Consider the following 288358-nt stretch of genomic DNA (forward strand, 5'->3'; position numbering starts at 1 on the left):
GGCTTCCCATGTGCTGGGTTTCAGGGTGCAAAGTTTTTATTTCTTCCTGCTTCCGAAGTCTTAATTAATCCAATTATATTCACTCCTGAGCTTAATCCCTTATCATCAGCTACAGAATTCTACACGCAACTCTTCTAGTGATGGAGGGAGGGGCCACCATTTTATCCAGGAAAAAAACCTCAATGGGTTTAACTGTGGAACTGCAAAACAAAGGTCAGACTCTACACACACATTTCTAGCTTGCTTAAGTGTTCTGTGTTAACCCAAATACTGTACATTTCTGAGCCAAGAAAGATCTGCTATAATATTACGAATTTGCCTCTTCTAACCTTTGGACCAATATATTACCTGAACTAATATCTGCCTCACTAAACATCTTCTTGCCCCCCTCCATACACTAAAAACAAAACCCCATACCCATCCACTGAATCTTTTTTTTCCCCCACTCATGTGTTGGCATTAACTTCTTCAACCCCAGAGTTTTACCAACCCTTCCAATTTTATGGTTGTCCAATGCCTTGGCCTAATTTGTGTCACATTTCATTCTAAAATCTATTTCACAAGAATCTCAGCTTTTGTTTTAAAATCTCAGCTTTTGCTTTTTAAAAAAAACAGAATATGCAAAATAAGGAAACATGGAAATATGTTTGGAACCTTTTAAGTGTATTAACCTGAAACTTGCTCAAGGGGAATTAAGCAATACCATGTCCCGTGGAAAAGGATGAAACATACATAAAGTAGGGATTGTGCATATATTTAGACATCAACAAATACTTGTACTTCCAAGATGTGCAAGTTGCAAGTCCCCTATCAGTTGATGTGAGCAGCCCAGCCCTTAGAAACTCCCTGTTAATGAAAATATACTTCCAAAGCATATTTAGTATTTCTCATCTTGCTTTAGATCTGCAGACAGTGCTGTTTTCTTAATTATCTTCGACAACTGAGCATCTCTGTAATGTAGCAGCCTACCAATTCCCCTCCCCTACCATTAACTCACATACCAAGTTTTCAGTAAATTTTTTTAATTTCGAAATGCAATTTGCATACAGAGCATAATACCTCGTTGGGAAAAGATTACAAACCCTTTCAACAAATGACCTAGAAACCAATACTAATCTTTGTCAGTCAAGTGATTCAGCAAATGCTGGCTACCTGTAATTTGGATCCATTTCACAACAGATTGTTATAAACCCTCATGATGTAGGAAATCATAACATATAACTTATTGCTGATAAATCAACCGTCACCAGAGACACTTGCAAAGCGGTTTTTCTGATAGTCCTTTTCCAAGTTACAATCCAGTTGAAAGTGATAATTAGACACCAGGCATCCAGTGGCTGGCACTTCTGTATCATCATGACGAGTTCTTTTCCTGTTCTGTATTCCCAAACATCCAATCATATTTTGCACCAAAACTATCAAATTTCAGAATGCTATTTTATAGCAATCTAACAGCTGCAGTGTCTCCCTAATTACTTTTCCTTAATAGTCTTTTGGACGCTAAAACCAAGCGGGTTTGTTTATGAAAACCCTCTGGATGCAGAGCATTTTGGAAAATTTCTTGACGAAACAAGTGAACAAGCTAGGGACAAGCAACAAATTGCACTGCACACATCTTGGTTTCGTTTTGAAGAAACCGTAGGCATGGGGACGGTGGAGGCTGATAAAAGTCAGGACCATAGCATACAGGAAGAGTAGGGAGGTGAGATCTTCATCAGAACCGTGATGCAGAGAGAATGGTTACTGCCCTCATTACCACATGCCACAGTCCTAATCTTGCCCCCAGCTCTGGCTTACCCCTAGGGCCTGCTCCTCTTTCTTTTTTCCTTTTTTTAAATGACACATGAAGTCTAGGTATTCCAGTACAAAACGGCTTTCCTGGAAACACTCAACGTGGAGTTCAACTGGTTCTGTCGTACGTATCACTTGCTGTAAACCTATAGGAAACACAATCCTTTAAACAGGAACGAGGCCACTGACTGGACTGCGGAAGTACAAACCAAGTTCACCTTTTTACAGTACCCATGGGCAGCAGTCCTTTTACTTCATCCACACGACTCTTGTGAATTTGGAAGGCAGGGGTCACCCAATGGCCGCACGAACATTGCTCACCTTGCCAATGGAAGGAGCCCAGCTTTGATGTACATTTTGGGCACAGAAGCTGCAAGAGAACAAGACAAACAAAGTGCTTAATGCTTCATCTCATCTCTGAGTACAGGAAAAGATAAACTTCAAAACTAACTATCGCTATGGATCTACAACTCTAAAGACTGGACTGGTTCGTTCAGATCAACATAAAATCTGGCCTCCTCTGGCCACATTACTCGGCATCTTAAGTTCTGCTACCCAACCTCTCTCTTCCTGCAAACAATCCACACTCACACATGCAGACAAGTATCCATGGGTCCTATAAAATCCCCGACAAGCCCATCATTTTCTCAGCTCCAGTGCACTTTTAAATACAGTGGAACCGTGGTTGTCAAATGTAATCCGTCCCGGAAGACTGTTCGACTTCTGAAACGTTCGACAACTGAGGCGCAATTGCTGGTCGGCAAAATCCACTGAGAAAATAGAGAAATGCGCCTCAGAAGCCCTTCGACTTCTGAGGCGTGTTCGAAAATGGGAGCATTCACTTCCGGGTTGTCGGCATTCAAAAGCTGAAATGTTCAACTTCCGAAATGTTCGACAACCGAGGTTCCACGGTTCAGGTTCCCCTTCAGCTCACTGCTTGCTTTGCTGCCGTTTTCTTAGCTAACTAGCTGAAGATTTCCAAAGATTCAAACTGTGACTGTTTCCCCTCACCTGTCCATCCATCACTCCTAAGAGTGCAGGTTCCATCCACTGCACAGGCTCAATGAAGTAAGAAGTACACCTAGACTGGTCATCATAGTGAAAAGGGGCAGGTCTTGAAAGCCTCTTATGAGCAAAAGCGGCAGGTCCCTTGCCTTCATCATGAGACAAGATGCTTGAACTTCGAAAGAGCAGCCGCCTGTCGCCCAGAAACAAAGGGAACAGAATGACTTGGAAAGGTATCTGAAAGAAATGTCATCTTTGTTCATTAAAGCATATGAAATGAAAGAAACATATAATCAAAAGCAAAAATATACTGTATCTAAACTATCTTTCACATCAATAAGATGTGAGGAAGAAACTGTGAGTCAACAGAAAAATTCATTGTGGGAGTTCCTAATCATAAAGCAAACACATTCTTTCGCACGTTAACAGGTTTTCATATTGCCACTTTCATAAGTTCTTTAATCCATGCATTAATTTAGCATGAAATCCTTCTTCCATTCTTCTAAAGATGTTATTTTGGTTATGTAGGCAGCTCTCCTGATCTGACTGCTGAAGCCTAATTGGAATTCCCATGTATCTCCAATATGGTCAAAGGATAAGGCATTTGCAAGCAACCTGCAATAAATTAACCCAGGCGGTCATTTCTGGCCAAGACTACTGGGTAGGCCCACAACAATCGTTTAGAATTGGATCTTCATTTTTTTGCATTTTTAAACGAATACACACTTTGCACAGCAAGACCAGAAGGCAACCACATCCTATACCACAACCCTATTACATATTCAGGCAGCAACCATTTTGCGCAGGGGTTCGATTCCCAGCCCCTACACACATCGGCTGAGCGCCCTGCCCTGTTCTGCCTTCTTCCAGATCCAAAGGGACCTGCACACCAGTGATCACACATCAATTGGATACACCTGAAATAGTCGTCGCCTATACAGGTGTGGGAATGTTGCCATGCTAGTCCCAATAGGTTCTCTGAATTATCAGGACTACAGGGAGGAGGAGGAGGATTCCAGCGAAAGGTGTGGCCAGGACTTGGGACACACCAGGGCAAGCTGGGGATGGGGAAGGAGATGTTGGTGTAGGAAGTACTCACAGGGGGGCAGAGGAGGGCGAGGGGATGGGGGTCAGTGAACAGGAACCAGAGCAACAGGACCCAGAGCCAGAGGGCCCCCTGTCTCCATGTACACAGCAGGCTCTGAGGTGTCGGAGGCAGCAGGCAGGGTGCTCCAGAAGGCTAAGGCAGGCAAGGCCCCACAGCCCAGCTCCGTAGCTGGCCAGGTGGGGCTCTCTAGTTCTGGGAAGAAGTGTGCTGGAGTAGACTGGGAGCAGGTGAGGGTCACATGACTCATCAAGCCCAGATGCTGCAATCAGCAGGTATAGTATAATAGGGCAGCAAAGCTGAGGTGCTGTGTCTGTTGAATTGCCCATGTTGAGGGACCTTGACTTGGGTGCTCTTGGACCTCCACAGGACTGCACTTTGGGTTTGATGCTGGACTGTATTCTAACTGCAGAACTTCAGGCTTGGCTACTTGGACTGACCCTGAACCTCCTTTCCTGACCTTTGGACTTTGGATTTCTGACTCTGGGTGTGGCTTGTACTGATTGACCCTTGGATTTTGAACTTGGACTTGGCACACTGACTTACTGCCAGGTAGGCTAGGAGATCAGGACAACAGGCCAAGAGGACATCTTAGTCGGCCAGCAAGCAAACTTGTAATCGGGTCAGACACAAAGAACACTAAAGTTGGCATGTGCAATCAAATGCGTTCAGATCGGCTCCAGATCTTTGTTCAATGGGTCACTTAAGTAATACGCATCCAACGCCCAATTCTCATGTAGCTGCTATCAGTTTGCCTGCAAGATAACAAGGGCTGCTACAAGGGGGAAAAGGAAGGATCGGGTCTCTCCTGCCACCATCTGCAGAGTTCTCCCCAAATCAAGCAATTGGCAGGCATGCCACTGCCTCTCAGCAGTAACCAGGGAGCACTGCCAAAGGACATGAGCTGCTAAGAGCCGCAGGTTATCTCATTTGACACTTCCACTCTCACCTCCAGCAAGGCAGATCTCATGGCTGTGCAGTCTAATGAGACACCAAATCACCATGGCTCCTTCAGAAAGCTCGCTCTGCTGCCGCATTAAGTTCCAAAACGTTTATAGCACTGTTTCCTTCTATTTTATATTATATATTGCCCACGAGGGTTAATTAAAACCAAATTGTTTTCTTGCTCTGCTACAGAGCCTTAGCCCTGGGCATCTTTCCCTTTCCTTACACATTCTGACCAACATCTCCATTTTTCAAGTATTATTTATATATAATCTATTCGCTGCTGTATATCTGGGACACTGAGCCAGTTATCATAAAGGCAGACAAAGGGGTAAATCTGTATTGGGACAGTGTCACTTCAAACTGCACGTAGAAAGTGAATGATGGATGCTGTCCTCATGGGGGAAATGCATAGAAACCTAGCTTATTGCAGAGATGATTAGGTGGGGACCTTTCTGCCTGATTCTACTTTTTTATCTGCACCCATTTTTGGGGGTACAGCAGAATAGTAAATCACCTTCCCATCTTCTTCAATTTGACATCCACTCACAAAAACAAGTTTACCACATCTTGTGCAATTTGCAAGAACATGGTCAGTTTTACCTATCAGAATAAGGTGCCCTACAAGTCAGAAGAGATATATTTTTCCACACAATAAATTACTCAAAACTTCCACAGAAATATGGTTTTACTAAAAGCTTGCCAAAACACAGCCTTGGCGAGGACTCTTGCATCACAACGTTTATTAGCCAGCACAAATACTACATTTATTTGTGTGAACCAAGTAAATCAAGACGGGACACCTTTTCGGCTCCCCAGACCAGATCCATGGGGACAGAAGTGTTACTATTTGAAAATAACTGCTGGAAGTCACAGGACAGAGCAGGATATACATCTAATAAATATATTTGTAGAGCCCCATACCTGCACTTTCTACACCTGTACAGAACCTCAGTGTTTGGAGTTTGCTGTACAGTGCTTGGATCAACTGCAAAGACATCTCGCGGCAGATTTCGTAGCTCTGAAAAGAAGAAGCAACGGTGCATTTATAAACTTGCAGACAGTCATCATTAAACATTAAAAGCTTGTATTGGTTTACTGCATTTATATATTATCCTGAAGCAAAATGTTCAGGGGACTTTGCAATAATATCTGCTTTTTAAAAAAGAAAGCTTTTGTCCCAATAAATACCATAAAGGAACTATTGTGGTTGTAAGTGCCTACAGAGGACTCCTTCCTTCATTAAAAAAAGCCTATACTCAGATGTGCATTTATTCTCACTTTATGAGATCATTTCAAAAACCAATTTCACATAAACATGCTATCAGCTGTGTTGATCCATTAAAAAAATTTTAAAACAAAAGCAGCAGTACCTGCTTCACTTATTTACCGTATTTTTCACTCTATAAGACGCACCAGACCACAAGACGCACCTAGTTTTTGGAGGAGGAAAACAAGAGGGGAAAAAATTCTGAATCTCAGAAGCCAGAACAGCAAGACGGATCGCTGCGCAGTGAAAGCAACAATCCCTCTTGCTGTTCTGACTTCTGTGATAGCTGCGCAGCCTGCATTTGCTCCATAAGACACACACACATTTCCCCTTACTTTTTAGAAGGGAAAAGGTGAGTCTTATAGAGCAAAAAATACGGTAATTCATTTATAGCCCACTTTTCCTTCAAGAAGTTCAAGGTGCCATGATACCTTTATTATATTCACCTCAAAGTCCCAAAGCAGTACACTAACTTTTGCATTTCATGGAACTCTTGAGCAGGCTGGATGTTAAACAAAAGGGGTAGGAGAAATATGCTGATGATAAAGGGCATAGTGGAAGCCTATTTGCAATACAGCGGTACCTCGGGTTAAGAACTTATGTATCTTAAGTAGATTATCCAGGAAGTTCTTTGCAAATGAATTAAGTTAGTGCTTGGTGCAAATGATCTGTTTGCCCCACAGCATGCTAGGGGGGAAAGCAGCAACCATCCCTCTTTTTGAAACTATAAAAGCCAGCACTTATGTAGTTCTGTGTCTCTCTGGCAGTAATCTAAGAAAGTCCTATCCACTCCTGGATCCTGCATCCCTGCCTTCAAAACCATCAATAGCCTTGCCCCTTACATCTCCACTCTTCTATCCAGGCGCGTTCAAACCCATGACTACTTGTTCACTTCACCCCCAGTCGCCCAAAGGTCTCGTTTTAGTTTGTTTATTGAATCCATATCCCTCCCTTCCTCCCAAAGGAGCCGGGGGGGGGGTAAGTCTTCTGCTCCTTTGGATCATTCCTTCTCCATTGCTGCCCAATGCCTAGAGCAGGCATAGGCAAACTCAGCCCTCCAGATGTTTTGGGACTACAACTCCCATTATCCCTGATCACTGGTCCTGTTAGCTAGGGATGATGGGAGTTGTAGTGCCAAAACATCTGGAGGGCTGAGTTTGCCTATGCCTGGCCTAGAGCCTGTGATACTCCCACTCTCTTGCTTTTTTCAAATCCACCCTAAAAAGCCACATTTTCTGTGAAACCTTTGGCACAACCACCTGGCCCCAAAAGCACATGTTGCATGTTCTTCCCCCTATTACTGCACCTCAGTTTCCAGCCTTCTCCTCTGCTGCCTACATGTGTCCCTGATCACACATTACATCTGAACACACTGGTTTCTATGGAGAGAGATGAAAGCGGAAAGTATTACTACTGCATTTTAGGAGAAGAGAAGGGGCACTAGGGATCTTGCAGGCTGTAATGGAGGCCTAGGAGGGGGGGAAATGAAAGCTTGAAGTGTGAATTGCGCAAGTTTGGGCCACCCGAGGGTAGAAAGAAGAGCAAGATCAGGAAAACGGAAGTGAAAGAGAGAAATGCAAGAGTTGCAGTGCCAAAGAGTGAATATCCCAAGATTCAGTGTTATTCAAGAGTCTGGGGTTTTTGGAGCGGCCAAGTACAAATTTTTGGGTGGTCAGACAACCTGACTCTCAGATAACAGGATACCACTTTTTATCTGGGGATAACCGGGGAAACGGCTGCAATGCAGGCAAGGATTCTAAAGATCCTCCAAGACCCACATGGTGCAATTCCCAAGCAAGCGACCTAGGTTTTCCTTGAACCCCCTGCCCCAAATGGCGAAAAGCAGAAAGTGTGCCTTAAAAGGGGAGAATAAGCCTGTGCGCTCCCTTTAACTTCCAGACTAGATCTGAGAAAAATAACGAACACAGACAGACAAAAAGAAAGGAGTCAAGCAGAGGAGACAGGAGGGGGGAGCTACTAGCTAGGGCAAGAACAATCCATCCTGGAGGAACCCACAGAGACTGAGCAAATGGACTGGGTGAACAATTCAATCCTTTGGGGGAAGAATTTAAAGGTTCTGCTCCTTGGGAGGAGGGGATACCTGAAAGAAAAGACAGCAAGGTTGCAAATCTGGCTAGAAGAGGAAGAGCTTTCCCGTAACAAAAGGTAGCATCGCTTTTGATTGACAGTAGGATACTTTTAAGTTTCTTGCCATGGAACAGTAATGAGATGACTTACAGCAGGCATGGCCAAACTTGGCCCTCCAGCTGTTTTGGGACTACAACTCCCATCATCCCTAGCTAACAGGACCAGTGGTCAGGGATGATGGGAATTGTAGTCCCAAAACAGCTGGAGGGCCAAGTTTGGCCGTGCCTGACTTACAGGCAAAGCTGAGTTCCATGTGGAAAACAGATTAACCTTGAGCATGACTGTCTAAGTCCATGTACAAAACTGGGGTGGCAGATCCTAACTTTAAGAAATGCTTGTTAGAAAGACCAAACTGAGGTGTGTTCTTATGCTGGCCGTGCGCAAAAAGGAATCAGATACAAAGCAAGACATTTGCGACTACGTCTTTGTTGCTCGTTGTAATGAGAACATGTCTACATCTAATTAGGGAGGGTTGCTGGTTCATGCCACCGTGTGCCTCTTTTTCTGTGCCTGAGAAAGTGCCATGCCTCATATGAAGCACCAGGAGCCAAGAGGCATGCTAACGATGAAAAAAAGACTGAGCACAGAGTAGTGGTACCTCAGGTTACATACGCTTCAGGTTACAGACTCCGCTAACCCAGAAATAGTGCTTCAGGTTAATAAATTTGCTTCAGGATGAGAACAGAAATCGTGCTCCGGCGGCGCGGCGGCAGCGGGAGGCCCCATTGGCTAAAGTGGTGCTTCAGGTTAAGAACAGTTTCAGGTTAAGTACGGACCTCCGGAACGAATTAAGTACTTAACCCGAGGTACCACTGTAATATATTCCTAGGCTGTAAGCAAGCCACTTGGGGCAGATACCTCCTTGTAAAGTGTTATATTCATACATTATACTATATAAATAGCTAATAAATATTATTATTAATTACAGCTCACAAGCCTCTGCCAAGCAGAAGGGGAAATGTTGCAATCTTTTTATTAGAAAATATCCAGGTAAATTTGTGAAGAACTTCCGGAAGTGCCATCTGAAGACTGTCACATCTTGCAAATGGGGCTTCCCCCCAGCTTCCTACCTGCAACACAAACCTTTAACTCTGTTTGATGTTATCAGCCTTGTTAGCATCCAGCTTGAGGAAGAGTTTTGTGAAACTCGAAAGCTAACTCGCGACTTTGACTTTTCATTGGTTTTAACAGATTATACTATTCCTCCAGTTGAAACACTGTGTTTTATAAAATACGCTTACAGGATCCTCACTTCCTTCACTGAGCAGAGGTACTAGAAAGTGGAGGATTCATATTTCTGCAATTCCAACCAGCTTTACGTCTTACATAACATGGACCGCTTGCTCTTTAGCCTTTACATTGTGAAAAATGCTTCACAAGCACTCTGTGCATGTGCCTAAGTTCTGTTGTAGCACAAAGCACCATCCTGACAGCAAGACAGGAAACCAAGAAAGATTCCTTTACACACACACACACACACAGAGAGAGAGAGAGAGAGAGAGAGAGGGAGAGAGGAGGAGGAGGAGGAGAAGAAGAAGCGACTTTATTATACTTAATGCAAGCAAAGCCCATTCTTTGGGTCTTCATATTTGATTTAGTCCAACCTGAAAATGATAACAAAATTCTAAACCAAGGATGCCATTGAGACTTGCCTCAACTGTTCCCTTATGCAGCTTGATAATGAGAAAAGAAAAGAAAGAATTACACATATCGGCCTCATTCATAGGAACATAAAAATGTGAATGTGCTTCCGCATAATTTAGACTGTTGAGATTTGGTACACACACAAGGTCTGATTACAAAATAAAAAACTGAAAAGGAGGCATTTGTACAAGTTGAATTGAAAAGGGAGAAGGAACACATGAGACTGTAGCCCAAAACTGTCACCCTAAAGCTTAAGACCTTTACACACAAGCACCTTAAGACAGACCAGTAATCAGTAAAGTCTGAAATTAGAACGTTTTTACAAAAACTCCATTCACTTTACCTAATTTCTAAATGACTGAGTAATAGAAAGGTTGGGGAGAGGAGCCAAAGCAGGGCTGTTACAGAGAAAGGAAGCTGGCATGTGCCAAAAGAAAACCAGGAGTGGATTCTCCTGGAGGAAAGATTGCTGAAAACTGAGTTCTGCTCTTGCACAAATGAGATCAAGTTTAGGTGTGCTCGATTATTCATAGTATAGCAAGGTTGGAGGCTTTTTGCAGCCTACCTACTGGCAGATCCTGCTTCTGCAAGTTTCCTCGGAAGAAGATATCAAACCGCTGGGCTCCTCCCAACAACTGCCTTTTGCAGCTGAGTGCACTTCTAGCTGGCCTCTCTCACCCCATGTCCCACATCAGACAAGGGGGAAAAGATTTGTTGCACCAACTTCCTCAGAACCAACTGGGGGAATGAAGAGCCCAGAATAGAGATGATACCCGATGGGAATGTTGAAATACCTAGATTTGACTTTGGGATGGGGGTGTCTGTGTTCCTTAGTTAAGTATATGCTGTACTATAGAGGGGAAGGAAGTGTTTAATTTAGAGACATGCAGGGACAGCACAGCAATTTTATTTGGAGGACAGATCGCACTCATTTGTGGAAAGAGAAAAACACTCTGCATGTGTTCAGGGATACAGTGGTACCTCGGGTTAAGTACTTAATTCGTCCCAGAGGTCTGTTCTTAACCTGAAACTGTTCTTAAAGCACCACTTTAGCTAATGGGGCCTTCTGCTGCCGCTGTGCCGCCACCGCCCGATTTCTGTTCTTATCCCGAAGCAAAGTACTTAACCCGAGGTACTATTTCTGGGTTAGCGGAGTCTGTAACCGGAAACGTATGTAACCTGAAGCATATATAACCCGAGGTACCACTGTACTTTAAATATATTCCCACTGGCTACTAGAAATAATTCCCAGCTACCAAACTCAAACTTAAGATTGTGGACTCCTGCGTCCATGGGACAGAAAGCTGAACTGTGGGAATTATTTCCCCTTCGCTGGGAATTTGGCTCCGAATTGCACTCCTCTGTCAAGCAACAGCTCCAGCTGCTGAAGATTCTGAAGAATTCAACACTAGCAGGTAGAAAAAGCTAAAGAAATATGGAAAGCTAAGAATACAGTGAAGAAGTTGCCGTCTGACTTTCTCACTGTGCTGTTTGTCTTCGTTTAATTCTTCTCAGAAGCGAATTTTAACTAGAGGTTGGGAAATGAGCAGGGAAAATGAGAGGTGAAGCTGGTCTTACACGGCAAGTATTCAATGTACCAAGGCTAGTAGCCATGGGTGGGGGCGATTTCCAACAGCAGTCAGTAACATGTATCCATGCTTTAAGAATTCAAGCTTACTAGTCTATCTCTTACACAACTCATGTTTGAAAAAGAGTGCTATTTATTACAGAGTTTTGTTATTACCCATTCCAGGTGGAAGAACATTGGGCTGGGGAGCAATTCAAGTAGAGTTCAATAACGCAAGTTCAGTTCCAATCTGAATACAGTAGCTGAATTTGTATGTAGTCATTTCTAGCCCAATGTTAAGAGATTAGAAAAGCACTTCTATTTCCTTACCAGGATATTTCTCTGTAACCTTTTGCAAACGATACTGTTTGTAAATAGTACTGGTCACATCGACTTCACAGCCCATTTTTTCATAGAGTTTCAGTTGCCACTCGAAGCCTTCATTCATTCTGGAACAAGGGGGGGGGGGGGAGCCTTCTGATTACATTCCAATCTTCACAAGGAAGGAAAACAAATTTTATCAAATAAAAACGCACTTGGCATCTGGTTTGATGGCCTGGACAAAGGCATAGGCCTCTTCAAAAGGGAGTTTATTGGCTTTCATTAAATAGGCAGTCACAACAGCAACACTCCGGCTGACTCCAGCTTGACTGAAAACAAAACAAAACAAGGAGACACCCAATAAAATATGGTCACACACAACAAAAAATGGAAACCCCCCCCCCTAAAAAAAATACCCAGATCCTTCATTCCCTTCAAACTGCATTTCCCCCTAGAGAACATCTTTCTTACAATTCACTTGTACTCAGGGAATAGAGCACTGCACACACATTTCTCATGACAACTTTGGAAGATATACTTATATATCAACAGCTTTTCCCTTAGAAATACTATACTCAGGAGTCAGAGGCTCACGCCTCCCCAGATGCTCTTTGTGTACTTTGATGCACAATGTATTTTGTACTCTGGTTTCACAATATCCCTCATTACCTGCTGCCACACCACCCTCCTGAAAGACATGACCTCCCTGAAAATTATCCTGCTCCAGTCCTAACAAACAGAGAGCAAGAGTGTGGTTGAAATTCTGTATGAAAATAATAATAATAATAATAATAATAATAATAATAATAATAATAATAATAATTTTATACCCCGCCCACTCTGGGCGGCTTCCAACAAAATATTAAAATACTGTAATGCATCAAACATTAAAACCTTCTCTAAACAGGGCTGCCTTCAGATGTCTTCTAAAAGTTTGGTAGTTGTTTTTCTCTTTGACATCTAATAGGAGGGCGTTCCACAGGGTGGGTACCACTACCAAGAAGGCCTTCTGCCTGGTTCCCTGTAACTTGGCTTCTCGCAGTGAGGGAACCGCCAGAAGGCCCTCGGCGCTGGACCTCAGTGTCCGGGCAGAACGATGGGGGTGGAGACGCTCCTTCAGATATACTGGACCAAGGAACAATTATTTCCCCCCCCCCCAGCACTTCCTACACAAAAGTAAGAGCGTAAGGGTCCTGCTCCATTTGACCAACACCCATATAGCCAAACATTTCTAACAGGGGCCATCTCCTGTCATTTGTCACCAGCATCCGGTATAATCAGTACACAAAACCAGAAAGAATGAAAGAAAGAAAGAAAAGACTTGATGGAGAAAGTGGGGAACACATTCTACATCTTAGGGTAGGGCTATGATGTTTTGTTGATTGTTGGCTAGATTGATTAAAAGCATTTTTTTTTATTTTTTGGAAAACACAAGAATTACCATCTGTAGAAGAATGGCAGATGAAGATGATGGACTTTATGGAGATGGCCGATCTCATCAGGAGAATCCGCGACCAGAAGGAAGAGGAATATCAAGAAGATTGGAAGAAATTTAAAGATTACTTGAATAAATATTGTAATATTAAAGATTTGTAATTACTTGAAAGAACTAAATAGGCCTAGGATTAAATTAGGATTATATAAATAGATGAGAAATAGATCGATAAGAAAAGTTAAGAAATTTAATTATAATTGGAATATTGTTTTTTTAACAATGATATTGGAAAACTGCTACATTTAGTTACAAGGAAATTCAGTTGGAAGAGATTAGAGGAAGTCAAGTAAAATGTTTATGAAGTTGGAAGTTTAAATAATTAATTAATTTTTTTACTGTACATGCGTATGTGGTTGTATTCTTGGTTATTACTTGGTATGTCTTATTTCACTTTTTTCTTTTCTCTTTTATTTCTATTTTTTATTTTTGTTTTATTGTTTGTATGAAATTCAGTAAATATTATGGGTGGGGATAGATTGATTAAAAGCAGGGTACCACTTTTTTAAAAAAGAAGTGTACAAGAACAGAAAAAAATGGCAGGTGGCAGTGGCCATCTTCAAACGGGCATCCTGCGTCTCTCACACAGAAGAGCAAATTGACTGTCCCAGATGGAGCCTGCTGTGGCTTTTGCAAGCTTCATCAAAAAGAACACAGAAAGCAAATTGTAAGGTAAAGGTAAAGGTAAAGGTACCCCTGCCCGTACGGGCCAGTCTTGACAGACTCTAGGGTTGCGCTCTCATCTCACTCTAGAGGCCGGGAGCCAGCGCTGTCCGCAGACACTTCCAGGTCACATGGCCAGCGTGACGAAGCTGCTCCGGCGACCCGGCACCAGAGCAGCACATGGAACGCCGTTTACCTTCCCGCTAGAAAGCGGTACCTATTTATCTACTTGCACTTAATTGTGCTTTCGAAGTGCTAGGTGGGCAGGAGCTGGGACCGAACGATGGGAGCTCACCCCGCCGCGGGGATTCGAACCGCCAACCATGAGATCGGCAAGTCCTAGGCGCTGAGGCTTTTACCCACAGCGCCACCCGCGTCCCTAAGCAAATTGTATATACATGTAATCAACGAAGCAACAAAAAATTATTTGACTGCTCCGCCTTCTGTGCAGCCTAAGAGTTGGACACGCTGAAATTTGGGAGCACATCGGGGCACAAGGTAAAGTAGACAGTGAAAGTTCAGCCAAAAGTTAATGCTAGGGAAGGATTTGCGGGGGGAGAAAGAAAGAAAAGAGAAAACACATTGCAGCCGTGTCTCACTGTCTGTATAGGCGATTTCCGGATTCTCCTAGAGGAGGTGTTTTTTTTCTTTTTAATGCCCTGAGAGACAGAAGAAACTGAAGATTCAATGTTATCTGTGTTTTGAGCACCAGCATGTCTAGGTCACACGTAATAAGACCCGAGTTAGAAAAAAGGCCAGAGAAACCCCGTCTTTTCCGGTACTTTGGCTTCTGGCTGGACATGGAGGGATCCGATCGCGGGCTGTGCTAAAAATAAAAACTAAAAACTAAAAAAGCACCCCTTGATTTCTCTCAATATCTGTGGGACAGTTGTCATTACCACCCTGATTTATAGATACATATATATATATATATATATATATATGGCCAATATCCAACCTGTTTGTGTGGCAGCGCCCTTGATGTCAAGTGAGGATGGCCACATAATTTTTATGTATTTTTTTCAGTTGGAACGTGAGACTCAGAAAAAGTAAAAAGCATTTCTCAGCATCAGGGAGAGAAGAAATAAAAAGTATTTCTCGGCTGAACAGGAAAGATGGGAAGTTGCCTTTCACAACAAAATGTGGCAGAACAATGTCAAAAATGTCTCTGGGTTCACACAGCAGCACAATTAGGGGCAGAAACCGGGCCCTAGCGCTGCTTGTTATAATAATTGCTATATTATATCATTTTCTTATATAATAATTATTATACGCTGTTTGAAATAAATAAATAAATAAATAAATAAAATTATTATTATCGTTCCACTGCCAGTCTGCAGCGCTCTAATAATAACAACAACAGTAATTCTTATTGTTCCACTGCCAGTCTGCAATGCTCTAATAATAGTAACAATAATTCTTATTGTTCCACTGCCAGTCTGCAGTGCTCTAATAAATGATAATAAACTCTTATTGTTCCACTGCCAGTTTGCAGCACTCTTAATAATAATAATAATAATTGTTGTTGTTGTTGTTCTCCTGCCAGTCTACGCTCTAATAATTAAAATAACAGCAACAACAATAATTATTATTGCTCCACTGCCAGTCTGCAGCGCTCTGATAATTGATAATAAATTATTATTGTTCCACTGCCAGTCTGCAGCACTCTAATAATAATAATAATAATTTTTTATTGCTCCCCTGCCAGTCTGCAGCGCTATAATAATAATAATAAGTTTGCAGTGCTTTAATAAATAATAATAATAATTGTTGTTGTTCTCCTGCTAGTCTGCAATGCTCTAATAATAATAATAATAATTATTATATAATAATAATAATTAATGACAATTATTATTATTATTATTATTATTATTATATTATTGATAATTAATAATAATAATTATCATTATTATTGTTCCCCTGCCCGTCCGCAGCGCTCTAATAATAACAACAACAACAATAATAATACCAATAATATTAATAATAACGACGACAATATTCCTCCTTGCCCCCCCCTCACCATCTGACCAGGGCGCGCGCCCCCCTTTCCCGCGCGCGGCCGAGGAATTCCGCGCAGGCGTCGAGGTGGCTGAGGAGGTCGCTGTGAGGCTGGTCCAGGGCGGGCACGTGCAGCACCGCCTCCGCCCCCGACAGCGCCCCAGCCTCGGGCGGCTCCGAGTCCACCACCAGCAGCGCCCAGGCCGGCGCGCCAGACGGGAGGCCGCCGCCCGCGCCGCCCAGATACAGGCCGGGGAGCACGGGCACCATGACCAGGCCGCGCCGCCTCAGCCGGAACTGCCGCCGCCTCCCCGCCCCGCCTCCGCCAATGAAGCGCCCGGTCTCGAGCAACCCTAAACTTACGAAATGGTAGACCCGCGCGCTTCCGCCATTTTGTGGCTGTGTGGAATAGAACATAGATCTGAAAGGAAGTAGTGCTGGCGGGTTCCGTTTGATTCCCGCCTTTTCTTGTTTTTAAACTCAAAAAAATTACCCTAAAACTGCAGAGCTCGGTTATGTTATTATGTACACAAAGTTAAGAAATAAATAGCAGCAACAGCATTTATTCAGTAAATCTGTATACCACACCCTTCACGCGAAGGTCTCTGGGCACAAAAGTGCAAAATAAAAAAAATGCATAATAAAAAGAGTCAAAACAAAACAAAAGCTCCCCTCCTTCCCACAAACACATTTAAAAGGATACTGGGTGTTAATCAGCCCAAGGTCTAGCTGAAGAGGAGCATTTTCACCTGGCAACCAAAGATATTTCTCATAAACTAAATTCTTCTAAAAGGTCCGTATAGTTAAAGCTCTGGTTTTCCCAGTAGTGATGCATGGAAGTGAGAGCTGGACCATCAAGAAGGCTGATCGCCGAAGAATGGATGCTTTTGAATTCTGGTGCTGGAGGAGACTCTTGAGAGTCCCATGGACTGCAAGAAGATCAAACGCATCCATTCTTAAGGAAATCAGCCCTGAGTGCTCACTGGAAGGACAGATCCTGAAGCTGAGGCTCCAAGACTTTGACCACCTCATGAGAAGAGAGCAAAAATACGGTAAGTTCTTAACCCGAGGTACCACTGTAGTTTCTATGAGCCACAGTCGAGTGAGATCTGAGTGCGGGGTCAGGACCAAAGGTGGACAGATTACCCCAGAAGAAGCACAACATGTCCCTCACAAGAGGTGCTATCCCTCCCCTAACATACCCTCCAACATTTATCCAATAAAAATAGCTTCGTCCCATTCCATAATGATAATTTCACTATTTATACCCCACACATCTTACTGGGTTGCCCCAGTCACTCTGGGCAGCTTCCAACATATATAAAAACACAGTAAAATGTTAAAAAAACCTTCCCTATACAGGATTGCCTTCAGACGGCTTATGGGTTGGATAACTCCATACCCTACAACATTTATCCAATGATGTTCCTTAGGGATTTCCTAAGAAAAGCGGGGCATTCTGGGATCAAATCAGAAACCGGGACGGCTTCTCTAAATCAGGGGTGTCCCCGGAAGATAGGGACATTTGGCAGGTCTGCCCTAACACCCATAACTCCCCATAATAATGAAGATAGAATTAAAATATTTGGATAATGGGACGGAGTGGGGATTTTCTGGCTAAATATTTTTATACAGATCAACAATGTCTTACAGAACCTGAGCAAAATTAACTGCAGTATCAAGCACAGTGGTACCTCGGTTTTCAAACGTAATCCATTCCGGAAGACCATCTGAGTTCCGAAATGTTCGAAAACCAAAAACTCAGTACGGAAGCCTCAATATGGAAAACTCAATACAGAAGCCATGTGGCGTGTTTGACTTCCGAGGTGAGTTCGAAAACCGAAGCATTTACTTCTGGTTTTACAGCGTTCGAAAACCGAAATGTTCGTCAACGGAGACATTCGAAAACCGAGGTAGCACTGTAATTCGTTTGCAATATACCAGGTCTGGCATTTTCTAAGTCAACAAAGAGTCCAAACATCAACATTATAACATAAATTGACTCCTTTTGAAAAGATTGTGCTCATTTATAATTCACTAGGTAAAGGTCTTGTTTCCCAAATTTATGGAGCACTGAACTCTCAAATGCTGTCACCTCTCACAACTTTAAAAGCACAATAAGGATAAGATCTGGGCGAGCCATTAGATTATACTTTATGAAGCAGAATATGGCTAAAGGCCCCTTCAAATCTGTCTCCGTAAGAATCCAGGAAAACACACTCAAAACCATGCACCAATTGTATATATTCCCTTTTTCAAAACTAAAATGACTAAAAACATATCAGCTATGTGTGGTTCGTTTATTCACATGTGGTTGCAATGCCCCGAAGTCTTTGTGTTTGGGGAAAAAAAGTTTTTCATGAAGCAGCCCTTATCACAAAACAAGATACCCCTTTGGATCCTAAATAACACTCCTATCATACCATTCAGAAACTGTCGAACAACTTTCCCACAAGGATCTCATTACTCAGCTGACGACTGCAGCAAAGCTTACTATCGCAAGGTATTGGAAGACGCTAAATGTAGACCTGTTTGAGATCTGGATCTTACAACTTTAGGGCTTAAAACTAATGGACAAATTGACAGCCCCTGTCCAAGAGAGTCGAAGAGACAATGAAACCGCTACTTTTCAATCAATTTGGCATAGCTTTCTTACATATGCAATATTGATAGAACATGGTTACAGGCGTCCAGTAGCACATTGCAACTTGTGGAATGAAATCTTCATTTAAAAACTGAAAGAAAGGACTAAAAAGTTTGATCTAGGGTAATTTAATGGACACTTTGTGCTTCTTCTGGGGATTCAGGTAGTAAGCTTGTTGACTGTTGATTGTTGCTCTTTGTATAAATAAGTGGAACAATTTTTTAAAAAATGAAAGGAAAGGTAGCCTCTCTATTAACAAAGTTCTTCAGGCATTTCTATGATATCAACCAGGAATACTGGAGCCCACAGAACTCTCTCAAAATTCCAGATGTGCCCACTGGCCTCAAAAGGTGGGGGATGCTGTAGAAAGCCACTGTGAGGTGACCAGCATTCTCCTCCTACCTTTGAAGGGGAAACCATAATCCCTGAATTCCTCAAATGGATCAAAGATACATTGGACTATTGCATCTTGAAGCCTTACAGTTTGTCCTCCGAACCCTAGGACAGGGGTGGACTTTGGCCATCTTTGGTAGTATGAGCAAGCCCAAAATTTGGCACCCCCAAACGGATCTTCTCAATCATGGACTTTCTCAGTTTTGCACCCCTCGACTCAGTGCCCTGTGCCGGGGAACCACCCATACTGCCCTAAATCTGGCACTACCTAGGTCTCTTTCTGACAGTCTGGGAGTTATGAGCAGTCTGGCCATTGTCCCTTCCATTCTAGAGAGCACCAGTGGGACAAAAAATGGTCTCACCACCAACCCCATCACTCCCAGAACAGACTTCATTCAAGGGATAGATGGAGGGGTTGATCTAATCATCATGTTCTGTTGAAAGGTCTTGTTGGGTGGGGTGGGGGTGTAATGTGTCTTCACCCCTTGCCTCATGAGATGCTCATGGTCTTCCAGGACACATCTTGCCTTATAAATGGGAATGGGCTTTTTCTTCTCAGGTATGCCTTCCATGACCAGCCCTTAAAAAACCCTGACAATATGCCTCCTCTCTCACTCCCTACCCCACCAATAGTAGGGCTTCCTTTAGATCTCCTTCTGTGGCCACTTTTGGAACCCAATTTCCTTGCTAAAGAAGCCTCCAGACATCTCCAAAACATACCGTATTTTTTGCTCTATAAGACTCACTTTTCCCCTCCTAAAGGGGAAATGTGTGTGCATCTTATGGAGTGAATGCAGGCTGTGCAGCTATCCCAGAAGCCAGAACAGCAAGAGGGATTGCTGCTTTCACTGCGAAGCGATCCCTCTTGTTGTTCTGGCTTCTGAGATTTAGTTGTTGTTGTTTTTTCTTGTTTTCCTCCTCCAAAAACTAGGTGCATCTTATGGTCTGGTGCATCTTATAGAGTAAAAAATACGATACTTTTGCATCCTGAACATTTACAAAGCATCTCAGACAAGTCCATATTCACTTTGCAGCTGAGTTTGCCTGAGGTCCTTACAATTATTTCCAAATTCTCAAAGTTAGTGTTTTGTTCCTTTCCCTGAGTGGTTCGAAACTGCCCTTAAAAAAGAACGAGGCATAAAATCCACACAGAAACACATCATTGCTTGTTTCAACTCGCTTGTGGGAGTGAAAGAAGGAAGGTCAACAACTGGAAGAATTAGAGGAACCATTGGAAATGACTATGAAAAGCCGTAGAGATATGAGAAGATCAGAACCCTCCGAACGTCCCATTAAAAAATTTATAATTTGGCAGAATATTTGGACTATTTGATATGTATATGTATAATTTGGAATATTTAATGTGATTTGATTGGATTGTTAAAACGGAAAATTTAATAAAAATCAATTTTTGTTTTTAAAAAAGAACGAGGCGAGTCTTCTGGCAAGAACTATATATCCCTTTCTCTTTATACAAAAATGTAATTCTCTTCCTAAAGATGTTTGCCTGGTGGCTAAGGACTATTTTGCCATTTGATTCAGGAAAGATGCCAACTGATCAGGAAGACTGAAGATCTGAAATCATGCAGAGAGCTTGTCCTTTCACAAAAAAAGTCCACCCCCTGATTAACCTTCTGCATTTCAGCAGCCTAGTTCAGGTAGGATAGGTCATTCTGTTGTTGCTGTTGCTTTAACTGGTAGGCATCAATCAGAACACCTTCCTGATCTCAGTGGCGGACTTTGGACTTTAAAATTTAAGCGACGCTCTGTGCGATGCCAAAATTCAGCACCTCCCCACCTCTCACCATCCACTTTGTTTGTTATTGTTGCAGCAGCCTCTTAGCCTGGTGACCACTGTGTGTGAACCAGACACAATCCATTAAATAGAGTATCACAGCACATGGAGACTTCGATCTTTGGCCTCCAGTGATATATACCGTATTTTTCGCTCTATAGGACGCACTTTTTCTCCTCCAAAAATTAAGGGGAAATCTGTGTGCGTCCTATGGAGCGAATGCAGGCTCCTTGGCTTCAGCGATAGCAACGCGAAGCCTCCGAAGTGCAGAGGGAGCGCTCCCTCCGTGCTCCGGAGGCTTCGCGTTGCTTTCGCTGAAGCCTGGAGAGCGAGAGGGGTCGGTGCGCACCGACCCCTCTCCCTCTCCAGGCTTCAGGGATAGCCGCCTGAAGCCTGTGGAGCGCAGCGCGAGTTCCCGCTGCGCTCCACAGGCTTCAGGTTCCTTTCGTTGAAGCCGGGGAGAGCAAGACTCTCCTGGCTTCAGCAGAGAGGGAGAGCTGCGCAGCGCCCCTTCAGCCAAGCAGGAGGAGAAATGGAAGGGGCTCTGTTTCTCCTGCCGCTTCGCTGAAGGGGCGCTGAGCAGAGAGGGGGAGATTTTTTTTTCTTGTTCTCCCCCTCTAAAACAAGGTGCGTCCTATGGAGCAAAAAATACGGTAGGTGGCTGCAGCATGTGGTTCCACCATTGCAACAAGGTCTTATGTTCAAAAGCAGCGTTCCTTCTGCAGACCCAAAGCTTTTCAGTTTGTGTTTGTTTCTTTCTCTGATCTCCCTTTTCGTTTTACTCAACACCTGCATCCGTAACCAGCAGTCTGGTTTACTGAGTTTGCTCTCAACCCTTCCCCAAATATACCAGCTCTTTCTCGGTTTCATCCACACTCTCCCACCGCTGTCATTTCTGTAACAGAATTTACATTTTTACTGCTTTGTCCTGCCCTTGGTTGCATGCAGATATAGTTGCGGTGGGGATAACACACTCCAATAAAATAAATGAATCCTGTTTGTTTTACCTTTTCTGTTTAATGTGAAAAAATTTATAATCTAAGAATCAAATAAATCGTGGAAGTCGTCTTTTATAATTCATCCTTAGAACGATGTAGCAAATTGGGGGGGGGGGGATCCTGTAAATCAGAAAAGGAATCCAAAATCCATATTACAGTGATATACTGTGGTACCTCGGGTTACAGATGCTTCACGTTACAGACTCCGCTAACCCAGAAATAGTACCTCGGGTTAAGAACTTTGCTTCAGGATGAGAACAGAAATTGCGTGGCGGCAGCGGGAGGCCCTATTAGCTAAAGTGGTACCTCAGGTTAAGAACAGTTTCAGGTTAAGAGCAGACCTCCAGAACGAATTAAGTTATTAACCCAAGGTACCACTGTACTTATCAGACAAACGAAAATATCATAAAACAACATGCAAGCTTTTGAATATTCCGTAACACTTCATTGGGTTAGATGACTTACACAGCAATTAGGGGTAGCGAAAGGAGGTAAGCTGGTAAGTGCCAGAATAGGGGTGGGCATTGAATTAAGGAACAGGATGCCAATGGGCATATGTTTGGGCCAGGAGTTTGTCGTCAGCAGCAGACAAGCTCACAGTCCTTCCATACAAAAATCCAATCCTACACCACATCCTTTGTTCCAATAGCCTGATTTAGGAAAGGGGAAAATAAGTGTTTTCTTGATGCTATTGTTAAAAGAAATTAGGTTCGGAAATACTTGTTGATAACTCAGAGATCAGCACTTTTTGGTCTAAATTCTACTCACGCCCCTCCCCACTGTAGTGCTTGTGGGGCTAGTTTAGCTAATACCTTCCCACTTTTTTTTACACCGTTTCTAAAGGGACGCGGGTGGAGCTGTGGGTTAAACCACAGAGCCTAGGACTTGTTGATCAGAAGGTCGGCGGTTCGAATCCCCGCAATGACGGGGTGAGCTCCCGTTGCTCGGTCCCTGCTCCTGCCAACCTAGCAGTTCGAAAGCACGTCAAAGTGCAAGTAGATAAATAGGCACCACTCTGGCGGGAAGGTAAACAGCGTTTCCGTGCGCTGCTCTGGTTCGCCAGAAGCGGCTTAGTCATGCTGGCCACATGACCTGGAAACTGTACGCCGGCTCCCTCAGCCAATAAAGCAAGATGAGCGCCACAACCCCAGAATCGGCCATGACTGGACCTAATGGTCAGGGGTACCTTTACCTTTACTTTAAGTCATGCATTGGAATGCACTTTTCACCTACCCTGGGTTGGTTTATAGGAAGGGGGAAATTGGATGTAGATAAAGGGATGCGGGTGGCGCTGTGGGTTAAACCACGGAGCCTAGGACTTGCCGATCAGAAGGTCGGCGGTTCGAATCCCCACAACGGGGTGAGCTCCCGTTGCTCGGTCCCTGCTCCTGCCAACCTAGCAGTTCGAAAGCACATCAAAGCGCAAGTAGATAAATAGGTACCGCTCTGGCGGGAAGGTAAACGGCATTTCCGTGTGCTGCTCTGGTTCGCCAGAAGCGGCTTAGTCATGCTGGCCACATGACCCGGAAGCTGGATGCTGGCTCCCTCGGCCAATAAAGCGAGATGAGCGCCGCAACCCCAGAGTCGGTCACGACTGGACCTAATGGTCAGAGGTCCCTTTACCTTTACCTTTAATATGTGCCTAAGGATGCTTGCTTTGGGAGTCAGGTCCTCTCCCTGCCCTGCCCCGCCCCATGACCTTTAAGCTGCAAGGAAGCAGTATCCTTCCAAATTTAAAGGCTCATCAGCCACCTATAGGACTCTTCTATTACCTGTAGAGCAAGAGGGTTCAGCTGTCCTCTAGAAGTTTATGACAAGCTGTTGCCAGGCAATTGCTTCTTTTGCAGTTAGAACAATGGCTCTCACAGCCCATGGGCCCCCATACAACAACCTTGGAACAGGCGATGGGGCATCTAGCCTGAGACATCATCAGAGGATCACAGTCACATCCTTCCTCCTCCACCAATTTTGTTATCGAGTTAGCCACAAACCAATGCAGCAACCCAGCCAACTGCCAGCTTAATTTCCCCAGAATTCCTGGAAGCATTTTTTTTTATATAAAATAAATCTAATTATGGTTATTATTATTTGCATTTCTATCCCACCTTTTTTTTCTCTCCAAGGAACTTAAGGTGGTGCACATAGCTTCCCCCTCCTCATTTAATCTGCACAACAACCCTGTGAGGTAGGTTAGGCTGAATTGCACAGTGGTAGCAATGGGTTTGTAGAGACAAGTCTCATGGTACCTTTAAAACTAACACTTTATTTATTTATTTATTTATTTATTCACTCATGCATTTATTCATTCATTCATTTATTCATTCATTCACTTATTTCATGAGCTTTATACCACGCTTCATTGTTTAAAAACAAAACCCCTCAAAGTGGTTTACAAAATGAAGATGAGACAATAAAATTACACTCTTACTTTAAACCCGCTGGAAATGACCGCTGGGAGGAGTGCAGGAAAAAAGAAACGCATCTGTATCAGCGAAACTGGCTGCCTTCATCTGCCTCACCTGCAATGAAACATGTCTCTCTCATCTACAGCCACAGCAGGCGCTGTGACTCTCCAGTGGTTTGACTTTACCCACCCTGCTATGGCGCACTCTTCCATTGCCAGCAACTGCAAACTATAATTATAAAGAAATAAATAACCTGTTAACCAGGGAAGGAAGGAGAGGGGAGTGAGAAAGTGCAAGAGGGTTGGGGGGATTCTGGCTATCACTGGGGAAGAGAGGAGAGAATTTAGAGTCAGAACTTATAAGGCAATGTATTAGGACCAACATTAGCTTTCTTTGCTTCTGTATGTGTGTTAGTTATAGAAGTTGAGATCCACCACGTCCCTTATCTTCCTAATGGACTGGGGAGATTTTGCAAAGTGGAGAGTATTCTTTCCTTTATGCTGCAACCCAAAAACACTTTCTAGGGAGTAAGACTGCCATCCTGTATATATCATTTACCTAGGAGTAAGTACCAAGGAATTGTGTGGGGCTTACATCTGCGAAGATATGTAAAGGCTTGCACTCCTGCAGGTCCTATGGAGACTGAGAGTTGCAAACCTAAGCCCCTTTGAGCACAATAGCTATTTCTTATGAGTAAGCATGGGGTGCGGGTGGCGCTGTGGGTTAAACCACAGAGCCTAGGACTTGCCAATCAGAAGGTCGGCGGTTCGAATCCCCGCGACGGGGTGAGCTCCCGTTGCTCAATCCCTGCTCCTGCCAACCTAGCAGTTCGAAAGCACGTCAAAGTGCAAGTAGATAAATAGGCACCACTCCGGCGGGAAGGTAAACGGCGTTTCCGTGCGCTGCTCTGGTTCGCCAGAAGCGGCTTAGTCATGCTGGCCACAAGACCCGGAAGCTGTACGCTGGCTCCCTCGGCCAATAAAGCGAGATGAGTGCCGCAACCCCAGAGTCGTTCGCGACTGGATGTAATGGTCAGGGGTCCCTTTACCATTACCTTTATGAGTAAGCATACATGTGTAGGATTGGACTATAAATACACTTAAAGAGATGTTCTTGATTTCTTATCACACCAAAACTCAAGTATCACATTGTTTTATCTGGCCACATGTATAGCTGACATTCTTGAAGTCAAGAATGTTAAATCTCTCATCATTTCCCCAAATTGCAAAAAGGACATAACTTGACAGCTGAGTACCTGGAAATCAGGTTAAGAAACAGCAATTAATTTTGCCCCTTTGCTGCTTATTTAGGTGCTATCTGTTTTCTTCACTGAGGAGCAATCTATACATAGCAACCGAAGCAACAATTTTAAACGACTTGCATTTTAATTCTTTAACTCTTTTGTTATGGTTATTGTCCAGTTTCAACAAATAAAAATATTAATGACAAAAGCGGTCATTGTTTGAATTTCTGCTGTTTCTGTAATAAGTTCACCACCTTGTTTATTGGCATGTTTGAAATAAAGAACTCCTTTTTAATATGAGTATGTGCACAGTGTCATTCATACATACATACATCAAAGCAATTCAGTGCTACATAACACCACCTTTGAACCTGCCAACATTTCCAGCTCAAAAAAATGAACTTTTATTTTATTTTAAACACATATCTTTTCCTACATGAAAATGTGTTTAGCATCAGGGTAGCAGAAGCATGCTCCTTTTTATACCTGTTATGTGCTGTGGCTAAAGTGAGTTTAAAATGCTAAACTGCACTCGCTCAGAGTATTTCTTTCTTTCGTCTTTCAAATAAGTCTGGCAAAGAATTTTGGTTTGTTTGGTTTTTGCTCTAGAGTCTAGCATTTTGCAGCAGCGGAAAAACTGTAAAAGGTGGAAGTTTGATAGGCTTCCCAATTGAAGTAACACACATTTTAACAGGCTTTTATTCTTCCTGGGGAATCATTTCCCCTCCTCTTTCAATTAATGTGCATTCGCCACCAATCACAAGTTATGTTCACGAGTGTGCAACCAGAAACCTCCGCTCCATTTCTCGTTATCAGCCATTTATGCCCTTAAAAATAGAAGCTGCGAGTTTTTCCCGGCTTTAATAAAGCACTTAGTATCCTGTACAAACCATCTGGTGCCTGAGTAAGTCTTAAGTCATATAAAGTGATGCTGGTTAATTTCATAGGATGACTGGCTGCAGGGCAGCCCCAGATTGGAGCTGAAAAGTATCTATTTATTTACAGAATCATGAATTATCAAAAATTCCTGCGGCATGCGCTCCCCTCGACCCATCCCAAAGGCAGCCACCGATGTTTGCTGCTTCTCGTGGCAACCCAATCACTGCTTAGACTCCAGGAAACAGAAGCAGTCTCATCCTCTACCTGGGGGAAAGCGTGGATGCTGGGAAGACCTCAGGCCACTGGCTTGCCGGTGGGGATGCTCATGTAAAGAGCTGCATTTCAGAGGTGCGCCTTCCTTTAAAACAAACCCAAACCCAACTCCACCTTGGCTTACTCCGATCTCAACTCAGCCTCTACTCCGGCTTCAAACCAGCTTGGCAGCGGAGCGAAAGAGGAACGCCCAGTCAATTGATCTGGGCTGGAGGAACGCGAGGAGGGAGCTTCTCCCCTCGCCTCCGGCTGGCGGGGCGGGGTCCCGATGGAAGGCGGGTCCCTATAAAGCTAGGCACGCAGGGCGCCCCCCGCAAGAAAATTCTGGCCGCCGCTGCTGTTGCTGCGCGTTTTGGAGAGGAGCCTGCGGCGCTTTGGTGAGTGGAGCGCAGAGGCGCAGGGAGGCTCCGCTTTCGCCTTCTCCTTCTCCGGAGGAAAGCTCCCCCTACGAGCTTGAAAGCGGAGCTTTGCCCATTTGGCACAGGGAACAGAGAGTGTGTTTTTGGGGGGTGCGACCCCCCTTTGAGCCTCTATATGCCAAATAAATGGCAGGAAACCTGGATGGCGGAAGGGACGCGAGCGCTACTACTGGGTGCCAGCCCCCCCCCCAGCCCCAGCTGCTGCGCCCGGTTAAGTCGCGCTCCCTGCAAGCAGAAAGCTAGCGCATCGGGGAAAGACGGGGCTGCGTGGGTTTTTGCCCTTTGGTTCGCTCCGCTTTCCTGCTTGTATGGAGTTTTTAATTGAGGAAGCATGGGAAATTGCGGGTCTTCCCATCCGCACGACCGTCCCTGCACTCGTATGCGGTCTGTTCTCATTCCAACGCCTTGCTCTGCTGGGACACGCATTCTTCAAGACGCGGCTTGTTTTCCTAAATGCAATCTACTTGGGAGTAAGTGCCACCGAAATTGCTGTGGCGTGCTTCTGAGTAAACGCACGAAATAATGTTAGGAGTTTCCCCCCTGTTTAAGGGGGAGGAAGCCCCAGGAGTGACGGTGTCTTAAGGTCAGCTAAAAATCGTAAGCAAGTTCTTGCGTTTCACAGCCCCCTTGCATATATCTTTTCTTCACACCAAGTTAAATAGAAAAGGGGGGTGTAGAAGAGACCCAGAAAAGTTCGTGATGGGTACTTGTCTTTAGATCAGAGTGGGGAACCCCTGGGACGCTCCCAAAGTTGCTGGAGGTACAAACTTAATTACAAAGAAATTGCAAAACTGCCTTGAAAACACCAGAAAAAGTTTCCATGTTGTTATTGGGTGTCCTATCACTAGGTCTGGTTGAAATATGTAACTTTACCTTTGGTTGTCACAGCAATAAAACTGCCAGCACACATTCAAGACTAAGCCGGGTCTGGTATGGTTTCAAATTGGATGAGGGACAGTCTGTTAAAATTCCTGCATGTGGGGATGGACTAGATGACTCTGGGTGCCCCTTCCAACTTTGATTCCTTTTCCCACGGGGCACAGGCCACATGTGATAGAAAGCTTGTAGGTGTGTGAGGGTTTTGTTTTGTTTTACCATGGCAGTTAAGAAAGCACCTGCCGCTCCGTTCCTGTTCGTTTTTCTAATTTCGAAAATGCCCTGAAAAGAGTTCTGAAACTTGCCTGGTTGTGAACAGAAATTATCAGCGTGCACACTGATATGTTGGTATCTCAGGGCCGTAAGGCTCTTGGCTTTCCCCTTTTTGTTCCTAAGAAGTCTGCCTCCAGTTTCCCCTGCATCTTGTTTCTGGGTCTCGCTAGCCTTTTGCTTCGGCTGCTAACCAGCCCTCTTTTGAGGGTCTGGCTATATAGAGAACTGTTGCCATTCCTAGGTGTGACTGGGAGGGGTTAAGAGGCAGGGAAAGGCACCCCATTTGTGTACCTAGCACCATATAGAGATTACGGTTTCTTCCTTGCTCTTATTTCCCCCTGCCTCAATTAGCCATGTGGGTTAAACCGCAGAGCCTAGGACTTGCCAATCAGAAGGTCGGCGGTTCGAATCCCCGCGACGGGGTGAGCTCCTGTTGCTCGGTCCCTGCTCCTGCCAACCTAGCAGTTCAAAGCACGTCAAAGTGCAAGTAGATAAATAGGTACCGCTCTGGCGGGAAGGTAAACGGCGTTTCCGTGCGCTGCTCTGGTTCGCCAGAAGCGGCTTAGTCATGCTGGCCACATGACCCGGAAGCTGTACGCCGGCTCCCTTGGCCAATAAAGCGAGATGAGCGCCGCAACCCCAGAGTCGGCCACGACTGAACCTAATGGTCAGGGGTCCCTTTACCTTTAAATAAGACTTGCAAGCCACAGTTGGGTGTACAGTTGTTCTACCTCCCCTGTGTTCAGCTGCCAAGTATTGGAAAAGCTGCATTTCCTTGTGCTTCTAAGTACTTATAACCTTGCGCAAAGGATCACTGCCTGAACACACCTCTCTGGCATTGCCATTACAGTACACATTGGTGAAGCCTCATCTCTATGACATGCTGGATTGGTTGGTTCAAACTAGCAGTAGCATGTAAAATGGCAGTCCGTGTGAATTGCATGTCCAGTGTTCTTGTGCCTGCACCTGTGAAGGGGGAGAGGGTTTAGCATGTATATTGATTTTGTCCTCAGTCAGTGCCCAAGCCCAAGTCAGAGTCTAATCGTCTGACTGGCAACAAGGATACTGAAATATATTTTTTCCAAGTAGCAGGTCCTTTGGAGAGCTTAATTGGGCACCCACCCAACACCAGTTTCCCTCTTTAAAATATTTCAAATGTTTTAAAAGCAACATTTGGAGCAAAACAACAACAACACCATACAGAAGTTGGACATGGAAGAAATTATAATAAAATAGGGTTTGGGAGAAAAGAGGACAGGTTCTCTCTGTGTTGTCAGGTATTCTTCCTGTCAAGATGTTGTGGTATGTGAACTTCTGCATCTTAGTAAATTAATGAGCTCTGGATCCTTGACTTGGACTCTCTAGAAACTGCCCTTGTGCAGTAGTTGTGTGGTAGAGAATGCTCAAACTCCAAAGAACTCAGCCATAGTAACTAAACCCGGAATATAGGTATTTGTGTGGTGAGGGAGGGAGGGGTGGTGGTGGTGTGGGATAATGGGGGGGGGGCAGACAGAAAAGGTAATGAGGCCATAAATCTAAGGTACACCCCTATTCTATATTCAGAGTATTTTAAGGGAAGGTGTTCCTCACAACAGATGAGCAGTACTTGCATTTGCTGCTTTGAACATTTAGAAAGCTTGGAAGATAAAATATAAAAGCTTAGAATATACTGCAGATAAACTGACTTCAAAGGAAGGTCAACACAGTCCATCCTTCCATTGGTATTAATGGAGCCAACCTGGGCGACTAGGACTGAACCTATGAACCACAGCAAGTCTGGTGGTGCACAGAATAAGTTGCCAGGCTCCTAGCTCTTTCCATGAAGGGCTTCCCGAACCAACTGCAGTCTCTCATATTTGCTGTACCCTGTTGGTGTAACTGGACGGTCTGATTAACATGTTCTCCCCCCCCCCCTTTTTTTTTTTTAGTTACTTAAAAGATCAATCTACAATGGCAGACAACAGACCAAATGCTGATTCCTTGTCCCGCAGTGTGCTCAGCTGGGATCAGGTCAGTCGTCTTCATGAGGTCCTGTCCGAGGTGGTGCCAATTCACGGAAGAGGCAACTTTCCGACTCTGAAAATAACTCTGAAGGATATTGTCCAAACTGTTCGCCGCAGGCTAAGTGAAGCAAACATTAAGGTGCACGACGTCCGTCTGAATGGTTCTGTGGCAGGTCATGTCTTGGTCAAAGACAATGGACTGGGTTGTAAGGATCTAGACCTTATCTTTCAAGTATGTCTCCCAAGTGAGGCCGAGTTCCAGTTGGTCAGAGACGTGGTTTTGCAGTCCCTCTTAAAATTCTTGCCTGAAGGTGTCAACACCGTAAAAATTAGCCCCATGACCCTTAAGGAAGCGTATATTGAGAAGTTGGTGAAGGTGTGCACCGATATTGACCGATGGAGTCTAATCTCTCTCTTCAACAAGCATGGCAGGAATGTAGAGCTCAAGTTTGTGGATCGTATAAGGCGGCAGTTTGAATTTAGCGTGGACTCTTTTCAGATAATACTAGACTCTCTGCTCTTCTTCTATGATTGCTCAGAGAACCCAATGTGCGAGCATTTCCACCCGACTGTGATTGGAGAAAGCATGTATGGTGACTTTGAGGCAGCCTTGGATCACCTTAAGAACAGGCTGATAGCCACCAAGAACCCTGAGGAGATCCGAGGAGGAGGTCTTTTGAAGTACAGCAATCTGCTTGTGAGGGACTTCAAGCCCATGGACAAAGAGGAGATAAAAACCCTGGAGCGTTACATGTGTTCTAGGTTCTTCATAGACTTCCCAGACATTCTAGAGCAGAAACGCAAGTTGGAGACATACCTCCTGAACCACTTTGCCGAAGAGGACCGAAGCAAATATGACTACCTAATGACCTTGCGCGAAGTAGTCAACGAGAGTACGGTGTGCCTCATGGGACATGAGCGAAGGCAGATACTGAACCTCATCTCCCTTCTGGCGCTCAGAGTGCTGGTAGAGCAAAACCTCATCCCCAATGCCACCAATGTCACCTGCTATTATCAACCAGCTCCATATACCAGTGATGCAAACTTCAGCAGCTACTACGTTGCAGATACGTATGGCCAGTCTCATCCCACCTGGCTGCCTTGTAACTGATTTTGAGCTTCCTCTTCTTCAAAGCCCCCCTCACCAACTAGGCCTCACACCAATCGAACGGCTCCTGGTTCTCTTTCCTCATTCCTTGAGTAGCCTTGGTCAACCCATAGAGTGGACCTCATCTTTCCTAGTTTCCTCTCCTCTCCTCTCCCTGGGTGAACTGTCCTAATGTTCTTCCCCAAAACTTCTTAAAACTGAAGATGGAAAGATGCTGTTGGGACAAAGCCTGAGAAGTAGTAACTGCTCGATTGCTTCCATGCCATGTTGTCTTCTGAAGTTTGAATTAAGTTATCTTTGCAAATAATGAGGATTAGGCTGATATGACTATGGAAGATCATAGCTACAGTCCTGTATGTCATTAGGCTGTTCAAAGTCAATAGGACAGAAGCAGCTTCTGAACTGTATACAGGACTGAAGCCATTTTCTTTCCCCTCAGAAAGTCTTAAATTAGCAGTTGACTCATTGCTGCTGTAGCAGGACGAAAGAATGAATTTCAGTTTGGAGAGGATAATGACGTCTGCCAAAACTGTCCCTTTTAGTTTAAAGAAAATAAGGCTATCCTAAATTACATGACGCAGAAATTCTAAGAACCCAAGTCAAGCTTTTTTTAAAAAAAGCAAAGTACTAGAAAATATATGGTAATTATGAAACTTAAGTTTAATATATTATTTTCCACTGATGCTTGGATTGACCTGCCTGGGAAATATGGACTACTCCTGCCCCCGGAGTTCAGCTGAAACTGCAGGATGTTCCTAAGTCTCTGATGTCACAAGTTTGATCAGTAGGAAACCGGGACGGCTTTACTTTATGTTTATGTACTGTACCATTGGCTTGTAAGTGTGCATAGTTAGGGATTTGTAGAGTACAGCAGTATCGTTGAAGACAAATTGGTAAAAAACCTCACTTGAAATAATTGTTCCAAGCTTGCAGATGGCCTGGGCTGGAAGAGGGTTTTCTATAACATGGATTTTCTTGTTTCAGGGGGATTCCCCTTGAAAAATGGGTTCATTAATTATTATTTTTTAAAGAATCATTTATTTAAAAATGATATTTTTGGCCAAAGGTCAGTTTTGTGCCCCCCCCCTGCAAGCCTCAAAGTATATAATTGGGTGCATTCTCACATGAGGTGCTTAAAGAGACTGTCTTTAAGAAAGGATCCTGCAAAGAAGTGCTGTTAAAAGGGAACATGGTATAGACTAGAGATATGGAAAACCCTGGGGGGGGATTGAAAATTGGGGGAACACATGTCCCCTTCCCCCAATCCTGGCCTTCACATTGTTACTGCAAAAGATCAGTGTTATGGCTGGCAATGTTAATTTGCACTTCAGTTAAAGGAATCCATGTTTTGATGAACTGTCACAGGTATGGGAAATTCAAATAGTGGGTCCCAGCAGAAGTCTTGAAATTTGTCTATCAGATTCAAAAGGCAGTAAAAGAAAAACAACAACAACCTCTTGGGCAATATAGTGTTCCTATAGTTGAAAGGCCGGCCACCTATTTAACAGGCGAACTTTCTGTACATTTTCCCCAAAAGGAAACTAAGCTAAGGTTAGGCGTGGGATCGTGATGGAAATACTTACCTGGGAAACACACTGTGTTTGGATGGCATTGAGTTAATGTGGAATGATTCTTGGTCCCCTTCTCATTTAATTGTTCAAAACAAGAGGGCAGAGGGTTTTCTTACTCTTAGTACTGCTACTTCTGCAACACAGAGATAAACACTATCTGAAGCAATGCAGATGTCGCTGGCTGTTCGAAGGCAGCAGCGCCTTGTGTGAAGTAGTAGTTGAACAGAACGGATAAGGGGGGACGTATAGGGCTTGAGATTTGAGTGCCAAGGACTTGTCAGTTTCAATTGCTTTTGGCCATTCTACACATTTTTTGCTGAGTAATTTCAGACTGCCTGAATGCTTCTTGACTGTGCTCTTCTGCCTATACATTGATCTGCCTGTAGAGCAAGGCACATACTTACTCTTAATGTAAAGACTACAAACTGCAGGATTCCTTCCTTTCACATGGCTGTGTCTTGGGGGAGGGGGAGGAACAGAAAAAAGGATCGTATTAAGTGGGGCTGCAGCAACAAGGCAAAATTTAGATCCCCCCCCCCCGCAGCGCTGAACTCAAAGTTGAAATGGACTATAATCTTAAGAGTAGCATTTCTTTACACTGGAAGAAACCTTTTCCACGCACGTCTGGTAAATATGGATTTCTTTAAATTGTAACCCTAATGTCAGTTGCCAGATGAGCAGCTTTTCGGAGCGCTACCGATGCGTATCTTATTTTGGTTTCCTTAAGGTGAAAAATAAAGTCTGTCAACTTAAACATGACTGTTGTTGTTCTTCCTCCCCCCCCCCCACATTAAGGGGTTTTCAATTGGCAGCTTAATTTATAATCCCCCCCAGCACCCCTTGCCCAGTTCAAATGCCAACTATTTAATATCCTTTTAGTTCTTTAGTATCTTAGGTTGGATAAAGATGTGGAACCAGCTTGGCTGTTGACTTCTCAAGGGTAGTGACTTCTTTTTCTACCAGCTAGGCTGTTAACTCCTTACACAGGTAGCATCAGGTGGAGACTGCACAAGCTGCTTCCCGTCTGGTCCTAGCACAAGCATTAAGATCAGTGCCGGATTTACGTATAAGCTAAACAAGCTGTAGCTTAGGGCCCCACTTTCTTGGGGGCCCCCCAAAAAAATTAAAGAAAAAAAACCCCTGGATGTACATTTCCAAAATATAAGATAAAAAACAAATAAAATAAAACCTACATATAGCAACAGTGTTTTGTGTTGTGTAGGTTTCTATGATGTACATAATGCGCCCCGCCTGCTAGCCTGCTCCCTAAAATATCACCAGTTTGCTCATTTCTATATCTAGGGTGCCTACATTCTGCATGGACTGGTTGCAGGGCAACATGTGCAAATGGCTTTAAATACCTCTTAGGTCCATAAATTACCATATAGCATATATTCAACACAAAAAACAGCAACAATTGGTTGTTGACAAAGGACAGCTGGACATGTAAAGGGCCCCATTACCTTCAGTAGCTTAGGGCCTCATCAAACCTAAATCCAGCCCTGATTAAGATGATACTAACATGACCACCACAGTGCCCTGTTGTTGTTGTTTAGTTGTTTAGTCGTGTCCGACTCTTCGTGACCCCCTGGACCAGAGCACGCCAGGCACTCCTGTCTTCCACTGCCTCCCGCAGTTTGGTCAAACTCATGCTGGTAGCTTCAAGAACACTGTCCCACCATCTCGCCCTCTGTCGTCCCCTTCTCCTTGTGCCCTCCATCTTTCCCAGCATCAGGGTCTTTTCCAGGGAGTCTTCTCTTCTCATGAGGTGGCCAAAGTCTTGGAGCCTCAACTTCAAGGTCTGTCCTTCCAGTGAGCACTCAGGGCTGATTTCCTTAAGAATGGATAGGTTTGATCTTCTTTCAGTCCATGGGACTCTCAAGAGTCTCCTCCAGTACCATAATTCAAAAGCATCAATTCTTCGGCAATCAGCCTTCTTTATGGTCCAGCTCTCACTTCCATACATCACTACTGGGAAAACCATAGCTTTAATAATACGGACCTTTGTTGGCAAGGTGTCCACAGTGCCCTAGATTTCACAAAAAACTGTCTCTCCCATCCAGGCCTATGAGACATTAATTCCAGAGCAGCCTGAATAAAAACAACAATAGTGCCCTAAGTTAATATTGGTCCCTGCTAATCCATTATTCATTTACTTCATTTATTGTATACATATCACCCCCTGGGGTGTATGGGGTGCTTGCGGGGTAGTACCTCTGGTGGTGGACACATCATGCTCCTTCTGGGTTTGGTTGTCCACCTTTGGTCCCCATCCTGCACTCAACTCTCACCTGTGGCTTCTTGAAGCTGTTAGCATTCCTCCGGGACCACGCCCCAGCAACAGATTCAACTGGCTGGCTAAACCAGGTGAGGGTTAGCTGATGGGCCTCAAACCCTCAGTGAGTTAGGGACCTCCCCTGCATGCGAAGACAGGCTCTTGTGGATGGGACAGGCGAGACCAAGAGTGGATCCAATGGTCAAGAAGTCATTTTCTGCACATGCTGGAAGTGAGGGGCATATGGTGCTCATCAACCTGGGAAGGTAGCCCAGAAGGAAATCTCTGATCCTAAACCTCCACTGCCTTGTGGGATATATTTGGGAGAAGAAAAAGCTAAGGAGTAAACCCTACACAAATCTATATGCTGTAGCTATGCATAAAATCTGGCAGCCCAAATGGACTGCAAATCAAAGGATACAGTCAGTGGGAGTCAGTTGTGCAGCTGTGTATTCAGTAAGGATACAACTCTAGTATCCAGTGTAGGAAAACCCAAATGTGTATTATAGATTATAACGCAGAAATATCTGACTTCTGTATGTTTTGTGTTAATTTTCCCTTCAAGAGAAACATCACATTTTCTTATTGTAAAAAACAGAGTTTTGGTCTTGGTTCTCAGTATGATGGGGATCTTATTTCTTCCCCACATACAATGTTTCTCCATACCCAAAAAAACCACCCCCCAAATCTCCTTGCTGCTAGAAAACTAGGATGACAACTAGGCTAGAACCACTCTCTCTGAAATCCAGTTTTCTATGGGGAAGGGATGTTGTGTCTGCTGGGCAATTGTGTTCAGGGGCATTGCTGCACAATCTCCAACCTGTATTTTAAATGATATAGCCCACATAGGGATTCTCAGCTTCACTGATAACTAGATTCTGGTAAGATTAGGTTGTTGCATTATTATTTTTTGGGTAGGTTGTCCATGTTTCTGTTTGATAGCTGAGGCAAGAATAACCTTACAGCTTTCAGAACGGTTTGTTCTGAAAGGCTTAGAAGCAAACACCCCTCCCCCCTCATTCTGGTTTCAAACACCTGTTGGTTTCAGCCCTGCACACCCTGAATATAATTACATTAGTATTTAGAATGTTGGGCACAAATGCAGTTCTGAATTCAAACTGGTACAGAAGTAGTTTTACTTCTGGCTTATCACGTGTGTTTTCCGAAAACATATATTGGAAAGCGCACATGTTTTATTGCCCTGGATAAAAACAGAGGCTGCAGAACATGTAGATGAAGCTTGCCCACTCCATCATGGTGTGTAAAATCCAAAGTAAACGCCTCTGTACCTAGATAGGCAGCTCAGAGAGATTTTCTCTAAATGTCAGTTAAGCATTACTGAATAGAGAACACCAGTTTGCATATGGTAACATATGTGTAAAGGTGCAAACTTAGAAACAATTGCTGCAATTGAAATATAATTCCTCTAACCATAATGGACTCATGTGCTTGCTTAGTCTGATGCCCAGGTTTGTTAACTGTTGCTGCTTAGCAATTTCAGACAAAAAGGCCCAGGCCAGGGGGATGGACCAGAAAACCTGGGGGAAGAAACCCCCTTTCCCCAGATGTCCTTCCAATGGAGAAAAACTGAGGTAAAATGAAGCAATGTTTCCTTTTTCAGAATGAGCGTAATACTTCTTCAAGTCACAGCTCCCGGTTATGCTAAAAGCCTAGAATGAGAGCTAATGGTTAGGAATTGCCTCCTGACACCTAGAAATCCTTCTCAAGGGTTTTGAAGGAGGAAGTTACAGGGGCTTAGAGAAGATGCCCTTCACCTAAGAAGAGGGCCCCTGGCTGGCCCCAAGCATTTTGCTGCCTGAAGCAGAAGAGCAAATGCAGCCCCTCCTGGCATTAAGGTGCTGTTGTTGTTGTTGTTTAGTCGTTTAGTCGTGTCCGCCTCTTCGTGACCCCCTGGACCAGAGCACGCCAGGCCCTCCTGTCTTCCACTGCCTCCCGCAGTTTGGTCAGGCTCATGCTGGTAGCTTCGAGAACACTGTCCAACCATCTTGTCCTCTTTCGTCCCCTTCTCCTTGTGCCCTCCATCTTTCCCAACATCGGGGTCTTTTCCAGGGAGTCTTCTCTTCTCATGAGGTGGCCAAAGTCTTGGAGCCTCAGCTTCACGATCTGTCCTTCCAGGGAGCACTCAGGGCTGATTTCCTTCAGAATGGAGAGGTTTGATCTTCTTGCAGTCCATGGGACTCTCAAGAGTCTCCTCCAGCACCAGAATTCAAAAGCATCAATTCTTTGGCGATCAGCCTTCTTTATGATCCAGCTCTCACTTCCATACATCACGACTGGGAAAACCATAGCATTAAGGTGCACAGGGACCTAAATTGGATAGCAAGTCAGTTTGGCAGCTGACAACAAATCCTACAAATACACCTCCAGGAAATCAGCTGAGAGGCCATCAGCATGGGATAAGACACCCCTACCACTCTCTGGAAGCCATTTGGATCCATTAAGGGACGGGGGCAGACCACTGAAATTGGTCCCACAAACTGGTCACTGTCATTAAAAGGGCGGAATAGGGGTAGGGCAGAGCACAGGCAGGAGGAACGATTTAGGCAATCCTCACTGATGCTCACGGGGGTCTGGAATGTAACCCCCATGCAAAATGAGGGTTGCCTGTATCAACAAAAGTGACCAGCTACTCTCTTGGAAAAACTAACCCACCGTATTCAGCTATCTATCATCAGGTACAGCCATACACTTTTTAATGTTGTACAGCAGAGGAGAGGGTTGGTGCTTTTTTCCTTTTTCCTTTCCCTTATATGAACCAAGCAAATATGGGCAAGTCTCTGTCACTTGTTTGCAGCAGGCTATGGAACAATAACACTTCCCTGCTGGCTGATCTTAACTCTTCCTGGAGATTGTTCTGACAAACATTTCCTGGACATCCTCGTCACTGTGGAAACCAGAGAGTAAGCTGGGAGAAGAATTGAGAAAACCGAAAGGCATTTCTTTGTTTAGTTCTGTTGGAGATGTTGACTCATAAGTTTTGCATTGAAGCATGATCTATAGAACGGCACCCTATGTCGTTTCTTATCCTTTACTATCGTGTTACCCCCATAAGAACAGAATAAGGATTCACTGGTACAGTGACACTGACATGAAGTGCTTTTAGTTAGAAACCCTGGAGCCATGAAACAAAGAGGCAGATTCGTTTAAGGACGGAAATGTGGACGCTTACTTTGAATTCTGACAGTGAAGTGGTTTTCTGAAGGACGGTCTTTTGTGTAGCCATATGAAGCAGATTTGCAGAGAGCAACCCTGTGGTCCTAGCCGCAAAAGCAACAGCGTACTTCTGCATGTGAAGACAGGCACTGGCAGACTGAGAGGATGAAACCAATAGTGGGTCCAATGGTCAAGAAGGCAGTTTCCGCCCCTGCTGCAGAGCGAAGTGAGGGGCAGATGGGGCTTGTCAACCTGGGAAGGTAGCTCATCTAGGAGAAAGTAAACTCTGATACTAAACCTCCTTTGCCTTGCGGCTATACTCACTCATGATTAAGGCTTTGGGTGTAAAATATTTTCAGGAGTATGGATGGAATCTTAACCCAATTTACCTGGTAAAGGTAAAGGGACCCCTGACCATTAACTCCAGTCGTGAACAACTCTGGGGTTGTGGTGCTCATCTCACTTTACTGGCCAAGGGAGTCAACGTTTGTCCACAGACAGCTTCTGGGTCATGTGGCCAGCAGGACTAAGCCTGCTTCTGGCGAACCAGAGCAGCGCACAGAAATGCTGTTTACCTTCCCGCCAGAGAGTTACCTATTTATCTACTTGCAGTTTGATGTGCTTTTGATTTAAATTGGATTTATTGATGAGTAGCTGTGGTCTAAACCACAGAGCCTAGGGGTCGGTGGTTCAAATCCCCACGATGGGGTGAGCTCCCGTTGCTTGGTTCCAGCTCCTGCCAACCTAGCAGTTCGAAAGCATGTCAAACTGCAAGTAGATAAATAGGTACCGCTCTGGCGGGAAGGTAAAGTGTTTCTGTGCGCTGCTCTGGTTCACCAGAAGTGGCTTAGTCATGCTGGCCACATGACCCGGCAGCTGTACGCCGGCTCCCTCTGCCTATAGAGCGAGATGAGCACCGCAACCTCAGAGTCGTCCATAACTGGACCTAATGGTCAGGGGTCCCTTACCTTTACCTTTAGGCATGGTTAAGAATGGATTTCTGGTTAGCCTGGTAATGTATATAGATTGTATTGTTTTTATTATCAGCTGTTAGCGAAAGAAGTGGCACGGATGTGGCAATGACATCTACTGCATGGCAAACCGTGTGTCCATGTATTTCTGTGTTTATGGCTTTTACAAAAAAACAACAATCCTGAGCTACAAAATTCAGCTTTACTAACCCTCTTCCTCCAATCATGGTAGAAAACAGGATTAGAAAAGCAACAAGGAACGTTAAAGGCTATTGTCCTCACCTCAGTTACACATAATTCAAGAGAATACACCTTCCAGTATTACAACTGGTCTGACATTGAAATGAGTTGTGCAGTCATAATGACCTGGTTTGATTATTATTATTTTACAATTAAAGAAATTTGCATTGATAAATATAGCTAACACTTACATGAAACCTGACTGGCTCACAAATGACCGTCTGCAAGCAAGCAGACAGGGCTCAGTTTGAGTGCAAGCTCAATTAATGCAAAAATCGCCACCATCTCTACTTAAGAGAAATACTCCAACTGTAGTAGATTTTGAGAGTACAGTACTAACTACGGTACAGTGGTACCTCAGGTTACATACACTTCAGGTTACAGACTCCGCTAACCCAGAAATAGTACCTTGGGTTAAGAACTTTGCTTCAGGATGAGAACAGAAATCTCGTGGTGGCAGCAGGAGGCCCCATTAGCTAAAGTGGTGCTTCAGGTTAAGAACAGTTTCAGGTTAAGAACAGACCTCCAGAACAAATTCTTAACCCAAGGTACCACTGTATTCCACATTAAGCATTAAAGAATGAAACTATTCAGCCACTTTGTATTTTTTTCATCTTGGTTATAAAATGACTGCTTCCTGTTTAGAAGACGGGAGGTTGAAAAGGTCAGCCTGGGAAACTGAAACCTAGTTCTTAGCTACCAGAACCTGAAGAAAATGTAAATTTGCTACCTCAGATTTAGCTGCCTTAGTACACTACTCAGTGCAGGGAATTGAATGGGTGAGGAAGTACCGGTAATCCTACAAACACTTACTTGGAACTAAGTTGCAAAGTGTTAACTAACACAGTTAATTTATTCACAGACACAGTTACAGACCCTGGAGCCCACAGAGTCCCTCCCTCCTGCTGAAATTAGTCTTATAAGTAGTATTCTATTATTACAGTGCTTGTGTGATGCCCACAACTGCACCTGGATTGCAAATGGGTCCACAAACCCCAAAAGGTCATAACCGCTCCTAGTGGTGCACCGATAAAACTGCTAGCATGTATGCAAAGCTAAGCAGGGTCCAGTATGATTTCAAATTGGGACAGCATGTTGACATTCCTGCATCGTAGGGGGTTGGACTTTATGACTCTCGGGTCCCTTCCAACTCTACAATTCTATGGTTCTATACAGAGGGCTGCTTAGAAGAGACAGCTAGGAAAAAGAGATTTCCACTTGGTGGCAGCTGTGAGGACCACACAGGAGCGGTTAAATTGTCTGGTTAGCAACACTCTCTCTCTTGGTGCGGGCTACAACCCTTGCCATATTAGGATGGAGGCTACAAATCTCCTAAACAATCGTTTTTTATATTACTGTATTTCACAAATGAAGTCACTTTTCGATACCACCGTTTATCCATAGATGCCAGGGTGGCTCACAAGCAAGTACATTAAAAACAGCAACATACACTATAAAACATCAAAACACGAGGAAATTCTTTTTTATGTTAATTATTGTATAAGGATGAAAATATGATCTGTAAATATAAAACGGGGGGGGGCATAAACAGGATAAAATTAATTCTGTCAGTGCTGCATGAACTCATGTATTTAACCTCTGCTATGTGTTTTGATGGTGGAATGTTCTCCAAGCCCACTGTGTGTCCTCTGCACAACCTTTTTCTGACTCCTGAAGTCTCAGTGATACCCATACGTCACAAAATGCAAACTATTCAGCCGTCTGCAACAATTTCTGATGAAGCGGAATCCCCTTTTTTTCATTAAAAGGGAACATGCTCATTTAATTAGGATGCTCAGTTGTCACACAGAAGTACCACCTCACATTCCACACAATTACCTTGTATATTTAATTGGATGCAAGCTGTGACTATGTTCTCTCACTCTGCTTATTGGAAATGGTTTTAATTTAGTGTCGTGCTTTGCAGCAGTCGGGATGAATGTGACAAGAGAGTGCCTTTGCAGCAGTGGATCAGGAAGGCTCCCTTGGTGCCAACATAATCTTTTGGGCCAGGTGAAGATGTTTCACCCCTCATGGGCATTTCTTGTGTTATGCCCTTGCTATACTTCCTTGCTATACCCCTAAGTGCAAGTAGATAAATACGTACCCGCTTTATAGCGGGAAGATAAACGGCGTTTCTGTGTGCTGCGCTGGTGCTGGCTCGCCAAAGCAGCTTTGTCACGCTGGCCACGTGACCCGGAAGTGTCTCCGGACAGCGCTGGCCCCCGGCCTCTTAAGTGAGATGGGCGCACAACCCTAGAGTCGGAGACGACTGGCCCGTACGGGCAGGGGTACCTTTACCTTTACCTTTTATACTTCTTTCCATAATAGGGGTTTAGTCTTCATGCTTTCAAGTATTGAGGGCAGTTAAGGGAAAGGAGAAAAGTTATCTTATGTTTGAATCACCTTCAGTGTTAAAGAAATATTCTATGTATTGAAATTTCATTTTGTAAAGTCACTTTGAGTCTCCTCTGCCCCCACCTCCTTTTTTTTTTTTTTAAGTCAGGGTAGTGGCATCCTTTGAATTTCCTGCTTCAGATACTGAAGTGTTGTGGTTTGTCTCTGACTCCAACTATTCACACTGCAAAAAATTAATTTCAGTTCTACCTTTCTAGATAGTTTCCTTCAGAATCTGCCCACTGCTTTTACTAGTTTTTCAGCGAATCTGAATCTTGAAACTGCAGAGACGTACAGTGGTGCCCTGCAAGACGAATGCCTCGCAAGACGGAAAACCCGCAAGACGAAAGGGCTTTCGGTTTTCAGAGGTGCTTCGCAGGATGAATTTCTCTATGGGCTTGCTTCACAAGACGAAAATGTCTTGCGATTTTTGAGGGTTTTTTTCGCTCCCCAACCCCTTTTTCTAAAGCGCTGCGCTGCTAATAGCCTTTTAGCAGCTAATCCGCTAATCCCTTAAGCCTTTAATAGCCGTTAATAGCCCTTAAACTGCTAATAGCGCTAATCCGCTAATGGGCTTGCTTCGCAAGACGAAAAAACCGCAAGACGAAGAGACTCGCGGAACGGATTCTTTTCGTCTTGCGAGGCACCACTGTATTTTCAGAACCTCTTAGAGGTATGTTTTTAAATGAGAATCAACTGCATTTGCTTACCAGTTTAATGGGTCATGTAGGCATGTGTCCATTAACATACCCATGCTGTGTACCTTGTATCTAAACCAGAGTAAGCTACTGCAGTTTTATCTGGTGCACATCTTCCCATATGGTGTAATTATTCTCAAATAGGAAAGAACAGAGCAGAAAATAGCAGCAAGGCAAGGGGTGTGGCTGATTATATTATAGAAATGTGAAATTCAACCAGGGCCATTTCACCTCTCTCCTTTCTACAAACTTCACTTGCTTTCTCATGTGTGAATATTTTCTTCATCCTCCCTCCTTTTTCAGCCAGTGTCTCATCTAAAACTTCCTCTGAGGTTAAGTATTTACAGAATCGTTGGATCCACCACTTCAAAAATGTAAGAAGGCAGATGAAGCAACCATGAAAGCTGTAAGGTTCTGCAAGAGAAGTTATAGATTCAATTCTACAAGGCCACTACCAAATAATTTATTTTCAAAATAAAAGTTGCATTGGTTTACTTCTAATGATTAAAAATCTGCATCATAATGGAGATTATGTAGTCCAGGTGATAATCAGGGTTCACACATCTTGTTATTTCAAATGCAAGTAGCATGAACTACAGGAGACACTGCTAATATGTCCTTCGGGTTTATTATTTCGTGAAAAAGCAGCAGCGTCCTTACATCATCCAGAAAAGAGAGACAAGACCACCAGATTCCTAGCTAAATAGCATTTATGATGCTTAACTTTGTAATAGCTGTAGGGCTTGAAACAGTGCCTTGCAGAAATTTCTACAGGGAACTCTGTAACTGTGTCACCACTGAAGGTGGACTCAAAGCGAGGAGACCTTAGAACACTGTATCTTTTCCTCCAAGCCACTCTAACACACATAACTGAAGGAATTGCTGAGAACTTGGCAGAGATCAGATTCAAACACGGTTCAGAGATCTCTTGGGGAAATGGCATTCATTGGGGGTGGGAGAGAAACCCTTGAAATCAAGAGGGGGAGGGGTGTGTGATCTATGCTCATGTTCATAAATCAACTTTTCCACTGGACTGATGCTTAAATACACAGCACATTGCGACGAGAGTTTAGATTGCACGTGTCCTTGCAAATACCATTGTAAAAAAATAGCAGAGGTGGGAGGAAACTCCTCTCTCTGATCTCTCTGAATAGGCTGCGTCAGCTCAGCATGTACGGCAAGCAGCATCTCATGAGGCTGGGAAACCAGAAAGGGCAGAGATGCAGAGTCAGAGGTCTGGAGAAGACGGATAGGAATAATACGATCCATTTTCCTACAAAGAGAGATCGAGAGACAGAGATGACATGAATACACATGTAAAACACAAATCAAATCTTCCTAAATCTTGCTGAATGAAAAATCTGTCCCAGAATTGGGCAATCTTCCCTTCCTTTCAAGGAACATTTTCTCCAAGGGAATCTGTGGAAGTGGACACGTCAGCCATGTGCAGGGCCACCACTCTGACTCTGAAGGTAGCCACCATCCCAAATGTTTCTCTCAAGGATCTTTAATCCCCCGCCCCCGCAAAAACTTCACTAACTCACACAAAGAGGGAAACCTTTTGAAAGAGTGGATCTACAGTCGTACCTTGGTTGTCAAACGCCTTGGTTCTTGGATATTGTGGCTCCTGAACGCCACAAATCTTGGAATGTTCTGGTTTGTGAATATTTTTTGGAAGCTGAATGTCCGGCGCGGCTTCCGATTGGCTGCAGGAAGCTCCTGCAGCCAATCAGAAGCCGTGCCTTGGTTTTCGAATTGTTCTGGGAGTCGAATCAAGAGAGGTCCCACTGCCCTTCTGAGAAAAAACCCACCCACCCATTATATATAAGTGTCTGGTGATTTCTCTTTCAGTGTATCTGAAGAAGTGTGCATGCACACGAAAGCTTATACCCAGAACAAAACTCAGTTGGTCTCTAAGGTGCTACTGGACATTTTTTACTTTTTTGAAATTTTTTGTATTCTCATACAGTCATTCTAATGTTTGTAACAAAGGTAGTAATCTAAACATTGAAAAAAGTAACATAAGAATTGACCTACCGAACAATACAGTGTAATCTGCTGGGGGCTGGCTTATAAATCTTTCCCACACAAACTTTATGGTAGACTTGCAAAAAATCATGAGATTGTGAGTAAGGAAGCCCACAAACTTAGTTTAGGCAAACTTGGAAGGAAAGAACTAGGAGATGGAACAAGTTAAAGAGTGGGGGATGATTTTCTCTTGGCGTACAACTTTAAGGAGTCTATTGCACAAACCAGAAGCTAGGATTTTAGAGGACATGCGCCTTATAACAAAAGCCATGATAAGCTGCTTCATGGCTATTGGGTGCTTTTCTCCTCCTCAGCCCCCAGTGTACTGCAGATCATGCTCTCTTCAACAATCTTTTGAAAGTGAGGACTTAACTCAAGATGATTTAAGTACCACATATGTCAAACATTTCATGATAAGCATTCCTCTTTGTTCCATATACCAGCTGCTGCCTGTGGGCTTCTCAGAACTGCACAACACCTAAACCAATATTCACTTCAGTTTTACTAAGGTAGTGTAGCTAAAGCTCTTTCCGTTAGAGAAAATGCTTCAAGCCTTTCACAGATTCAGTCAGTTTCCAAGCTTTTTCTTGTTTCCAAAGCAATCCCCTCAGATTTCTTTTAAATCAGGCGGAAGGAAAGCTCCCCCCACCCCCACACCCCGGTTTGCTGTATGCAGCTGCTTCCATACAGACTAGAAACAGAAGCAAACACTCAGTAGTGCCTGAAGCCACCTACCCTAGTATCATATTCAAGAACAAACGGGGGAAAGTCAATTTGTTCGGGTGGAATGGCTGCGAACAACTGTTGGAGGCTTTCCACATGGTGGATTTTGTCCTTTAGTCCTGAGACTGTAAAGGTTGTGAAAAACCACGTTGAAACCTAATAGACAAGAATGAGAAATAAATGTTACCAGAAAAACTGTCAATAACTGCCCAGAGTCTCAGTCTTAACAATCTAGCAATTCCTTCACCATTTCAGCAGACAAAGGTAAAAGTGCGTGCACAATTCAGATTGCTAGTTTAGCAATGTTAATATAGCATTCTGTAAGACTACTGTTGTTGTTGTTGTTGTTGTTAGTAATTACTCACCCTTCACCCTAGGGGCAGGTATCTAAATGGCTTGGACGAAAAGCTTGAAAGAGCTAACCAATCCAAATGACAGTGGTCCTGATTCCTATCTTGCTACGTGATTAGTCAGCTGATGTTATAGAAGAAGCATGCAAAGGACTTGTACAAACTGATTATGCCCCATATTTTGGGATCCCACACATTCACTACAACCGAACCCACTACAACGTACAATTTCCCCGTTGAGTAGGGCATACTTCACCTTTGAGCGAAACGTTGGGTGGACAAAGTACAGGGCCTTCAGATTTTTTTTGTACCTAGGTTAACAACAAGAGCAGTAAACGTCTCATGTTTTAAATGAACATTTGCAGAAATCAAACAAGTTCTTAGCAATCTGCTCCATGTAAAAAAGGGCACTTGTTTCAACCCGCAACTTATTAATGTATGTGCAGCACTGTCCTGAATTGTTTCTGTGGGAAAGCTCTACAGAGACAATGAGTAGTCTCATGACAGCTGACATGCTTTTTTCATAAAGCCAAGGAAGCTTATTCTAGCAGCCCAAAGGTGCTGTGTCACACGAGTGACTGGGCATATTATGAAACTAAGCCTCATTGCGCCCACTCCCTTTTAAAATAGTTTCTTTGTGATGCTTTTTGATCCAAAAGGGAAGTAAGGAGAAAGGCTTTGGGGCCTTTCCGAGTTATACTTACTTGGCATCGACAATGTCAGAGAGTTTTTTTAGGAAATCGGAATCTAGGTGATTGTAGATATTAGTGAGCGTGTGGAAATACACAATGACGTATTCCTTCATTACAATGTGGTCCATTACATGAATGAAGTACAAGAGCGCCTGGAGAAAGAGAAAAGTCACAAAGGTCAGATTTCAGCAGAGGACTGCAGCACCCATCCTTGCATGAGTAATACGGCTAAAAGCAGAGCAAACTTTAGGGGGAGCGAGGAAAAAGTTCTTTCAAACTTTTTGAATATGCAGCACTTACATATGAGAACAGATTCTCTCAAGAAAGAAAAAAGTGAACGCTTCGCAATAAATTCTTCCCCAACAAAAGATGCCATTCCTTTCTCACCCAAAGCAAGTGGTGAGCTCACAAATCCTGAGTTACCATGAACAAAGTGGTAGGCTTGAACCAGAAGCTCCAATTCCCCCTTATTTATTTTATTTATTTATTGAATTTATATACTGGCCTATACCTGGAGGTCTCAGAAAGATCAAAATATACAAAATAAAAACAAAAACATTAACCCAATAACCCCCCCTCCCCCCAAAAGAGCCACATTTTAAAAGGGTTGATCAGGTCAACCAAAGATCTGGTTAAAAATGGAACGTTTTGCCTGGCACCTAAAGGTGTATAATGAAGGCGCCAGGTGAACTTCCCTGGGGGAGAACATTCCACAGATGGGGAGCCACTGCAGAGAAGGCCTGTTCTCGTGTTGCCACCCTCTGAACCTCTCGAGGAGGAGGCACATGAAGAAGGGCCTCAGAAGATGATCTCAGGTAGGTTCATATGGAAAGAGGTGGTCCTTGAGGTATTGCAGTCGTGAGCTGTTTAAGGCTTTATATGTCAAAACCAGCACTTTGAATTGGGTCCAGAAACTAACTGGTAGCCAGTGCTACCAGGATCGGTGTAATATGCTCAAACCGTCTTGCTCCAGTGAGCAAACTGGCTGCTCAACTCTCAGTAGCTGAAGTTTCCGAACCGTCTTCAGAGGCAGCCCTACATATAACGCAGCCTTAACCATGGCTCCACTACCTGTGGAGAAATGCTTTGTATATGCCTGTTTATGTCTGCAAAAAGATCTGTCAACATACTAATGACAGCCAGTTGTGTTACGCTTTGCCATCTAACTTAGGTGAAGTAGTGGAAATGCTGGTGGAATTGTACTCCCAGTTAAAGACCAGGTCCAGAGCTGCTGTTAGCCTGGCCTTATCGGATATGTTAATGTGTTTTGAATTGAAATGAATTGTCATGTGCTCTGGAAATCCTCTTGGGGATGAAGAGCAGGATATAAATATACAAAAGAATAAATAAATCTGTATCCAAAGAGAAATTTACTATTTAATCACCAATAATTTTTATGTTTGTTAGGATCTCACCTTCTCCATGTCTATTAGAGTTACAGGAATGTTCCTTCCAACCACTGCCATTACTGTACGACCACAGTTATCAACACCTACAAATAGAATAAAAATCAGAAACTTTTAAAGGTTAAGTTTAAAGCCCCCCCCCCCTTCTGTGAGCAGAAATAAAGCTCAGCCTAAAATCTGGTAGCTCATAAACACATGGTTTTAGCAATGAGGGAGCAATACTATTAAATTAATTATTAGCTTTCACTTCATAGGGCACTGTTTCAAGGGCCATAGTTGTCTGGGACCGTATAGGTCATGCTCCTTGTTTCAAGCCCTTTTCAGGTCAATGACCATCCTCTACTGAACGACTTATGACAATCTTGCATTACTTTTGCCAATCTTTGACTAAGCCAATTTACTTATGTGTACAAAATTAAAAATAATTATCAAAGGCTGGATTCTCCTGTACAGTGTAGCATTAAGACACGGAGACTTCCTTTTATCACATTATATCTTCACTACAATATATTCAACAAGGAAGAGTTATGGGGCAATTAGAATTTGCGACCTTGAACTCACCAGTTTGGTATAAAGCTTTAAGGGACGCAATATCAGACAGGTCTTCTGCTCTGGCTCGACAAAGCCAGCGATTGTAACTGGAAGGCAGCCACATAAGGTGTCAGAACTTAGACTGATCTGGTTGTCATGTTTAGCAATCAAAGACCACCTCCAGAGACATATTATTAGACAAATACAGCAAACAAACCTGTCATACTTCTCGCATGATGTTATACTCTGTCAGAATCCAAAAGGAAAACGCAAGTGGAGCAGTGTGGGATTAAGTTGGAAATAATTAAACAAAGGGGGATGCGGGTGGCGCTGTGGGTTAAACCACAGAGCCTAGGGCTTGCCGATCAGAAGGTCGGCAGTTCGAATCCCCACAATGGGGTGAGCTCCCGTTGCTCGGTTCCTGCTCCTGCCAACCTAGCAGTTCGAAAGCACGTCAAAGTGCAAGTAGATAAATAGGTACCACTCCGGCGGGAAGGTAAACGGCATTTCCGTGCGCTGCTCTGGTTTGCCAGAAGCGGCTTAGTCATTCTGGCCACATGACCTGGAAGCTGTACGCCAGCTCCCTCGGCCAATAAAGCGAGATGAGCGCCGCAACCCCAGAGTCGGCCACAACTGGACCTAATGGTCAGGGGTCCCTTTACCTTTTTAATTAAACAAAAATAAGCAGCTGAGCTGCCATCCTTCCATTAAATAGCACAGAAGTTATGTCTAAAGCCCCCAGCACAAGAGGAAGTGTTCCCCACGTGTTTCTAAATCTGCTAAAATACACCATGAATAGTGTAGCAGCTCCCAGGCATATAGAATTGAAGTTCAAAACACAATGAATCACCAACAGGAATAGTCATCTGCAATAACTTCTTACTTTCTCTGATGCTGCTTTTGTAGTGCTGCCTCCGAGAGCTGCCCTTGAAGGATAAGACGCCTCTGTTTATCAACATCTCCCTCCATGCGGGCAAAAGCATGGGAACCAATAAATGAGAAGTCTGCTTCCAGGCCTTCCTCATCAGAATTATCTGCAAAAGATGTGCAAGAACAATGAAGTAACTGTCCAAAGTGGAGCCACAATACAAGTCCAGTCCAGGAAAACAATGAGACTTATGGACAGGAGATAGAGAGAGATTATATTGCACTGCATTATGAGTTCATCAGTATCTCTTTCTGCAAAGCAAGCAGAGTGGATGAAGTGTGGCACTCAGAGTTCACAATATGGCAAGCCACAAGTATGTCAGCTAGGCGTAATTGTTCAGAGCCAATACAGAACACTGAACATGTGAATGCACTTTCTTGGAGATAGGAGGCATTCTGTGAAGTCTTAGCCAAGCCTCAATTGCAGAACTTGCATGTATATATTAAGAAAGCCTAGGGAAAATGGAACCTGGAGGCAGCCCAGCACTACCTTCTGAACCCTGACATTTGGATAGGACTGGAACCATCAAGACAATGTGTTCCTAACCCAAAGATGGTCAATTCCCTGATCATCCACCAAAGCAATCAGGGCAGTTTCTGCTCCAAAGCCAGACTGGGATGGATATAAATAACCTCTGCCAGGAGGTTGATGAGCCACCAACTGCGCCTGGACCAGACTTAATAATGGTCTATTAACAGACGGAATTTCCAGTCATGGAAATCTGATGAAGCTACTGTCATGGCAGAAGCAAGACTGCTCTTGTAAGACTTCATGGATAGCCTTTCATACACAGGTTTGTGCTGGTTTTTACTCACAAGGTTTCCAAGCTGGATGAATAGATCTCTGCCATGGATGTCTATTTCACATTGCTTTTTAAAATCCACCTTCTGGTTTTTGTGTTGTTTTTAACCATTTTTAGTTGTTTCATTATTGTTTTGTACTTGATATGTGTTTGTGTGCATGCCTAAGGTGATGTATAAGAACAACAAGTGATGTATGTTCTGAGACTGCCCTCTTCCTCCTCTTCAGTGGCAACTGGCTGGTGTCAGGCATATGGATCTTGATGGCGGAGAAGAGAGAAAAGATCAACAGGAGGTCAGTCAAGCCCTGCACCTAAAGCTCCAGTCTCCCACCAAACATCCAGCTCTCTTGGCAAACTTGAGAGGAAAACTGGATGAGGACTCTGCCCACAGCAGTGAGGAGAGGAAATTCAGGCCAAGTTGTGCCTCTGAACACTGAGGGAAAGAGTCACTTATCATGAAATGCCTTCCTCTGATGAGGAATGACTGGGTCTGCTTTTATGGGGAAATAAAATACAGTATTTCCAGGGAGTTTCCCCTTCACGGAAGACCTGAAAGCTTTAAGTGTGATATACACTTACACAGATCCAGAGCCACAGAAGATTTGCTCCCAGGCATGAGAAGCCGAAACAGAGCCAAAGGGCAGGAGCTAATCCTATCTTATATCAGCTTCACAGACAATTCGCTCGACCTTGTTCTCACCCATTCCAGCTACAAATGAAAAAGCAGTTATAGTTTGAATACCTATCTCTCCCCACGTCTTGAGGATAACTACATTAGCTTTGTTGCTGATGTTTATCCTAACTCTGCAGAAGACTCTCTGGGCACACTCTGCAAACTCACCCTCAGAAACACCTGGCTTTTCACTAATTCTGATCTGACGCTCTGGCACGACTGGCTCCCCATCAGCATTGCCAATATCAACAGGAAGGAAAGGCAAGGACTTTTTCTCCTCTTCTAGAGACCTTGGGAAATACAGAGGCAGCAACTTCTGATAAGTATCCTGGAAAAAAGGGAATGTTTGAGAATGCTTTAGATCTCCAGTTTTCAAGGCAGGTTGATAACAGGTCACAAAGATAATTAAATGCCTCCTGGTATTCTTTTGCATGGTAGATCATGATAGCACCACACTGACTGGTTAGTCAAGATCTACTGTTCTCCCATATGTGGAACAATGTTGCAACCCCCATCATTTTCCTTTCAACATCTGACATATGCAGAAAGGTTAGGATGTAGAGAATAAGTTTTAATACAAGTTTGAAACAATAAACCTATTCACTTATCTGCATCCTATCCTTATGCCCTAACGCTAGGGATGGAGAACCTGTGCATTTGATGTGCGGTAGAGTTCAATAGGGGACGCGGGTGGCGCTGTGGGTAAAAGCCTCAGCGCCTAGGGCTTGCCGATCGAAAGGTCGGCAGTTCGAATCCCCGCGGCGGGGTGCGCTCCCGCTGTTCGGTCCCAGCGCCTGCCAACCTAGCAGTTCGAAAGCACTCTCGGGTGCAAGTAGATAAATAGGGACCGCTTACTAGCGGGAAGGTAAACGGCGTTCCGTGTGCGGCTCTGGCTCGCCAGAGCAGCTATGTCACGCTGGCCACGTGACCCGGAAGTGTCTTCGGACAGCGCTGGCCCCCGGCCTCTTTGAGTGAGATGGGCGCACAACCCTAGAGTCTGTCAAGACTGGCCCGTACGGGCAGGGGTACCTTTACCTTTACTAGAGTTCAATAGATGGATCCCTACAAGCCTTCCATCCTTTTCTTATGCAGCAACATTTTGTGGAGGGCAGGTGCCAGAATTCTGCTTCCAGAGTGCAACAGAATACTTGCTGTGGCAAGCAAAGTAAGCTTCACCCAGCTATGAACAGCTGTGCTGTATTTTGGAAGTGCCAAGAAGGGATCAACTTCAGCCCTTAAGCCTTCCCCAAAGTGCTTTGGAAGCACAGGTGTACCATAAACCTCCCACCTCCCTTTCTAGCTTCAAGCTGAAGTGCAGAGCCAAGGTTTGTGTCTCTGCTTCCAAGGAACATAGAGCACCTCACAAGCACAGAATCAAAGGAAGATCCCACTGCCATCTCCAACTCTGAGCTGGAGAGGGGTGCGTGAGTTTGTTGGCTTGGTTTCACCCTTTTGGAGCACTGGGAATGTGCCTTTAAGTGCAGAGCCAAATCAAAACTCCAGCTCTCCTGTCCAGCTCCAGCACTAGAGCTGTGGCAGTGAGTACGGGATTGCCCCAAACTTCATGCTGCAATTCGGAAAAGTGGCCTTGGGGGAGAAAATGGGTCCTGGCAGCCACACAGGGCAACTTTCAAGATTAGTACTTTGCACACGTAAATTGCACAGATGAGATGAAGGCTATTTAGAAGAACAGTAAAATTCCAACTATTTGTCTGAAGGAATAAGAAGGTATTGAAACCAAGTTGATTGTGTACTTTTGGATGAGAAGTTAATCGAATCACTGGAGTGGAGAGCAGTAAATAGAGGTCAAGGCACAAGGGTTTTGGGACTGGGTTAGTTCAGCAGCACAGCAATGCCTACAGACATAAACAGAATACTTTACATACCTCTTCAAGTTCAGACACTGCAAACACCACTTTTTCAAGAGTTTCCCCGTGAACCTCTAAAAATCGCCGGACGGTTCCTACAATGGGGGGTGGGTGGGTGGAAGAGGGAGAAATCAACACACAGTCAGCAAAACGAGAAGAAACAGACCCCCATGTTGATGGGAAATATAGGAGTACCCTTTTCTACGTCATTATTTTATGTTATTAATTGATCTAATTTAATTAGTTATTTTGCCCATCCTTGTTGACCACATATACTGTGGTGATGTTTGGGTTTCCTGACAATAATAGCTTTGGGTTTGGGATTTCGTTTTCTCAGTCTCAATTAATGCCTTTCTCAGACGAATGCTGTACATAGGAAAATAAGTACCTACAGCCCTTAGTGCAACTTGCATGAAAGTCCTTTACGACTCCTTCATTTTACTTCACCACAAGGGCTGTTGTAAAACGTTAAAATTGTTTTCTCTATCTGAAAAGACAGTTGCACTTTTCAGTATAAGGACAGCCGTTTGCAACTTAGTCTAAGGGAAGTGGAGCAGGGGATTGGAGAGGGCCTTTGCAGTCAGAATATTGCAATATAGTCCCCACTTCAGTAATTATGTTTTGAATTGGGCTGTAGGGAGTTCAACCACACATTACCATCTTTCTCAACCTACTTCAACGTAGCACCACATCAAGACAGCTGTGCCGCCAACTGAAAATAAAGGCGCTGCATTCCTAGCAACCAAAAGGGGAAGTCACCTACCTCACAGTTTACTAGTTCCTCAAATTTTAACTTGCATATTCTTATAGTTTCTACACTATGACAACTTAAGTCATGGGTAGGCAAACTAAGGCCCGGGGGCCGTATCTGGCCCAATAGCCTTCTAAATCTGGCCCGCGGATGGTCCAGGAACCAGCGTGTTTTCACATGAGTAGAATGTGTGCTTTTATTTAAAATGCATCGCTGGGTTATTTGTGTGGCATAGGAATTCATTCATCCCCCCCGCCATATAGTCCGGTCCCCCACAAGATCTGAGGGACAGTGGACTGGCCCCCTGCTGAAAAAGTTTGCTGACCCCTGACTTAAGTGAAAGCTTTGCAACTGAAGACCTAAGGTGGCTTAGATTAACATGTATTTTCCTATGAACCCTTTGCCACAACCCTCTAGTCCCAATATTCAACTGTAACTAAGCCTAAGTGTGGTGTAGTGGTTAAGAGCGGTAGTCTCGTAATCTGGGGAACTGGGTTCGAGTCTCCGCTCCTCCACATGCAGCTGCTGGTCACACTTCTTTGAAGTCTCTCAGCCCCACTCACCTCACAGAGTGTTTGTTGTGGGGGAGGAAGGGAAAGGAGAATGTTAGCCGCTTTGAGACTCCTGAAGGGGAGTGAAAGGCGGGATATCAAATCCAAACTCTTCTTCTTCTAAGTATATATAACCAAAATAATCACAAATCCTGCTCTGTCGTTCTTAGCAAAGCACAATGCATGTAGATGAAGCCATATATCCAGCAAAGATCCTTTCAAGGCTACTTACGCAGTGCTATGTGGGTAGCATCCACTAAAGGGTAACCTCGTTTCACCGTGTTTATCACACAGAATCCGACTGAGGACATCGCTTGCTCCCTGCAGCCAGAAGGATAATGAAAAGCGTAAGCATCACAAACAAACCCATGCAACTGATGTCATAGCAGGATCATGTCAGCTTATTCTGTATGAATAGGCTGCATTTGTTGTAGTGGTCCAACAGTGGTCATTAAAATTACCGGAGCAACACCAAATTTGGAATCAAATAGTAAAAAGGATTCACAGAGATGGCTTAATCCATAATAGGTGCCCATGACTAACATGATTATGGATGTTTATACTTTTGCTTCATACTGTGGATAGATTTTGCTCTCCAAAAGCTTTTAAGAGCGGGAAGAGATTCTATTGAAATTTTCACGAAACCCCCACTGCTCCTAATAGCTGTTATAACAACTCTTGACAAAGGAGGCTTAAGTGTTTTCAGTATCATTGGATGTTTTGTGTTTGCTGGTTACTTCTTAAGACATGGTTTTCAGATCACAAGGAGGAGCTATAGTGTAAACTATGCCAAAAGATGTGAAGATTGGATCACATTAAAAAATGATTATGTGGATTACTGGGGATATTTAGCAGTAAAATAAAAAGTATTACCGGTTATTTCTTAAAATTACCTATAGATTATATTTTTTTTAAAAAGGAAACAAATTTTCCAAAATTTTAAGATTATGAACTTGGGAGATGACAAATCCAAAATAAACTGATGGTGGGGAATAATTTAACTTAACTATTCTGAAGCTTAAGACTTTTGATCCCTTGGCATGAGGGACAAGGCATAGTGCTGATATCTGATAGATTATGTCTAAGTGACAGCATGAAACCAAACAAACAATTTAAAAGGAGTCCAAGAGAATCATAAATGCCGTTAATCATTCAGAAGAGCACAGTGTTGCAAATTTTACTGTTTCAAAGAGCATAAACAGTTTAGACAAAGATGATGTAGCCCTAGAGCTTGCCTAGGTTTACAACTGAGGAGGCTGCAACGCTGAAGGTCTCATACCTCCCAACATGTAATTTTGCACACAAACCCATAGTTTTAGATGTGAGACACCTAACAAACCAATAATCTGCACAGGACAAGAAACACAGTGCTTGCGATCTTAAACAAATTTTCAGACATTGGGCAAGACAAAAAGCCACACAGAGCTGCCACCATTCACCACTATCCCACCTCACAAACACAAAATCCATATGAAGACACTGTAGAAGTCTGCAAAACATGTCTGGGGTTATATCAGATAGGAGATGTGTTAAGCAGCTTAGCAATGGAAAAGAGGGAGAAAAGGAAACGGTAGAATTTTTTAGTAAATGATGTCAGTTTGCATCCTTAATCTACTAGTCATTCTCTGAACTGATCCTCAGTTGCAATTTATTATGTTATTTATTTACAGACCACTTATAAACACCATCTCCAACTCCTCAAAAGATTCCGTCTACGGTGTCTGAAAAATTTCACACTTCACTTGGCAAGACAGGCAAACTAATGTCAGTGTACTGGAAGAAGCAAAGATCACCAGTGGCGAAGTGATGATTCTTCAACATCAACTTTGTCAGACTGGTCATGTTGTGTGGATGCCCGAGTATCGTCTTCCAAAGCAACTACTCTATTCTGAACTCAAAAATGGAAAGCGTAATGCTGGTCAGCAAAAGAGGTTTAAAGACTCTCTCAAGGCAAATCTAAAAAAAAAAAGTAGTATCAACACCAACAACTGGGAAACACTGGCCTGCGAGAGCTCCAGTTGGAGAACAGCCTTTACCAAAGGTGTCATGGGCTTTGAAGACACTCAAACTCAGGATGAAAGGGAGAAATGTGCTAAGAGGAAGGCATGCTCGGAAGGCACCCTCACCATGATCTACTCCCACCCGGAAACCTATGTCCCACTGTGGAAGGACGTGAGGATCCAGAATTGGCCTCCACAGTCACGTAGACTCACTGCTATAAGCCTGTTCATGGAAGACAATCTTACTCGGCTACGAGTGATCGCCAAAGAAGAATTTATACTTAACAAGTGATTTTGTAATAATAGCAATAGCAACAACAACAATAATGATACTTTTATTATTTATAACCTGCCCATCTGGCTGGGTTGCTCCAGCTACTCTGGGTGACTTTGAACCCATATAAAAACATAAAACCAGGCTTTCCAATGCATTCTGTTCCTTGGAATGGCATGTAGTGCTTCTCATCATCTACCCCCATTACTAAGCAACTAATATTGGAATTTGGGGAACGGAAGAATCTAAAGCACGTGGAAAATATATGTTTGGATGAAGAGAGCCAGGGGATTAGATGTTGACATGTATACTTTCACAAGCTATCCAAGATGTTACGGTATGATAGCTAAGTTTTTAAAACTTATTTCTTTACACTAGATATAGGTAGGTAGCTGTGTTAGCCTGCCGTAGTCAAAACAAAATAAAAAAATTCCTTCCAGTAGCACCTTAGAGACCAACTAAGTTTGTTATTGGTATGAGCTTTCGTGTGCATGCACTTTTCTTCAGATACCTTTACACTAGTTACACATTCCAAAATATTACATGCACTGTTGCTGTGTTTGTGTATGTGTGTTTCACAAGGTACTTGCCTGTCACAAGCAGACACATGCTTACTTTGCAAGTTGCAGAATGTTGCGATAGCAGCTGTACAGGGAGCTTTCTGCTGCTGTCCGGTATCGACTTTTGTATTTGGGACCCACGGTGTGAATGATGAAACGGGCAGCTAGATTAAATCCTTTTGTCAGCTTGGCTTCTCCTGTCCGGCAGCCTGTAGGAAAACAAAACAAAGCAGGATGAGCTAAGTAATATTGAAGCAACTGAAATATAAGGATTTTAGGCCTAGCACAGAGATCCTCTTTTATGGGTGGATTTGGGAACACACAACAGCTCTCCATATTATATCCAAGCTTCCTGCCAAACCTAGGTAAGAGAAAAAAGCAGCATGCACAGCTGTGTACAGAGAAGTCTCAGTTAGACATAGAGATAAGCCATGATTTACTGAGAGAATAAGTCGGTGCAAGCCTTGGGTTCACACAACCCTACACTGGTGCAGGTAAAGGGGGAGGCGGAAGAGGAATCTGGAAGCTTTTGCTTCCATTTTTATTTATAACTACCTGCAACTTACAGTGGTACCTCGCAAGACGAATGCCTCAGAAGACGAAAAACTCGCAAGACGAAAGAGTTTTTCGTTTTCTGACTTGCTTCGCAAGACGGATTTCCCTATGGGCTTGCTTCGCAAGACAAAACGTCTTGCGCCTTTTTTTTTAAAACCGCCAATGCATTCCTATGGGAAACCATCAATACACAGCGGTGCTTCGCAAGACGAAAAAACTCGCAGAACGAAAAAACTCGCATAACGAATTAATTTCGTCTTGTGAGGCACCACTGTAGTTTTGTCCAAATCTGACAGACCAACTTTATAAGCAATGGTCTGAGGCTGACCTATTCTGGTAAATCACAGCAAGTGTTGCAATATTTTACAAAGATCTGCCATGAATGTTTTTCATGATTTATTCATATCATCACCTATTCATTCTTGCATCGCTAATGGTCATTTTAAAGAAATTTATTACCTTGCTTATTTTATGAGGAGGTTCAGCTGTGCAATTTGTAATTTGAAGAGGGGGTGGGGGAAGAGGGAGGAGGAGAGAGACATACTTTGAATTCAGAAGCTTTTTCTCTAAATCAGATATTGTTGTAGGGGAAGAGTTTGGTTAGCCCTGTAAAATGGTACAGTAGTACACACAACGCACGCAACAGTCGTTGATGTAGTTTATTTCTAATTTACTCATGTTGTGGTTTTCTATATGTAAACCCTTGGTACAGAATTGGGCTGCAAGTTTAATTCTTCCTCAGATATGTTTTTTTTTTTAACCTGAAACATTTATCAATGACCAAATTCTTTGTTCAAAAAATCATCCCTCCAAATATTTGCTTCCATTACACCCAATTGTGTTTTTATTAAATTAATTAGAAAACTCAGGAAGAGGGCTCAGAATTAATTTCATATTTGTTGACAGTTGGAATAATTTTATACACAGCAAAGACAGCTCCATCTATCAAAGATCGGTATAATGAAGTAAGCAAATATGCATCAGTGACAAAATTAACTTATTATATCAGATTTAAAGAACAAAGTTAGAGACACTCTTGGTTACTTTGTAGAGTTATGTTTATCAGCTTCTAATTTTATTGTATTGTTACTTTTTATCACCTTTGTAGCTGATAAACTGAATTGTTACTATATAAGATAAATATATGAAATATTAATTTTAAAATATGCCAAATGTCTGTTTACTCTTTGTCTTACACATATGTAGCATGACCATTATGACAGACACATTTTAACTTTACAGCATAGTTTGTTCATGGATTTTTTTTTACTGTGAAATGAACTTTTAAAACCAAAGTGCAGCCCCCTTTTTGGTTCAAGCTGAACGTTTTGAAGTCAATTGGATTAACTTTACTATACTTACCTTTGAGCTTCTGTAGCTCAGCCCTCAGGTCAGGTCCCGCATGTGTGCAGATACTTTCAGAAACTGGGTTCTTGTCCGTGAGAGACTCATTGCTGGTGTTCACTATGGCTGTGCAGTTCAGCAGTGCTACATCCCCCCTCCTGAGGAAAAATCACCACCATTCAGCAGGCGGCACGGAAGAAAATAGAAGCACAACACACAGACACACACAGGAAGCTCCTCAGAGCTGTGACATGATTATTGCTGCATGGCTATAAAAGAGAACATACTTCATTAAGTTTTTCCCATCAGCTTTCTCCTGATATGTATTAAGAAGGCAGTAATAGAAGAATTTATATTTACGTCTCTGGGTGTCTGAGTGCTCATGTTAGTCATGGATTGCACAGTATGCCAATTTATCACTTTTCAGGAATTGAATACAATGGAAAGACATAACAGTGGAACCTCGGTTTTCAAAAGTAATCCATTCTGGAAGACCGTTCGACTTTTGAAATGTTCAAAAACCAGGGATCAATGGGCAGTCGGCAGAATCCATTGAAAAATGGATAAGCGCACCTCGGAAGCCAATTACGTCTGGGTTTTCGACGTTCGGCTTCTCAATTGTTTGGCTTCTGAGATGTTCAAAAGCTGAGGTACCACTGTACTTACAAGTTAAAAGTTATGTAACCATACAAAGGGAAATTACAGAAGAGTTATTTGAACATCTTGCTCATGGAATTCAAAGGTTTAGTACCAACTCTACACCAGGGATGGGGAATCTGTAGCCTTCCAGATGTTGTAGGGCAGAAACTCCTATCAGGCCTAGCAAGCATGGTGAGTTGTCAGGAATGAAGGAACTGTGGTCCTAAAACATCTGTAGGGCCATAGGTTCCTCTACCTCTGCTTTGTGCTCATTATAAGTACAGACTATACAGTTAAGAAGATTCAGGGCATTATACATCAATAGAACAGCAGAAATTTATATGCAAGTGATATCCACGTGACTTCATAACTGAATATTTTTAAGAAGAGGCTTTCGCTACACTTGGTTCAGAATGCAGCAGCAAGGATGTTAACAGGCGCATGTCTATGGGATCATGTTACACCTATCTTGCAATATCGCCAGTGACTGACAATCTGCTTCTGGGCACAATTCAAAGTACTGGTGATGACCTTTAAAGCCCTAAATGACTTAGACCTGGGGCTGCCTCCTCCTATACCATTCATCCCACTCCCTAAAATCAAAAGCTGGTGCCTTTCTCTGCATCCCACATATGACAAGGCAAAGGTCATGGCTACAAGAGATACAGCCTTTTTCAGGGGCTGCACCAATATTGTCATCTCCAGGGCAGATGACTTCTTCTCTGGTCATTTTTAACCAGCTTGTAAATACTGTACATTTTTATTCTGGCAGGTTTATCCATTTATTTTTATTAAACTTCTATGTGGTCTTTAGGACAAAAATCTCACGAAGGGTGTACAATGAAGAAAATACATCAAATGAAAATGGGAAAAGTCTCATTATAAACAACCAGCAATGACTACAACCAGCAATGGATAATTGGTCCCAGTATTTGTTACCACACTTTAAACACCTAAGACCATTAGAAAAATCTCTCTCTTCAAAGCACATTTAAAATATAACAGAGGCGGGGCCTGCTTAACTTTTGGGTTGTATTCGAAAGCCAGGGGGCTACTGCAGAAAAGTCCTCTCTTATGCCTGCTAGCCAGATAGATTTAGCTGACAGACATCTCAACAGCACCTTGGACATAGATTTTAGGATTATGGCATATGGATATAGTGTTTTGCCTAAAGTCATTTTTACCCATTATCACTGCTGTTGTTGCTTTGAAATGGACTTTTAATGTTGTGCTATTTTATTTGTTGCGCATTTTATATATTTTTATTATTATAGCTATTTTAAATAATTGTACTGTAGTCTGATTTTAAATTCTTGTAAATAAGTACATGAGTATTAGAAGGGTGGAACAGAAACATTCATTTACTAAATGAAACAAATATGCTGAACTTCTTACCCGTTAAAGCAAATCTACCGTATTTTTCACCCCATAGGGCGCACCAGCCCATAGGGAGCACCTAGGTTTTTTTTGGGGGGGGGGAATAAAGAAATAAAGAGCTGACCGGCTCCCAAGGCTTGCGGATAGCTTCCTGAAGCCTGGAGAGCGAGAGGGGTCGGTGCTCTCCAGGCTTCAGCGAAAGCCTGCATTCGCCCCATAGGACGCACACACATTTCCCCTTCATTTTTGGAGGGGAAAAAGTGCGTCCTATAGGGCGAAAAATACGGTAATCAGTGTTCTACAAAAGTCAGTGCTCAGGATGTTTTTTTTATTAAACCCCTCCCCCGTGAATATCAGCCAAAGTTTAAACCAAAAAATCATTGAGTCACATAATGCCTAAGCATTTTATGTTAAAGAATGCAATTATTTCAAAATCATGATGCGCAAGCTTACCATAATATTATTTTTTCACTGATGTCTTTCCTATATGGGAAGGGTGAGCAAGCATCAACTTGAGTCTTTTCTACTGGAACTGAAGAGTTCAACTGATCAGCCACATAAAGATCAGCCCAGCCTTGCAAACCATCAATATCCACAAAATTGGAAGGAGCCCCCAAAGGATCCATGGAAGGGATCGGCAATCGGTTCAGTTTACTTCATAAGCACTCTACAGTCCTACTTGAGTCCTGCTGGTATTCTGGACACACCACAATCAGACACTCGGGCTCTTTGTTAAAAACGGAGATGAAAGTTCCTGTGAAAAAGAACATCAGTAAATCATTGTGCTGTGTGAGCTTGAAAAAAACAGATGTGTGTGTGTGTTTTGACAAAAGATTCCTTCATAATAAAATTGTAAGAACCCAAAGGGCACTTCCTTACAGAAACGCTCATTCAGGGATGCGCAGTTTCCCTCCCAAATGATGCCATTTCATGAATACTATTTACTCCTAGACTAGTCTCCAAGAAGCCATTTAGGTGTTGCTCTCAAAGTAGCAGAAAAGGTAGTCCAGAATCAGGTTTGCTGCTTCAGATTGCAGGCAAGAGCCTGCATGATAGAATGCTCCTTTATAGATTTGTTTTATGTGCACTTAACAATACTTACATGTCAGAGAAATGGGTTCGGTCCTAGTTTTCTCCCAATATGACTATGCTAGTATTCTTTGTGTAGATTTACATCTACATATGTTGCAAGGATGTGGCAATGCCTGATTATTTCTCTTTTATCAAAGAGAGACTGCAAATAGTGACGCCAACAGGGCCATGAAATGCAGGAGGACAACAATAAGGCCACACAGAGCTGGGACATAAACAAGGCTTAAATAATAATAATAATAATACTCATTCAGAACAAGGATAGCACTTTTTCTTCCCCCTTAGGTTCTCTCCATGGCTATGTATGAGAATAACAAATGCCATTTGTCTTTGTTTTCATTATATATCATGTGTTCCCATTTTGTATTTTTACACCGTGAACCAGCCCTGAGATCTTCAGGTGAAGGGCTGTATACAAATCTGATGGTGGCACAGTGTTCTCAAACAACATGATTTTGACCCAACTGCGGGAGGCAGTGGAAGACAGAAGTGCCTGGCGTGCTCTGGTCCAGGGGGTCACGAAGAGGCGGACACGACTAAACTACTAAACAACAAAAACAACAATCAGGCACTGAATTGCTGCCCTTCATCTATAGATCTCAGGGCAGTTCACAACACCAACATAATAATAATATAAACATATTATTATTGTATTATTATTATTATTATTTCTCTGTTTATGTTGTGAACCGCCCTGAGACCTGCGGTATGCAAATTTATGAAACAACAACGACGGTGGCTGAGGATGATAATGAAAGCGGCGCCAGGCGGCCCGGAAGACCCCTCGGTGGGCTCCTGAGGTAACTGAGGGGCCTGAGGCGCGTGAGGGGAGAAGAAGAGGAGCCGTGGGGGGGGGGGGGGAGGCGAGGGGACGCGGCGCGACGCGACGCGCGGTGGCGGCGCTGACTGACTGAGGGGGACACTCACGGTCGCTGCTGCTGCTTCCGCCGCCCGTCCAGGCCCGGCGCCGCTGGCAGCCCTCCTTCCTCTCCCTCGCGCAGCCCCGAACGAAACAAAAGCCTCCGCCGCCGCCTCCTCCTCCTCCTTCCGGTGAACGCCCCGATCCTGCCCAAGCGCCCCCTAGCCGCTCTTTGCCTTGGGAGGGAGGAAGGAAGGGAGGCTGAGCGGGGAACAAGCCACTCCGAGGAGACCGGCGGCGCTGATCCGAAGGGGCCACCCCAGGGTCATCTAGTCCGACCCCCTGCAAGGCGGGGGTCTCTCTCTGCGGAAGAAGCCCACCCGGGACGTTTTGTTTCCAAGCAGTGGTGCGAGCGAGAAAGCCCTTCCGAGGGGAAGGCGGAGTGCTCCAGATTCAGCGTCGGTTTCGAATTCAAAATGGGGGCGGGGTGTGATTTTGACTTGTGCGCTCCTTCAAGGAGGACTTTATTGTTGTTTTTATTATTGGTTGTTCGCCGCCCTGAGCCCGGCCTTGGCTGGGGAGGGCGGGGTAGAAATAAAAAAATATTATGATTATTACTTCTCCTGAATTCCCCACCCCCACCACAGGGTTCCTCTCGGAGTTGCCTAATTTGTGCCCCCCCCCCAAGCCACGGCATCCCCTCGTATAGCACATAATGGCCCGCTGGAAGCGCAGCCTGGCCCCCACAACAGCCTTGCAGGGCGGGCCAAATCCCATTGGACACAGCAGGCTGGTAGAAGACATCTGGAAAGCAGCTGGAAGCCGGTCACCCCCCCAAAAAAATTGACTCATTGACTGACTTGGGAGAAGACGCGGCTCCTGTTTTGAACCCGGAAGCTGCCCGCGCAGGGTGTCTCTAGCCTTTTTACAAAGTCTTATCTCGTCGCAGTTTTGAGCGGCTTCCTTTTCCGGTGACGCTTCGCCCCTCCCCTTCCGGTTCCCTCAGATGGTCAGTCGCTCCCGGAACTTTGAGCCCCGCGATGAGGAGCACGTGCTGCGCAGAAGCCGGAGGAAAATAAAGCTGCAGCTGACGGTGGGTCCCGCGGGCGGTCAGGGCTGTTGGGCCAGAGCACACCAAGAAAGAGAGTGTCTCTGACCCAGTGCAGAGTGCATTTCTCTCGTTCCCCGGGTAGAGGGCATATCCGTGTGGACGGTAGAGCACGGGGGGCTTCAGTTGTCACCCTCTCCTCTTGGCGTGTTTGCTGAGAAATTCCATAGCTACTCAAGTGTAGGGAGACCGTAAAAAGCAGAGGCATCACCTTGCCAACAAAGGTCCGTATAGTTCAAGCTCTGGTTTTCCCAGTAGTGATGTGTGGAAGTGAGAGCTGGAGCATAAAGAAGGCTGATCGCCGAAGAATGGATGCTTTTGAATTCTGGTGCTGGAGGAGACTCTTGAGAGTCCCATGGACTGCAAGAAGATCCAACCTCTCCATTCTGAAGGAAATCAGCCCTGAGTGCTCACTGGAAGGACAGATCCTGAAGCTGAGGCTCCAAGACTTTGGCCACCTCATGAGATGAGAAGACTCCCTGGAAAAGACCCTGATGTTGGGAAAGATGGAGGGCCCAAGGAGAAGGGGACGACAGAGGACGAGATGGTTGGACAGTGCTCTCGAAGCTACCAGCATGAGGGAGGCAGTGGAAGACAGGAGTGCCTGGCGTGCTCTGGTCCAGGGGGTCACGAAGAGTCGGACATGACTAAACAACAACAAACAATTGTCAGCAGAGCCCTGCACAGTGGTACCTCGGGTTAAGTACTTAATTCGTTCTGGAGGTCCGTACTTAACCTGAAACTGTTCTTAACCTGAAGCACCACTTTAGCTAATGGGACCTCCTGCCGCCGCTGCGCCGCCGGAACACGATTTCTGTTCTCATCCTGAAGCAAAGTTCTTAACCTGAAGCACTATTTCTGGGTTAGCAGAGTCTGTAACCTGAAGCGTATGTAACCTGAAGTGTATGTAACCTGAGGTACCACTGTACCTGAATTGGGGTCCGTGCACTGGAGTACGTCTGTGGACAGCCACGCTGAATATGGATGCTGCAGGAAGAAGACGAGGATGGGGCTGAAAGTGTGTCCCAGCTCCACCATCAGTACACATGTGCCCTGCATGCAAGTAGCATGTGAGCAGGGCTGCTGGCTCTCCAGGTCACATACTTTGAGTAAGGTGTTGCTAATTTACATCGTTTACCTGCCTGATTAGAATTGTAGAGTTGGGAGGGACTCCGAGGTTCATCTAGTCTCACCCCCAGCAATGCAGGTATCTTTTACCCAACGTAGGGCTCAGACTCATGACCCTGAGATTAAGAGTCTCATGCTCTACCAACTGAGCTATTCTTTGGCAATTTCCCGGGAAAATGAAATTGTTTAGTTCCAATGGACCTGAACTGTATGTGTAGATTACATCTGCACAGATGTATCCTAAAGGCAGTGCTAAAAGCATACCTCCAAGTCATCCGTTAAAAATAGCAGGAAATGCCGCAAATACCATAGAATGTAATGTTTCTATGCTAATTCTTAAGAGATGGAAGAAAAACAACCATTCCCTAAGAGCCAATACTTATTTTCTGCATTTCTGCTTCAGAATTAACATTTGCCTCCTCCCCTTCTTGTCCAGACTGGATTCTGCAGAGACCTGCGAACCTCTCCATGGGGCTTACCAAGCAATATCTACGTTACACAGGCGCTGCCCTTTTTGGAGTGGTTGCCAGCCAAAAAGGCAATATTGTCTATGTGACGCTGCGGGGCGAGAAAGGCCGTTATGTAGCAGTGCCGGCCTGTGAGCATGTTTTCATCTGGGATACTCGGAAAGGAGAGAAGGTGAGCGACTTTCTTAGCGTTTGAGACGAATGCGCAGTAGCCCAAGATGTCACGTTTCTTGCATTTCATGTATAATAATGTATTTTTGTATTTTTGTTTGCTGTGGTCACACAGAGTTGTGATGGTGTCCGCTGATGGCACAGTATTCCCTTTTGGCATTTTTCTGTTGCCATTCCCTATGCTGGATAGAACTCTGCTTATCCATATTGCATAGAAATACTTGAATCAAGCATAAGAGTCGATATTATAGCAGTGCCTCTTAGAGCACTTTCAGTGGTAATCTCTTTCTTGCTAGCAGTTTCTGCCCCTTTATTTATTTGTCAATACAGAATGTATTCCTCTTAGTGTGGAGTATATAGTCAAAATAGCAACAACATCATTTTTTAATAAGGTATTAGCGACTTGGAGGAACCCCTGCACTTTAAATTGCTCTGAGTATATGATGGTTAACAGTAGTTAACAAATTTGTGTTATGAGTCCTAAGGCTTGCAGTATACATTTAATTAAAAGATGTACTCTTCCAGCCTTTTCTAGGTAAGCGTGGCTGTGCCACACCATATGACAACGATCTTTTGTATTTCACCTTGCAGGTTCTCATCCTTCAGGGCCAAAAGCAGGAGGTTACTGCTCTTTGCCCATCCCCCGATGGTCTTCACTTGGCTGTTGGATATGAGGATGGATCAATCCATGTATTCAGTCTCCTAAGTGGTGAAGGAAACGTTACTTTCAATGGTCATAAGGCTGCCGTTACTGCTCTGAAGTATGATGAGCTGGGAGGAAGACTGGCTTCAGGATCAAAGGTTAGAAATTCTTTGGATAACTGGTGGGTAATAGATGTAACTAAATTGTGTCAACTGTTTGTTGATAATGTGGTTCAAATTTAGGTATGTGGCATGTAGTGGATGAGGTCTGGTGTGCTGGTTGAACATAACATCCCTGAATCTTCAGAACATCATTGTCATAATGGTTAATTTCTGTTTCATTGTAAATTGCCTTGAGGACCATGAAAAGGTGATACAATGAAGAAAGAAGGCCAAAAAAATATAAGTATCTAGCCTGTTAATATTTTTGTGTTTTAAAATGTGAGGACAAGGGTGAGGTTAATTGTAGGTTGGTATTTGCTTGTTTTTGATACCTTGAATCCCTTGCTCAGTTTGGTTTATAGTGAGCATGGCTAAGGCAGTAGCATATGTAGCACATTCTCAGTTTCCTTCTCCTTCTAGGACACAGATGTCATCATTTGGGATGTGATCAATGAGAGTGGTTTGTACCGGCTGAAGGGCCACAAAGATGCCGTTACACAGGTGGCCCTTTTGAAGGAGAAGAATATCCTGGTTTCCAGGTAAAGGTGCTCAGTTAAGAATACATCAGGCAAACCTGCTAAAATATGTTCTGAAGTTAAGAGGGGTTGTGTCTCAGATGGGAATCATAGAATTCTAGGGTCATCTAGTCCAACCCCCTGCAATGCAGTAGTCTCAGTTTTAAAGCATCTATGACAGATGGCCTTCCAACTTCTGCTTCAAAACCTCCAAGGAAGGAATCGTGTGCTTCATCAAAGTTAAGCTGTACATGGCCCTGTTTTCTAGTTTTTCCATTTTGTAATGCATGTTTATGCTCTCAGTTCACACACTGTTCCTGATCCTCTGTACACATATGGCAGCCACGACAGAAGAGAGATGCTCGTCCCAGAGTGCTTAATATTAACCTAATAGTCTAAGCAGGGTGAAACTTTTACCATTCATTGTCTGTCTTTTTTTTGACAGTGGAAAAGACACCCTGGTGAAATGGTGGGACCTGGATACACAACACTGCTTCAAAACATTGGTTGGGCACCGTACTGAGGTAAATAGGATGCAGAAGTTCATATAACAAGATTATGCAGAAAAAGTAATGACTGTTGTTGTTTCCCTATTTCTCTAGCTTTGGTTTTTAGGTAAGGTAGGCTAAGAAGTTGTCTGTTTGATCATAGACAGGTTAGAAAACAAGAAGTCTAGTTATGCTTGTTTAATTCAGAAGCTAGCCTCATTGAACTTACTTTCCAAGTAAGTTTCCAATTTATTCCCAGCTAAATGTGTGCTTATGATGTAGGGCTAAATGTAGTCTTTTTGATACACTGTCAGTAATAATAATAATAATAATAATAATAATAATAATAATTTATTATTTATACCCCGCCCATCTGGCTGGGTTTCCCCAGCCACTCTGGGCGGCTTCCAAAAGAATATTAAAATACTGTGATACATCAAACATTAAAAGCTTCCCTAAACAGGGCTGCCTTCAGATGTCTTCTAAAAGTCTGGTAGTTGTTGTTCTCTTTGACATCTGGTGGGAGGGCGTTCCACAGGGAGGGCGCCACTACCGAGAAAGCCCTCTGCCTGGTTCCCTGTAACTTGGCTTCTCGCAGTGAGGGAACCGCCAGAAGGCTCTCGGTGCTGAACCTCAGTGTCCGGGTAGAGCGATGGGGGTGGAGACGCTCCTTCAGGTATACTGGACCGAGGCCGTTTAGGGCTTTAAAGGTCAGCACCAACACTTTGAATTGTGCTCGGAAACGTACTGGGAGCCAATGTAGGTCTTTCAAGACCGGTGTTATATGGTCTCGGCGGCTGCTCCCAGTCACCAGTCTGGCCGCTGCATTCTGGATTAGTTGTAGTTTCCGGGTCACCTTCAAAGGTAGCCCCACGTAGAGCGCATTGCAGTTGTCCAAGCGGGAGATAACCAGAGCATGCACCACTCTGGCAAGGCAGTCCGTGGGCAGATAGGGTCTCAGCCTACATACCAGATGGAGCTGGTACACAGCTGCCCTGGACACGGATTTAACCTGTGCCTCCATGGACAGCTGTGAGTCCAAAATGACTCCCAGGCTGCGCACCTGGTCCTTCAGGGGCACAGTTACCCCATTCAGGACCAGGGAATCCCCCACACCTGCCCGCCTCCTGTCCCCCAGAAACAGTACTTCTGTCTTGTCAGGATTCAATCTCAATCTGTTTGCCGCCATCCATCCTCCAACCGCCTCCAGACACTCACACAGGACCGTCACCGCCTTCACTGGTTCTGATTTGAAAGAGAGGTAGAGCTGGGTATCATCCGCATACTGATGAACACCCAGCCCAAACCTCCTGATGATCTCTCCCAGCGGCTGCATATAGATGTTAAAAAGCATGGGGGAGAGGACAGAACCCTGAGGCACCCCACAAGTGAGAGCCCAGGGGTCTGAACACTCATCCCCCACCGCAACTTTCTGAACACGGCCCAGGAGGAAGGAGTGGAACCACTGTATGACAGTACCCCCAGCTCCCAGCCCCTCAAGACGGTCCAGAAGGATGTTATGGTCGATGGTATCAAACGCCGCTGAGAGATCCAGCAGAACTACGAAACAGCTCTCACCTTTGTCCCTAGCCCGCCGGAGATCATCAACCAGTGCGACCAAGGCAGTTTCAGTCCCGTGATGAGGCCTGAATCCCGACTGGAAGGGATCCAAATGGTCCGCTTCTTCCAGGCGTGCCTGGAGTTGTTCAGCCACCACTTGCTCAATCACCTTGCCCAAGAATGGAAGATTTGAGACTGGGCGATAGTTGGCCATCGTGGCCGCATCTAAAGATGGTTTTTTAAGAAGCGGTTTAATAACCGCCTCTTTCAGCGGGTCTGGGAAGACTCCCTCACGGAGGGAAGCATTCACCACCCCACGAAGCCCATCGCCCAGCCCTTCCCAGCTAGCTTTTATAAGCCAGGATGGGCAAGGATCAAGGAGACAGGTGGTTGGTTTCACTCGTCCAAGCAGCCTGTCCACATCCTCGGAGGTAACAGATTGGAATTGATCCCACGCAATTTGACTAGACAGGACTCTAGCACTCTCCCGCCCCGGCCCTGCTCCCACGGTGGCATCTACCTCTTCCCGAATCTGAGCGACTTTATCTGCAAAAAACTTTGCAAAATCATTGCAGGAGATCATGTGGCCCGTACTGGGCCCTGATGTAGCAGGTGGTTCCGCTAGATTGCGGACCACCTGAAAAAGTCTCCTGCTGCTGTTTTCTGCAGATGTTTTCTTCTTCGCCGTCGCTACTGCCACTTGGTAGGCTCGACACTGAGCTCTAACCTGTGTCCGGTCAGCTTCAGAATGGGTCCTCCGCCACCGGCGCTCTAGCCGTCTCAACGATTGTTTCATTGCCCTCAGATCCGTGGAAAACCACGGGGCTGTCCGGGCTCCATGCAATCGGAGAGGGCGCTTCGGAGCCAAACAGTCAATAGCCCTGGTTAACTCCACATTCCAGCGGGCCACCAGGGAATCCGCTGAAAGGCCATCAACATGGGATAAGGCATCCCCTACCACTCTCTGGAAACCATTTGGATCCATTAAGTGGCGGGGGCGGACCATCCGAATCGGTCCCACCTCCCTGCAGATGGGAAGGGTCGCGGAGAAGTCAAGTTGCACCAGGAAGTGGTCTGACCATGGCACTTCTTTTGTTTCGCTTTTACTTAGTGTCAGATCACCAACATCCATTGAGGTAAACACCAGGTCCAAGGCATGTCCGCGGCTATGGGTTGGGCCAAACTTATTCAGGGACAGCCCCATGGAGGCCATGCTTTCCACGAAGTCCCGAGTGGCCCCTTGTAAGGTCGTGTCGGCATGGATATTAAAATCCCCTAGGACAACCAAACTAGGTGTCTCCAGGAGGACATCCGCCACGACCTGAAGCAGCTCGGGCAGGGAATCCTTGGTGCAGCGGGGAGGTCGGTACACCAGAAGGAATCCTGTACTGCCCCTATTGCCCAACTTCCAGAACATGCACTCAGAGAACTGGGTCTTCCCAATAGGACGCCTGGTGCAAACTAATGACTTCCTAAAAATCACTGCAACCCCCCCTCCCCGCCCACAAGGCCTGGGTTGCTGTGCGTAAGAGAAACCTGGTGGACAAGCAGCGGCAAGAACAGGCCCATCTGCTTCATCCAACCAAGTCTCTGTTACACATGCCAGGTCAAATCCCCCATCCATGATCAAGTCAGTAGGAAGAATACCACCTTTGAATTGAATTTACATATCTTGATAAACTGGCTCCCGTTGTAGTTCATAATTTGCTTCTATTGTTAATTCATCTCTAAGGGGAAGTATTACATTTATTGTATGCATGATAAAATAAATGACAAATAAACAGGCAAGTATGGCAATCTCAGGATTCACACAGTTCTATCCTTTCCCTCCCCCTGTTTCATTTAAAATGTGTAGTTTGACAAGATGCATCCTAGTGGTCCAGTCTACAAATTTTGTTGTGCAAATGTTTCATTTTGTTTCTCTGACATACAGGAAAGCATGCTGTTGCAATAGTCAGTGAACCAGAAAGTGTGTAGTAGGATGGTGGAAGGGGGTGTTATTGGGTTGTTGTTTTTATTCTGATTATGTATTTTGTTGTTTTGTGGTTTTGATCTGTGAGCCGCCTTAGACCTCCGGGTATATTCAATAAATAAATAAATGTTCCAACCAATTTTACAGGTGTTTGTCTTGCACAGGACTTTTGGCTTCTACCTGTGATGGTGTGTGCTGTAGGATATTTTCATTTAGTATCTCTTAGGTAAAGCGGTACTAATTAATCTGTCCTCCTTTAGCAAGGGGACAGTATCTCTTGTGTGGCTGTCTTCCCCTTTTTTCCAGTAGAAAGGGCCAATTCAAATTTTGCTGCCATAGACACCCCCCGACTGCCAAAGTGGAAGGAGTCCTCACCCATTTAGCTCCTGTCTACTCCAAGGCATAAGGGCATTGTGCAGCTTCATTGCTGTGCTGTTTCTGTCATCTAAAAGATGACAGAAATAACCAGCTAATACGGGGGGGGGGGGGGGGATTTAGTCATTGCCAGCAGCAAGGAGGAAGGAGACATTTATTGGTACAGCGACCCTGCTAGGCAGGGCAACCAACCCTGATCAGAAAGAAGGTGCAGCACTGGAGGCCAGGCACAAACTCCATTATGTAGGGACCAGGAAAGGCATGGTGCTGGGGGGGGGGGTTCACCATCTACAAAACATTCCTTCCCTTTTGGGGTCAGAGGATGTCTGGGATGGTTGAATTCTGTAAGAAAGGACAGTTCCAGAGCTGTTATAGGACCCCTTTTCTACTTTTCAAAAAGTGGCCCGTTTTCATTTAGTAGCTCTAGTTACATATTTGTCCTACAAATACAAATTGGTTTTGAATTGCTTATTTATTGCTGTTAACGAGGGGGCTGATCCTAATTAAAGATAATGAAGCCCTTTGGCATGTTCTCATTTAGGTGTGGGGATTAGCTATAGTTTCTGACGAAAAGCTGCTTATCACCGGTTCTGCTGACAGCGAATTGCGGGCCTGGGACATCAGCTATTTCCAGGAGGTAAGAGCATAACACTTGCATCATAACATTTGTACCTGCTTGTTTTTATGGAATTTATACGATTCCTTTATTTGTATTCCATATCGCTGGTTGCCTCCTTGAACACTGCAGAAGTGTGGGACGTAAATGTAAGCAAATAATAATTTTCCTGTGCCTTGTGACATTAGTCCTTTGAATATACCGCTGCCTGTCTTGTATTAAAAGTGGCCTAGGAAGTTCTAACAATGGCCTTTTGAGGAAAAAGTCACTTCCTTGCCTTTATTTGGACAATAAAGCTTTGTAGATGCAAAGCTGCAGGAATTATATATGGAATCTGTAACTATAATTGAAGGGATCACTTGGGTTGTGAAGCAGTCATCTATAGTCCTCCTGCACTCCCTGTTACAATATGGGAGCAATTGGAGGTGCCTCCGAGATTTCTTGGCCACCCCATGGCTCCTCTCATTTCCTTCCTGTTGCTTCATTGGATTAGGTCGCATGCAGGATGAAGCTGGCTATTGGATTGCACTGGCTGGCCAAAAGGCGAATCTCTGAGAAGTTAAATACAGTGGTGCCTCGCAAGACGAAATTAATTCGTTCCGCGAGTTTTTTCGTAGAGCGAGTTTTTTCGTCTTGCGAAGCACCACGACGGGGAGGGGCGAGGAGAAGCAGGGCAGCTGCCGCAGCCGGTCCTTTGACTCACTCGTGCCTTGTGGCCACCGCGCGACGCGGCTGCTGGAGGGCGGCGGGGCTCAGGAGCGCGACTCCGGCTGCAACGCTGGCTGCTGGCGGCAACGGCTCTCTCAGAGGAGCGCGCGAGGGCGGTGGGCAGCGGCGCGAGGCAGCCGGAAGGTCGGCCGAAAGGTGGGAGAGAGCCGGAGGATCGGGGAAGCGAGCGTGCGACCGTCACCATGACAGGAGAGGCAGGGCTGTTTCGTCTAGCGAAGCAAGCCCTTAGAAAAATCCGTCTTGCGAAGCACCTCAGAAAACGAAAAACCCTTTCGTCTAGCGGGTTTTTCGTCTTCCGAGGCATTCGTCTTGCGGGGTACCACTGTGATAACAGTGACTTGCTTTCTGTTTTCAGTGGGCACAGCACTGTTGGAAGTCAGTGTCTGTTCAGCATGCTTTATGCCTAGTTGCCCCAATTCTCAGTTTTAGTTGTTTCACTAATTCAGTTGTCAATTAGTGGCTTTCAAGTGTGAGCATATCTTCCATTCTGCACCTGTTAAAATGTTAAGTGAATGAAGAATTGGCTTGCAAGAGGGAAAATGGAAGTTAGAGAGTGAGGCCCTGTCGTTATTCTAAATGTATTTTACTAATTTTGGCACCATAAACAGGAACCAGACCCAGGTGAGCCAGAGTACAAGAGAAGCAAAGGGCTTGCAGACCACACTGGAGGATCTTCTGAAGAGGATAAGACAGAAGATCAGGATGAGACGGAGGATGAGGTAGTTTTCTGCTTGTGATCTCGGGGATACAACAAGTCTTCTTCAACATATTTAAAATCTGTTAAAACGTCCCCATCTGAAATGCATATGAAGGGTGAATGTGCTCTTAGTTATCGCTGGGTACATTTTCTGTGTTATTTGTGCACATGGGTCCATATAAAAGAAAACTAAAAACTCTGAAGGGGAGAATACACAATTGTGATGGACAGTCAGGTTGGATTCAAACCCTATTCATTTGGTGCCCTAAGGATTTCTTACAATGTGGGTGAGGGTGTTCAGTTTCCTCTTTCCTGCTCTTCCCCAAACAAGACCTCCTGCTCCCCCCCCCCCTTTTTTTAGCAGTAATCTTTGTTCTGTAGAAATGCTTTCCTTTAATGCATTGGCACGTTGATGCAGCATCTGTGTCAGAACGTTGGTTCCTCTTTGCATTAAAAAGTCGTTCTGTGCATCCTTAGATTCAGTGCTGAAGCCGATCTGCTTTAAAGAGCCTTGACTGCTTCTTGACCCACAATTCTGAGATATCTTCTCTGTAACTGGCCGCTGACCCTTGGTTGCTTTTGCTGTAGTTGGAGGCAAGCAAACTATACTGTGGAAGGAGAGTCTGGGAATCCATTCTTATGGTGTACTTACCTTGGCCTGCAGTGCTAGATTGAACATCTCTTGATACTGTTATGTATCTGGAAGAATGTTTGACTTCCAGACCATCAGTGCTTTTAGGAGTCCTCCTCTTGAAAGAAGCCATTTATGGTGTATTAGTACCAATTATTTCCAATACTGTCCTGAATTACTATTCTTTTTTGATGTACGCTTTTGGTGATGTGTTTTTTTGAAAAAAAATGCACTATGGTTGTTTTCAATTCTTTTTGTTTGTTTTTAGCACATCCTGAGATGCGTGAAAGCTGGTTCTGTCATGCGGGAAGGAAGGGACCGAGTTGTTAATCTTGCTACTGACCGCACAGGGCGGATTCTCGCTTGCCATGTATGTTACTAGCTTTTGGAACTAACAGGGCTTCCTACCTTTCTTTGAGCACTTTTCTATAGAGATTTCTGGTTCAGAGACCCCTGCAACTGACTTTGTTATCATTTTCCAAGGGAACGGACTCTGTCCTGGAAGTGTTTTATGTCCTTAGCGAACAAGAGGTTCGCAAGAAAATCGAGAAGAAGATGAAGAAAGCGAGGAAAAAAGCCAAGTAAATGCATATTGCCAATACATTTTATTTTTCTATGCTGAGAACCAATAAAGAGCTTGATTCATGTCAGGATGGAAGTGTCCTATCCTATGCAAAGTTTTTTTGAATGTAGCTTCATAATCTGTGATGAGTAAATCCAACACTTGCAATTAGAATAATAGTGTGTATAACATACAAATTTACAGTTTATTTATTTTACATGTTGCTGAGAGGCTTGGTAAAATAAAGTTCTAATCTACTGCCTTTTAAAATGCATTCTTTAATCCTTCCCCTTAAGACTTGTGTGTGGAAGGCCTGGTGCAACACAGCTGCATAATACTCTGTCTGGCCCAGCTATGTTGCAAGACCTTTAATCTACTTAGCCACCTTGAGATGGAGCTTTGGGGATTTCATGGGAAATCTCAGCAATGCAGCTCTCTTCTGCCCTCTTAGCACAGCACAAAACAAAGCAGATAACTGTTTAGTAGTACAGGATTTGACAGAGGTGGGAAGTCTCCAATTTGCTGAAATATATTGGATAGTGGGAGAGATTGAGAAGAGCAAGTAAATTCCACCTAAGCAGTTTCAGGAGAAGAAAGGGAAGAGGCACTTTGGAGTTAGTTGACACCCCCTAGAGGCTGAGTTTGGCTTAAGAGCTGCCAGTTGTCACTAGCATGACCTTATCCTGTTTATGTGCATTTTTGCTCTTATTTTCTGACTCCAGCTGAGGTTGAGTTTAACATTTGTCTCATTTTTTCTGGTTTTTCCTAGGAAGAGGTCAGGTGTGGAGGAGGAAGAATGTGATATCATTGTGGAGTGCAGCCTACAAGACAAGATTCAGCGTCTCACTAACATCAAAGCTTCTTCTAAAATCAAGTGAGTTCAAGGCATTAAGGGTGTTGCTCATAATTTTGATGCTCTTAAAGAGAGCTAGTGTGGTGCAATGGTTAGAACTATGACCTGGGAGACCAGGGTTCAAATCCCAGAGCAGTTAACAGTAAAAGAGATGAGAGAGGGAAAGGAGAGAGCTTAGAGAAGCCAAGGGTTATAAAGGATAAATGTGAGCAAGTATAGTTACATGTACGTGAGCTTTTTTTTTTAAGCTTGTGTGTTTCTTCTGGTGTAGATTTTGATGGTTTGGGAAATAGGTAAGGTAAAGGTAAAGGTACCCCTGCCCGTACGTGCCAGTCTTGACAGACTTTAGGGTTGTGCGCCCATCTCACTTAAGAGGCCGGGGGCCAGCGCTGTCCGGAGACACTTCCGTGTCACGTGGCCAGCGTGACATCGCTGCTCTGGCAAGCCTGAGCCGCACACGGAAACGCCGTTTACCTTCCCGCTAGTAAGCGGTCCCTATTTATCTACTTGCACCCGGGGGTGCTTTCGAACTGCTAGGTTGGCAGGCGCTGGAACCGAACAACAGGAGCGCACCCCGCCGCAGGGATTCGAACCGCCGACCTTTCGATCGGCAAGCCCTAGGCGCTGAGGCTTTTACCCACAGCGCCACCCGTGTCCCCATAGGTGGCATGATGCAAATGTCTGGGAGAATTCTAGGTAGTAAGGCACAAAGGGTGGAGGAGCTATTTAAACAAATAAGAGAATTTTGGCCGCTGAGAGTGATAAGAGCTGGATGAGGAGAGTTGTGCACCTTGTCAGGTTGCACGTGTGGAAAATGGGCTGGGACAGACCTGGCAGTGGAGGGTTGGAGGTCAAGACAAGGACTTTGCACAGTGTAGAAGGGATGGGGACCAAGAAAAGGGAATTGATGAGAGGGAGGGGTGCCACTTGACCAGAACTACAAGAGAAAGGGACGTTCTGAGCTTGTGTTTTTAAAACTATACCATTGTGCTTAGCCCCCTCAACTTTTTTATCTGCTACCTGATGTTTTCTAACAATGATGATTATTTTATTAAACAGGTCTTTTGACTTGATACTCAGCCCAAAAGGGGAGCTGAAAGCCACTGTGATGCTCCAGAACAACATAATCGAATCTTACAGCCTGAACCCAAGAGCGCAGATGCCCCAAGTTCTACAAGTGTCCAAAATAACTATTGGTGGTCACCGCAGTGATGTCAGAACCCTGGCATTTAGCTCGGACAACATTGCCATTCTCTCTGCTGCTGCTGAATCAGTTAAGATTTGGAACAGGTATGAAATGTCTCTGACCATTGGAGGAGAAACGAGTTGCAGTAAAATGATATAGGAAGCATTAAACGTCTTAACTTTAGATATACTGTATATTCAGATGGTTACACATTGAGTTTAGGAAGAAGCATTTCTTTTTTGCATTTGATCTTTTGGTATCTTCTTGTAGCCACAGATGAGGCCAAAAACTTGGGGTTGTGCCAGTCACTAAACTAATTCGACACAAGGCTTCCTTGTGGTTAACCTTTTTGAAGCGGAGGGCCATAGTCCTTTGAAGGAAAGTGATGGGGCCAGCATATGCGGTTCTGCTCACTTGGCATTCCCTTTCCATTCATTCTCTCTCACCCGCACCACCCATTCATCCATAGTATCTCCCTTCCTCCCTGCAACACCACCCATTCGTTCACACGTGTGTCAGGAATGTCATGTGTTCCCGATTTTACCGAGTCTTCCCCTGATTCTGCCTTCTCTCTGTGTGTATCTTTCACGTGCCGTTTCTGATCCCAGGTCTACCTTACAATGTATCCGGACCATGGCGTGTGAATATGCGCTTTGTTCACTCTTCGTTCCCGGAGATCGGCAGGTCATTATAGGAACCAAGGTAAATTTCTGTACCTTCTGAACCTGAACAATCCCCCGCATGTTTCTGTTACAATATAGAAACAATGCTGCTGCAAGCTGCTTGCTTGAAAACAACATCACATGATGTTGGGACTGTCCGTGGGAAACAGAGGGCACCGGAATTAGCTCAGAGTGTAATATGAGCTGTACAGGAAGTGTTTGTTCTCTCGACTGCTGGAGTTTGAAGAGAGCAGTCATGTTTTTTGTAACGCTGCAAAGACAGAAATAAAGGCATGTAAATACGTTTCTGTCTATCTCTTTCCCCTGCCGGGGGGGGGGGGGCAGGAAAGAGGGGGGGTGTTCTTCTCACGCTGAGAAGGATCGTCTATCGCGACCTCTGCCTGGATCCTGCCGGGAGAGCAGACCGGGAGGTCAACAGGAGACCAAGCCGGGTGCCTGGGAGAGTTGCCAGTTTCTCCTGATAAAGGCTTGATTTCCAACAGTTTCAAGTATCACCTTTAGAGAAAGTTCAGTATGTCTAACTTAGAACCATGTGGAATGTTATTCCTGGAGGCATAGCTCCTCAACAAATGGAGTCCTAAAGGGAGATGCAATTTAGTCCTAGGTATACAATCTGAGAGAAAAATCCTTATTGTACACCTAATACCTGATTTTCAGTATATTGCTTTGGCTAGATAAGCCTCGGAGCAGTAGGGAAGGATACTTCTATGTGTTTTCCAAATTACTCTGAAGACATGGGAGAAAATAGGCTCAGGTGATAAAATTTATGGATTTGTTTGAAGGCCTGTGTCTGGGAATGTTTTCTCTGACATGGCCAACTTTGACCGTAGCCATTATAACACCATATTTTTCAAACATGGAGTTATACTTCAGGTGACGTGGAAGAAAATTGCAGAATTATAAGGAAGAATTTATATTACCATACCTACTCATGAGTCAGACTGTGGATGTGATAAACTGCTCCTGGTTGTCTTTGGCTTTAATGAGTTTTGAATTCTTCATCTATACCTTTAACCATATGAGTGTGCTAAGAGCATAGCTGTGAGTGAAAAATGAAACCCAAGAGATTTCCCTGATATTTCTGCCTCTCTCCTGCACCTGGGACTTGATAAGGAACTGTCTTTTGTTTTGGCTAGAGTGTAAAGCAGGGGTCAGCAAACTTTTTCAGCAGGGGGCCGGTCCACTGGCCCTCAGACCTTGTGGGGGGCCGGACTCTATTTTGAAAAAAGAAATGAACAAATTCCTATGCCCCACAAATAACCCAGAGATGCATTTTAAATAAAAGGACACATTCTATTCATGTAAAAGCACGCTGATTCCTGGACCGTCCACGGGCCGGACTTAGAAGGCGATTGGGCCGGATCCGGCCCCTGTGCCTTAGTTTGCCTACCCATGGTGTAATGTCTCTATTTCTTCACTGGCATCTCCCTTGGGTGTCATTATTGAAAAATCAATAGCAGTGGAAATCATTGTTGCTAAGAGAGAGTTACAAATCAGCAAGTGCCTCGTTTGAATCTTGCCTCAACCATAAACTCATTAGACACACCTTTCTTTCTCAGCCTCAGCCCCCTTCAACCCCAAATCTGCATTATGGGATAAGAATGCCCATCTACTTTACAGGATTGCAAATTAAGCTGCTAAGCTGTTGTTGGATCATTTCTGACCATCCCACTTTCCTCCTTTCTCACACTTAGACGCTATAATGAGTTACCTTCTGTAGAATTTGGAATCATCTCTGTAAGTAATGATCTGTGGCCTGGGACCTTCAACATCTTGAAGGTCCCAGGCCACAGAGAGGTTAGGCTGGCCTCAACTAGAGCCAGGGCTTTTTCGGCTGTGGCTCCAATCTGGTGGAACACTCTGTCACAAGAGACCAGGGCCCTGCGGGACCTGACATCTTTCCGCAGGGCCTGCAAGACAGAGCTGTTCCACCAGGCCTTTGGCCAGGGCACAGCCTGACTCTCTCCTTTGGCAATCTTCGCAGAGCTCTGGCCCAATGGTTGCCAGTGGCTTGAATTAATTAATTTTATAATGAATGATTTTAAAGTGTTGTTTGTACTGTTTTATTGTTGTTAGCCGCCCTGAGCCCGGCTTCGGCTGGGGAGGGCGGGATGTAAATAAAATTTATTATTATTATTATTTTATTATTATTATTATTATTATTATTATTATTATTATTATTATTATCTGGCTTTATTATTGCTTTAGACAGGGAAGCTGCAGCTATTTGATCTGGCTTCTGGGATTTTATTGGAGACCATTGATGCTCATGATGGGGGTTTGTGGTCTATATGTCCTTCTTCAGACCAGGTAATCAAAGCACACTTTCTAATATCTCACCATATGAACAGACTCAGGCCATGTGATTGTCATCTGAGGCCTTTCTTCATTTGCCCCCTGCTTAGGTGGTCCAGAGGGTAGCAACAAGATAATGGACATTTTCAGTGGTCACTCCCTGCTTGTGGATTGCTCTCCTCAGGGAGGCTTGCCTGGCATCATCAATACATAGCTCTTGGTGCCAGGCAGAAACATTTGTTTTCTGCCAGGACTTTGACTCTTAATTCTCTGTGGTCTTGAGTGGGTGGGATGATTAATCCTTTTAGAAACAGGATTGTCTTTTAAAATTTTCTTCATTTTGCTTTTATGCCAGCTTTAATGTATGTGTTTGTTTCACTTTGAGTTACCATGGTAAAAAAGTGACCAATAAATTTAAATAATAATAATTCGTATGAATTATTTTAGTGGTTGCCACATTTGAGGATGCTCATTATCGTCTATTATTATTAATTTATATACCATCCTTTATCAAAAGATCTCAACAATTAGTGCTATCATGTATTGTGATTATGTTTTTAATTTGCTTTTGTGTTTTTATAGTTTTTATTTTCATTATAAATCACTTTGATAGTTTTTGTAGTGGGAAGTGATCCACACATTTGATGAAATAAATCTGAATTTTCCTTTCCCCATCAGCGTGGCTTTGTTACAGGAGGTGCAGATAAATGTGTCAAGTTCTGGGAGTTTGAACTGGTGAAGGATAAGGACAGTGTCCAGAAGAGGTGAGGGTGTTTTTTCAGGAAGCAAAGCACATCTGAACTCCACATTTTGTCCTCACTCTCTTGGGAGTGTGCAGTTCCCTCAAAAATACAGCACAGCATTGTCTTCCCATCTGCTGACATCTGCTTCCCACCATAAGTTTCTCTTCCCTGGGAGAATGTGGGGGAAAGGGTGGGTGTGTGGCGAACGTCTAAATGGGCACTAAACACCGAGGTTTGGGGTCTCCTTGCCTAAGAACTTGCAATGCACATCTAACAAAGCTTTCTGAATTTGCTGTGCAATACCAGTCCCATCAGTTTTATGATTATGTGATCCTAGGCTTTCTGTGAAACAGACACGCATCCTGCAACTGGATGAAGATGTTCTCTGTGTACGGTACAGCCCCAACCAAAAGCTTTTGGCTGTTGCCTTACTGGACTGCACTGTGAAAATATTCTACACTGATACCCTCAAGGTAAGCAGCACTCTCTTTGGAAATTGAGGTCCAAAACTCTGGGAAGCAGTTTCCGCTTGCTGTGATGGCCTTTTGGTTCCCTCATCTTACATGTTTTCATTGAGAGAACTTGGCAAGTTCATTATTCTTCAGTATTCTGCAAATTGGGATGCAGAACGCCCCTAGTGAGTCTGTAATAAAGAGGAGGGTCCAAAGTAGTAGAATGTACGCTTTGAATATACAAGGCCCCATGGTCTAATGCTGCCAACGTCATTTGAATGGATGTGATGTGATCAACATGGAGATTTTGGCAAGATGCCACTCAAGAGCAGAAAATACTGGGATAGATGAACAAAGCTTTCAGCTTTTGGTTGTGAGAGGGTGGTGGAAAGGGCAAGGTTCTTCCACACTTCTGCACACTTTTCATACATTGCTTTGAAATGTTTGTTTGTTGTTTACAATCAAGTGGCGTATATAAAATTTATGCCATTAAATAAAGAAACCTGTAACTAGCTGCTATACATGTCGTCTTCTTGCTTTCCAGTTCTTCTTGTCTCTCTATGGACACAAGTTGCCCGTGTTGTGCATGGATATCTGCTATGTGAGTATGCCATTTGCTGGAGATTTTGGCATTGTTCAGTGATGGAACTTCATATTGCAGTTCTTCTCCATGACAAACGCACATTTCTCCCCGCCCCCCCAGTTGTAAATCTTTTCTGTGCTGCTTCATGCTAGTCTCATAATTCAATACAGACCATAGAAAGGCATGAGATGAACGAAGGCAAGAAGTTGTAGCCTCGTTATGTTGAGGAGCTCTTCCTCCCCCAGTGGTTAGCTTGAAGGCAGCCCAAAGCTGTGTCCATACCTACTTTGGTGTGTAGACATTTAGAATCTGGGCAATGTAACTAGTTCTCAAATTCTGTTTTCAATGAGAAAGTTGAATAATGGCTGATTCATCTTCTCTGGCAGTGTGCAGCAACATGAGATTGTCGTTCTTTTAACTTTTGAAAGTTATGTGCACTGATTGGAATATCGAAGTGCTTGTCTATTGGAACATTCCATGGGGCATAAATGGCTGGTGTAATGAAAATCAGAGAGTAACACAGAGCTTCTTGGAGCCTGAGTGCTGCTTGCCTACCTGCTGGTAGGGATACCCGTATTAGGTGCACTGAAATAAGACACCTAGAGTTGGCTGCCTGATGATGAGAGCTAAGAAATTAATTTGCTTCACTTTCCTTGAAGCATAACACAAGATCTTGTTCTGATCCAAAAAAGTGTGTGTTACTTGACAGGACGCTAGATGGAAGCTGGGGGTAATCATGCTCTCACATCCACAACTGAGTTCCCTTTTCTTTCATTTTTCTGCTATAGGATGGGGCTTTAATTGCAACTGGCTCTGCTGACAGGAACGTGAAGATCTGGGGCTTGGACTTTGGAGATTGCCACAAGTCTCTCTTCGCCCACGATGACAGGTGGGCAGATATCAAAAGGCACTTAGATGCCCCTGGTGTAGCATTTCTCCCCGCCCCCAAAACTAGGTTTCTCTGGTGCTTAAGTTCACAATTATCATAGCCTCCGTGGAGTCCAACATACGGGGCTGCATTCTGCAAGCTCTAGGCTAGAATACCGGTTAAGTTGGCTTTGCTGAATCTTCTCGTCTGGAGCCTGCAGAACGCTTCTTTCCATCCCCTTAACTTTTGCATCAGACACCTCAGTGGAAGGGCAGGTCACAGGGCCTCAGCTGCACAGTTCTGTCACCATTCATCGGTCTCCCAGGTTAGGAATATTAATCATGTTTCTGTGAGTTGATCATGCTGTATGGTGTGGGTTTTCTTGTAGGGATGTGGGGTCCGGAGGAAGCCCACTCCCCACCTGCAGGCAGCCACAGTCTGCCTGCACCGCGTGACCTTGGGGGGCGGGGCACCCCTCCCCCAACAGACAAAGCCACAGCTATCTGAACATCGTACCCTCTGTCTAACCCTTTGTGGTCTCGGTAGTCTGCGGTGTCCTGTCTGTAACCTTTGTCCCTGAGACCTTTTGTCCCCTTCATCATACACTGTGCAAGGGGGAAATGACGCGGTAGAAATAGGTGCCAAAAAAACTTTGTACCACCCCACGATCTCGGGACTGGAAGATGTGTAAAGGTCACAGCCCAAAATGTATCTGCCTGGTTTGCATATTTGTGTCAATAAAAGGAGGCTCCACAGGGCTGGCCGGCAGCCTGCATGTAGCTCACCTGTGTGCAGCTCACCTGCGTTATCAGCTCCTGCCTCCTGTCCATCACTTCATTTTCTTATTGTGGATTTGCACTTGTGGTGCTTAAGGGCCCAGGGGTGCAGGGCAGGCATTCCCTGCTTGTGTCTGTGTTTTGAGATCTGAGTTTTTGTAGGAAAGAGAAGCCGCAGTGTTTTAGCCCTGAGTTTTTGCTTCCCTTCAAGACATCACATAAGTTGCTAGCCCTTTCTATTCACAAAACCCATGAAAACATTTCAAGGAAAATGCTGGTGATGGCTAGTTAAGTCATGCTTGGAATAGAACCACTGATTTCAGTGAGTCTACTCTCAGGATGACTAACATTGAATATCACCTTTGGACCTCACTGGAGAAATCCCTGGTGCTCCGATCATTTTTAAGTTGAATGCAACATAATGCTGCATCAGTAGTGCTGATGGGGCTTCTGATGACAGCAGCAGATACTTCTTGGCTCTCCTTGAGTGCTGTTGCATGGCTGCTAGTATTTCTTTTAAAAGCACCTGGGCTTCTGGAATGGAAGCCACAGACTCCAGAGGGAAGGAATAAGGACAGGAGAAGGGAAGGAAGTGGCAGCTGAAGTCATAGCTGCGTGTATCTTTTCCCCTTTCTAAATAACCTCTGAGAAATGTAGAAATGTTGCTATGAATGTTGTGTTGGAAATGGTAGTGATCTGATACTCCACATCTTTCTCTTATTCTCTTCAGTGTGATGTTTCTTCAGTTTGTACCCAAGTCCCACCTCTTCTTTACAGCAGGGAAGGATCGCAAGATTAAGCAGTGGGATGCTGATAAGTTTGAGCATATCCAAACCCTGGAGGTAAAAAAGGAGATGTGTGTGTATTTGCCAGTCTGGAAGCAGTGGTCGCTTCTGTTGATTGCTAGATATCATGCAGAAATCATGCAGAATGCTCTCTCCCCTTTCGCTCCTCACTATCTGCACCTCTGATTTGTAGGGGCATCACCAGGAAGTGTGGTGCTTGGCACTCAGCCCCAACGGAGACTTTCTCGTCTCCTCTTCTCATGACAAATCGTTGCGTCTCTGGGAAAGGACAAGGGAGCCCATTGTTCTGGAGGAGGAGAGAGAGATGGTAAGAAATGTCATCCTGTGTAAGAGGGTACCTTTGGAATCCACTCATAATCTTAAAAGGGATCCAGATTCCAGTTCTTGTGCATCTTTTCCTTTTAAAAATAACTAAATAAATTTGTGTGTCCATATTTTGTGGCATTCTTTCCAATGCTTTTTTTTTGTTTGTTTGTTTGTTTTAAAGTTACTTTTGACGTAAAAAGACCGTGGGAAGGAGATATGTACTGGAAAATGTGCTGCTTCAGGTATTCTGAATTTGAAGCAGGTGTGTTTAATGCTTGCTAATGCTGACAAACCGAATTATTTTCCTCTGCAGCAAAGAGAAATGGAGTATGAAGACAGTGTAGCAAAGGAGGACCAGCCCGTGGTAAGTAATATATGTTTGCACATTCCAATGTTCTTGCTCCCAAGTCAAGCAGTGGAGTTTCCTGGGAGTCTCAAGATATGAGTCTCCAGCTACAATGGAAAGTCCACACATTTCTTGGCTGTGTTTGTGCGTGACATTTCAAATGCATGTTTTGGGTTACCGATTAGATTGGGCTTGGAGATAACTAGAACACTTGCTCTGGTAAATAAAATAACATTCAGTTCTAGTTTGTGCCAGAATTTTCACTTAATCTGCCTTCCAGAAAACCATCATATGCATTTTGGCTTACCACTTAGAAAGCGCCAGAAATGTTCTGAGCATCGCAGCACACATACTAGACAGCCCTTGCTTGCAGGCACACAATTGTAATACAGAAGGAACGCAAGCATTAGAGTAGCTGCTTCTTCATTGAATGATGGATGGGACCAAGTTGATGTTTTTCCAGGGAGGCAGGTAGTGCGGCCTTCCAGTGGCCCCTACTAGATGGTAGAGGCCAGAATGTGCCTCCCCTAGCTTTGCAGTCCCAGGGGAGGGGGAAAGCAAGCTTCCTGCACACCCTTTTCTGGACCATGTCATGTTGCTCTCCTCCTGCTTGAGTGAGGCAGAGGAGCAGTTTCCCACTGGAAACAATACCATGATTATTTCAGATCCCAAGAAGCAGGTATGCTGGAAGGCTAACTGCTTGAAGATTTTCTGAGGAGTGTATTCAACTAACTTTTACTCAGGTCCAAAAACTTCAGTGGGTCTACTCTGAATAATAGTTAACTAAAACCCTGTATTTGATTCTAAGTGAGATCTTAACATTTCTAAACAAATTAAATAGATATTAGCTGTTAATCCAACAGTTCAGTTGATGGAATATGGAAGGAAATGAAACTGCATTTAACAGAATTTAGCATTGCCCAGACAGGGTCAGCTATGCTTCAGTGCAACAACATTCTGGTGTTTCTGTAGTGGAAGAACATGAACAAAAGAGCAAAATGTAAACTGCTTAGGTGGTCTTTGTCAACCAAGCAGTATACAAATCTTGTAAAATAAAACGAGAGAATTGCCCTTAGTAGTAACCCTCAGCACCCACTTTAGTCTGGAAGCAACAGCAGCTCATAATTTTACCACAGCAGACCTGTTGCTGTTTTATATGCCTTGCGTCACTTGGTTCATAATTTCTTCCCTGCTAATAAAACAGGGAGACATATTGGCACTGTGTTGTTGGCATCTGTCTGTCTTGAGAGACACTTTGGGGGGTGAAGTCAAACCAGTGAAGAATCCCAGCACCTGCTGTGGTTGCAACAACCAGTAACTTGTAAATGCTGCCTCCCGTGTTGCTTTTGCTGCATTAGCAGCACTGAAGTGCCCTCCCCGGGGCACAAGCCTGGGTAGTGGTTATGGAGGTCCTGGGCTGCCCAGATGTCAAGACCACCCCTCTCGGCCTCACTGATGTGGTCCAAAGGAAAGCAAAGCAATATGTTTTGCACCAGCTTGGCTTTGCACTGAAAATTGAGACAGGTTAACCGTTCCTGTTCTGTTACCATTCAAATTCAAACACAGACCTATACAACTGTTCTGTGGCAAACTGGAGCTAAAACTGCTTTGTCCATCATGATGTTGCAGAGGCTGTGACACCATTTTTGTTGTTGTTTCTTTTCAGGTTCCCGGGGAGACTCAGGGAGAGGCTGGGTTAGCAGGAAAGAAGACCATTGAAACTGTCAAGGCAGTAAGTTTGACCCTCCAGGTTCCTTAATGTGGGGCACTCGTTAGGGAAGAAAGATGCCTTTCTGACTCTCTAGCTTGGAGTGTTCTGTTTAAAGCTCTGGTTACATGTTAGTGCTAGGAAGTGTCTCTTAAGGAAGCACAGCTTTTAAACTGAATTAGCCTTCAGCGACCTCCTCAGTGAGAGATGGAAATTGCCCATAACATGCAAGTAGTGTCTTCTGTGACAGAGATGTGTTGCTGACCTTTGCAGAACTCCTCTTGATGATCGCCACACTTATTTTTCTAGCAGTTCTACAGCTGTGGGAGAAAGGCAGCACTTTCTCAGCTGCATTTTGCATGTCCTCTTGTTTCAATGGCACTTAAAGCCACGAGAGGTGGAGCGGGCACAGGGGAGGTTACAGCAGTCTGCCACCCCCCTTCTTCAAAAGAAGAAGAATTTCATTATTGATATGCCGCCCATCTGACTGGGTTGCCCCAGCTATTCTGAGCGGCTCCCAAATACTAAAAACACAATAAAATATCAAACATTAAAAGCTTCACTATACAGGGCTGCCTTCAGATGTTTTCTAAAAGTCAAAGAGTTGATTTCCTTGACATCTGGTGGGAGGGCATTCCATAGGACGGGCACTACAAACAAGAAGGCTTTCTGCCTGGTTCCCTGTAACCTCCACTTGTTGCAGTGAGGGAACTGCCAGAAGACCCTTGGAGTGGGATCTCAGTGTCTGGGCTGAACGATGGGGGTGGAGATGCTCCTTCATGTATGCAGCTATTTAGGGCTTTAAAGGTCAGCACCAACACTTTGAATTGTTCTCGGAAACGTACTGGCAGATCCTTTATGTAGATCCTTTATGGCCGGTGCTACAGGATCCCGGCAGCTGCATTCTGGATTAGCTGTAGTTTCTGAGTCACCTTCAAAGGTGAGTGCATTGCCGTAGTTCGACCACTCTGGCGAGACAGTGCACAGGCCGTGCCTCAGCTGTCTCACCAGGTGAAAATGTGTTTGATTATTCCACCCTCTTGTGCATAATCAAATGGATGTTCAACTATCTACTCCGCATTATCACAGCACCTTCACTTTGTTGCACTGCTAATGTGCCATTTTTGTGTTTGTAGGCTGAACGGATCATGGAAGCCATTGAGCTGTACCGAGAAGAGACAGCCAAGCTGGAACAGCATAAAGTGATCTGTAGAGCAGCAGGAAAAGAGGTAGGAAGGAGTTGTGGTCTGTGTTCTGTTCAGCACCGTGTGGTGCCAGTTTCTTTCTCAGAACACTTTTTAAAAAATCAAAGGGAAGGAGATCAAAAAGGGTAGCACATTTGTTTGGTGATCTCACGATGTGTGGTGTGCAATTCATGTATTCATTTTATATGTATGCTGCTTTTCCACCAAAAAAATAAATTAAAATCCTCGAAGTGGCTTACAACAAAGGAAACAGGAAGACTTTTTAAACAAACACTACAAAAGGAGCTTTATAATAACATAGCAAAACAATAACATTTCATGATAACAAAGCAAAACAAGGGCAAACGTAATAACATACCAAACCCCCCACATTTCAATAAAATAAATATAACAGTATTACTTAAACCATTATGCCTTTCTACAGAGGGGCGTGTGCCTGACTTGCAGCCTGCTTTCTTCCTGCAGGTTCCTCTTCCAGTAAACCCTATTCTCCAGGCATATGGCAATATTTCGGTAAGTGAAGTGTGGGGCTGCTTCCTGGAATTTTGAGACATGTGGAATGTTAAGCTGCCTTTTCCTGGCATTCTTGTGTTCCAGATGGTGTGCAATGCTATTGAGGGGAGGTGGGGAGTTGTCATGGGTTGGGGTATGAGTGTTTTGATTAGTTTGACTTCGTCTATTATTCTGCTGCTGCCTGTTTCGATAAAAAACAATTGTCTTAAGAAACTGAGACATTGAGACTGGTTTGCAGGCCAAACCTTTCAACACTCTGAGTGGGATGTGGGGTGGGAGTTCTTTGTAGAGCCAGAGAAATGGTTGCGAGATACAGATTTTTCCATAAGAAATTTCAGCTAGCAATGAAATCCATTCTTGCCCTTTTCTTGCAGCCTTCTGCTTACGTACTGGATGTCCTCAAGAAGGTTAAGTCAAGGTGAGTACCCGGAAGCTGCTGCAAAGTATTGTGAATGGCTCATAGGTTTGACTGAAGGAGGAGCTGAGGTTGGAATAAGATGGTTACACCAAAGTTGTGTGTCCTCTGGGCTTAGGATGCATGCACATTCATGAAACATGAAAGTAGTTACTTCCTATTTCCTGGGAGGTTTTTAAGCAGAGGTTGGAGGGCCACCTGTCATGTATGATCTAGTCGAGATTTCTGCATTGCAGGGAGTTGGACGAGATGACCCTCAAGGTTCCGTACAGTTTTACGGTTCTGTGATTTTATGTGTTGACACAGTTTGCTGTGAGAAGGTATTTGAAGTTGAGTATTTGAATCGGGACCTGCGGGTGGCGCTGTGGGTAAAACCTCAGTGCGTAGGACTTGCTGATCGTAAGGTCAGCAGTTCGAATCCCTGTGACGGGGTGAGCTCCTGTTGCTCTGTCCCAGCTCCTGCCCACCTAGCAGTTCGAAAGTACGTCAAAGTGCAAGTCGATAAATAAGGTAAAGGTAAAGGTACCCCTGCCCGTACGGGCCAGTCTTGCCAGACTCTAGGGTTGTGCGCTCATCTCACTCTAAAGGCCGGGAGCCAGCGCTGTCCGCAGACACTTCCGGGGCACGTGGCCAGCGTGACAAGCTGCATCTGGCGAGCCAGCGCAGCACACGGAACGCCGTTTACCTTCCCGCTTGTAAGCGGTCCCTATTTATCTACTTGCACCCGGGGGTGCTTTCGAACTGCTAGGTTGGCAGGCGCTGGGACCGAACAACGGGAGCGCACCCCACCACGGGGATTCGAACTGCCGACCTTTCGATCTGCAAGCCCTAGGCGCTGAGGCTTTTACCCACAGTGCCACCCGCGTCCCATAAGTCGATAAATAGGTACCGCTTTATAGTGGGAAGGTAAACGGCGTTTCCGTGTGCGGCACTGGTGCTGGCTCGCCAGATGCAGCTTGTCACGCTGGCCACGTGACCCGGAAGTGTCTTCAGATGGCGCCGGCTCCTGGCCTCTTGAGCGAGATGAGCGCGCAACCCTAGAGTCGGACACGACTGGCCCGTACGGGCAGGGAGGGGTACCTTTACCTTTTATTTGAATCTGGAATATAAGATCTGCAGGTTCTGGAGATGTACATTACAGAGAGTCCTTGACTATTGGGGTCGTAAGTTATAGTGCATGGTAGTGAGGACCAAAGTCAGTACTCTGCCACCAGAGTGCTTTGGACTGGAGATGGCAGGCATATGTGCAGGCTTTAGGAACATAGGAAGCTGCCTAGCACTTAGTCCAACCATTGACTCAGCTCAGTACTGGCTGCCCTGACTGACAGCAGCAGTTCTTCAGGATCCAGGCAGGAATCCTTGAGTTGCCAGGGTCTGAACCTGTGTGCAAAGCAAAGGATCTACCACTGAGCTCTGGTCCTTTCCCACTGGGAAACAGGCACTGTGAGGTTGGCACTTGTGAGTGTATTTAACATTGCTTACAACTTCTTTGCAAAACGATTAGCGAACTTTCTGCAGCAATTCTTGTTATGGAATGGCAGGAAGTTTGTGTCCTGGCGGAGCTATGGCTAGAAATTGCAAGAGTTGACATTTAAGCCTCATTCCATCCAGATGATCCCTGCTTTGCTGATCGGTCACATGAAGTTTCTTCCTGGGAAACCAGGCAGTAACAGTGCCAAGCGACTGTTGAAAAAGCCTTGCTTTGCTTTGGCAGAATCTGTTGCCTTGCCACCTTTGCGCTAGAGAAGGGTGGTCCAACGTGCGGTCCAAGTGCTCCCTCAAGTCCTTTTTTTGGCAGCCCTCGAAAACATTTGACAACCCCCCAACCCTCACACTACCTCCCCAATGCCAGGCAAGTGAGGTGCTGGACTTTGGGAAGGAGGCATGAGGACTCCGGCAGCATCCTGAAGTTCTCCCAACTCCTTCCCAAAGCCTAGTTGGCACTTCCCCAGCTTTGGGAAGGAGGTGGGAGGACTCTAGGACACTGCGAGAGCCTCATGCCTCCTTCCCAAAGCCCAGCGCTTCCCCCTTCTGCATGACAAGGCAGTGTGCAGCCCATGGGTTCAGCGTCAAAGTACTCTTGTGGCTCACTTGGTATGAAAAGTTGAGCCCTCTTGTGTTAGAGGCATCCCACTGATAAGGGCTTGCTATTATAGCTTGATGCTAGGCCTGGGCGATGTATTGATACGTCATCCAGGATCGGTTTGAGGGTCAGATTGCCATAAGTGTTTTGACCCAGCGGTATATCACGGGTGGGGCTTGCCGGCCAGCCGACACCTTACCTTCCTCCTCCGGTCGAGCAGGCGGACGGTCTCCTTCCTCCTTGTGCTGGGTGCTGGTGGCAGTTTCACCCGAGTGCCTTGCAGGGCCTGGGCGATGCTCCTTCCTTTTCAACATTGTGATGTATCATTGTATTGTGATGTTTAGCTGGTGATACATTGAAATGTTGAAACCTGAAATTGCCCAGCCTTGCTTGACGCCTGGGGTGGGAAGATGCCTTACTCTCCTCTCTTCGTCACAGTGAATTGGAGGAATCTCTGCTGGTGCTGCCCTTTTCATATGTGCCCGACCTCCTTGAGCTCTTCAATCAACACCTCCAGTTGGGTTCAGAGGTGGAACTGCTATGCCGAGCTCTCCTGTTCCTTCTCAGGTAAACCCCCCGGCTGAAAAGAGTGCAGGGAAGCTTCCTGGCTTTGAAGCTGGTCATGTCTAGCCCTGCACCTTGAATGGTTCTGACCAAAAGGTGAATGAGCTCTATGGTACCATAGAGACTTCCTTTTATTCTTAAAGCACAGGCTTTCTCAATGCTTCCAGTGACATTAACTTTATTAATAGGCAAGTGTTGACAAACCGTTGCCTCTTCAATCCCTCAGGCAGAGCTGTCTTTTAAGTGGCTTCCTCTGTCACTTATTTCAAATAGTAATTTCCAGCTGGACAGTAAACTGAGTTGCCAAACAGCAGCATGTTCCTTAATTCTGTTTCAGCCCTTGTATAGGGAGAAGACATCATAGTCTCTGTTTAGGTCTGGTCTTGGCAAAACCAGACTTCAGTGTGAATTGCTCTGCTACCTCTCCGTTTTCTTCCCCCTCCCCTGCAAATTGAGGCATCACGATAGCCTTAGGAGAATGCCCAGAAAGCTTAAAGGGTCTTTCATAAGCTCTGTATTTCTCCATCAAATATGTCACTTAATCATCAAACCTGGCATCAATTAACATGACAATTCAATAGAAAAATGACTGCCCTCCACTTTCTGTTTTACTTTACCAATGTGAAACACTTCAGATTGAAGGGTGTCATCTTGTCGATCCTTTGTAAGAGTGTGAAACATCTCACTGACGCTCTGGGCACCTCTTAATCAACCAGGAGGCCAGAATAGAGTAGATCTTATAGATTAGTCTGGAAACCAAAACTTGGCAGTCTGACAGTGAATTTTGGGTTCCCTCCCCACTCCATCCCTAGGATACACTTTGGACGGATTACAACCAATCAGCTTCTTGTTAAGGTGATGGAGGACCTGAAGAAAACCACCATCTCTAAAGTCAGCCAAGTGAGGGTAAGTAAGTGTGCACCTATGGGAAATTTACACAATCTATGAGTAGTGTGTTCTCACTCCGAGCCAATTTGGGGGGTGGGGGCATGGCGGAGGAGGAGAGGGGAAGCCTCATCACACAAATGGGAGTCCTTGCAGGGACTTCAGCTGACAGGGTTCATTAGCTGAATCCTGCCCACTGTCTTTGACATCGTTTGGTATTAGAACAGTAGGGAAAGAACCACTGAAGTTGGCAAGTGATGGCAAAAGTATTCCACGTCTGCCCTCTCCCTGCTTCTTACATAGGTCTACTTATGTTCTGTCTATAGGATGTGCTGGGATTTAATATGGCCGGCCTGCAGTTCCTAAAGAAAGAAATAGAAGCCAAAGATGAAGTGACTTTTTTTGCTGATGCTACTGACCGATTTGAGGAGAAAAAAAGGAAGAGAAAGAAGAAACAGAAGATGATTCTTGCCATGGTCTAATTGGGGCATTTTGGATTTGTCGCTCCGGGAGAATGCGGGTTTTTTTGTCTCCAGCACAGAGGGGTGTGAGCCTAACCCGAGCTGCGTCAGATTGTCACTCACAAATCGAAAGGGAGGGGCCAGAGAAGGATCAAAAAGCACTGCCCCCCCCCCCCAGCTTATATTTCACCTACTGTTTGCAGCGGCTGCTTTCGCTGATCTGTGGCCTTGGCACCTTTTAAACAGACCTCTCTTCCTGCCCATCAGCGTAGTGACCTCACATCACACAGTCCATTGGATTTGGGAATGAGTCGTCACCAGGGCTAAATCGTAAGGGCAGGTACTCCCTGCCCTCACTCAAGTGGACCAGTATTTTTGCCGGTTTTCAACAGCATTCCTCCTCCTCCACCACCGTCAAAATTTGGTGCAGATGTGTTGAGTGAAGCCTTTCCCAAAATGTACTTGTTTAGCTAATCCCTAGAATTAAAACTTCTTTGCAGTCTACCATCTTCCTTTGCAATTTAAGCTTCATAGTTGTTTCTCAAGCAATTTAAACACCAGAGAGGAGAAAATGTTTTGATACATTATACCTGTTGGGTTCAGCTTGTTTCCTTTGAAGTTTTTCTGAACTAAAGTTCACTGAAGAGTTACAGAAGTTTAAAAAGCCCTCAAACGGTGCATGTACTTATTCACTGAATGCATCCGTCAAGCAATGTGGTGATGCATTTTCTGAGAAGGGATGCTTAGACCTTGTTTAGATGCTCCCATACGGCCACATTCCAAATGCAAACCAGTAGCTAAATTATTGTGTTAGCTCTTAAACCAAATTGGCTACAGGACTGAAAGGTCGAAGGGAAATAAGTAATATCCCTCCCTTCATCATTATCAATGTGTCTCAGGTGTTCAAGACATTTTGCATTGTCTGCTCTTGAATAAACTGCAGAGGTGTGTATTAATTTGTTCACAGAAGCAAGCTTACCCACTACTCACATTTGGCTCACTTTGGTTTAGTTCAGGAGTCGCCAGCCTGTGAAAAAGCTTTATGGAGCTGGGGATGGGTGATTGTGTTGCATATCAAGGGGGTTTTCTGAGTGTCTATTAGATTGTGATGGTGAAGGTTATTCATGCATGGTGTGTGAGTCTGAGATGAATGGCAGAATTTAGAAGCTTGAAGCTCATTTCTCCAAACTTGAAATGCAGGATAATTCCTTTCGCATGCCAATTTCTTTATCCAAGCTAGGGCACTCAAAAACCACCAATAAGGAGGCACACACTTACATGGGAGTTTCTATAGAATTTCATAGTTAACCCCACTGAACTCAAGATGGTTTACTTCAAAGCAGATATATAGGATTGTACTGCAAGTTACATTTAAATCTTCTACCTTTAGTTAACAGATACATGTGCCCCATCAGCCACAAAAGCATTAATGAGACATCGCTCAGTATACCCCACTAATGTCAACCAGAGAGTGAAAAGAATGGGCAGGATTCCCTTCATGGAGCATTTGGTTCTTAATTGCTCCATCCTATTGCTTCATGTCTTATCTTAAAACAGAAACTGAATCTGGGAAATAGTCTGACTGGCTAGCTATTTCTCTCTAGTAAAACTGCTTGGTGGTAGCACAAATGCAGTGGAAAGCTCATTTCCCCGTTCCACTGTTAAATAAAATATTGTCAAACTCCAAATCAGAGAACCACAATGACGAGGAACTAAACTTTATTGTTAAACGTTGATGCCTAAATATATATTGATAAGTATCGATGGGAAATTTTTATACTTCAAAAACATCAAGATGATATTGCTGCTAGATAATTTTACCATTGTAGGGCTGTCATGATGTTATAATCACCATTCCAAGCCTGCCATGGTCTAGTTTGAAAAACAGCAACAATGCGAAGTTAAGAGATAGCCGGGCTGTGTTAAAAACTTCATTGTAGTTCTTGTTGCAGCATTGAAATTCCAGCGCAGGATAATGTGACAGTTTGATCACTAAGGAGAAAATTCGCCCACTGAGAAACGAGTCTGAAACCAAGAAAACTGAAAATTTCAAAAACTGCCTTTTTGTGCTTATTTCACTAATCTTAAGAGCACTTGTGGATAACCTCCATGTGGCCAAGTCACCCTCCTGCCACTGAATTCATCCCCTTGCTGAATTTTACTTAGCGCTCCCCTCCTCATTTCAGAAACAAATCACATTTCTCTCAGCTTGCCAAAGAGCTTTAGGGCAGGCCGTGAGGAGCATGTTGAGACAGAGCCATCCCTCTCTGAATGTAAACTGCATCCCTCCCAGCCTACCAAGCAACTGGCAGGAAGTGTGGATGTGACAGGGAGCAAAGGCACTCTGGGAGAGCCATGGGGTGGGCCTCCCCCCATAAATCATGCTGCAGAAGGTGAGGTCCAGCGCCGAGGGCCTTCTGGCAGTTCCCTCACTGCGAGAAGCCAAGTTACAGGGAACCAGGCAGAGGGCCTTCTCGGTAGTGGCACCCGCCCTGTGGCACGCCCTCCCACCAGATGTCAAAGAGAACAACTACAACCAGACTTTTAGAAGACATCTGAAGGCAGCCCTGTTTAGGGAAGCTTTTATGTTTGGACTACTGTATTTTAATATTTTGTTGGAAGCCACCCAGAGTGGCTGGGGAAACCCAGCCAGATGGACGGGGTATAAATAAAAAAATATTATTATTATTCTCTCCCTGCTTTGAAAGCCCTGTGTGCATATGCGCAGGTCACTGGCATATCGCCCCTGAGCACTCATCCACTGTTGCTCGGGGACAAAATGGTTGCTCACCCCTAATTTAGAGGGGGATGCTGCAATTGATCCATAGCAGACCAGCTAAATCTGCTTCAGGAGTCAAATGCAGCAAGAAGTGTCGACAGCAGTTCCTCCTCAACCACAAGGGTTCAGTGTAGGAGCCCTGGCAGGGAGAAAAGGGGTAATCGATTTATCTTTCACTTGTTTCCAGAATGGGTGCAACCTCAGCTAAAGCCGTTCTGGTCCTCTCCTACCCCAATCTCTCAAGTTATTGCTATACCAGTAATCCTTGACCTGTTGTCTTAATGGTGAGGTAGGCAGTGCCATGAAACTATTTTGGACTATGACACCAATGCCGGTGGCCTCCATACAATTGTCAAGGAAGCCAGTGAGTTATAAATTTCAGGATCTTCAATTCTGGAAGATGCATTGAGATCTGCACAGTGTGGTAGGAACCAGTTATCAGAAAGTACATACTGTTCAAAAGGAGTTTCCGCGCTTAAATGCAATTAAATTACTTACGTTAACCAGGTAGCTTGTGGGGTAGTATAACTCTAAAATGAGAGGTTGGGCTTTCTGAAACCAGCTGAGTGGTAGAAGCCTTCCCCCCTTGAGGATAGTTGGGGGGTCTGCTGTCGTAGATGTTGCTTGTTAAGACTGGTGAAAGGCATGTTAAGGATGGATGTTGCTTTGTGAAGCACTTGTGTGTGCTCTGTTAATCTATAGAAAGAGCATCTCTTCTAACGGGCAGAGGACTGCTTTGGCCATTAGGTTCCAGCTGGCATTCCACTTCTGGTGACAAAAAAAAAGCATTGTGAAACTAGTAAAGAACAGAGATGGGAGCAAGCTTCATTAACCATGAACCCCCAAATTTGGGATCCCCTGCAAACTTGTGCCATAGTTCTGCAGCTTCCCCCAGAATGAGTAACTGATACATTCATTGCAAAACTTTGTCAAAGCTTTGTAGGCGATCCAAAATTTCAGGGTTCATAGTTAATGAAGCTATGGGAGCAGGGTGATTCAGGAGACAAGAGCTGATGTTCTTTAAGTAGAGTTTAGCTCACATCTGGGATATGAAGTTGGGTTCTCTCCAAACTCTTGCTCTTTCGCTGGATGATGAAGAGCAGCTTCAATGATTAGCAGCTTCCCAAGTTCCTACAAATGTTGGAAGGGGCAGAGGTGCCACCCTATTCCTCAATGGTATCTAGGAGTTTACTAGGCAAGCATATGACAGTGGCCTTCAAATATCTGAAAGGCTGCTACACAGAAGATGGAGCAGATGTGTTCTCTCTTGTTCTAGAAGGCAGGACCAGAACTAATGGGAGGGAGTTGCATGGGTGGAGATTTCTACTGTTCCTGTCATTGGTTTCCTTCTTTTCTATTGTGTTTGTAAATCACTGTGAGTTATTTCCAGGAGAACTTTACAAAGAGTGTCTTAACAACATCAGAAGAACCTTATGAAGATCAAAAGCCATTTGACAGTTGGACAGACTGTCCCTGGTGGTGGTAGACTCTCCTTCCCTGGAGTTATTTAAGCTTAAATTGATACTGTTTTTTCAAAGCTGCTGTTCAGAGCATATAGGATTCCAACTACGCTCAGCCAATGTTCAGGAGAGGATTTCTGGCTGAAAGGACCACAGGATGGCCCTGTAAAAAGCTCTAAACATTTAGCCTTTATAGAATTTCTCTTCCCAAACATTAAAACAACATTTTGAAACAACTTGGGTTGTGTAAACATCTCCAAGGGTTGGAGTTTACCCCCAAAGGCACACACTTCCCATTGTCTCCCGAGAGACAGATGTCAACAATAAACATCTCTCTCCAAAAGTATTTTAAGGGACTCCAAAGTCTTCAAAATAAAGTAACTTGCTCCAAGTGTGTGGGTGTGTTGGGGGTGGGGTGGGGAGTTCTGTGGCCGTCTGTGCAGTAAAGGCCACCAGTTTGTCCTGCACAGAAAAGCGTTAAAGGATATTTGCTTCCACAGGTAGGAAGAGAGTTTCCGTTTCTGTGTAAATTTCGATCCGATGGGAAACTTCACCTGCTCCCTCACTGCCTTCTACTCCAATAGCCATAGCATAAATATCGACTTCCAGTTCTGTTTGCAACCCAGAAGCTACCTATAAAAAAAGGATCATTAACATTGAGCAACGCTAAACTTCTTCATGAATGGTTTTTCTCATATCATGCAGGAGGACACCAGAAACTAACAGTAAAAAAAGAAAAGAAAAAAGGATGAAGCTAAAAGTACCCCAGATTAGTTGGACTCACATTGAGGGCTGTTTGCTTTGCCAAAAAGTGAACAAGGACCAGGGGAACAATGGATGAAGAATGGGTGAACCTCACCTGCAACGTTCCAAGATGGTGCCACCTCATAGCACGATGCATGGATGTTACAAAACAGGATGTTACACCTCCAACAGAATCTTCTTTACCAGCCTTACTATAGAGCAAGTAGCTCCCAATGTGAGCAACAAGCTGTGTGCAGAGAATTCAAATGCACCTTTTCAAAAAAAAAAGGATGTGTGCTCTGCACTGTTTTTGCTGTAGAAGAATGGGCAGTAGCATACCGGAAACCCTTTTGGATAAATTATTCTGAGGACTGTCCTTAGATCAGACAATTGGAATGCCTTTTGGCTGAGCGGCCTTTTTTTAAACCAAATGATGTTTCTCATTGTCGCTGGGGTGGGTGGTGGTGGTTAAGCATCAGAAAATAAAATTCCCTTTTTCTTTCTTTTTAGCAGAGAAGGAAAATAAAGAGCTGCAGATTTAGAAGAGCGGGGAAGTAAAACAGGCAGAAAAATCTTAAGCAAGAGAGCTGCTCTTCTTAAGGCAAGGCAGGAAAAGCAACGGGAGAATGCAATTGGGGGGATGGCCATGTGCGCCTGCCTCGTGATAAATTGAGATTTGTCAGGATTATGAGAGCTGAAACTGAGAGTCAGGTAGTGTTTCATAGCTTTGAATGCCTTTTTCAGAAAGCTTCTGCCACTGCAATATTGGAAACTCCTCCCTCCTAAGCAACGTCTTGAAACATGGAGGACCCCAGCACATGAAAAAAACACGACAAACACCCCCTGACTTACAGGCCCTGGGGTGTAGCACACTCGCAATCCAGTACGGGGTGGTGGTTGTTTCACCCGAAACCTGCCAAGAAACAAAGTGAGCTAGCTTGTTGGTTGGGACTGACTGGATCAGGAAGTAAGAAAATAGCAGAAACGTAGAATCTTTTGCCTTTTTCATGATTGCCAAGATTTCTCTGCACCCCTTTATCGTTTTGTGGAAGTCTTGCCAAACATGTAGCAGCAAGGAAACAAATATGGTGCTTCAAATAAATAAATATGCCAACCTGCAGAAATTCATCCCGATGTTCTTCAAGACTACTATGGTTTTGTAAGTGCAGCCCTCCTTGAGAACCCCAAATGACACCTTAGGTGGGATGAGAAGGAAGCCTGACATTTGCTGCGAAGCTGCTGTAGCAGAGCATGTGTGAACTTTGCCAGAAACGGGATCTTCACCCTGCATGGATGAGAAGCACGGATTAGGGAGGCCAAACATACTCCTAATTTGAAGGCAAACGGGCCTGAGAAAAATGACCCATTATCAAGCAGTCCTCCATTCACAGAACTCGTACGCTTCGCAGTAGACTGGCGCTGTGTGCCCAGAACCCCTAACTCAGATGCCTAACACAACCAGCATCAGACACTGATGGGCACCTGACAGCGCTGCCAGTAGTACTCTGCCCAGTGCCAACCTGGGCCCCTGCCTAGCACTGTTACCTCCCCAGAATCTCCACAGGGCACAGATGCTTTGCTCCTGCCAGCCAATTACTTCTGTGGAAAGAATAGGGTGAGATGTTACCCAGTGGTGGTGGGCAGCAGAACTGATTATAGAAGCTATGCTGGCAATTGGTTTGGGTCTCTGGGCGATGGCCACCATCTTGGATTTTCCCAATATATGATGCCTGATGTTGCGTATTGCCTCTTGGGGAACCCAGTATTTATTTAGTCAACAAAACGTGTAAACTGCTCAACTGTAATAAATCATCTAAGAGGTTTGCAAGAAATATGGTGGCCTTCACACATGGAACGGAGCCACGGCCAGCTCTGCTCCCATCAGCTCTGCTGCCGGCAGCCCCTGGGGCCAGCCCTAACATTATATTCCAAGCAATATGGCAGTTTCTGTTGGGTAGAAATAACGCAAGTTGAATGTTTAAGCAGATGTACAATGGCTGACCTAGAGCTGATGGCCTGTCATGTGGGAATGCACGGAACCGTTCATAAGGCTGATTCGTCATCACATACAGATGCAAAGGAAAAAGTCCAATTGTATCGACTTCAGCACGGGGAAACTCGTGCAAAATCAGCCCTTCAGTTTTGGGGTGAGTGGGGACCTAGAGGCTACAACAAATTCCCATCAACCACTCACACAGAGTGACCATCTATGAAGACAGGATGCACCTTATACTGAGCCAGGCAATTATCCTTCCAGCCTAGAGTTGTCAATAGCTTTCCGACATCTCTTGCAGAGAGAAGTCTTTCCCAACCCGATTACCCAAGTTCTTTTAATTGGAGATAGAGATAGCAGAGATCGGAACGTGTGAGCTGCCATTGAACTGTGCGGCCTCCCTCTGCTTCTGATTGGCTCTGGTATTTCTCAATGGCCAATGCAAGGCTGGAGGCAGACCGTCATTGTTTAAGGTGCTAAATGTAGCGCAATAGAACCACCTTCATTTTGTCCCACCGTTGTCTTAGGCTAAATGGATTGTGCAGGTTTCTAAGCACTATTACATCAGTGTAATAGCAGATGGTGCATCTTAAGAAAAAAAGTGTTTTAAGAAAGAAGTTATACTTCTACCGTTTGTATTCATGGTTAGGCTAGAAATGGTGGAACAGTGGAAGATCAGCTTTCTTACCTTTCGCCTGGGTACAGAGTGTGTCTTGTCTCTCTGTATGGACACAGGCAATTTCACCTTCTCTTTCCTTGGTGATCCTGCTGCATCCACCAGAAGAGACTGGAGTTTTGGCTCAAAGACAATCTCCAATCTACTCTCAGCCATTTCTGTTGAAAATGAAGAGAGTTCCAAGGCTGACTGCAGACTCTGCACGAGTCCAGTTCTACAGTTCTTGCGCAATTAACTGAGAGCCATTCGTCTTTCTTTTCTGAAATGCATGCGCGGCATGCATCCAAATATCTGCTCAAATCCCAACGACCCTTTCTGGGAGGTGTCCCCTATCTTACATGGTTTGTTTCGGGGACAAACTAGATGTGGTATATCAGCAGACCCATTTGTTTAAACCAAGGTGTGTCCTGACCATGAATAAAGAAAGACTCAATCACAAACAAAGGAAAGGATAGGTAAAGGTAAAGGGACCCCTGACCGTTAGGTCCAGTCATGACCGACTCTGGGGTTGAGGCGCTCATCTCGCTTTATTGGCCGAGGGAGCCAGCGTACAGCTTCCGGGTCATGTGGCCAGCATGACTAAGCCGCTTCTGGCGAACCAGAGCAGCACACGGAAACGCCGTTTACCTTCCCGCCGGAGCGATACCTATTTATCTACTTGCACTTTGACGTGCTTTCGAACTGCTAGGTTCAAAACCCACAGCGCCACCCGCGTCCCTTTGGCTCCTCCCTGGGGGTAGTCAAATATCACGAAGGTCTGCTCATCTATCACTGGGCCAGCATGCAAGCCTGCCAGTTCTCAACTGCTGACAAAACTTTTACTTGTTGCCACATCTAATTTATGACTTCCTTTTCCAAGTGACCTGCTGAAATACTTTACCTGTTGTGGAGAACTCTGGGTAAACTTCAGCACAGATTACAGAATAACCTGATGAATTAGTGAGCGTACCGCCCGAAGTCTTGCTTCTGTCTGACAGCTCCAGCATTCCTAGAGAAATATAATAGTGACATTGACAAGCTAATAGTTACATTGACAAATTAACAATACTACAAACTTAGGGCAATCCCCCCCCGGGGGGGGGGGTTTGAGGTGTTTGGGAGCCAAAACGTCTGAGTTCCAGGGCGTTTGGGATCCAAGATACGACTGTAATTCAGTTTTACTAGCAAATCAGAGGTTAAACTAATCCCTTAGAAGAGCGATCACATGACACACCTACATACTGCAGCCGACACACTAACGTGTCACGGTACACACTTTGGAAAACTCTGATCTAGTCCAACTCCCTGCAATGCAGGAATATGCAGAAATGCAAGAATGTGAAGCTGCCCCATATGGGGATCAAACCTGCAACCTTGGCGTTATCAGTACCACGCTCCAACCAACTGAGCTATCCAGGCCAAATGTGTGAAGCTGTCCTGGAAGGGGCGGGTGAGGGAAGGAACCTGCCTCTTTATGTGATGCTACTTACCGTATTTTTCGCTCCATAAGACGCACTTTTCCCCTCCTAAAAAGTAAGGGGAAATGTGTGTGCGTCTTATGGAGCGAATGCAGGGGGGAGGCAGGCAGGAAAAGCCCCCAAGAGCCGCACACAAGCTCCGCGTGGCTCTTGTGGGCTTTTCCCCAGGAGGGAGAAGGGACTGACACGGCCAGTCAGTCCCTTCTCCCTCCTCGTAGAAAAGTCCGCAGGAGCTGCACGCTCCTTAAAGGGTGCACCGCTTCTTTAGCCACGCGCAGCCTCTCCCGGCTGGAGAGGTTGCACGCTGCTATAGAGGAAGCCAAGACAGTGAGCGGGATGGATCCTGCTCGCTGTCTTAGCTTCTTTGCTCTTTGGGGCTGGGGGCAGGGAACCCAGGCTTCCCCTGGCAGCCCCAGAAGCTCTGGGAGAAGCAGACAGGCTTTTTATCTTGATTTCCCCCTCTAAAAACTAGGTGCGCCTTATGGTCCGGTGAGCCTTATGGAGCGAAAAATACGGTATGTGCCCTGTTGTGCTCTATAGTAGCACACAAGGAGCATGAGAAAGTGCTGTGCAACTTGCAGACACTGCCACCATGTCCAACTATGGAGGATGTAAGGGCAAATGAGGACCCAGCACTCACAAATTCATTTAGTGTTGCAGCGTTACCTAGATTGCTTTCACCCGATTCTGTAATTGTATCTAGCAATGGTCCTTTCTTTCCTTTCTTTGAGAATGGAGGGAGCTTTTTCGAAAGACTTTCAACATCAGGAAGCTTCGAAGAAAAAACAGAGGAGGAAATTGACTTTCTAACAAAAACGGTCAAAATACGAGTAACAAATTTATGTCCACCAGTGCCGTACACACAATTCCGTATGTCTGAGCAGTGAGAAGGGCAAAGTTATTAGGAGCAGGTTGTCAGTAGCCCAGTACAGTGTAAATGAGGTGTTTGTATTAGCCCAACTCTGTTAAACTTTCACAGCCCAATTACCTTATTTAGAAATTCCATGCCAAATTCTGAACTGAAATAGGGGGGGATGACTTTGTTCCTTATCTTCCTGAGACAATCCTTTCCATCCTCAATTTCCTGCCTAATTGGAAGGAAAAGAAGAAATCCACAACACTATGATGATTTCACACTGTTTTATAACCAGGAATTATGGATTGCCCATAGTTAAGTCTAGAACGTTTAAAAGTGAAAAACTGGGCAAATTTGCCCCACCAGGACAGGAGAAAAACCACCCCTCCTTTCTTTGTTTGTGAGAAAATGGAGTACACACCTCCGGGGTGAAGACAAACAGCTGCATTAGCAGAACCAAAGTGACCTCCCCGGGGTGCAAGCCTGGGAAGGGTGTCTGGAGGTCCTGGACTGCCCAGACAAGAAGACTCCATTCTTGGCCTCACTCACGTGGTCCAAAGGAAAGAAGAGCAATACTGTATTGGCCCAAATATAAGCTGCACCTGAATATACCGTATTTTTCGCTCCATTAGACGCACTTTTTCCCTCCTAAAAAGTAAGGGGAAATGTGAGTGCATCTTATGGAGCGAATGGCGCTGCGCAGAGAGGTAGAGCTGCGCAGCGAAGCGGGAGGAGGAACAGAAGGGTCTCCTTCTGTTCCGTCTCCAGCTTCGCTGAAGAGGCGCTGCGCCTTCTCCCTCTCTGCGCAGCGCCTCTCCTGTGAAGGAGAGAGAGAGAACTGCGCAGCGCCCCTTCAGCGATGCGCCTGACCTGGCTTCTGCCTTAGCCATGTGCAGCCTCTTCAGGCAGGGGCAGCCTTCATCCCGCTGCCCTGAAGAGGCTTGGCGCGGTTATCCCAGAAGCCAGAACAGCCACACGGTATCCCAGAAGCCAGATCCCTCTTCCTGTTCTGGCTTCTGGGATTCAGAATAATTTTTTCTTGTTTTCCTCCTCCCAAAACTAGGTGCGCCTTATGTGTGTGTGTGGGGGGGGGGAGAGACACTGCATTGCCAGCGACCTTTCCCCTTCCTCGCTTTCTTCTTTCCTGTCCTTGGGGGAGAACTATGCTCCTGGTGCTGTTTGCCCCACGCTCCTTGCCGCATACCGTAAGGTCATGAATATAAGCCACACTTTTAACTTTTCATGGTCAGAATTTGGGGTGGGGTGGGGGGAAGTGTGGCTTATATTTGGGCCAATATGGTACATTTGGGACCAGCGTGGCTGCAGGAGTTGCCGGAAGGAGGCATATAAGGTTCCATCCAACCACCTTAGGGACTTGTTGGATTTGTGTAGGGTTTATTCCTCAGCCCTCTCTTCTCCCGAAGATATCCTGCAAGGCACCAGGGGTTTCCAAAATCTACAGACTCAACCACATTCTTTCTCCCCCTGCACCCCACCCCAGCTTCCACTTAGGAACTTCTGAATCCTACCCTTAAACAAGCAGCACTGTTACCTGGTCTGCGCAAGCTTGACCTGCCAGAAAGATACATCCTGTGCCTCTTCCTGGCTGTATGAGAAGAAATGAAGAAGTTCACAAAATATTATTTTTGAAATATGACACTGACATCTGATGCAAAGAAATAATACAATATATGAAATCTTTTAACAACTTTACCTTCACTTATAAAGATTCCTGCAGCTGGCAACTGGCCTGTAATAATGCCTGTGAGTAAATAATTCACTCCCAATAGCCTCCGGAGCACTTTTTTACTTTAACATAAAACACACATCATCAGAGCCTGTGATTTAGGGCCTAGCTAGGGAAGACGACAGAATCTGCGACAACAATTATGTTAGCATAATTGTCTAGCGGTCCAGATCAGGCACACACCTTATAGGTAATGAGTAAGTCATGGCTGTGCATTTATGACATCATCTTATTATACTGAACTCTTACCGGAACCTCTGCCAATATTCTTCTGTTTTCTTTGCAAGCGACTCCCTTGATGGATGGTGTGAGTGTGAAGCCACTGCCTGCTCATATATTTCAGCAATATGAGCTGTAAAGCCACAAGAGAAAGCGATGTACCAACATGTCTCAATCTGTTCTGACATTCACATACCTGTGTTGTCTTCTGTTCTGCTGCTATTACCTGATTTTATACAGGTCTTTCTTCTGCTTCATTGTCCACCAATGCAGAAATATACTATATATGCATTTTTATGTATATCATAGAGCACAATTTATGTACATGCATATTTCAGCCGTCAATAGATACTTGCGAATTAATTACTTCCCCTGTGTTTTTGTTTTCAAAGTTAAGAAATTTCCACAGGGGCAACTATTAATCTTTTGCAGCAAGAACATCAAAGAGCTTTGTGGCACAAGAACTTATTTTTCTGATTGTGAGCTGCAGAACCACTTTTTTATGAGGAGAATTGTAAATGAGAGACCTTTAAAATGGTGGCACCTCTCCACGCATGGTCTATAAGAAGGAGGGAGGAAAGGGTTGGTGGATGAGAAGCTTTACATCCACCAACCATTTTCACTGGCAATTCTCCTCCCCAGCAGTTCTTTAACAGATATGACTTAAGCACCAGCAACAGGATTTCCCTACTGGTCCCAAAATGTAATTATAAAAATAAAAAGCTAACACAGAATATTTCTGGCAGATGCAGAGAAATGTTGCACACAAGACTCACTAGTGATTTTAAAAGAGCAAAGCACGTTTTCTCACTCTTACCTCTGCTGCCTAGATCTTCTGAAGGTTCTTCAAGGTTAGGGAAAGACTGAAATGAAGAAACATAGCTTGAGTTGTGTAGTTCTAAATACGTATTTTCCATGGCATTTCAGCCACACCAAATATTTAACAAACAGCTATTATGGGACCAAAGGCATTGGTGATACAGTGGTGTGTGCCATTCCTGCTGTCAATATGTGTGTCTGGAAGAAGATGACTATTTTGAAAGACCGGGATAGAAATATGAGGAAGATTTCCACTGCAGCACATTGCTCCTCTGCAGTCTAAAAATTAAACAGCAGACAGACCCATTATATGGATACGTATAATTACCGCTTCTGTACTTTTTACTTTTTTCTGACCTGCAAGCAAGGTTTAGACTTATTACAAGTTATTGTAAGTTTAAGTTAAGTCTGCTGCAACTGGATTTCTTATGGACTGTGCCAATCCTGAATGTACTGGATGTGTGACCATTATGCTCATTTGCCTTCAGTAGCAGTAAAGCTCTGCTGGATGAAATACAATTGCCTCTGCTTTTTGCAACGTGTTTAAGTTTTTACTCTGCTAACCAGACATTGGAATCTGCTGTGGATCAATATTGTATAGAATTTCAATGACAGTGGCACCAAGCCAGCTGGATCTAATAGAGACATTTAGCCTAGCTGCTGGTGTTGCAGAAAAGGTGTTTGTATCATGCTCTGCCCTCCTTCTACCCTGTCCATTTCTGTTCCTTAGCTATCTCTCTACAACAGTTACCACATTTTTCCGTGTATAACACACCCCTGTGTATTACACGCCCCTTATTTTGGGGGATTCAAATTTAAGAAAATGTGGGTGGGGGTCTCCAGAGTTGTTGACCTAAAAAAACCTCACCCGACAGACCAACAATGGCAATCATGCATGTCACCGAAGCCACCAATTGTCTGCCCGCTCACCGCCATTCGCCAGCACAACAGCTGCAACAGCAGCCAATCAGCAGCAGCCCTTGCTTCAGCCACGAATCGATTGCCCTCCTGCAGATAACAATCTCCTGCTCGTGGCAGCAACCGCTCCCCTGCCCCACCTATTAACTGCCCATGTATAAGACAACCCCACTTTTTTTACATTAAAGGTAAAGGGACCCCTGACCATTAGGTCCAGTCGTGGCCGGCTCTGGGGTTGCGGCGCTCATCTTGCTTTATTGGCCGAGGGAGCCGGCGTATAGCTTCTGGGTCATGTGGCCAGCATGACTAAGCCGCTTCTGGTGAACCAGAGCAGCGCACGGAAACGCTGTTTACCTTCCCACCGGAGTGGTACCTATTTATCTACTTGCACTTAGACGTGCTTTTGAACTGCTAGGTTGGTAGGAGCAGGGACCGAGCAACGGGAGCTCACCCCATCGCAGGGATTCAAACCGCCGACCTTCTGATCAGCAAGTCCTAGGCTCTGTGGTGTAACCCACAGCGCCACCCGTGTCCCTTTTTTTACATTATTTTCTAATAAAACAATCTTGTGTTATACACCGAAAAGTACGGATGCCTTTGCAGTGCACAGCTGCTGTTAATGTCTCCCATCATCTTCATTTCCCTTTCCTTTTGTCGGCTGCAAGAGTGAGGGCATGGAAAGGAATCTCTGGCACCTGCCATTAAACACCTACTCTTTCACTCCATCCCCACAAAGAAACACCCATGCACTTTTGCAGCTTAGTTTTTAAAGCTCTTTTCTTCAACTCCTCTGCTCTGCAACCATGCTTTTTAATTTTTTATTTCTCCAATCAGCAATCAGATGTTGCCATGAATTTATGCCTTGAGTTCGGCAAGCATCACCTCCTACTTTGGAGCCATTTCCTGGTGAGGGAGCAGGGAATGAAAAGCTGCTTTTGCTAAGGCACACTTAGATAGTGTCACCTGTTACTTGCAATGGCTGTCAGGAACAGAATCTCATTTTGACCGCTCCGCCATTTACTCAACACCCACTCTTTTGTTTCTGTATTTTATTTCTGTGCCTTACTATCAAAGAAAAGAGTTCAAAGGAGTTCCATTTAAGTTTCTGATTCCAGCTGCAGCTGTGAACAGAGTGGAACTGGGCAGAGAAAAGGTTCCTGTTACGAGACAATGAAGTGAATGAAGTGCAAACCCAGAGCTTTCTGGTTCAGAAGTAATGGTTGACAATAGGTCGCTACAAAGGGGAAGAAATGGGAGAATGTAAGGGAAGGAGAAAACAGACCCCAAGGTTTGGGGAAATGCAGAACTGAGCCACTGTTGTAATGAAGGCAGTGTCACTCTCCCTTATAAAGGGAATTTAAGGGAACCTGAATTTAAGGGAACAACGAAACATGCAGTCCTTACCATAACTAGCTTGAGAAGGTCAGCAGCGTTTTCCTTCTCTTCTTCCATTCGTGGATCTTTAATAGACATCTCTTCCATTTCTTCTTCTTCCTTCATGATTTTTTCAATGTACTCCTTAAAACCAGGGCAGTGGAGAAGAAACGGGAAAAATAAGCTTTCTATAAAAAATGTTCATTAGAGTAAGCTGTGGCGAAAGTGAAAACTAACAGTTGGTTCTGTGTATGCATTTTAAAACTTTTGTCAAATTACAATCTTTTTTTTCCTTTTCTTTTTGTAGAATCAGACCTATGTGAGCCAAACGGTGGGTTTTGAGAGTCGCTTCAAGTGTGGCGGTGTTCCTTCACACTTCTATATTGTCTGAAATAAAATTTCACGGGAAATGTGTGTGCGCCTTCTACATTGATATGGAAAGATTTTGCATCCCCCAGGGAGGGAGACAGAAAAAATCTATTTTGTAAGTTATAGAGATAAACAGAATGAGGTGCTTCTGCTGCCTGCGTACTCCACACTATTTCTGTTCAAAGCTGTTCTGAGACAGTTACTGGTATGGAACACACATAACAATCCATTCACACAAAGTCATTTGAGTATGATTCTTTTCAGTTTGGTGTTGCCCGGCACACAAGAAACTTCAAAAATCTGAAATAAATTAAAGTGAAAAAGCACATTCGATGTGACTAAGATGCTTCTGGAACTGATTCAAAGCTATCTGACTGCGGAGCTCCCTACATATATCAAAATGCTTCTCTCCTTTCGTAAGAGATTTTGGCAGGTTCAGTGGTAAACCTGCAGAAGGTTCCGGGTTCAGTCCCCAGCATCACTCGCTAGATCAGCAACCTGATGGCAGCAAGTGATTGAAAGGACCCAGAAGAGCCACTGAGAATCAGTTCAAAGAGAACTGGACTAGATGGGCAACAGCTCTAGCCTGGTAATAATATAAGGCAGCTTACAATATGATAACTTTGTACTGGGCCAGATGAGCCTTCAAACTGCAGTACATTATGATGGAATATATTGGTGTTTGTTTGATACACCAAACATTTCATGAAGGAAAATAGAAGGAAAAGCAAAATGGACAAAAAGATGGGCAAAATGGGGGTGGGGTGGACAAAAAGAATCACATTCCCACCCACATATTCATTAGTTTATTACATTCATCATCATCATCATCATAACTTGTAACACTAGTGACATATTTAAATGGCTGAACTGCACTATCTTCAAAGTGGCCCACAGGCCAGGAAGTTCTTCCACACTTTGATCCTTGGAAGGTGTGAAATGGCCAGTTTCACAAGTGCTTCTTTGTGTACAGGACTCTGTACTGTCAGATGAAGATGACATTTATCTATGGCTGACCTGTGTGCTGAACCAACGAACTGAAAGTGACAGCCTTCTCAGTGTTGAGCCTTTGGTGTTTGTTTGATACACCAAACATTTCATGAAGGAAAATAGAAGGAAAAGCAAAATTCTGATTGCCTACTCAGAGTGACCACTGGATCGTTGGGGAAAAGGAATATAAAGAGCTTTGTTTTCCAGATGAACCTTGATTAAACGAGAGGTCTTCCTGAGCTCTGGTGCAGTACTGTAGTCTTAGTTCTTTTCTTTTCTTCTGGATCATTCATCAAGCCTGCCTCCTGGTTTGCCATCTGATCCTGCCTGGATTTTCAGTCCTGACTCCTGACTTGTTCTTTAATTCTGATTCCTGATTTGCCTTCTGATATTGACTTGCTCATTGGTTCTAACCCATTAAGTAGAACTTCTGGGAATTTAAAGAAGGAAGGGTGAGTCCTTTAATTCAAGCTTCTCTGAGCATTCAGGTTTTTTTAGATGTACTATTGAAAGATGTACTCTTGAAAGCTTTGAATTATGGTGCTGGAGGAGACTCTTGAGAGTCCCATGGACTGCAAGAAGATCAAACGTATCCATTCTTAAGGAAAGGACAGATCCTGAAGCTGAGGCTCCAATATTTTGGCCACCTCATGAGAAGAGAAGAGAAGAGAAGAGAAGAGAAGAGAAGAGTCCCTGGAAAAGACCCTGATGTTGGGAAAGATGGAGGGCACAAGGAGAAGGGGACGACAGAGGACGAGGTCGTTGGACAGTGTTCTCGAAGCTACCAGCATGAGTTTGACCAAACTGTGGGAGGCAGTAGAAGACAGGAGTGCCTGGCGTGCTCTGGTCCAGGGGGTCACGAAGAGTTGGACACGACTAAATGACTAAACAACAACAGGATCTCTCATTAGCTTGGTTGAGAAATCCAGCCCTGGTCAATCTGGCCTGCATCTCCATTGGTGGGGACGACGGAGGATGAGATGGTTGGACAGTGTTCTCGAAGCTACGAACCTGAGTCTGACCAAACTGCAGGAGGCAGGGGAAGACAGGAGTGCCTGGCGTGCTCTGGTCCATGGGGTCACGAAGAGTCGGACATGACTAAACGACTAAACAACAACAACAACATAGAAAGCTTAACAGATCAGCTGCGTGTTTGCTTCACTAGATCTTCACAGGGTTTGCCTTACCTTCACAGAAAGCTGCAATTTCTGCCTGAGCTCATCAGTGACTGGTGAATACTGGATCAGCCGGCGGATTTGGAGAACATTTGGACATTTCTGTATAGGTGCAGGAGAACCTGCTAACTGCTTGAATTCTATGCACAGGCCTTTCCAAGCATTCATTCCAAATGGAGGGCCTGGAGTCTTTCTCTGAATCCAAATGACAAAGAGAAAATCGATATTTTACTTGTCATGCATTTTAGTGGGACTTTCTTCTATGCATTGTCTTCTGGATCAACCTATCAGAAAATCTGCTTTCAGCCAGTTGCATCAGAAAGCTTGCTATCATATAGCACCTGTCCCGAAAAATCTACATTGGCTCCCGGTACGTTTCCAACCACAATTCAAAGTGTTGGTGCTGACCTTTAAAGCCCTAAATGGCTTCGGCCCAGTATTCCTGAAGGAGCGTCTCCACCTCCATCGTTCAGCCCAGACACTGAGGTCCGGCTCCGAGGGCCTTCTGGCGGTTCCTTCACTGCAAGAAGTGAAGCTACAGGGAACCAGGCAGAGGGCCTTCTTGGTAGTGGCGCCCACCCTGTGGAATGCCCTCCCATCAGACATTCTGTTTAATGTTCTGTTGGGAGCTGCCCAGAGTGGCTGGGGAAATCCAGCCACATGGGTGGGGCATAAATTATTTTTCTTCTTCATTAATTTCGCATCATCATCATACGAACTATGTATTAGGGTAGTAAACATAAAAGCCTGAATGATTATTGCTTTTGAACCTTGGATTATGTTGCTATTTATAATCATATGCCTCTCCTCATATGAAGCAGCCCAGACTCTGTGGTCATCAACTGAGGCCTCCCGCAAGGAGTCTGGAGGATGACAGAAAGGCCTTTTCTGTGGTGGTTCCCCATTTGGAAAATGCTCTCCCCAGGGAGGCACCTTTGATACATATCTTTAGGACAAAAACATTCCTCTCTCCTCGGGCCATTGGTTAATTCAACCATCTACTGTTACCATGTTATGCATGTTTGTGTTTTTATATTGTAAACTGCCCTGTGATCCTTAGATGATAGTCAGCAGGGCTGGATTTAGGTTTGATGAGGTCCTAAGCTACTGAAGGTAATAAAGCCCTTTATATGTCCAGCTGTCCTTTGTCAACAACAAATTGTCGCTGTTTTTTGTGCTGAATATAAGCTATATGGTAATTTATGCACCTAATAGGTATCTAAGGCCATTTGCACATGCAGAATGTAGGCACCCTATATATAGAAATGAGCAAACCAGTGATATTTTAGGGAGCAGGCTAGCAGGCGGGGCCCATGACTTACATCACAGGAGCCTACACAACACAAAACACTGTTGCTATATGTAGGTTTTATTTTATTTGTTTTTTTATCTTATATTTTGGAAATGTACATCCAGGTTTTTTTTCCTTTAAATTTTTTGGGGGGCCCCAAGAGAGTGGGGCCCTAAGCTATAGCTTGTTTAGCTTATACGTAAATCCGGCACTGATGGTCAGTATAGAAATTTAATAAATAAACAAAGTAATAAAATAATGAGCCCATTAAATAAGTCAATGATTTTATAGGCAGCGTGATGAAACATTATGAAGGTTCTGAAAAGTGAAGTTAGAAATAGATTCTGATTTCCCCCAGAAGATCCTTCAGAGATGCAGCAGGAGCCGATTTTTACATGCCTAAATCGACATATTAAAATGAGGATGTTTTCCGGGTCACAAACGTTTTAATTAATCTACACATCTCTTTTCTTCTCTCCCCACGTCCCAAAGGATTGCTGGGGAAATTACCTTAATGGAGCAAAGTCCAAACTCTACTAAAAGGCCAAAGTTATAAGGGACAGCAGCTGGAAATCTGAGGAAAGGTGTTACAGTGTGTCAGGGAACTGCCATCGGAGCTGGAGGCGGAGAGAAGGCTCCAGAGGGATGCCGGAGAGGGTCCCAGCAGGGAGAGAGGCAGCCCATCCGCTGGGGAAGGAAATCAGCGTAACACCAGTGGAGAAGGGGGGCAGATGGGGGAATCGGCGAGGCGATCCCATGACTCCTTGCCTGGGACCAGCGGGGAGAGAAGGGGTCCTCCGCTGCCCACACCCTCCCTGTGTAGAAGACTTCCACGCAGGGAGAGTAGAAGGAGACTGGGCGTCAAACAGCTTCTATGCTGGAAGAGGTTCAAGAAACGCCCACTGACGGATTCTGCCAGCGACTGAGGCAGCCACGAAACTTGAGGCTGTCCAGACAGAAAGGGTTCAACCAGGTAACCTAGCCAGGAGTGGCGGCAACCTACGCACGAGCAACCCCTAGAACCATTACACAGTGACATCGCCAGCACACTCTCCTAGTCATTTGCTTGGCTGGTAGAAGCGGATACTTTTGCATAGACTTTTGTGTCTAGACAGACAGGCAGCTGCATCAATGACAGGAGGAGAAACAGTACAGTGGTACCTCTGGTTATGAACTTAATTCGTTCTGGAAGTATGTTCTTAACCTGAAACTGTTCTTAACCTGAAGCACCACTTTAGCTAATGGGGCCTCCTGCTGCTGCCACGCCGCCGGAGCACGATTTCCGTTCTCATCCTGAAGCAAAGTTCTTAACCTGAGGTACTATTTCTGGGTTGGCGGAGTCTATAACCTGAAGTGTATGTAACCCAAGGTACCACTGTAACTATCTAAGCTTCTATGTTCTTTATCAACACAACAAAGCATTGCACTATTTTGGCAACATTCCACCTATCCCTTCGGTAACTAAATGTAGCTAACCTGAATTTGGAATGGCTAATTTCCTCCTGGAATATTTTATGTCAAGTTGCACATTTTTTAAAAAAGTTCTGCGACACAGAGCCTGAACAAGGTCTTCCACCACACGGTTTCTGTTCTCATCCTGAGATAAAGTTCTTAACCCGAGGTACTACTTCTGGGTTAGCAGAGTCTGTAACCCGGAGTGTTTGTAACCCGAGGTACCACTGTACGTGGACCCAGCCCAGGTACTCCTGACCTCAATAAATCACTGTGAATTCTTCAGATGAACATTTTTTTAAAAATTGGCCTGCCAGATCAGTGCTGTCATATCACGATCAAGTACTGAAGGAAGCAATTTTGAACGCTGCATACCTCAACTGGAGGGAAATCTTCCCAGGCCCTTGACTGGAGATTATAAGGGATGATAGTGGATGAATCTCTCTTCATCACCCATCGAGACGCTTCACTCAAAGGGCGAAGTACGGTAATGCTTAGGATTCCTGGTTTGAAAGACAAAGAAAACCCAGAGAACATCACTAGTCATTCTATCTCTGAAAAGATTCAGGTAGGTAGTCATTTTATTTTGTTTTTAGATATTTGTAAGCTGTCCAAAGTAGCTGGGGAAACCCAGCCAGATCGGCGGGGTATAAATAATAAAATTATTATTATTATTATTATTACAACAATGATGTAAGTCTAGACAAAAAACCCGCAAGATCGCAAGAAATGGCTGTGATGAAGAGTTTTGCTTTGCCACATTCACAATAGCAAATAGATGATACACCTGGGGAAAGTAGACTTTCCCAGAAACAGAATGTTGTTCTTTGAATTTCTGAAATTGTGTGGTAGGATGTCCCCCCCCCTCCAAAAAGCCAACTGATCATGGGGAAATTGTTATGTATAGTAATTTAATTCACTGAAATTGTAAATGCTTGCATGTGTTACTATGTGGTTAAATTTGATTGGTTGGTAACTGAATTCTAGAGAGTTCTCCGGTAGTTCTCATGTGGTTGGCTAACACTGGTCACATGGGAGGTACTTAGCGCAAAGTGAGGTTACAGGGAACCAGGTTGAGGGACTTCTCGGTAGTGGTGCCCACCCTGTGGAATGCCCTCCCATCAGATGTCAAGGAAATAAAGAACTATCTGGCCTTTTAGAAGACATCTGAAAGCAATCCTGTTAAGGGAAGATCTTAATGTTTGATGTTTTTAATATTCAGTTGGGAGCTGCCCAGAGTGGCTGGGGATACCCAGCCAGATAGGCAGGGTATAAATCTTAAATTTATCATCACCATCATCGTCGTCATCAAAACAAGACTGATCTAAATGGAGGATTGTGCTCCTACCTGGGCATTCTTGTATTGGCTCTTGTATAACTGCTGTAACTGGATCACCATACGCATCGGTCAGGTATCCCTCTGCATCCCTGGTACGGAGGAGTTCAGTCCCTGAGCCGTCAGCATACACAATGAAGAATCTAAATCATCAATCCCACACATCTGGTCAGTTCAAGTTCAAGCAAAGTACATAACGAACAAAACCAGAACAGTAGAAGAATGAATGAAAAGTCAAAACTGGGCTACTATAAATTTCCCTCCAAACCATTGACTCAGTAACTTCATATGCATTGCTTTTAAAAAACCTTGGATCATTGCAATGTGGAACAACGAAGGAGGGGCAGATATGGCACAACAAATGTGGTGAGAAATAAAAGAGGACCAAGGAAACTTCAAGCAATAGTTAAAATCGTTGGCTCAGGTTGCATATATGTGTAAATAGGCCATTTATCCAAAAGACAAAAAAAAACCAGCACTGGTTAAAATATGGCAGCTGGCCCTATAAACGACATAATGGGCAACTTTTATTGATTTTCTACCTGGGTGCATGTTCCCCATATACGATTGGCAATTTAATTTCTGTGATCTCCGATTCCTTTCCATCAGCATCAATATTAGCAATGAATTCAGAGGTGCTGCCATCAGCCATGACCTGCAATAAAAAGCAAAGTCACTTGGCCATAACTCTAGTTCTGGGCGCTCACATCTTTGGCATTATGTATACAGAGGTTATTTCCACCTGAATCTGTAGGGAGGAACTACCTATTCCATTGTATTCAAGTCTCGTCTCTTCCTTGGAAGCCTCACCTGTTACAATCATCTATTTAAATTTAAAGGGATGGGATCATTTAATGAAAAGAAGACTAAGTTGAAGGGCAATGACGGCGTTTTTCAAACACTTCCGTAATGCTTTAAGCCCCCCCCCCATTACCCCTTGGGTGATATTTTGGGATGGTCTTCAAATGGGGGCAAAAGTGTTCAACTGAGACCAGTTGCACAAAACCAATGTAGAGAGAGAAGGGGAGAAAGAAAGAAAGAAAGAAAGAAAGAAAGAGGCGGGGGACATCTGCTGAACATATGTTTTCATGAACATTTTGCTCAACTCTGCTTTAAAGCCTCTAATTGCTTCATCTGAAGTGGTGACATCATTCTCATCTTTCTCTCGCTTTCATCAGATAATCTGGCATGGCTTATTAAAAGGTAAAGGGACCCCTGACTGGTCCAGTCGTGGCCGACTCTGGGGTTGCGGCGCTCATGTCGCTTTATTGGCTGAGGTAGCCAGCGTACAGCTACCGGGTCATGTGGCCAGCATGACTAAGCCGTTTCTGGCAAACCAGAGCAGCGCACGGAAACGCCGTTTACCTTCCCGCCAGAGTGGTACCTATTTATCTACTTGCACTTTGACGTGCTTTCGAACTGCTAGGTGGGCAGGAGCAGGGACCGAGCAACGGGAGCTCACCCCGTCACAGGGATTCGAACCGCCGACCTTCTGATCAGCAAGTCCTAGGCTCTGTGGTTTAACCCACAGCACCACTGGCATGGCTTATACAGGAGCCCTAAAAAAGAGGTATAAAATGCAAACAGAGACGGAGCAGAGCTGGCCTCGCGGTGCATTCCTAGGAGACCTTCTCCTTCCCCAAATGTCCCTAGCTAGCTGTGGTGTAATGTGTGTGTCTACACACTTCTGCCTGATCAGCCTGTTCCCAGAGTTGTGTGTTCTATTACACGTAGCACCAAAACCAACATGATTCAAGCATCTCCCCATGAGGACTCCCCTCTTGTTCTAATGCCACCCTTCTCACATAACCACTTCACTGTGGCTCCTTGCCATAGGCCAAGCCAGTGTTATGACCAACGCTGGCTTTTGATAACAGAGATGAAGGCATCTAATCTCAGCTCAACCACGAAGCCTCCTGTGTAAACCTAAGACTAGTCACAGGCAGCATAACAGGAATTATTGTGAGGATAACACTGGGGAAAGGTGGGGGAAGATTATCACGAATGCTTTCCTAGAACAAAGGGATAGAAGGACCACAAATGTAAGAAATTAAAAACATACAAATTCTCTTTACTCGTGCATATAATCCCACAGATCTAGAAGAAATACATAAATATTGTACATAAACCACGGAAAGTCGCAAAATCTAAAGTGCTTGTTTTCTCAAGATCTTGGGAGCCTCATAGGTGGGAGATCAGTGGAAGCCCGTTGGAACAGGTTAAAAACTTTAAATACCTAGGTCATGGGTAGGCAAACTAAGGCCCGGGGGCCGGATCTGGCCCAATCGCCTTCTCAATCCGGCCCGCGGATGGTCTGGGAGTCAGCATGTTTTTACATGAGTAGAATGTGTGCTTTTATTTAAAATGCATCTCTTGGTTATTTGTGGGGCACAGGAATTCGTTCATCCCCTGCAAAAAATATAGTCCAGCCCCCCACAAGGTCTAAGGGACAGTGGACCAGCCCCCTGCCGAAAAAGTTTGCTGACCCCTGACCTAGGTGTCCACTTCCAATACAACACTTCCCGGAAATACCATTGTAAGCTTGCACTTAACGGAGAGGATACTCTAGCTCTGGCTATCACCCATTTCTTCTTTAACAGAGGGAATCTGTTCGTGCCAGCAGCTCAACAATTGTAGTAATGACGTTATGGAGAATGTGGCAAGATTTCTGAGTGACGCCATAAAATGACATCACCGTAGGTCCTAAGAGCCATCTTCGTACCTCATGAAGTCTGGACAGTTTTATCCTAAAGTATCTCCAACTATGTTTCGTTAACTGTGTTGTGTTCGGATCCATGTGTACGATGCACTTTTTAAAATGCCAATAAAGCAGATTGGCTTAAAAAACAAACGAACACACAAACATAAACCGTAGTTGGCACTGGCCAGTATTTCTGGCTTTGAACAAAGTGCAAAGTTAGTTGAAAAGAGAAGCAAGTGCTTCCAATGTTCAACTTCTCAGAGTCATGTCAGAAGAGGAGCTGGAAGCACACTAGCTGAAGGCTCTTTAAATTTATCTTAATAAATTAAAAGCCAAATGATTGACTATATATATTTTAAATAATTACAACCCAATTTAAAAGCAAACCTCGTAAAACAAATCCACACAATGAACTGCAGAACAAACTGTAGTGTTTTACCTTAAAAATGTTTCCTGCCTGGTCTGTCACCTCACAGGCAATCCTGGAGTTGTGTTTCATAACGTATTTTCCTGCCTGCTGATCCTCAAAATTGGATACAAGATCACTTCCACTTTTTTCAAATGCCTCTGGAGAGTAAACTGCACAACAGTTTTCATCGACGAAGAGGCAGCCTTTGTTCATGGGCAGTATCTACCACGATAATAAAGGAGGAGATTCAGCCACCCATAAATTTACTAATCAATGTAAGTGCCATGGATGTGCAGGATGAATTAGTTTGAAAATGGATTGCAGTCCATCCCTTTATGCTTAACTACTTTTCATGTTGGAGAAGGTCAACTGCAATCCACTCCAGTATTTTGCCAAGAAAACTCCATGGACATAAAAAGGGGGAAGCTTTGGGAAGAAAGTGAGAGTTTCCAAGGCATGCTCCGGTTCATGGGGTCACGGAGAGTCGAACACGACTAAGACGACTAAACAACAACAACAACTTTTCATGTACCTCTTCCTGCTTGCCATTTGTTAACATTTTCACTCTCGGGAATAACAGTTCACAAATGTGTGTTCTAATAATAGAGCTGTTTTAGAATACTCGCATTCATCAATTTCATATAAAACTTAGCATAACTGGAAATCTGGGGCTTGGGAAATAATGGGGCACAAAATGGACGTTGAAGCTCAAGGGGTTAGACTGGTGGTTCTCAAAGGGTGTGCCACAATGGTGTGGCAAGAGAGGGTGGCCAGTGCGGCACGAAGATTCAAGGACAAACATTGAAACATTTCAGTATAGTATAGTACAGTATAGTATAAAAATAATTTTTATTCGCAGAATATGGATAGATATCTTTTTAGAATGAGAGCAAGAGCATCAAGGGATTCTGAAGACAATCCTAGTTGTGATTCAGAATCACCGGTCAATCAAAAAGGAGAAAGGCTCGGCTGCAAGAGCTGCCAGGAAGAGGCGCACAAGGCAGCATCCAACCACCTTAGGGATGCCACTCCCGATTTGTGTAGGGTTTACACCTTAGCCCTTTCCTCTCCTGAAGAAGTTCCACAAGGCAGCAGGTAAGTGGTGATGTAGAAATTTAATAATAATAATAAATAATAATAATAATAGGATACATTTTTAACTGTAGACTCACTTGGTATGTTCCTTCAGGCTTTGATATAATCGAAGTTCCGTCAGCAAAGATGGCACAACACGTACTGTCCTCACAATTTGTTATGATCGTTGCAAAGTCTGGATTTTCTACACGCATGCATTTTACTTTCCTTGTGATGGTTTGGGGCTCGGTGTCTAGGAATGAAACCAGGTCAACAAACTTCAGAAGAACATTTATACTGTGAACTGTGACAAAGCCTAAGATGAGTGGCAGAACAATGTTATTTCTCACAAGGATGGCTTCAAAACTCTTGTCATTTACTATTAAACTTGCCATCGTATCCTTGGAGCTCAGATTTATAAGACTTTCTGCCAATTGAATACTTTCTGACAAATACACTTCAATAAATTTGGTTTCTATACACAGCAGTAGCTGTTTCAACCATCTCGTTCTGCTCATTCTGCCCTGATATGTTGGCACCTTTCAGGATTTTGGACGTAGCTCATTGCATGATGAATCTCTCCCTGCTTTAAGAGAATACCAGAATTCAATGCATTGGGCAGGACGAAAGAATAAATTAAATTCTGTTCAAGATTCAAAAGTATTATCTGATGCATTACCAGCAATCAGCAACACCTGACTGAGAGCAACTGCTTATTTAACCACCATTCTTGGTGCAAAAAGGTCTGTATGTTGGTAAGAAATCATCTAAATGCCTCCATCTTGCTATATCAAGGATGAGGTTTTTCAGGCTTCCCTAGGTAAGATGGAAGGTTCTGCTTGTGGCAAATATAACTTTGTTCTCTGATCATCACAGTAACTGTCACAAGTGAGCAGATTGAGGACAGCCGCCACCATCAGCAGCAGCTATACTGCAACTCTCAATCTGTTTAATCTTTGAGAACAAAAACATAGGACACCTTTCTTGTCTCTGGTCCATCACCAGGATTCAGAAGATGAATAACTAAAATCAGCTGAATGTAATTATTCAAAATAGCTTTTACAATTGATGTAAATGAATTTCTCCTTGTGGAAATGATAAAGTACTGTAATATGTTAAAGCCAACTGAAAACACAGGAATTTAAACGGTCCCACCTTTTTTTTTTGCAATGAGAAAGGATTATACGAGAACCACGCACATACCTGTTTCTTCACTGTCAGCGGACTCAACCATTTCAACACACTCTTGGAAGAAAGTGGTTATTCTGGTGCCATCAGCATGATCTACTATTCTGGAACCATCGCTTTTCTCCACCACAACGACCATGTCTTCCCTTATGGTCATTACCTGGAGAAATAGAAGATTTGCTGTTGGCATCCATCTTTCCCAAGAGGCAACTGAGGGTGCCACTGGGGTGAAGTCAAATTCTACACCAGCAGCACTGAAGTGACCTCCCTGGGGCACAAGCCTGGCCAGGGTGCAAGGAGGTCCTGGTCTGCCCAGGCAATAAGGACCCCCTCTTGGCCTCACTGATGTGGTCCAGAGCAATACGTTTGGCTCTAGCTTGGTTGCAGGAATTGCCGGAAAGAGGCATATCAGGCACCATCCAACCATCATAGGGTCTCCACTCTGGATATGTATAGGGTATACTCCAGGGGTCAGCAAACTTTTTCAGCAGGGGGCCAGACTATTTTTTTTTTGGGGGGGGGGAATGAACGAATTCCTATGTCCCACAAATAACCCAGAGAAGCATTTTAAATAAAAGGGCACATTCTACTCACGTAAAAACACGCTGATTCCCGGACATTCTGCAGGCTGGATTTAGAAGGCGATTGGGCTGGGTTTACTCCATGGGTGGCAAACTAAGGCCCGGGGGCCGGATCCGGCCCAATCACTTTCTAAATCCGGCCCGTGGACGGTCCGGGAATCAGCATGTTTTTACATGAGCAGAATGTGTCCTTTTATTTAAAATAAATCTCTGGGTTATTTGTGGGGCATAGGAATTCGTTCATTCCCCACTCCCCACCCCCAAATATAGTCCGGCCCCCCACAAGGTCTGAGGGACAGTAAACTGGCCCCCTGCTGAAAAAGTTTGCTGATCCCTGGTTTAGCCTTAGACTTTCCTTCTCCTGAAGGTATCTCGCAAGGCAGCAGAGGTTTAGAATCAGAGTTTTCCTTCTCCTAGATGGGCTCCCTTCCCAAGTTGACGAGCCCCATCTGCCCCTCACTTCCCTCTGCAGCAGGGGCAGAAACTGCCTTCTTGACCATTGGAGCCACTATTAGTCTCATCTGCTCAATCTGCAAGAGCCTGTCTTCGCATACAGGGGAAGTTCTTAAGTCACCGAGGGTTTGAGACCCATCGGTTGCCCTCGCCAGGTTTAGCGGGCCAGTCAAAATCATTTCCAGGGTGTGGCCGCTATCACATGCTGACAGCTTCTAGGAGCCACAGGTGAGAGCTGAGTGCAGAGTGGGGACCAAAGGAGGACAAACTACCCAAGAAAGAATGCAACAGGTCTCCCACCAGAGGTACTACACTCCCCCTAAACCCTATACGTGCCAGTAGAAGAATACTGGAGTTTTATCGGTGGATTGATCCTGAACATGAAACCAGAACATTTTACAGTCGTACCTTGGTTTTCAAACAGCTTAGTTCTAGAACGTTTTGGCTCCCGAACGCCACAAACGTGGAAATGAGTGTTCCGCTTTGCAAACTATTTTTGGGAAGCCGGACGTCTGGCGGGGCTTCCAATTGGCTGCAGGAGCTTCCCACACTTTGGTTTCCGAACGTTTTGGAAGTCGAACGGACTTCTGGAACGGATTCCGTTCGACTTCCAAGGTATGACTGCATTTGGGAGGTGCATGCTTGCTCCTCACAGCCTTTTATTAAAAGAACGTAGTATCTTTGCATGCTTTACTATGAAAGAACTATAGAGAAACAAAGGTAGCATGTGATCGCTGTGCCACTTGGAGGTATGAGAATGCCATGGGAGATTACAAACACAGTATTACCGTTCCAGTAACTGGGTCGGTGGCCTGGTAGGCCAGCAGTGGCTTCAGGTCCAGCCTCTCTGAGCCCTTGGTGCCTATTTGAATGCCCAAGGGGGTCGTGGTTATCCAGGTGCCTGCCAGGGCATCTGGAGATTGTTCCATATCTAGCAGGTGATCCTGAGCAGCGACTTCAGCTGCTTCAACTTTTAGTGCAGGAGCACCCTTCGTACCTTTTCCTAGAGAAGAAGAAGAAAAATTAGGATCACTTAAATGCACTAACAGCACTATATAATCATTATCACTGCTGCCACCACCACAACCTTCTGTGGGGTCAAAATTTATTTTTCCATTAACCTCTCCTACGCAGAATGACAGGCAGGAACCCTGAAGTTTGGAAGACTTATTTCTTCCCATTAGCAGTAGGAATTCACTATGGGTTCGATTTTCAGACACCTGCATAGCTTCGAAATTTGTCTGTACCAACATATCGGCGTCTTTTCACCAAAGCCAGATTAAATGTATTCCCGTCAGAAGTGCTGGATGGCAGACTGAGAGGCATCCCTTGTCAAAATAAGATGTGTGCATGCTCCCAGGATGTCGACGGTACGAGGCATATTTTATTGCATTGTGGAGAATATGATCAAGCTAGGGAACTATTGATTAAACCACTGTTGGCAAATTGGCCGGGTAATCTAAGCCTACTATACCAAATACCTTCTGGACAACAAGTCCAATAATATCACAGTGGCCATGGCAAAGTTTCTTTCAGTGGTTATACGAATCAAATATCAGTATACCCATGACTAAACAAATAACGCTTCGGTCTTCCTTCCCTGGGGGGGGGGGGGGGTGTCGGTACGAATCTGTATTTTATTCTGAATCCATTTTATGGGTCGTTGGACTGCTATTATTATTATTATTATTATTATTATTATTATTATTATTATTTCTTCCTTGCTGCTCTTGGGCTGACCTTGTCTGAGGACAGAACTGGTCTACTCTATATCACAGATAGTCCCAAGAACAGAGAGATGAATGCTGAGGCTGCTCCTAAGGAACATGCTCATGACGATCTTTCTCAGTCAGCTGCTGACTCAACATTTTTAACTTGAGGTTTCAAGAGACCCTACTGACAAGAGATAGGCTTGCAAGGGGTCTTAAGGCATGGGCTTTCCCTGTCCTTCCACTTGCCAAAGATTAAAGCTCAGCCTGTGCCTTTCAATATGATCTGTTGTTGCAAGTGTATGTCTAGATTAAATATATGCCCACTCTACATTAAAATCCAAACCACCCTCCTAAGAGGAACAGAAATAGTTTCCTTAGAAGAAAAAACATGCATTGTCTAAACGCATGCTGATACTTTCATTTTTTAATAGTTTTTTCACAATTTTATATATTTTAACTTTAACCATTTCAAACATTAAAATAAAAGGTTCTTTTGAACCTTCAGACCTCCTTCCCTCCCTCCATGGGTTCCATATTTAAGATTAAATTTACTGCATCTTTTACCATTGTCCATCCAGTGGTGTAGCGTGGGGGGTGCAGGGGGGCCCGGCCGCACCGGGCGCAACATCTGGGGGGGGGGGCGCGCTCGCACTCGCAGCTCTCTGCCCCTACCTGGCTCACTCACTCTCTCTCACTGCAGTGCTGGCTGTGCGAATCTGATCCGAGCCGCCGGGTCGCCACCCGCTGTGGAGGGGGGGGTTGCCAGGCGTGCGGTGTGGTGCGGAGAGAGAGCGAGGGACTATCTGGGGGAGGGACAGTGCAGCGGGGGGGGGGGGCGCAAATTACTTGCCTTGCCCCAGGTGCTGACAACCCAGGCTACACCACTGTGTCCATCTGTTGTATGTCCACAGTTACCATAGTTAATTCCACATGACAAGTGTCATTACATCCCTGCCAGTGATTTTAACTGTTTACAGTGGTCTTTTAAATAAATTAAAAATTTACTCCAATATTTTAAAAAATACTTGATCTTCATGGTTTCGGATGCATGTTTATACTTTCATTTACCACTCCTTATACCCAACACCTAAATGAAAGAGTGGTTTATTGTACAGAAAAGTGAGATAGAGAATACAGAGCTGTACTTTACACTCACGATGTATGAATGACCTTGGATAAATGCGAGCAGCTATTAATTCATTCACACACTCTTAGAGAGCAAAGAGTCTCTATTTACCTAAAGGCCTACAGAGTGAGTGCAACATTTGTCTCACAGTCATGCTTAAAAAAAGAAGGGCGAGATTTATACCATTTTGAATTGTGATTGCCATCTTGATATCAGATCAAGTGGTAAAGTATGTGGGAACATAAAACATGAATCAGGCAATAAAAGTTTTGGATTACTCAGCCCCCTGACCACCTACTAGTTTTCTTGGTGCTTGTATCAGGAGGAGGTGTGGCCTCTGTATGTGGTGTACTTGCAGGAGGTGGAGGAGGTAAAACAGGACCAGAATCAGGGCTTCTGATCACTGTGCCATCAGCAAACAGTATCTAGGGAAGAAAAAAAACAGTCTTAAAATCCTTACAGTCAATGACATTTACACTCAGCAAATAGAACTATCAGGGCAATCCAAAGTAAGCCTCAATAAACTCAAAGGGACTTAAAGTAAAGGTAAAGGGACCCCTGACCATTAGGTCCAGTCGTGGCCGACTCTGGGGTTGCGACGCTCATTTCGCTTTGCTGGCCGAGGGAGCCGGCGTACAGCTTCTGGGTCATGTGGCCAGCATGACTAAGCCGCTCCTGGCGAACCAGAGCAGCGCACAGAAATGCCGTTTACCTTCCCGCCGGAGCGGTACCTATTTATCTACTTGCACTTTGAGGTGCTTTCGAACTGCTAGGTGGGCAGGAGCAAGGACCGAGCAACGGGAGCTCACCCTGTCACGGGGTTTCGAACTGTTGACCTTCTGATCGGCAAGTCCTAGGCTCTGTGGCTTAACCCACAGCGCCACCCGCATCCCCAATGGGACTTACACACAGGTAATAGGATTACAGGCTAAAATGCTCAAATATGGATGGCATAAATGAGGAACTAGCTCACGAAGATTTTGGGGGGTGGGGTGGGGAAACACTGATATAGACAAATACAATAGCAACAGACCCCTGGCTGAAAGTAATTCTTAACAGGGGCTATATTTTGAATTAAGAAATGACCTAAAGGCTAGGAACATTTGCTAAGCACCCTGACTCACTTGTACCCACATGAGCAAAGAGAGAAAGAACTCAGAATGCTGCAGCTGTGGAGGATTTCTTATTTACCATCACCAGACTTTTGGGCACGTAAAACTGCAGGAGGTATAAGTTGTATTTGTGGAATACTGATTTATAACTAATGCTTTTTGTGGGCTGACAAAGTGAAAAGTAACTCTGCTTGGCATTTTGGGAATATGTTATAGTTAAATAAAAGTCTAAGCAGGAATTGAAATATGTACAGCTGATGGGAAATGAAGAAGGGGGATTTTGTGGTGCGGTAACCATCGCTTCAGGAAATAAACAGTAAAACTGAATCTTAGCCAATGCCAAATGAATTTTGTTAGCGTACCTGAGTGGATCCATCCAACATGTACTTTATGACAGTTCCTTGTCTCGTAGTAACTCTAGACACTTCCTGATCTATTGGATTCTTCACTGCTTTTTGCAGCTGTGAATGCTTCACCCTTTGGGGATAACTCTGCCTAGTAAATATCTCAAAAATAGATTCCCTGGCTTTGTTCGCAGGGTCCTCCTCTGTTTCAGCCTCAGCCTTGCCTTCGTTGGCCTCATCCTTTAAGGCATCGTCTGCCACAGATTCATCAAGGGGCTTGACTTCGTCTGCCTTGTCTTCATTTCCTTTGGTCTTGCTTGCTATGGTTTCATGGGCCTTCACTTGCTCTTCTTTGGCTTCTTGTGTCTTAATTTCATCTATTTTGCCCTCGTCCAATTTAGCTACTTCGTCTACTTTGCTTCCTTCATCTTCACTCTTGGCCTTGTTTCCCATTTCTTCACCTTTCACGGATCAAAACATGATGCCCCTTAGCAGGTAATAATTATTAGCAACTGCAAACTATGGAGCTAACTAATATATGCCAAAATATCAGGGTGGCAAATGAATGACTTCAAGATAGATATTGCCCAGATGTTACGCCCAATTTATGTTGAGAGACATTCTTTATGGATGACAGAAGTTCTACTTATTTAAACATGGAACCACAAAAACCATGTAGAAAAGTGAGGGGAATCTAAGATTAATAGCAAAAATGGACATATGGGGGACAGTGCAAAAACCCTCCCTGTACTTGCAGATCACATCCTCCCAACCCCAGCCATAAGAAATCTACTCACTGGTGGAAGAGAGTTCTGCACTCCTTATCTACGCATCTCTTTCAAAAATCAGACACTTGTCACCTCTGTCTACATGATCAGGGCATTTTGTGTTTAAATACACACAATTGCTGCAGTCATATTTATTTTGGCACTAAAAGTATCAGTACATTAGCCAAAACTGCATTTAAAATGTGTTTATTAGGAGAATTTTGCACTAAAACAGTGATGGATTAAAAACAACAACCTGCCAATGGCTGCAAAATGTGGATAATTTAATTTAAAAATGGGAAAATGAGAAACTGGGGCAACAAAACATGACAGATCTTTCCATTCCTACCTCTCTTACAAAGGTAAGGGTCACACCCATTGCTCCACCCACTTCCCCCTGGCCCCACCCACCACTGGCATACAGCTCTAAAAGATGGTTCAGGCTGAAAACAGAGCACTCCCTTCAGACCTATATGTCATACCATTCAGCAGTCCCACCAACCTCATGTCATTATTGTTACCACATCTGCTTCTACCCCCACCTCCACCCTCACGTCTCATGCAGTTGCAGCAGATGTTGGAGAACCATACACAGCAGGTATCTGTGACACCTCCCTTCCAACCAGCTCCATCATGGCTTTATATGGCAGCAGACATCAGCCCTCAGTTCCCACCCATCTCCACCTGGATTCAGAATGCCTTCAAAATGAATACTTTTGCAAAAGCATGTTGTGCTCGCGTAACAATGATCAGCACTAACCTGTGAATTTTTGGCCAAGAAAGGATAGTACCAATCCATTGGGACAGGACACATTCAAACTATTGAAAACACGGATATCTGGAATAGGTGGCGTTTGGATCAACTCCTCTACATCTACCTAGAGAATGAAAGAGACACAGAAAATAGCATTTCTAAAACTATTTTTAAAAGGTAAAGGACCCCTGGATGGTTAAGCCCAGTCAAAGGCGACTATGGGGTTGCAGCACTCAACTCGCTTTCAGGCCGAGGGAGCCAGTGTTTGCCCGCAGACAGCTTTATGGGTCATGTGGCCTGCATGACTAAACCACTTCTGGCGCAACGGGACACCGTGACGGAAACCAGAGCGCACAGAAACACCGTTTACCTTCCTGCCACAGCAGTACCTATTTATCTACTTGCACGGGCGTGCTTTCGAACTGCTAGGTTGGCAGGAGCTGGGACTGAGCAACGGGAGCTCACTCTGTTGTGGGGATTCGAACCGCCAACCTTCCAATTGGCAAGCCCAAGAGGCTCAGTGGTTTACACCACAGCACCACCCGCATCCTCCGTGTGCCACTAGCGGTTTAGTCATGCTGGCCACATGACCCGGAAAGCTGTCTGGGGATAAACGCCGGCTCCCTTGGCCTGAAAACGAGATAAGCGCCACAACCCCAGAGTCACCTTTGAATGGACTTAACCATCCAGGGGTCCTTTACCTCTCAGTGTGCTAGGGTAATGATATACATTCCCTCAGGGCTCAGGAACCATACTTAGTAGGAAATATAGCAACACCTTTTTCTCATCTTGCTTTGAAGAGTCATCTGGAGAGCCAGTCACTGTGAGACGGGAGCTCATTTTGGCAGATGGTAAGTTTTTGCCTGATTTTTCTTTAGAAGGCTTAGTCTTTCCTGTGGTTGTAGTTGTAGTAGCAGGAGTAGAAACAGGCGAGGTAACCAAAGCGGAAGTGGGCACATTTACGGAAGGGATAGTCAAAATGGCCGCTAAATTGGGATCACTTTCTTCTGCAGGGGAACAAAATGGTTTATATGAAATAGAAGAATATCACATGTAAATTTCTTGTGTATTTAGGCAAACTTGGGGAAAATATGATTTTTCAAAATGTTTGTTTAAAGACAAAAGAAGAAAGTTGAAGTACAACTGGGCACCAAAGGCCACATGGAGATGATGTGCTCCTGTTCTGTGTCACTGGTTACAATCTGAGTTTATTTGTTAGGCCTTGGGCCAAGCTCTAAGACAGGCCACAGCTGAGGACTCAATTCCGGCGAGGTTCCAAGTGCCAGAGACACAAGGTTTTGACCCATAAAGCCTTAAATACATCAAGGACCACCACTCCCCATAAGAACTGACCCAGACCCTGTGATCAACAGCTGAGGCCCCTCTTTGTGTGCCTCTTCCATAAGAGGTCCAGAGGGCAGAAGCATGAGAATTAAACAGATATGACAAAGATCGTAGAAAATGATTTGATCATTTTCTTCATTTTGCTTGTTTTACCTTCTGCTTTTCCTGATGCTCCATAGCAGCTAAAGGAGAGATGGATTTCATTTTCTAAGGTTGCAGAAAATGATCCAAACTTGCTCACAGCTTTCGATTGAGTCAATGGTTTGTCTAAAGAAGAAGTGAAAGAAGACAACGCCAGTTTTTAATATTAAAATGAGTTGCTTTCTCTCTTTAGGGGTAGCTAAGCCTTTTTGACTCTACGGTCACATTAATCCTTGGCCAACTCCCTGGGAGAAGCAAACATTGGTTATTTCTTAGAGCTTTGCTCTTTCTAATTTTCTAGGGAAACTTCAATGATGTAACACTCATCATACTTTTCACATCATTTTATTTATATACAACTGATGCTAACACACTGACCTGGCTCTGGCTCTTGTTCACCTGGGGAGTCACCTCTTTCTTCGTTAGTTTCTTTCTCTTGTTCACATTTCTGGGGGTCTATGATATGAATGAAGAAACAGTGGTTGTCCTTTATTACCTTCACTTTGACCAAAGTTGCCCCTAGGAGAAAAGGAAAGAAAAACAGTAAACAGAATTAAAATGGTCACCGAAGACTTGTGTTTCTGGTACCAGAGAATGAATGAGGCCAAAATTAAATAAAACAGATTGCTAGAGTATTTGCTGAACTGGTTTGCACTGGTTCCCAAGGTTAGATAGAGCTGTTTCCACATTAGCTTCTCTAATTACATTTAAAATGTGACTGCAAAATATTCATTCTCCAATTTTAAAAAAGTAAAATGTAAGCAGCATTTAAAACATAACTTTCAATCAAATGTTTTCCTTGAGGCATAGAAATATATCCTTGGAACCAGGATTCTAATCAACTTAGTCCAGAGTTTTATTTTAGAATATGGTGTTCCTCATGATCAGTGAATGGCAAAGCCACCCCAGGTGCCCGACCGGCTTGCTCCACCGCTGGGTGGTGCCTGAGGGAAGATGGCTCACCAATGGCTACTCAGTGAATTCTTGGCAGAGGCAAAATTCAAATCAGGAGCTCCTGATTCATAGCTTAGTCTGTTAACCACAATGCTACACTATTATTACTTCAACAGTGAAACGACTATCAATACTGATTCTAAATGCATGTTTAGAAAACCATAGAAATGCCAAGTGCGAAAGAATCACCTTTTTCAAACGTTATCCTTTCTGCCTGGATTTGTCCTCCGTCAGTAGGGAACAGATATCGGGTCGTCCCTGCAACTTGAATGGGATTCTCAGCCATATTGTATCCAAGAAACTAGGACAGAACAGTTGCAGGAAAAGGTAGAATTAGACAGAAGTTTTCAGCCAAGGAAAACTGGAATACTCTATCAGCAAGACGACTCCACCGCTGTTTTGTGACTCATGAAGTGTGTGGTTTTTTCGTGCATCAATTTATTTCTTTATAATCGAAATTATTTCAATAAAATATAAATATTTTGAAAACCCGGGAAGTGTGTGAATTCTGCCCTTTATATAGCTATCATCTATATGGCTCCCCTCTAAGAAAAAGTGGTGCAGAACAACAAGGTCCTCCCTTCCTCTGTAGCCACACATAACCAGAGAGCTTCCATACAGTGGTATTTGTTGGCTCTTGCATATGGCCATATTTTTATATTAAAAAAAAACACCTTGTGGAGTTTATTAAGAGATTTCATATACAGTGGTACCTCTGGATGTGAACGGGATCCGTTCCGGAGCCCCGTTCGCATCCTGAGCAGAGCGCAACTTGTGTCTGCATGTGCGCAGGTCGCGACTCGCCGCTTATGCCCATGCGTGTGACGTCATTTTGAGCATCTGCGCATGCTGCGAAACCCAGAAGTAACCCATTCCATTACTTCTGGGTTGCCGCAGGACGGAACCTGAAAAGATTTAACCCGAAGCTACTTTAACCCAAGGTATGACTATTTGCACACTTAAAAAAAGAAGCAGTTTTTGATAGGCTGCCATGGAGAGACAAGATATACAGGCACCATATGAAAAAAGGCAATATCTTCCTAATAGGAGTTACACACCTCATATTCTTTCACGGGTGGCTGCGGAGGGGTAATTTGTTTAGTTTGCCCTGCCAGCTTTGCCTGATCTTCAGTGTCTGGTGATTTAGCCGACTCTGGTGATCTGGACGGCGATTTTTTTTCTTTGTTCGTTTTCTTTTTGGATGCCTTTCCTTCGTCAGAGGCTGCTTGCTCCTTACTCTGGCCTTTTTTCTTGCCAGGTTTCTCCTTCTTCTCGGCTTTTTTTAATTCTTTCAACCGCTCTTCCTCTAACAGCCGCTCCTGCTCTTCCTTCCAAGCCTGTCCAAACAATTAAGACTTCAGCGCCTAAATTAACATGATGGTCTTGACTTTGCAGCGCATGGAAAACCTTTCGTTTCAACCTTTTTTTGAGTCACTATTGGATTACTTTTAGTTTAACCCTCCTTCCCTCCTTTTTAAAAATGTCAATATTTTAAGTGCTTTTAATATATTATTTAAAGCCCTGTAATTATCTGTTTCCAAAACTTTTCAATACAAACTGAAAGTGTGTGTGTACAGCTTATACAAAAAAAAAAAAAAAAATCATTACTATTATCACTCTGCAGCTTCTGTTGCTGTCATAAGTATGTTTTATTTATTTAAGCATTTATTTAATTTGTATACCGCCCTTCATCCAAAGATCTCAGGGCGATTCACAGCAAAAATATACAAGATAAAAACACAACATGCATAATAAAAACAGGAACAAAAACAAAACACCCTTAGGTGTATAAAAACACTCGGAACAAATGAAATTATTTTTGGATTAGGCTTTTCCCTTCCCTTTTTTGTTTTTTTGTTACCTTGAGAGAGTCATCTCTGACAAAAATGTTTTTTTCTTTCTCAACTGCAGGTTCTGGAGAAACGTCGACTTTACTTTTGGGAGGAGCTTTGAGAATTGAGATAAAGATAAAGCATCTTTGAGATAAAGATGAAAGCATCTTCAAATGTATGTTGCAACAGCAACTACCAGCTACCAAGAAAGATTTGTTAAAAGAGCGATAGAACAAATGCAACGCCAAAGCTTAAAAAGTAGAGCTCAAATTCCCATGTTTGGCACAAGCCATCTGGCTATTACTCTATCTCTTTCCATCATCTCATATGCTCCCTTATACTCTGAAAAAAATCATTTAAAGGCACATTAATTTTAACTTGGCAACATTTATTTGTAAGCTACATTAAAGTTTGGAGATCACGGGCCAAATTTCCTTGAGCTGTAAAAGAAAAATGTCTTCAATCTTAATAATGAGCTGGTGTGCAAGCCCTGGTAGGAGTCAATAAAGGGAGACCCCTAAGATGCAGAAATAACAACAAGAAACATATCGGTCACATACTATGGGCAAAAGACACTTTGTATCACCATCCACTGCATACTGCAATTACACATTCACAAATCACACAGCAACCCCTCTCTCATACTCCAATCTCACTAGCTATGAGGTTTGAAAAAAGGACTTTAGCCACTTTGGAAACAAATTGGAGGGGATGGGTGAGTTTCTTGCAGAGATGGAATGGTTAACCCTTCCCCACCAGCTACAATATCCAAGTCAACCACTGTCTCCAAACAATTAGGCTTGGAGAAAACTCTTCTATAGCAAGCAAACAAAGGTTTATTTCCAAGCCTAATTGCAGCAAGAGGGGTTATCCTTTCCCATCCCCCAGCTGTGCCCTTCTGAAAACAATCCTCCCCTGCTGCAGGTAGGCTTGAACAAAGCCTTCTATGGCACCCAAAACAAGGCCTTTGGGTGGGCCATTCCCTAACACAGGTAAATGGAGCTGGCTTATATAATTTGCTGCATGCTTCCATTCATGCCTAGAGATTGCAAGTTGTTTTCTGAATAAGAACATGGCTAAGACTGCAGTCTTATTACACATGCTTACCTGGCCCACTGAACTTACCTCTGAGTAGGCATATGCAGTAAACTTACTTTTGGACTTCTTCTGCGCAGCACCCTTTTTGCCAGTAGGTGGGGACTTGACTTCGACAGGTGCTTTTTCTGCTAACTCTTTAGCTAACCTAAGAGCTTCCAGTTCTTTTGCCATTTTTTCTTCCTGATATTTAACTTCTTCTCTTACTATCCATTCATCTATGGAAGCAGCCACCAATTCCAGGTAATTCCTGGAAAAAAGAATTTCTACTATTATCGATAAGAAAACACAGTGATCAAGAATCTTTGCCTTCTCTTATGAAATAATTAAAACCCTTAAATAGTTTATATTGCATTTTATGCAATATAATATACTGCATTATTAACTCTGTGGATTATTAAAAAAAAACGATTATGCAAATCGGATCTGCACAGCAGCTGACGAAATGGTTCACCTCTGGAAACTGGTGGCTGCTATGGGGTGACAGAAAGGGAACTTGCATGCTTGACTTTTTGCAGTTTCAATCAGCACTGTGCAAGTGTGCATCTGCTTACTAGCTAGATGTGTGCTGTATGTAAACATGAGATGCTAGCACAGGCAATGGAAGCTGGTCAGCCATGCATCTGCACAGGGCAGACTAAGCTATCCTTTTCCTTCCTCACTTGTCCACCATTGCTTTCGGTTAAGGACATTAATTCTCACTCTTAAGAGCACAAAGCCCCAAATGCTGCAACCTTTCCACATCCGGGAGTTGCTTCTGTTCCTTGATCATTTGGGTTGCCCCATACTGAATGTTTTCCAACTCTGCAATATCCAGTTTCTGAGGTGTGAAGGGACACGGGTGGTGCTGTGGGTTAAACCACAGAGCCTAGGACTTGCTGATCAGAAGGTCGGCGGTTCGAATCCCTGCGACGGGGTGAGCTCCCGTTGCTCAGTCCCAGCTCTTGCCAACCTAGCAGTTCGAAAGCACATCAAAGTGCAAGTAGATAAATAGGTACCGCTCCAGCGGGAAGGTAAACAGTGTTTCCGTGTGCTGCTCTGGTTCGCCAGAAGCGGCTTAGTCCTGCTGGCCACATGACCCGGAAGCTGTACGCCGGCTCCCTCGGCCAGTAAAGCGAGATAAACGCCGCAACCCCGGAGTCGGCCACGACTGGACCTAATGGTCAGGGGTCCCTTTACCTTTAAGCAGAACAATACTGTGATCAAAGAGTAGTCACGCCATACAATCACGCTTTATGGCATTGGCAAATTTATTTTCAGTCCCCTTCCTCATGTTCCTTAATGTGAATTTGCCTTTTTCACAGCTGCCACCCACTAGGTCAACATACTCATCAAACTCTGCACTATGCTTCATTCCAGGTCCCTCACTACCTATTCCATATATTCAAAATGAAGTGTTTTGGGGTTGGAGTTTTTTGCAGCAATGTGCACCTGTTTACACTTGCTTGCACTTGCCATTCTCATCATGAATCACCATCATCTCCTTTTCATGCTGTATTCCATGCCTATGTCTTCTGGGCTATTTGGAGGCATTGCCTGAAGAACCTCTCACCTGAATCCAACGTCAGAATGCAACGCAACATTCCAGGACTCTTCAAACTGGCAACGTTGGTTCATAGGATTATGAAGGACTATCAGCAAGGAGTTATCTTGAGTGTGGTAATAGGAATCAATGCATTTGTAATGCTGGATTGCATTGTGAAGAACCTGAGAACGAAAGGAAAGCATAACTCAACTTTTGTAAGTGACTGGCAATGGGGAAAGGGGCATTCGGGGGGAACAGTTTTAACATAAAAAACGTATTTATAGCATATTTAACGTAATGTTTTGTGTAACTAATACTAGACATTGATTGCGCAGATGGTGACCACCATCAGGAAAGAGACAAGGAAAGTGCAATCTAGTTGCTTTTGCTTGTAGCAGCTTTCAATACCATTGAGCAGTTTATCCTCCCGCACAGTTTCCATGGCTTGGTGGCACAGTGTTACTGTGGCTATTATTGATTTCATTTATTGAATTTGTTAGTTGTTTTATCTTGCCCAGGGCATCCTGAAGGTTCCATTCCTACCTACAGGGTTCAATTCAGAAAATACTGTTGGAAGATTACATGTCTACCCACTAGCAGTTGGCCACAGGGCACTATTCTTATTTCCAATGTTGTTTAATATCTCTATAAAGGCATTGGATCTGGCATTAGGAGATTTAGGGTCCAGTGTCATTAACATGCTGATGCCACCAGCTCTATCTTACCTAATATACAGGCTCTGTGACAGGTTGATTGTATCATGTGTACGCAAATATATTTTATTTCAGAAGAGCTATGATGGAAGAGTAACTCCCCCTCTGCCCATAAAAAGGTGCCCAGCAAGTTCTTCACATGTAAATAAGAGAAGGAACATCTGTTTTACTAAGTCCTGTGTGACCTATTTTTTGTATCAAGGGAAAGGACACTCATAGAAGTCAAGGTGGGCACAGTAAATAACACCTCTACTCTTCCCAACAAGCAATACCTATAATGATATCCAACATAAAGCAGAATACAAAGACAGTTTCCCCTGCTTTGGTGACAGGCGTGCAATTAAGATTTAAAAGGGTTGCTAAATGCAAATGCTTAAGAAACATCACTCATCAGCTTTGCATCTGAAGCAGGGGTATAGAAATGAAATGCTCGATATCCTTTTCTGTTGTCCCCCCCCCCACTATATCATAAAGAAAAAGCAGCTAAAAATACCTGGAAGAGAAGGTGTGGTTGAAAATGTTCTGCAAAACTCCAGTCTTTCAAACACCGCTGCTGGGTCTCCTGTATGGCAACTAATTCTGTATCTGTATCTGTATTTGAACGTATCTGAAGAAACACCAAGAGGTATAAAACAATCGCATATAACGAAGGCCACAGAGAAGGGGTTTAAGGAGTGGTTGGATGGCCATCTGTCATGCATGATCCAGTTGAGATTCCTGCATTGCTAGGAGTTGTACTAGATAATCCTCAGGGCTCCTTTCCAACTCTACAGTTCTAAGATTCTAACTTTTTTTTTTTTTTTTGGCTTGGGAATCACAACACTAATTTTTAATTTGGTAAATGGGAAGACTTGGACAGATACTTCCAGATAAGCATCAACACCCATCCTGACACAAACTATCACATAGATCCGCTCTCAAATAATCTATCCGAGTAAGTTTGTCATGGATCTGTTCAGATAAAGGAGAAAGCTGCCACTAAGAATGGAAGCGGGAATGGAATGTGTCACCTGCCTCTCCTTTCATTAAAAAACTCAATACAGAAGTAAAAAAGTGGGAGGGATGGGGGACGGACACCTGGCTGTGAGACCAGAAAGAACTAACAGAATTAATTAGTTCCCCAAAATGCCTACTAATAGGATTTATTACAGCTCAGTCTGTTTTGGAACACAGGTTTTTTCTTCAAGAGCAATCTTGAACTTTCAAATTATATAAAGCAATGGAAACAGCTTCAACAAATACTAGCTGACCGCAACCCCAGAGTTATTCACGACTGGACTTAGTTAAGGGGTCAGGGGTCCTTTGCCTTTACCTTTAAGTCTAGAGAACTGCCCATACTGAAAGGAGACAGAATCGCAGGCAGCACAGAATGATAATGGGTAAGAATTTTTAACTGGTTGTGATTTTAGAGTACAACAACGTGGCATTAGAAGATCCTATTCTACTTTTATTAGCGTACATATAATCTTTAAGAGGAAAGGTTTTGAATCACCAAAGAGCATCCATCTATTATATATACATTTGAAGTTAAAAATGCACCGAAAATTCTCAGCTACCATAATTCACATGTACAGACTCCACTTTCATATCATACTGTAAAGCACATTTCAACTTCAGTATTTCTTACCTTATTTTCAAGAGACGCGTTGAGATCACTCTTACATTCAGCAACCCGATCTGAAAAATAAAGCTAAATAGATGGATGGATGGATAGATAAGAGATGCATACACTAAAACACCCACACAGACATATTTTATCTTTTCATCTGGTTGTTTGGCTGTTCCTGTTGCTTAAATGCTGGTGGCACAATCTCCGTCCTGCTCTACCCTGATAAACGGTCTCTACGTTTTTCAGAGCACCAGCTTGCCTCTTTCTCACAACATTCCTCTCTCTTAATAATAATGTCTGTTTATTATAAGGATTTCCCCCGAAAATCCTTGGGTCAGCAAGTGAATGAACCGGGAGCGAGGATGTGCTTCTTTATGGTGCAATCCCATTCAAAAGAAATCAATGGACTTTACTCCCAGTATATAGAATGGTAGCCTTAATTCTTTTTCTCCTTAATCTGAAATGGACAATCCTTGTGTCTTCATGTTTCACATACACACATACTCTTTAACAACGAATGAGAAGCGAGGGTGCACGTCTGACCAATGTAATTGGCAGAGCCTGTGTGATGCCACAGCCAATTGGCTCATGTAGCGTTCCCCCTGTTTAGCTCTGACACCTAAGCTGTGCTGTGTGCAAGGATTGCACCTAGCTTTTTCCGGTAGGAAGACTGGACCCAGGACCACCTGTTTATGAGCTCTGCTGCACTACACGGCTTGCATTCTTATTGCAGCTTTTTTGCATAGCTAAGTTTGTGGACTGGCAGCTACACTCTACTGATGGGAGTGCATAGGAGCCTGACTATGCAACAGTCTAGCATAAACTAGCTGCTGGTTCTGCCTGCTGGGATATGAGTGCTCAGCAGCTGCAAACTAGCAGCTCATTGTTTACATCGTGTGATTCATCTGATGTTTCTGAGCGTGAGACAGGATGTTCAACGCTCTTCTCAGGGTTGTGTTCTCAGTGTAACTTGAGACCTTCCTGTTGTTGCTGTAAAGGGGGAGTCAGTGTGTTGTACGGAGGTTTCTGAGAGAGCAGACATGTTTTGTACAGTGTACAGTCCGGGAATAAAGTAGAATGAGTCAGACTACTTCCAGACTGTTTTCTTTCTCCTGCTGACATGCAAGGCGGAAGGGAGTGTGCATCTCTCAAGAGGGAGGTGTCGCTTATTTCAGATCTTCCTGGACTGACCGAAGACCAGCCAGGGGCAGATCAATGGCAACAGGCCCCAGTGCCTGGAAAGAGGAGTCAGCCTTTCCCGAGGGGGCCGTTTCCCAACACTGCCGGCCCGCTGGATTGCCTTGTGATTCTTTAAGGAACCTAACTGGCTTTCAGGGATAAGCTTTGCTTAGCTGTTGGTATTCTCTGTAGATAGCTTGCTAATATGGGTGTATTTTGGCAGACTGATCACCGATGAGACAAATAAGTGCTTTGTTTTAACACCAAAGTGAAGACAGAGGGGAAGGGAAAGAGGCTCTTTCCAAATAAAGCATACCTGAATTGTAAAGTCCTGATGGTCTCTTAATACCGTTGTCAAATGAAAAAGAGAAAAATTGTCGACTACGAAAAGCACTGTCAGTGAAAAGCCCTATGAACAGGAGGTGCAAATCAGAAAAATTCCAAAGTCAGAATGGGAGTTCCCTAATCTCCAGTTTAAGTTTCAACATTCAAAGTGGGAGCACAGAAACAATGTGGGAAAAGGAGATTGGCCTCCTGTGGACTCTGGCGGCATCACGTGGTCTGTGATTAGTGCAGCTGCTCATCTGCAGCATGGCCTGAGGGCAAGTGGACTGTGGAGAGGGACTGACCTCTGGAAAATGTTAAATATGGACCATGACTTCACTGTGAAGGAGAATGAAGGCAGGTCGAATAACTTTGAATCTTTTCGGCTCTGAAGGAATATCATAAATAGACTAAAAATGGTAAGAGCAAAAGAGAATACAGTGACCTATACAGTACTATAAGACTCAGGTTTCTGACAGCATCAGCACAGTTCCCTAGCTATGTTTACTTGGAAGAATCTTCAACAGTGCTTATCCCTTAGTACTTGTGTTTAGGATTGTAGCCATCTCCAAACATATACCACATTAACAAGCTCAGTATAAATTCCTTTAACAGCTGTTGTTGGCATGTGTCTATTTTGGGAGACAAGGGAGGAGTACATCTTTGGGAGTAAAGTCAAACCACTGGAGAGTTACGGTGCCTGCTGTGCCTATAGAGACCAGTATGGGAGAGACATGTTTCATTGCAGGTGGGGCAGATGAAGGCACTAGTAGAGATGCACCATGGTGTGTTTTCTCTCTGTGTGTTCTTAAGTAGCACACTTGCATTCTTTAGTACTGTACAGTGGTACCTCGGGTTAAGTACTTAATTCGTTCTGGAGGTCTGTTCTTAACCTGAAGCACCACTTTAGCTAATGGGGCCCACCACTGCTGCTGCGCCGCCGGAGCATAATTTCTGTTCTCATCCTGAAGCAAAGTTCTGAACCCGAGGTATTATTTCTGGGTTAGCGGAGTCTGTAACCTGAAGCGTATGTAACCCGAGGTACCCCTGTAATCTGTTTTATGACCTCAGCATTCTCTCATCCTACTCTGTGGCAAATATAGATCAGGCCCTAGGTGTCAAACTTTTTCTTCCTTATTCTAACCACCTTGCCTTTAAATCCTCTTCTGACTCTGACTCTTAGCCCTCATCATCCCTGCTTAGCTAGGATACTTCCATCTCTTTCATCCTTTGGCTAACAACACTTGGCTTTCTCCTATCTCTAGCTCTTCTTTTAGGTTTTTCAAAAGAACCACTTTCTCTGTGATCTGTGCAATCTTGGAGATGCCACAGGTCACCACTTCAGAGCAGAAGTCTGCTCCAGCAATTTTGCTTTGGGTGTGGACCAAGGCAAGCACTGGCCATGCTGGGAAATGTATCTCTTGGCCAAGATGACTTACAAAGCATTCTCTAAAATCCCTTTTTGAACTTGTGCCTTTACTGCCCTTTGTTGCAGCAGCAAATGTATATACATCTTTCAGTAAGAAGTCTAGCAATAACACGCACCGTTTTAATACATGGTTATGAATTTTTCTTGATTTTCCTGTTTTATCTTTCATAAACAGCTTTGAGGTATGTGTTTTTAAAACAATCAAGTGATATATAAATTTCATTAAATAAATAAAAAAATTATGATAACCTCCGTACCTGATTTGGTCAGATACTCTTCCTGTGATATTTTTAGGTCCATCAATTCTTGTCTCAGTTGTCTGGCAAACTCAGCAGGATTATCCCATGGGATGTAAGAAATCTCATCACCACCACCAAGCATTCTGCCACAGCCTTCTAGCTGTCCAGAGTCATCTACCTTTGTCAGCCTCAGACTTTCAAATGTAAACACTTTAAAAGCTCGCTCTATTTCAGCCCAGTTCATGTGTTCTGTAGAAAATCAAGGCACAGAAAGTAAACTCGGCGATGTCAGCAAAGTGTGTCCCATGATGAGATATTTTTCCTACGGGCACTGGTCACTTTTCATTGATATACAGGAATCCCTCCCACTTGCGCATGGTCGACTCATGCGCATCCGTGTATATGTGTGGTGCCAGGAAATAGTAATTTAATTCATACCAGGAAATGAAGGGAGAGAGCTGGTGTCAGGGGCTGGATTGAGGAGGAATTGTGGGAGCCCCCCCCCCTTTCTGAACCTTCCCAAGGGCAGGAGGACAGTATTGATTTAGAACAGTGGTTTGCAGAGGGGAATAGCCCAGAGGGGGAAAGCTGGGAAATACTAGGTGAGGAACAGCTAGAAGAGGAAATGCCAGGAGAGAGACAGCTGGCAGATTCAGTGTCCTTGCAAAGAATCCCTAACCCCTCTTCGCCTAGACTAGATGGGCTTTGAGAGCGATAGAACAGAAAGGGTAATGGCAACAAGCTCAAATTACCAGATGTAGGAGTGACATAGATTAATAGGGACGGAGGGGGTTCACCTTAACTGGGAGCAACGCCATTTCTAGAGAGATATGCATTCCTTTCTCTCTCACTGTGATTATTAAAAAAACTAACTGGTAAGAATGCTCCTTTTGTTTGATCTGCTTATTTACTGCCACCAGGGGAGGGATCCGGTCCCGCAAAGCCTGACAGCTGGAGAGTTCTCGTGGCTTGTGAGGAGACCCGTCCCGGAGCTCGAAGAGGACTTCAGTAAGGGTAGGGAAGGGACTGGAGGCACAGCAGGGCTTTGTTTAGGCTGCTCAGCCTCCCTGCCTAACACCTGACATGTGGGGTAGCACAGCAGCAGCATAGAGCTGGGCGATACCTGGTTTTCAACATTGTGATAGATCAGCAGCTGAATAATAATAAATAAATATAATAAATTTTATTTATACCCCGCCCTCCCCAGCCAAAGCTGGGCTAAGGGCGGCTAACAACAATAAAAACAATCCAACATTCTAAAAACTTTTCTAAAAATACTAAAAAACTTTCTAAAACATTCTAAAAAACTTTTCTAAAACAACATTCTAAAAATATGTACTGATATATCACGATGTCTGGAATTGCCCAACCCTATCACTCCTGCTCACCTCTCAGCTGATCAAGGCAATTTGAACTGGCGATACATTGTGGCTTCCTGGCAGCCGCCAGCACAGCTCAGGCAGGCAGGCGGGAATGAGGTGCCAGCAGCGGCTGGGGAGCCGCAATGTACTGCCAGCTCAAAAAGTCTGAAACTGGTATCGTGGTTTGAAGGCCATACCAGTTTCAGACAATCGCAATATCGCCCAGCTCTACAGCTACTTTTCCACACATTGTCCAGGCAGCCCCAGGGCTTCAATTCCAGTTGTGGATCTTTCTTAGTACAGTATTTTTTAATCTGGGTTGCAGAGAGAGTGGCAGAGCGGGCATTTAAAGGGTGTTTAGAGGGTGATCCCCACTTATGTGATTTCCACTTATGCACGTGGGGCACTGGAACGTAACCCCTGCATAAGTGGGGAGTCGCTTGTACTGTGAAGGAGTGCAAATATCCAGAGTGTGGGGTCAGGTGGGATTACTATGAGGAATTATAAAATATGCATCAAGCCATTGTGTCCACGATGAATGCATTGTGTTGACTGGGTTTGATACATTGGCAATAATTTCTGACCCACAACCTTCTGCATCTCTGGCCATTTTCTCTACTGTCCATTTCTCTTGCTTGACAAGTCACGTTCACAGCCCAGTTGCTTTGCCAGGCATGCATCCTGGGCCATAGAGATAGTGGGCAAGTTTCTTTGATGTAGCTTTTCTGATATGTTAATCCTAGGATGTTAATCTTAGGGCCAGGAAACAGATCTCACATGAAGGTGATAATGATTGCTGTCCTCCTGGCCATCCTTCTTATCATGTATATTGCTTGTTTATCACCTCAGGGGTTGCCAAATGTACTCCTTTGTAGTTCTGTTCTTTGTTTACCCCAGAAATATGTGTGCTTAATTAATTTTGGTAGTTTAACTTTCCCCCACTGGGGTTTGTTGAACTGCTCAGAAGAAATCTGATTGGTTCTTACAAACACTCTGTAAAAAGTTCTTTTGTGAATAAAACGACCTGGGCCGAGGGGTAGAGAGAGAGAGAGAGAAATTATTATACGCACCTGTCAGGGGTTCAGGAGCAGAGGCACAGGAGAGGGAGGAAATGGAGAGCGAAGGGGAGGAGTCCGAAGGAAATGTCAGCGATGACAGCGATCCGAGGTCTCTGAGTCTGTCCAGTGAATCAGAGGATTCACAAAAAGGGGCTCCCATGGTCAGGGCAAGGGGAGTACCCAGGGGGGCACTTCAGGGAGAAGGGGCCAGAGGGGACTCAGAGAGCAGCAGCTGGAAATCTGGACCAGCGTCCACACCAGAGGGAAGTAGGGGGGAGGAGTCCCAGACATCGGGATCAGGCGGCGCGCTACCAGCGGGAGAACATGAGGCAGGATTGACCACGCCTCCGTCAGGGAGCGAGGAAACGGTTAAGAGGAAGGTTAAACGTGCGCGCGCGCCAAGTTCAAATGTACAGGAAGGCGGCACAGTTGGCAGCCCGGGTAGGGAGCCAAGTCCTAAAGCCCGCCGAAGAGAGCGGGAGGAGTCAGGAGGGTCAACGTCTGCGTCAGAGGAGTCCAGGAGGGAGGAGACCCCAGGGGGCAGCAGGACCCAGAGGAGAAAGGAGAGAAGGGAGAGGTGGAGTAAGATTAGAGTCTTAAACTGGTGTACAGGGGGCGGAGATTCAGACGGAGCTTCGCCGGTCTAGACTCTAGACGTAGAGCTGGGGCGCTGAGGCTTGGAAATGGAAACTATTCTTCAATAAAGACTTTGATACTTTACTACCGGCTAGCGTTGGTCCTTTGTGAGCTGGGACCAGGAGCCAGCTCTGACAGCACCCTTCCCAGAGTCTTGCTGGTTCAAGCCTCTGTGTGTATTCTTATTAATCAGACTTCAATCCTTCCTTTACTTTGTGAACGCCTCAGTACTGTACGCGGGTGGCGCTGTGGGTTAAAGCCTCAGTGCCTAGGGCTTGCCGATCGAAAGGTCGGCGGTTCGAATCCCCGCGGCGGGGTGCGCTCCCGTTGTTCGGTCCCAGCGCCTGCCAACCTAGCAGTTCGAAAGCACTCCCGGGTGCAAGTAGATAAATAGGGACCGCTTACTAGCGGGAAGGTAAACGGCGTTTCCGTGTGCGGCTCTGGCTCGCCAGAGCAGCGATGTCACGCTGGCCACGTGACCCGGAAGTGTCTTCGGACAGCGCTGGCCCCCGGCCTCTTGAGTGAGATGAGCGCACAACCCTAGAGTCTGTCAAGACTGGCCCGTACAGGCAGGGGTACCTTTACCTTTACCTTTACAGTACTGTACTGTACTATACTACCTATTTTTAAAAATACAATGTACGGCTTACAGCCCAGACTTATGAACTGGGGAAAGGATTCAGGAACAAGACGAGCAATGACTTGCCCTGCAACAAGTGAAGCACAGTCCCTTAGTGCCTGGCAACCGAGCAGAATTAAAGACAATTGTACCCTATTTACCAGGAAACCTCTCTTATTACCATTTACAGTTCACACTTGTACCAGCCTCTTTAGGCCAAGGGAGGCCTATAATACATTAAACAAGGTGTGAAGGGACTCAAACCTTTACCTGGTCCTATAAAAATACCTTATAACAACCTTTTCGGACTTGGGGGGAAACTGTTTACAGTAAAGGAAGCATCTTACCGCTAGTGCAATAGTGCATGAGCTCATGGATTCTGGCAAGGCGTCTGGTATTGGTTCCAGGTGGAGGAAGAGGGAATTTAAGAAGATCCATCAAAGGCAGTTTGCACATCATTTCATCTTCAACCTTGGCTGGGTCTAAACCACCCTGCATCTGAAACCAAGAAATAAAGAAACAAATATTAACCAATGTTAATGCCCTATATATCCTACAGAAAAATATTCCTGAACTTGAAAATGTAACTGAAAACTGGCACATAGAAATTTTGGAGGGGGACACAAGTATGCCGTAGTTTACACCCATAATGCAATCCCATATATGCTTGCTGTCACTTCTCTGCATGCAATATTGTGGCAGCACATACGCTTTTAAACTCCCTGCCTATAGATATCAAGCAGGCACCTTCGCTGTATTCTTTTTGGCGTCTGTGAAAAACAGACAATGCTAATGGGAATTTAATGTTTTAGTATTTTTAAACGTATGTTTTAAATCTTAATAATACAGTTGTACCTTGGTTCTCGAATGCCTTGGTACTCGTACGTTTTGGCTCCCGAATGCTGCAAACCCGGAAGTAATTGTTCTGGTTTGTGAACATTTTTCAGAAGTTGAATGTCCGATGCAGCTTCTGCTTGACTGCAGGAAACTCCTGCAGCCAATTGGAAGCTGCGCCTTGGTTTTTGAATGGTTTTGGGAGTCGAAGGGACTCCCAGAATGGATTACGTTCAGGAACCAAGGTACCACTGTAATTATTATTATTATTTCTCCCTGATTTTGTGGTTTTATCTTTTGTTAACCACTTTTAAATAAGATATTATTGTAAAAAAAAAAAAAAAAACTTTTAGGAGCAGAATGAAATTTTATTTGAATGTCAGATCTTAGTGAATAGAAAGCTCTGTAACCGGCAAAAACTATTTTCTTTAAAGTGTTATGTTCTCATATATATATATATATATATATATATATATATGCAGGTTTTGGTGTCCTCGGGTGTCTTCCCGTGTAAAAGTTGGGGTGTCTAGGCGACGTTTCGACGAGGTCTCACTCGTCATCTTCAGGCTGGTGCTTTCGGCTTCTTGTTACTGGAACAGAGCAGGATCTCAGTGTTTGAGTTCCTATAAATACTGTTGAGGAGGTGTGGTGTATAGCCTCCAATGTTCTGGGCAGAGAGGAGGTTCCCAGGCTAGTGTGCCTTTTCTTCTTTTGTTCCTTAATTACTTGAGGGATATCTTGAGTGATTTCTTGAGTGATTTCCTGAATCCCACTTAGGTGGGTCATTAGGTGTGGATTAGTTGCTAAAGCCTTCGTGTCTTGAACTCTTGAACTTTGTGAAGAGTTTTTCTGAGAAGATGGCTGTACTGCACTTGGTTGTGCTCTGGCTTGGCTTCGTGTATAGGGGCGAGCTGTGGTTTTGTGGCCTGTGCCAGCCAGATCTGTGTAGGGATTGCAGGGGGGTGCAGCATCCGGAGGTGCCACCCTGGTTTGGCTACTGGATGGTGTCTGTAATTTATCTGTGGAGAGGGTCTGGGTTTGGGTCTGGTGTGGTTGATTGGTGATGGCGTTCTGTGTGCCTCTGGATCTGGTGTCAGATTTTGTGGGGAGGGCTAATTTCCAGATGTCTGGCAAGCGGGATGTGTCGTCACGCTTGTTCATGTTGTGAGGGTGTTTCTCTATCTCGATGGCTTCCATGATTATTCTCTTGTGGTGATGTTCCATGTTAAAGAGCAATTTGGAATCTGCAAAATTAATTTCGTGTCCTGTTTCTTTCATGTGTTGGAAAAGAGAGGAAGTTTTTTCTTCTTTTTTGACGGCATTCTTGTGTTCTGCGATCCGTGCATTTATTCGTCTGTTTGTTTGTCCAATGTACGTGGCTGGGCAGACTTTGCAGGGTATTTCATAGACCCCTTGGTTTTCCAACTGAATTTTATCCTTGGGGTTTCTGAGGATATTGGCTATTTTTTGGTTGGTGCAAAAGGCTGTTTTGATATTGTGTTTATGGAGGATTTTGCTAATTTTATCTGTAGTGCCCTTGATATAAGGAAGGAGGGCTATGCCATTGTTTTCTTCTGTGTCTTGGTTTTACGAAAGCATATATATATATATATATATATAATTTCTCTCTCTCTCTCTCTCTCTCTCTCTCTCACACACACACACACAGGTTTTCCAAATCAATACAAATCAGCCCAAATTATTTAAATTTGATCCAATTTCCTTAAAAAATTAGGTTTCTCGCTCCTCTGGCAAACATATGTCCATTATTTCCTGATCTAGCCACTTCATTCTTTGTTAATCTCCTCTTCATCCTTCACTTGATGCAAAGCAATATGTTCTTCTATTGGATGAAGTGAACTGGGCGAATTTTGCCCAGTACAGGGGGGGTAGATCGTAGAAGCAGTAACCTTGGTCACTGCCATGCAAAAATAAGGAACAAAAGGTATTTACACCAAATAAGGAAAGATATTAATACCAAATCAGTAATCTAAAATGTCACACTGTTTGGTAGTCAGTTTGATGTTACCATGGTTTGGCCACTATATTGGGAGTGGGAGAGTGTGTAACCAGATCATATAATTCATTTCACTATTAAAGTTAAATTAGCTTGGATTTCTCCACCCCCATCGTTCAGCTTGGATACTGAGATCCAACTCTAAGGGCTTTCTGGCAGTTCCCTCACTATGAGAAGTGAAATTACAGGAAAGCAATCAAAGGGTGTTCTCAGGAGGTGCACCCGCCCTGTGAAACAGCCTCCCATCAGATGTCAAGGAAATAAACTATCTGACTTTTAGAAGACATCTGAAGACAGCCCTGTATAGGGAAGTTTTTAATATTTGATGTCCCACTGTGTTTTAATTTATTGGAAGCCACCCAGATTGGCTGGGGTAACCCAGTCAGATGGGCAGGGTATAAATATATTATTGTTGGCGCTGCGGTCTAAACCACTGAGCCTCTTGAGTTTGGCAATTGGAAGGTCAGCGGTTCAAATCCGCACAACGGGGTGAGCTTCCGTTGCTCTGTCCCAGCTCCTGCCAACCTAGCAGTTCCAAAGCACGCCACCAGTGCAAACAGATAAATAGGTACTCCTGTGGCAGGAAGATAAACGGTGTTTCCGTGTGCTCTGGTTTCTGTCACGGTGTTCCGTTGTGCCAGAAGTGGTTTAGTCCTGCTGGCCACATGACCCAGAAAACTGTATGTGGACAAACGCCAACTCCCTCGGCCTGAAAGCGAGATGAGTGCCGCAACCCCATAGTTGCCTTTGACTGGAATTAACTGTCCAGGGGTCCTTTACCTTATTTACCTAAAATTATTATTATTATTACTATTATTATTCAATGAGTGTTAAGCTAGTTCCAGCCTCTGAAGTCCTTTGGGTCCTAGCAAATTTATAGGAAAATGTTCCTACTTGCTGTTTCCCCCTCATTGTTCAAAGTGTCATTATTTATGCATTTAATGCTACTGATGAAATAAAGAAAGAAAAGACTAAACTGCACCACATTCTACCTTTAGGAAGTACAATCTCTGAGACAGGGTATCATGGTAGTTCAGTATAAGAGGCCATTTCTGATCCATGGTCTTGTCTTTATTTTCAGGATAAAAGGAGTTGTAAAGATTCTGTTAATAAAAGTAAAAACACAAATTTAAAATATCTATATATTTTAACAACAAAATAGTAATACTTGGCAATACAAACCTTTTTCTCACTCTCAGGAAGGGCAAGAGAAGGCAGGATCGAAACCATGTGACTTGCAATGGTATGATCCAGCCCATCTTCACGAGGCTCTGGAACCACCAAGCTTGGTGGTGTAAGATTCTGTTCTGATGCAACAACCTAGCAAAAGAAAACATCAATAGGATAACTCCATGGCTGTCGTGGATAGTATGAGCATCAGGATAGTCAGAATACCAGCAGAATCCCAAATCTGTCCATTATCAGGAACAAGAAATGCTGGGACCCACCCAGCTTAGGATGGAGTCACTATAAATAATAATAACAACAATAACAATTTATTATTTCTACCCCACCCATCTGGCTGGGTTTCCTCAGTCACTCTGGGCAGCTTTCAACAGAACATTAAAAACAGAATAAAACTTCAAACATTAAAAGCTTCCCTAAACAGGGCTGCCGTCAGATGTCTTCAACAACTATGAAAACTGTTCACTGAGAACTGGGACGGTTATAACTGAGAAAGATCCAGTCCTGTTACTACTAAAGCAGTTCTCTCCCCATAACTTCACTTTCCCATGCATAACGCGTGAAGGACTTTTAGCTGCACACAAAACCTTTTTTTAAAAAATGACAACTATTCTTGAATATACTGAAGAATGTGCTTACCTGTTGCAACATGCATTCCAGTATCAAGGCAACAGAAACAATCTCATCAGGGACTGGGTTCAGGAGGTCATTATAATACCTCATGTCTACATCTGTAATCAAAAAGCAATGTTGTCCTTTCTTCGTATATAATATTTGTACCGGTCTGTCATCACACTGAAATTTGTGTGGTCACCAACAGATGGTGCTAGCATTGCAAAGTGTCATATGAACTACAGTGTATTGACAATCTAGTGTGGGGTTTTCCCGAGAACCAAAGAAGCTTGAGACCAGCAGACCCAGCTCTGAGCAGTACGCAGGCAAGTCCCTGGCCTAGTTTGACCCCAATGACCCTCCGTCCTCATCTCTGCTCAAAGATGGGCCTGCTATTGGTAAAACCTATCTGGTGTTTCAGTTGCAGGATCTTAGCCAGACCTAGCAGAGTAAACGCAGAATCCACAGAAGCAATTGGCAACTTGGCTGCAGACAGGATAGACGAAGCAGGAAACCAAGAACTTGTAGTTAGGTGTTTATTATATACAGTGGACTATTTACAGGAACAGAACACGGATCTTTAGCTAGCTCTCTCTGACACGACTCACAACTCCTACACTGACACAGAACTCTGAACCTCTGAAATACTGAACTAACACATTCCAGTTAGTAGGCCATTAATTATCATTCCCTTAAGAGAGCCTGACCAATCAGGGAGTGGTTTCCATGTCTCTGTTATCACCAGGCAGACTTACTCCTTCAGAATGCCTTCTGGCTGTCTGCCAAACCTTACTTGACTCTGTGTGAGTAGCTGCACGTACACAGATTCCCAACACCTGCTGGGCTTGGGTTTTCTCAGCCTACCAGAACACCTCAAACTCTTGTATTTGGGCCTGGGCCTCCTGGGCTGTGGAAGGAGGAAGCATCAGCGACAGTGTTGCTTCATCCTTAGTAGTCGCTGCCACGTCCTCGCCATTTCCTCACGGTGGCTGTGGCCTGGAAAAGTCCCCAGAGGAGGCTGGCAGCTCCAGAGTCCATTGCTTCAGCAGGAGGAAAATTCAGGGAATTCCCCCCAAGCTATTGCAGAGATTGGCATAGCTGCTTATGGCATTGGCAACAGCACATATGCGGGTGAGGAAGGAGGAGACTGCTTGGGGTTGGAGAGCAGAGATGAGAAGGGGGCAATGAAAAGCTACAAAATCACCATGGGGGTGTTCCATGTGCAAGGGGAAACTTGGAAGGGAGGTGGTTTGAAAAAGGGGGGTGAAGGCGAAAAGGGGAGGTGCAAATGGGGTTGGAAAATAGAGGTGGCTTTAGAAATGGGGAGGTGAAAAGGGAGGTTAGTAATTGCATTGGGTAGGGAGACCTAACCGGTTACATGGGAGTCTATGTGCAAGAAGGAGTTGCAAAAAAGGGAAGAGTGGTAGCTTCAGAATTGACGGGGAAGGCAAAAAGTAGTTGCAATGTATGGGAGGAGGAAGAGCCAGGAGGTTAGGCGCAAGATGGGCATAAGAAATAGACCTGTAGTTGATGGGAAGAAGGGATATACAAATATGATCCTCCATATTTGAGAATATAAAATCTACCCTGAAATAAACAGCAAGTTTTTGACATTCAGTATGCCTTGATGCAGTGAAAATGGTTAGGAATTGCTTCAAAAGGCATCTCATTACAGAAGTTGGAATTTTCAGGTTCTGGATGGCAGCTTGAATCAAAACTCATCACATCACAAAACACAATGCTTTCTGCAGAAGGTTTACACATATTTTGCCCTATTTCTCCAGCATATTGAAAAGGAATTACTCTTTTCAATGACAAAGTTTAGGAATAACTTGAAGACACTTCACACATACCTGTTGTTAAAACGGGTGCAGCAGGCTCTTCCGCTGCCTGCTTTCTCCTTGAAGGTGTAGGTGGAGCAGCGGGTGGTACCTTGTGAAACAAAAACATGTATGACAATACAGCCGTCTTATATTCAAATCTTCAACCCAGTTATTGCAGTACTTGAATGAAGTATTTAAACAGGCTGTCAATTTTGCTGCTGGACACTCTTTGTGAATAATGTGATGCAAGCAACTACTGCAGGTTTGAGTCACACAGAATGCTGGAGGAATCTTGGGATCACCTGGAGGAGAATTTCTGAATTAATGTAGAATTTAGGCCGTCCTTTCCATGACTTAGATGAACCCCCTCCTTTCCGATACAATTCACACAACCAGTTTAACCATTTACAAGGCAACCTATAGGCCAAAAGGCCTGATAAAATTAAAATGTCTTTGCCAGCCGACACGAGGCCATCTGAAATGGGAATAGCTGGCATGCCTTGGCAAGGAATTCCAGCACCTGACAGCAGCCAAGAAAGCCCTCTCTCGAGTCTCCACCAAATGCACTTCAGGACAGAAAGGTGGCTATCTTCTGCAGATCTTAAAATCCAGATTTGTATGGGTGAATAACTTCCCACATAGTCACATAGGGATTTGTAGATCATAACCAGTATATTTAATTATGCTTTTGGGAAAGGGACGGGTAGCCAGTTCTGGTCTGGCTTTTGCTTTTTCAAGCGGCTAAACTTTATGAGTAGTCGAAGTCCTGTGGAGAGCCTGTTGTAGTAAAAGGTAAAGGTACCCCTGCCCGTACGGGCCAGTCTTGACAGACTCTAGGGTTGTGCGCCCATCTCACTCAAGAGGCCGGGGGCCAGCGCTGTCCGAAGACACTTCCGGGTCACGTGGCCAGCGTGACATCGCTGCTCTGGCGAGCCAGAGCCGCACACGGAAACGCCGTTTACCTTCCCGCTAGTAAGCGGTCCCTATTTATCTACTTGCACCCAGGGGTGCTTTCGAACTGCTAGGTTGGCAGGCGCTGGGACCGAACAACGGGAGCGCACCCCGCCGCGGGGGAACCTGTTGTAGTAGACGGGCTTTAAACTGTAAAAAGGGTTATTTTCTACGTCCTCAGACTATGTCATACATTACTATAAAAAACCTTCCCCCCCCCCCCCCAAAAAAAGATCCACCTTCTCATCTAATCTTTGGGAGGTTCACAGCCTCGAAATGCAATGAAATATTGCTGGGCTGCAGCCTCCTGCTTCCTAAACCTGTGCAATGTCATAAATGTAGGTTGCTCCTAGGACAAATGGCTGTGGCTTCCTGTGCTGCTGCTTCCGGCCCCTCCTTATCCATGCCCGACAAAGGGCTCCTTTCACCCCTCCCCCATGCGTCTTGAACCCTTGTTCCAGGGAGTCCTTGGCTGGGAGAGAGTGTCATGCCTCTTCTCACTTCTGTGTTTTGAAGTCAAAAAGTGCTTACATGGGCAGTAGATGCATGAGTCTGTGTGTACACGTATGTCTTGGGTGAGTAAAAAAGGGGGATTCATATCACTGTGGAGCAGGATTTGCTCTACAGTAGCAAACGCAGCAGGCTGCTATGGCATTATTGTGTCTGGTGGAGGTTAGATTGTATGTGGAGCTGCAAGTTGTTATAGGGGAGTCTCCCCATAAAGGTAAACGGACCCCTGACCATTAGGTCCAGTCGTGGCCGACTCTGGGGTTGCGGCGCTCATCTCGCTTTATTGGCCGAGGGAGCCGGCATACAGTTTCCAGGTCATGTGGCCAGCATGACTAAGCCACTTCTGTCAAACCAGAGCAGCGCACAGAAAGGCCGTTTACCTTCCCGCTGGAGCGGTACCTATTTATCTACTTGCACTTTGTCGTGCTCTCGAACTGCTAGGTTGGCAGGATGCATAAGGTAAAGGAAATAGTAAAGGACCCCTGGATGGTTAAGTCCAGTCAAAGGCGACTATGGGGTTGTGGCGCTCATCTTGCTTTCAGGCCGAGGGAGCCGGCGTTTGTCCACAGACAGCTTTCCGGGTCATGCGGCCAGCATGACTAAACCACTTCTGGCGCAATGGAACACTGTGACGGAAACCAGAGCGCACAGAAATGCTGTTTACCTTCCCGCTGGAGCGGTACCTATTTATCTACTTGCACTCTGACGTGCTTTCGAACTGCTAGGTTGGCAGGAGCTGGGACCGAGCAACGGGAGCTCACCCCATTGCGGGGATTCGATCCGCCAACCTTCTGATCGGCAAGCCCTAGGCTCTGTGGTTTAACCCACAGCACCACCCGCGTCTCCCCACAGGTCAGACCAAATTGGCTCCTTCTGTATTGTCTTCACTGATACATTTTGGTACGCCACCGCACAACTGGCAGGGCTCCTATGGATCCTGGCTGTGTGGCTGGAAGTAAGAACGTAAGAACCTGCTAGATCAGGCCAATGGCCCATCTTGTCTAACGTCCTGTTCTCACAGTAGCCAACCAGATGCCAGTGCAAAGCTCAAAAGCAGAACCAGAATGCAACTCTCCCCACTTGTGATTCCTAGCAACTGGTACTCATGTACTTTGTGTACTCCTCCCTTCTTTGTCATTTGGGGTGTTTTCTTCTTCTTTACGTGTGCTTGGATCAGATATAAGTGCTCCAAAGTAGTAGCAGGATCATAGAACTGCCCAGTGACCTGAGAAGTAATGGCTTTTCCAAGACTAATCCATCCAACCAATTTTGCTCTGGACCACACTACTGACACTGAACTATCTACTAGATGATGCATATTTATGCAGAAATGTACTCCTATGCACAATTTTACATGGAAATATATCTGCTACTAAGCATGGATGTGGTCTCTGACCTCAGCCTTGCTCTTCTTTTCTACGACAGGGACATTAATAAATTTGGTGGATTTCAAGTAGTGCTGATGCTGTCTTTTCCAGTCCAGGCAGTCATACATCAAACATGCCACAACTTCAAAGAGCTCCGTTCCAAACTCAAGCTACACAAAAGAAAAGGAGGAAATATAAAGACTGGCTTTGTAACATGCAGAACACATGGGAACTCAGCCAACTTCTAAGCAATGAATTATACATGTTATTGAATAACACAACAAGCATGATTCAATTTGAATGCATTTTAATATTAATATTATCCCACCTCAAAAAATGCCCAGATTTCCATTATGGGAGAGTTCCTATTTTTTCTTCCACTCACCAGCATGTGGCAGTAAATCCATACCGCCAAAGACCAGAATTCCAAGCTAAATGACAACTACAGTAAATGCTTTTTCTTCCCATCATCCATTTAGGAGAATGTGGTATACAAGACATATTGTTTTGCAAATGAAGCTTCTGTTTAAGCATGCCCAATGATCAGAGATGAACAGTGCAGCAGTTACTTCCCTGTGATGCAATCACACACCCCTACGGAATATGTTGGAATTAACCAACCACGTGGCATGCCTAACTGCACTGACGATTGACAAGGCACATTGGAGATTGGAATGCAAGCCAGGAGTAGCAGACCTCAGAAAAACTATTTCCCTTAGTCAACCAACTGCCACCCAACTGGACACATCTCCAGTTACAATGCTGCATCACCCAAGGGGATATAGACCATCACAAATAAACAAAGTTTAACCAAATTTCTATCTCCCCTCCTGCTGTATTTTGATTACTACACTAGTCCCTAGGACAGGTGTCAACTGCCACAGACGGGCCAAATTTGACAAGTGGGTGTACCACCCCCAAATCTGATCCAAAGTGTTGGGGAAGGCCCTAGATCCTATTGAGGGGGTGCATGGGCAAGGAGAGCGGGGAAATGATCAATGGCACAAGGAGAAATCCATGCACTAATGGAATGTTAACCTTAGTGCTACATCAAATATAACCCAATATGACTAGCCAGGGCCTTTAGTTCAGGGCGAACTCACAGGAACGCAGTTCCGGCACCTCTAAGGTGGGAACCATTGCCATTCTAAGAAAATGAGGGTGAGTTCTGGCACCATATTTCTAGAAAAATAGCACTGCTACTAACCAACATCTCAGTGTTACTCCAGTCAGCAGGAAAGGAAGACTCATGGACTAGGTGATGGAGTCGAGCTATCTGAAAAAGATTTGATCCTGGTTTCCCACTATTCAGAATTGGTTCCAAATATTTCCAGAAGGTTTTCAGGTCCTTGGCAGCTTTCTTCTTCTTCTTCTTTTCAGCTTCAACAACTAGGGTTGCATGAGCATGGGATTATTTTAGCAGGCAAGTATGCCCATGGCAAATCTTAAACATACTTTGGGCAGAAAGGATTAAGCCACGGTCAGCTCACTCTTCTGCAAAGCCTATTTAAGCTTTGGTCAGATAACATGATACATAGGAATGGATGAATCTGTCAACTTTGTCATATTTCCAAGTTCAGTTCTCTGCCTTTCCACGACAGCTTTTTTGTTAAGTCCTCATGAAAACTGATCAGCATTTTAGTGAGAATTTCTCCTAATTGTGATGGACTGCTTGGAAGCAGAGGAATGGCAGGAGGAACCAAAGGGGGAAAGGCTCAGAGCCCAGGGAGCGGTGGTGGGACAACAATGAGTGGTCAGAGGGAGATGAGGAAGAGGAGGTGTCGAAAGCTGAAGAGGAAACAGGGCTTAGTGAGCTGGGAGTCTGTGGCAAAGACAAGTCCAGAGGCAGAGGAAGAAGCTGAAACAGGCAAGTGGGAGGAGGGAGGTCAAGAAGCAGAGAAGAATTAGGCTGGTCAAGTGTCCTGGGTATCTCCCCCTCCTGCTGTGACAAGCTCCCTTCTCCCCAACTCCCAGAAATAGAAGAGGCATGAAACAGGAGGAGCAAAGGCAGGCACAGTCTCCGATTGCTGAGGGGTGGAACCCTGGAGAGGAGGAGACCTAGACAGTTGTGGGGAGGAAGGGAGTTTTAGTCTTGCCAACGGATTTCATGGAGCAAGACATACAGGGAATAAGCTGCTGTGCTCATTAGGCCTGACACTCAGTCAGGTCTGTGAAGATCGTGGTTTTGCTAATAAGGAGTTAACTCCAACTTGGAACTGTTGGAAATGGCCAGCTCGTTCTGTGACACTAATGTACACGTTTTGTAAAGCAAATTTCCCTAATGTAATGTACTTCTTCCTCCTTTCCTGTTTAATCTATTCTTTTGAATAGGATATACCCCTCAATTTCTACATTCCTGCCATGAGTTTCATATTAAGAGCTCAAATTCATCTTGCTTGTTTCCCATACCCTGGGCTTTAGTATAGAAACTCAAACCACAAGTCATTCCCTCCAGCTGTTTCCTTAAATGAAGCTATTATTCCCAGTACTAGGTATTCCTATCATCTGCAATATTGTCTCCCTCCCGCACAGGATTTAGTTGAAAGCTTTCCTGGGCAGGTTCACAAGACTCTTAGCAAACATACTCTTGCCAACTGCTGTGAGGTGCAAGCCATCTCTTACCATAAGCCCTTCCTCAAGGAAATGGAGACCATGATCCAAGAAGCCAAACTTGGATCCAACTTCCTCCTTCCTGCTGCTTGACTTTACAATACTCCCATTGCCTTTCTTTCCTTCCACCAGTCTCTCACCTAGCTGCAGCTTTTGCTGCACCTTAGGAGACCCTGACCCAAAGCACCAGCCTAGAATAGAGGCCTCTTTTTTGTTGGCTCCATGGAGCTATTAAGCAGGAAGACTCAACCATCACTACTGATGTTAAGACAACTACTGTGGCCCAGGGGATCCCACAGTATGGTAGTGACTTGGCACAAAGTGTTTTTTAATTATTGCATTATAACAACGCAACAAATGAACCTTAATTAACATAAAGCACAAGAGCGGCTGTTTGTATGTTTCCATTAAGAAATTTTTAAGCATTTAAGTGGCAAAGAGGAAAAGCAATTCATTTCATCAGAGGGCACATGGATGAGTTGGTTGTCTACTTCCCCCCACCATTTGAACATGCCCAACTCTCTCCCTTCGATGCAGGGCTGGGGTGCACTAGCTTGAGATTCTGATGGCTTCCAGGGGTCTAAAGGGTTATGGGAAACCCGGCAGAGGGCCTTCTCGGTAGTGGCGCAAGCCCTGTGGAACACCCTCCCATAAGATGTCAAAGAGATAAATAACTACACAAACTTCCATAGACATCTGAAGGCAGCCCTGTATCAGAAAGTTTTTAATGTGTGATGTTCTATTGTGTCTTTGTATATTTGTTGGAAACTGCTCGGAATGGCTGGGGCAACCCAGCCGAAAGGGAAGGGTACCCAAAATAATAATAATAATAATAATAATTAATTATTATTATTATTATTATTATTATGCTAGTATGCACTTGCTAACTATAAGTGAGTTTGGGGTGGGAGGAAGAAGGGTCAGTTTGACTCCCTAGTGTTTTCTGCAAGGACTGTGCCCTGTGCCATGAACACCATTACTTATTACTCTTCCGATTTATCCAGAAATGGACTTAGCTCAGGAATGAGATACAGATTTTAAAGTCTATTGAAATATCAATAGTATATCTTGGGTTTGGGGTTTTTTCTTCTAACAGCTAATTAAAGTGCTCAAAGTATGCTACAACAAAAATGCCCATCTAAAACAAGAATAAGAATGGTGGATCTTCAGTTTCATATCACATACAATTGCTAACCATCAGCTCACCTTCTGCTTCAAGAAATGGTTCTTCCTGCAGAGCAACTCCTTCCAGGTGGGTCTGAAGTGGCTCATAATTGTCAGAAGAAATCTTAATGACGCTTGCGACATTGATCCCAAGATCGGATAGCACAGGCAGAAGTTGAGGGTAGGGAAAACCACTAATTATGAAATAATACTGAGCACCGTCGTCTGGTTCATCATCTGTTCAAAACATCATACAAAGCTCATTGGTTTTATTAAAGCATAATATTGAGAAAGCATCCAAATTGGCAGTTTATATATATATGGTACATGGCTTGCATACAAGTTATTTTCCATAAATACATCTATTACAAATCCTGCTTTTCAAATGCATGTAGCCTTTGAAGACTTACAGTTCGGATTGCATCATATGCAATTTATAAGGAGAATGGGTGTAACTCAGGAGGGGGCAGGGAGGCAGGGAGAAACCCTTTTGAAAAAAGGGTTATTAGTGTGCAACTATATAACTAACAAGGGTCGCGGGTGGCGCTGTGGGTTAAACCACAGAGCCTAGGACTTGCCGATCAGAAGGTTGGCGGTTCGAATCCCCGCAACGGGGTGAGCTCCCATTACTCGGTCCCTGCTCCTGCCAACCTAGCAGTTCGAAAGCATGTCAAAGTGCAAGTAGATAAATAGGTACCACTCCGGCGGGAAGGTAAACGGCGTTTCCGTGCGCTGCTCTGGTTCGCCAGAAGCGGCTTAGTCATGCTGGCCACATGACCCAGAAGCTATACGCCAGCTCCCTCGGCCAATAAAGCGAGATGAGCGCCGCAACCCCAGAGTCGGCCATGACTGGACCTAATGGTGAGGGGTCCCTTTACCTTTACCTTATTTAACTAACACTTAGTGTTTGGAGAGAGTTGATAAATGTATGTCCTGCCCAAATAGTATCATTCCCTATGTTGTCTTCAGAAAGGCATTTCCAAGGAAATTTTTCCTGCTAATGCTGGAATGTGCTGCCATGGAATGGAAGAAAGAGGCAATATAGGCATCCTTTATTTTATTTCTGAGGTGTTCCCCAGCAAGCATTGACAAAGCTATAACTGACAGATGACATTAAAAGGGTTATACCATATTGAGATTCACTGAGCAAGCAATGGAAGGCAACATGGCTGTGGGGGAGCATCCCATCTCCTTCCATGGGAGCAGGAAATGGGAACAATTATCCAAGGAATAACCTGCTCTTCCTATGCCTGTTTATTCAGCACCTGAAATGCTTCTGGATGCACATCATCTTCTATTACTAAGTACAAGAATTGTTTCTTTGCCTGTGTGCACAAGGCAGTCACAAAGAGAAATGAAAGACCTTCTCTAGTATTTTCAGGCAAATTTTGCAAGCTTTTAGCCTAAACGTGCTTTGCTGAATGCTAAGTTCCTCTTGAAACTAGCAGGACATATTTCTAAAAATATGTGAAATCTAAAAGCAAAGATCAAAAGGATTTGCTTAATTGTCATTTATTGTCTTCATACATTCTATGTTTACTGGCTTCCTGTAATTTAATTTATTACATGCTAATATCATATCTCATATGCTTGCGCTCCTCAGAATGCCGGGATTAGCCACAGCTTCCTCTTAGTGTCCTGAATCTGTAGTGCTTTTGACATGAAGGATATTTGTATTTTACACACCAATGTATTTGTCAAGATCATCTTCTTCTCCACGTCGTTTAAGTTTGGTGTCTTTCTTAATGGTAGCTGCTGACGCACTCGGTGACTCAGGTCCCTTCTTCTTCCCTTTCCCTTTGGCACTGGGAGGTTTCTCCTTTTTGCCGCCTTTCCCTTTCCCTTTCCCCTTTTCGTCTTTCTCCTTGTCCTTGTCCTCGGTTGTCTACCAAATTAGATAAACTACATGCACATCTTACGAAAAACAACGGGGGCAATATTACATTGGCGTAATACAATCATTTGCACTCATATCTGAGGCAGCTGGCTCCAAATCTAGTATGTGCCCTGAAAAGGAAAAATGAGTTCCTTTCCACCCCCTTGCTCCTTCCTGCTGAAGCATCCCTGCACGGTGCAGGAAGGAGAGTTTTACTGCACAGCACACTTCTCCCTCAACCCCAATGCCCTCCAGGATACTTGCTATAACCTGCTGGAGCCCAAGCAGGCAACTTCCTTCTTTTCCCTATACGCATTTTAGTTTCCTTCTCACCCCTCAAAGAATGCTTTGACATTCCACACACCCTGACAACTCAGATTCTTCTCAGACGATTTGAAATACCCTCCCCTCCCCCCATTTTAATCGACAATTTCTGCATGCTTCCAAACGAATAGTCATCCAGCCGCTCAAGTTTGCTACTGAGTGGTTACATTTTTATTCTGCCCTTCCTCTGCTTCCACTTTATGGCTTATATCTAATCAGGGAAGATAGGCACTCTGGCACTGGAAGAGGCAAATAGTTATAAGATAACAATGTTATTACATTACTCAAGTCGGCCCATCAGTCCATCCAGCCCACTACTGCCTACCCAGGCTGGAAGCTGCTCTTCCATTCTCAAAGGTCTTTCTAAACTCTACAACCAGAAAAGTTGGGGGCTGAACCCAGCGTATAAAAGCATCTGTTCTACCCCTGAACTATGGCTCCTCCTGAAACGCTGAGCATTGCTGATATTTGCCACTTGTTTTAGCCTTTAAAGCACTCAAGAGCACTCAGCTCCCCACATCAAATGGGGGGGCATTTTTTGCATGGTATTGTGCAGCCCTCCCCCCGATCCTATGCAGCTCCCTAAAATACAACCTGGCTTTGCCCCCTCCCACGCTGGATACCTGGAGGTTCACGCCTAACCTCAGACAGTTAACCAATCCCGGCGGGGGGAGGGGGGGCGTTGCCAGGAGAGTTGGCCAGGTAGGGTGGGACCGCCCTGCCCACACAATAGAGGGTAGAACTTACCAGGGAGTCCTTGGCGGTCTCAGGCCTTGGGCGGAATCCTTTAGTCTATCTTCCCTAAATTGGGGGGGGGGGCATGAAGCGGTAACCTATGCCGCCCCCCCCCCCCCCGGCGGCAGCGATCCCAGGGTTCCCCGTTAAAGGGGTTGTCCCCGGCTGGGGACTGGAAGAGATAAATGCCCAATGCCTAAGCCAGGGGTCAGCAAACTTTTCCAGCAGGGGGCCAGTCCACTGTCCCTGAGACCTTGTGGGGGGCCAGTCTATATTTTTTTTTTGGGGGGGGGGGAGAACGAATTCCTATGCCCCACAAATAACCCAGAGATGATTTTTAAATAAAAGCACACATTCAACTCATGTGAAAACACCAGGCAGGCCCCACAAATAACCCAGAGATGCATTTTAAATAAAAGGACACATTCTACTCATGTAAAAACACGCTGATTCCCAGACTGTCTGCGGGCCGGATTTAGAAGGCGATTGGGCCGGATCTGGCCCCCGGGCCTTAGTTTGCCTACTCATGGCCTAAGCCAAGGTCTCCCTACATCCGAATCTTTAATAAATTTGTGGCCAATTTTAATCCCATAACACGTTGTCATGAATCATCATTCCACCAGGGAGTTGCCTGGGGTAGGGAGCGGGGGTCTCTGCCTGTCCACGCAATGCTAAACTGCATTTAAGCTAGCAGGGAAACCCACTGGCAAAGTAACCTCCTCGCCCCTTGCTTCAGGGTTTTGTTGTGACCAGGGCAGGGTTGTACCCTGGGCTGGCATGATGTTGTGTCATTTCTCTGGGCTTGCTTGAGGAATGTGGGTGTGGGTGCGTGCGCTTTAGATTTGGCAGATCCATGCCTGAACTTAATACACCTAGTTTCATTCCGCTGTACTGGGAACCTCTGGCATCGTAAGTGTTGCCTTGCCAATGGCACTCCCTTTCTGTCAAAAGCACTTGATACCACTTCCCAAGGCCCTTCAGCCAGCCTCCCAGGAAAGTTAGGACCGCTGCCTAAACAGTAACAACAGCAAGAACAACTGAAATTAAACTCAGTTTAAATAAATGCAGAGTACTAATGAATACCACAGATAAGCAAAGTTAGAAAAATATAATCCATCTCTGACTGCCACAAAAAATAATGCAGATTACTATTTCAACAAATTGCTTATGATTCAAGTGGTATTTTGTTTCGCATTTGCCTAAAAGTACAATTTGTTATGTTTCAGCTCCGAAGTCCATTGAATTCAATAGGACTTACTCCCGGGTGATCCTAAAATACCTTCTTTTCAGCAGCCCTTCTCTGCAGGTCCTTCTGTTTAATGCAGAGCATCTGATATTTAATTAACTTTCCAATCAGAGTTACGGGAAGTGCTTCTCCATTATTGAGAATGCTTTTTGCCACCTCTAACACCTGCAAAGAGAAAGCAAATGATTACTGCTTCAGCATCAAATTCAATATATGTGGTGTCCTGCAACAGGAGACATAAGCATACTGGTTGAAGACAGGAAATGAGGAATAGGGAAGTACCAGTCTGGTTTGCAAGTCTGGCCTGTCTTCAAAGGTAAGGAAAATCAGCTATAGAGCCTGTTCCAACCTCTCTGGAAAGGCTGCGATTCACCAATAGCAACCTGGGCAAAACAGGACATGATTCTGTGTTGGCAAATTTTGGTGACTGTAGCAAACAGAAGTGTGAGTCTGGTGCAAAATTACACCATGGATGTGAGTGTCATGGAAACACAGATGCTTAGGACATGGGACAACGATATGCCCATGATGCAGTCCCATTCCAGTAGAACAAGCACTATTGGTTTGGCATTCAAGCGGTGCTCATAGATTCCACCATACCTGCAGGTTCAGATTTCAGGTATGATATGGCACTGCTATAACATAGCTGTTTTTAAATACAATTTGTTCAGATAGTAAACCAACAATGGGAATCCTGCTATTATTTGTACCTGCAAACACAAATGGAAACTAACCAATGGCAGTTTCAGAAATACTTTTGGGTACTAGAGTTTCCATCCAGGTACAATTACCCCCTTTCTTGTTCATACTGATTCTGCTGGTGTGTAGCCTAATTGGGGTGGAATAAGGTTATTGAATTTTCTTTGGGTGATGACAGCAGTAAGAACATACGGCTACGTTGTCCAGATGTGTGGCATTGACAAGCTGTTTTATGACTATGTTTTTTACAGCTTGTTTCCACCAAATTTCATATAACTTACTAACATCTGGGATTTTTTCCTTACATTCACATAACCACTTAAAAACAACACCATGACACAAAAACTCATCAATAGTTTTTAGAAGAGAGAGGCGCTGCATGATAATGACTCTTAAAACGTTCTTCCAAGGTTGAAAGTGTTTCTAAGGAAGACTTTATATAAAACATTTCTCTAATTTTCTTTTTACGCATACTGGATCTATTTATAGCTTTTGAATGAATGAGGTGTTACTCCACAGTTCTGACATCCTCTCATACCCTCACACCTCTGGAGAAATTGCACTCGACTGCATATGATGTCGATTTTGCTTTCACAGATATGGACGACTGTTCTTGCTGCATGTCAATGTGTTGTCTGAAGCTGGCAGGCTTCATGTTGAGAATGCAGTCAAAGGGCTTCACTCTCGACAAATGCAAGGGCAGAGAAAGATGCTATGTAGTTCCCAGCCTACAGCTGCTAGGGTTCATATGGTGAATGAGGGAGAGTCACTTTAGCTTTGTATCATCAACTGCAGGCTGCACTGGAACTGTGTAAAAGATTAATAGTTTCAGAGGACTTAAACAAGTCAGAAAAGTTGGAAACCTTCATATGATATCCTAAATGCAGCAAGTTTTCACCAAAGGGTATCATCCCTTTGGTGGGCATTACCTTGGGTGTAAGAAAGCAAGGGGAAAGAGCCAAGTCTCACTCTCCTGAGCATGGAGAGTGTAATTAAAGTGATAATTACAGGTGGATCTTTCCATGGTTAACTGAAACATGAGCACAATTGCTAACATATTTATATCTACTCTAATTGACTTCTGGAGAGCTGGGTGCGAGTGTGGTTCCTGTTAACTACATTTATTTTTATTATTATAAAGTAACACTGTTTATTATTCTTAGGACAATGCTGGATTAGCCTGCACTAGGACCAGAGGGCCAGTGATTCAGGAAGGAGATGCAGATACCAGTATGGGTAGGGAATGCTATAGCAGTGTAGGGAAGGAACATCAGGTCTTAATAATACTAGTGGCTTGTCTGTAGTCTTAAACCTGAAGATGCTTTGAAGGAACACCAAGTTGGTTAATGGGATCCAGGAAAAGCATGCCAACCTTGCTCATGTGACTGAGACCTGGTGGCCTTCTACAGTCCACTGCACCTAGAGGAATGCCAAACAAAGAGAAAGAAAAAAATGTTCCAGAAATTCTAAGCAATTATTTGTTTATGCCCTGGAAGCTCAAATCTTGCAAACCATGGTTTGGTATGATGACTTGTCCATACCTATACAAGTCCAGTTGTGCGTTGTGTGCCTTGAAGCTGTCTGTCTTGTTTGGGACTCCAAAATAAGTGTAGACGTGTGAAATGACCTCTGAAGTAGCACTTAGCTGCTCACCATATAACATCCTGACACATCATTGCTTACCCTTAGTATGCTGACTAGAAATGGTATAGTGTACATTATTCTACATCTAGCGTCTCATAAAAAAATGTTTCAAGGTTTTCTTCAGTACCAGCTGCAAAGCAAACAGCCCCAACCATGAAAGCATTCTCTTCCGAAGAGACAAGAGCTAGAAAAGTAATCCAAGCAATGGTAATTAAAAATGCTTTCACTCACCTCAGTATACAAAGGCGGTTCTTTTTCCTTTTCCTTTTCTTTTTCCTTTTCTTTGCCCTTTGGTTTGCTTACTTCTCCACTTCCCATGATCTGTAAAACATATATAATGTAATGAACAAAGACAAGAGAATCAATTTTCTGAATTTATTTTATGCTCCCCTAGGTTTGTAATAGGGACACGGGTGGCGCTGTGGTCTAAACCACTGAGCCTCTGGGCTTGCCGATCGGAAGGTCGGCAGTTCAAATCCCTGTGACGGGGTGAGCTCCCATTGCTTGGTCCCTGCTCCTGCCAACCTAGCAGTTTGAAAGCACGTCAAAGTGCAAGTAGATAAATAGGTACCGCTCCGGAGGGGAGGTAAACAGCATTTTCGTGTACTGCTCTGGTTTCTCCAGAAGCAGCTTAGTCATGCTGGTCACATGACCCAGAAAAACTGTCTGCGGACAAACATCGGCTCCCTTGGCCAGTAAAGCAAGATGAACGCCGCAACCCCAAAGTCGTTCGTGACTGGACTTAACTGTCAAGGGTCCTTTACCTTTAGGTTTAGGTTTTTAATACTCAGACATCCTCAGAGTGAGATAAGTTGCTTAATGTAGACTGCTTTATCTGAGTCTGAAGACTTGGGGAAAGGTAAAATTTACCTTTTTTTATTCTGACTAGCAAGCTCCTATGCCATATCACAACCTGATTTTGAAACTCAAAAATGGCTTATCATGTGCATGCCTAATGATCCTTTGTGCAAACAGAACTTGTTTTGCTACTCCTTAAATCCCTAGCCTAATCTTCTAAGGACAGTACGTGTATTGAACTCTAAGGAAAGTAAGTATATTGAACTCCACATGGCTTATAAACATGCTGCATGTTAGACATTTAAAACTAGCCTGACCAAAGTCTTAAACTACTGCTAATAAAGCTCTTGTAAGGTATAGTGTCAAGACTCAATAGAGAGTACAAGATTTCCACTCAGATATCTGACAAAGCAAAGAATGTAAAACAGCTTCCAATTTCGTTCCACCAATCCAGTTTCAAGGGATGCAAACGAGCCCCAGGGTAATTCCTCTCAATCCAGCTACATCTAGTCTTTGAATTCTGCCTCCCTGCCAATGCCCACATCCTTCTCCTCCAGCTTATTCTGAGAATCCTATCCCAGGAGACCAGGAAGCAGATTTCCATCCCGTGGCAATGGGGTGAGCATTATTTTACATCACTATTGGTAGAGATGCATTCTCGTTTCAGTTTTAACCCCAGCATCCACACCCCACCTCTCACCATTATGAATACCAAATACCTGTGCTAATGTTCCTTCCCAAGTCACCACACTAAAGAGCCTCCGCATTGGCACCTGCACAGCAAGAGACAGGGCCTTTGTGTGAAGTTCATCCTCGGTTTGTTCCCCAACAACCATTGCGATACTGGGAATCCAATTTTCCTGTCCCCAAAACAAACAAACAATTTTTACATTCAAGAAGTATAGACAACTACTCTCTTACCACCAGATGGCAATATTATACTGAAGAATAATTTTCTCAATGTGTTTGACGCTAGCAAAATTCAGTGACAATTCTCTGTATGATTTAGACATACATACTTGCATTGGTTGTGAAAATAATATGAAGCAAAGTTTCAAATTTATAATTTCTTACACACTTAGAAATGTATGGCAGATCAAAACACACTTCAGAACAAATGGAATTTTATATTAATATCTGCAAAGGCAATGGCAAGCTACGCTTTTGAAATGATTGCTCAAATATGACCTTATATTTTCCATCAGGATATATACGGTAAGCTGTTAAATGCTAATGGTTTCCAAAGAGAGCTGTCACATTTGCCAATTCTTACTATCCTTTGTCTGCACTTCAAATACACCTAATTATTTAACTCCTATTTTTGAGGTCCACCCAAAATACTGAAACCAGCCACAGCAAAATTGAAATCAAAAGCCATTATGCTAGATTTCCGAATCAAAAAGAGGGCTTCAGTGATATAAGACAAACGCTTGACAGTGTGGAAAGTAATCAGGATTGTCCTTGTGTTGCTATCTGTAAATGGCCCTTCTTTCAATTAATACACATCTCCAGTGTTAGCCAATAAATACACTTTATTAGTCTTGCTTATTAAAGGGCTGCTTGAAAGGTTGGCAGCACCATTATGAAATTAACGGGCAGTGACCTTAATAATAATGTATCAAGCCATCGTACATTTCACAGTTGTCAATAATAAAGTCCAGCAGCATTTGGGGTGCCAAATGTGACCTTCAGCAACTCTGCCACACTCCAAACAAATTACTGTCTTCAGGGCTAAGATACTAATGATCCTTTTAATAAGAAATTGACTGAGCAATGGCTGATACTGTATCACTACATCAGCCTCTGTCAGCATCTCCTTTAAATTAGCTGCACAGATGTCATCTGGATTTACAGGGGCTTGAGGGAAGAGCAGAACGTGGCATTTATTTTATTTAGGATTTCATTCATATATATATATATATTCAACATAAAAAATAAAAGCACAATAAAGCAATTCAGCAGAAATCAATGCAATATTAGTTGCAACTGAATTATGTCCCATTAATTTCAGTTGGATGTGAAACTATCAGGCACTGTAGATAAGCCAAAGAAGGGCAGTAAAGCTGTGAAACTAGTGACTTCCTTAACTATGCTGACTAGTCACTTTAAAGCATTAGGCTCATCTAAGTCTGCAGCTGGGCTCAGAAATGCCTATTGCCACAAAGGACCAGGTTGCTCATGAATTTGTGGCTGAAACAAAATCTGATCTGAGGATCTCACAGCTCATTTTTTTATTCAGTGTATTTAAAATACATGAATCCACCCCCACCCCCGCCAAATGAAGAATCCAGGGAACTATAGTTGGTTAAGGGTGCTGAGAATTGTAGCTCTGTAAGGGAAACTACGACAAGGCTGTATATTGTTTCCCTGCTTGTTTAACTTATATGCAGAATTCATCATGCGAAAGGCAGGGCTGGGTGAATCCCAAGCCGGAATTAAGATTGCTGGAAGAAATATCAACAACCTCAGATACACAGATGACACAACCCTGATGGCAGAAAGTGAGGAGGAATTAAAGAACCTTTTAATGAGGAGAGCGCAAAATATGGTTTGAAGCTCAACATCAAAAAAACTAAGATCATGGCCACTGGTCCCATCACCTCCTGGCAAATAGAAGGGGAAGAAATGGAGGCAGTGAGAGATTTCACTTTCTTGGGTTTCATGATCACTGCAGATGGTGACAGCAGTCATAAAATTAAAAGACGCCTGCTTCTTGGGAGGAAAGCAATGACAAACCTAGACAGCATCTTAAAAAGCAGAGACATCACCTTGCCAACAAAGGTCCGCATAGTTAAAGCTATGGTTTTCCCAGTAGTGAAGTATGGAAGTGAGAGCTGAACCATAAAGAAGGCTGATCGCCAAAGAATTGATGCTTTTGAATTCTGGTGCTGGAGGAGACTCTTGAGAGTCCCATGGATTGCAATTCTCCATTCTTAAGGAAATCCATTCTTAAGGAAATCAGCCCTGAGTGCTCACTGGAAGCTGAGGTTCCAATACTTTGGCCACCTCATGAGAAGAGAAGACTCCCGGAAAAAGACCCTGATGTTGGGAAAGATGGAGGGCGCAAGGAGAAGGGGATGACAGAGGACAAGATGGTTGGACAGTGTTCTTGAAGCTACCAGCATGAGTTTGCCCAAACTGCGGGAGGCAGTGGAAGACAGGAGTGCCTGGCGTGCTCTGGTCCAGGGGGTCACGAAGAGTCGGACACGACTAAACAACTAAACAACAACAAGGGAAACTACAATTTCCAGGGTTCTTTGGGCGAAGTGATGTGTTTAAATATATGGTGTGCTCTTGTTAGTCTCGGACCAAAATGATGCATTAGCTCCTTGCTCAAGGGTGAGTATTGACACCTGTCCAAGGATCAGAGAAACTTCAAGGGCTAAGTAGCCAGTGTGGTATAGTGGTTTCTGTGTTGGACTAGGACCTGGGAGACCCGGATTTGAATCTCCACTTGGCCATGAAGCTCACTGGGCAACCTTGGGGGTCAGTCAAGGCCTCATAGGGTTGTTGTGCAGGTGGAATTAGGAAGCAAGAGAACCAGGTAGGCCACCTGGGGGAGGAGGGAAGGTGAAATATAAATGCAAATAATAACATAAATGAAACGATCCTTTCTTTGTACACCACCTTGAGCTCCTTGGAGAAAATGAGGGATGTAAATGTGCTAAATTCCACTTTATTCAATTGGTGAGTGAGGGACTACTCCCAAGGATAAGCCTAGGGCTCGCCTGGGCTACAACACATCACATGCCCTTCCTTCAATGTAAAACGCACTAAACAAAGAGGGAGGCTCTGAAGCAAAACTAGGATCTCTAGCACAGGTGAGCTCAAGGGAAGCTTGTGAATGTGTGTGTATGCATGTGTGTACATATATATGTGAGTGTATATATATTTGTGTACATGTGTGTGTATCTGTGTATATATGTGTGCATATATGTTTGTGTGTGTGTGTGTGTACATATATGTCTATGTGTGTGCAGGTGTGTGTATGTGTATATATGCAATGCTTTTTTGGGGGGGGGGACGCAGGGGTACTTCCCGCCCTGCCCCAACCAACGCACCTCATCTGTGTATCTGTGTGTACGTTTGTGTGTGTGTGTGTGTGCATATATGTGTGTGTACACATATATGTGTGTATATATGTTTGTGTTTACATATGTGTGTGCACGCATATATTATGAATGTTTGTGTGTATATGTGTCTCCCGGCCACACACCAACCAACGCACCTCATCTGTGTATCTGTGTGTACCTTTGTGTATGTGTGTGTGCATGTGTGTGTACACGTATATGTGTGTATATGTTTGTGTTTACATATGCGTGTACACATATATTGTGAATGTGTGTGTGTGTGTGTACACGTGTGTCTCCCCGCCACACCCCAACCAATGCACCTCATCTGTGTATCTGTGTGTACGCTTGTGTGTGTGTGTATACATGTATATGTGTGTATATATGTTTGTGTTTACACATATGCGTGTACACATGAATGTGTCTGTGTGTGTGTGTACACGTGTGTCTCCCCGCCCCCACCCCCCCAACGCACCTCCTCTAACCGGGCAGACACCAGCCCAGCCTCCCAGTTCTTGGAGCCAGTCCCGGTTGGCGCCGAGGCCGCGCTGCCGCTCTTGGGCCGCTTGGGCGCCATGGCCACTTGCCCCGCAGGGACCGGAGGAAGAAGAGTCCGAGCGGTCGCCTTGGCAACCAGAACCGGGCCGGCCCTTCGCGCATGCGCCCAAAGAGCCGCCGCCGTCGCCAGGGCAACCCGAGAGGCGCCTGGCCCGCCCCTCGCCAGACTTCGGAGCTGCTCGCCGCCCTTCGGGTTGGCTGGGAGGGTGGGTCGCGAAAGCAGCTCCTAAACACCATTATTAATCCAATAGGCGTTAATTTACGGCCCCTGCTTTTATTTATCCACGTATTTATTTGGCGCTACTGACGAAAATCTGGATTAATCCGTGTTTCTCAGCATCTTTTTTCCTACCTCGGCTCGCAATTTTTCTTTGAAATGGGCATAACATTTTGCTCACATTTGGATATTGGGGGAAAAATGCATCATGTGCTTTCATGCTGTAAACCGGCCTGTGGTCTCAAGGGCGGCGTGCGCTTTTACTAAATAATAATAAAAAATACCTGTCAAAATGTTGCGCTTCAGTGTTTGTGTGTGTCCTCACAGTGTTAACAGTGCATAGGACTGCAATCCTGCTGATTCTTCAAAAATGTGTATTACGCTATGAATTGCAACTCTGTGTGTGTGTGTAAAATAATGGATCATTAATAATAATAATAATAATAATAATAATAATTTATTTATACCCCGCCCGTCTGGCTGGGTTTCCCCAGCAACTCTGGGTGGCTTCCAACAAAACACTAAAATACAATAACCTATTAAACATTAAAAGCTTCCCTAAACAGGGCTGCCTTTAGATGTCTTCTAAAAGTTTGGTAGTTCTTTTTCTCTGCCTGCATTTTTGCGCTCTTCTTGGGCATGGCTCTGGACTCTCCTTAGGGACATGGCTTTGGGGCTGTCACATTGAACTCCTGCGCTTAAAATGCACCACTAAGCTTAACACATGATCCTATTACACTGAGACAACTCAAGATATGATATTGAAAAAATATAGAGGGGGAAAGTGTATCATAAGGCACTTCGAAGGTTTGGCAGGCATATTAAAGGCAGCCTCGAAAGGAAAAATGTACATGTGTAAATAAATCACATAATCTGACATCACAATACGTAATATTATTTGAAAGCATAGCACATCCACTCCATGTCCACCTCTGAGGATAATGGCAAAGATGTACTTGGTCTTCGTCCTTCACCTGTTGTTGTTGTTGTTGAGTCATTTAGTCATGTCTGACTCTTCGTGACCCCCTGGACCAGAGCACGCCAGGCACTCCGGTCTCCCTCTGCCTCCCGCAGTTTGGTCAAACTCATGTTTGTATCAAACTCATGTTTATATCAATTTTCCATAGCCTGTGGAGAGCAAAGTTTCATAGCTTCTTCAGTATTTTACAGATTAGGCTCTGGAGAAGTATGTGACTCCTTGCACAACCCAGGTATTTAATGTTGTTCTTAATCATCATTATAATTATATGCTATCTGCAGGTTTAGACACTGCAAATGTTAAATTATCTGTCTGCCCCATTCGTGTAGAATGTGGTGGGGGTGGTTGATTTTTATATCAAGAAGGGACACTTGGGTGAAGGAGCTGAACTCTTCCACCTTTTTCCTCCCCATAGTCAATCACTTAGACATACACACACCTGCCCAGCCTGGCTTGTATTGGACACAGGCTGGGGGAAAATGCTGGCTAGCCATGGAGAGCAAAGGTGAATATGTTACACACACACCCCAATCCCTTTTATACATGAACAGAGCAGAAACTTGATTAAATAGATGTGACTGTCACCACTCTATCAAGTTCAGCCTATATACTTTGCACTAGTTCAACATACAGGGAACTTTAGCTTGACCTCAGTGTAGTACTTTCATTAACGGACCAGAAATAAAAGGAAGTAGAAAGGAATGGAAGGCTTTCCTTCTATATTATGGACCAAAGTCTACCATCGTTGGTTTTTTCTTTCTTTTTTGGGGGTTATGCTTGAAGTGTTTCTCCAAAACACTAGTCCAAAATCAATAGCGGGTTGGTTAGGTCTGAATTTGAAAGCTGCAGTTCTACACAGACGGATGCTGGGAAGATTTGCCTTATAATGTATCTAACAAATTACAAATCCAAAAGGGATTTACGTGAAACCAGTATTCTGGGGCTCTTGGCATGTCTTGGAAGAAGAGTGAGCAAACTGAACTCGCACAATAGTGTTGGAGCATGACCTCAGCCTGGACGCATACTGTGCAGTGACTTGGAGGTCTGCACAGGTGTGGGCAAGCTAGGCTCACTCTCTGGCCGAAATCACATTCCAAATATTACCATATGTTCCCACACGGAGAAGAAAGAAGAGAGAGGATTGCTGCTTGGGAGAGAGCAGGAGAGCTGCCAAGATAAAGAATTCATTACAGGGGAGTCATGTTGTGATCTTACACTGGAGACAAGTGAAATATTTTGTGTGATTTAACATTCTGTGAAAATATCCCAAAACACATGCTTTCCCCCACCTCTACCCCTAGCTCTATTATACCCATCTGGCTGCTCAGAGCCAGGAATCTTTATTTAAATTTCAAGCAAGCCTTGAAATGTTGCTCTTTGCTGAATTCTTGATTCAGTCCAAAATTTCGGCTGGGTGGATACTGCCCTTCCCTGTTCATTCAAGTGCCTCAGCTAGTAGCAACCAAACACTTTTAGTCAAGTACAAATGGGGAGGAGAGATAAATTGTGTGCAAAAAGAAAGACGAAAAGGAAGAGGAAAGGAAGAAGGGAAGGTCACCTAAATAGTTGGATGAACCAGTCCTTTAAAAAAGCAGGAGGATGGAAAATTTGACTAGAAAAGGTAGTAGATTTAAAAGATGGTTGGGAAATTTCAATTGCTACAAAATACAGCCACCTGGCTACTGGATGGATTTGGGCAACTGGAGCATATGGCACCTATATTGCTCTAGCAATATAATTGCCATCCCCAGGCCCCAATTTAAAGTCCAGATGATGTCCTTTAAAGTCTTGAGCAGGTTGGCATCAGACTACTTAAAGAGCTGCCTGCACCTGTATCAGCTGGCCTTTTAGATTAAGATCTGCTCTGGAGCCTTTACAGCAACAGTTAGGTTGGCTGGCACGTAGAGCAGGGCCTTCTTGTCAGTGGCCCCACAGTTATGGAATTCAATCTTACATGCGAACAGGAAGGCCCCTCCCTCAGTACATTTATACAGGCCTTGAATATAAACTTTCATGCCATGGTCTCTAATGGCTAACCGTAAACTGAGCTATAGAAATTATGACGTGTGGCCTGGTTTTTGTATGTAACATATGCTAGGCTTTTTTTTATTTGTATGCTGGTTTTTGTGAAGTAGATGTTCAAAATTACATTTTATTGATAATGGGTGATATCCAATTAAGGCATATTCAGAGTAGAGCCAGCCACTGAAATCAATGGAGTTTGAGTGAAGGTATATCCTGAAATACCTCAGTGTACTGGGATTCTATCCAGCCTTAAGTCTTCTCAGCTAGTGTCTCTGGAACATAGGATTGTGCATGTCATTTTTAACTTTTTGAAATAGGCTTACAGAGGAGGTTAAGGGGTGATATGATAGCCATGTTCAAATATATAAATGGATGTCACATAGAGGAGGGAGAAAGGTTGTTTTCTGCTGCTCCAGAGAAGCGGACACGGAGGATTGGATCCAAACTACAAGAAAGAAGATTCCACCTAAACATTAGGAAGAACTTCCTGACAGTAAGAGCTGTTCGACAGTGGAATTTGCTGCCAAGGAGTGTGGTGGAGTCTCCTTCTTTGGAGGTCTTTAAGCAGAGGCTTGACAACCATATGTCAGGAATGCTCTGATGGTGTTTCCTGCTTGGCAGGGGGTTGGACTCGATGGCCCTTGTGGTCTCTTCCAACTCTATGATTATATGATTCTATGATTTAGTGTCTACCTTGATGTACCAACACACTGAACACCCCCGTTCCTTCTTATCTGTATATATTATGATTCAGTGTCTATTTAATAAGTGTTATCAATAGCTGCCAGGGAATTAAATTTGAGTTGCGTATTTTATGTATGTATGCATATTACTCAAAAGAGGTTTACACTCTCTATGAAATTTAATGTCAAGGCACAACTAAGAATATTTGACTTGACATTAATTGACAGTTGTTATTTGACAGCGTTTGCCATACGACACGCAGGAGCAAATCTGCATTTGACTGCTTTTGACAGATGATGTGTAGTAGCAATTGGCAATATTTGATAGCTGACATGTGAGAACAGTCAGCAAATTTCTGGCAGCTGCCATGCAATAGCAGCACTCAGTAAACAAATATCAGCTTTTGAACCAGGCTTCCTTTCAGCCAAGCATGAAGGCTAAAACTGAGCAATCTGCATTTGGAAATTGCATTTTGATATAACTTGTGGGATTTCAGCATTTTCTAAATTCCATAGCTGATGCAGACCTCCATTTGAACCCTGTTCTTTGTAAGCAGCTTTCCCCACGTTAACCGGATTTGTTTCATGTTAAGATGGCAATTTCAGCAGCAGCAAAGCTTATTTCCTTTTACTTAAAAGCTAGGCAGTGATGCTAGAGATGACGCGCCGGAAGAGTGTGCTGCAAGCCTCTGCTTGGGAGTTGCTTTCATGAACGTGATTCTGGAGCCCCAGGAAAGCCTTTTCTCTGTCCTGTTAGTTTTGTGAAAATAAATACATAATCCCAAGTTTGTTATAATGGCAGGAAAAGCTTGCTAGCTTTAAGTTTAACGTATCTATTGTCTGTGAACTGGTTATGTTTTTCCGTTTGATTGAAATGTTATAGGCCAGTCCTTGGGAAGAATTTAGCATGCCTGAGCCCATTGGGTCAGTGCTATGGATAGCTCAGTTGGTTAGAGTGTGGTGCTGATAATTGCTGAGGTTAGAGGTTTGATTCCTGTATGGGACAGCTGCATATTTCTGTGTTGCAGGGGATTGGACCCTCAAGTTCCCTTCCAATTCTACAATTCTATGGGTCTATGAAAATAAGGTAAAGGTAAAGGGACCACTGACCTTTAGGTCCAGTCGTGGCTGACTCTGGGTTTGCGGCGCTCATCTCGCTTTACTGGCCGAAGGAGCCGGCGTACAGCTTCCGGGTCATGTGGCCAGCATGACTAAGCCGCTTCTGGCGAACCAGAGCAGCGCACGGAAACGCCGTTTACCTTCCCGCCGGAGTGGTACCTATTTATCTACTTGCACTTTGACATGCTTTCGAACTGCTAGGTTGGCAGGAGCAGGGACAGAGCAACGGGAGCTCACCCCGTCACTGGGATTCGAACTGCCGACCTTCTGATCGGCAAGTCCTAGGCTCTGTGGTTTAACCCCCAGTGCCACCCGCATCCCTATGAAAATACATGCTATTAAATTCTAAACTTTGATGACTCTTGGAGAACACGGCTGTGCCAGTCTACTCATAAGTAAGTGAGCTCAGTGGGGCTTACTTCCAAGTGTGTATAGGCTTGTGCTTGTTTGGCCAAAACTAAAACTGCAAACATTCAGATCTCAAGGAGATAAGTAACTGCAATCTTTAGAAAACATCTGAAGGCAATCCTGTATAGGGAAGCTTTTAAATATTGTATTATGTTTTTTTATATGGTGGAAGCCACACAGCGTGGCTGGGGCAACCCAGTCAGATGGGCAGAGTATAAATAATAAAATTATTATTAAGGAAGAAGACATCCCTATTTTCATCAGAGAAATGTTGGAGGGTATGGATTTCCTTGTATGTATAATCCGAGCAGTGGCACACTGCGACTCTCAGCCAAAACTTCAAATGTAGTTTTCCCCTGTACATGTGTAATAATTGACACATTTGGGTGAGGACACGCAATAACAGCTGGCTATCTTGAGCAGACAGAATAGAGATTTGCCATTGTGCTCCACCTCTATCCTTACTCGGGCCACATTCGAGCATGCTAAAAACATTTAAATGTGCAGTGCTGCAGCTGTCCCGGGGTTCCTGGCAACACTCTTGAACTTCTGTGCACTGGAGAAGGTGGCACATGATTGCCTAAGGAGATGGTGGGAGGTTGAACTATCAAATTCCAGATTTCAACAATAAAAGCCCTACATTTCCTGAGAACTATTTTTTATAGTTCCTTCAGATGCCCAAAACCTGTTACATTTCCTTAGCTTGCTAACATGGACCCCACCTGAGCTGTTTCCACAACTAGGCAACCCAGTTAGAGCAGGAATTCCTCACATAGTGGGGAGCTGTTACAGGAAGAACACCTGGCTGTGAATTGTTTATGACTATGAATCAGAAAGAAGGGGACAAGGCAGATGGCCTGGCATTGCTAGTGTTTCTAATTGTCATTTGAGAAGGAGGACTTAGTCCACGGTGCCAAAAGCTCAGTGGTGGAGGAGAAGGATAAACAGCGTGATGAAAGTGGAAGGGCTATTAATGATCACTCCACAACATGTTTTCAGCTAAGCTGAGCTGTTGGGTCATACAGTTGAAATGAACACACAAAAAGCTGAATATCCTTATTTATTTACTTATTTATCTACTTACTTATTTATTTTAAAAACACTCTAAATTAATATGTTGTTTTGATTTTCTAGTAGTATTATAACAAAACTGGATTCATTCATTTATTTAGTATACTGCCCATCATCCACAGATCTCAGGGCTGGTCACAACATAAAAATACAAGATAAAAACACAAAATACATAATAAAAACAGCAACAAAACAGATCACAGATCAATAAACCTCCTCTCACAAACACATTTAAAAGGGTATCGAAGAGAAACGTTTTTGCCTGGTACCTAAAGGCACCTGTGGGAATAGCATCCCAGATATTAGCCACCTGGAGACTCTTCTGCCCGTAGTCGCAGCCACAGTTCTCCCCACTCCAGCCCAGGAGTAAAGGGACATCATGACGGGAGGGGGGGGGGATAGCTATTCCAGACAGCTGGCACTATCTGTGAAAAGAGAAGCAACCGCAGACCATCTCAGCATGGAATCTAGCAGGTCTGCAGATTCTGATCCACATATTGTTCAGGTTGCTGAGGATCAGATGAGTTCACTTCAGAAGCTGAGCCCACTGAATTCTTCCCTCACCCCTAAGGCTTGGGGTTGGATGTGCTTGATGAAGACTGAAGTAAGAAGAAAACTGTCACACATTTGTGGGCGACCACTTTGGTATTTCTTGCTTCTCCTTGTCAAGATCCATAGCTGTCAAGTGTCCCTTATTTGGCGGGACTGTCCCTTATCCCAGCGCCATGTCCCGCTGCTGTCCCTTATTGATGATGACCCTTAAATAAACTACTGAAGGTAATGGGGCCCTTTCTATATCCAGCTGTCCTTTGTCAACAACAAATTGTTGCTGTTTTTTGTGTTGAATATATGCTATATGGTAATTTATGGACCTAATAGGTATCTAAAGCCATTTGCATGCAACAAAATATGTATTTTATCAAAGTAATTCTTGATCCCTTATTTTGGCTGCTGATCCCTTATTTTCAAAGCTGCTGGTCCCTTATTTTCAAATCTGTAAGTTGACAGCTATGTCAAGATCCATTTGAACAGAACACATCTGTAGAGCAGACATACATTATTCACCTTGTTGACAATCCCTCCAATTTGAACCCAACGATAGTTGACAGCCAGTGGTTTACCTACAAACTGCTAGCAAATGCAGTCACAAATCCTGAATAGGGATGGAAGAATCTGTCAATTTCAGTTTCTCTCAAGTTCTCTTTCCCCCCAAATCTTAAATTCAGTTCTCCATATTTCCACACTAGTGTGAAAAAAATGTTAATTATAAAAAGTCCTCGTGAATTAATCAGCGTTTAAATCGAATTTCTGCTAATATACACACTTGAATGCAATTGTGTCCAAGTTACACATTTTTGCAAAGTAGTTTTGCCTAATATACACATTATTCACTAGGATATTCATTTTCATGCACACTTTTCCATAGCATACCCATGTTTGTACACATTTATTGGCTGGGAAATTGTGAATTTCGAAGGAAGGCTATGTTTCAGTTCTTGTATTGTTTGGGGAAAGGCAAATTAGGGAGGTTATGTCTAAATGGAAACAGAATCAAATTTCTCGCTGCAGATAACAAGGAACATTCCTATATGCAATATCTTCTGGAGGGAGAGAGGAAAACAAAACTGTTAAAATGGCTGCATCTCCTCTATGTTACTCCTCCCGCAATTTCTCTTGCAGACAGTTGCCTTTCCTTCTCTCTCTCTCTCTCTCTCTCTCTCTCTCTCTCTCTCTCTCTCAAGCTCTGAGCAGCTGTTGTCCATCTGGCTGCCCTTGGTTCCTTGTCAGCTGTTTGATGTCACCTATCAATCTTCCATTTTTGCTGCAAATCTCTGATGATCAAGTTTCACATTTCTAGGCCCCTGGTTATAAAGCTGCCTTCATTGGCATTATCAGTAATTATAACAAAAAAAATCTTAGGAAACTCCTCGTTGCATAAACAGACACTCAATTCCCATCTGTTGCTTTAGGACATTCATATTTGGACAAACCACCCCAGATTTTTTGATGAGCTGTTCCACCACATATACCCTAAACTTAATTCAGCTGCCTTTCTGAAAAGAAAATTTTAAATAGCTTAAAGTCAGTATTTTACTCTCTCGTTGTTAACCCTTATGTTGCATTGACTTCTTTGCGATTTCAGTGCTCCTCAACATCTCCTTAACCTTCTATGAACTGAACTGAAGTCAAGATGACAGGCACCTTCTGTTCTTTTATCATGCTCTGTAGCCAGAGCCCCTAATGCTCCCCTACTCCAGCACAGGGAATCACCAATTGCAACCCGGATATGAAATGTCAGTTGGCTGCAGCATGATGCTGATAATGCCAAGGTTGCAGGTTCGATCCCTGTTAGGGACAGCTGCATAGTCCTGCACTGCAATCGATTGGATTAAATGATCCTCAGGGTCCAACTCTATGATTCCATGCGTGTAGCAGAGCCACTCTGATCCTGTAAAATCCACAAAAGATATATGAGTGATACTTAAGAATTTAACATGGGTGCCAACCCCCAAACCCGGGGCAGACTTATAGGATGACTTAAAGGTAAATATAAAGGCTGACAACCAGGTAGTCCAGTTCCTGTCAACTGTCCAGTTTTAAGCTACAGTGGTACCTCGGGTTACATACGCTTCAGGTTACATATGCTTCAGGTTACACACTCCGCTAACCCAGAAATAGTGCTTCAGGTTAAGAACTTTGCTTCAGGAAAAGAACAGAAATCGTGCTCCGGCGGTGCAGCGGCAGCAGGAGGCCCCATTGGCTAAAGCGGTGCTTCAGGTTAACAACAGTTTCAGGTTAAGAATGGACCTCCGGAATGAATTAAGTACTTAACCCGAGGTACCACTGTACTCCAAATCTTTAACCCTTATCACTCACCTTAAGATTCCGGTTTTCTAAACAATCACATTAAGACATCAATACACTATCGAGACTTGGACAACAGCCTGGATTGGAGTGGAGTCAGGGAAGGCTGCACTGGCAAAGAGGCAGTTGAAAATATGTTGTTTAGTCATTTAGTCATGGCCGACTCTTCGTGACCCCCTGGACCAGAGCACACCAGGCCCTCCTGTCTTCCACTGCCTCCTGCAGTTTGGTCAGATTCATGCTGGTAGCTTCCAGAACACTATCCAATCATCTCGTCCTCTGTCGTCCCCTTCTCCTTCTGCCCTCCATCTTTCCCAACATCAGGGTCTTTTCCAAGGAGTCTTCTCTTCTCATGAGGTGGCCAAAGTACTGGAGCCTCAGCTTCACGATCTGTCCTTCCAGTGAGCACTCATGGCTGATTTCCTTCAGAATGGAGAGCTTTGATCTTCTTGCAGTCCATGGGACTCTCCAGAGTCTCCTCCAGCACCAGAATTCAAAAGTATCAGTTGTGTGTGTGTGTGTGTATACACACGCACACACACACACACACACACACACACACACACACAAATAAAGCTGTATTCAAAGGACGAAAGGATATATGATTTTTTACATGACTGAGAATCGCAGAGCCACGGACGGAGAACTTTAAAGCATTAAGATCGGGATGTGGAAAATATGAAAACAACGAGAGGAGGCAGGACTGAAGATTTGGAGATATGCTTCAGAGGTCCAGACTATGGGGAGCCTGGAAAAATTAATAATTACAATTTGGTCTTTTTTATTTTAGTTTTTTGTTTTTAAGTGGATTAGGATGTGGACATGTTGATTGGCTGTTTTTATTGGAAAATCAATAAAATGATTAAAATAAGAGACATCAATACACTATCGCTTTCAGACATTTTTATTTAGCTGTTGGAAGTAGGTGGATTCAGGAGCAAAGGAGGCATCACCACATGGCTATTGTGTCAGAGCCACAGGGGCAGCTCCTCAACTGGCTGCACTTCTGCTGGGGACCATTTGCCAAGGTGAAACTACCTGTGCCATCAACCAACAAAGCTGAGTTATTGCTAGGCCTACAGAACCCAACTTAAGCAGAGACTCTCCTCCACAAATGGGAAGGGTTTAAACTTCAGAAAGAAATAGAAAATGGGGTGGGCCCTGTGAAGAATGCCTTGTCCTCTGGTTTCTGGCCTCTCACCTTGAGATTTCACTCTTTCCATTGAAGACACTGAGAAGGAAGTTCAGGTCAAATCAAGATCTGGCAATCCAATCTCTGCATAGCTGTCAACTTTTCCCTTTTCTTGCGAGGAATCCTATTCGGTATAAGGGAATTTCCCTTTAAAAAAAGGGAAACGTTGACAGCTATGAATCTCTGGGAGGCAGCACCCTCACCCAAGTACAGTGGTACCTCGGGTTAAGTACTTAATTCGTTCTGGAGGTCCGTTCTTAACCCGAAACTGTTCTTAACCTGAAGCACCACTTTAGCTAATGGGGCCTCCTGCTGCTGCCGCACCGCCGGAGCACGATTTCTGTTCTCATCCTGAAGCAAAGTTCTTAACCTGAAGCACTATTTCTGGGTTAGCGGAGTGTGTAACCTGAAGCGTATGTAACCTGAAGCGTATGTAACCCGAGGTACCACTGTACAACTCTTTGAGGAAAGTCATTGAAGTTTAATTAGGCTGGATACACACACATATCTATACAGTGTAGATATACGTTCATAGCTCACAGTCTTTCCTGTCCATCTTCACGTGTGCATTTTTGACAGTCAGCAGTGCTGTTAAGTATATACAGTGTAACTCGGATTACAGACGCTTCAGGTTACAGATGCTTCAGGTTACAGACTCCACTAACCCAGAAATAGTACCCCGGGTTAAGAACTTTGCTTCAGGATAAGAACAGAAATTGTGCCACAGCAGCGCAGCAGCAGTGGGAGGCCCCATTAGCTTAAGTGGTGCTTCAGGTTAAGAACAGTTTCAGGTTAAGAACAGACTTCCAGAACGAATTAAGTTCTTAACCTGAGGTACCACTGTATAGGCCATTTCCCCCACTCTGTCCAAGAAGCCTCAGGCTGTTTAGCACAGACATTTGCCCTGGTCTTGACAATGAGGCAGAGGAATAGGATCCGACTACGTCCTATGGGAAGCGAGAGAGTTTTCTTCGTTCACTGTGACACTATGGGCTAATAGAAGGAAAATATTGATGTTTTATTAAATTACTCCTCTATTTCAGATCACATAACATGTCTAAGATCTAAACAATGATCGTGCTCTGGAGGAATGCCTGTCTGAGACTGATGAGATAAACGTTGTGTGGGAAGATCTCTCAAGGTTTGCTAAATTACTTCCCTTATTTAATTAGAAATTAATTGAAAACACTCCTCGTTCAACAGCTCTATACTTAAAACCTGATTTGTTGATAATAGCCTCGTTCCCTACAGATTTGACTGCAATTATGTCCCTGATTTTACACTTTCAGGTCCTCTTGAAAGAAAACTAGAATTGGAGATAATTGATTAATAGGCATATAAGGCAATGTGTGAAGCCACATCCCGGGCAAATCTCTGACCGAGACACATTGCTTGTAAATTGCACAATGATAATTTATGAGCTGAATGGGGTAGGAGAATGGATATCTTTTTGTCAATAGAATGATGGTTGGCCAGAAACCAAATTAATGCAGAAAGAGATAATTTAAGTGGCTGGTAATTTAGAAATAAGGAAAAATTAGCATTATGTTACTGGACTGAACATAATTAGATGCTCACAGCTACCTTTCAACCAAATGGCTCCCACATGCACTGTATCAATATTACTACCTTGATATAAAACGCTTGGCACATTTCTTTAAATGCTTGCATTTCATTCATTTTATACATAGATGAACCACAACCAGGCTTCCTTTCATTGTTAGCGTGTGGAATGTTGAAGTATGTTTTAATCGGTATTTAGTTTGTTGCTGATTTTTTGCTTTTGAAGGTTAAAGAGTCGTTTCTGCTGATATTTCATTGTTTTATTCTCTTGTAAACTTTGAGGGTTTTTAAAAAATACAAGCCAATGGTGTATGAATTTTATGAAATAAAATAAATATGGTCTATGAATAGGCAGCCATGCAGAACTCTTACTTGGATGAAGTTTATTCATGAGAAAATGGTGAACGTGATGCTTTTCATATTTAGTAAGCAGGGATGTTAAGTGATGTGCTAGACTGGTGACTGGGAGTGGCCGCCGAGACCATATAACACCAGTCCTGAAAGACCTACATTGGCTCCCAGTATGTTTCTGAGCACAATTCAAAGTGTTGGTGCTGACCTTTAAAGCCCTAAACGGCCTCAGTCCAGTATATCTGAAGGAGCGTCTCCACCCCCATCGTTCTACCCGGACACTGAGGTCCAGCACTGAGGGCCTTCTGGCGGTTCCCTCACTGCGAGAAGCCAAGTTACAGGGAACCAGGCAGAGGGCCTTCTCGGTAGTGGCGCCCTCCCTGTGGAACGCCCTCCCACCAGATGTCAAAGAGAACAACAACTACCAGACTTTTAGAAGACATCTGAAAGCAGCCCTGTTCAGGGAAGCTTTTGATGTTTGATGTATTACGGTATTTTGTTGGAAGCCGCCCAGAGTAGCTGGTGTATAAATAAATTATTATTATTATTATTATTATTATTATTATTATTATTATTATTATTTACCTTGTTTCCAAAGGACCTGGACAGTACAGGTTTTGTATTTACATTTCCAAGGAATCTTTTTAAGACAGCAGAAGGTTTTATTTTTCTGGCCTCCTGCCTTCCCTCCCTCCAATCACAAAGGGAGATGGCAACGGATGAAAGTGAAAAGAGACAAAAGCCATAAATTAAGCAGGGAAGAGAGAGAGGGAAACATCCACAAACGACTGACAAGATTAATATGCAGTTGATGGGAAGCACTTTCACACCAGGGTGCCAACAAATAAACACAATTCAAAAATATCATCCCTGCTCTGGTGCGGGATTTCCCGAGACAGAGAGCGACTTGCCCGTTTGCACTATGAAGTTCGCATGTCCCGAATTCCTAAAATGGAACCTGATAGGGGGGAGAGGTGCATGTGTGTGCGTGTGGAAGACAGAGAGAGGGAGTGAAAAGTAGGTCACGGTGCAAGGTTAGAGTTTTCAGCATGAAAACAGGGAATGGGGAGCAAAGCTGGTGAACCTTGTGGATTATGCATGGAAATCTGAAGATGGGGGGTGTTCAGATTTGCCTTGAAGCTTGCCAGCTGCTGCGAGTGCTAAGCTAGCTGCTGTTTCGTTGGAAAGTCAAGAGGCTGCCACTTCCTGCCTGCCTGCTGTGTGGCTGTGATTGTTCAAGGGAGCCTTTCAGCAACACTGGTTCTCAGTCTCCATTGTTCTTCACAAGATAATGGAAATATACTCGGAGTCGAATGTGGATTTCATGCTCTTTATTCAGCTCATAGCGGTGAGGAATGAAAGTTCCCCCACAATATCTGCTTTATATACATTATTTACACAATGGGCCACACGTGATTGGCTAATTCCGGGATTCTCCCGTGGGCCAATCAGGTTGCGGATTCACTTCCACCTGGAGCTGGATTGGGTGGCTCCTGCGGACCAATCATACTGCTGCATTGTTCTAGGACCAATCAGACTGCTGTATTCTGAATCCTATTGTTCTAGGACCAACCAGACTGCTGTATTCTGAATCCTATTGTTCTAGGACCAATCAGACTGCTGCCTTTTGGATCCTATTGTTCTAGGACCAATCAGACTGCTGCCTTTTGGATCCTTTTCAACTCAGTACATAACAATAATGTAGCTCTCCTGGCTATCTCTCTCTGTACAACAGGCACCCCCAAACTCGGCCCTCCAGCTGTTTTGGGACTACAACTCCCGCCATCCCTAGCTAACAGGACCAGTGATCAGGAATGATGGGAATTGTAGTCCCAAAACAGCTGGAGGGCCGAGTTTGGGGATGTCTGCTCTACAAGCTTCGGCTACTCTTTTGTGCTCCTTTGGGAGTAAACCCAGTTTCTTTGGACGCCTCCCATTTTCTTTCTCGTTGGATGGTTTATGGTCTTTTTTATATATATAATTCTTATTTATTTCCCATTTAATATTATACATTCACATCATCATTATTCACTTTACTTCATAATTCAAAAGCATCAATTCTTCGGCAATCAGCCTTCTTGATGGTCCAGCTCTCACTTCCGTACATCACGACGGGGAAAACCATAGCTTTAACTATACAGACCTTTGTTGGCAAGGTGATGTCTCTGCTTTTTAAGATCACATGTACCATGTGATTCCATGCTACTGAAATCTTATTGTTTCCCAGGACCTTTGCTGAGTCAATGGTCTGGCAAGCGGCTATTTTTCTAGAATAAAAAGGTGCCGGAGCTCACTGTGAACTTGTTCTCTTAGAATGGCAATGGCGCCCACCTGAGAGGTGCCAGAACTGAGCTCCAGCTGAAAAAAAATCCCGTATACAACCTGCACCTAGATGGAGGGATTGCAGAGCAGTTCCATCCTACGAGGGACTGGTTTCCCCCTTAAGGGCAGCAGAAACTCATCCTCTGTGTCTCTTAGGTCCAGCCTGTCACCCCCAGCTCACATGGAGGTCTGCCCCTCCTTCAGCTTCTTGCTCCTGAATGACTCCAAAGACACCTCCCCACAGCCTGTGCCATTCAAAGTTGGAACCCTAAACTCGGCCTTTGTCTCTGCCCACTGGCACCCAGCAAAGAAAGGGCCCCATGCCCCTCTGATGGTTTCCTTGGTGGGCAATTACTGGCCTTTGTCCCCACTCATGACCTATCAAGTTAGCTCTGACGAGCTGGCATGGTTCGTTAGCATAACTATTGTGCTGGTCCCGTGGGCTAACCGAGAGGAGAGGTCCGAGTCCAGTCCAAGGTCGAAGGTGCAGTATGGAGGCAGACCGTAAAAGTTGAAGCTGGAAGCAGGCCAGGTAGTTGGGTGAGGTCAGGAGCTTCAGCAGGATAGAAGGACAGGGTTCAGGCAGGAACTAGCAACCAACAAAGTTGCTTCTGCAACTTGGGACTGAGGCTGGCTGGCTTTTATTTGCCCCAAGGCACAGGGCGGCCCCGATCCTCAGGTGACTCGCCTCTCCTGGCCTGGAGGTGAGCACTCCTCCTGCGGGAAGTTAGTTCCCTCTGCCTCTCCGCCCTGAGCCTCTGCAGCTCAGGAGAAGCTGGAGGGTTACCAGACCCAGAGGCAACCTCAGCCTCTCCTGATGGGGCTGAGAGTGGAGCACCTGCAGGCAATGGGTCCTCCATCACCTCAGGAGCCAGAGCAGACTCAGCTGGTGCCCGCACCTGAGGATCCAGCACAGGTGAGGACCCTTCAGGCTCATGCCCCAGCCCTGGCTCAGCTGGTTCTGGAGGCGGGGAATCCTGTGCAGGCTGGGATTCCTCAGGTTCGGCATCCGAACCCGAATCCCAGGCCATCACAACTATGTGAAATATTATTATTATTATTATTATTATTATTATTATTATTATTTTCTCAGAGCTCACTATATTCAACGGGCCTTATTCCATAGTAAGTGTGTTAAGGACTGCAGATGTTGAGCATTTTACTGAAATATATATGTGATTGTTAATTCACGGTTTTAGAAAATATTGATGCGATTTAGATGAATACAGTGGGGCCTTGGTTCTCAAACTTAATCCGTTCCGGAAGTCCGTTCCAAAAACCAAAGCGTTCCAAAACCAAGGCACCCATAGAAAGTAATGCAAAATGGATTAATCCGTTCCAGACTTTTAAAAAACAACCCCTAAAGCAGCAATTTAACATGAATTTTACTCTCTAACGAGACCATTGATCCATAAAATGAAAGCAATAAACAATGTACTGCAGTCACATAATCAATCAATCAATCAATCAGTAGCTGAACTGGGTTCCACACAGTCACAAAAAAGAGCCACAAAAATGCAAAATAGCAAAAACAGACAGACCTCAGCGTAACACTCAAAATGGAAGTGTGGCACTCAAATCGGAAGCGTAACACTCAAAACGGAGCATGTTCGCCTTCTGAAAAAAGTTCGCAAACTTCCGGGTTTGCAGTGTTTGAGTTCCAAGTTGTTTGAGTACCAAGGCGTTTGAGAACCAAGGTATCACTGTAATTGATTTTTATTAACTGACGTTTAAAAGCAACACAAAAAATGTGATACAAACAAATATAAAAAAGGGAAGTTAAACGAGGGAAGGGGGACATGGAGTAAGATATTATGACCATATAATATGTTGATGCAAATATACCAGACTGCCACCTCTGATGCAGAAGGATGAAGAGTATCTGAGCAAAAGTCTTTGCATTTCTCTTCTTTGCGCTCACCTCAATATATTGCAAGCGACATAAACGGAATTGCAAATATTACAAGGGAAAAGAAGATGAGAGCAAGTACAGCGGTACCTCGGGTTAAGTACTTAATTCGTTCCGGAGGTCCGTACTTAATCTGAAACTGTTCTTAACCTGAAGCACCACTTTAGCTAATGGGGCTTCCTGCTGCCGCCGCGCCGCCGGAGCACGATTTCTGTTCTCATCCTGAAGCAAAGTTCTTAACCTGAAGCACTATTTCTGGGTTAGTGGAGTCTGTAACCTGAAGCATATGTAACCTGGAGCGTATGTAACCCGAGGTACCACTGTAATCGGACCACCAGGTCAGGAAAGTGGAAGCTGAGTAGCAAGTATTAAGTTCTGCACACTGAAAACCCACGTTAGGAATGTTGCAGATCAGCTTGCAATAAACTTGTCAGACGCACTGAGCAGTCTGACCTCGCTCCCTTTTCTATGACTGATCTTACTCCTTGATATAGATATTCAAGGTAGGATTTAACTTGGTGCTTTCACATTTCTTAATTAGCATACTTTTTGATGCTGGCAGCCACTACAGTATAAAAAGATCTTTTGGCGAACACTCTTGCCTATTTCCCACAAAACTCTGGAGTGGAACCCACTCTTTACTACAGCTGTATTTATTTTACTAGGTTGGCCCTCTCCAGCAGTGGATTTGTGGTGTTATGACGGGTGGCAGCCACAGAACAGAATTCACCAGGATGTGCTCCCATCTAAACCCCATTGAAATGAAGCTCCTGCTCATTTCATTGGGGTTTATGCTGGGTGACTCATATCCATCGTTTATTTATTTCAGCACTCACATGCCATTTTTCAGGGCAAACTTTCTCAAGGCACCTCACAACTGGAGGCGGATGGGTCACTTCATGTCAGTGTTTGCATGTGGTCATTCATTGGCAGTGAGAGATTTTACTTTCTTGGGCTCCATGATCACTGCAGATGGTGACAGCAGCCACAAAATTAAAAGACTCCTGATTCTTGGGAGAAAACGACAAACCTAGACAGCATCTTAAAAAGCAGAGACATCACCTTATCAGAAGTGTAGGGGGGGGGGGAAGGAATATCTCTCAAGCTGGAGGTTACATTGCCTGAGAATCAGAAGGATATGGGGTGTTATTTATATTAAAAAAATTGCATGGACAGAAGGAACAAATCTGCAGAGTAGAAACTATGTGGATAAAAGAATGTGAATATTAACGATCTATGCATCTCTTTATTTGATACATGATAAGTCACTCTGGAGGTATCTGCTATTTTGCAAACTGAAAAGGCCATCATCTGCTTCATGGACAAATAAAACATTTGGCAATGCAATCAGCTAGCTAAAGAAGAGTTAACTCCCAGCCTAGTCCCACATAGCTTGCTGTACAGCTGGTGAAACAGATCTGTCAACACAACTATTACTGCCAGCCCAAGATCAGTGCAATGCCCTTGACCCTGAAGGTCAATTGGGAGACATGGGCTGTTCCATCCTGTCAACTTGTTTTGCAAGGAAGGAAAGAAAATGCACAAAATTAGAGCTTAGATTATCTGATAAGGAAAAACCAACCAGAAAACTCTAGAAATCCAGCAGCGGAAAGGGTAGAATGCACAGGTGCAGCAGCACAGAGCAGGTAGTGAATAAAGACGTGCCTATATTTCATAACAATGCAAGCTTCATTTTGGCATTTGCTGTACGTTTGATTGTTTTTAAATGGGAAAGGCTGCAAACGACCTTAGGACAGTAAAGATGGCCAGGGGTTGTTCAATTTGATGTACATTTTGATGCTTTACTTATTTTTTATCTTAAAAAAGCAGAGACATCACCTTGCCAACAAAGGTCCGTATAGTTCAAGCTCTGGTTTTCCCAACCGTGATGTATGGAAGTGAGAGCTGGGCCATAAAGAAGGCTGATCGCCAAAGAATGGATGCTTTTGAATTCTGGTGCTGGAGGAGACTCTTGAGAGTCCCATGGACTACAAGAAGATCAAAGCTCTCCATTCTGAAGGAAATCAGCCCTGAGTGCTCACTGGAAGGACAGATCGTGAAGCTGAGGCTCCAAGACTTTGGCCACCTCATGAGAAGAGAAGACTCCCTGGAAAAGACCCTGATGCTGGGAAAGATGGAGGGCATAAGGAGAAAGGGGACGACAGAGGACAAGATGGTTGGACAGTGTTCTCAAAGCTACCAGCATGAGTTTGACCAAACTGCGGGAGGCAGTGGAAGACAGGAGGGCCTGGCGTGCTCTGGTCCAACAACTTATTTTTTATGACTATCTCTGTTACGTTTGTAATTGTGTGATTTTTATATAAAAAAAATCTATTTGCTAATATATTTACAAAAAGTTTATAATCATTGTTCAACAAAGATATAGGTCAACAATTTTTAAGCTGCTCAGGGTATATAATCAAAGTTATATAAGCATTCTTCCAAGATTCTGGCAGCTCACCTGTATTTAAAGTCATATTCATAATGTCCTTCAATGGTTGTATTAGGTAATCTTGCAACTTCTTGTAATATATTGCTGAAAGTCCATCAGGTCCGGGTGCTTTCGAAAGTTTTGCTTGTGAGAATGCTTGCTGTAATTCCAGCACTGTCACCAGTGCCTTCAAAATGGTCATTTTATCTTTTGGTATTTTAGATATTCCACTATTCTCTAGATATTTTTGCATTTGATCTAAATTGTCCTGTTTAGCTCGATATAATTCTGTGATTTTTAAAAATATGCCGTAAGCCACCTTGCACGCGGCTTTACCTCTGAAAAGGCTACATACAAGTAAAATGATTGATTGATTGAAGAAACAATGACCAAGACCTTCCATAAAGCTTTGTGCTGTGCTCCTCTGTCTTTTGATTTATTTTATTACATTTCTATCCTACCTTCCTCCAAGAAGCTCAAGGGAGACAACGCAGTACTTCCCCAACCCTACTTTATCCTCGCAACAGCGCCTGGTGGTGGCTTGTGGCCTAACCTGTTCCGCAGGTTGACCACCTAAGTTGTAGATACACAACGCTGAAAACAACGACCACGAATGCTTAAGATTCCCCATGCTGGAAAAGCAGATTTCTGCCTTCAAACTGAACAGATTTATTGGATTAGAATGCCATAACTCATATAACGTAACCACCCTGGTCTGCAAAAAAGCTTTTTCCCTGTTCAGGTGTTCACACACAATTAGAATAGCATGAATGGGAGAGTGAAGGCAAACTCATGGACTCTTCTGTTGTGCTCCCACGGCTTGTTCCATCATCTTCCACACTTCTGGTGCAATTTGGAACACTGATCTCTGATATCAACCTCTGATATGGACAACTTCTCTCTTAATTCTGTCCCGAATTTAGAGTTAGCGCTACTAGGCTTTATGACAGATTGCTGAAATTCATGCAGATGTGAATTGGAGAAGGCAACTGAACATATCACTTTAGAAACATTTATAAGGAAACCCTCAGTCAATGCAGAGAGTTATAATGAACCTCTGTCTGCAGTGACTCTTGGATCTGCTCCATGTGCCCCAGCTGTGATCTTGCGAGGCAAAAGTGTTTGGCCTGTAGAAAGGCTCCAGCTGGGGACAGATGATAGCTTTTAAGAGAGGTGAAGGGCAAGTGATAAAAATTTGCATTTCCAATTGTTCCATAGGCATTCCCTCTGTCCCACTATAATCTCTGACCAAGCAGGTTTTTGAAACTTTACAAAGCTTCTGATTTTCCCAATGCTCAAGTCATTCCTATCTAGCTGTACCATGCTGTTGTTGTTGTTTAGTCGTGTCCGCCTCTTCGTGACCCCCTGGAACAGAGCACGCCAGGCACTTCTGTCCTCCACTGCCTCCCACAGTTTGATCAAACTCATGCTGGTGGCTTCGAGAACACCATCCAACCATCTCGTCCTCCATCATCCCCTTCTCCTTGTGCCCTCCATCTTTCCCAACATCAGGGTCTTTTCCAGGGAGTCTTCTCTTCTCACGAGGTGGCCAAAGTATTGGAGCCTCAGCTTCACGATCTGTCCTTCCAGTGAGCACTCAGGGCTGATTTCCTTCAGGATGGAGAGGTTTGATCTTCTTGCAGTTTGTGGGACTCTCAAGAGTCTCCTCCAGCACCAGAATTAAAAAGCATCCATTCTTCGGCAATCAGCCTTCTTTATGGTCCAGCTCTCACTTCCATACATCACTACTGGGAAAACCATGGCTTTAACTATACGGACCTTTGTTGGCAAGGTGATGTCTCTGCTTTTTAAGATGCTCTCTAGGTTTTACATCGCCTTTCTCCCAAGGAGCAGGCGTCTTTTAATTTCGTGGCTGTTGTCACCATCTGCAGTGATCATGGAGCCCAAGAAAGTAAAATCTCTCACTGCCTCCATTTCTTCCCCTTCTATTTGCCAGGAGGTGATGGGCCCAGTGGCCATTATCTTCGTTTTTTTGATGTTGAGCTTCAGACCATATTTTGCGCTCTCCTCTTTCACCCTCATTAAAAGGTTCTTTAATTCCTCCTCACTTTCTGCCAGAAAGTAAACTAGCATCCCCCTAACTCTGAGCCCTACCATTTAAAATCTGTCCTACCCATTCAAATCCCCCCACAATAATTTGATTAATTAACCATAATTAAATTTCCAAAGCATGGCATTCTAATTAATTGTGGAGACAAAGCAAGTACACAAATTTTAAATTATATCTTCATATTTATCCAAGTTATGTGTTTGTTGCATTGCATTTAATCCACATGTACAGTTCTTTTCTGAAATGATATTCTGGGGCTATTCTACATGTCTAGCATGGATGCATTTATGGTTAAGTACCAGGTAGTGTGAAACTGCCTACGAGAGACACTGATTCATCCAAGAAATTCACAGGAATCACCTTTATGGTGTCAGCCTGGAATCCTGCTTCTATCCTGGCCTTTCCACTTCTGCTTTCCAATGAAACTGAGCCTTGATTATCACCTCAGGATGTCATATGAGCTTCAGATGGCTATAAAAGGTTGTGAGCAAGTAAACTGCGTCTCACTCTGGTCTCACATACCTTACCTCACTCAACATTTGGCATCAGACGTTGCCTTCCAGTGCCACAATATCTTGCCTAGCACAGCAGTTCTATTAAACTGATTTAAAAGCTGTCAAATACAGGGCCTGTGCTTTTTAAATAAAGGTACTCTGTGGGTGGCGCTGCGGTCTAAACCACAGAGCCTCTTGGGCTTGCCAATCAGAAGGTCGGTGGTCTGAATCCCCGCGACAGGGTGAGCTCCCGTTGCTCGGTCCCTGCTCCTGCCAACCTAGCAGTTTGAAAGCACGCCAGTGCAAGTAGATAAATAGGTACCACTCCGGCGGGAAGGTAAATGGCATTTACGTGCGCTGCTCTGGTTTTGGTGTTCCGTTGCGCCAGAAGTGGCTTAGTCATGCTGGCCACATGACCCAGAAAAACTGCCTGCGGACAAATATTGGCTCCCTCGGTCAGTAAAGCGAGATGAGCGCCGCAACCCCAGAGTCATCTGCGACTGGACTTAACTGTCAGGAGTCCTTTACCTTTATCTTTTTTACTATTTCCTAGACTGAGGCTGAAGCTGAGTGGTGCAGCAGCCTTCAGCGGTGATGCTCAGCAGTGTTTAACAGCAGTGTTCTTTCCACCTTTGGTCTGGATAGCGATGCTGTAATAACTGTGCACATTTTATATTTTTCTTAAATATGATTGCATTTGCATGGTATGGGTGGAAGCCATTAGCAGTACAATGAGACTCCGACATAGAAACCACGACTCTGACTGGTGACACAACCTCTTCATTCCTCTCTCTTGCAAAAATTGTAGTCATCGCTGCATAATTCACCAGAAGCTGACATAGTTGGGGGTCTGTCTTGGGAGACAATGGAGAAGTGCACCTTTGGGGGTGAAGTCAAACCATTGGTCAAACAGAATATTTTAGGATGAGCTGAAACAGGGACCCTCTTTTTCAGGAAACCTTATGTGCCCTTAGGGACATGGGTGGCGCTGTGGTCTAAACCACTGAGCCTCTTGGGCTTGCCAATCAGAAGGTCAGCGGTTCAAATCCCCGTGACGGGGTGAGCACCCGTTACTTGGTCCCTGCTCCTGCCCACCTAGCAGTTCGAAGCACGTCAAAGTGCAAGTAGATAAATAGGTACCACTCCAGCGGGAAGGTAAACGGTGTTTCTGTGTGCTGCTCTGGTTCGCCAAAAGAGGCTTAGTCATGCTGGCCACATGACCTGGAAGCCAGTAATAATAATAATAATAATAATAATAATAATAATAATAATAATTTATTATTTATACCCGCCCATCTGGCTGGGCTTCCCCAGCCACTCTGGGCGGCTTCCAAAAAATATTAAAATAATGTAATACATCAAACATTAAAAGCTTCCCTAAACAGGGCTGCCTTCAGATGTCTTCTAAGAGTCAGATAGTTGTTTATTTTTTTGACATCTGCTGGGAGGGCGTTCCACAGGGCAGGTGCCACTACCAAGAAGGCCCTCTGCCTGGTTCCCTGTAACTTGGCTTCTCGCAGTGAGGGAACCGCCAGAAGGCCCTTGGTGCTGGACCTCAGTGTCCAGGTAGAACGATGGGGGTGGAGATGCTCCTTCAGATATACTGGACCGAGGCCATTTAGAGCTTTAAATGTCAGCACCAAGGTCAGCGAGATGAGCGCCACAACCCCAGAGTCAGTCACAACTGGACCTAATGGTCAGGGGTCCCTTTACCTTTAAGCAGCTTTTAATCAATGTTTTCCACAATGTCACACAAATCCTCTTCTGCTTGGGGCATCGTGGGTGAAGGGCATTCTGTTTGTTCTCATTCCCCCTCAGTGACTTCATCACATTGCAAATCTGAATGGCTACATCGTGCTATGTTGTCATCAAGTTCTCTGCCTCATCCTTGGCCTCTGTGTGCATGATCCCATGCGACTAATTCAGAAAGGAAGGAAAAGCAGTAGTCAGGGAAGAGAAGGCACTGAAGATGCCCAAGTCTGGGAAAGCAATGATGCCAACCAGGATCAAAACGAATTATTATTCATACAATTTAAAGTGTTATTCGGGGGGGGGGGGGGGAGTTACTCCATGAAAACTTAAAATTACTATGCAATAATCAAAAGTGGAAAATATTTCACGTAGCTCCAGAAAAAAACAGTTTATGAGTTTGTGTGCCTAAACCTCTGCAAACTGGAACAACACAGCATAATTTCTGGCCTTTTGCTAAAATCACCCTACTCTAAACTCACAGTTGAATTTCGCTAGTGACCATCTGAAGGGCCTTCAGTATCCATCTCCTGTGTGTGTTGTCCACCTCCAGTTCTGTGATTCTTCTGCTATTCTCACTATGAACAGAAAATCTGCCTGGTGCTGTAAGTCTTACTAAAACTGTCTCCACCTCAGTTTACTGGAGGCATCATTTTACCAGTTTGGATATCTGAAGAAGGAGGCTACTTTTAAACCACCAATGCCATCTGGAAATAGCTTTTCTGTTCCAAATAGCCGTGTCATTTGATTTATTACCCTGCCCAGCGCCCAATATAGAGCGGCACAGGTCATGACAGCTTAACTGTGGTAAACGCTTTCAGGCCACCACCCAGCAGAGGGTGACAAGTTTAGCTCTGAGTGAGGATCATCTGCTCTTGCTTTGACATGTCCCTCACACTTCGGAGGTGCATCGTGGAGATCTAATTACAGGCCAACCCAAAGCAGGGACACGCAGCAACTTAATTGAGGGCGAAATGAATTAATTAGCGAAGCATCTGAGGATTCTCTCAGTGAGCGCACACAGGCCTCCGCAAGGTATCGGTTTCTTCTCTTTCCCCAAGTGCCACTCCATACATGCTTAAGTTGTGCAGGCAAGAGCCATCTGAAGGGAGTGATAAATCAGGTGGCCAGCACTTGTCTTCCTAATGCTGTGGGTTTCGGATCATTCCGAAGCCGTCTAATTTCCTTGCGATGTTTGCAAACTGAATGCAGCATGGGTATTTTCAGCCTTCAATAAGACCAGTATCAGAAACAGAAATGGAGAAACAGCAGAGAGAGGTTCAAAATCAGGAGGGTTATTTCCTTTGCAGCTGTTTCTCTACAATTAAATCTGTGGCCATGCTGTGAAATGTTACTCAGTGGTTTGTTCTTCCAAAATGTCACAGTCCCATACAACACAATGAACAGCTTATATTATTCACCTCCACTGCAACTTCAAATGACAGTTTGCAGCAAGTCTTATTTATAAACTCTTATAAACAGCGCAAATACTCCTCTTATATCAACTTTTATCTTCATTTACACACAGATGCCTCTCTTGCACTTTTGATTTCTCCTTTAGAATTATTCTCTTCTGCAAAATGAGCACACCGACAAACAAGCAGTTATTCACCCACACCCAAAATCTCGTTCTTGCCAAAATAGCATTCATCTGGAAGTTGTAATACAGTTGTGTAGACAGATAACAGGTCAGGGTCTGACAGAATTTGAAGTTGCTGGAACATGTAGGTTGAAATATTTGAATGTGTATTCACTGTAACACAGGCAAGTTGCAGGGTTTTATTCAATAGTTCATCATTTTGGCCATTCAGGGTCTGCAGAGGAAAAATAAAATATCAGGAAGAGGAGCCAGAAGAAAAGGCCAGAAGAATCCCCAGCCTCTGCCCACCATTTTTTAAAAATTATTTTTTACATTACCCCCTGTTATAATAGACTTTTAGAAGACATCTGAAGGCAGCCCTGTTTAGGAAAGCTTTTAGTGTTTGATGTATTGCAGTATTTTAATATTTTTTTGGAAGCCGCCCAGAGTGGCTGGGGAAGCCCAGCCAGATTGGCAGGGTATAAATAATATATTATTATTATTATTATTATTATTATTATTATTATTATTATTATTATTATTATTTACATCACCCCCTGTTCTTCCAGTCTCCCTCTCCCTGCCCCTCTCTCTGAGTAATCATATCAAATGCATTTTGAAAACACCTGGGTAAAACATCAAAAGATTTGTGGTGGAGATAGAAGGAGAAACTTGCGGTTTCTTCTTTCAGAAATACAAACCAATTAGCAGCAGGCTCCACTCTATTATCCAATGATTCAAGTTCCCTGTTAAATTTCAATACAGTTTTATTTCAAGAGGTCATTGCACTATATTACAGTGTTTCTATTTTCCAAGGAATTTTTATGTTATACATTGTACACAGTGCCGGATTTACGTATAAGCTAAACAAGCTACACTCTCTTGGGGGCCCCCAAAAAAGTTAAAGGAAAAAAACAACTGGATGTACATTTCCAAAATATAAAATAAAAAGGAAATAAAACCTACATACAGCAACAGTGTTTTGTGTTGTGTAGGCTCCTATTTGTTATGTGCAAATTGCTTTAGATACCTATTAGGTCCATAAATTACCATACAGCATATATTCAACACAAAAAACAGCGACAATTTGTCGTTGAGAAAGGACAAACCTAAATCCAGCCCTGACTGTACATTTATTTTTTATGTAAGGTAAGCCATTTGGAGACATATAGTGAAAATAAATAAATACCGGTACTTCTTCATCGCCTTTGGTTGATACCTTTCCTAATCTGCGGCAGGCATTCTTGCTCAGCTTCTATTATTGTGGTTTTTAGTCATTTCAAACCTACCTAAAAGTTTCTTGACTCCCCTCCTTCAACTTCCTTTTAACTAATCCAGTTAATTCCCCCCTCCACCCCAAAATTTCCTCCTTTGATATCAAATGTCACTGTGTTGGACCTTCTTGGCAATTTGCCCATGTATATGCTGAGGCCGATAATGCTGTGTGTTTGCAATATGGGACTTTCCGCATTTAGATGTAGATAGAAGCATGCATATATATAACAGCAACCACACCACATTAAAAGGTAAGTACAGATAGACCCTATGTTTGACATCACTCAGGGTCACCTCCTGTACTGCAGTCAGCTCCATGTTTCCAGGTTACAATATTTCAAGACATAGGAATATATAGAAAGGTCTCCTCTCAATTTGCCACCCTGTTCAGAGCTCGCAGCCATCATTTTTCACTCCCAGAAATATGCTTTACTTCTCTGGCTTCCTCCCAGGTTTCTCAAGGCTTCTCAACCTTAGTGGTTGTTCAGGTTGATGACTGCATGTTCTTACTAGAAAATTACTTTTGGGGCCTGCTTTTACCATCCACGTTGATTCTGTTGAGAAATAATGTTGGTACTTGTCTGTCTCAGAAGACCATGGAAGTACAGCGCCTGCTGTGGCTGTAGAGATTGATACGGGAGAGACATGTTTGTAAAAATAGTAATTAATGCAAAATAATTGTTGTTGCTGCTGCTGCTGCTGTGCTCCTCCTCCTGTTTTTCCGCTCATGGAGTGGCTCATATCAGAAAGAAGATACAAGATAGTTTAAAACAAAAATCGATATCAGCCAAAATATCCTTTCACTTCACTTTTAATTTGTATGCTACCTTCGTATGCTTAATTTGTATGCTTTCTATATTACTATACACAAGGCTGTTTACAAGCTGAAGAAACAACAAAATAGACAGCAAAGATCACACACCTAACAACAATCTGATCTAATACAAAAAGTCACAATAAAAGGATAACTTTAAAATAAACAACTTATGGCAAATAAAGCAATTTTCAACAATCCATTAGAATGTAACAGTAAACGGTAAAAATAAATATCAGCTAATAATAATTAAACAGTTTACACTTAACAATTACAATGAAGAATTACTGGATTATCATCAATAAAAATAACGGCAAGTCACAGTGCATAAAATGCCATGAAACCATGTGAAAGGATCAAATTGAGAAAGAAGGACACACAAGTTATAAGATTATTTAAAAAATGCATGTAATTCAATGGGCAGCCTCCTTCTAGAACGGGAAATTCTGCTGTATTAGGCAAGGAGGCAGATAGACCTCCTAGGTATGGGTACTTGAGGCTCACTGGAGAATGGTGCTATTTAATTTGTGTCCTTTTCATTGCTCTCTCACAGTTCCTCCACGCTCTTTGAGACCTGCTGGCTCTTGTGTATGCCTATTCAATTGTACGGTTAGGGCTCTGTAATGAAATACAAAGAGGTTCTGGCAGGAACGTCCACAACAGTTGCCTGCCACAGAGCCATCATTCTTGCTGCAATCCAGGATAGCTGAATACCCAAGAAGGGATCTTCCCCTCCCTCGTTTAAAACCTCTAATTTGCCCCTCTTGTTTCCCCACCTGCAGTCACTCTCTTCTGATAGCAAACAGCCTGCCAGAAGAGGCCTGTCTTATCAGATCTGATTTTGCTGGATGCCCCAAGAGACCAAAGTAACCTCTGCCCCATGTTGATGGATTGAATAAAGCCACTAATCGTTAAGTGAAAGTTATACTAGGCATTGCTCAGTGGTTTGTGTGCGCAAAGGGGAGGGTGACAAGTAAAAGTAGTTTTCCAATGGTAAGGCTCGGAGGATTTTGCAACAAACAGCTGGCTACGAGACCCAACTGCTGATAGAATACATTAATTACTGTCGTCAAGGTTTTAGACACACTTGTGAATTGCTGGTAATACCGGCACGCTGGATTATCAGGGAAAAAAACCACCTTTCAAAACAGTGAGAAATGAAAATGAGTAATAATGATCTTAAATGAGATACGAGCCTGGAATTTCCTGCTGAAGGAGTTCTGTGAAGTTTTGCATTCCCCGTTGCCTTTTTGGCTACATTTCTGTCCACTTATCCTGATCATGCTGAACCAAAGGCTGTGATGAGCGCGCAGAAAAGGCATGAAAAATGGACTTGGGCTCCTTTCCTACTGAAACCAAAGTTATCCCTGAACCATATAGTTACTATTGATTAAGACTTGGCTTTAAACAGAGCCTCCTGAGTTAAAATTGGTGGCCATAGCTGTCAACTTTCCCCTTTTCTTGCAAGGAATCCTATTTGGAATAAGGGAATTTCCCTTTAAAAAAGGGAAACATTGACAGCTATGATGATGGCTAGAGACATCGAGCCTATGGTGGACACTTTTGTGGTTCCCCAAACCCAGTAAAACCTCCTTGATCGATAGTAGGATAAAATAAATATGCACATTGCCTCTGAATAATTTCCCCTTCTTGCCATTTTCGGCTCTTGCAAAAATAATTGTCCGCCCAGCCCTGGAATACTCGAGGGAGTAAGACAGCTGTCTTGCATCTAGCTGACTCCAGTGGATGAAACTAATTCATGGTTTAATGTACCAGGTACTCACTTTCATATGAGGTGGTCTTTCTGGGTCCAAACCCCACGCTTTCGGGATAGTCTGATTTCTCAATTCCCATGTCCTAATTACTGAGCTGCTGTCCCTAGTTACTGTCAGGGAAAGAGAAAAATGCAACTGAGTGTATCTGAGCTGCTGGGAAAGGGTGGGGAGCGGGAGGGTATGTCAAACTTTCACATGAGATAAATGGGAGCTAATTTGTACAACTGGAAAGGCAAAGGTAGCATCTGAAAACAGAGGCCAACAGGTGACCAGATGTATTGAAATGTAGCTGAGTCCTTGGGGTCTGTTGGACAAGTGGCTTACTAAGTCATAATTGTGGATATCCAGGCATTGCGCACTGGTTGCATTCTTGAACACTGGTAATGTGAGGCTATCTGCTAAATAGACAATAGGTATCTTCCCCCTCACTTTAGCATACCTTGATTTAGTAAACATTTTTGCTAGCAGAGCTGTTTAATATGTCATCCTTTGCCCAGAAATTACCGAAAGGATTCCTTCATGCCTTCTAAGGCTTCTCTTTCTACCTCCCAAACAGACAACAAGGCACAGGTCAAACGGAGGAAACCAAAAGGAGAGAGAAATGCTAGGATTCATGTGATTTAAAAGAAGATTGTCTCAGTGTGGTTGCATTGATGGACTGGACAGATGAAGTTACCCAGGTTGATTGAACTGAGGACAGATAGGGACTTTGAAATGGGACAGTAAAATTCAGGAAATTATGCAGGTAGAAAAGGAACTACAAGATCAGGTGCACAATTTGAAGAACCACCAGTGCAGGGGTGATGAACTTTTAGAGGATTTAATGCAAAAGCGGAAGGGTTAAATATATTGATATCCTATATTTGCTGATTCCCATTGGGGAGTAAGTGCCACTGAACTCAAGGCAATTGACTTCTGAATAGACATGCAGATTGTTGATCGATTTCCTGTATTCCTGGCTGAGGAAAATATATTTCTTGACCCTTAATGCAACACTTGCAGCAATGGAAGGAGGCCACAGGGTGGCACCGCCTCCCAGTCTCAGACGGAAGACACCTAATGCCACTATAGGACACTTTTGAACGTCAACAGACTGATGACATGTACGGTATATGGAGCAGGGAAATTCTAAAGCAGGAAAACAACCATATGATTGCATATTGGGATCAGATAAAGCCCTCCACAAATGTCACGCTCAGAGATCTTGTTATTAGAAGGGGGAAACTCTATTACAAGCAACCATTCCTCTTCATGTTGATTGGTTTTAGATTATTGAAATCCTGGTTATGGATAGATGAATCTACCTGCCTTTGGTCCATTTTATTTTTCCATTTGTTCGGCCAGGATTCTGTTCCATTCAATTCTTTAAAAAAATAAAAATCTGCCAAAATATCTATCTTTCTTGGGAATTGTTCCCTGAATGCTACCATATACAGTCAAAGCAGTCATTATTTCCAGATGCCTTATAATATTTATTGTGAGCCACCCAGACAATGCACTTGAAGGATAGGATAGATGAATGGATTGATTCATTTTACAGGCAATCATATGTATGATTGACACTACTCCATTTCCCTCTTTTTAAGTACAGTGGTACCTCGGGTTAAGAACTTAATTCGTTCCGGAGGTCCATTCTTAACCTGAAACTGTTCTTAACCTGAAGCACCACTTTAGCTAATGGGGCCTCCCGCTGCCGCCGCGCGATTTGTGTTCTCATCCTGAAGTAAAGTTCTTAACCTGAGGTACTACTTCCAGGTTTGCGGAGTCTGTAACCCGAGGTACCACTGTATCACACAGGACTTCCTTCTTTGTGTGAAAAGTGCTGTACACAAAGCACGTTTACCCCACTTTTCAGCCCCAAAGACTCCCAGAGCAACTTGCAGATCAAGAAAAACAAGATAGTCCTTGCCTTCAGGCTTACAAAAAAATGGGGGGGGGGGGACATATTCAGGTCTTGCTTCTTAGCATTACAGTTCCTATAATAACCAGCTGAAATAGAAACTGTTGGAAAAGGAGTAACCAACTGCAGCTGGTCTCTCAGCAGAGTTGATGAAGTGGCCCTAATTCCTTTCTCTGGAGTCAAAATGAACAGTTACCATATTTTTCGCTCAATAAGATGCACCAGACCACAAGACGCACCTAGTTTTTGAAGGAGGAAACAAGAAAAAAATATATTCTGAATCTCAGAAGCCAGAACAGCAAGAGGGATCGCTGCGCAGTGAAAGTAGCAATCCCTCTTGCTGTTCTGGCTTCTGTGATAGCTGCGCAGCCTGCATTCGCTCCATAAGACGCACACACATTTCCCCTTACTTTTTAGGAGGGAAAAAGTGAGTCTTATAGAGCAAAAAATACAGTATCTCAGCCAAACTGATGGGATGGCCATGCCTCTGCTCTGCAGCCTGATAGTGTCCTTTTCATCTCCTAGTGTAGTATTAGCATGATCCATAGCCCTGCCAACACCCCCAGCCTGTATATACTGTCTGGCTTTCCCCATTTCAAGTTTCCTGGTGGTTGGTTTTTCTCTTTTCTTTTTGGTCTTTTCTCCCATATAGTAACACCCAGCCTTTTAGCACGCCAGCTTGTCCTTGTTATCACTCTACGTCTCCTCAGAGAAACATTACTCTGCAAACTATGATGTGAAAAGCAGTGTTTCTTTTAAGGAAACCATTTTATAAATTGTGGACAGAGTTTACATTGCTGCAAAGTGGGCAACATCTTGGACCACCTTCTATTCTTGATTGCCCTTGTAAACTGTGGATATAGTAGCCCTCAAGACAAAAATTGGAACAACTTCAGGAAAAAAATGTTGAAAAATGGTTCTGTTTTTTATGCATTTACATGAAACGCATTTTATGATTATGTTTTTTTTTGTTTGTTACATATGCCCTATATTCATACATTTTAATTGTTGTTGTTGTTGTTTAGTCGTGCCCGCCTCTTCGTGAGCACGCCAGGCACTCCTGTCTTCCACTGCCTCCTGATTTCCTTCAGAATGGAGAGGTCTGATCTTCTTGCAGTCCATGGGACTCTCAAGAGTCTCCTCCAGCACCAGAATTCAAAAGCATCAATTCTTCGGCGATCAGCCTTCTTTATGCTCCAGCTCTCACTTCCACACATCACTACTGGGAAAACCAGAGCTTGAACTATACGGACCTTTGTTGGCAAGGTGATGTCTCTGCTTTTTAAGATGCATTTTAATAAAAGCCCACAAATATCACTTTGCATTTGAAAGCCTATGCTGCTTTTCCTGAATTGGCCTGCCAGTGGAGATGACAATGAGGGGTATGGGAAACTAAAATTCCTACATTTTATGAGTAACCCTTATCTGCATGTTGCTGTAGGCAAGGAAGGGACTGTAAACAGGGGTTAGCAAACATTTCCAGCAGGGGGCCGGTCCGCTGTCCCTCAGACCTGTGGTTCTAAGCCTGTGTCTATCATCATTAATGGATGTGGGGGGCCTGACTATATTTTTTTTGGGGGGGGGGGAATGAATGAATTCCTATGCCCCACAAATAACCCAGAGATGCATTTTAAATAAAAGCACACATTCTACTCATGTAAAAACAGGCTGATTCCCAGACTATCTGCAGGCCAGATTTAGAATGCGATTGGGCCGGATCCAGCCCCTGGGGCATAGTTTGCCTACCCATGCTCTAAAAAAAATCTGTACATCTACTATGCATAGTCTGGATCCACATTCTTATTCTGAAGATTCACAAGCACACAAGAGTAGGGATAGATGCACGAACCTAGCCCCATCCCGTGTTGGTTTTGTGTGTTCTGCAACCAGTTCTGCAACGTCCCATTTCTGGGCAGATCTTTTGGGAAACCCTATGGGGACAGCCAGAGACATGGGTGGCACTGTGGGTTAAACCACAGAGCCTAGGACTTGCCGATCAGAAGGTCGGCGGTTCGAATCCCCGCAACGGGGTGAGCTCCTGTTGCTCGGTCCCTGCTCCTGCCAACCTAGCAGTTCGAAAGCACATCAAAGTGCAAGTAGATAAGTAGATACCGCTCCAGCGGGAAGGTAAACGGTGTTTCCGTGCGCTGCTCTGGTTCACCAGAAGCGGCTTAGTCATGCTGGCCACATGACCCGGAAGCTGTACGCCGGCTCCCTCGGCCAATAAAGCGAGATGAGCGCCGCAACCCCAGAGTCGGCCACGACTGGACCTAATGATCTGGATCCACATTCTTATTCTGAAGATTCACAAGCACACAAGAGTAGGGATAGATGCACGAACCTAGCCTCATCCCGTGTTGGTTTTGTGTGTTCACAAAACCAGTTCTGCAACATCTCATTTCTGGGCAGATCTTTTGGGAAACCCTATGGGGATGGCCATCTTTCTCTTCCACGCAATGTGCTTGGTAGCCTTACAAGGATGTTATATGGAAAAACAGATGGCTGCTCCTATAGGTACGTGGGGACAATAATCTTTTTCTGCACAAAATTCCTCAGGCAGGGATTGCACAGTTGCTTCCTGGAAGCTTTTTAAAACAGGTTTTTGTTGTTGTTTTTACCATACAGCCATGGAGGAGCTATTAGCTGCTCTAAGAAGCTGTAAAAGGTTAAAGAAAGCAACAGCCCTTGGGATCACCCCATAAGCATGGTGTGGACCTAGGCGCAGATAGGTTTGCCAATTCTGAAGCTTGATCCACAGGTCTACATTTCTATCGGCACATGAGTCTGAAGAAGGCGAAATGGGTAGCTTGGTTTCAAAACATGGAGCAAACTGGAAATCTCCCTATCCCTAATCAAGGAGCATATTCTTACCAATAGTTAATGGGTCACTTAAAGAACATACTCCAAATAACACGAAGATGACAGGGCAGTCTCTAAAAAAAGATGTTTTCTTTTTACAGGAAATACAGTAAAATGCTATTGGGAAAAACTCTTGCAGACAGCCAAGCACACACAGCAACTTGGCTCTCCAGGCACTTAGCAGAGTCACAGCACAGCCATCCTTCTAGCTAACTATATTCTGTTTATTCTGGAGGAGAGGAAAATGGACTCCATGGGGCACTTCCTAAAAGGTAAATACAGGAAAGAAGCATTACATTAGGTTCACTGTATGCCCCAAATACCCAGGAGGCCTCTTTTCTCTCTCTTTTGGACAAAGAATTCCCAATTATGTTGAGTTTTCCAGGAGGATACTGAGGCCTCGCTGGAGACTTCAATATAGACATAAATAAATATAGACACACATACGGGGACTAAAATTCGGAGATAGTTGGTGGGGAGGAAAGGCATTCCTTGATTTTTTTATTCCTTGATTCCTTGATCTGTTACCATCTCATTAGCAACATGTAACCAGGATAACGCAACACTATGGGTTGTGGGCGGCGTTGTGGGTTAAACTACAGAGCCTGGGGCTTGCCGATCAGAAGGTCGGCGGTCTGAATCCCCACGACGGGGTGGGTTCCCGTTGCTCTGTCCTAGCTCCTGCCAACCTAGCAGCTCGAAAGCACACCAGTGCAAGTAGATGAATAGGTACCGCTCCAGCGGGAAGGTAAATGGCATTTCCGTGTGCTCTGGTTTCCGTCACAGTGTTCCATTGCGCCAGCAGCGGTTTAGTCATGCTGGCCACATGATATGGAAAGCTGTCTGTGGACAAACGCCGGCTCCCTATACCAATAAACATTTTTAAAGAAAGGGGCAAGATTCAACGCAGGGGCACAACGCATGGGGTTTTTTTTGTTTTTGTTTTAAAAAGAAAAATCAAGACTCCTTGCGCTCTGCTCCACTCCCCCTTTCCTCAGCCTGTCCTCAGCCTGCCCCTCAGAGCCGGTGCATCACGCAGAGCAGGGCCTTGGTGGTGGCAGCCTCTCCTCATCCTCACTTGCTCTCCAGCAGCTGCTAGGAGCTGCCCAAGGGAGGAGGCTGGCAGCACCACCTCTCAACAACCATGGATATGGAGCTATTCACTAGGGCTTCTTCCGCAGCCTCTCTGCTCCTTGTGTTCCCGATTACTGTATTTTTCGCTCTATAAGACGCACCAGACCACAAGACGCACCTAGTTTTTGGAGGAGGAAAACAAGAAAAAAAAATATTCTGAATCTCAGAAGCCAGAACAGCAAGAGGGATCACTGCACAGTGAAAGCAGCGATCCCTCTTGCTGTTCTGGCTTCTGTGATAGCCGCTCAGCCTGCATTCACTCCATAAGACGCACACACATTTCCCCTTACTTTTTAGGAGGGAAAAAGTGAGTCTTATAGAGCAAAAAATACGGTAGGTATTGAGATGGGAGGTCTGGAGGGTGGGGAACGAGACACCCCATAGCATATCAGTGGGGCTGGTTGGTGTGGGAACAACATCACTTGTGCTTTGCCTTCACTCTGCTTTCGATGGAGGAAAAAATGTCTTGAGCTCATTAGTTTCCAGCTAATGGGAAGGTATAATTCTGGCAACCTCCTAGTTGTTTTAATGAGCTTTTAGTTTCCTCTCTCTGCCTCTTGCTCCCCCTCTCCACTCTATTTCCCCCATTTTTAATGAGATACCAATTTCCTCTCTACTGCTTTGCAGATGCCTTTCCAATAAAATGGACAGCTTTGAATTTTTATGTTGGAACAAACGCCGAGCTGTTCTTTATTTTTCATTTGCAATACACTCACTGCACCTCCATGTGCTAAATGGCTGTTAATTGCTAAAAAAATTAACAAGGTGTTTAACGCTAGGGCATTTTCTGGCTTGGTGGGGAGACTCGTGTTTTTCTCGCTTGTCCAAAGTCCAGCATTTTCTGGATCCTCAACAACAACAAAAAGGAAAGGCGTGTGTGTGTGTGTTTTTCGCAAGCGTATCTCCTCTCCTCTTTCCTTCACTGTGCCAGAAAGAAATGCTGCCCTTTCCTTTCATAAAGTTGACTGTGTAGTCCAGTGTATTTTTAATTGCAGAAATACTGCCGCTCTTGTTTGTGATTGATTTGTGGGCGCTGGAGGGGGAAAGAGAGGAAGCTTTCTCAGAAGTCGGCGGAGGGCAGTCTGCCCCTCCTTCGAGACATGGGAGATGGACCCTTGGTGACTTTGAGATATAAAACTGTTTACTGAGGGAAAGTTATTTTTATTTCACTTAAAGAGTGCATTAAAAACCTGCAGTGAAATAAGATGGTTGAAGTGGTTAAAAAAAAGGCACCCTTTCAGCATATTTATAGTAATTCTATTCTCAAAGTATCTGGTTTTGACCTGCAATTTCAGGGTTTCAGCCTCCTCCTCAGGACCAGGGTTTGGGGAGAAGCAAAATATCTACTTTCTGCTTTACATGGGAGGGGTTTTTAAAAAATAATTTTGCTCGTGCTCACTTCTTCCCCATTAAAAGTGCTTCTGCAGACCAACTTGTTATTGTAAAGACTTAGTTGTACACTTTCCTTTAAGAAGCCAACGAACCTCCAGAGAACAGAATTCTGTGAGGGAAAAGCATGTATATAGATTGGAAACATGGGAACTATGGCGTAGAGAATTGTAATAAGGGGTGTCCTGCAAGCATTCCTAAGGCTAAAATTTTAACTTTGAAATACAAATATTTTTCACAACGGAAGGTTTTAGCAGGGCCCATCCATCTGACGTTAAATGTCTCCTCAGACAGAAAGTAAAACAAGTGTGGTGAACCTGGGACCTTCCAGCGGCGTGCAATTTGTGGGCTAGGGCAGGCATAGGCAAACTCGGCCCTCCAGATGTTCTGGGACTACAACTCCCATGAGCCCTAGGACCAGTGGTCAGGGATGATGGGAATTGTAGTCCCAAAACATCTGGAGGGCCGAGTTTACCTATGCCTGGCCTAGGGGGACTAGGCTAGTCCCCTAAATGTTCCCTGGCACCTCCTTCCCAAACCTTGGGAAGCTTCTGCCCGACTTAGGGAGGTGTGATGGCCCTAACTGTTCCCCTACGAAAAATTTCACTGCTGAACTACAGCTCCTGCCATTCCTGGCCATTGGCTCTACTGACAGGGGCTGACAGGGGCCTGGAGTCCAACAGCATGTTGAGGGCCACAGGTTCTGCCAGCCCTTGAGTAAATCGTGAGAGCTGGACCATCAAGAAGGCTGATCGCCTAAGAATCGATGCATTTGTATTATGGTGCTGGAGGAGACTCTTGAGAGTCGCATGGACTGCAAGAAGATCAAACCTCTCCATTCTGAAGGAAATGAGCCCTGAGTGCTCACTGGAAGGACAGATCCTGAAGCTGAGGCGCCAAGACTTTGGCCACCTCATGAGAAGAGAAGACTCCCTGGAAAAGACCCTGATGTTGGGAAAGATGGAGAGCACAAGGAGAAGGGGATGACAGAGGATGAGATGGTGGGACAGTGTTCTCGAAGCTACCAGCATGAGTCTGACCAAACTGCGGGAGGCAGTGGAAGAGAGGAGTGCCTGGTGTGCTCTGGTCCAGGGGGTCACGAAGTGGCGGACATGACTAAATGACTAAACAACAACAACAATAATGACTGAATTGTGCAGGCCAAATGCCAGTAAGAGTCAACTGTGAGTGTAGCTCAGTGTCTGTGAGTGTAGCTCATCTGAGCCGTAGCAAAAGGCCTCAAGGACTGAAAAAATGGTCATAGCTTTGGTGTTAGCCCATAGCTGGCTAATCTGTGCAGGTGCTTGATAACTGACTTCCTTTTCCAGCTCCCATTTCTCCCATATGAGGAAGGTAGGACCTGATGGGATTTGTCATATGGCAATTCATTGTTTACTTATATTGCCCTTTGAGTTTTTTCAGCCCAAATCATGCTGAAATGTATATTACAGCATATTAAGTTTAATCGATACGCTATAGTATTACGATTATATACATCTCCTGAAGTGCAAATTGTTAGGTGCTGATTGAGAAATAGTATACATTTTAAAATAATAGTCGTAAGTAGAGTAATAAGTAATAGCTACAGTTTACCTAAAGCTTATAGGCAGTGTTCTCAACAAGTGAAATTTAAACACATATGTGGCGTTTCTGAATTTTAACACCTCTATGCGTATGTAAATATTCATAACATGATTTTGTATCAGCTCATTCTGCTGCTAAACAAGTTCCAGATGTCCAGCATAATAATTATCATACAGACTCCGAGTGTTGCTCGGTTCTGTTTTGAGTATTCATCAACCCGCTATTCTGGAAGACTGCCTGGTGCATGTTAAAAGTGCTCTGTTACTGACCCATGTTCGGGAGGCAGTAAATAAACCGCAGTGGACAAGGCTCTCGGTCCCATTATGTGCAGAATAATTGTACACCAAGGAGCTTGCATTGGTTTATAGTCAAGCGGATTTACTTGTATTTCTGCTGCTGTTTAGAACTGCAAAAACATTAGCAGCTTCAGGGAGGTATGTTGCTTTCCTTCCATTCTTCTTGTTGGTTAATTTTTGTAATGCACTCAGCTATAAACTTAGCCACTCTGTCTAACTTTTCACATTCTGCTTTACTTCTCTAAGTCTGTTTTCCTTTTTTGCCAACAAAGACCGAGTAGAAATGTCTCCCTTAAACGTTAATACCATTTTCATACGATGCAAAAGTTGGAGTGACATTTTGCTGATTTGGAGCTGGGCACACACAAAAAAGAGGGAAACAGTACTGAAGAAGAAGAAGAAGAGTTTGGATTTGATATCCCGCCTTTCACTCCCTTTAAGGAGTCTCAAAGCGGCTAACATTCTTCTTTCCCTTCCTCCCCCACAACAAACACTCTGTGAGGTGAGTGGGGCTGAGAGACTTCAGAGAAGTGTGACTGGCCCAAGGTCACCCAGCAGCTGCAGGTGGAGGAGCGGGGACGCGAACCCGGTTCACCAGATTACGAGTCCACCGCTCTTAACCACTACACCACACTGAAGTCCTAATTGATGGTTCTTCATCAACCTGAAGTGACAAGGGGTGCACTGCAAGCCAATCTGAAAATGATCCTTGTCTTTCTTTCTCTCACTTTGGGATAAGGATGGGGAGACATGTGGCCCTCTAGATGTTGGCGGACTGCGGTCCCCATTATCCTGGACTGTTGGCCATGCTGGCTGGCTGGAAGTTAGAGTCTGAAGGGCCAAGAGGTTCCCCACACTTGCTGTAGTAATAATAATAAAAATAAAAAATTGTCCAGTAGCACCTTAGAGACCAACTAAGTTTCCCCACACCTCACGAAAGATAAAATGAAGAACTTCCTTTACCAATGAAAGGAAGTGCCCAATTTCATCCCATTGAAATCAATGCAACTTTAAAATGTTTAACTTTAGCTGGGATGTGCCTACACTATATGAATCCATTTTGCTTATTTATTAAAACCATTTTTAGACCACTTTTTGGTTTCAAAAAAGATTAAGGTCGTTTACAAATGCTGCAATGCTTTGTAGCTGAAATATACTCGGAGTTGAGAGTGGATTTCATGCTCTTTATTCAGCTCATAGCGGTGAGGGGGAATGGAAGTTCCCCCACAATATCTGCTTTATATACATTATTTACACAATGGGCTGCACGTGATTGGCTAATTCCGGGATTCTCCTGTAGGCCAATCAGGTTGCGGATTCACTTCCACCTGGAGCTGGATTGGGTGGCTCCTGTGGACCAATCATACTGCTGCATTGTTCTAGGACCAATCAGACTGCTGCATTTTGGATCCTATTGTTCTCAGTACATAACAGTAGCTGAACTGAAGAGAGGCAGAGTCTGGCTTATCATAGTCATCCCCCCAGGCCACACCCCACCCACTGCATGGGGGTCTACACCCGGCACCCACAGATCAGACACAAAAACTCCCCCCCCCCTTCCCCAACTAAGTTCGGTGTGAGCAAGGAGTGCAGTTCAGCACCGACATGGTGCCAACTGAAACTGATGAAATGGAGAAATGGAGCTGGGAGTCATCAGCATATTGATGGCACCTTATTCCAAATCCCCAGACGACCTCATCTCAACGATCACATGTAGATGTTGAAGAAGGAATGAGTGCCAACTATTTTTAGTACCAGGGATTTTTAGCATTCTTTTCACAGTTCCAGAGCATATGGAAGACATTGCCTCTTGTTATCCATCATAAATCGACAATATGGATACGGTTTCTCCATTTTGGTGTATTTCCCCAGAATAAGGGTAATTGCATAAGCTTTTTTATGGATTTAATTGTAACATCATCACCATCATCATATTACTATTACTATTATTATTGTAGTATGGACTTTTTAAAGCATCCTGGCCTCACATTTATTTGTTGTTGTTGTTGTTGTCCTTCTGATTTATGTAGCACATTGCTTTATATTTTTTGAATGTACCATTGTTATTTACTACTTGGAACACTTATGGACATTGTTGTTCGTTTTTTTGCTTTGTTTCTTGGGGTCTTCACATTCCGCACTCCCAGGGGAGGAAAAACCTGTTTGTTTATTTCATCTATTAATTCACACCAGCGCACTCACTCCCTGTCCCAGAATGGAAATATATGTGTGCTTATTGTGTGCGCTGCGTTGATTGATGCATAGGTCCAGCTTAGAGTGTTATTCCTGGCGTGTGACCGGTTGTACACATGATATATCGTAAGCCTGTGTACAGCATGGTGTATGTACTCGGAGAGCAAATCCCGGAATTCCCCGCAGGAGGCCCCTTGTGGCCTTTGACTCTGAGGCCGGCTGCCAAACATTAGCTACAATACGAGTGCTTGTTTTTGACAACAGCATGCAGGTTCTATTACACTAGTGGCTATTTTCGTTTTCAAGTTATGACAGAAATGCTTTTGCACCCTGAGTGGGTATGGAAGAAGCCAGGTAGCTGAATGACTCCTACGCTGAGATAGCGGTGCACATATAGACAGTGGCGTAGCGTGGGGGGTGCAGGGGGGGCCGGCCGCAACATCTGGGGGTTAGGGTTAGGGAGCGCAAATCCACGGGTTAGGGGGCAAAAATCCACGGGTTAGGGGGCGCAAATTACTTGCCTTGCCCCGGGTGCTGACAACCCACGCTACGCCACTGCATATAGATGCTTGCAAGGCCCTTTGAACTGAATTGCATGTTACCTCTGAAAGAAAATACACAGGATCGAACCGATTCTCATGTCAGGTTTTCTTCTCCTAAGGAGAAGTGATTTTGGAAGTATTCCTTTAGAGGTCTGCATTGGGTAAACATTACATCAGAACTGAAAATCCACATTGCTTTTCCAGGAAGGATTTGTGAGCAGGATATTAGATTCCTGCTGGCTCCTGCTCATGTTTTCTATTTATATTCGTCCAGAGGAATAATTTTTTTAAAAGTTCTCCCATGGAGTAAAATGTTACGTCTGAATTGGCCCTGATTATGGGTAAATCCACCATTCACTCAGTGGCTGGAAGTGGAATTATAGGGTGTCATTTATTCCAGGCATCTTTCAGGGAGACTTGCCACCCGACAAGAACCACAGAGTTCAAGGAGCAGAACGGCTACATCTGGGCAAGGTAACCACATCTCTTGGATGTTTTTGGACCTGAGTCAAGTTTTGAACACCCCCCCCCTCCCCTTTAAGCCGGGACCCAAAGCAACAGCAGCAGCGACCGTGTTCCAACCTCCTGTCTTCGATGATAGATGAGTCTAGCTCCGAAAACACAGAGAGATACTAGACTCAGCATAACACAGATGTTGCCATGGAGGCAAATTTGGCTTTAATGGGACTGTGCAAGTTGGATCGCAGAGAGGTATCCAGTGCCTGCTTCACTGAGAAGCAAAATATTACCAGCTGACAGCACACACACACAGAAATATTCTGTTACCGGTTATAGATGGACCTGGGTCAGATTGGCAGGGGCGATTATTGTTGCAAGGGTAATGCTGCAATGAGGTGAAAAAACTTCCAGCTGAAATAATGATCTCTGCATTACACACACACACACACACACACACGTCCAAAAATATAAGAGGTAGTGCCTAGTGTAAAGATAGCAGACCTTGTATATGGTCTATTGAAGAGGATCTGGCAGTCATTACAAGCAACAGCCTCCTCTCGTTCTCAAGATCCCTCCCAGCTTTCTCTGCCTGTCTCTGGGGCAGCTTTTAAAAATTCTCAGCAGCAGAGTCCAGCTTTATATACGGCTTCCTTTTATGTGATGGGCGCAAAGTGCAGCTAGGCTCCTATACAGTATAATTTATATCCTGCACCTTTTCGTTTACACACAGGACCTTCCGGACAGCTTGTCTCTTTAATGCAGAGGGATGCCAAGGTCTCAGGAAACGGGCAGGTTGCTTACATTTTCATTGTGTAGCTGGTATTTTACATTAAAAAACAACAACAACGTTGATTGTTTTCTATGTTTGCTATGTTGTAATCCACCTTGGAGTCTTGAGGACAAAGGATGAATTACAAGTTTTTAAAACAAATGAATAAAATAATAACAGTTAAAGAAACAACAATAATATTTACCTTGCATGTTTGTTTGCATACTGGCTTTCAGCCAAATGACTCCCAGGGAAATTCACAGTAAAATACGGACAATTAAATCCATGTAATAAAAATGAGTGTAGCACAGCAAAACAAGTCCATCGTAATAAAATGAGCCACAAAGAAGCAGTTAAAAATGGGCTAAGATGCAGAACTCAGGTAGCCTGGGAGGACAAATTTATGCTCTTGACTAGGAATGCTGGAGAACGTCGCAATAATTAAACTTGGTCCCAAGCTCTGCAACAGCTTGCTTGTTAGCTTGTTATGCAAGGAAGTTGGTTTCCATATGAGCACTAGGTGGAATCTACACACATATAAAAACCGTTCTGAAACTGGGTTTTTTAAAGCGTTTTTAAAAAATACATTGAATTTTCCATAAGGCTCACTGTCGCCATCTAGTGTCACATACATTGCACTTAAAACATACCTAAAATGTTTTATTTGCAGCTATATAGCTGAGTCCTTAGCGTTCTTCAATTATGGTCTGTATACAGTGGTACCTCGGGTTAAGTACTTAATTCATTCCAGAGGTCCATTCTTAACCCAAAACTGTTCTTAACCTGAAGCACCACTTTAGCTAATGGGGCCTCCTGCTGCTGCCGCGCCACCAGAGCACGATTTCTGTTCTCATCCTAAAGCAAAGTTATTAACCTGAAGCACTATTTCTGGGTTAGTGGAGTGTGTAACCTGAAGCATGTGAAACCTGACGTACCACTGTATTAGGAATAACATAATTTGAATGGTTAATGTGCATAAAAACCAGCCATGGTGCACATCTACCAGGCCTCACAGAGAATGTGCACATAACCTCAATCTTAATAACAGCCTGTTACCTGCCCAGTGGAAAACATAATACCATAGGTGTGGCCTGCCACAAGTGGAACCAGTCTATTTTTGAGACATCGTTGTCATGGTGGCCATGAAACCCTAAGCCAATCCAGACAAGGCAAGCAAAGGTTTCCTCAAAAGCCCTGGCTTGGGGGTCATCAGACCAATTCTGAGACCAGTTCTGACATCAACCCAGGTAAACAATTAAAACAAAAGCAGATAACCAGCAGCGAAAGCTTAAACCACAGATAATTCAACTTCAGAAGGCATTTTTATCGAATATGCATCAGGCGCCATCTTTAAGTTGATGCCTGAAGTATATCAGTAAGTAATCAGATGGGTCTCATGGAGCAGTGAGTTCCACAGTCCAGATACTGCAGGTGAGAAGGCTGTGCTGATGAAGGGACATGAACAGAGCCTGGCAGACTAAATGGCTTTGAGCATATGTAATCCCCCCCCCCCCCCGCCACAAGCACTGCCAGGTTTGAGAGGACCCTGGTTAAGAGAGCCTCTTTGCTGCCCTGACCACTCCCCCCACCAACCCTTGCTCCCCCTTGCTGAGTGACCACACTCTCCTCTGGGCTAGGATCGCTGGTCAGGCCCGTTGCTAATTTGAAAGTGGAACCGGGGAAGTGGGAAGGGAACATAATCACGTGGCATAGTTCCATTTCCCCTTCCTAAATGGCAGCCAACCAACCTGGGCTAACTGCTGCTACAGAGGCATCCGTAAAACCATTGGCTTGGAGCAGCACAGCTAGATTTAAAATGCATTTTCCCCTTTGCACTTTAAAATCCAGGCAGTGGTTTTGCCAAGAGATTTGCCAGCAAGCCAGGTGGCCACCCTAGGCTCGATCCAGAACTGCAGGAGAGTCAGGTAGCATCATTTGGCCTCTTAAAAGATCTGGTACAGCATCTCAACCCTGGTATCAAACCCAGCGGTGGTTCGATAGCCAGCTCATCCTCACCCGGACCCTCATCCTCTGAGCCTGACATCATGACAATGGGTATGTGCAAACGGGCGGCAAGGTTGTTGATTTGGAGTTGGATTAACTCAAACAACATTATGAGCCTTTGACACGTTTCCCCAGGTCCCCCCCCCCCTGGTGTAGCTTAAAAAGGTAAAGGGACCGCTAACCATTAGGTCCAGTCGTGTGCGACACTGGGGTTGTGACGCTCATCTCGTTTTACTGGCCGAGGGAGCCAGCATACAGCTTCCGGGTCATGTGGCCAGCATGGCTAAGTCGCTTCTGGTGAACCAGTGCAGTGCACGGAAATGCCGTTTACCTTCCCGCTGGAGTGGTACCTATTTATCTACTTGCACTTTGACATGCTTTCAAACTGCTAGGTTGGCAGGAGCAGGCACCAAGCAACAGGAGCTCACCCCCTCACGGGGATTCAAACCGCCGACCTTCTGATCATCAAGCACTAGGCTCTGCGGTTTAACCCACAGCGCCATCCGCATCCTTGGTGTAGCTTAGTTTGTTTCTAATTTGGTCAGGAGCTCGGGTTGGGAAGCTCACCCACCCCTACTCTAGGTTACGCATGCATCTGTAGATTTCCTCAGTATGTGGCAACTGATTTGGAGCTGAAATACAGAAGACCTGTTTTCCAAAAGGTTTCATCAGGATTGAAAAGATCCTTTTTGCAGAAATTTTAGCTAGGATTTTTAAAAAAATCAAACTGGGGGAGGGGGTAATTCATTTATTCCTCTACATAGTTGTGCTGGCTGTTTTCTGCTGCAAGAGTGGTACTGACTGTGCACAAAATAACCATATCTATATGTCAGGAGTTCAGCCTACACTCAAGTAGGACCCTAGTAGAGACACAAGCCTGACCGGCATGTTCTCTCCCTCCTGGTCTTTTGTTCAGGAGCTTCAAAAGCTTTCTTCTGCCCGAACATCACAGCGACCGATGCCAACCGACACCGGCACACTTAGGGATCCGCAGAGTTTGCGCAACTTGCATGACAGACCTCAGCAACTCAGCATTTTGGTTAATCTACTTTATTTACATATAAACACACACGGAGCACTGCAACGTGGCTCCCTCTCTCTCTAGCATCAGACAGCAAAGAGAAAGAACAAAGTCCCACTTCACGGAACACAGTAACACAAACATCTTGTCTCCATCACTTCCCACTCTGTGGAGTCAAAACATATATCGTCTTGTGAAAGAAAACAATCCCATGACTGCAATCATGAAGCAGGAATTCTAACACTATACACACATGCATATATAAATACAGTGGTACCTCAGGTTACATACGCTTCAGGTTACAAACTCCACAACCCAGAAATATTACCTCGGGTTAAGAACTTTGCTTCAGGATAAGAATAGAAATCGTGCAGCGGCGGCGCAGCGGCAGCGGGAGGCCCCATTAGCTAAAGTGGTGCTTCAGGTTAAGAACAGTTTCAGGTTAAGAACAGACCTCCAGAACGAATTAAGTTCTTAACCTGAGGTACCACTGTAAGTGTAATAAAGAATACAGGCATGAGAAGCAATGGGCAATTGAGATATAAAAGGAGTTTCTCCTTCTCCTGTCTTTCCCCCATTCCCCACATCAGCACACATGGGACTTGCTGGTTAGAGACACCATCTCCATCTGGGGAGTCTAACTTCCCTTGTCTTCTGAGCCAGCTACATCTGCTGTCCATCCCCCCCCCCCCAGCCACTTTTATCTCTGCAGACCACCTCCTGATTCCCCCAGCAATGGAGCCCCCCGAGTCCTTCCCTCCTGCTATCAGCAGCTTAGTCTGGGTAGTATCTTGGTCAACCAGGAACCAACCCAACACCACCTGCCCTGCTGGAACTGCTATTGCTTTAGCTTGTATTTGGCTTGTCTCAACAGGCAACCGGCCAGCCAGCCACTTCCCGGTGGGATCACGGCTGGAGTTAAGGACTGTCCTTCCAATCTCCTTAGGTGACTGTGATTTGCTCGAATGGGCCTTGCTCTTTCTCATATGGTTCCCATTGTTGCTTACGCCACAGACAAGGAATCTAACCGAAAAAGTAACAGACAAGAAGTGCTCGCCTGCAGGGACCGTGGTGCAGAAATGGCTTGGGTGGGTTTGAAAGTCTCCTGTTGTCAGCATGCTCTTTAGAACTATCACCACCACGGCGTATCCTTAGCCTCAGAGAGATCATTCCTACCCCCCTACTGAGCGTGCTGGAGCCGGCCTTCATGAACTGCTTTTTGTTTCCATCCTGAGTTCAGCATTGCTCTATTTAGACGGGATCTACAGCTCTAGGAATAGACTCCTGTCATGTACAGTATGTGCAAGGCTATTCCCCCTGCCTAATCTCAGCTAATTGGTGACAGAAGCCCTGGCATTAGGTGCAGAGGTGTGAATGATATTAGCAAAAGAATATGAAAAGTCATTAATGTTTGTGCTGACTGAAGGACAGGTGGGACCCATTAGATGACACGGCCACCCTCTTGAGATCGTGCCTTGCATACAGCTTTGCAGATGGAAGTTTCGCGAGGTGCATTTCATTCACCCTGACCAAATTGTTGTGGGTAATACAGATTAACCATTGCCGGGGTGTAGCAATTCAGTGCAGGCCTTGCCCTTTCTTCTCTGGGCACATGAAGAGGGGGAATGTTTTAAGTCCGAAGGACACAGGAGGCTCAGTAGCTTATCTCATGATATGTCGGTCAAGTCAATGAGCTTTAAAGGCAAGAGTGGTGTAGGGGTTTGAGTGGCATAGTGGTTTATGGACTTGGACCTGGGAGGTAAAGGTAAAGGGACCCCTGACCATTAGGTCCAGGCGTGGCCGACTCTGGGGTTGTGGCGTTCATCTCGCTTTATTGACCGAGGGAGCCGGTGCACAGCTTCCAGGTCATGTGGCCAGCATGACTAAGCCGCTTCTGGTGAACCAGAGCAGCGCATGGAAACGCCGTTTTCCTTCCCACCTATTTATCTACTTGCACTTTGATGTGCTTTCGAACTGCTAGGTTGGCAGGAACAGGGACCGAGTAATGGGAGCTCACCCCATCACGGGGATTCGAACCGCCGACCTTCTGATCTGCAAGTCCTAGGCTCTGTGGTTTAACCCACAGCGCCATCCGCATCCCTGGACCTGGGAGAACAGGATTCAAATCCCCACTGTGAAGTTCACTGGGTGACTTGGGGCCAGGGTTGTTGAGAGGATAAAATTGAGCAGGGGAGAATGTACACCACTTTGAACTCCTTGGAGGAAAGATGGAGGGATGGAAATGTAATAATAAAAACATAAATGCCCACCAAGTACTGGGAATGTGTAGAAATTTGGCAACAACTGAGTAGGCAGTGAAGTGCTGGTTGCTGGTCACCATGTTAATTCTTGACCTCCTTCTTCCAGACCAGTAAAGCATCACAGTTGTGGTTGCAATTCACAGTGTTAGATTGATTAATTTCTAGGTACGGAAATAGGTCTGTGATGAGTTAGTATTCTGAATGTGGTCGCACATTCAGATTTGCATAATGGTGCTATGATATCAGCCGTTTCATTTTCCATTCCTGATTATTCCTAGCATGGAATTTGAATCTCCATTGACCCCAAGATCACTGTCAGTTCAGACTCCATGAGCATATATGTGAAATTAATATTATTATTTTTGTCCTGATGTGCATCACTTTACACTTGTTTACCCTGAACGGCATTTCCTATTTTATAGCACGTTTACTCAGTTTGGAGAGTTCCAAACTCTTCACAATCTGTTGACTCACCTCTAACTCTAGTGTCAGGAGCCCAGTCCCTGGCTTGATCACACAGTAAGCGTAGTTAATTAAAAAGGATGGTTTATTGTCAAAACAAATAGCTCCAGATGGCTCTAACACAGCCTCCAGCCTCATCAATCATGATGACCCTCCTGAAGACCCCTTCCAGGTTTTGCAGACGATATTGAACTTGCGTGACTAGTGCCTCTTCTTTTGCTTCCTGTCTAACATCCCTCCCCTTAGCCGACTCTTAGGAGGGACTGGATCAGCTCCAATCTCTTCCTGTTCTGACAGACTACTTCGTTCTCTGTTTGCGCCTGTTGGAACTTCCCAAGAGCTTTGGCTGTGTTCCCGCCCACCCTCAGTCATTCCCTTATCAGCTGGCATTCCAAGGGGCAGAGGAGTTGGCACTAGCCGATGTTCATCCTGCATGACAGTTAGCTCTCTCTGTTCCTGGCTGCTTTCTCCAGTTGGCTGTAAACCTTCACTGGGAGCTGTCTCATTCATGACATCTAGATAATTTATGAACAAGTTAAAAAGCACAGGTCCTGATACTAACCCTTGGGGGATTCCACATCTCTCCTTTGGGAGAACTTCTGTCTTTCTTTTTAATTTTTACTTCAGGGGAAGCCTTATAAGTCTCCATAAGACTTTTGATGCCTTCATTCCTCTGCTGAGACAACTTTCCTCTGTGTAGCTGCAGTAGGGGAGAGCTGCAGCCAGCTGAGCCCATTGGGAGCTATCCATAATTCTGGCTTCTGCTTAAGGAGATGTGACCTGACTCAGCTGGCCCAAAAGAGACCTGGCTTGACCGTGCCCACTTCCCTTGCAAGCGTCAAGTCCTGCAGAAGAGGACAGAATATTCGAGGAAACAAGCCAAAAATGTCCATGCTTATATCCCTGACTTCTTAGCAAATTTCATACCCAAGTAAACATGAAATGGCCCTTCCAAAGTTGGCATGCCTCCAGAAGGCTTTGTTGCTATGGTCCCTGACCCAAGGAGAATGAGGTACACTCAGGAAGAACGTTCAGTGCCTTCTCCTGAAGGTTTTACCATCATCCTCAGACTCAGAAGATGGATCTCAAACACCACTTTTACCTCCTCAACCTCTGAAAATCTAGCAGATACAAAATCAGATGAGGTTCCTTGTCAGCCTACATAAAGCCAGCCTTCAGGTGACTTCAGCTCTCTGCTGAGATAACACTCCTGTAGAGCTGTAACAGGAAGGAGATCTCCAGTCAGCAGGGCCCACTGGGAGCTGTCCATGGTCTGGATTTCACTGCTAAGTTCTGTGCCTGAAAATAGGGTGCCCCATCATAGAGAAGATGCTGTTTTCTCAATGTGACCCCATAACAGTGTGTTTGTGCACAAGATGATGGTACATGGTATGTTCATATTTTGCACTTAGGAAGTCCCATATGCAATTGATCCCTTCCAGTAAATCATAAAGAGCCAGCAGTGCACTTTGTGATTTTAATAACCCTTAGACATGAACGCAAATGCAAAGTTGATATCCTTATTTCCCTCCACACAAATTTCTGCATCTCCTGCACTTTGGACAGACACAAGTGTCCATGTCTCTCAAAAAATCCGGCCAAACTCCACATGAAATTTCAACATAACAAATTTCCTTTAATTTGTTCATTCTTATATATATTATAATATATTATTATTTTTTCCATATTGAAAGTTACATTTGTTACTCAACCGTTATATTCCACTTCAACAAAACTGGCGACTTCCCACTCACCCAACATTGATGTTTATAACCCAAATTACATACAAGTGCATTTTAAGGTTCTGTTTTATCTAATTTCATCCTCTTTTAAATGTTTCTTAATATATTCTGCTATTTTCTTACACTGCAAACCCCACTATGGTCTTCACATATGGGAAATAACTTTTAAAACAGACTAGGAAGGGTTTCCAGTCTTCTTTAAAGGATTCTAAATTTGTGTCTCTTATCAGTGCCGCCAGTTTTGCCATCTCTGTTCCAAGATTTTCATCAACCGTTATTCCTTTGAAGGTGTTCTCTCCTTTTTCCATTGAGGATGCTGAGCCATGGTTAAATGCCATGAAGGCTGAACTTGATTCCTTAGAGAGGAACAAGACATGGGAACTAGTTCCAGGCCTGCCCAGGCCACAAAAGGTTTACAAAGTTCAGTTATTGCAAAAGTTTTTCAGTGTTCATTTTATGTATTTTTTTAAAATCACCATGGTATTTAACAATAATATCTTATGTCCTTTAGAGGAGAAATTGTGAATGGTAGAATTTTAAATACCCATCATCATCTTTAGCTTCACTCAGTTTTGTTCATAACACTCTTCCATTTCCTTCTAGTTGTGAGGCTGGGGGGTGGGGAGGGGCCTCACAAGTGGAGTAGCCGAGGGCCTCTCTTCATCTAAATCTGGCGTTCAGTGATTCAGCTCAGAGAGTGGCCGCATTTGGCTGTGCTCTGATGTCCATCGATCCCACCTTCGTCACCAGTGTTAAGTTGCGGGTGAACATATCAGACGACACAGCAATTCTTCAAACAGCTCTTGTTTATTCACAGGCCAGAACAGAACTGAACTGAAGGGTTCAGCCAGCCTGCTTATAGAGCTCCACTAGAACGCAACAGTAACCCCTTTCTGTAACTATCCAATCACTGAACATCACTTTCAATCCCTTATTTGCATATGTGGACCTGAACTATCTACAGTATCCCCCTGCTGGCCCAGGGTGAGAACTTCAGGACATAACAGTTGTCATGGCGGGCACTTTGCTTGAGTCCCCAGTTGCACTATGGAATGACGAGATGGAAACGGACATTGACTGGATCACTCCGTCAGCTGCTGGGTGCTTAGAGACAGATTATGTCAGGGGTGGGGTAGGTGATCATGGCTTCAGGAAAACAGACTCGTGGGGCAAATTAGAACTCTTGCTGGGCGTAATTAGACTCGTGGGCCAGAACTTCCCCACCCCTGCCTTAGCCAGCCTGCCTCTGTTTTGCATGGTGAAGTTTGAATGAACCGACAACCTGAACGCTTAATGATGTTTGCAGACACCGAGCCCTGACAAACCTCAGGAGAAAGCAAATAACCGAACAATTCTAAGACAAAGATTTGACATTCGCACTTCCTATGCCCAACCAAGAGGCTAGCACTCTCTTGTAACAGGGGGACAAGTAGCAGAGATAATGAACTTCTGTGTAAGCCCTTTTCAAATGAATGGGAGTTTAACAAGAACATGTCTCTGTCACATGTTTGGGGCTAATTGTCTCTTCCCAGAAAATTCAATACCTGCATTCATGCTGCCAGGCTCTGGGGATTTCAGAGCACCACACTGTCCCCATTGAAAGGAAATGAAAAATCGGCTGATGCTGACCAGACCCCTTCAACAACTCCAGGCATTTAAGTGCTGTATCCTGCAGAGTGAGTAATGGCTTTTCCCTCTTCTACATCTAAGAGCAATAAAAAGAAAGAAAGAAAGTTGTGCTCTGTAACCACGCTAAGCTGCAAAAGCATCTTGCAGATTGGGGCCGTTAAGGGATTTGTATTCTGAAATGACTCTTCAGGATGGTGATAATCTGTGCACCTAGCGCTGCCAGAACATCTTGGGTGGGTGGTGCTCAATGCCTCTGGGTGCAGCAGCTCTGTAACCAGGAACCTGAACCTATCTTGCCGTCCTCAATTAATGTGCTTCGTGGAATGGATTCAATAACGAATTGACGTGGTTGGCAGATTTGTCTATTGCTAGAGGTGTCCTGTTCACAGCATCACAAAACCACCCAATGCCCCCACGCTGCTAAATGAAGCAAATTCCATTGCAAACGTTACTCAGGGCCACCTGGGTAGAAATATAAGCATCTGGGGGTCCAGGTGGTGGCCAAAGAAGGAGCCTAGACGATGGGGGGGTGTAAGCAAAGTTCAAAAGTTATGACTGACTGATAGCAGTGGCTCGTTTCTTAGTATAGCAAAAGCAACCAAGGGTTTTTCTTCTTCTTCACATGCCTGTTTGATCTGAATGTCTGTTCCGTTTATGAGGTGTTTCCCAAATGATTAACTATGCCAATGCTTGAAGTGTGTAGCGGGAGGCTTCTACCATTCTATCAAGAATAGAGATGTTTACCTTATTTTGCTTCAAAAGTGGAAGCAGTGCATTAGGAGCCCTCTACCACTGAAACACCAACAAAAGTCATCAGGCATGCTGCCAGCTTTAAAGCATATTTTAAAAGTTTTAAACAAAGGGGGAGGGGAATTAAAACACCCCCTCCCTTTCCCAAAATTGTTTTGGCACTTCTGCACCTTTTTGTTTCGTTGGGAAAGTTTGGACACACACCCTGCCCAAACTGAGCAAAGCCCCTGGAATTAAATGACAGGAGACTAGTCATTTTTAACGATGGGCATCCACTTCATACAAAACCTGACTCCAAAATGAGGGCTGCCTTAGAGTGATTCAGGCTTTGTTTAAGCTGAAGCAAGACTTCACGAAAGAAACTCTTGATGCCTCAGGTCTGAGATTTGGTGGGTGCAAACAGAATCAGGCAGCCTCAGACTGCCTTTCAAAAATGGTTACGTTTACTCTCCAAGGTCTCCATAGATGTAAAATGTCAGGCATGGACATTCCGAGCACAATTCAAAGTGCTGGTGCTGACCTTTAAAGCCCTAAACGGCCTCGGTCCAGTATACCTGAAGGAGCATCTCCACCCCCATCATTCTACCCGGACACTGAGGTCCTGCTCCAAGGGCCTTCTGGCGGTTCCCTCACTGTGAGAAGTGAGGTTACAGGGAACCAGGCAGAGGGCCTTCTCGGTGGTGGCGCCCGCCTTGTGGAACGCCCTCCCATCAGATGTCAAGGCAATAAGCAACTATCTGACTTTTAGAGAACATCTGAAGGCAGCCCTGTTTAGGGAAATTTTTAATGTTTGATATTTTATGATGATGAAGATGATGATGAAGGGAGCCACCCAGAGTGGCTGGAGAAACCCAGCCAGATAGGCGTGGTATAAATAATATGTTTATTATTATTATTATTATTATTATTATTAAGAGGAAGATTGTCATTTTGTAACTAACAGCTCTAGCTTTTTACAGGGGTCCTTTTTTATACTTCCAAATCACACAGATTTTCAGAAGGATGAAGACAGCTGGTGAAAATACTCAGTTTTTCATTCATTATAGTTTCCTAATCCCTCATCTGAAATTTTGCAGGTTGCTTACACAGGGGCACCTCCACAACATTTGCCCTAAAAAATTGGATGAAACTTTCACACAAGACTCCCCTTGCATAACACCCCACAACACTTATCATTATGAAAAAAGAGCAACCACACCCGCAAATTTCATTCAATTCTGCAAAGGTACACATACTCCTAAACATTTTGTGGATCTTTGTACTTTTGTCCATTTACTGTATTTATTTTTCGCAATCTGAATTATAAAATGGTGATTTTCTTGAGTCAAAATGAGAGTACCCCTAAACATTTTTTAAAGAAATAAAGCATTGTATGTAGGCATCTGCCTGTTCATTTTTGTGTATGTGCTTTAAAAAAACGAATCCCCCAACACTGAAGTTGTAAAGCGGGGTGAGGACCCCTGACCCTTTAGAAATTATCAGCCTCAGCCAGGATATCCAATGGTCAGAAATGATGGGAGTTGTATTCCAATAACAGTACCTCTACAGTACAGAAACTTCTGTGCATATTTGTGTGATATTTGGTAGGCTTACAAGGAGCTACTAAGCCTGTGAATTCCATGCAAAAGTTAAAAAGTTAAATTCCCTTCTTCATTTCCTCATGCTAGTCAGAGGGGAGACATGTGAAGCCTCTGATTTCCAAAGCGTGCCTCAGATTTGGACCTAAGACCCCCTTTCTGAAACACGGAATCAAAATCTGAACCAAATCTTGCCTTTGTGCTCTTTGGGGGTTTCATAGAACTGCCTAGGCTAGCCTCTTGCAAACTCAGTCACCAAAGAAAGCTTTAGGCATTTTAAGGTAAAGGGTAAAGGGACCCCTGACCATTAGGTCCAGTCGTGGCCAACTCTGGGGTTGTGGCACTCATCTCGCTTTATTGGCTGAGGGAGCCGACGTACAGCTTCTGGGTCAAGTGACCAGCATGACGAAGCCGCTTGTGGTGAACCAGAGTAGCGCACGGAAACGCCGTTTACCTTCCCGCCAGAGCAATACCTATTTATCTACTTGCACTGGTGTGCTTTCGAACTGCTAGGTTGGCAGGAGCAGGGACCGAGCAACGGGAGCTCACCCCGTCGTGGGGATTCGAACCGCCAACCTTCTGATCCGCAAGTCCTAGACTCTGTGGTATAACCCACAGTGCCACCCGCATTTTACAACTGAATAAAAGCCATAGCTGGATTATACGCTCTAGTACCAAGTTCATGCCCAACCCTATTATCCTTCGTGTTTGCTCTCCTTTAGCTGAAAGCCCCAGCTCTTTTCATATGCAAATGCTGAAAAGGAATTCGAAATGATATTTTTCCGCTTCTGCGTATAGCTGGATTGAACGTTATCACTGTCCCTTTATGTTTGCAAAGTGCAAAAACAGCTTGGTCAGATAAGGCATCGGTGGACAGAGGCATCCTCCCTCATTTGAATGGAACCATTTTGTGGTCATTCAAGAATTTAGGGCTTAGATGGAGTCCTTGGGCACCTGGCACTTAAAACGTAATTCAATTTAAAGTAATAAAAAGTGAATTTAAACATATCAGATGTATATTTAGGTTTTTGCTGTTTCATATTGACTTACAATGGCCCCCCAGTGTATCCTTAGCCTCCCTCACCATAAAATTTCTGGTTACAGGTCTGATTTTTATTTGCAGGCATGTAAGCTTCTCCAAAAGCGAGCATTTTTAAGGAAGCAGCTTAGCTCCTTTCTGAGCAGGTCTACAGAAGCACACAAACAGACAGCGGTTTTTCAACGTCTCAAACACTTAGCATAATTTTAACAGCAAGCTGGGCCCCCCTTTTAAGTTTTTAACTATCCATGTCTAGTTCCTACTGTTCCCTGACTTCCAAGTGATCAGAGGAAAAGGAGAGCGGGCATCTTGTACCTTTAACAGTTTTGTAGAAGAGGGAATCATGGGGGTGGCAAAAAGCAGGACGGCTACTTTTGGGGGGTGGGCAAATAGGAAAAATATTTTGTGTTTTTAAAAGTTTTGTGCTCTGCCCCTGAAGGGTTCTCTCTCTCTCTACAGGTAATGGTGCCCATTCTGTGAAACGCCCTCCCATCAGATGTCAAACAGATACAGTGGTACCTCGGGTTAAGTACCGTATTTTTTGCTCTATAAGACTCACTTTTTCCCTCCTAAAAAGTAAGGGGAAATGTGCGTGCGTCTTATGGAGCGAATGCAGGCTGTGCAGCTATCCTAGAAGCCAGAACAGCAAGAGGGATCGCTGCTTTTGCTGCGCAGCGATCCCTCTTGTTGTTCTGGCTTCTGAGATTCAGAATTTATTTTTCTTAGTTTTCCTCTTCCAATAACTAGGTGCGTCTTATGGTCTGGTGAGTCTTATAGAGCGAAAAATACAGTATATGCTGCCCATCTGACATTGGGTGGCTCCCAACAAAATACAAGGTGTGACCAGAAAGTTCGGTGAACGGTCACAGAAATCGGACAGCGAAAAATATTCAAACATACAATCCCCTTACTTTTTAGGAGGGAAAAAGGGAGTCTTATAGAGCAAAAAATATGGTAAATGATAAACTTATAATATTATTACTGCCATTCCCCTACAGCAAATATAAGAGCACTTCTGGGCAAAAAGCAATCAGCAGCCCTGTCTGTTTGTCTGTCTCCATGAAAGAGAGCATAATGAGCCAAAACAGCAGTATGCGCTGTGAACTACGCTTCAGGACTGTCACACGTCACTTTTCAGGCTGAGCCAGGAAATGACATATCCAGACAACTCAATGGTTCTCATGACTGCCTGTGTGTGTGTTCTCCAATACGCTTTTGTTCATTTCTTTTGGAGGGGGCCAAAAGAAAGAGAAGGAGATCAATGGAGCAAACAGAGGATTTCAAAAAGTGAGAATCCGGACAGTTGTTGACCTTTTTTTTGGCAAAGTTGTTGCTTTTTTAAGCAATATCCATTTTTAATACAATTCACCAAAATCTACACTTCCGACATGGGCTGCCATGCATCTAGATTTTCCAGGACATTTCCTGGACATTTCAGTGATTTCCACCCAGACGCTGCTAGGTAAAGGTAAAGGGACCCCTGACCATTAGGTCCAGTCATGACCGACTCTGGGGTTCCGGTGCTCATCTCGCTTTATTGGCCGAGGGAGCCGGCATACAGCTTCAGGTCATGTGGCCAGCATGACTAAGCCGCTTCTGGTGAACCAGAGCAGCACACAGAAACACCGTTTACCTTCCCGCTGGAGTGGTACCTAAGTATCTATTTGCACTTTGACGTGCTTTCCAACTGCTAGGTTGGCAGAAGCAGGGACCGAGCAACGGGAGCTCATCCCGGCGTGGGGCATTTGAACCACCGACCTTCTGATCAGCAAGTCCTAGGCTGTGTGGTTTAACCCACAGCGCCACCCGTGTCCCCTCCAGACACTGCTAAAAAGGACCAAATACCAGCTATGTCTGGGAACTTCCAGACGTATGGCAATCTTACCCTAAGTATGTGAGACACATCGATAGAACTACCCGCTTTCCTCTCTCTTCCTGATCTTCTCCTACAGCTAGCCTCTCCTGCACACTTGTCAGCCAGTTAGGAACAGTGCTTTTTTATATAGGAAAAAAAGTGCAGGTACTCACCAGGAAGTTGTTACAGTAAGTGCCATACTTTAAACATTTTTTGGGGGAGCAAAGGTGCTGGTACTCCTTGAGCACCCCCAGAAAAATCACTGTTTATGGGCATTGTGAAGTCTCCTGGGCTGCTAGGGCCATGCCCTCTTCTTTGCCAGCCAGCCAGCTGATTCCACACACACACACACCCCACTGGTGGCAGCCCAATACATTTTGGCACCTGAGGCATACCACAAAATGGCGCCGCCCTGCACCAGGGAAGAAAGGGTGAGTGAAGCTCTACATTGGCAAACAATATCCAAAGCTTTGAACCTTTGGGCATCCTCTATTTCCTTTTACTGGGCATTCAGTTCTGAGGTGGAGGAGATATCTGACCGGGAGGCCTAGTCAAATAGGCTAAGTAATGGAATCAAGCGACAATTTTTGCGCTGGCAGATACCCATCGCTATAGTTATGTTGCTTTTGCCGGCATAAACGGAGAGGAAAGGGAGATGGTAGCTCTCTCGACCACAATCGTGAAAGCTGAAACGCATGTTCTCTTTTTATCACGCTAGGTCCTCACTTGTTGCATGACACAGTGCACACCGCACCGTGGCGCGTTTGACATGAGGCACCCTTGGGGTACGAGGAGGCGCCAGAGCGCACGGCGCACGGTGCGTTTGCAGCTTCGACTTTCTCTTTTGACCGTTTGAATTAGTGGTTGTTATTAGCATAAAATCACCAGTTAAAACACTCTCATTTCATTTTTTATTTTTTTTAAGCAGCAAAGCTAATTGCTCCTAAGTGCCCGGGCTGAGTTGAAGTGAAATGAAATGGCACCCTTGTGTCGAAACTTGCCCCCCCCCCGACCCCCGGCCATCCCAACCTCCAGTGTTTCTCACCGGCACACACATAATGACCTTTAAAATAAGCCGTTACAATTCTGACATGGTACCAAGCTGACACCTTGGGCTGGGATTTAATTTTGACTTATGGCAGCATTAGAAAAACATATGATGTGGCCGTTTGTTTGTAGAAAGAAGGGGGGAAATCATAAAACCCTCTTTTTTATGAGCTGTTGCTTGATTCGTTCCTGCAGCCCCAAGTAGCAAGCTTCTAAATCAATGCACACAGCTGTTCTTGGTTCTTGGGTCTCAGCAGGTGTACTGCCCAATGCGCCTGCCATCTACCCCCACACACATAACAAATAATAATGTCTTGCACACACCAGCCATCCATCACCGATGGCTGGGCCCGCCGAGGCCACTGTTCTAGTAGGGAGATTTCCACCCCACCCCCTTCCTTTACAGTAGAAATACACTCTGCCCATGACTATTAGTCACACTTTCTGGACTCCTTTAATTGAATAACCTTTGGCTTTTGTGGCAAGAAGGGGGGGGGGAAGTATATGAACCCCACACACCACAGTGTTTATTTGTGTCAAAAAACAATAGGTGTACTGTGGCTGGCGAAATCAATTAGTCTTCCTCTTGCAGTAAGGGCCCACATCTGGTGTGATTTAAGTCAATGTAAGGGAAGGGCCGCCGAGGCTTCGAGTTCTCATTTCAACAGGTGACAGGGAAGGCATAAAAAGCTAATATATACTACAAGTGTGGAGGCAGGGCTATAAATACTGGTGGGTTTACTTAGGAGGTAGGAAACAAAGCGGACCAAGAACGCAGAGTAAATACTTTCCTGGGCTGGGCTGTCACTTGGAATGAGCAGAGACGGCAGGAGGTTCGGCTGGAAGTGGAAGAGCTTGGTGGAAGAGTGACGGCCAAGAGGAAGACTCCTTTGCATGCCCGGGTCACTGAAACATGGGGTGGGGTGGGGAACAGAATTGCTTGAGGATATTTTGAGGAAACCAGATCTGGAACTTGTATTCTCTGCTTCCTCTAAGAGGTTAATGGCAGGAAGGGGTTGCGGGGATTTCTGCAAGGAAAGCCCACACCGCAAAAAGCCAGTTCAGCCCTATGTTGTTGTTGTTTAGTCGTTTAGTCGTGTCCGACTCTTTGTGACCCTCATTGGGACCAGAGCAGGCCAGGCACTCCTGTCTTCAAACTCATGCTGGCCTCTTTGAGAACACTGTCCCACCATCTCGTCCTCTGTCATCCCCTTCTCCTTGTGCCCTCCATCTTTCCCAACATCAGGGTCTTTTCCAGGGAGTCTTCTCTTCTCATGAGGTGGCCAAAGTCTTGGAGCCTCAGCTTCAGGATCTGTCCTTCCAGTGAGCACTCAGGGCTGATTTCCTTCAGAATGGAGAGGTTGGATCTTCTTGCAGTCCATGGGACTCTCAAGAGTCTCCTCCAGCACCATAACTCAAAAGCATCCATTCTTCGGCGATCAGCCTTCTTTATGGTCCAGCTCTCACTTCCATACATCACTACTGGGAAAACCATGGCTTTAATTAGACGGACCTTTGTTGGCAAGGTGATGTCTCTGCTTTTTAAGATGCTGTCTAGCTTTGCCATCGCCTTTCTCCCAAGAAGCAGGCGTCTTTTAATTTCGTGGCTGCTGTCACCATCTGCAGTGATCATGGAGCCCAAGAAAGTACAATCTCTCACTGCCTCCATTTCTCCCCCTCCATTTGCCAGGAGGTGATGGGACCAGTGGCCATGATCTTCGTTTTTTGGATGTTGAGCTCCAGACCATATTTTGCGCTCTCCTTTTTTTTTTTTTTGTGGTGGTAGAATAAGAGACATTAAGCATATGTGTTTATTAAGCACTTAAATGACAGGCAATGTCAGCATATACATACATTGTATAAAGGTAAAATGCTATACTTAAAACGTACTGTCCAAACCATATGAACCACTGTCTTCTTTTTGTCCGGAACCTCCTCTTCTTCACCTTCATCTTTGGGCAGGTAACGCTTTGTCACATCCTTAAAGAGAAAATACAATTAAAGTACTTCTTTTTTTGTGTCTCCTAGTTACTGATCAGTGGCAGATTCATAAATGAATTGTTTCTGTACAGTAGATAACACTGACTCCAATGGAAAAAGGACCACTGATACAGGGTAAAAACATAAGCAAGGAGCAAAACACACTTCATCTGGTTTTCTTTTTCAGGTATCTCAAGAGAAGAGGCAAGAGACTGACAAGGTGGCAGGTAAGAGCTAAGGTTCTGCCTTCCTAGCACACCCTGCCTGGTGGAGCATGGATGGATTCTGCAAGTGAATGAGGTGATAATGAGGCTTTCAAGAGTCCTTAGTTAGCGGCCGATTAGCTTAGAGGAAGTCAGAGAATAGGGTAGTGAGAGACTGTTCAATTCTTTCCTTTGATGGGGTTTCCACTTCATGCTAGCAGTTATAATAGTAACACATATATGCAAGATGGTCTGCATTTCACATATGTTCTTAAAGCTCGATGTCTTGTTTTTCAACTTTAACCTGTGCAGTGAGAAATAGGCAGCGCTTGGTTTAATGGCATTCGGGTAACTGTGCATTGATTTGCAGCCGTGCTGTATGGCTGATCATCGCCGTGAACTTTTCCCCAGCTAAATTCCAACATGCTAATAACCACTACCCCACCCGTTGCCAGCTCACTGTTATATGACTGCCAGCTGATTCTAATTAATTTTGTGTTGTGCTGTGTACTGCTGCTACGTGGTGGGTGTGTATCAGCACAGCTGCCAGCATTCTTGACTCTCCTTGGGGATGTGGCCATGGCTTCCTCGACTTCAAAGTCTTCCACTACACCAGAACCTTTGGGTTGGATCCAAAGATGTCCTTCCAGGTGCAAACGGTGTCTTCCATTCATGGGAAAGCTGTTAACCCCAGTGCTAAAATGCTTCCAGAGGGAATAGTGAAGGTACATCCTTAGATGTACCTAAAGCTGAACAAGAAGAACCATGAGAAGTCCTCTCAGATTTTCTGTTTGAGTGTAGAACTTGGTTTCTAGTTAAGATCTTCTACAGAGGCTGCCTTCTGTGTCCCTGCAATATTTGAATTGTGTGTTGATTGGGACATGGGAAAAGCATCTTCTCTGCACTGCAGTTACAGTTACAGCTCAGCAAATTTTTTTAGCCGTGGGCAGGTCCACTGTCCTTCAGTCCTTGTGGCGGGCCGTAGAAGCGGCATCGGGAGTTGGAAGAAGAGGCAAGGGGGGCTTGTAGTCCTCCTCCCCACCCCCCAGCCCCAACCCCAACCCCAACCCAGCCACTGTGCTTACTTTCCCAGGGGCTACTGCCACCACCATCGCCACCACCGCTGCTGCTTCTCGTGGGTAGGCAGAGCAAGCCCGTCCGCTCTACTCTCTGGCCCACAGGACCACCAGGGCAGCGGCGGGGGCGGGAAGATGAGAGGCGCGAAAGGGCTGGCTCCGGAGAGGGGCTGCTTAAAATGGTGCTCAGCCAGCCCAGCCCAGCCCCCTTCCTCCTCTAGGCAGGAGGTGTTTTTACATTCTACTCATGTAAAAACACCAGGCAGGCCCCACAAATAACCCAGAGATGCATTTTAAATAAAAGGACACATTCTAATGTAAAAACACGCTGATTCCCAGACCGTACACGGGCCAGATTGAGAAAGCAATTGGGCCAGATCCGGCCCCCGGGCCTTAGTTTCCCTAACCATGCGTGACTCATCATTACCTCCACTACCTCCTCCACCTTAGTAGCAAAGTCCTTTTGTTTCAGTTAGCTCTATAATAGGTCAGGTAGGTCCGTAACCTTCCATTAGTTTATTCAAATCACTCATCACCCTAAAACCTCATCCATTCTCAGTGGTCTCTTTTTTATGATGACTTATTATTATTATAATGGGACGCGGGTGGCGCTGTGGGTTAAAGCCTCAGCGCCTAGGGCTTGCCGATCGTAAGGTCGGCGGTTCGAATCCCCGTGGCGGGGTGCGCTCCCGTTGTTCGGTCCCAGCGCCTGCCAACCTAGCAGTTCGGAAGCACCCTTAAGTGCAAGTAGATAAATAGGGACCGCTTACTAGCGGGAAGGTAAACGGCGTTTCCGTGTGCGGCTCTGGCTCGCCAGAGCAGCGATGTCACGCTGGCCACGTGACCCGGAAGTGTCTCCGGACAGCGCTGGCCCCCGGCCTCTTGAGTGAGATGGGCGCACAACCCTAGAGTCTGTCAAGACTGGCCCGTACGGGCAGGGGTACCTTTACCTTTACCCTTATTATTATTATTGAGGGGCTTTTCCTTCTTTTTCAATTAGTAAACCTCTGTTGGTAAATCTCGGTGAGGATCAACAAAATGCAACGAGGAGAACAGCTCGCTAAGGTCAACAATTTGCGCATGTGAATAACTCGACAGAAGTGTTCACCGTGTACCCCAAACAGCAAAGGCTCTTAGCTTCAGCAAGGTCTCCCACACAGCTGAGAGCCATTTAAGTAAATAGACTTTGGAGTGCTTTAAATCACAAAAGGAAAGGCAGAGAGCCAGCAGGCATAGCTTGTTCTGGTTGAGGTCAGCAAAAGATAAGTTATGCAAGGAAAACCATTTAAAAAAAATTAAACGTAAACTTAAAACAAAATTAAAACAAAAACAAACCACAGAGCCAATGTGAAAAGCTACCGTTCATGCCACCATCTTGAATCACTACCTGACTGACTGAAGGTTTTAGTTTGCTATTTTAACTTTGTTACAGTGGTAGGCAAGTTGATTTTCAACAGGGGTTCCTTGTACATATAGAGAAGTCTTGTCTGTATGGGCATTCTCTTGCCAATGAAGAATTGACCAAGCTGAAGGGGAAGGCATGGAGACTCAGCAGCAGGGCTGTTCCTGTGAAAGGTCCATGGAAATAAACTGGAGGTGAGAAAAAGAATGATATTCTTGTTCCCATTCATTTCCATGGGCCCTGTGCAGGAAAATGACCAGCTAGATTGCAATAATAGTCTGTTAACACGATTTAAAACCATCGTTTTGATCCAATGTGTCCTAGGAACAATGCAAAGTTATGTCCAGTTATGGCTGCCACATTTTAAGAAGACCACGTTCAGCTGAGGGCAACCATGGTGGAGAGCGGTCTGAAAACCAAGTCCTATGAGGAACAGGTGAAAGTTCTTAGTTTGGTTAACCTGGAAAAGAGAATATTAAGAGAAGGCAGGATTGGGGCCTACAAATACCTGAAAGCTGTCATGTAGCAGTTTATTAGGGCTTTAGAGGAACTGTTTCAACCATAAAACCATGGATTTGACATAGTAATTGGAAGGGGAAATAGTTTTGTGAAATTGTTCCCCGCAACTTTCTTTCAACAAAGCATTTCATTGATTTACAGGTATCAGCATGTTTACTTGAGAGTAAGAACTCAGTGGTGATGGCTTCTTAATAGACAAATACAGGACTGCACTGTTTACGTCTGCTTTTCCCCTCCCTCCCCCCAAAAGACAGCAGAATATGCTTTTTAAACCTTTGCATCTGCTTTCAGATAAAGCATCCTTGGGCTCTTGCCAGTCTCTTTTATGTTTGTTTTTTTTAAAGAAAGAAAACCAAAATGTGGAAAAAGTTTCCCCTTGTATTTCCAGTTTATAGGGTTGCTGAGAATGGCACACTGTGATTTTATATTTTTAACAAGACCCCTACAATGTTTGAAGGAGTATTTAATACTGTATCTCTCAAATAAAATGAGTGCCCAGAGGAATGATCTACCAGCTCTGTGAAAGTGTGTGGTGTTTTCTGTTTATGTCCAACTGCTCTACTGTCCATTATAATGGTGGCCCCTAGTGACAGGTCAAAAGGCAGCTTTTTTCAGTGGTGGCACCTGAAGTGTAGGTGGGTTCAGGCATGACTCAAGACCGAAATTCAGCTCAGAAAGGATTTATTGGAACATCAAGAACAAGAATGACAAACGGGGGTCAGTTTATATACCTGAAGCCGGCCCTGTGATAGGTTGCCTTAATGCTGCAATTAGCGAATCACAACACTGGCCCTATCTCAGCAGGGATTGGCTGCCTGTCAGCTACTAACAATGTCATTGGAGGGTTTTAGAATCTTCTCTGTTTTTTTTTTGTTATGCAGATCAAGCTGCTGAGCTCCATTGCATGCATACAGCCTGGCTTTGGCCTACAATGCCTGCATACATAAAGGCAGCTGTCAGGGGTTCAGGAGCAGAGTCACAGGAGAGGGAGGAAATGGAGAGCGAGCGGGAGGAGTCGGAAGGAAATGTCAGCGAAGACAGCAGTCCGAGGTCTCTGAGTCTCTCCAGTGACTCGGAAGATTCACAGAAAGGGGCCCCCATAGTCAGGGCAAGGGGAGTGCCCAGGGGGGCACATCAGGAAGAAGGGGCCAGAGGGGACTCAGAGAGTAGCAGCTGGAAATCCGGACCAGCGTCCCCCCCAGAGGGCAGTAGGGGGGAGGAGTCCCAAGCATCGGGATCAGGTGGCGCGCGGGCAGCGGGAGAACGTGAGGCAGGAGCGACCACACCCTCGTCAGGGAGCGAGGAAACGGTTATCAGGAAAGTTAAACGCGCGCGCGCGCCAAGTTCAAATGTACAGGAAGGCGGCAAGGTGGGCAGCCCGGGTAGGGAGCCAGGTCCTAAAGCCCGCCGAAGAGAGGGGGAAGAGTCAGAGGGGTCAACGTCTGCATCAGAAGAGTCCAGGAGGGAGGAGACACCGGGGGGTAGTAGGACCCAGAGGAAGAGAGAGAGAAGGAAGAGGTGGAGTAAGATTAGAGTCTTAAACTGGTGCGCAGGGGGCGGAGACTCAGATGGAGCTTCGCCGGTCTAGAGTTCAGACGTAGAGCTGGGACGCTGAGGCTTTGAAATGCAAACTATGCTTCAATAAAGACTTTGATACTATACTATCGGCTAGCGTTGGTCCTTGGTGAGCTGGGACCCGGAGCCAGCTCTGACAGCAGCCATTTTGAATTTCCCAAATTTCAGAAAGGACTTCCCAGCAGAACGTCTTGGGGGAAAACAGAATTGTGTCCAGTTCAATTCCCTTCCTTGGATTAAAAAAAAATTAATAAATCACCTCATCACTGAAACAGAGCTGAAATAAAATGGTTAATGATGAAGTGGGTGGAACAGCTGAGAAATGATCCCTGTCAATTCAGCACAGCCCTTTGTGCAAACCTTCCAGGCCCACTGGCAATTCCTTGAATGATTGTGTGGCCACCTGACATCGCATGACCGTTCGATGAAGTGTTTCCAAGCTTGAAATCTGTGTACAAAGAGTCCTGCGCTCCTTCAAGCAAATGTTGGGCTTTTAAAACCTCCCCTTTAATCTAACTAGATCTCTGTTGCACACATCAGGTCAGCCTTCCCTTCCTGGATCAGATTATACACACCCCTTCCTCCTGGATGTTGTTGTTGTTTAGTCGTTCAGTCGTGTCCGACTCTTCGTGACACCCTGGACCAGAGCACGCCAGGCACTCCTGTCTTCCACTGCCACCCGCAGTTTGGTCAGACTCATGTTTGTAGCTTCGAGAACACTGTCTAACCATCTCGTCCTCTGTCTTCCCCTTCTCCTTGCGCCCTCCATCTTTCCCAGCTTCAGGGTCTTTTCCAGGGAGTCTTCTCTTCTCATGAGGTGGCCAAAGTATTGGAGCCTCAGCTTCAGGATCTGTCCTTCCAGTGAGCCCTCAGGGCTGATTTCCTTCAGAATGGATGCGTTTGATCTTCTTGCAGTCCATGGGACTCTCAAGAGTCTCCTCCAGCACCAGAATTCAGAAGCATCAATTCTTCAGCGATCAGCCTTCTTTATGGTCCAGCTCTCACTTCCATACATCACTACTGGGAAAACCATGGCTTTAACTATACGGACCTTTGTTGGCAAGGTGATGTCTCTACTTTTAAAAATGCTGTCTAGTCCTCCTGGATGACTTGGCGTTTATCAGCAGCACCTTGGGATTTGGGGGGATGGCAGAAAGGTGGCCAGAGTGACCAGGCTAGAGGATGGAATTGCCTTCCCCACACCTCAAGTACTTCCCCCTCACTGCTATAATACCCTTTGCTCATTACTACATCTGTGGAGGCCCCTCACAACTCCCTTTAGACACCCCAACTCCCCTTTAATGCAGGCTGGACTCTAAAAACAAAAACTGAGTTAAAATCCTAATTTGCTCCACGTTGCTCTGACTGCTGTACATCACTCACTCTGCTGGGCCCATTGCAGGCTCTGGTTTTCCTTCCCTCCCTTAAGATATGCCTGTGCTCTCCCCAAAGTCTGCACTCTACATTCTTCCATCCTGGCCCCTAGGAAACAAAGGATGTCAACCTGCATGGAAACCCATGTTGTTTCCTTCCAATTGTCCCCATTTTCCAGGGACAGTCCCGGATTTACAGAAGCCACCCCGGTTTCTGATTTCATCCTGGAATGTTCTGCTTTTCCTTAGGACAGCCCTATTTTTATACGAGAAATGTTGGAGGGTATGGAATAGGACGTCCCTACTTCCATTGGAGAAATGTTGGAGGGTATGGAATCGGACGTCCCTATTTCCATTGGAGAAATGTTGGAGGGAATGTCTTTACTGTCAAACCTCAGTTCTCAAATGGCTCCATTTTTGAACTTTTTCGGGTCCCGAACGCCGAAAACCTGGCAGCAAATGTTTCAGTTTCCAAACGTTTTTCAGAACCCGAATGTCGTACGCGGCTTCCTCTTGAGTGGAAGAATCTCTTGCAACCAATCAGAAGCCACGTCTCGGTTGTCGAACGTTTCAGAAGCCGAACGGTTTTCCAGAATGGAATACGTTCAACAACTGAGGTTTGACTGTATTTTCATTGGAGAAATGTTGGACGGTGTACAGTCCACCTGCGTCCACCTCTGCTTGCGTCCGCTTTGGTGAACGTCCGTGGCAAACCCGGAAATACCGGAACAGGTTACTTCTGGTTTCACGACTCGCGCATGCGCAGAAGTGCTAAATCACGCTGTGTGCGTGCTGCGCAGACGCAGCACTCCAGAACGGATCCCACCCACAAAACGAGGTTTGACTGCATTATGAGTGAAGAGGATTTGATGGGCCTTTATTTTTAAAAAAGAAAAAGGAGAAGGAGGGAAGGAAGGAGAGAGGGAACCTTCAATCACCTCACTGAGTCTTGGCTAAGATAAGCCGAGAAAGAAAAGAAATTTATCTCTTTGCGCCGTACCCTGAATTGTCAAAATGGTTCAGCGCAGCTCCAGTTCAGGCAGCAACTTCTCCCAGAGGCTTCCCCAGGCAGGGGGTGGGGCAGAACAGCTGGAAACACTCACTTTGAACTTGTTCAAAGCCAACCCCACGAGGTGGATCCTGGAATCTTGTTAGACCCAGCTGAATTGATAATCTTTGAACAAATTGTATAAATGAAACATCCCCCTCTTTTACATTTTTATGGGTCGGCGTCCCCAGGAAACCGCCTTCTGGAGGCAAAATTTAACATCCAAGTAGGCCCTGTGGTCAGTTCCCGAACCTTGAGCCCTCTGACATTTGTGGGCTTCTACACATACATGTAGCTGAGTGGCAAATTAAACTCTTAAGCGTTACTTGGAGATAAGTCTTCTTGCTTTCAGCGGAGCTTACATCCGTGTAAGCACAGCTTAGGGCTTCACAGCGTTAGAAAAGCGGAGCGCCGCCATAAAAGCGGCAATAATTCAGAACAGTGTTTTGAAAAACCCGTTCCAAACAGTTGGCTGCCAGTTGCCCTCTGACACAGACACATAAAAGGAAGTAGCGAGTCCGGTACCAGCAGGGATCACTGGAAGAAATGCACCCCTCATAAATCAACTCGGCGCTGTTACAGAGCTGGAGTACAATGAAGTGCATGTTTTTGAGGGTTGCAGAGGAGGGGATTCCTTCGGCAAACGTGTCCGTCAAGAAAAGGAACGTCATGGTGGGGTTGGGGAGGGCACAGAACTGGGAGGGACAGAGCAAGGGGCTCACTGTCTAGATATCCTTTCGACTGAACAAAAGAAGTGTTCGACTGAACAAAATAACGGCTAAGGGAGCTGGGCATGTTTAGCCTGGAGAAGAGGAGGTTAAGGGGTGATATGATAGCCATGTTCAAATATATAAAAGGATGTCACATAGAGGAGGGAGAAAGGTTGTTTTCTGCTGCTCCAGAGAAGCGGACACGGAGCAATGGATCCAAACTACAAGAAAGAAGATTCCACCTAAACATTAGGAAGAACTTCCTGACAGTAAGAGCTGTTCGACAGTGGAATTTGCTGCCAAGGAGTGTGGTGGAGTCTCCTTCTTTGGAGGTCTTTAAGCAGAGGCTTGACAACCATATGTCAGGAGTGCTCTGATGGTGTTTCCTGCTTGGCAGGGGGTTGGACTCGATGGCCCTTGTGGTCTCTTCCAACTCTATGATTCTATGATCCTATGATTCTATTAGCTTGTCCAATTATCCTCCCATTGACTCTCAGCCCCTTCACACATACAGTCATACCTCGGGTTGCGAACACTGTGGGTTGCGCGTTTTGGGGTTACGGATGTGCCAAACCTGGAAGTACCGGAACGGGTGACTTCCAGGTTTCAGTGCTCATGCATGTGCAGAAACACTAAATCATGCTTTGCGCATTCGCAGAAGTGCCAAATCGCGTCACGCGCTTGTGCAGACGTGGTGCTGTGGGTTGCGAACGTGCCTCCCACACGGATCACGTTCGCAACCTGAGGTTCCACCAGTGGCGTAGCGTGGGGGGTGCAGGGGGGGCCGGCTGCACCAGGCGCAACATCTGGGGGGGGGGGCGCTCGCACTCGCAGCTCTCTGCCCCTACCTGGCTCACTCTCTCTCTCTCATTGCAGTGCTGGCTGTGCGAATCCGATCCGAGCCGCCGGGTTGCCGCCCACTGTGGAGGGGAGGGTGCCAGGCGTGCGGTGCGGTGCGGAGAGAGAGCAAGGGACTATCTGGGGGAGGGACAGTGCAGCGGGGGGGGCGCAAATTACTTGCCTTGCCCCGGGTGCTGACAACCCACGCTACACCACTGGGTTCCACTGTATTCAGAGATGACCTTGCCACTCGGGAGTCCTGAGAGATGGAAGGGCTATCTCAGCTGAAAACATTTCCTCGTTCTCCAAGGATGCCCCCGGCTCGTCTGAAATGGTTTTAATTTCCTCAAAATCGCTATTTCACCCGAGCGAGGATCTGAACTTGTCTCAAATATTGCTTTGCTGTGTTGAAACGAGGGTGGGGAATGGATGTGAGAGAGCTGGGATTTAATGTTTGCCAGCATGGATTTAGCTTGATCTTCTGCAGTCTGCATTGCGGAGCATAATTCACCAACCACGCTATAAACCACTGTAACAACACAGGGACAGGAGTTAGGAACATTATTGGGGAGGGAGGGATGCAGACAAGCAGCTGTGCTGGCCTGTTAGAGAAATCCCAGACGGCAGCAACATTACCATACTTTTATTACGACCAGCTACACGTCAAACCTTGCATGTGCAAAATGCTTTATTCTAGTCACCACCAGGCCAGGCCAGGGTTATGGACACCTAGATCTGAATCCAGACTGGGAGGGTGTGCTCTTTCTAAGCAAAGGTCCCTAGGGTCAGTTGCTGGAAATGGAGTAGAAGAAGAAGAGGAGGAGGAGTTTGATATCCCGCCTTTCACTCCCTTTAAGGAGTCTCAAAGCGGCTAACATTCTCCTTTCCCTTCCTCCCCCACAACAAACACTCTGTGAGGTGAGTGGGGCTGAGAGACTTCAGAGAAGTGTGACTGGCCCAAGGTCACCCAGCAGCTGCAGGTGGAGGAGCGGGGAAGCGAACCCGGTTCACCAGATCACGAGTCTACCGCTCTTAACTACTACACCACATTGGGTTGGCCTCATGCCCTGTTTTGCACGGGCTCTCCTCTATTTGAAGGGGTTTTCCTGAGTGTTCTTTATTTCATCCTACAAGACACCTCTCAAGTGGTCTGCACTCTGCAACTTTCTGAAGTGTCCATGCAGAAATTGGATTGTGGAATGATTTGTTTAAAGACAAGGGAGAGGAAGAAGCTCTCTTAAAAACAAAATCAGGATGCACACCGAGTTCAAGTACTTACTAGCTAGCCCCCCCCCCCCCGGCTTCCCGTGCTTTAATTCGGTGTTTTTCAAACCTGGGTCTCCAGCTGTTTTTGGACTACAACTCCCATCATCCTTAGCTAGCAGGGATCATTGGTATCATTGTCCTAAAACAGCTAAGGACCCAAGTTTGGGAAACCTTGCTAATTAAAAACCAGTGGAAGATCTCATGGGACTTTTTCAGATCAGGAAGCACAGGTTGCCAGGGAACTGCAGAATAGTGGAGAGATGAATATCAAAAATAAAAGTGCACACGTCACCCTCTGTTAAAAGGTAAAGGGACCCCTGACCATTAGGTCCAGTCGCGGACGACTCTGGGGTTGCGGCGCTCATCTCGCTTTATTGGCCGAGGGAGCCGGCGTACAGCTTCCCGGTCATGTGGCCAGCATGACTAAGCCGCTTCTGGCAAACCAGAGCAGTACACGGAAACACCGTTTACCTTCAAACTGCTAGGTTGGCAGGAGCTGGGACCGAGCAACGGGAGCTCACCCTATTGCAGGGATTCGAACTGCAAACCTTCTGATCAGCAAGTCCTAGGCTTTGTGGTTTAACCCACAGTGCCACCCACGTCCCTCACCCTCTGTTATCTCCCAGCAATAAGGTAAGCTGAATATTGCATCCAGCAAAAATATAAAGGAATTCTAAGCTGCCTTGAGGAGGAGGCAGAAAAACAGAAGACTCTTTCATGAGGAATGAAAACGTTTGATAAACTGGAGGGCAGGTTTCAACACATTAGTTTCTTTGACACACTCTCTTGCTCTTCAGGAGAGCGTATTCAGAGTGGGGGTGGGTGGGTCAGAAAAGGGCCCCCACTACCGCCCAGTATCCCAGGACTTATCATGATTTTGTTCTGTCCCTGAACAGAAGTTGCACCATTTAATCATAAATTATTCCATATAACATATCAGCAAAAGGGCAGGGCTCAGGATAAACAATTGACCCAAGCTTCTGTATATGTTTGCAAGTCTCTTGTCATCAGGTTACGTGTATAAACATTTTATCAGGCCCACACAGATCGACCTAACACAATCCAGACTCCAAGTATGTCAGAACCACAAAGCAAGAGCTATATGTTCATAATTCAAACAGGTGGCGCTAGGCAATCCAGGGAGACGATGCAAAAGTCACGCAAAAACTCACCCACCAAGAGGGCCAAACCCCAAACTGGAGGGCAGGGAAAATTTATACTTCCCATGCAGTCTCTAAATCAAGAGGAGATGCAGTAAGCCTCAAGCTAAGAGTGCAGCCTGAACGATCAAAATGTGGCAGAAATATGCAGTGCTTTTTTTCTGGGGGTACACAGGGGTACGGGATGCGGGTGGCGCTGTGGGTTAAACCACAGAGCCTAGGACTTGCCAATCAGAAGGTCGGTGGTTCAAATCCCTGCGACGGGGTGAGCTCCCGTTGCTCGGTCCCCGCTCCTGCCCACCTAGCAGTTCGAAAGCACGTCAAACTGCAAGTAGATAAATAGGTACCACTCCGGCGGGAAGGTAAACGGCGTTTCCGTGCGCTGCTCTGGTTCGCCAGAAGCGGCTTAGTCATGCTGGCCACATGACCCAGAAGCTGTACGCCGGCTCCCTCGGCCAATAAAGCGAGATGAGCACCACAACCCCAGAGTCGGTCACGACTGAACCTAATGGTCAGGAGTCCCTTTACCTTTTAACAGGGGTACACATACTCCTAAACATTTTGTGAATCTAAGTTTGGCCTCATTGAGGGGCAGTATTTCAATATGAGTAGGAAAATGAGAGTACACCTAGAAGAATTTTACGTCATATTCACTAATATATGCTTTCTCTGCACATTTCCCCTTAAAATATGATCCCCACCCCCCAATATATTGTTTCAGTGGAAAACTACATTGCATAATTCAGGAAAGTGTCAATTTCAAAGGATAGCTGTGTTTCGGTTCACATATTGTTTTGGAAAGGACAAAATAGGTATTTTTCATTAAAATGCAAACAAACTGAATTACTCCTCCATCCCTAGCAGCCACCTCCCAATTCTTAAAAATAAAATACCTGTCACGAGGCTGAAAAATTTAAAAAGCTCCAGAGGGAGAGGCAAAGCTTAACCCTCTCCCTTCAGACTGTATTTTCTATCTATGTCAGCCTTCTCAACCTATGCACGACCCACCAGGTGGCAGTATCGTACTGAAAATGCCTTGTGCCCACTTTACAGAGGGGTAAAGAGTTCCAGAAAGACATCTACTTCTGCTTCATTGACTATGCAAAAGCCTTTGACTGTGTCAACCAAAGCAAACTATGGCAACCTCTTAAAGAAATGGGAGTGCCTGATCACCTCATCTGTCTCCTGAGAAATCTCTATGTGGGACAAAAAGCTACAGTTAGAACTGGATATGGAACAACTGATTGGTTCAAAATTGGGAAAGGAGTACGGCAAGGCTGTATGTTGTCTCCCTGACTCTTGAGAGTCCCATGGACTGCAAGAAGATCAAACCTATCCATCCTTAAGGAAATCAGCCCTGAGTGCTCCCTGGAAGGACAGATCCTGAAGCTGAGGCTCCAATACTTTGGCCGCCTCATGAGAAGAGAAGACTCCCTGGAAAAGACCCTGATGTTGGGGAAGATGGAGGGCACAAGGAGAAGGGGACGGCAGAGGACGAGATGGTGGGGCAGTGTTCTCGAAGCTACCAGCATGAGTTTGACCAAACTGCGGGAGGCAGTGGAAGCCTGGCGTGCTCTGGTCCAGGGGGTCACAAAGAGGCGAACACGACTAAACGACTAAACAACAACAAAATGAGAGCAACTGGAGCAGCGGTTCCCAAATATTGTTTGCTGGGACACGCTGTCAGAATAAAAAATTTCTGGCACCACAACAAGTTTTTCAACTGCTAAGGAGTACATTGGAAAACAAAAAGAAACAGCTCCCAGCAGTGCTTAATTTATAACATAGAACACAACTACTTTATAATAAGATAATGGGACATCCAGAAACAATAAAACAATGGATTTATACATAAATTATTCTCAAAATATAATTAAATACAGCAACTAGGATTGTCCTTAGTATCACTTGATGTTCTTTCTCTCATTTTGAAAAGATATCTATCCAAATACTACTACCTACTACTACTACTAATTGTATTTTTTCTACCCTGCCCATCTGACTGGCTTGCCCCAGCCACTCTGAACAGCTTCCAATGCATATAAAAACATAATAAAACACCAGACATTAAAAACTTCCCAATACAGGGTTGCCTTCAATGTCTTCTAAAAGTTGTGTAGTTCTTTATCTCCTTGACATCTGGTGGGAGGGTGCCACCGCTGAGAAGGCCCTCTGCCTGGTTTGCTGTGGGTTCTCCTCCCTCCTGTGTGTGGTGAGTGGGAACCCTGTTACAACAGTTTAATAAAGATCAGGCTTACTAGCTGCTTTGCTTCTCAATATTCTCTGGTTGGCCTCCGTTATTTTCTCCTACCGATAGGGAAGCCACTTAAGGACTCTTTACGGGCTCTTGGATACCCCATAAGGGAAAAGGAGCAGGTTTTTTTCTTATAACGCTTTTTTTAAAAACCTCAAACAAACCTTGCAGAAATTATTTGTAATAATAATTTAACAGTCTTTTGCTTCATTGCTCCTAAATGGTTTGTAGTAATCCAAGTTGGAAGTCTCAGCAAGACCAGGATACCTGTAATCCACTTAACAAGCCAGTCCAGAGGCTTTTATTTGTTCTTGGAGGAAGCAGTTGGACACATGGACAGGAGCTGTTTTCATGTTACTAGGTCTCAACCAACAATTCTCTGCGTCGGTCAAAAATTGGCTGTACCAAATCAAGCCAAACCAGATTTTCATGTGGAAAACTTTAAACATCTTTTGCTTATCTAGTCTTATGACCCACACAATTGTAAGAACACCAGAATTACAGACTCTTTGTGTCTTTACAGTAGGCACATAAATGATACGCTCTCAAACAATGATAATCGGAAGGACAGACTGGAATGTTCAACGTGGACTTGGCCAGAACTTCCCTGCATTGTGTCAATTTTAATTTATCCAGATAGTCTTCTGACAAGGGTGTGTATATTTTTTTCTTTCCAAGCTGTGAAAAGTGTAGACTGGGGCTCTTAGGCTCTCTTTCTCCATGTGAGAGAGGTACAAATAAATACAACCCATGGAGGCAGGTTTTATGTTTTGTGACATAAATTGCAGAGGCTTTCCTATGAGATGATATATCTGACAACGTTTTTTAAAGACCCATCTCCCGGTTCTTCAGGCCATTTTCACAAAATATATCTCAATGAGTCAATTCATGATGAACCAGAAAAACACACAATGGTGTAAAACCAAACAGCTTTACTTGAGAAAGCCAGTTAATTGTTATTTCCTGCCCTGTAAGCCATCAGTTCAAACTCCTTTTTTGTGGGTTTTGTCCATAAAATATTGGCTGTGGGCTTTTGTTATACAAGGGCAACTAATTTTTACAGCAGGCCTATAAACAATAATTAACGCACTACATCCTGCTAGGAAAAACCAGCAGATGCAAAGCCTAGTTTGGAGCTGGGTTGATGTAAGTAACGTTATTATTATTCTTTCCAAAAATTACTGTGGCTTTGTTTTGATCTGGGTTCTTCTGTAATCACACTTTGAGCATCCTAGTTGAGCTCCATGCCTAACTTCATGCTAACTCCCATTCTTAAATGTGGAAGAAACTGTCTGGTATGTAAGGAATAAAGTGTGCTGTGGGTCTGTCCAATGTGTCACAAGACAGCAAATGGACAGTCCCATGAGAAGAAGGTTAATTGCAATAGAAGAAGAAGAGGAATGATATAACAGTCTAGGCCAGGGATGGGAAGGGATGGAATGTTAAAGTTAAAAGTTTAATGTGCATAACACGTAATGTTTCATGCTTTGCAGTTAAAACTTATGTAAAGGTTTGTATCTGCAAAGTAGAGAAATTTGCATTAAGTGAGAGGTTCCACTCTAGGTGAAAGCAGAAGTCTGGTGCTTTTCCATTTAAGGCTACCTGATGACACATCTCTGGAAACATGAGCAGGTCCTTTGCCAGCAGGAAGTTGATGATGATAATAATAATAATAATAATAATAATAATAATAATAATAATAATAATAATTTATTATTTATACCCCGCCCATCTGGCTGGGTTTCCCCAGCCACTCTGGGCGGCTTCCAAAAGAATATTAAAATACTGTGATACATCAAACACTAAAAGCTTCCCTAAACAGGGCTGCCTTCAGATGTCTTCTAAGAGTCTGGTAGTTGTTGTTCTCTTTGACATCTGGTGGGAGGGCGTTCCACAGGGAGGGCGCCACTACCGAGAAGGCCCTCTGTCTGGTTCCCTGTAACTTGGCTTCTCGCAGTGAGGGAACTGCCAGAAGGCCATTGGAGCTGGACCTCAGTGTCCAGGTAGAACGATAGGGGTGGAGATGCTCCTTCAGGTATACTGGACCGAGGCCGTTTAGGGCTTTAAAGGTCAGCACCAACACTTTGAATTGTGCTCGGAAACGTACTGGGAGCCAATGTAGGTCTTTCAAGACTGGTGTTATATGGTCTCGGCGGCCGCTCCCAGTCACCAGTCTGGCTGCTGCATTCTGGATTAGTTGTAGTTTCTTGTCACTTGTTCTGGCCAGAGGTGTTCCATTGGTTCTGGATGGTCTTGCACTCCTACTGAAATACCAAATTTGAATGTTTGGGATCCTCCTGGTTCCTTTGGGGTGATGGCAGATATGATAGTTGTGGCTAAGGTCCTTGCGTTAATTAGTCATGCCCTGATTAAATACAGCCTGGACTACTGAAATGCACTCTACGTGGGGCTGCCTTTAGAATGTGGCTTGGAAGCTTCAGTTGGTGCAGAACACAGCAACCTAGAAATAATCGTATCTTGATTGTCAAACGCCTTGGCACTCGAACGTTTTGGCTCCCGAACGCCGCAAACCCGGAAGTGAGTATTCCTGTTTGCGAACGTTTTTTGGAAGCCTAATGTCCGACACAGGTTCTGCGGCTTCCAATTGACTGTGGGAAGCTCCTGCAGCCAATCAAAAGCTGCGCCTTGGTTTTCAAATGTTTCCGGAAGTCGAAGGGACTTCCGGAACAGATTCTGTTCGAGAACCAAGGTACGACTGAACTGCCGGGTACTGTATGTCTGGACTTCATGATTCCAATTCTGCAAAAAGGGAACACTGGGTGCTCATTTGCTTCTGGTCCCAATTCAAAATATTTCCCAGCTTACTTAAAGAGGCACCACTACAACCAACTGACTTAAGATCAGCTCTGCCGGACTGCCCTCCAGGAAATGTGGTTGCTTGGTTGGTGGGCGAACATTTTCAGTGGTGGTCCCAAGATTAGGTCTCTTAGGATATATGTTGTGCCCCCTCTATCCTCTATTTCAGCTAGGCCTTTCTCCAGACCCCTTTTAATTAAGTGGGATAAGAGCTTATCAGTTTAAATTTTATGCTGCGTTGCTGGCTAAATGCAATGCCCTTTTCCTGCTTTTGCTTCTTGTTCTTGTTACCTGTTGAAATGAAAATTTGGTTGATTAGGGCTTTCATTCATTTTTATTATCACTTTTTGGATATCACCTTGGGAAAATTATAGTGTTTCGGTGGGGGTTTTTTTTTTGTGTTGTTTTTTTGCAAGGTGACTTGTATATCTTTGAAATAAAAAATTAAAAAGGCATCTGGTTAGCTGTGGAGGGAGAGGGGGGGAAAGGGCAAAGCCCTTTAAAATGGATGGATTTTGAGCAGCTGGAAAATAAACACGTGAGATAAGTCCCTGGAAGGGCTCTTTTCAGCTGAAATGCATTGGGGCAACGTAACAAACTGTCATTCTTTCCAGCATCTCTGAGAAACATTTTTCCCTTTGGATGTTTTCTGGGTTTTTGTATGTATCCACCAAGGCTATAAAATGCTGCCATATTAGATGGGCGTTGGACCAGCTGGGCTCGTCATACACTCTCCTGAATCTGAATTTACCTGACGTGACCCTGCGTACTGAGACATTTCCTGACATAACCTTACCTAAGTCTACTTCTACTTCCCTTGCAGGCCCCAGCAGAACAGGGTATCTAAAAAGGTTATGATGGATGCTTCCAGTTGGTCCTCCCTGACAACTGAAGAGTACATATAGTTTCCTTTACAACTTTCCTAAGCCCAGGGAAAAAGGCACTAGACTCTATTAAAGTTTCCTTTTTTACAGTGTTTGTTATCTTGGAATGTAGACCCAGCGCTGGAGCATGTAATTACAACACCATGTCCTGTGTTAAAAAGAACTCAGACACTAAATTGTCCATGTCAGCACCCGAATTTGACCATGAAATATAGTGCAGAGGGACCAAGAACACAGTCTGTGAGAAGGTGACAGCTAAATGAGCATTCAGGTGCACTGGGCAATTGCAGTCTGCTTAATCCATTGGGCTGGTCCCATTGTGGCCGTTTAATATTATTACCTGCCTTTTGTCCTTGAAATTTGCTTCCACCTCACTTTCCATGTGATACACTTGAGGAGTAAAGGTCAAGGCTAGGGAAAATTGCAATAAAACATGACTTATTTTTCATGGGTGATCAGAGTCCTATTAAGTTGCAAAGAAGTCTGGAGGAATGTCAATTTTCTGGATCATTTTTCCTGCAAACATTGAATGAAGGATAGCTCTGCTGATTACAATGGTTAGAGACAAATGGCTGCGGAATAGCTGCAATATAATTTAAAAACCATGAATTTGAAGATGACGTTGGTTTATTCTGGATGGAAAATCCCAAGTAGGCCATGATGAGATCCAAAGAGATCTGTGTGGCCAGGCAACAGATGAAATCCACTAGATATACAGGTCCTACGGTAAGTATCCCAAACCTTCCTTATATCACACACCACCTGATTTACTGTCCATTGGTGGCTAGGGGCCCTATTGATTGCATGTAGGAAATCTTGCATGAGTCAATGGGTGTGTGTGTGTTAAGGAACATGACATTTAACTGTGTTGTTGTTGTTGTTTAGTCGTTTAGTCATGTCCAGCTCTTCTTGACCCCCTGGACCAGAGCACGCCAGGCACTTCTGTCCTCCACTGCCTCCCGCAGTTTGGTCAAACTCATGCTGGTAGCTTCAAGGACACTGTCCAACCATCTCATCCTCTATCTTCCCCTTCTCCTCGTGCCCTCCATCTTTCCCAACATCAGGGTCTTTTCAGGGAGTCTTCTCTTCTCATGAGGTGGCCAAAGTCTTGGAGCCTCAGCTTCACGATCTGTCCTTCCAGTGAGCACTCAGGGCTGATTTCCTTCAGAATGGAGAGGTTTGATCTTCTTGCAGTCCATGGGACTCTCAAGAGTTTCCTCCAGCACCATAATTCAAAAGCATCCATTTTTCGGTGATCAGCCTTCTTTATGGTCCAGCTATTATGGTCCCCTTCATGGATCACTGCCTTGCCGTGGCGAAGGGGCTTGAATAACTCAGAGAAGCTATGAGCTATGTTGTGCAGGGCCACCCAAGATGGACAGGTCATAGTGGAGAGTTTTGACCAAACGTGATCCACGTGGAGCAGGAACTGGCAAGCCACTCCAGTATCCCTGCCAAGAAAACTCCATGGACAAAGACAACAGGCATATTTAACTGTGTACTTGATAAATAAGCTAGACTGCACCCATATTGCATATCCTCCAACATTCCTCTGATGAAAATTGGGGCCCATGTGTTTTAGTGCCACACTCTTGCGGGACTCAGCTGACTCACACAATAGCATGGCACAATTGCAAGAATCAGACCAGCTACAAACGCCAGTTTATCCTCCTCCCCAAACTCAGCGGCAATGGCGCTGGAGGGGGGGGGGGAAATGGGACATTCTAGGATCAAACAGAAGTTGGGATGACTTCTGCAATTCGGGGAATGTCCCTGGACAATGGGGACACTTGAAGGGTGTGATATTTGGGGTGCACATTCCCATACATGTGGAATATTTACACAGCACAGTTCCTAAGAGCAAAGATAGCTAAGATGCTCTGAACACAGAATGGCCAAGCAGAGGTTGTGGCACTCCCTCCACACAGAGATGAAAAGACACGGGGGAAATTCAAAGGGACAACAATTACAACACCAAATCTCTCCTACAAGGTTCCCCCACCTGCCGAACATTTACGTCATGGGCAGCAGAATCGCGAGCAAGGCAGATCTAGAAAAACCCAATCCTCTTTCAAATCCACCGGCAGACCAAGCACCGCAAAGACCACAAAGAATACCCAGAAGGGCCTATGTGCCGATTGTGACATCGGAGGAAATATTGGAGGTAGAAGGGGGGGGGGGAAATTGACATCCTCTTTGAAATGGCCAAAATGGAAATGAAAAAGGAGACAAGAGAAAAGCTTCTGAAAGAAGCACCAGCCCCTCTGCCAGAGAAGAATCCAACTGGAGCCCTCATTTTGGGAAAGACTCTCACAACCCAAGAAGAGATTTCTCCCCAAGGAAGAAAGAGTAAAAAATACTACAACAAAGAAGACCAAGCAAGAACTCACTACCATTGAACCCCTTCCCTCCTCCTACCACGTGCCCTGTCTCTCTATTACCAACTGCTTCTCCAACTGCCTTTCCCAACCAGCCAACCCACTAAAACTAACCAACTGCCCACCACCACCAACAAACTCAAACCTCGGACTAAGCCCTTTTATACACAGGTAGGCTCCGCCTCCGGCTTTCCTATTGGTCGATATTTTTAACCCTATCTCTCCCCCCCGTTCATGCATTTTCTAAATGAACGGGCAAACGCCACAAAGCCCAACCAAGAACTCACCACCATTGAACCCCTTCCCTCCTCCCACCACCAAATTGGTTTATTCCGAACATAAATTGGTTTATTCCAAACATAAACCTTTTTCTATATCCTCCCTCCATGCTCCAAAAGTTTAAAATTGTGCCCAGGTTCATGCACCCCCTAAAACACACCTGAAACAAGGGGCTGCCTTATGCCCTAAGCCCTGTCCTCGCGAGATCAAATCGCAGTGCTCAAGAACTGCATCTAGAACACAAGGAACACCGGACACCTGTGGAATGAGATGACATCAGAAGATGTCATCTCCCAGTACGTTTCCGAGCACAATTCAAAGTGTTGGTGCTGACCTTTAAAGCCCTAAACGGCCTCAGTCCAGTATATCTGAAGGAGCGTCTCCACCCCCATCGTTCTGCCCAGACACTGAGGTCCAGCACCAAGGGCCTTCTGGCGGTTCCCTCACTGCAAGAGGCCAGGCAGAGGGCCTTCTTGGTAGTGGTGCCCACCCTGTGGAACGCCCTCCCATCAGATGTCAAAGCGATAAACCTGACATTCAGAAGACATCTGAAAGCAGCCCTGTTCAGGGAAGTTTTTAATATGTGACATTTTAGTGTATTTTTCATCTTTATTGGAAGCCGCCCAGAGTTTCTGGGGAAACCCAGCCAGATGGGCGGGGTACAAATAATAAATTATTATTACATTATTATTATTATGACATCCAAAGAGACAGTTGAGAAGAGCAGCCCCTTGTTTTTTCTGTTCAGATCAGCAGGGGTTAGCAACGCAGAATGGCCAAGAAGAGATTTCTCCCCAAGGAAGAAAGAGTAAAAAATACTACAACAAAGAAGAAGACCAACCAAGAACTCACTACCATTGAACCCACTCCCTGATAATTTGCCCCCCCCCCCACTGCCAACCCCTGCCTGAAGTCCATGTTTCTTTCACTTTGGCGAAGAATTGTTCATCTGTAATGCCCAATAAATGTTTTGGTTTGAGATTTTGAAAAAGGATTTTAAAAGATTTTTGAGTGTTCATCATTTTACAGCAGATTTTCATTTGGTATTTGTTTTCTGTATCGTTTAAACCAGATCAAAATGTAAGTCTGTAGGCAGAGATTTTAAGTATTTATTGCTACAATTTACGTCCAAATAAAAGCCTTTTGTGTTCCACGTATGTACAAATGAATCAGTTTTTTTAAACGTAATGTCCACATAAAAGCCTCTTGTGTTCCACGTATGTCTTAGCAAATACAAGTGTCAAACGTAACAACTTTAAGGAGCACTACTTGCAAAAGATGAACTTTTATTTAGGATGTTCCACATCTGCCTTTGCAAAATAGGATATGTTGTATGCAGGTATCAGATGAAGGATACGAATTCTGCTTTCTTTAAAACCCTGCAGAACAGTTGGGGAGTAAGTTGTAAGATGCTTAGAAAGTAAGTCACACTGGCTTCAGCAGAATTAATTTCCAAATAAGAATTCTTGAGCTTTCACCCAGAATCAGAATCAATCATTTCTTCAGCAAAAAGTGTGGCTGGATCAAGGTCTCTGCTCCTGCCTGCCCCCCCCCCCTCACCCTGGGTGCTTTGATTCTTCTGCACTTCCACCTGGTCTCCGTGATTTACTGCAACGGAGTTTTTCTGCTCTTCCCACAACTACCCCCCCGAGACGCCTCTCTTTGGTCAAGGTCATGCTCTCATCCCCTGCAAATAGGCTTTCGGAATAGGAATTGTGCAATCAGTTGCAATAACGACATGGAAAACATAATTTAGCATCATTAAACTATGGTGGGGGGTGTGTTTTTTGCTGATTCTGTAACTTCTGGAATCACCCGCTTTCCCTCTGGTAGCCTCAAAACTATTCACACATGCGCCACGCTTGTTTTTCATAATTATCTGACGAAAGCTATTTAGCCAGGGAGTGTTCTGAATCCCATTGGGCTTCCCTTTTGGTTACTACCTCCATTTTGTGCGAAGGGACTTCAGATATTACTTTCGCACATGGCTCTCCATTCAGCCGGATTTTAAGCTTGTCCAATATTTTAACCTCAATTTCTCATATTGTAGGAGCGACTTGGGCGGCTTCCGCATCCCCTCCCCAAAAGATGAAGGGACAGCAGAGCACAGCCAGTAAGATGATCGGCACCTTGTACATAACAGAGAGTGCCTTTAGTAACATCAGGGTTTGCAATGAGTATTGTCTTGTAATCAGTCTGAGTAGTGCTAAAGTACCGAGATAAACTTAACGATATTTGGAATTCACTTTTATAAACATTGTATCAGGTTAAATGTAGGTTAACTACAATAACAATCCTTTAATGTTTATAAGCTGGTTTTTGTTTTGTATTGTATATGGGTGTTATTTATTTATTTTCTGAGGTCCAGCACCGAGGGCCTTCTGGCGGTTCCCTCGCTGCGAGAAGCCAAGTTACAGGGAACCAGGGAGAGGGCCTTCTTGGTGGTGGCACCCACCCTGTGGAACGCCCTCCCACCAGATGTCAAAGAGAAAAATAACTACCAAACTTTTAGAAGACATCTGAAGGCAGCCCTGTTTAGGGAAGCTTTTAATGTTTAATAGGTTATTGTATTTTAGTGTTTTGTTGGAAGCCGCCCAGAGTGGCTGGGGAAACCCAGCCAGATGGGCTTGGTATAAATAATAAATTATTATTATTATTATTATTATTATTATTATTATTTTCACACACACACCTGTTTAGGTCCTTTTTTACCCTCTGCGCTCGCTCGCTCTTTCTAGCTTCCTTCATACATCTTGGTATTTATTTATTTTTAAAATATTCTTTTTTAAAAAATAATAATATTTTAAAAAAATAATATATTTTTTTTAAAGTATTTTTTACTTTTTTTCCTCTTTTTTTCTTGTGCTTTTCCCCCTGTAACTTTTAAACTTCTATTTTTAAAATATTCTTCATTGCAAGATAAAAAGTTATATATACACACACCATCAAGTTTTTGTCTTTCAATAAAGATTTTTTTAAAAAAGTATCCAGATATATGAAGGAAGCTATCTTGGTGGCTCAGTCTGGCTACTTGCCTCTGAGGGCTCGCTTGTAAAACAACCTGTCTGCATTGTGTATAATATTTTATTAAGGTTTTCACAGAAGAGAAAAAGAAAAATACAAAAATAATGAAGAAAAACAATTAAAAACAATTCAAATTTTCATAACACATCTTACATTTGCTTGGTTCCCGGACCTCCCCACACCTCCCCTCTTTGTATTCCAATTCAGTTTATTTATTCAGCAAATCCTTTCCCTCTTCAACCTGTCTGCATTGTGAACTTGGCTGAAGATAACATCCCCATCACAAGATATTTAGCCTGCTTCAGTTTCTGCACTGTTTTTCTACGTGGTGGTGGTGGTGGTAGGGTGTGACCAGGTTATAAGGCCTCCTCTATCTTGGAGACTTCCCTAAACATATGAAGCTGCCTTGCAACTGATTCAGAATGTTGTTCCACCTAGTCTAGCATTGCCCACACTGGTGTTGGTGAGTTTCAAAGGTCTAAGGCAGTGGTTTCACCACCAGCTCTATCACTCACTTGCACCTGGGACCATTTGCATGCCAGATATGCGCTGTTAGCTTCCACTGGGGAGACCTATGCAAGTGCTAGGTTTATTAGGTAGAAAACCCTTACCTGCTGCTTGGTGATGTACACAGCTGATGACCATCTTCTGGAGAACCAAGCATTGATAGGTAGGTGGATATGAGAGAGATGAGACATTGTCCATGGAGTTTGTATATGCTGGGAATTTCTCCGTATTATGAGATGGTGGAATGTACAAGCAGGTGAAGCCATGAGAGCAAAGCAAGAGAAGGTGAAGTGGAAGATTAATTTCTCTTTCAGTGACATATTCATTCGTTCCAAATATTTATATTCTGTCTAAGCCTCAAGAAGTAGGAATACACTGGGACCTAGTTCCAAGTGAGCATGCTTAGAATCAGGCTGCATGTCATTAAGGTAGATCACAAAGGGGGGAGTTGGAAGGAAGGAAGGAAGGAAGGAAGGAAGGAAGGAAGGAAGGAAGGAAATAAGGAGGGAGGGAGGGAGGGAGGGAGGATGGAAAGAAAGAAAGAAAGAAAGAAAGAAAGAAAGAAAGAAAGAAAGAAAGAAAGATTAAAAACTAGTGAAAACTGTGAAGCTATCAACATTTTAAAAAGATGGAAAAAAACCATACCTTATTTTCCCAGGTAGTGAAGCAGGTGGGTGTGGAGAGGGTTGTCACTTCAGGGGTTAACACTCTTCATACGCACAGATAGACTTTGGGAGGGATAAATGGAGGGACTCAGAAAGCCACAGTTCGTGTGCAAGCTTTGTTGGTGCAAGTTTCTCACTTGGAGCTTTCCGTGGTGCTGTAACCTGTGTTGCTTGACCTTAGGAGTACCTGCTACGGATGGATCTAAACAGGATTCTGAAATCACCCCTAAAATCCTTACATAAAATCCAGCAGGATCCTTAAATAAAATCCAGGATCAGGGTAAAGAATGAAGGGAACATCAAAATTAAGTGGTGCTGGGACCATGATTCACAAGTGATGCCCACAGCCACATAGGTACATTCCCCCTTTAAGTCTTTTCAACTCTTTGAGGGAAGCCTTCCTTTCCAGCAAGTAAAACTAAAATGCTGCTGGCTTGAACATGGGGAACATTCATGTCTAGAAGATCAATGCAAACAATGTAATACCAGCATGCTCACTCTAGGTCTAGGGTATTATTGAATGCCCATTATTAATTTGGCAGTATCAAATATAAAAGAATGTAGCTGCTAGTACCTTGTTTAGAGATGGCTGAGCTTCCTCAAGCTTAACTCATATGCACTTGAAGATAATCCTAGATCCTCTGACAAATCAGGAAAATCTCATATTATATTTGTGAGCCAGGCAAATCCCTACCAGCCCTTGTGGTCCCGCAAAATAGCTTCCTTCCTGCAACAAACCCCAACAAACAGTGGTTGCATGTAGGGACTCATCACCCTGGCACACCAGATAGCAGCATGCTGGGATGCAAAAGCCCAGAGGCCTATGGGAGATGTAGTTCTATGGAGGAATGCTACAGGTTACGACTCTGTCTTTCCAAAAGCACTTCTTTCTAGTTTAGGAACTTAGTTGATTCAACCCTAATTAGAGATGCCCATTAATCTAATGCTGGAGAACTTTGTTGCTGAACACATGGCCCCATTATTTCTTTAAAAAGAAAAACATGGACGCCCTGTTCCAGATGTGTGCTATGCGCAAAACACGTCTGATGTGAATGGACAGCTGGAAATCACTGGCTGAGTTATGGCTTGTAGGTAATGCAGCGGAGGAAAGATTACTGGATCCATTTTAAATAGAGTATAAAAGACTGTGATAGCCGCAGAGACAATAACACTGGGGAAATATACAAAGAAAATCACCTACAAGTCTGAGGGTTGTGTCTTTAGCAATATGGAAAACATGGCTTGCTTTCATGAGTCTGAAGGGGTCAGTGCAGATTTTTTTTATTTGGACATGGGATAGAAAGAAGTATTTTCTTGTTCTCTCTGAGCACTGGAATGTGGACTTACCAAATGAAACTTATGCTTTACATTCAGGACAGATGGACGACAAGTTATTATTGATACAATGCATAGCCAACTTATTGAATTCATTGCCACAGGTGTGGTGACGGCAGGAGGCCTCAGATAGCTTTATAGGGGAGGTTGACAAAGGTACAGCCTCTAAATCAGAAAGCTACCGTTTCAATTTGAGGCTGTTTCATTCCTTTATGCGGTGCACCAAGATTTCACACACTGGCATACGTAGCAGAGTTGTTGTGGGCAGCACAGGTAAGTGGCATCAGGGCAGGACTTTGGGATAGATGTTGATAGGCGCAGGAAGCAGAAGGAGCAGGAGGGCTCCCCAAGGTAGCACAGCTGGCTTGCTACATCTTGAAGCAAGTCAAGTAGCATACATTCCCCTCTAAGGACTGTGGTAGGGATCATTAAGTTTCAAATTCCCTAACTGTCTTCCTGCCTAGAAAAGAAGAGAAAGTTGTGGGTGGTTTGGAATGAGGCAAAAGCACCAGAGTGCTTGCCATTTAAATGATCTCTGCACCAAAATAGGAGGAAAAGAGGGGGGGGGGGAAGAGATTTTTAATTAGATCCTGGCCTGCAGATAACCAAGCGCTGAAATAAATCTGGTCTCCAAAATTATCCTCTACAAATTTTTATCAAATGTTTGCTGACCAGTATCTGGATACTTGATTCCTGTACTGGAAAACATAAGGCAATTTTCTTGAATTAAGGTGCTGGAGGAGACTCTTGAGAGTCCCATGGACTGTGAGAAGATCTAACCTCTCCATTCTTAAGGAAATCAGCCCTGAGTACTCACTGGAAGGACAGATCCTGAAGCTGAGGCTCCAAGACTTTGGCCACCTCATGAGAAGAGAAGACTCCCTGGAAAAGACCCTGATGCTGGGAAAGATGAAGGGCACAAGGAGAAGGGGACGATAGAGGATGAGATGGTGGGACAGTGTTCTCGAAGCTACCAGCATGAGTTTGACCAAACTGCAGGAGGCAGTGGAGGACAGGAGTGCCTGGCGTGCTCTGGTCCAGGGGGTCACAAAAAGTCGGACACGACTAAACGACAACAACAAGGCAATTTATTTTAATAGGTGATACTGACAGTGTTTTAAAGCTGTAGGTGATTCTGTTAAAGTATTTTTGATGTCCAGTACAGTGGTACCTTGGGTTACATACGCTTCAGGTTACATACCCTTCAGGTTACAGACTTCGCTAACCCAGAAATAGTACTTTGGGTTCAGAACTTTGCTTCAGGATGAGAACAGAAATCGTGCAGTGGCGGCGCAGTGGCAGCAGGAGGACCCATTAGCTAAAGTGGTGCTTCAGGTTAAGAATAGCTTCAGGTTAAGAACGGACCTCCGGAACGAATTAAGTTCTTAACCAGAGGTACCACTGTATATGATACACAATGGTGTTTAGTATTTGAGTGTCTTTGATCTTGACTTATGGAGGCTTTTACTCTGTGACAATTTTGTATCATACTTACAGTGATGCTAATGGGTCTACACACTGTAAGGTTTGGAGTCACTGAGTATATCACAGACATACCAGTAAGTCAAATGGGTGAAAAAGAATTTCCATTCCATATAGAACTTGATCAGGTCATGGAATTGGATTCCATTATGACTCTTCTCATTGACATACCAGTTTTCTATGTTCAAGGAACATTTTGTAAAGAATACTGTTCTGTGTGAGCCCTCCAACATTTATTCAATGAAAATAGGAACTTCCTATTCCATAATAATAATTTCATTATTTATACCCCACCCATCTGACTGGGTTGTCCCAGCCACTCTGGGCGGCTTCCAACCTATATAAAAACACACACAAAATTAAATATTAAAAACTTCCTTATATGGGGCTGCCTTCAGATGGCTTGGGGGGTCGGATACCGCTAACTCCATACCAGGTTTACCAATGAACTGAGCCATACACCACAGAAACAAAATGGAGAAGGAAAAGAAAATGTGATGAAAATGATGTATCGATGGTACTTAACACCAGTGAAATTAGCTAAGATGTATAAGGGATGCAACAAATGTTGGAAATGTAAAGATAAAGAAGGTACATTTTATCATATGTGGTGGGAATGTAAGAAAATTAAAAATTATTGGGAAATGATATATAATGAATTGAAGAAAATGTTTAAATATACATTTGTTAAGAAGCCAGAAGCATTCCTGCTAGGTATTGTGAGAAATGAGATAAACAAGAAAGATAGGAAATTATTTTTGTACGCAGTAACAGCAGCGAGAATATTGTTAGCCCAGAAATGGAAACAAGAAGAACTACCAACACTGGAAGAATGGAGAATGAAAATGATGGACTTTGTAGAACTGGATAGAATGACAGGAAGAATTAGGAATCGACGAGATCAGAGATTTATTGAAGAATGGGAAAAAATTTTCAGAATATATGCATAATTTAAGTGAAAAACAAATAACGCTTGTAAAGTTCAGAGAAGCTTTGTAAAAATGAAAGTTAAAATTATGGATTGAAAGCAGATTTAATTTAAGAAGTAGATATGAACCAAGAAATGTGTGGAAAATTGAGAAGGGAAGGAGTACCAGCCAAGTTGAGGGAAGTCAAAAAAATGAGAGAATGGTTTTATAAATTGTTTGAATTGTATTAATTTGTCTTATTTGTAAACTGAATAAAAATTATATTTAAAAAAGAAAGAAAGAAACAAAATGGAGAAGGAAGGCAAGAGATTTAGGGGAGAAGGCAAAAGCAAGACAACATGGTGGAAATGTCTTCCTTTCCCCTTTGATTAAAATATCATTCAGTCTGCCTGCCACACTGCCATTTAATTTTTGTGGTTGCACCCTTGGGTGCTGCTAGTATTTGCTTGGTTCCTCATTTGTTTCTCAAATGGCATATGTATACGATGACATCTGTTCCAGCATGTTGCAAGATGCGGGTAAGAGCAATTGAAGGAGAGTCCGTTTGAAGGAGAATCTGTTCCAAATTAGAAAAATCTTCTCCTAAGAGGTTCCTAGGGGAGGTGAAAGGAAGGATTGCAGATGGGCTCTCCGTTTGCCGGGCCTAATGTAGATAATGAATGAAAAACCTGTACAGTTGTGTGCACAGAAAGAAAAACACTTAAGTCTCCTCATGAAAAGCCAGATGAAAAAAGAAGAAAATGTTATAATTCAAGAGAATATAAAAGGAGGCAGCAGGGTCGTCTTTCCCCGGGAACGAGACAGGTTTCTATATTACTTTCTTGAAATCGCAGTAGGTATTATGGATTGGCTAGTCAACAGGGGGAATGAGCCTGTATTCTGACTGTAGATTCGGGTTGACCATAATGCCTCGTAGTTTTTCATTCTTGCATCTGCAGAATAAACATGGATGTAAAAAGTGTTCTTTTGAATAACATCCTGGAATCCAATCCTAAAAGGGCAGGTGTACAGGTAAAGAGCTGCAAGTTCATTATCTTTTTTTAAAAAAAACACCTTTTTTATTTGATTAAAGGATCAGCTTGTGGGATAGCCAGCCTCATTTATCCAACATACTTAAGTCATTAGATTTAATTAATGCATGAAAAGGTTAAGACCATAAAGTAAGCTGTTCTGCCAGGCTTAGCTCACCTTGGGAGGAACTGGGTAATCAAACCTTTGTTCCAGTCTACCTAAGAAGCTCAATGTGTGACGTGGTCTGAAGCTCAGACTGCATTGTTCTTACAAGCCACACTTGAGATCCTACACCAATAGTGTAGGAACTTTCACCACTGCAATAACTAAGCCAAGTTTTACTGTCTGTGTTCTGAAGCACATGAACCTGACCTTTGATGAGTTTGTAAGTAAACCAATTTTAACTTACCTAACATGTGGCCTTTTTCTATGCTGGCAGAAGAGGGAAGTTTTGGAACTCACAAAGGCATATTTTAAAGATATTACAGTCCATATTTCTATGCTTTACTTTGCTGCATATTTTCTGATTTTAAATCTCTGCTGGTGATCTCTCGCCAAATAATACTTGCTGCAAACTTGGATCTTTGCCTCCATGAATTCTCTTTTTCTATCTATTTTATTTGTCATTGAGCCACCAAAGCCTTGAATGATTATCTCCCTGGCCTATTTGTGAGGACTAACTCCACAGGTGTACTAAAAACATATTGTTTTCATTATTTTCTGTTGTAAATAAGCACAAGCTTCTGAAATTTGAGATAGCTGTTCTTAGCAAACATTCGTGCCTTTGATGCTAACAATTCATAAATGTCTTATTGCCCATTGGGAAAGAGTGAAAATCAAGGTTATGTAAAAGCGGAGTGGGCAGCCCATGCCCTAACAGATGTTGCTGGACTATAGCTTCCACCATCTCTCATCATTGGTCATGCTTGCTGGAGCTGATGGGAGTTGGAGTCCAACAACAACTGCTGGGCCTGATGTAAAAGTTTGTTTGTTTGCCTGCAATGGGAAGAGTTTGTTTATTCTGGAGATATTGTGCTAAATAGAGCATCATTGGAAGCTTATTGCTAAAGGGTGAAATAAAAAGATAACTTATATTGATCTTAAAAAAGTCTATCCTAAATTTCTCTTTATTCTTTTAAAGCATTCACTACACTCACAACCATAGGCTATTGTCCCTTCTTTTTCTTGAGTACTTGATGGCAAAGAACGAAAATAGCCCTAGAGGAACAGAAACACTGTTGTGTGCACACTATGGTTAGCTGGCTGGCCAGGCTGTAACTCAGGTCGAATTTCTGATTTCCCCAACTCAATCACATTGACCTCAACAAGAAAGTTATGCAAATTATTCTCAACGCCTCTCTCCCCAAATTCTTGACCATGATTGCATTGTAATGTCCTCTTTTGTGTTTGTCATGTTCTGATACAAGATTAAAAAATATGTTTTAATTCCTGGTATTCACTCTATTTGTTGCTGTTGTTAACTTGACCTTTGCATAGCCCAATATGTATGTTAAGATGCTCTCTGCATGGAAGAAAAGTGGCCTGGCCCTCACATCCTCCCCACGAGCGCAGGGGGATTGTCTAGTGCTTTGCACCCCCCCAAAAAAAACCCCCCATCTAGAAATGTAGTTGCCTCGCCCAACAAGGAAGGCTGATCACAGGGCTGCATAGAAGAACAGCAGACTGGAACTTAGTATGCAAACAATCAGTTGTAAATTGATCGCGAGCATAGCCTAGAGATGTGAAGATGACCCTGTTTTCAATGGGAGTTGTGCAGGCGTACTTAAAGGTAAAGGTAAGGGGACCCCTGACCATTAGGTCCAGTCATGGATGACTCTGGGGATGCGGCGCTCATCTCGCTTTATTGGCAGAGGGAGCTGGCGTACAGCTTCCGGGTCATGTGGCCAGCATGACTAAGCCGCTTCTGGCAAACCAGAGCAGCGCACGGAAACGCCGTTTACCTTCCCGACAGAGTGGTACCTATTTATCTACTTGCACTTTGACGTGCTTTCGAACTGCTAGGTGGGCAGGAGCAGGGACCGAGCAACGGGAGCTCACCCTGTCGTGGGGATTCGAACCGCTGACCTTCCGATCGGCAAGTCCTAGGCTCTGTGGTTTAACCCACAGTGCCACCCATGTCCCATGCAGACGTACTTACTTTTGAATAAAAATGTGTGAGGTCAGGTGAGGAGAAACCAAATCTCTATGCCTGAAGTACAGAAACATACCTAATTTTATTTCACAATAAAGCCAAACTTGAGACATTAGGTTGGCCTTACGTTTTCCATATAGCTTCTGGGGAAAGGAGATTGAGCCAATGGACACTGACGTCCTCATTTTAAGGAAAAGGTATTTTGAATCCAGCATGAAGCTTTTAGCTTTTTTATATTCCCTTAGTACTTTTCAAAGGTTAATGGACTCCATTTTGGCAGATTTGCTGTGTGCCACATGTTCAGTTATCAGGATGATGTGATTGTTCTTAAGGAGGCCTTCCCAAGAGCACTTAGATTCCCTAAATGTTTTCAGCTGGGTGCAGCGATATAGTTTAAAACTTAAACCATCTAAACATTGTATTCTAAGGTCCCAGGTGCAGAACTTGAGCCATATACTATCTGTGAATGAGAGTTCCTTGATCTTGCCGAAGTAGATTCTATGGTCACTGAATATAGAAACAAAGGCAAGGCAACAGTGGAAGCTTGCTTCTCATTCCTCAATTGAGAGTAAGCTCTCTTCAGCTCAGAGGAACACACTTCTGAGCAAGCACGCATTAACTCAGGCAGTAGGAATATTAAGAGGGCCTTGAAGTGTTTAAATAGGAATAACTATAATAATATCCTGCCCTTCTTCCCAGGGCAGCAAACTCACCAAAAACAACAACACTGGAAACATATTCTGAAAAATAAAAAATAAATTACCTGGGTTTCTCAAGCATTCTTTGCAAATCCTTAAAAAAAAAAAAAAAGCTCATGGGATTTTGCAAGTACTAGAAGAATTCTGACAAAACCCAGGTGGGAGAGAACATGCAAGCAAAATAAAGCCTAACTTTGTTAAGAGGGGGATGCAGGGCAAACAGCAAATTCCTTGTTCGTATCAAGAAATTACAGTATTTTTTGCTCTATAAGACTCACTTTTTCCCTCCTAAAAAGTAAGAGGAAATCTGTGTGCGTCTTATGGAGCGAATGCAGGCTGTGCAGCTATCCCAGAGGCCAGAACAGCAAGAGGGATCGCTGCTTTCACTGCAAAGTGATCCCTTTTGCTGTTCTGGCTTTTGTGAATCAGAATATTTTTTTTCTTGTTTGGCTCCTCCAAAAACTAGGTGCGTCTTATGGTCTGGTGCGTCCGTGCCCGTCTTGGCTGATTAGGGAGTGTCCAGATGTTGCGCGGACCCCGCTGGTTGAAATTATCAATTTGTCCCTTGACACCGGGACATTCCCAGGGGAACTGAAGGAAGCTGTGGTGTGTCCACTCTTAAAGAAAACTTCATTAGATCCCTTAGACCTATCCAATTACCGCCCAGTTTCAAATCTTCCATACCTGGGTAAGGTAATTGAGAGAGCGGTTGCTGAACAGCTTGGTAGGTTTCTGGAGGAAACATCGGCATTAGATCCATTTCAGTCCGGTTTTCGTCCTGGTTTTGGGACGGAGACGGCTCTGGTTGCCCTAACAGATGATCTCCGTAGACAACTAGATCGAGGCGGGTCAGGACTGCTGATCCTTTTAGATTTGTCAGCAGCCTTTGACATGGTCGATCATGATCTTCTGGACCACCGCCTCGCAGACGTGGGGATACAGGGCATAGCCCGTAACTGGTTGTGCTCTTTTATCTCTGGTCGGGGACAGAGGGTGGCACTAGGGAGGGAAATGTCATCGCGCCACTCCTTGGTGTGTGGAGTGCCGCAGGGCGCAATTCTCTCCCCGATGCTTTTTAACATCTTTATGCGCCCCCTTGCCCAGATTATCCGGAGCTTTGGGCTGGGCTGTCACCAATATGCTGATGACACTCAGCTCTATCTGCTGATGGATGGCCACACCGACTCGGCCCCAAACACACTGACCAGATGTTTGGAAGCTGTAGCTGGATGGTTTCGTGGGAGCCGATTGAAACTAAATCCTTCGAAGACAGAGGTCCTATGGCTAGGTCGGGATGGCATGGGGATGAGGGACCAACTCCCTTCTCTTGCGGGGGCCCAATTAGTGCCATTGCCTTCCGTTAAGAGTTTGGGTGTAATCCTTGACGCCTCCCTTTCCAGGGAGGCGCAAGTTACAGCAACAGCCAAGGCGTCATTTTTCCACCTTCGCCGCATCAAGCAATTGGTCCCTTACCTTTCCCGCCCCGACCTGGCCACAGTGATCCATACGACGGTCATCTCCAGGCTTGACTACTGTAATTCGCTCTACGCAGGGCTGCCCTTGAAGCTGTCCCAGAAACTCCAGCGGGTACAGAATGCTGCAGCGAGGCTCCTCACGGGGTCTCTGCCATGGGAGCATATTCACCCAGTGCTTTTCAAGCTGCACTGGCTCCCGGTGGAGTACAGGGTCAGATTTAAAGTGCTGCTTTTGACCTTTAAAGCCCTTCGCGGCCTAGGACCCTCGTACCTACGGGACCGCCTCTCCTGGTATGCCCCACGGAGAGTCTCAAGGTCCATAAATAACAACACCCTAGTGGTCCCAGGCCCTAGGGAAGTTAGATTGGCTTCAACCAGAGCCAGGGCCTTTTCAGCTCTGGCTCCGGTCTGGTGGAACGCTCTGCCTCGTGAGACCAGGGCCCTGCAGGATCTGATTTCTTTCCGCAGGGCCTGTAAGACAGAGTTGTTCCGCCTGGCCTTTGGCTTGGAGCCAATTTGATTCCCTCCCTCCCTCTCTTTCTTTTTTCTTTTCCTTCTCCTACAATGAGGCTACATTTTAATATTTTAATGTTCCATTATTTTAATGTTGTATTTTACTTTTGTTTTTAAGTTGTAATCATTCATCTTGTTTTTATTATTGCTTGTAAGCCGCTCTGAGCCCGGCTTTGGCTGGGGAGGGCGGGGTATAAATAAAAATTTATTATTATTATTATTATTATGGAGCGAAAAATGCGGTATGCATCTGAACATGCCTGTGAGCCTCCCCTGCAAAGCAAAAAATAATGTCTTTGCCGGGAGTATTTGGAGAGAGGCTAAAGCTAGCGCCCCACACCTGTTGCCTGTCAAGTTGCTTCGTTGATGCTCTCTATACTTGACACGATGGCAGGCTGCATCTTAACTGAAGTGGTGCAAAGACAGTGTGCTTCAGAGAGCCATCACACTCATCTTCATTTCTGCACACTGTCATGCTGCAAATCTGTTCACCTAAGTGTCTCTAAAGTGTTTGACTTGCCATCCCATCAGGATGTCACCTGAAAGCACCTTCTAGATAGTTGGTAATGCTGTAAGCCTTAGGCAAACATGGACCATGAAGTAAGTCTTCCTGTACGAGGACCATTGAACTGAGAAGGAGGAGGACAGCACACTAGTTTGTGTCTAGGATCGTAATCCGATTTGATGGACTCCTCACCTGTACTGTTTCACTTCAGTTCTCACTCCACTATTTTTAGCTATTCCTGGTCTAGTTCTTTAGCTTTTCAAAGATAATGGTTTGCGACAATTCCAGAGCCAGCTGAAGACTCAGTGAGATGGCAATCGCCCATTGAAACATGCATCTTGTTTCAGGGTTGCTGTCATAGAATCAGAGAATTGTAGAGTTGAAACCTAAGCAACATCTAGTGCAGTGGTTCTCAACCTGTGGGTCCCCAGATGTTGTTGGACTACAACTCCCATCATCCTTGAGCTCTGGCCTTGCTAGCTAGGGATGATGGGAGTTGTAGTTCAACATCTGGGGACCCACAAGTTGAAAAACGCTGATCTAGTGAAACCCTCTGCGATGCAGGAATCTCAGCTAAAGCATCCATGACAGATGGCCATCCAACCTCTACTTAAAAACCTCCAATGAAGGAGAGTCCACAACCTCTTGAGGGAGACAGTTCCACTGTCAGAAGTTCTTTCTGATGTTTAGTCAGAATCTCCCTTCTTGTAACTCAAAGCCATTGGTTCGAGTCCTACCCTCCAGAGCAGGAGAAAACAAGCTTGTTCCCTCCTCCATGTGACAGCCATTGGGATATTTGAAGACGGCTAGCCAATCTCCACTCAATCTCCTTTTCTCCAGGCTAAACATACCCAGCTCCTTCAACCACTCCTCATAAGGCTTGGTTTCCAGACCCTTGGTCATCTTGGCTGTCCTCTTCTGCACATGTTCCAGCTTGTCAATATCCTTCTTAAACTGTGGTGCCCAGAACAGGACACAGTATTCCAGGTGTGGTCTGACCAAGGCACAATAAAGTGTTACTATTACAGTACTTCCCTTGATCTCAACACTATACTTCTGTTGATGCAGCCTAGAATAGCATTAGCTCTTTTTTTTTTTGCTAATAGCTCCTCTGTTTTTTCCCACGAGGAAAACAGCATCCTGAGGGAGATTTCATAGGAAGTGATTCAGAAACGAAACGAAACAAATAATACAAAGCAACAGATCCTCATGGAGTGTAATGCTGGGAACTCTGTCTATACTTGGGTTGTATATATGTGTAAATAAACCATATATCATAAGGACACCACAGTCTCTGCTGTGCCACATTGTCCAAAAGGAAACACAGGGCCAGGTAAGCGTGCCCGGTACCCGTGAAATCTCGCATTGCTTGGAGATTGGTGAGGCATGTAACAATATAGAAAAAGGTTTTTGGTGGGGGAGAGTTCGTCCCAGAAGTTGACTTGATTTTGAGGAGGAACTGACGGGAAATGAGTGGTGGTGATTATGATGATGGAGATAACATTAATTTTATAGGAGTGCCTGTTATTTTTCTCCAAACCTCTCAAATAAAGGACTTAGGCCACTTTCACTCCATGCGTTCAAAGCAGTATGATTCGACTTTAAACAGTCATGGATTCCCCCAAAGAATTATGGGAGCTGTGATTTGCTAAGGGTGCTGAGAGTTGTTAGGAGACCCCTGCTCCCCTCCTGTTGGTTTTTCCCAGGTGAAAGGCGGCGGGTTCTCTCATTGGTCCATTACCTCCTGCACCCTCTCAGTTTTTGGATGGTGCTTCTTCTGCCCACACCAGCAAAGCATTTCCAGGGAAGAAGTTCAAGAGATAGAAAGGTGTGAGACATTATAGAAGAAAAGGACAGTGAGGCAGTAAAGGACCTCATTTTAGTAGCATGCACTGTGGAGAACACGATTGTGCATACAATGTAGAATAAATGTTTGCAGGATATGGACTTAGAAAAAGCCAGAAAAGTCATTGGCACAGCAAGAGGGCTACTTTCCCAAGCTGCTGCTGAACTTGCTAAAATCTCCTTTAATTGATGCCTTGCTAACAAATAGGTCTGTGGGGTAGCTTCCCCGCCCCCTTTACATGCCATATATACTGCTGATACTCAGGGGGGCTGACCCTTTGAAATATTTCCCATGGTGAAAGCATAATGTTTTAAAAGGCGACTTCCAGTCCCTTCCCAATGTGAGATGGAGATGTCGTTCTTGCGCTTCCTGTACAGTTTATTCATCGGGTACTTTCAAGGCTACGCTATTATATGTTTCATTATGTGTCAATGTACTGGAATGCTAATTCTTGGCAGTCCCCCGCCCTCCAAATGAAGGATCAGCACCTTGATGTACTTCACAGTCTGCATGTCATTTGGCTTCTGTACAACCCAGGCTAGTTCTTGACAGTTCATCTGCGGGCTATACTCCTGAACAGTGAGGAATAAAAAATAATAATGATGAACAAAATGAGCCGAGGCTGGTCAGGGGTGCTAAGATAAACAGAAAGACTTCTCCAGCTATGTTTGGAGCTAGAACAAAGAAAGGACAAAAGGCTAGATCCATATTTTTAGGGCCCATCCTATTCATATAACTGTAATTTGTTTTAAATTGGTTTCAGTACTGAATTTTTTAATTGTTGTAACCTGCCCTGGGACCTTATGGTGAGGAAGAAATTTAATTGAACAACAATGTATAGACCAGGGGTCAGCAACCTAAGGCCCATGGGCCAGAAGCAGCCCGCGGAGGTCGTTTGACTGGCCCACAAGCCACCCCCGAACCAAGCCGCCCTCTTGCATGCTGCGCTAAACTGGCACAGCTCGGCGTGGGGACTCGCTCCTGTGGTGCTGAAAATCGCGTCTGTGCAGATGCCAAAAATCACAGGCGGGCACACTCACGCATGCACACAATCCGGCCCACAGAGGGATCTCTGCAGGATCGATCCAGCCAAGGCAAGATAAACCTTGCTGGCCCCTGAAATAGACAGATGATCTCGTGATAGATATGCATTTCTTGTTGGCATAGTGGAATTGGAGGTGTTTCCAAACTGCACAGAGACGCGAGTGGCGCTGTGGTCTAAACCACTGAGCCTCTTGGGCTTGCCGATCAGTAGGTCGGAGGTTCGAATCCCCGTGACGGGGTGAGCTCCCGTTGCTCGGTCCCAGCTCCTGCCCACCTAGCAGTTCAAAAGCACGTCAAAGTGCAAGTAGATAAATAGGTACCGCTCTGGCGGGAAGGTAAACGGCGTTTCCGTGCGCTGCTCTGGTTCGCCAGAAGCGGCTTAGTCCTGCTGGCCACATGACCTGGAAGCTGTACGCCGGCTCCCTCGGCCAATAAAGCGAGATGAGCGCCGCAACCCCACAGTCGTCCGCAACTGGACCTAACAGTCAGGGTTCCCTTTACCTTTACCAAATTGCACAGACCAATGTAGTTACTTTAGCTTTTATTCACTTTCCTTTCCCTTGCTAATTGGTAAGCCCAGGCAGGCACCAGAAAAAGCCAGGCCTTGGTTCTCATAATTCCCCCCCAGCTTTTTCAACTGCCTGGTTGTGGTATTATTGTGTGGACAGCATGGATAAAGCCACAGTGAGTGTAACAATGCCATTGGTTCTTGCAGATCCTGCCTTTCAGATCCTGCATGGAGCAGGGGGTTGGGCAGGGTCACCAACCTGGTGCCCTCCCGGTGTTTGAGGTACAGCTCCCATTAGCCTTGTTTTAAAGTCTTGATGCCACGTCAAGCAGTCGATTGATTACGCTGTCAGAAAGGAGGCCCTTCCTTCTTGTAAATCTGGAAGCAAGTCTGATGCTGCCCAATCTTGTAAATCTGGAAGCAAGTTCTGATTCTGCCCAATCTCCACGGACGTGGCAACATCAGCGCTGTAAAGCCAGCCTATTCGACAGACTGCTTGCACACCCCACAAATCAAAAGGAAGGTGCAGGGGGCATGTTGTAACAATGTCCTAGCCATGTCTTCCAGTCTCTGGTCTACCTGCTTGACCCAGTTGACCCCGTGCCTTGTAATCTGATGTCCAAATTAAAGCCTTTGGCAGAAACATTGTTAAGTGTTCCCATTCTTCACTCCACCATGAGAGTCAGGACACCAGAGAGGCTGAGCACAGGGCTTACAAAGTGCCTTCTCAGCACCTGACAGCCAGTCAGATGTTGGGCACTTGTCAAAGTCACTTGTGCAGCGTTTCCAAGTGTGCAGGACAACCACCTGTCAGTTTTCTGACATCATAATGACATCAGGTGAGTGACTGATGAGCTGTTCAGCCCACCTTTAAAAGTTGACTTGCGGGGCTGGGGGGCCCAACAGCCCAAAAAGGGTTATTCGTGCTCCTGTTTTTCACTTACATTGAACTGCATTTGTCATTTGACGGCCCATTCACCCAGTTTGGAGAGATCCAGTGAAAATCTTCCCTATCTTCCTAGTCCTCTAAACTTTCCATGACAGCAGTTCCTATCTACCTCATACGACTCCCACCACCAATAAGAAATATAACGGAGGACGGTGAATTTTTACACGACAGGAGATTCATAGCTTGTGCAAAAGAATTGTTTCTAGCACTTGCGATCTGGAGGCGATGAGAACCCTTGACGTATTGTTATGAAGCTCAAACCTTCCACTTTCAGTAGACTGAAAATATCTTTTTTAAAATTGGAAAGACAAGTCTCGTAATCCACTGTGACACATACACCTTGAGTTTATTTTATTGGAGGGATTTTATAAGGGCTATTATCTCCTGGTTAACATAATCCCTATACTTCCCTCAGGGCAATCAGAACCCAGAGGCACAGAACGGTGAGTTTACAATCCTGCGCAGCTGGCAGTACTGGGTTACGTGACCACAAACGCAAGTTTATACTGGAGGCTTTTAAAGCAGAACCTTTTTTTACAGCTCCTGAGATGCGATCTGCTGTATTATCTGAGCAGTTCTGTGTGGTTTTGGGTCTTGGAACCAAGAAGCAGGCCTAAATTTTGGCTAATTTGATTCAAGGTTTCAGTAACCTCCGTAAACGGAGGGAGTCCGCCTCCCTGCTGCGTTTGATCTCCATCCTCGCCTGATAAATTATTAGGAACAATATCTACTTTTTTTCTGCTACAGTCATGTTTTCAGTCCAAGTATTTTAGCACCTGAACTCAAGTGAGGATAATAAATGTCAGGAAAATATTTATAGCTGGGTATATGGAGAGTTTCCAGTTCCCTCTACTGCAATAATGTGCATCCATCTGCTAACGGCATTAGAACGGCCTTTGAAAAAAACAAATAGGGTCCAAAACTAGAAGATTGTGGTATACCTAGCTAACTGTCGCATCTATTTAATATAAAAGTGACAATTAAATTAGCTGTAAATTGCCTACCAAAGAGTCCTTACGAAGTGTTTTTGGACCTCAGTGTGCATAGGAGTTCAACATGATCACACCTCAAGGATTAAACTCTTTAAACTGTTCTCTCCAGCATGATCCCTGGACTCAACAGGGTTAGTCCAACGTTAAGTGCTTTAAAGGATTGCAGGCAACCTAGGGATGCGCAATCCTGCACTCCAGTTACACCAGGGGCAGTGGCTTTAAGGATATGGCCGAAGTGGATGCATCTCCAGAAATGCCTCTAACAGCTAAACAACTTTGCACATTCTCTAGTGCAAAGCCACTTCTGACCTTGGGAGGAGGTGGTGTTGCGGGCTTCATGCCCCCAACACTTGTGCAGAGGCTGGCTCCCAGCCCCGCACGATCAGGGGAATCCTCTGCCGCGTCATCCCTCTGGCCAGCCAATCGGCTGGCTCAGGGGGTGTGGCTTGCCGCATTTAAGGCAAGCGCGGCAGAGGAGCGCCCTCTTTTGCCACCGATCAGCTGGGGAATTTCCCACCCAGCCACCCTTCAAGGTTTCTCCTTTGACCTTGCTATGGACTTCGGTTGGTTGCCATTAAGGGGCCTGGTAGGAATTTTTCCACTTGGCAAATTGGCACCAGCCATTTGGTTTTTTCACCTACCTCATAGCAAATCGTCACTACTTCCTTGGTTTGGCGGTTAGGCATTGGTCGGGGTGTTGTTATGTAGATGAATGGGGGGGAGGAGTGCCATCACCTCCCCCAGTTAGTTACTGAAGGGTAGTCCGGTAAAGGATTCCCGGGGGGGGGGGCGTGGCCCCGTCCGAACCCTATGGAGGTCAGGGACCAAGGCACCCCCCCCCGAGCGGTGACCCCAGGGAGTGCCTAGTTGATGTGCATCAGCAGGGCTCCCTCTGCTGCTGTTAACCCTTCCCGGCCTTCAGGCAGACAGATTGAAGCCGGATAGTTGATTAGGACCAATGCCTGAGCCAGTACCGCTCATCACCTGTAACTAATAAACTTGTGTCCAATTTTAGCCCATTAACCTTAAATATGGTGTCTTGTGTCTTTATTTCTACTGGTGGGAGGCGGAAACTCGCCACACAACCCCAAATCAGTAGACCTGCACCACTGGCACAACACCAGCAGATGGTCCAAAACCACTTAGCAGTGGGATGAGATGGACAGGGTATAAATTTAATAAAGATTACTTATTCATTCATTATTATTTATCTAGAGTCCTCCTTCTTCCTGCTGTTTGCCTGACTGAGGTCAGTGGGATGTCGTGGGCTGTGTCAGATAGGCAGCAGTTCAGAAGCAGCACAGGTCAGGGGTACCAGCTATAGGGGGCTCTGGGTGCCTGAGCACCCACAAAATTTTTGTTGTGGGTGTTCAGCACCCACACCACAGGGCCCCTGATGCAACTTCCAGTGCCGGAAGCGCCAGAAGTCACGTCCAAGGCCTCATGAGACCTCAGAGATGCTGCCCAAGACCTCTAGAGACCTCAAAAGCATATCTGAGGCCTTGCAAGACCTCAGGGATGGTTTCTGAGGTCTTGCGAGGTCATGGAACCTGACTTCTGGTGCCACTGGAAGTCAGGTTCTGAGACTGGGGCGCGTGTGTTATGTCATGATGTCATGTCATAATGAGACAGCATGCACACTGGGCAGCCATAACCTAGGGCCCAAGTTGGCTCCCCTGGCACAGAAGTTTCTTGCATATTTCTGAGCAAGAAACAGAAAAAAGGGGCATTTCTCTTAGGGAATGTGCATCTTGCCCAAATAATGTATAAAATGCAATCAAGATGTATGCTTTCCCCAAAGCCCGTTGGAGATTATACATAGTGGCCCGAGACTGTATGGAACACCGCCAAGTTATCTACATTTCCCAAGAGGTTGTGTATATTGACTGGGAAGTGTTCAGTATTCCCTCTTCATGGAAGGATAATGTGCACATTCTCCATTAAAGCTGGTGAACAATGTTATTCTGTACATGATCTGCTCAACTTACATTCCCTATGCATATATCTGCACTCAAGTGACTCAGATTACAACACAGTGTCACAGAGCGAGCTTGCAGTTGTAGCTAACCTTTTGTTAGCAAAAGCACAATCTTCACAGATTTTGCTGAGTGCCTGGCCTACCATAATTTAGCACAGTAGCACATCCCCAGTAAGTCTTACCTCACCGGAGAGCCAGTGTGGTGTAGTGGTTAAGAGCGGTAGACTCGTAATCTGGGGAACCGGGTTCGCATCCCCTTATTCTCCATCAGCCTGACTCTGCCTCTTGGCCTCCATCCTCCTAATCTTCTGCTTCAGCTTCTGCCTCTGATTCTGGATTTCTCTCTGCCACACACTCTTCCAGCTCACTAAGCCCTGTCGCCCCTTCAGCTTCTGAAACCTCCTCTTCCCAGTCCTCTCCCTCTGACCCCTTGTCATTGTCCCACCACCACTCCCCGGGGCTTTGAGTCTTCTTCTCTTGGTGCTTCCCCAACTTGTTCTTCCCACCATCCCTCTGCATCCGACCAGTCCATGACAGTGGGGATGTTCCTGAAAATAGTGTCCTGGATAGAACATGTACCATGATTGTGTGGATTGCTACCTTAGTGCAGTGAAGTTTTGTGCAGGGAAGACATTGAATCCCATTTTATTGTGCTAATGGTGCCAATTTCATCTTATACTTCTTGAGTTGAGTTTTTCTTTCAAGAAATAGAAAGGTGGGCTATAATTATGAAAAATAAATAAATAGGGGGTTTGTGGTGACCTATGCGGTAAGTAATTCCGCACTTTACAGCTGGGACGGGGATCAGAAGGAATATAATATTTGTTCTGGCCTCAAGACACGCCATCCCAATTCTGAAAGTCTCTCTACAACATTATTATCTTCCTCCTATTACAATTTTGAAGACATTTCCTAAAATTATGACATTTTTCTAATATCATATTTGCAAATTTCATACACTGTGGGTGTTTTTCCCCCCCTTAAAAAAAACCCACCGGTAATTTAAGTTATTGGTTTCAAGGACAGCAATTTTTTAAAGGCACTATTGCCAGTGTCGGTAAATTTACTGATGGCTGGCAAATGTGTTTCTGGCCCTTACAGGGCAACACCTCTTTCTTTTTAAAGGGTGCCTGCGAAGAACAACAAAACAGACGATCTCCTTTCCAGCTCGATCCTGGTTGGGAGCTGAGCTCATATTTTGTATACCTTGGCGGTTGAGATGGAAACTAATTTTTTTAACAGAAATTAAATCCGCAGAAAAGTAGGTGGTGGAGAGCACAAGGGGTGCAATTGAAAGAAAACTAGAGCGAGTGGTCTCGTTACGGTTAGACCTTGGTATATTCTGGGAATAAAAATCAGACATAGCCAGATAAAGGAGCTCCTACCAAATTGAACTCTGGTTTTGGGATGGCCTCTGGCTTGCACTTAGTAATACTGGCACGGGTATTATTTTAAAAGTTAAATACCATTGTGTTTTGCTCAGCGCAGAGTGCATTGCCAGGGGAAATTCTGATGTGGTTGGACTGAAAGGGGCTTGAACTTCAAAGGGCACAAGCCGAGAGGAACCAGTGAATAAATGGGAATGGCGGGGAGGGCAGTATGAAGTTCGGGTCTGTTGCACATCCTCCAATTGTCCCAGTTTTCCAGGGACAGTCCTAGAATTACAAAAGCCATCCCAGCTTCTGATTCCATCCTGGAATGCAATTCCTGGTCTCTGTAGCCACAGCAGTTTGACTTCACCCCAGAAGTGCACTCCATTGTCTCTCGAGACAGAGAGGTGCCAAGACAAACATTGTCCCCAAGAGCACACATTCAAGTCCTCTCCTTCCCAGGGAGTTGCAGTATTTTATTTATTGTTGTTTAGTCGTGTCCGCCTCTTCGTGACCCCCTGGACCAGAGCACGCCAGGCCCTCCTGTCTTCCACTCCCTCCCACAGCTTGGTCAAACTCATGCTGGTAGCTTCGAGAACACTGTCCAACCATCTCGTCCTCTGTAGTCCCCTTCTCCTTGTGCCTTTCATCTTTCCCAACATCAGGGTCTTTTACAGGGAGTCTTCTCTTCTCATGAGGTGGCCAAAGTATTGGAGTCTCAGCTTCAGGATCTGTCCTTCCAGTGAGCACTCAGGGCTGATTTCCTTCAGAATGGAGAGGTTTGATCTTCTTGCAGTCCATGGGACTCTCAAGAGTCTCCTCCAGCACCAGAATTCAAAAGCATCAATTCTTCGGCAATCAGCCTTCTTTATGGTCCAGCTCTCACTTCCATACATCACTACTGGGAAAACCATAGCTTTAACTATATGGAGCTTTGTTGGCAAGGTGATGTCTCTGCTTTTTAAGATGCTGTCTAGGTTTGTCATTGCTTTTCTCCCAAGAAGCAGGCGTCTTTTAATTTCGTGGCTGCTGTCACCATCTGCAGTGATCATGGAGCCCAAGAAAGTAAAATCTCTCACTGCCTCCATTTCTTCCCCTTCTGTTTGCCAGGAGGTGATGGGCCCAGTGGCCATATTGTGATAAGGTAGGGAGCACTGCTGCAGCCACTGAACTACCTCTTATAAGGACCTGCAGGACTTGGGACTGAGATATGGACTTGTGATTCAGTCCGGTTCATGATCCAACCAGACTAATTAAGTAAGCCTGCTTTGGAAGCCAAGTCCCCTCATCCTCATGAACTCTCTCTCTCTCTCTTTCTCTTTGTGTTACATATTTTGCAAGGGAAAAGCAATCCAGTTAATTAAAGCTCCACAGCCCCGGTCATTCAATGGGCCAGTTGGCTTCCGATAATCTGCTTGTGACTGGAAAATATACCTTCTTCTCCCTCTTGGGGTTTTGGGTTTTCTTTTATATGGCCTAAGAAAAGAGAGAACAAGTAAAAGGAAAGAAATGTGTTGCTTTTTCCCAGCATTCATAAATGAGGTCACCCTTCACGGGCCCAGCTTCCAGGCCTGGCTGCAACTCCATGGCAGAACAAACTATATGAGCTAACCACCTAACAGGCTTTGCCTTCTCTCACATGCCAAAGAGGAACTTTGCATTGTCCAAGGCTTCCTATATATCTGCCACATCTGGTCCCTGCAGCTCCTTGCAGGCCGTTTCCATCTTCTCAGTCCTGGGGTCATAAGAACAGACCTGTGGGATCAGACCAACAGCCCATCAAGTCCTGCGTTCTGCTTGCAGATTGTTATGTACTGAGTTGAATAGGATCCAAAATGCAGCAGTCTGATTGGTCCTAGAACAATAGGATCCAAAATGCAGCAGTCTGGTTGGTCCTAGAACAATGCAGCAGTATGACTGGTCCGCAGGAGCCACCCAATCCAGCTCCAGGTGGAAGTGAATCCACAGCCTGATTGGCCTACAGGGGAATTCCGGAATTAGCCAATCACATGTGACCCATTGTGTAAATAATGTATATAAAGCAGATATTTTGGAGGAACTTTCATTCCTCCTCCCACTATGAGCTGAATAAAGAGCATGGAATCCACTCTTGACTCCGAGTATATTTCACAGATGGTCTTTGATTATTTCTTAGAAAAAAGATATCCCACACAAGGCTTTGAAGGAGGCCCAGCGGTGTGAATTGCTTACAGGGCTGTGGATTGTGCACAGTTTCGCTTGGTACACTTGGTGGGATGTGCTGAGTGTCCTTAGATCTGGAATCAAATTCTTTCAGCTCTACAAATTCATCTTTTCAGTCAGGAAATGCATGTGAATATCAACAAGAGGAGGCACAGGTAGGAGTCCTGCAGAGAAAAATCCTTTTACTTTGATGGGTTAAGAATTTCTGGCAGTGAGAGAGAGTTGGATGCATCTCTGGTGGGGGCAGGGAGCAGGGGAGCTGGACTATCTAAGGGGACATGCTGCATTCTCCAATGAGAATTCCCCGCTCTCTTTTTTGCAGCCAGCCAATGGTACGGTTGTTGGTGATGCAGTGAGGCCGTGCCATTACGGGATCATCACGAAGGTATTCAGAATATCAGGAATACTATTGCATAGTTGTCAGAAGAACAAAACAAACTTTAGTGAAACAAGCTGTGGGGTCTTTTTTCTTCTTGTGGGTGGCTCAACAGATCACGATCGATAAATAAATAAATAAATAAATAAATAAATAAATAAAACAGACCATGATTAAAACAAACCATAGTTTAGTACAGGGGTCAGCAACCTTTTTCAGCCACTGTCCCTCAGACCATGTGGTGGGCTGGACTATATGGGGGGGGGGGGAATGAATGAATTCCTATGCCCCACAAACAACCCAGAGATGCGTTTTAAATAAAAGGGCACATTCTACTCATGTTAAAACATGCTGATTCCCAGACCGTCCGCGGGCCGGATTGAGAAGGCGAATGGGCCAGATCCGGCCCCCGGGCCTTAGTTTGCCTACCCCTGGTTTAGTATATGTGTGAGCACAAGCAGCACATTTCCTATTGTAAACCACTTTGATTATTATTTTAATAGAAAAGTGAGATATGAATAAAATAATTTCTCAGCAGCTCCTTTTAGCTTTTGCTACCCCCCTGCATTTCTCTGGATTGGTCTTGAAGAGCCGGTTCAATTTCACCTCTGTCACAAACGCTGTCAGCAGCCTTGGCTTAGTCCTTCTCTCTCAGCCTCAGCACCCTGCTCCAGTCTGCTATATGGGGTTAATAATTCTTGATCTGCCATAAATGCTTGTCGTAAGGATTTCAGGATAATGCACAAGAAGCACTTTCAACACCTTCAAACAACAATGTAAATGTGAAATGTCATTATTATGCCGTGCTTCAATTACTTGGCATTGGGACCTTAAAGGGATGGTGAAAGAGCTACAGTTAAAAAAAATAAGCTGAAGAGCTAAAGATTTAAATCTGAGAAAGATTACTTTAGCAAAAAGGAGGTGGGGGAGATTTGCTTCGGAAAAGGGTCCCTCGCTGCCTCTAACATTTCCATAAAATGCCTGTTTACTTTGAACAGAGTAAATCAGCTGAGTGCTCCTTAAGGCTTTTAAATACTATGTTAATAACACAGAAGGGAATTGGTCAGAGCTGACATGTCCACATATTAATAGTCTCAAAGATGGGTTTCCAATAAAGTAAGGTTTGTCTGGCGGAGCAGGGAGGGGATTGAGGTAGGACTTCTTAGAAATTGCTGAGTTCTTCGTCTGGGGCTCTCTCTGACCTTAAGCAGAGGGTAAGGTAAAGGTAAAGGGACCCCTGACTGTTAGGTCCAGTCGTGACGGACTCTGGGGTTGCGGCGCTCATCTCGCTTTATTGGCCGAGGGAGCCGGCGTACAGCTTCCGGGTCATGTGGCCAGCATGACTAAGCCGCTTCTGGCGAAACAGAGTAGCGCACGGAAACGCCATTTACCTTCCCGCCAGAGCGGTATCTATTTATCTTCTTGTACTTTGTCGTGCTTTCGAACTGCTAGGTTGGCAGGATGCATAAGGTAAAGGAAACGGTAAAGGACCCCTGGATGGTTAAGTCCAGTCAAAGGCAACTATGGGGTTGTGGCACTCATCTTGCTTTCAAGCTGAAGGAGCCGACGTTTGTCCACAGACAGCTTTCGGGGTCATGCGGCCAGCATGACTAAACCACATCAGGTGCAATGGAACACTGTGACAGAAACCAGAGCACACAGAAATGCCGTTTACCTTTCCGCCAGAGTGGTACCTATTTATCTACTTGCACTTTGACGTGCTTTCGAACTGCTAGGTTGGCTGGAACAGGGACCGAGCAATGGGAGCTCACCCCGTCGCAGGGATTCGAACCGCCGACCTTCTGATCGGCAAGTCCTAGGCTCTGTGGTTTAACCCACAGCACCACCGTGTCCCTCTAAGCAGAGGGTAAAGGGGGTTAAACAGAACCCATACAGTGGTACCTCGGTTTACGAACTTAATCCGTTCCAGAAGTCCGTTCTTAAACTGAAACCATTCTTAAACCAAGATGCGCTTTCCCTAATGAGGCTTCCCACCGGCGGTGCCCTTGCACCGTTCAGATTCCGTTCTTAGACCGAGGTAAAGTTCTCAAACCAAGACACTATTTCCAGTTTTGCGGAGTTTGTAAGCCAAATTGTTCTTAAACCAAGGTACCACTGTATTTCCTTTTTCTCCCCTGCTCAGTTTCCTGGGAACCAGATACACTCCAGCAGGATTTCTCCTAGAGTGGCTGTTTCTAGCCCTTAAATGCTGCTTTCCTTGCCAGCTTCCCATTTCCTCCCCAGCTAATGCCAATTTCCTGCATTTGCCACAGCGGCCTTTTGATTATGGAGTCTCCATCTCCGGGCCACAGCGCAGGCACCCCCCTGCTCCAACAGCTCATTGCCATTCATCAGATTGTGCTTTACGCACACAGCCTGCACGTTGCCAAACATATGCTATCCGTAAACTTCTTAATTCAGTTATAAAACGAGTGGGAAAACATTCCCACTGCGGGGAAACCTAATGCAAAGCTTCGCAGGTCTAAATTCTCCCACAGCCCAGACACCAACTCTCAGTCTGAAAAGCGAACTCGGAGAAAAGTGTTCAAAAATCAAAATTGAAATCGTTCAACGCTTTCCCCACCCACATTAGTTCCAAGAAGGCAAGAGGAGGGGAAAGTAAAGGGGGGATTGTGTTCTGAGTTACTGGTGCACACAGCTCACATATATTCAACACTGAAGCCTTGAAGTTCTCGCAAGCTGCTTGTGAGAGCCAAAACATTAAGTAATTTCCCCGGGGAGGGATAAAAATGAATTCTGAATCCAGAGATCTGGCGAAAAGTATGAGAAGCGAGCAAATGTAGGGTGGGTGAGGAGGGAGAGAACTGACAGGAAGGAGTGGGAGTGGGCTAAGTTGGCACCATGGAGGTGGGTTGTGGGGGGGGGGAGGCAATGCAAAAAAGAACACCCAGTAGAATGGGAGCAAAGCAAGACCACAGGAAGAAGTTCCAACTTCTAAGCAGATTCATTTAATGGGAATGGGGAAATATTGGGAGGAAACTTGGTGATGAGAATTTCAATGATTGCAGTTGGACATTTCTTAACTTGATTCCCCCCTAGCTTTGAACAGAGTCCCTTATTCAAAGTTGCACGCCCGGTTGGTTGGCTGCATAATCCAAAGGATCTCTTCTGCAGTTGTGGGAGATGTCAACTGAAATGGATTTACTTTTAATTTTACATGCCACTCTACCCTGGTGGGTGACAGCAGTCACGAAATAAAAAGACGCCTGCTTCTTGGGAGAAAAGCAATGACAAACCTAGACAGCGTCTTAAAAAGCAGAGACATCACCTTGCCAACAAAGGTCCGTATAGTTAAAGCTATGGTTTTCCCAGCAGTGATGTATGGAAGTGAAAGCTGGACTATAAAGAAGGCTGATCGCCGAAGAATAGATGCTTTTGAATTCTGGTGCTGGAGGAGACTCTTGAGAGTCCCATGGACTGCAAGAAGATCAAACCTCTCCATTCTGAAGGAAATCAGCCTTGAGTGCTCACTGGAAGGACAGATCCTGAAGCTGAGGCTCCAATACTTTGGCCACCTCATGAGAAGAGAAGACTCCCTGGGAAAGTCCCTGATGTTGGGAAAGATTGAGGGCACAAGGAGAAGGGGACGACAGAGGACGAGATGGTTAGACAGTGTTCTCGAAGCTACCAGCATGAGTTTGACCAAACTGTGGGAGGCAGTGGAAGACAGGAGGGCCTGGTGTGCTCTGGTCCAGGGGTCACGAAGAGTCAGACACAACTAAACGACTAAACAACAACAACCTGAGCCTACGATGGATGGGTTCACAGCATTAACGCCCTCAAGCTGGATGTTTCCATGCTGTCATTTTCCTATTCCCCACATCCTCTCTCCCCAATTGTGTCTTCTCTTCTCTTTCCTGCTCAGAGAAGCAGCATTAGGTATTGCAGTCAGCCAGAACAGTCAAGTTACTTGGTGTTCTAGACTAGTGGTTTTCAACCAGTGTGCCGTGGCACCCTGGGGTGCCTTGAATGATGGTCAGGGGTGCCGCAGGCAACACTGGCCTCTGTCCCTCTTTCCTTCCCTCCCTTCCTCTGATGCGCGCTTGCATCTCTGCCTCCCAAAGGCTTGCACAGCTGTTTATTGCAGCAGCCCTGGCTATGAGCCCCGCAGGTGATTGGTGCCTCTGGGACGCACCTTTCTTTGGGTCAGGGGGGCTGCTCAGAAACCAGGGGAGGCAGCAGCAGCACCTGCCCAGAGGACTCCCAAGGAGAGGGAAGGTGAGAGGAGGCTGAGGGAATACCTATTCGAAAAAGGGTGAGAGGCTGCCAGCTCTGCAGGCAAGGGGTGCTGTAACTGGGCTCCTGAGCCCCACAGGGTGCCGCAGAAAGAAGGTCGTCAGTCAAGGGAGCCATGGAATCATAGAATCATAGAGTTGGAAGAGACCACAAGGGCCATCGAGTCCAACCCCCTGCCAAGCAGGAAACACCATCAGAGCACTCCTGGCATATGGTTGTCAAGCCTCTGCTTAAAGACCTCCAAAGAAGGAGACTCCACCACACTCCTTGGCAGCAAATTCCACTGTCGAACAGCTCTTACTGTCAGGAAGTTCTTCCTAATGTTTAGGTGGAATCTTCTTTCTTGTAGTTTGGACTACCAAAAAGGTTGAAAACCTCTGCTCTAGACATCAGCACTCTAGGCATTGGAGTGGGGGGTCATTTGAGTGTGATATCAAGGAAAGGGAAAAGTTCAAGGGAGGGGAGCAGGGACAATTATCTGCTAAAGGAGAGATAAAAATAAGCACAGTTCAATAATGGATAAAGAAGGTTTCCATGATTCTCTCCAACATTCTTCGCCTGCCTCTAGAGGAGTCTTCAGAATTCTACACAGAAAGGCTTAGATGTGGCCATAATCTGTAGCCAGGTTCTGACAATAAGCTGCAAATAAAAGTGTGGCATGCCTGCAAATCCAAAAATAAACTGTGCTGGTAAACACAAGGTTAAAGTTATACCCAGGGCTTTTTTTTCCAGCTGGACCTCACCGGAACTCAGTTCTGGCAGCTTTCAGGTGGGCACCAATGCCATTCTAAGAGAACAAGGGAGGAGTTCTGGCACCTCTTTTTCTAGAAAAACAGTACTGGTTATACTATGGCTGAGAATGGAGATCTGGTGATTACCATAACTTAATAGCAGAAAACTAAAGTTCCTATTATTATTATTATTATTATTATTATTATTATTATTATTATTATTATAATTTATTATGCATACCCTGCCCATCTGGCATATCCATCTAACGTATATTGGATATGCTAAATTACCCAGGAGTTTTTGACGTCTGTCACACAGAAGAAAACTTCCAGTCCACACTTAGTGGAGAATAAGTCTTGAACATCTTATATGTGCATAAACCTGCAGTGGATTGTGCTGCAGGTTGGTGGACCCATTCAGAAGTGCAGTTGGGTCTTCACATGGGGCGTGGGGCATCACAGCTGATCCGTCCCCTGCAAGTATTCATTGAAAATGTGAAGCCCTTCTGAAGGCGACCTTGGTATTCCTGGGGAGATGGGGGTGAGGTATAAAAGGTAAAGGACCTCTGGACGGTTAAGTCCAGTCAAAGGTGACTGTGGGATGCAGTGCTCATCTCGCTTTCGGGCCGAGAGAGCCGGAATTTGTCCACAGACAGCTTTCCGGGTCATGTGGCCAGCATGACAAAACCGCTTCTGGCGCAACGGGACACCGTGACGGAAGCCATAGAGCACGGAAACGCCGTTTATCTTCCCACCAGAGTGGTACCTATTTATCTACTTGCACTGGTGTGCTTTCGAACTGCTAAGTAGGCAGGATCTGGGACAGAGCAACAGGAGCTCACCCCATTGTGCGGATTCGAATTGGTAACCTTCTGATTGGCAAGCCCAAGAGGCTCAGTGGTTTAGACCACAGCGCCACCCACTACCACTCTTGCAGTTCAGCATGGCATATACAGAAAAAACATTGTTTCAAAAGGAATAAAACAGGGAAGCGATACCCAAGAAGTACGTCTGGCTTTCTTCATGCCTCCCCCCCTTTTTGGATCGTTTTGTGGGGTTTCCCTCCCTTCTGTTGAGTTCAGCTTCAGAATTCTTCATTATGAAATATAGATATGTACAGCCACTAGCATGCAGGAGAGAGTTAAATCACCTCTCTTGAATTAAATGGTGATATGAATGTGGGGCTGAAATGGTATGCCTGATGATTGATAGGTTCATATGGGGCGACCTTCACATTAGCAACACGACTCTGGTTGCTAGGTAAACAAAGGCAGATGGCTCCAGCTCTAGTGATTTTCAGCAGTGACGGCTGGCAAAGGCATTTCAGAGCCACATCCACCATGTGGATTGCATGAAAACCTCTTGGCACAGGGCGGAAAGTATTAGATTCGGGTGACAAATAATTAACTGACATTTGCTGAGGCTTCTAAAGAAAGGCATAAGCCCAACCTATACAACCATTTTGTTTTGGTAAAATCATTTTAACGACAAAAAGGACAGTTAGTTCAGCTAAACTAATTACCGTATTTTTCGCCCTATTGGACGCACCGGCCCATAGGACGCACCTAGTTTTCAGGGGGGGAAATCAAGGAAAAAAATATGTTTTCCCCCCCGCAGCTCTGGGAGCAGCGGACAGGCTGCACGCAGCCTGTGCGCTACTCCAAGACCTTCTCCCTGCTTTTACAGGAGGTGGAGGAATTCCCCCACCTCCCCCAAAAGCCCACAGGAGCCCTGCGCGACTCCTGTGGGCTTTTCGACCAGGAGGGAAAAGGGACTGAAATGGCCAGTCAGTCCCTTCTCCCTCCTTGGGAAAAGCCCCCAAGAGCGGAGCTCTTCAAAGGGTTCGTGGCTCCTGCTGGCTTTTCTACGAGGTGGGGGAATTCCCCCAGCTCCTAGAAAAGCCAGCAGAAGCCGTGGAGCCCCTTTAAAGAGCCCACGGCTTTTGCCTGCTTTTGCGGGAGGTGGGGGAATTCCCCCATCTCCCGCAAAAGCCCACAGGAGGGAGAAGGGACGGACTCAGCCAGTCAGTCCCTTCTCCCTCCTCCGGGAAAAGCCCCCAAGAGCAGCGCGCTCTTCAAAGGGTTCGTGGCTCCTGCTGGCTTTTCTACGAGGTGCGGGAATTCCCCCACCTCCTAGAAAAGCCAGCAGAAGCCACGGAGCCCCTTTAAAGAGCGTGCGGCTTTTGCCTGCTTTTGCGGGAGGTGGGGGAATTCCCCCGTCTCCTGCAAAAGCCCACAGGAGGGACAAGGGACGGACTCGGCCAGTCAGTCCCTTCTCCCTCCTCGGGAAAAGCCCCCAAGAGCGGCACGCTCTTTAAAGGCTTCGTGGCTCCTGCTGGCTTTTCTCCTAGAAAAAGCCAGCAGAAGCCGCGGAGCCCCTTTAAAGAGCCTGCGGCTTTTGCCTGCTTTTGCGGGAGGTGGGGGAATTCCCCCATCTCCCGCAAAAGCCCACAGGAGGGTTGGAGAGTAGGGGGAAGGCGTCGCGCGCCTTCCTGCTGCCCCCCATCCTCTGGGGCTGACGATGGGGGAAGCGCTCCTTTCCCCCCCGCCAGCCTCAAAGCCGGGTTGGAGGGTAGCAGGAAGGCGACGCGCGCCTTCCTGCTGCCCCCCATCCTCTGGGGCTGACGATGGGGGAGGCGCTCCTTCTCCCCCCCGCCAGCCTCAAAGCCGGGTTGGAGGGTAGCAGGAAGGCGACGCGCGCCTTCCTGCTGCCCCCCATCCTCTGGGGCTGACGATGGGGGAAGCGCTCCTTTCCCCACCGCCAGCCTCAAAGCCGGGTTGAAGGGTAGCAGGAAGGCGTCGCGCGCCTTCCTGCTGCCCCCCATCCTCTGGGGCTGACGATGGGGGAAGCGCTCCTTTCCCCACCGCCAGCCTCCAAGCCGGGTTGGAGGGTAGCAGGAAGGCGTCGCGCGCCTTCCTGCTGCCCCCCATCCTCTGGGGCTGACGATGGGGGAAGCGCTCCTTTCCCCACCGCCAGCCTCAAAGCCGGGTTGGAGGGTAGCAGGAAGGCGTCGCGCGCCTTCCTGCTGCCCCCCATCCTCTGGGGCTGACGATGGGGGAAGCGCTCCTTTCCCCACCGCCAGCCTCCAAGCCGGGTTGGAGGGTAGCAGGAAGGCGTCGCGCGCCTTCCTGCTGCCCCCCATCCTCTGGGGCTGACGATGGGGGAAGCGCTCCTTTCCCCACCGCCAGCCTCAAAGCCGGGTTGGAGGGTAACGGGAAGGTGTCGCGCGCCTTCCCGCTGCCCCCCATCCTCTGGGGCTGATGATGGGGGAAGCGCTGCTTTCCCCCCCCCCCCCCGCCAGCCTCCAAGCCGGGTTGGAGGGTAGCGGGAAGGCGTCGCGCGCCTTCCCGCTGCCCCCCATCCTCTGGGGCTAGCCATGGGGGAAGCGCTCCTTTCCCCACCGCCAGCCTCCAAGCCAGGTTGGAGGGTAGCAGGAAGGCGACGCGCGCCTTCCTGCTGCCCCCCATCCTCTGGGGCTGACGATGGGGGAAGCGCTCCTTTCCCCACCGCCAGCCTCCAAGCCGGGTTGGAGGGTAGCAGGAAGGCGTCGCACGCCTTCCTGCTGCCCCCCATCCTCTGGGGCTGACGATGGGGGAAGCGCTCCTTTCCCCACCGCCAGCCTCAAAGCCGGGTTGGAGGGTAACGGGAAGGCGTCGCGCGCCTTCCCGCTGCCCCCCATCCTCTGGGGCTGGCGATGGAGGAGGCGCTGCTTTCCCCCACCGCCAGCCTCAAAGAGCAGACTCTCCTGGCTCCAGCGGAAGCAACACAAAGCCTCCAGAGCACAGGCTTTGGAGGCTTCGCCTTGCTATCGCTGAAGCCAAGGAGCCTGCATTCGCCCCATAAGACGCACACACATTTCCCCTTCATTTTTGGAGGGGGAAAAGTGCGTCTTATAGGGCGAAAAATACGGTAAACTCCATATGAGATTTTAGTTCCTTTTATGAGTATTGTAAATTCTGGAATGTAATTATTGTATTGGACGCTTCCCAGCCTGCTTCCCAGCCCATTGGCGGAACTGCTGTGATGTCATAGAAGAATCACACATTTTCTTGTTTTCTTCATTAACGTTCTTATGTTACATCGGTAAACATGATCATATTACATCATAGAAGAATCACACATTTTCTTGTTTTCTTTTTTTTGAGTTTTATTCATTAACGTACTTATGTTACATCGGTAAACATGATCATATTACATCACAAGGCTTATTATAATATAATTTTCAGCATGCATACAAAGTTTATACACAAGGTTTATATACCTAGAGAAAAGAAACAAGGACAAAAAACTATTCCAAAATCATATGTGTACCAACAATGTCTATCCCATTGTATATTCCTTTTGTATACAAATGAATGTGCTCTTATTATTGTCTATTTCTTTACATTTTATCTAATACATTCCTATATCAATATGTACCCTTGGTCTTATTTCTCAACTCAGTCTCTCTCCAACGTCAATCAAATGACACGTTTTCTAGAACATGTGCTAGGCTGGCTTCCTAAGGGGGAGATCCCTCTGGGTGCGAGGAAAAATTTCACACAGAAGAAGAAGAAGAATTTGGATTTGATACCCCGCCTTTCACTCCCTTTAAGGAGTCTCAAAGCGGCTAACATTCTCCTTTTCCTTCCTCCCCCACAACAAACACTCTGTGAGGTGAGTGGGGCTGAGAGACTTCAAGGAAGTGTGACTGGCCCAAGGTCACCCAGCAGCTGCATGTGGAGGAGCGGAGACGCGAACCCGGTTCCCCAGATTACGAGACTACCGCTCTTAACCACTACACCACACTGGCTCTAGAGGCGCTTGGGAAAGCTGTATGCTGTTAGGGGGGGAGGGTATTGGGTAGGCAGGATGGCTTCATCTGGACAGAGGACGCGGACAAATGCGCAGCAGATACGGAAATGAAGGGAGCAGGAAGCCCACAAGCAAAAGGATGAGGACAGAGTAGGCAGTTATCTGTGAACAGCCAGCAAGCAGGTTTCTCTTTTTTAAAAATAATAATAATAATTTTTATTGAATGATTTTATGTTACAAAAATCAATACAGCCATACTACCACTAAATATAATTAAGAAGTAAAAATTACATACATCAATATTTAGTTTATTTGTTATATACCGTCTTATTTCCTCCCAAACATTGCATACAAAAACACACACACGTGCAGACACCCACACCCGCACACAAAATGATAATAATGAAAGTAAATATTTTTCCCCCTTTTATCTTCCAAAATCTTTTCTTCAACTTTGACTTCCTGTCAAGTCCCTTTGCATATATTTTATCTTACATTTGAATGTACGCAAAACAATAAACCTTTCTATATAAATTTTCCAATACATTCGGAAAACATAATAAATCCTTAATTGTTGTCCACCTCTTTTTAGTTCCTTTATCACTCGAATGCTAGCACGGAGTCAAGCGGGTTTCTCAAACACGTAGACAAAATGGCATGCCCTCTGCAGCAGCATGTCTTCTCTAGAGGACCCCGGACAGAGTGCAGTGCAAATGTTCACCTCGTTTGCGAGGCCGATTTAGAACATAAATAAAAAGGAAATTAGTTTGTTGCTTTTACATTCTTAGGGAAGCGCCTCATATATACAGTCATCCCACCCCCCCTCAAAGAAAACCTGCAAGGCTTACGTTCTGGAACCCTGTGCACATAGGTAAAATCATGTAAAGTGGGGAGCACCCTCTAAACACCCTTCAAATGCCCTCTCTGCCACTCTCTCTCCAATCCATGCCCAAAATACTGCATCCAAAAATATCCACAACTGGAATTGAAGCTCTGGGGCTGGCTGGAGGATGTGTGGGAAAGCAGGAAAGCGGCTGCGCTACCCCAGGTGTCAGCTGCTAGGTGGGGAGGCTGAACAAACACAAAGCCCTGTCTTGCAAAATGTAACGACCTACAAAAATGCAAACGCAAAACGCTGGGTAATAACTGTTGGTGAATATATAGTCGATTAGGATGTCATTCAGAATGTACGAATAAGCCACTTCAAAATGATGTACAGTGGTGCCTCGCAAGACGAAAAGAATCCGTTCCGCGGGTCTTTTCGTCTTGCGGTTTTTTCATCTTGCGAAGCAAGCCCATTGACGGAGTAGCGCTATTAGCGCTATTGGCTAAAAAAGGGCTAAAAATGGCTTTTTAAAGGGGGGGATTAGCGGTTTTGCTGCTAAAATGCTTTTAGCAGCTTAGCGATTCAAAATAAGGGGTTTTGGAGCAAAAAAAAAACCCCGAAAATTTTCATCATTTTTCGTCTTGCGAAGCAAGCCCATAGGGAAATTCGTCTTGCGAAGCGCCTCTGCAGACGGAAAACCCTTTCGTCTTGCGGGTTTTCCGTCTTGCGAGGCATTCGTCTTGCGGGGCACCACTGTATATATCATACAACACATCTCACAAAATATACAAGCAACTATAAGTCGGGACACGGGTGGCGCTGTGGGTTAAATCACAGAGCCTAGGACTTGCCGATCAGAAGGTCCGCGGTTCAAATCCCCGTGACGGCGTGAGCTCCCATTGCTTGGTCCCTGCTCCTGCCGACCTAGCAGTTCAAAAGCACCTCAAAGTGCAAGTAGATAAATAGGCACCGCTCCAGCGGGAAGGTAAACGGCGTTTCCGAGCGCTGCTCTGGTTCGCCAGAAGCGGCTTAGTCATGCTGGCCACGTGACCCGGAAGCTGTACGCCGGCTCCCTCGGCCAGTAAAGCGAGATGAGCGGCGCAACCCCAGAGTCGGTCACGACTGGACCTAATGGTCAGGGGTCCCTTTACCTTTACTTTTACAAGTTGCTATATGTATCAGAGTCAAACAAAACAATGAATCGCGAGGAGCGCCAAGCTGTCTCTCCAAGGAAGACGTCTCACAAAAGTCTCAAAGGAAGATGTCTCTCCGAAGTCTCAAAAGGACAGTATATCCGGAATAGTTCAACTGTTTCGGAATACAGTGGTGCCTCACAAGACGAAATTAATTCGTTCTGTGAGTTTTTTCGTCTTGTGAATTTTTCGTCTTGCGAAGCACGGTTTCCCATAGGAAATGCATTGACGGTTTCCCATAGGAATGCATTGACGGTTTTAAGAAAAAGGCGCAAGACTTTTTCGTCTTGCGAAGCAAGCCCATAGGGAAATTCGTCTTGCGAAGCAACTCAAAAAACAAAAAACTCTTTCGTCTTGCGAGTTTTTCGTCTTGCGAGGTACCACTGTAAAGTCATTAGCAAATAATTATCAATGAACTATTCGTACTAGTGGGGATCATGCTAGTGGATCAGTGCTCACATCATTGTGAAGTGGTTTATTCGTACGTTTTGAATGACATCATAATATATTCACTAACAGCTGTTGTGTTTGCATTTTTGTGGGTGGGGAGGCTGAGCAGCGTAAACAAAGTCCCACTGCACCTCCGGTCTCTTTGGGGCTTCCTCTGCCCTCACAGATGTACTCTATGGGCTCCAGCGAAGGTCTCCTCACGACCCAAAAGACTCTCCAACTCTCTCCATTTCTAGGTTTGAATTGAGTTACTGAATCATATCCTGGCACCACGCGTAGAGGCGGACATGCCCGAGTCAATTGCACATAAGTGTGTGTGGGGGGGATGCCTGTAATTAATTTTGGGGTCCATTACAAAGCAGCTGTAGGGGGCAGGGCTGGCCCTATCATTAGGCAGGGGCACATGTCGTGAAATAGCAGCAAATCGTGTTGCCTTTTTACTAAGGCTCCAATCTGCTCCTATTCCTACTGGCGGAGGAAGAGGAGTGCGGGGGGAGCCGGAACATGCACCACGTCCCCAGGACACGCACCAGCTCTGCCCCCACCTGCTCTCCGCCCCCCCAGTGCATGAAGCTTAATGCTTAGCCTAGATATCTCCTTAGTTTTCTTGGTCAGCTTTTCCAGCTCCACCTTTCTGTTTTACACATTTCTGACTACATTCCACCCCGCATCTCTTGCCAATCGTTTCTGGTTTTTATTTTGCAGGTTAAACTATTGTTACTTGGGAGGTACTGCTGAATGGGGAAACCCAGCCAGATGGGCGGGGTATAATTATTATTATTATTATTATTATTATTATTATTAATGAAACTGAGGCAAGGAAGAAGGGCTACCCCTATGCTATCCATGTAATCAGTTATCAGTAATCAATATATTCATATATGCTCACACATAATCAGGGCTTACAGTATTTTATAATCCACTTTGAATCAAAGAGAAGCTGTGCCTTAGCTAACTGCATACTGCTTGAAACAGCAAAATTAGGAGCCAACCTTTCTCCTACAAACATCCGTGTACCCTGGACAAGGGGAAGACGTGAATCAGAGATTCTGGTACAAAATCCCCTCAGATACAGGCTAAATTAATCCACAGAACAGGAAGAGCAAAACCACAAAATCTCCAAACTCCCTGTCCTGTCATAACTAGGGGAGAGGTTAGACAGAGCGTCACTGCAAGCAACGGAAAGCAGAACTAGAACTCTGTGCTTGACCAGGAGCTGGAAGCATGGCAAGAAGCTTGCTAATTGGCTAATTTTCGCTGGCGATATCGTGACTGCCTCATGGTTGTCTCATGATCTATGATTTGTTGTGATCTGCTCAGGTATAAAGACCTCTGGATTTCTGTCAATCGGGGTCCCAGTTCCTTTTGGAAGAGATTCCAAACTGGGTCCTTATTGCCTGGCAATAAACTTCCCCTTCTAATTCTCCATTTGCTGAGTCTGCCTGATCCTTATTGACGCCAAGAGGGTACCTGCTTATGTTCATTGCTTCAAAACAAGTGCCAAACTGCTGAGAGGATTGCCAACTTGTGAACATATCCTAAATAAATTTAAGGTGGAAAGCTAAAACAAAGGACAAAGGAAGTGACAAATATCGCAGGGCTAAGTGCTAGGCATGTGTTAAAGTTTCCCACTGAAAACTGGTGAGAGACAAAACTGTGTGAGAGACAGGCCTGTGTGCCTACAGCTCAGTGCTATCTAGTGCAATAAAATTGTCACCTTTATGTAAGCAGATTGAAGCAGATCCCTAAATCAGAACCACATTGGGAATAACATGGGGGGCAGCTGTTAGACGTAGAGCACAAAGCGAAAAATCATAATTTTGGATTTTATTGCCTTGTCAGCTTTCATTCAGGGAGTTTTCTTGAAGCCACAGACTCCTTTCAACAGCTGAACTTTCCAGCTGGGAGACATAAATGCTTATCTTGTCTTTTCTTCTTTCTCTCTGCAACAGCTTCTTCCCATTCTCATCTTCAGAGTTGTGTGCATCCAGTCCAATGTTTCTGTTCATGTTTTCATATGAACACGAATTATCCAGGCACTCACAGTATCCATGTGGTGTGGTGTGTATCTGTTAAAAGATGCCGCATATCAGCTGATATGTAGTTCACTGGCATGATCCATGACGATGTTCTCCTTCATAGGCCCCCACTGGGATGAATGACTGATCATAGAATCATAGAATCATAGAGTTGGAAGAGACCACAAGGGCCATCGAGTCCAACCCCCTGCCAAGCAGGAAACACCACCAGAGCACTCCTGACATATGGATGTCAAGCCTCTGCTTAAAGACCTCCAAAGAAGGAGACTCCACCACACTCCTTGGCAGCAAATTCCACTGTCGAACAGATCTTACTGTCAGGAAGTTCTTCCTCATGTTTAGGTGATAGTTGTGAAATGTGCAGTGGAATTCTGCACCAGCTGAAATACAGTGGTGCCTTGGGTTACATACGCTGCAAGTTACAGACGCTTCAGGTTACAGACTCTGCTAACCCAGAAATAGTACCTTGGGTTAAGAACTTTGCTTCAGGATGAGAACAGAAATCATGCTCCGGCGGCACAGCAGCAGCAGGAGGCCCCATTAGCTAAAGTGGTACCTCAGGTTAAGGACGGTTTCAGGTTAAGTACAGACCTCCAGAATGAAGTAAGTTCTTAACCTGAGGTACCACCGTACCCTGGTCATTTTCAAAGGCAAATGCAGTGTATTGCAGAACCCAGTCCTTAGGATTGCAACTGTAGTAGTTGGGGCACAACTACACAACATAAGAGATCCGAGACCATGATCTCCACTGTTTTTAATAGCAGTTCTGGGAAGGGACTAGGAATCAAATAGGGACTGTGGAGGAGGAAGGGACGTAACTCTTTTCGCAACGCAATTTTCACACTTAAGTGTCTCATGACGCTGCTGTTTGTCTCTTGGGGACAAGCATACAGGTAGACATATAGAACATGGGTAGGCAAACTAAGGCCCGGGGGCCGGATCAGGCCCAATCACCTTCTAAATCCAGCCCACGGACGGTCCGGGAATCAGCGTGTTTTTACGTGAGTAGAATGTGTGCTTTTATTTAAAATGCATCTCTGGGTTATTTGTGGGGTATAGGAATTCATTCATTTCCCCCCAAAAAATATAGTCCGGCCCCCCACAAGGTCTGAGGGACAGTGGACCGGCCCCCTACTGAAAAAGTTTGCTGACCCCTGGTATAAAATCATAGAGTCTTAAGCGTTGGAAGGGACCCTGAGGGTCATCTAGTCCAACCCCCTGCAATGCAGGAATCTCAGCTAAAGCATCCATGACAGATGGCCATCCAATCTCTGTTATAAAATCTCCAAGGAAGGAGGAATTACCAATGGTTGCAGAGCGGCAGGCAAAGGTGATGGACTTTGCAGAATTGGCCAAACTGACCTGCAGGATTTGAGACCAGGACAATCAAAAAATTTCAAAGGGACTGGAGTAAATTTATGGCAAAAATTTGAAGACACTAGCAGGACTGAAATAAATCCTACGACGTGGACAATAGGTTAAAGAGCTAAAGTGCGAGATAGGATTTGAAAGTGGAAGACCTGTTGAAGGGAGGAAGGGAAGGAGGGAGGGAGGGAAGCCACAGGCTTGGCAGAGCTGAAAGTAAATGTGTATGTTATTGTATTGTTGAAAATATTGTTTAAGGAGGGGGAAAACCCTCCAAGGAAGGAGAGTCCACAACCTCCAGAGGGAGACAGTCCCACTGTTTCCCTCTGGTGGTTACGCTAGGGCCGTTTGGAAGGGTTTTTAAATATCAAGAAGTACCGTATATAAACTGTATGAAATAAAAAATAAATAAAATCCGAATAAGTGTGGTCTGTATAATTGCGCTAGACCGAAATTTATAGCACAGTGGTTGAGGGACCAAAAGGATTAGGTAGGAGGGGATTAGGTAGGTCTACTTGCCAGCAAACGACACCCATAGGATCATATTTGGCTTAGCTAGCTTTCTAGTTGCAGTTATGCCTATTAAAAAAGGAATGGACCAAATCTCAAATGATTGATTGCCAGCATGCTTTGGAATAATGAAGGTGGATGAAGAATGTCACATAGTATGGGACTGTTGTTGCAGTGTCAAGTTAAATTGTAAATGAGTAAGGTCCTTTTTTTGCAATGAGTATGATCGTCTTTATTATTCTGATTATTTTTAAAAGATATCGGATATTGCAATGGGTTGCGCTATTAGCTTTTTCTAAAAGTACATTTCAAGCGACACACCATTTTTTATTGCACCATTGTACGATTGGTGAGGATCTTTGGCTA

General features: G+C 44.6%; 5 protein-coding genes and 1 long non-coding RNA gene across 8 annotated transcripts; 3 read left to right on the forward strand and 3 right to left on the reverse strand.

Annotated features, from left to right (window-relative positions):
• Window positions 1-1005: 1005 nt before the first annotated feature.
• DUSP12 (dual specificity phosphatase 12) lies at window positions 1006-16257 on the reverse strand. The gene is made up of 6 exons (XM_083420573.1): window positions 15972-16257; window positions 12012-12125; window positions 11806-11924; window positions 5771-5867; window positions 2803-2989; window positions 1006-2161 (listed from the first exon to the last, which is right to left on the reverse strand). The coding sequence occupies exons 1-6, from the start codon at window positions 16217-16219 to the stop codon at window positions 2006-2008; spliced, it is 921 nt and encodes a 306-aa protein (XP_083276699.1). The 5' UTR covers window positions 16220-16257; the 3' UTR covers window positions 1006-2005.
• Window positions 16258-26805: 10548 nt separating this feature from the next.
• On the forward strand, window positions 26806-32476 carry TENT5C (terminal nucleotidyltransferase 5C). Its single transcript, XM_083420421.1, has 2 exons — window positions 26806-26956; window positions 30076-32476. Exon 2 carries the CDS (start codon window positions 30098-30100, stop codon window positions 31259-31261), a length of 1164 nt encoding a protein of 387 aa, XP_083276547.1. The 5' UTR covers window positions 26806-26956; window positions 30076-30097; the 3' UTR covers window positions 31262-32476.
• A 10719-nt stretch (window positions 32477-43195) lies between these two features.
• GDAP2 (ganglioside induced differentiation associated protein 2) lies at window positions 43196-62727 on the reverse strand. Of its 2 annotated transcripts, none has more exons than XM_083420240.1 (14): window positions 62656-62727; window positions 61090-61390; window positions 58639-58778; window positions 56777-56930; window positions 54120-54208; window positions 52604-52680; window positions 50886-51045; window positions 49198-49348; window positions 48345-48421; window positions 47793-47869; window positions 46390-46529; window positions 45942-45996; window positions 45348-45491; window positions 43196-43857 (listed from the first exon to the last, which is right to left on the reverse strand). In XM_083420240.1, exons 2-14 carry the CDS (start codon window positions 61260-61262, stop codon window positions 43813-43815), a joined length of 1482 nt encoding a protein of 493 aa, XP_083276366.1. In that variant the 5' UTR covers window positions 61263-61390; window positions 62656-62727; the 3' UTR covers window positions 43196-43812. The 2 variants fall into 2 exon arrangements, with proteins under 2 accessions (XP_083276366.1, XP_083276367.1); XM_083420241.1 differs by having other exon boundaries at window positions 62650-62701.
• Window positions 62728-63543: 816 nt separating this feature from the next.
• WDR3 (WD repeat domain 3) lies at window positions 63544-92650 on the forward strand. Its single transcript, XM_083419656.1, has 27 exons — window positions 63544-63680; window positions 65260-65462; window positions 66053-66262; window positions 66686-66804; window positions 67226-67304; window positions 71717-71812; window positions 73129-73239; window positions 74117-74218; window positions 74332-74429; window positions 75180-75284; window positions 76323-76553; window positions 77058-77151; window positions 79341-79442; window positions 80106-80191; window positions 80508-80643; window positions 81167-81223; window positions 81994-82094; window positions 83580-83691; window positions 83828-83962; window positions 84275-84325; window positions 85974-86039; window positions 87152-87244; window positions 87686-87733; window positions 88108-88151; window positions 90670-90798; window positions 91608-91701; window positions 92007-92650. Exons 2-27 carry the CDS (start codon window positions 65292-65294, stop codon window positions 92160-92162), a joined length of 2826 nt encoding a protein of 941 aa, XP_083275782.1. The 5' UTR covers window positions 63544-63680; window positions 65260-65291; the 3' UTR covers window positions 92163-92650.
• A 1193-nt stretch (window positions 92651-93843) lies between these two features.
• SPAG17 (sperm associated antigen 17) lies at window positions 93844-167202 on the reverse strand. Of its 2 annotated transcripts, XM_083419189.1 has the most exons (49): window positions 167016-167202; window positions 163190-163330; window positions 161904-161993; window positions 159363-159494; window positions 156835-157033; window positions 155191-155385; window positions 152582-152763; window positions 151404-151544; window positions 148577-148655; window positions 146751-146842; window positions 146109-146246; window positions 145919-146029; window positions 142423-142573; window positions 138420-138650; window positions 136726-136818; window positions 135249-135298; window positions 134115-134228; window positions 132936-133090; window positions 131443-131633; window positions 130318-130403; window positions 129515-129793; window positions 128646-128757; window positions 127881-128021; window positions 127515-127628; window positions 126795-127024; window positions 126024-126141; window positions 124515-124957; window positions 123339-123465; window positions 120991-121205; window positions 119184-119328; window positions 118079-118233; window positions 116937-117128; window positions 114339-114451; window positions 113809-113939; window positions 112836-112963; window positions 109730-109912; window positions 107214-107327; window positions 104890-104935; window positions 104103-104205; window positions 103659-103712; window positions 102239-102338; window positions 101917-102022; window positions 100674-100781; window positions 99806-99951; window positions 98240-98409; window positions 97977-98037; window positions 96869-97013; window positions 95419-95556; window positions 93844-94166 (listed from the first exon to the last, which is right to left on the reverse strand). In XM_083419189.1, the coding sequence occupies exons 1-48, from the start codon at window positions 167115-167117 to the stop codon at window positions 95420-95422; spliced, it is 6789 nt and encodes a 2262-aa protein (XP_083275315.1). In that variant the 5' UTR covers window positions 167118-167202; the 3' UTR covers window positions 93844-94166; window position 95419. The 2 variants fall into 2 exon arrangements, with proteins under 2 accessions (XP_083275315.1, XP_083275316.1); XM_083419190.1 differs by lacking the exon at window positions 136726-136818 and having other exon boundaries at window positions 167016-167164.
• A 40491-nt stretch (window positions 167203-207693) lies between these two features.
• LOC310668059 lies at window positions 207694-209158 on the forward strand. Its single transcript, XR_014506589.1, has 3 exons — window positions 207694-207730; window positions 208288-208361; window positions 209077-209158. It is a non-coding gene; the product is annotated as an uncharacterized lncRNA (long non-coding RNA).
• Window positions 209159-288358: the final 79200 nt, after the last annotated feature.

This window comes from Podarcis tiliguerta (genome assembly GCF_965153285.1).
Source record: "Podarcis tiliguerta genome assembly, chromosome: 17".
Classification (NCBI taxonomy): Eukaryota; Metazoa; Chordata; class Lepidosauria; order Squamata; family Lacertidae; genus Podarcis; species Podarcis tiliguerta.

What these genes read in the sequence shown, in the direction of transcription:
- DUSP12 (XM_083420573.1), bottom strand. Translation starts at nt 16,219, where the DNA reads ATGGTGCCCGTGCTCCCCGGCCTGTATCTGGGCGGCGCGGGCGGCGGC. An exon ending in GCCATCAAACCAGATGCCAA is followed by an intron (nt 11,925 to 12,011) that starts GTGCGTTTTTAT and finishes CCCTTGTTCCAG; the next exon opens with AATGAATGAAGGCTTCGAGT. An exon ending in TACAGGTGTAGAAAGTGCAG is followed by an intron (nt 2,990 to 5,770) that starts GTATGGGGCTCT and finishes TCTGGGCGACAG; the next exon opens with GCGGCTGCTCTTTCGAAGTT.
- GDAP2 (XM_083420240.1), bottom strand. Translation starts at nt 61,262, where the DNA reads ATGGATCCTTTGGGGGCTCCTTCCAATTTTGTGGATATTGATGGTTTG. An exon ending in TGCTACCCACATAGCACTGC is followed by an intron (nt 52,681 to 54,119) that starts GTAAGTAGCCTT and finishes CCCCCATTGTAG; the next exon opens with GAACCGTCCGGCGATTTTTA. An exon ending in AAAGCCAGGTGTTTCTGAGG is followed by an intron (nt 49,349 to 50,885) that starts GTGAGTTTGCAG and finishes CATCTTTTGCAG; the next exon opens with ATAATTCTGATGAGGAAGGC.
- WDR3 (XM_083419656.1), top strand. Translation starts at nt 65,292, where the DNA reads ATGGGGCTTACCAAGCAATATCTACGTTACACAGGCGCTGCCCTTTTT. An exon ending in AAAGCGAGGAAAAAAGCCAA is followed by an intron (nt 74,430 to 75,179) that starts GTAAATGCATAT and finishes GGTTTTTCCTAG; the next exon opens with GAAGAGGTCAGGTGTGGAGG. An exon ending in AGGCATATGGCAATATTTCG is followed by an intron (nt 87,734 to 88,107) that starts GTAAGTGAAGTG and finishes CTTTTCTTGCAG; the next exon opens with CCTTCTGCTTACGTACTGGA.
- TENT5C (XM_083420421.1), top strand. Translation starts at nt 30,098, where the DNA reads ATGGCAGACAACAGACCAAATGCTGATTCCTTGTCCCGCAGTGTGCTC.
- SPAG17 (XM_083419189.1), bottom strand. Translation starts at nt 167,117, where the DNA reads ATGGCGCCCAAGCGGCCCAAGAGCGGCAGCGCGGCCTCGGCGCCAACC. An exon ending in TCTTGGCCAAAAATTCACAG is followed by an intron (nt 124,958 to 126,023) that starts GTTAGTGCTGAT and finishes GATCCGTGAAAG; the next exon opens with GTGAAGAAATGGGAAACAAG. An exon ending in TGTGCTACACCCCAGGGCCT is followed by an intron (nt 97,014 to 97,976) that starts GTAAGTCAGGGG and finishes CTTTTTTTATAG; the next exon opens with GTAGCTTCTGGGTTGCAAAC.